The sequence below is a fragment of the Spea bombifrons genome, chromosome 4 (assembly GCF_027358695.1).
Source record: "Spea bombifrons isolate aSpeBom1 chromosome 4, aSpeBom1.2.pri, whole genome shotgun sequence".
Taxonomy (NCBI): Eukaryota; Metazoa; Chordata; class Amphibia; order Anura; family Pelobatidae; genus Spea; species Spea bombifrons.
The window spans coordinates 44,800,846-45,082,414 of NC_071090.1; the positions used below are offsets into that span (position 1 = coordinate 44,800,846).

Sequence of the window (281,569 nt, forward strand, 5' to 3'; positions counted from 1 at the left end):
TGACTAACAGAAACAAAAGAGGACCTGCTCAAACGAGCGTACAATCAGTGTCTGTATAGCAGCAATACTACCAAAAGGGTCATGACATTTTAGAATTGCTTACTGTTCTGAGCAGTGTGCATCAAGTTACATCCGACCCTCATCCGATCTCTTTTACCGATCTATTCCTGGATTCCCAACACCTTTTAAACGCTATCCCTTTCACCATAGAAACAGAAAGACACTATAACTTGTATATATTTGCACACAATTGATGTGAAATACCCAACCCCCATTTAAAGAGAAACGAAAGGCAGACTTTGGTCTTTGTACTGGCTGGAATAGGAGTTCCACTTAACACGTGTAAGAAGTGTACTAAAGAATGCTTCCTGTTTTCAGTAGAGGAAGCTGGGGGAAGGCTCATTTTTTAACTTCAATAAATAAAGAATGTCTGCATTGGGGTCCAAACAAATCACACAGACATAGGGCCGGTGGGCTCCTTTTGCTAGTTCTTGTGTTGCCCATACTAATAGACCCAACCATGTAATTTACAGTTGAGCATGTAATGTAAACCACTGAATATAAAATAAGCAGCTATTATCATTAATGTTTCTGCTTCTTAAACATTCTAACATTCATATACTTTGCTGCCTAGAACAATACGCATATGAGTGAGAAAAGTAATGTCATCACTTTAACCTCAAAGCGCTTTATACGTACCTATCTAAACCCTCATCTGGAAAATAATGTATATGTAATGAGAAACAAGGCAGAACCAATTATGCAGATGCAGAAAAAGGCACATCAGTCAAAAATACTAAATAAACAAGGGAATTGAAAAATGGTGCAACACTCCAACCCCACAAGGTATAAACACAAATAATAAATATAACAATAAAATACAAATCTAGTAATATAGAGGTGCACTCAAACACTATAAAAAAGCAAAAATAACTATGTATGTCAAAAAAGCAGAACAATTTTTTTTTAGCACAATAATGCTTAATAGGCACACCGTAATGTAATTAACACATGGCAGAAGAGCAGAGAATGTGGGAAGAGATCCCCAATAAAAATACGCAGCTCAGCTTTTTTGCAAAATATTAGCACACCGGGTAACCAGGACTAAACCTTAAGTCTCAGAGTTTTTGCTCCAATCTCAGTGTGAAGGGGCAAAATCTCAGGGTAACACAGTCTGGAGCTGATTCGTTCATATTCTACATTGATCCCATGATACATAAAATGTATAATTAGTGCGTTTGCTACCAGCATGTTATGGTAATACTAAATACCCATTAAAGTCTTTAACTAATGACAACTCAAGGTTTCTATGAGGTCATGTATCAAAGTCACTTGGTTAGCACATTTGATGAGTAGCCACGATGGGACATTAAAGGGTTAATATTTAAAGAATGTCACGGTCAGCTCATTTAGTTCCCGGGTATGGATATTAGTTATATCATTAAATATTCAAAAGCTATACAACTTTAGTTAAGCATGTTTTCCCAATGTTTGTTTTGCCAGATAACATTAAATAATGCGTGGTTCATTTCAGCCTAAGGATTTATTCACAAAGTGGTAATTAACTCACATACAGTGGGTTGTTGTGACATAAGGAATACATAAGGAATACATTTGCATGGACAGTCATTCCCCAGGTTCCTCTCATGTGAAGTCTAACCCACACTTGGATGGGTCTACTTAGCAAACTGCATGCAATCTGATTCTCATTGAGCCAAAGGAACATAGCCAGCTGTCGTCCATACTTACATCATCAGGAGGCCACTGGCCTTAAAGTGCCAGGGCTGCCTTATCATAACTAGTCCAGCCCTGGAATGGTCCATAATGTAACAAGCAAAAAAATACATATTTTATCTGTGAAACAATACCATTGCTTTGAATGTACTGTAAGGGAGTTTTAGTTCATTAAGAGTGGGATAGATAAGCAGAACAGTTTTCTAGCAGAAGTTAATACACTGAGGGTAATTAAACACACATGCAATGGGCATATGGCTATCATAAATATAACACAAGCTAATGATCTTAATAAGGTTTAAGGTGGTTATAGCAGGGGAAATGGAGTATTATTTTCTGCTGTTAACTTCTGTGCTTTGTGTGTTTCCTTTCTAAACCCTCAAGTCTCTATAAAATACACTAACTCGGATTTAGCAGTCAATGAGTTAAACATGTTTCAAGCATACAGATCGCAAATGGGAACGCCAAGACTGCAATAGGCAGAGGTATGGATAGGAAACCCCAGAAGATCTCGTACTAAAAATAACTGCCTCCTAAAATGCGTATAATGCCTGAATTACCCCTTGACTCATAACAAGGTGGGGAGTGAATGGATCGCACCAGAATTCCAAAGCCTAACTTCAACATTCCATCAATCAGTTCCACAACAGTCCATCAGATCCACAACATTCCATCAGATCCACAGCATTCCATCAGATCCACAACATTCCATCAGATCCACAACATTCCATCAGATCCACAGCATTCCATCAGATCCACAGCATTCCATCAGATCCACAACATTCCATCAGATCCACAGCATTCCATCAGATCCACAGCATTCCATCAGATCCACAGCATTCATAGTTAAGACGACAGCATGTTATTCTTCCTCTGCAGCCTTCTTGATTATATGGCAATGGCCATAATGAAAGCAGCACACACTAAGTGACAGCAAGCAGCACACACTAAGTAACAGCAAGCAGCACACACTAAGGCATCTCGTTTGTTCCATAAGGCTGATCATGCTGATCATGTTTAGCAGTTAAATGCAGACGCCCCCACATCTGGGGGTCTCAGCCATGTGCCTGCTTTCCCTACTGCAGTCTGAAGAATTGGGGTAATTAATGCATTTCAGCACCACGAACAGCTCCAGGATCCCAGCTCTGTCTGCTTACATCCAGCCACTCAATGCTGCTTGCATTCGATCACACATCTATTTTTACCCCAGGCAGATACACACGGTCTAGCCCAGCTTGGTTCGATATACACTTACCTTTCTCAGCATGCTGGCAGGAAAGAAGCTCCGATGGTGTGTATGCAGTTTGCTTTCCCGATGATAGACTTTTCTCTGCCATCCACATGCAGTGTTTATATTACATCCACTTTTGGTGGGTCCCCCATCCAGTCTGCCACATTAGGGTTTCTTGTGTGCTGCTTGCTTGCTTGCACATGCGTAAGCTGCTGGAAATCAAATTATAGAGGTGCTCCAGCATTCAGCCAGGCAATGCTTATTCCCAGTAAACACTGAGTCACAGTTCTTCCACTGCTTTCAGTACTTGGGTGACACATTCTGCACGATCAGGGAGAAGAAGAGGATCTAGATATGCCTGATCTACCTAGAAGCTAATCAAAGTTCCTGTAGCATGGAGATAAGGCTAGTAATGCTTGTTAGATAAGGAGCGTCAGTGCCAATTAATAGCTGACTTTATATTTTATGGTTGTGAAATGCAGTCTGTGTAGGCTACAAGTAACACACTGTCCTTCAGCACCATATTATTTTTATTTAATACAATTATTTAGTATTGAGGTTAACATTACAGTGGCTTTTCCACTAAAACATTAATTACATTCTCCAGTAGAGACCCAGACTGACCATCTGGCACACTGGGTAAATCCCCGGTAGCTGCTGGCCATCGGCGTCCCGTTCTCACCTGAGCAGGAAAATGTAGCCTGTGGCTGCGCATATCCAGTCGTCGGCCGCATCTACGTCATCAGGCATCCACTGGCTTTAAAGTGGCCCCAGCAGTATGCCCTGCTCCACTATGCTAATCAAATAAATCCAAATGGGACACTCCAGTGAGTACTTTGTAAATATGCATTCTTTAAACCTGCAAAAGTCTTATAAAATAATTTCCTTTCAGAGAAGCTGCAGCAGCAGAGCTGCATCAGAATGCCTCCCCCATTTTGCACCACTAATTGGCTGCTTGAAGTACCATTCTCCAGACAGATAATTGTGTAACCTATGCATATTTGTATATCACCCGGAAATTATTATGCTCTGTGATATTGACAAATAACATGCTTTGTATGAAATTTTGTCATATGCTAAATATTTTGTTTTAAAAATGCATGGTTCCTTTTGATTTTTTGTGTGGTACGTTTTGCAAATGTACGATGGGATTCTGCAGAATCTACAGCACTAAGAACAGGAAGCCATAGCAGGCAAATAAAGGTTCAAACTCTTCAGTATACACAAATAGTTTCTTTATTTCAAAATTGTAATCTACCAAATGGCATACAATAGAAGGCCTACTCCTTCCATATAGGAGACAGAAGGATAAATGCCTAACGCGTTTGGGAGTGCTTCTGAATGACTGACTGTGAGAAAATCATGCAAATCACAAACTTTTCATATGTAATATTGTTTTTGGTGTCTTGAGACCCCCCTGTTCTATATTGTCCCTGTATTTACACCTACTACATGTCAATGTACCACACCAAAATGATTTACATGCAGATTATATGCATCAGTTGATAATAGTCTCAGATTGGCTTTGTCAATGCAAATCTATTAGCTACATTTTCATTGTGTTTAAGAAACCAAACCTTCCTTCAAGACAACCCATTCCCAATTTCAAAGAAGAGCTTTTACTGACACCCTTCTATTGATTGCCTCTTTAGAGATTATTGTAATTTAACTACATTTACAATATAATTTCTTTATGTCTGTCTACTGTTGAAGAGCTGATTCACAAACATTTTACTGAGTAATGGTATGAGACATGGACAAATAAACCTGCACTCGGAAAATGGGTGTCCAGAGGTTTACCTGTTGAGTGATAATCCATCAGCACAGTAACCAGAGTTCAAGGTCTACCAAGCATTAAAGGGATATTATCATGAAAGAACATGCCTCCAAGTTCTATGGATCCCTGGTTTCCCTACTGCTGGCTAAAAGAAAAACAAGATTATTTAGGGAATTTATTTAAGCCTAAAGTTAAGCCTAACCAAAGAGTATGATTAAACACTCTTGTCACATGAAGAACTAAAAAATCTTTTAGATTCAAATAATTAAGCCAAATTATGGGACTTCATTTCGAATTAACTGAAACAAGTTAAACTAAAACAAGCAAGTGTACTATATTAGTGCAGGGGTTCTCAGTGTTTCAAAACACTGCTGCCTTTGATTACTCCGTCTCAGGCTTTGTTTAAAGGCTGTCTAGTACAGCAGACATTTGCTCCAAAGGGTCCATGTATAAAGTGGATCTAGAGGCAAAACAGTGATCATTGTTAGCTTTATTCGCATACACCTAACCATAATCCCTTGCAGTTGTGGTAGCGCTAAAAGATTAGGATTTCTGTCCGGTGTGCATACATTAGTGTTTAATAATGCCTCTGCTACTCCCTTCAGAGCAGCAAATATGGTGTTCAATCCTTTTTTTTGGGGGGGGGGGCTATTTGTGTCCTAACCCTGAACTGTAGAAGGAGACCTTGGGTAATTAATTGGGAACCACTGCATGAGTTCACTACTTGGATAGCATAACATCTTTGTTGTCTTTTTTTCTATTGCCATTGTCACTTTTGTAATTGTCTTATGTTTTCACATCATCTGATATAACTGTGTTTAGATGTGTGTTGTCATTTACCGTATTTAGATAAAAATAAAAAGGGCATTTACAGCTAATTTTCTCTAGCAGTATTTGCTAGACCTAAGCCAGGTAATGACAGGGTATGTCCTTAAGCAGCACAAGCGCCATGAGGCAGAAACCGTGCAAAGGCACAGACCACAATCTTCTTGGTGAACTGGTTAAGGGAAATGCCATCTCCCCTCATCGATACAACCACATAAACATGGTAATAAAAGAGATAGTGTTTTCTTATGGTTCATTTTTATTATCGGTACCAAAAAGTTTTGTTTTTTGCCAGTAGGATTTCTGCCCCCTCATAACTAACATATGACACACAACTAACTAACTAACTAACTGACTTACAAAACACTAACACCATATATTAACATACACCCGCAGTCTAATACCATACACCAATACAACATTCTTTCTCTCTAACACCATACACTAACACCCACACCCACTCACTCTAACATGATACACTAATATCCACCAGTGGGGGATCCTGAGTCTGATCTCAGGAGGAACACAGACTTTTTTCCATCTGCCACCACAAAAAGTATTTTAGCTGTTTGAGGGCAATTATGGCACAGAGCAGCTGTTTGGGACAGAGCTGGCACAGATAAGCTTTATGAGGGAACTGACATGCTGTTTGGGGGTTAGGATGGCACTGATAAGCTGCTTGGGGTAATGGCACACACAACCTGTTTAGGGCAAAGGTGGCACTGTGAGATATGTTGTTTGGTGATGTTGGGGGGGCAGGGTAATTTTCACACCAGGGCTCTGTGGTTTCTAGTTACGTCCCTGTACGTAATAGCAGCTGTCATTACACTTCACAATAGGTTTTTTAGACTGGAATAAAGTACAGTATGTTTTCCTCTTAAAATAATATTTGTCTGATCCCACATAGAGATTTCATGTCAGCGGTTAAATAAAAATCAATGAGTCAGCCTTTATACACGCTGCAACTCCTTTCCAGCATTCTGTTCCATTTCAGTAAAAGTGACATGTTTGGAATGAGTCCCTCTGTAAACTAAGGAACATTTTAATTATAGTAACATGTTCAGTAGTCAGGTATGTGTAGTAGTAATCATATCTAATATGTAATATATATATATATAAAAAAAAGCCTTGACAATATTGGCAAGGGCGTACCTAGAGTATTTGTCATCCGGGGCATGAAAAAAATTTAATGAATTAATAAAATATTTCTTTCACAAATTTGTAACCTGGAAAAAAGCTAGAAATCTGAAAAAAAAAATTAACAGCCTGCCATGCCACCTCTACCCCTGAAACAGCCTGCCTGTGGCACCTCTCCCCCTTTAGCAGCCTGCCTTTGCCACCTCTTCACCTAATCAACCTGCCTGTGCCACTCTTCACCTTCTTTAAGATATGTTCTTATATGAATGTAATACTGCTTCTGGACTGTCCCAAAAGCTACCTTAAATAATAGTCCAGAATAAAAACATTTTGTTCCAACGTATTCCTCTTAAATAATTATATTAGAGACCCATACAAAGTCCCTACTTCTTAACACTTTTCAGTACACAAGTTGGTATTGCGACCAGACCCACAAAGAAAGATGCCCCATTCAACTATAATCACTATATAACCCACCCTGGAACTGCACTATATAAAGTCCATAGTGGACCGTACAGTGATTGAGGTAAGACACCCTGGAAATAATTGCACATTTGGAGAGATGTTTTAAATTGTAAAAATGTGTTAATGAGTTATTGTTTGTTTGAATTAGTTGAAGCAAAAGTAAGGAAGATTGCTGTTTCTGTTCGCAGCTTGGATGCTCACTTTACAGTTGAATGCATCTCAACAGCCTATTCTTTGTGATATATAGAACGTCTATGCTGCATATCCATACATTCATGTCGTTCTTGATCACTGTGTGATGATCCATGCATATCTTTGTAATACCTATGAACAAATAAAGAGACATTTAAAGCAATGTAAATAAATAGGTAAATAGGTCAGAGGAGGACAGCAGGGATAATGAAAAGAGGGAGGGATGAAGAGAGAGCGAAGGAGAAGAGGGGGTAGAGGAAATATGAGAGAACGTTCTTCCCAAAGCCTTCACCCACCCTTATGACGTTAGCGTCCGTTGGTGTAAGTCCAGCTCTTGCAGTGGGTTGGTACACACTTGGCTTACTTTCCATTGTTAGGTGCTTATGAGCTTAGGGTTACAGTTTAAAGAAGCATTGAGCAAGAATAATAACACAAGGAATTACCCTGAATTTGCATAAGTGTATGTACTATAAATAAAAAAAAATTCCAGATGGAAGCTCCTGGGTAAATGGGGCTTAAGACAGGTGTTTAAACTAGGTCATGTGCCCCTCCCCTACCTTTATTACACATATGATAATTTTGTAGTATGGATTTGTTTTCCAGTGAAATAATATACACAAACCCATTACTACAGCTAGTGAATATTTTTTGTCAAATAAATATCACACTGTGCAACTGTCATGTTCTTAAAAAGATCTGAAATGGAGAATCATAATTATGTGTTTGTTTGACACAAATGATTAGTTTATTTTAATTACTTGGTATAAAGTGAGACTGTCATTATATTACCTACTTTATATTTCATTCTGTGACAAGGAGGAAGTGTTTAGAGTTCTGCTGCCATGGCAACAATTTATCATTTAAAATCTCTGAACATGCCAGTATAATTGGTGTTAAAACAGGATTTAGTTTTATAATGACACACCCTTTTGTCAATCATTTTATATTAACTGCTTAAATACTCTCTAACCTTTATTGCCATTGGCACTTACTTCCCAGGGGCAAGCAAAGCTGCCCCCGTGTATGTATACACATACACAAACTTGCAACTCTCTCTTACTCAGAGCCTGTCTTGCTCCCTACCGGCACATGGTGCAAGCAATTGCAGTATCTTGTACTGCAAGGTTACGTGACCCCAGCTCGCTCCCACTTTCTATAATGAGCCAACCAGTCTGCCCCTACTAAATGGTGGCTACACCTAGGGCTTTTAAATTTCCATTGATTCCTTTTAGATCTGCAAACCATAAAAAGCAGCCTGGGAATGAGGATGGGATAGAAAAGGCAGTTGGGCAAAGTAAAGAACCTCAAAGATGAGAATTATAGAGTTTATATTGTGCATACAATGCAAATACAGTGTTTGTATTAAATAATTAACAGGGCTGGCGCTAGCTATAGGCAAGGTAGGCACTGGCCTACAGTGCAGATCTTTGTGGGGGCACCTCCTTTGTGGTGGACTGGTTGCCCTTGCTCCTCCAGCTGTGGGCAGTCCAGTCCACCGCAGAGGAGGACTGCGAGGGTCGGATCCGGAGGCCCCTGTCTCACTGCTCCCTCACGGAGCCAACAATTGATGCTGAATAAAGAAGCAGAGGCTCAGCACTCAAATGGTAAGGTGAGTTTATTTCACACAAGCAATTGATGCTGAGCGCCACAATATGATGTAATATCCCAGTGCTTAGCAGTGAGCCTGCGCTCACTGTAACGTAGACAGTGAGACAAATAAAATGAAGAGATAACGAGAAAGAGATAGAAGAGAGATGATGATGAGATAGAAAGGGGTGAAATAGGAGTGAGAGATAATGAAAAAAAGGAGAGATAGGGAAGAAAGGGGAAATATAGTGAGAATGGGTATAATGAGAAAGAAAAGAGATGGAAAGAAAGGGTAGAGATAATGAGAAAGATGAGGAAAAGTTGCATAGACCACAAGAAAGGGGAGAGAGGGAGAAAGGAGGGGGATACTGAGATGGGTAAGATGAGGAAAAGGGGGATGGAGAGAAAGGGGAAAATTAAAGAGAAAGGAGAGCTAAAGGGAAAGAGGGCAGATGAGATAAAGGGAAAGGGGAACAATAGAGAGAAAAGGGAGAGGTAAAGTGAATTAGGAGGAGAGAAAGAAAAAGAGGTGCACTAATAAAGGGGGTTAAAAGACAGAGGAAGGTAGGGAGAACAAAGATAGATAAAGAGAATTGGAGGAGAGATAAAGACAAAGAACAGGAGAGATAAACAGAAAGGGCAGACTGCAGGAGCCCTGAGAGGAGACCCGAGACTCTGAGAGGAGGCTACTGTGGGTACAATTTGGGTACTGGGTAAGTCATGTTGATGACTGCATTTTATGTACCTGTTATCACTGCTAAGAACCACCGTCTATCTGGGTCCTGTCCATGTTGCAGTACTCTGTTATACTAGTAAACATGTATTTTCTTAGACTCTTAAAAGTCCTATCCCTATGGCTGACACACCCCTCAACAACTACACTAATATACATATAATATAATACATTATGCAAATAGTTGTATTATTAGTCTACCCTTATGGAAAGCAATTCATCATCTGCATGATCTGCATTTTCATATATAGCACAGTGTTGTCTATAGTAATATTGACTTTATGCAAGATTTACACCCTATAATTTATGTGCGCCTTTAATTAGTTTTCTATCCACCCGTTTTGATAAATGTGGCCTAGACAGAATTAGATGGTACGAGACTGATCCTACCATATAATTGACCTAGAAGCTGCTAGGACTGGACTGGTCATTGGCCAACCTGATATGGCAGTGCCTCATAACCCCATCAAACCATTGTGTAGCAATAGGGTGTATCTTGTGCCTCCCTACTGAATGCCCATTACTCTTATATTAATGTCATCCAGTCCAATGAGGTGGCCATGTGACAGGTGTTTAATTGCCAGGGCTGTTTTTTTCTGTCCAGCCTAGTCCCAACAGCTGCCTAGGATCCTGACCTGTAAGGGAACCACCACCAAATTTTCCTTCACTTTAATTAACTGTATGTAAATTATTATGCTGACTTTTGTGTGTGGAGTGCTTAAATATTTTTTAATATTATTAAAAATATTAATGTGTTGTCCCAGATTCTGGAGACGGGGCATTAGAGATGTTAACATACAGTATATGGTAGCTACAGTTCAACTATATTTTGGCTATTAGCTTGAATTTTTCCAGTTGTTTTGACTAGTACCATTTTACTTAATCCCAAATGGAAATGGCCTTGTCATAATGAATAATTAAAATATCATACATTGCAATTAAAAAGATGAAAACATAATGAGCCATGTGTTACCAGGAAAACTGTATCTATATGTCATTAGTTCAATATATAGGAAACACAAACAGCTATTTTTTGACTATAGACTTGCATGCAATCACAACCGCATACTGCAGTGGAACAGATTAAATAATCCCACGTGATGTTAATAGAATCAGTATCCCTGCATTAAATCCACATTTTCCTGTGTCATCAGGTGCAACAAAACTTACTGAAGGCAAAATATAAAATATCACTAGTATGTCACTAGTAGCGAGTAGTGATATATAAGATCACATGATCCCCCAGATCCAGTGTCACATCTTACTTCAAACGTCTTATGTTGTAATATTTATGTGTTTAGGGATTAATTGCTACCAGGGATACAGCCAATATGTTTCAGTACAATAAGTTAATTTCACTTAGCTAGCCAAAATAAATATTATTAACGTGGTTAGTTTTTGTTCCCATACAACTAAAGGGCACTTTCCTCTAGCCCAGCGACCTGGTGATAAATGTACGGATGTATGACCCAGACTCCAGCCATGAAAAATAAAATGTTTCCTGCAGCAATCTGAGAAAGAAATCTCAGACTGATATATTATGAATAGCTTGATTTGCAGACTTCGTGAGAAAATGTAAAAGTAGAAAAAACAGATGAGACGAAGAAACAACAAATAAAAATACTTTAATGATCAGTGATGAATTCACTGTCTAGACCGTATAAAGGGCAATGGCCCCTAGTCAAATACATCTTCCAAATCCCTACACCATAAAGGAGACTTAATGGTGAGCCAGTAGAGTTCTGTGTTTCTCAGGCAGTTTTCTTTGTGCTTGAACTTTGTCATATCCACACCAGTGAAGTGTCCAGGGTAGGCTATGCAATGTTCTTTCTCTTCTGGGGAATGTCTATGTGTAGGGTCAGTGCTAGCCCCAGAGAGCCTTTAGTGGGAGGAAGGGGGTATGACCAAACATTGCTGCCCCGACCATAGAAAGAAGTAACTGACTTGGAGACCTGGGAAAGCAGAGCTTTACCCACAGAGTCCAGGTCAAACCTGGGAAGTTCCCGCATATGGTTATATCCAGTGACATATTTACCTTTCCCGCTGCCCAACGTAGGGCAGCTGCCCCAGCCACCCCCTCCTCAGTCGGCATCTGCACCACATTAAAAGGCATGTTTGAAGCATGATCAACTCAGGGCAGTACATGGTTGACCTTGGCAACTAGGTTCAGTTGGTAAACCAGGGGTAATACTGAACAACACTTCTGGATTCACTCCGACCAATAATTTGCCGTTCATGCACATGTAAAAACAGGACATTTTTCATGGTCTCCCGCCACTAGTTGCTGTTATTCACACTAGATTTGCAATTCAATGGATCTCTTTATTTTACACAGCAAATTCACACAGGCTGTAGATTACCCATAAATGTGTCATTTTATCACAAGCCCTGAAGCATTTTCAGTGTACTGCATTAATGTGGTCAATAACAAAAGCTAAATTGTGTCCCAGATGTTGTGACTTCAGCACAGTCGCAAAAGCAAAACCAATATCTGCTAAACGCTCCAAGCAGTCGTGTTCTCCGCTTGACATTACCTTGGAGTCAGCGTTGTTCTACAACACAGAAAGCTTTTAATGGCATTTTTATGGAAAGTCACCTAAAAAGAAGTTAACACGAATCAATATAGCAGTACCGCATGGTTTTTGCTAATATTGTGTCCTAAATATTTCCTAATAAAAGAAAAACTAATACCTGAGCTCATTATTAAACAACCGTTCCGTGGAATTAGGTTTCAATCCACATTCATTTTTTTCTATTTTAAATTCTGGGATTATTAGAAAACAGCAGAGGAACTACGATTCTAATGGTTTTCCGGTCCGGACGCTTTCTCGAAAGGCAAACAGAACAAATAAGCTGCCGCTTAATGAGGACAATAACAGTTAAGAACTTTATGACTAAGAATAATCATCGAAAGCGCAAAGAACACGGTTACAAAGCTATTTAGACGCCAATGTAGTCTGCACTTCTAAAGAGAATTGGAAACAAGGAGCCAAGTCACATCACATTAGCGATTTCCAGTTCCTCCCATCTTTTTCCATTTCATTTATCATTTGGCCTTTGAGATATCTAATGGAAACAGGACTTCTGGTCCATTTGGTGTAATGACCTTCAGGGGTCTGGAACATGCAGGAAAAAGCTGTCACTCAGGAAGAAAAAGCACCAGTGTATACTTTCTGAAAGAAGCGACTGAACCATTTACAATTGTATGTGTTCCAGCATTGTTATGTTAGTCCAGTCTACTAAACAAGCATTCTGACTACTTATCCTACAGCCTATGATAAACAATACAAAAGCTTGTTAGCTAAGTTAGGGTGATGTGCGGTACAATAGCGTCAGCTCAGACCCTCAGCACTGCAGAAGGGCATTTCCATTTACTAAAAGTAATATATCGATTAAATGAGGCCTGAAGAACATTGTCAAAATCAATTAATTAGCTGGTTCCTCACTGCTAAAACACTTGCAAATCTACCAATTTTCGATTTGTTCATTGGTGCATTTTGCAGATGAACAATTTAAGGTCCGCGTGGCACTTAGGCTTTGAGCACTGCAGCCTTAATGCTACGATAGCTTAGCAAGTAGCACAAGACCCAGCGGGGTACTGATTTAGTTCCAGAATCCTACGGAGTAATACATTCATACAGAAGCCACAAGTCAATGAGAAAAAGTACATTCCTGGTTTCCACCTTATGTATAATGCAGACACCCATGTTGTGTAATATTAGGCAGTGGAAATAAAGTTTTTTTTGTTACCAACCAGAAATGATTCATAGTTGTTTATCTTAAATATTCTTAGGACATATACAAGGTCCACAACCCTTGTTAATGTGTTTGATTTTAATGTGGAAGACCTTGCTATGGTCAACTGATACCTAAGCTTTTGTGATTAATGATTTAGGCCGCAAGCAGTATTTTTTCATATGCAGTATTTTTTCATATGCAGTATTTTTTTTAGGCCGCAAGCAGTATTTTTTCATATTCATTAGATATTAAATATTCTAAGTGTATTGAAAAAGTAAAATCTTGTGAAAATGCTTTGTTTTCTTTAAGATCATTGGCAACAGCCAAGTGATTTTTCACTGGACATTGAGGATCCACTCAATCTCAAATCACAATACTACATGTATTCTGAAATTAAAGGTAGTTTCTTTGCAAAAAATTATTTAACTTGAAATACTATGACAAATGATTTTACAATTATTTGTATGATCATTTCGTTTAGTTACAACCGATTGTAAAAACAGTGTATTTGTATTCTTAATGATACTTCCCTCCTGACAGCTCTCTGTACCCTTCGAATCTGTGTTCTTACAATAAGACATTTGGAATTTGGCACATTGGTTAAGCTAACAATCTTCTGTTCAAAACTCATTATATATGTTAGATTGTGTTGTACAACATGTAACCCTTCATATGTGCAAATGAAACATTCTGAGAAAGTATCAATGCAAGATCTAGAAAATTATAAATTTGAGCCACACAAAAAAATGTTGCAATGATAATCAAATTCCATACATACTGGCCACAATCCCATATCCCTCTTTAATAGTACTGATCTGCGACACTCTGTGCAAGGGCACTGTGACACGCAAAAGAAAAGGTCAAAGTTTCCTCAAAAGGTTTGAATTTTTATTAAATAGATATGCAATGATATTTTACAATTCAATGCCTGAATTCCTCTAGTGTTTTCGTGTTAGTTCTTTGATGGCTGTGGAGGAACCCACTCCTCAATCTTCTTACGCGTGGTAGGATACGGCACATATTGCCCAGGAGTTGCACTCAAGTTGAATTTGTGGTTCTCCCAGACAAATGTTTGCACAGCAGGGGGATGTGTTGTTGGGGGGTCTTCTGTCATGCAGTGTAGCCAGCGATGCCTGAAGAAATACATGAACAGAGGTTTAAGTAACAAAGTGACACAGTGCGCCCAAAACATTAAGTTCTATTTTCTGAAACGTAGCACATACATTTTGCAATGCTAGTGACGACACGTTGAAATACTAGCTTAATGGTCATAGCATGGTCCGTAAAGGAAAAATGAAAGCAACACCACGCATAAAAAAAGGGAGTGAAGTTACAGAATGCAATCTGATAATAGCGGTAATGATAGATAAAGCGTACACATGTTTAAAAAATAATAAGATAATTCACTTGTTCTTAAATGAGCAAATCTTATAGTATGTTGGACAGGGATTGCCAAGTGGTCGACTGGGTACTCTCTTGATGAAATTCAATTAATTAAATGTAGAACTCGAGAATAACATTTCATCTGGTTTCCAGTAGGTAAAATAAAATCTATGTAATTATAAAATTCCGAATTATGCTTCATTTTGAAAGTGGCAACAGCTGAAGTATGAAGTGCCTTTATATGCTTTGCCATTGTGTCTAACATCCTAGATAATGAGACTGCATTACCAGTGCAGTGATCATAGGTCACCTCTTGGGAGCTTTCAGTCTCTGCTAAACAGACCATCGTCTCCTATATAAATCATACCCACATCACTGACCAAATACTGCCGCAATTCATTTGTGACTCCAGAGACAACCAGAAAATATCTACGTTTTATTGCCTATTAGAGGTCACCAGTGGTGATAGTTTATGGCAGTGCTAATGAAGTCCTTCCACACCGTAGACTTTTACGAATCGCTGTAGTATGTGAAATTTGTAATTGTTCTCACACGGTAAACAATTATTGAATGTCTATTTAAACATTACACTAGTAAATAAAATGTTAAGTCCACTTTAAGTGAACAGTGCAACACTACAAAAATCTGTTTGTTTTTTTCACCAAGCACTTATAAAGTGAAGCAAAAAACACCCAAATTACTGTGAAAAGCGAGAATTGTCCAATGGCTACTTTTCAACATACAGGCTTTGCACCCTTTAAATAATGCTACTTCTTCCAGTGTTAAGTGATTAATAGGCTTTTGCAACAGATAAAAGAAAAACAATTTAGAGCCCTGGTGCATGACAGCTGCTATTTTAAGATTTATTTCTTTTGAAAAATAACTCAGTGCCATGAGCCCTGCTGACAATAGCCAGGAGACTATTGTATTCGGCTGTTAATATAAAAGGTGTATGAAACCTTCCCACAAGAATGCCAGGTCTGTTATTTCTCTGCTTTGGCACAAAAAATAAGAGTGGGATAGCGACTGCTAAAAGCAGTATAGAGCAATTTAAAGCAAAGGAGTCATGCACACTACAACTAGACTCTGCTCTCATTTTGTATGCACAGGGCAAATGGGGCTGTTTCCTGTGCCCAGTCGTATCTCAGGGGCCGCAGCAGCAGCAGCCTCATGGGCTCCAGCATGGCTTCCTCCCTAGCATATGCACTACATCAAAACTAGAGCGGGTTATGGGCTGTTAGCAGAAAGCACTATTCGTCTAAAGATGTCCGCCTGGTCAAACTTCCTGAAGCCTGCCGGTGACATGCCAGGAATGAAAAAGTCGATTACGTTAAATTGGCATCATGCGGAACACTGGTGAAGAGTGTCCGAATTTAGTAGCATTTTTATCTCATATCCTAAGGGAGTTATGAACGGTCAGGCATTGCTTGTGTAAGACCGGAAGGGTGTGTTTTCAGTGTGCAGATGTAGACTAAGAGAGGGTTAGGGTGCAACAGGTCATTCTCCAGGTCCACCTATCTGATCTGCCCAATAGAAGCGTGCCAGGAAACAATTTGTGAGAGTTGGGCTGCTATATAATATCTATGATTATCTGGGAGGCCAAGTCTAGCTGTCAGTTTAGAGATACAGGGCATCTTGCCCAACCAGATTAACAAGTCTACTGCCAGACCTTTAGAGAACTCTAAAGGTTTGGCAGCGAGATCAGAACTGGTAGTGCTTGAAAAGGGTAAAGCAGTCGAGGTAGGAGGTTTATTTTAACGGAACAGAGGCGTCCAAGCCAGGAAATATTTAGAGGATGCCATTTATTCTCCTGAGCAGTGCAGAGTAGCTAGCCAAGTATAGTGATAAGTAGTCAGCTGTGATTCCCAAATACAATTGGGCTCAAAAGTTTGCATACCCTGGAAAAATTGAGATCTTGGCATTGATTTTGAAAATATTATTGATCATGCATTTTATTTAAGGCTAGTAATCATATGAAGCCATTTATTGTCACATAGTTGTTTGGCTCCTTTTTAAATCATAAGGATAACAGATATCACCCAAATGGCCCTAATCAAAAGTTTACATACGTGGAAGCCGTGGAACAGCACATGTGATTTCTTATATAGACAATCACATGCACTGATACAGTTAAATTACAAAGACAATTTAGAAAAATGAAAATACATGGAAATTAACGGTATATATGAACATGGGGTGGTTTTCAAATCAGGACCAGTTGAAGAATATATCTTGGAATTATTCCCCATTAATACTATCTGTGTATAATTTATAAAAACTGTGAAAATTAAATAAAATTAAAAAAAAAATGTCTAGCATATCAATTTGGTAAAAAAAAAAGCTCTAGTTGTCCTGATTACACACACACACACACACACACACACACGTGTTCAACCAAATGCATCTCCTGTTCAGAAGATAGCTGAAGGGCAGAGGATTCTGCATAATCCTCCATACATTTGCAAGGGGGGCAACATTAAAGGCACCTCTCAGCTATCGTATCCTTTAAAGTACATATGATAGGTGGAGTGTTCCTTTAAATGAATATAAAGCAATAGTAGTGTTTGAACATGCCATTTTCTGATCAGTATAAGAATTTGAGCAGTATTCTGATCAAGGATGCTGCCAAAATACTATCTTGGTTAAAAATGTATGTTTCTTGGACCCCTCTGGCAGCGCCAAATCAGAGAGGTGCTTTTCTAGATATTTTTCCCCATGTGCTGTATAGATTTTGCCTTTTAATTAGGGGTTGTTTCTGTACAGCCAGCACCATTGTGGCATAAACTTTCCGGTCTGTGCAACACTAAGCAGCAGTTGTTGCTCTCCCAGGATCCTACTATTACTTAGCATTCGTGAGCCTGCCTTCTATGACAAGTTTATTTTGAAGACGACATGAAATGTCATTTGCCAAGGCAGCAGAGCCAAGGAAAAAACAAACACGCTACTTCCAGTGTCACAAGGGGGGAATGACAACCAAACTGTATCTGGTACAAGACACTGTTTTGCTGGGTTCTTTGAACATTTTAGTCACTGCAATCACTGGTGCCAGACAAAAAAAGTCTGTTTTAAAATAAAAAATCCCTTAACATGTATCCTGTAAACAGCAAGCAAGTCATAGCAGATCAAACATCCAGTAATACAGTGTGCAGCACTGTGCCCTAGTGGATATTTAAGCAAATGCCATTCAAAGGTAAACACTGTGTTCTTATTTCCATTTCCGCTTCAAATCCTTAAACTGATTTGGAAGCTTTGTATGTTCTGGTTTTATTCAGTATACGGAGAGATATTTTAAAATGGCAGTATAGGGACAGGGGGGACAACTAGTGATTTGTTTTAATATATGGGTGGTGAGGTCGAGATTTTTGAGATTTTGATTGTTAGCAACACTTGAGGGGTCATGAGGGAAGGGATGGGCAGTATATGTATCTATGTATAGTGATTAACCATATATTTTCTAATTGGGGCTGGAGTAGAGGTCGAGGGTTACTTGACTGGCTGTTTTTAAGATTTGTATGGCCCTATTTCTTTTTTTTTGAATCCTAAAAAAAAAAAAAAAAAAAAAAAAAAAAAAAAAAAAAGAAATCCCCTACAATTATCCATATGATACTTACATTTGATCAGTGATTCCTTCCCATAATTTTTGTTGAGGGTGTAACAGTGTTTCCTAATCTACTTTACAGTACAATATTGCATTCAGCTCTCTGATGGACAATGGGCTGGACAAGTGTAACACTAACAAATTCTTCTTCTGGGAAATCATGAAGCTAAACAGTTTCCTTCAGCCCTTACCTCTGTTGGTTCCTGTAAGGTCTGTCAAGAACACAGTCATACACTCAATAACCTGCTATTGTTACCAGAAGAACATAACAAGGGCAGTCTGTCTAAGAAATGTACCCTATTAAAAAGCATGTGGCCCTATGTAGGAACAACAGGAAATAGATTAAGAGTATTTGTGGTCAGGGATACTTGAACCAAGTACAATTTTATCAAGTGCAACAGAATGCAGTCTGAACAGTTCCCTGCCAGAATAAGTTTGGCAAGCAGGTATTCTGAATCCTACCGTATCATAATCAGGAAGCACACAGGGACTTTTTGTTTACTTTATGGAAACCCTGTCTTTGGCTGTAAGGAATTATGGGCATAATCTTTTTGCGTAAGTAAAAAAAAAAAAAAAAAAAAAAAAAAAAACCAGATCAAAACAAAAGAGAAGTACTTTTTGTACAACTTCCCACAAGCGTATTCCCAGGGCATGCAGACATATACACATGGGTCTTTTCCCCTTAAAATAAAATAATACTGACACACTCATCTAAAAGTTGGTTTTAGAGACACTGGTATGTATCATGTGGCATCAAGAATCCACAGAAAGAAGTCACGATCGTACAATAAACCCCTCTAATAAATGCAAACACAAAGCATATTTCCAGGGATTACAATCCCAATAGTTTGTCTTCCAGATACAAATCAGACTGTACAACCGTACAAAATTAACACTGTGACCATATTAGAGGAAAGTAGGCTGGCAGATGTGTGACTGGAGAGAAGTCATGTTCTAGCATACAAGTAATAATCTGTTTGTACTTGGAGCTAAGTCTCAGAAACAAAAAAAAATATGTATATAATCTTTCATCATCGTTTTAAATTACTCCTGCTAACAGAAACAAGCAGCTATAATACACTCAAGATGTCCCAGAGCAGCAGTAAAACAGACTCAAATGTGCCTCCAATAATCTTGCCTAATCAGAATGCAACACAAAACGTTCACATACATCATAATTAAAAGAAATTTTAAAAATGTAAATATATTTGATGGCCAATATTTGTCACTACAACTGATGCAGACTATATTACCCATGAAACTCACCAAGCCAGATGTATAAGCACCTCTATACCAGTTCTAGATCTAATGTGACAAATACAGTGGATTCAAAAAGTCTAAACACCCCTGTTAAAATACCAGGTTCTTGTGATGAATGAGACAAAGATCAATCACGTCAGAACTTTTTACAATTGCAAAACAAACTGAAATCTTGGGGGGGGGATTTGCTTAGTTGCATCTCAGAGCAAAAGCCATGATCCGCAAAGAGCTTCCAAAGCATCAGAGGGATCTCGATGTTGAAAGATATCAGTCAGGAAAAGGGTACAAAAGAATGTCCAAAGTATTAGATATACCATGGAACACAGTGAAGACAACATGGCACAACAGAGACATTACCAAGAACTGGACGTCCCTCCAAAAGGTATGTTTGGCACAGAAACAACACTGCACATCACCCCAAGAACACCATACCCACAGTGAAGCATGGTGGTGGCAGCATCATGCTTTGGGGCTGTTTTTCTTCAGCTGGAACCGGGGCCTTAGTCAGGGTAGAGGGAATACCAGGCAATTTTGGCACAAAACCTTGAGGCGTCTGTTAGGAAGCTGAATATGAAGAGGAAGTTCACCTTTCACCACGACAACGACCCAAAGCACACATCCAAATCCACAAAATCATGGCTTCACCAGAAGATGATTAACGTTTTGGAATGGCCCAGCCAGAGCCCAGACCTGAATCCAATTGAACATCTGTGGGGTGATCTGAAGAGGGCTGTGCACAGGCAAATATTGCCACATCAAGAGGTGCCATGCTAATAGACTCCTACCCAAAAAGACTGATTGCTGCAATAAAATCAAAAGGTGCTTCGACAAAGTATTAGTTTAAGGGTGTGCACACTTATGCAACCAGGTTATTAAAAAAATAACTAGCTGAAGACATTGCTGCCAAGCTAAACTGACAGCTGCTAAACAGGAGTTTATGGCTAAACAGAAATTACATAGCAATATACATTCTGAAAATAATTTAATGATTTCCATTGGATACAAAGCTCAGGACCCTCTCCTTCTGCTGTCCAGTTTTGTCTAATTTGTTCAATCATATTTTGGTACGTGAAGAGGCTGTAAATAAATTAATATAATGCTTACACATGCATAATATAGTACAAGATAGATAGGCAGATCTTACATAACTGATCCACTGTCTTCCACTGAGAAACATAACTTACAAATGATTAGCTAGCAGTCTTACCATTCAGGGGGTACCATACTGCCATCCACATCCCAATAAGTAACTTTTCCATTCATTTCTTTTGTATACTCCACCCAGCGGTGACGGCCTGTATACATAGAACACATCTGTGAACACAAAGCACTCCCAACAACAGTAGAACATCTATAACTCTGTGAACTACATATACTTTTTTGTAACTGGCCCATTTAAAGTCTCTCCATTGCTTCTACTGGGAGGACGTTGTCTACTACCCTCTCTGTAAAACATTCTTACATTACATCTAAGCTTCTGACTCTTTAATTTTAAATTAGGACCTCCCTCTCCTGTACTTTGTAAAATCATGTTTCATGTTTTCCATCACATTCCATCTCTCTCTTATATCCAAGTTATCCATATTGAGATCCCTTATCTTTTTTGTGATTATTTTTACCCTCTAAACAATTCACCGTTCTATTAGTCGTCCTCTAAACTCTCGGGTCTGCAGAACTGTACACAATACTCTATTTGAGGCCTGACCAGAGATCTGTAAAGTGGCAGAACCACCTAATACCTCTTGCTATACAACCCAGCACCCTGCTTGCTTTTTCTGACAATTGGTTGCATTGCCTGCTTACCTTTAATTCCTCAGAATTCCTAGAAGTCATGTGTGTGTCTGGGTGCATATAAAGCACATGTATGCACGAATAAAGGATGGGTTATACAAGTTGAAAAGTAACATTTCAATGCAATTTCTTGGACTGTACAGTAAGCATTATACTCCAACTACTAACATGCAGTTATGGTAATTTGACTCTGTTAAGCATCAGAGAAAACAATGATAACCAGACAATTAGACACTTTCTGTCTATGCTACTACCCTAAAGGAGAAGCTTTGATCTTACCAAAAAAATAACGTTTGTCCTCAAAGTACTTGTTTCCATATTTGTCTACACCAACCAATGCACCAGTTTTCAAGTCATTTACCCTGTAAAATAACAGAAATATAAGTGACAGAATATCGTTAAAAAGTAGCAAACTAAGAAAATAAATAAAAACAATAGTGACAAAGAGATATGTTATTTCCAATGTTTTAAATTGCTATTTATATTTCATATAATATTAGTCTTCATTTATTATTTGCTCTTCCGCACAAATCTGGTTCTGGTTCACAACCTGCGGCTCAGTACAGTGAGAGCATGTAAGCTTGTTTCTATAGCAACTCTGACCCCAGGTATGAAGAATCCTGTGATATAAAATGTATTAAGCCAAGCCTTTACATAAGCGCTCTTATATATAAATAAATATATATATATATAATTTATATTATAATATACAGTCATAATTTGGGGACTGTTTCACACTTCAGTAGACAAATATTATACTACAGATCTTTCGTTTGACGCTTCCACCTAGAATCCGGGTAAATTGCTACGCTGTATTGTATTTTAGTGTAATTTATGCAACTTTTTCACAATTAGATTTGGCAGTTTTATTAAGGGCTGGACAACGGCAATGCTCTTGGTAGCGAACACATAACTAAAATCAGTGTGTAAATAAAAAGACCCTTAAGAAAATACATCGAGTAGAAAATAATTGTAATATGGTATTAATGGTAACAGTAAAAGATTTGCATGTAATGTGCTTAATTGACTAACCGGCGACTCGCCTTGGGAGTAAGAACACAAGTTGAGGAGAGATATAAAGAGATTTGCGGGAATAATTGAATATTTTTTTTACTTTATTTATAATGCACAACGGGAAAATTTATATGATACCCCGCACCGATGCGCACACAGCATAAGATATGTGGGGTTAGTGTAACCTCCGTCGCAAGGTGACAGTGGAGGGGAAGACTATATGCGCTGCACGCTCTATACGAAGCAAAGCTTGGAAGCCATACGCAGACATGATAAAGCACGCAGTCCCGTTTCTAACCTTAAGAGCTGCCAGAAAGACCCACGAATACCCCCGTGAGCCCGGATCTGCCCCAACGCCCTCCGCATCACCTGTAGGTACTCCGCCATATTGCGGCTAGAAGTCAAACACAGAGTGCGTCGCTCAAATTGTTCCGTCCGGAAGCGGAAGGAGCCCTCAAACGTTCCCGTTAACTATCTCTGAGGATACTTACTCAGTGATACAAGCAAAATGGAAACGTCAAGCCCGAAGTCTTTCATTCCTGTTTAAATTTAGGAAGTGAATTGCCTATACATTTCAGTCACTTACTGCAAATAAAAGCTTTTATAAATGTGTATTGCTCTGTTGCATTTCTAAATAGATTTGGTATGTAAAGAAATGTACTGATTAACGTGGCCCATATGTGACAATTATGTGTACAAGAAAATGCAGCCATTAAAAAAATACCTCCCAAGTGTCCCTCGTTCCTCACGTCCCGTTACATCTTTTCTAGGAGCTCAGGATTGCACTCGCAATAATTGTATATAAACAGCAGAAAATCTGTTCATAAATGAAAGTGTGCGAATAAAGTGAACTAACACATATAAATAATTCCCAGACTCACAGAAAAAAGCTTGGAAATCCCTGCACTGAACACAACCCCCTCAAGTGAGTTACAAATGCCTGTGACTTGATGCTATTGAACATGTGAATTTAGCACTCACTTACGTGCACTTATATTACGGAACAAATAAATGCAATGTGTCTCAAATACGACGCAGTGGTGAGTTAACAAGCACCTTGTATGTGCTCAGTAATACAGCGATACAGATGTGTTTGTGCAATGGGCTCACTTCTGCACGATTGGGCCACAGGATCTGCACTCCCGCATCACAGGAACACCCCATTATATCAGAAACAAATAATCCCCTTATGCAGGAGACAGTTTCATGCCAGTGGCTCTCAAAGTTACCCACGTTGCCACTCCTGTGGCAGATCAGGTGATGCACTGTGGACACCAGTTTGATACGCATGGTCGCACGAGTATAAAAAAAGTAACATGCGGCTACACGTATGACTTATGCCTTAAAAATGCCAGGGCCACTTATTCACCCCAATCCTGATATCCATGCACGTGGAAATCAGGCGTGTCTGACATCATCTTACAGCAGCACTGCCTCATAGCTAGGAAAGGTGACACTCAACACTGGATTTACTGCATATAAAAGGTTTCCTGTTCTTTTGCTTCCAGTAAAAAAACCTGTGTAACATTGTCCTACTGACAAATGGGACTATTTACATAAACTAGTGTTTTACTTCACTATACATAGTGAAAGGCCAACCCCAGCGAGCTTCTGGTACAGGTAGTGCTTGACTGACTCTGAATAAGGCAAAGTCTTTTTTCGTAATTGAATTATGCATTGTACCGGGTCAGCTCATCCTTCTTTGCTGTGAGTGTTGGCCCTTCGCTTTGAAAAGCCTTCTGTTTTCTACTGTTTTTACATGGGAATGCATCCTTTGTATAATTCAGAAAAAGAGCCTCAAAACACATCTTTACCTAAGAACACAAAACAATTGTTTGAATTTTATTCTATTCATAAAAAGGTACAGTATATTTCTTAAAAAATACAGCCAAAATAGAATTTACAATTTCCATTAGGAGTGAATACATTTACAGTAGTTTTTATACAACATAAGATGAAGCAACAGCACGTATAAACAAGGAGCGTGTAAATGGAATGGATGAATGGTAGTCTACCAGCATACAGTTTCTACAGGATGGTCTCAAATAACTTCCAATTTATTGAGTGCCAGCATATACTTAGATTAGTGATCGTATTGTTCGGATTTCATTCATTTTTATTAACTTTTTTTCCCATTCGGAATGTTCTTTGCATTTTTACAACACCCAAGTTCTTTTCTAGCAGTGCTGGGAAAAGAAATACTTAGGATGCGGCTGGGCTATGGACTACACTACATCACATAGTATGGCTGAGGATTCTGGGATTTCTAGTTAACCAACAGGGATTTTTTTCTCACTAAAAAGGATAGAAGAACAAAGTGCTCATCTGTTTAAAACATACACCATTCTTTGGGTGTATGAGTGCATTGAATTAGAAATTTGTGAGTGAGTTACGGTTTCAGCCCCCTGATATAACTATGCATTATGAAGAGGCAATTCCAACATAATGATGCCTAGTAAGTTCATCAGTAAGATTACTGCTGTTGGCCCTTTATAACACAGTTATAGCAAGGCACTGAAACGTTCATCTCATTTGCAAACCCACAATTTTATGAAAGCAACCCAAGGAGTGACTAAGTCAAGCCAAGCAAAGGCATGATTATGGCATTTGTCACATTGAGGCCAGTAATCGTTAACATATAATACATAATGAAATGGAAATGTACTCATACTAATTATATATTTTTGTGTGAATATGACAGCTTTATTCAGAACAACGTGAGAAGAGTTAGCTTTTTGGGGGAAATGTACTGTTTTTGTAATGCAGGGTATAGATCATGTCCAACTGAGACCAGGGTTGGTAGAAAATACACAAAATGATATGAAGAGGTCACAGAAGGTAGAAGAGAAAAAAGTTAATCGTCAGAAATGTTTGAGACAACTCAAATAAAAGATTCACAAAGTGTAATGGATGGCTAAAGTCTCTCATATTCAAAACCACATATATGTACATGTAGTAAGAGCTCTAAAGCTTTTTTTCCTCTTTTTATAATTTATTTTCTTTTACAAAATGTAGCCATCAATCTCCGATTCACATTGTTTGACAATGTTAGCAAATGATTGTTCGCAACAAGTACTTTACACTTTTAAGCCCTTTGTCCCTAGGGTGCACTTACCGTGAAAAGGGTACAAAGGGAAACATCTTTATTCCATGCAGGAATGAGGAAAACCCTCGGAAATGCCATCTATTCCTTAAGTAAGAACTATGATTCTTATAGAATGCATATCAAGTTTCATTATATTAAAAAAAGGTGTCTAATCCTCAATGTCCAAAACACTTCATATTTTCTTCTATAAAAAGTTTTCTTTGTTGCACAATTCTGGTTCAGGTAGAACAAATGCTAATCATGCGACACTTGACTTTTCGGTAAATTGCACTATGCTGTGAAATAATACTCATACTGTATGGGAATAACACTGCTCTTGGCATCTTTGAAAGACCAAGCCAATGAACAGCAGTAGCCCTGTTACAATATAGAAATGCTTCTATTTATAGCTATAAATATAAACATATTTACATTATGCCAAAAGGCACAGTTTTTGTTACCCACCATCTCATACCAATTTACAAATGGTATTTTTCAAGGCTGGGATTTTGAACTGAAATGTGTACAAAGTTTATTTTAGAGATCATTTTCTTCTATTTTAGATTTGCTGAGAAGAAGTCAAACTCTCTTGTGTCTGCATTGCTGAAGCACACTATGCAGTCAGGCCAATTATTTGAGAATTGTAGTCGGCTGTTTCCATGCGCAGAATGTATGGAATGATACTATCGATCTGTACGTTGCCTATCAGGCCTGCAAAGAACAACTCCTCTGTGATGGCCGCGCTCATCAGTCTTAGGGCTGGCAACCGGAGCAGGAGTCGGGATAACCTGCGAAAAGGCACAAAAAAATAGTAATCCGTCATTTTCAGCAAAATAAAGCAAAACAAAGGCAGAGTCTGTTTTTTTCCTAACTGGATCTGCCACTAGTAGCATACGCTCATTTTAAATATAAAAACAATGTAATTTAGTGCAATTTAAAACAAATGATAATATACAAATAATAATATTACATAAACCCCTTACCTGTATGTGTCATCTGGATAGGTTTTTGTTACGTAGTCTTGAAATTCCATGTATGCTTTCTCATGTAGTTTTTCAATGTGAGACACATTTTCCAATCCCGGGTGATCTGTAATATCACATTCCAATTATTTCACGTTACTGTCCACCTGCAGAATGCTGTTGAACTACAACTACCATCATGCTAGACAACCCAACTAGCTTTTAAAACATATACAGTCTGTCACAGCCTCCAACGTAGAGATACAATTTAATAAAATCAGCCTATTCGTTTCTATAGGAAATGCATTAAATCCCATGTCTATTCTCATCCAACAAAATAATTACCAATGAACATAATATATGTTGGAGAAATGCTGGCCCTCTTTTTCTTGAATATAACATAAGGACTGGAGAACAACCCCACTCTATGAAGCCCAGTAGGGGTTGTGATCTACATAGAGTCAGCTCTATAACTATTTGGACAGTGACACACATTTCATGATTTTGGCTCTGCATGCAACCACGATGGATTTGAAATGAAGCACTGAAGTGCAGATGTTCAGCTTTAATTTGAGGGTTTTTACATTCAAAGTGGATGAAGGTCTGAAGTAGCTCATATAAGTCAACAATCTGGTACATTCTAAAAAAGAAAGCATGCACTGGTGAGCTCATCCACACCAAAAGGCCTGGGTGACCACAGTAAACAACTGTAGTGGATTATGGGAAAATTATTTCTTTGGTGAAAATAAAAACCCCTTAACAACATCTAGCCATGTCATGAACACTGTCCAGGGGGCAGGTGTATCATTGTCAAAGACTACAATCAAAAGTCTTTATGAAAGTACTTCATGAAAGTAAATAAAGAAGCTTAACCATAAGGAGCAAATCACTTGAAAACCCCAAGAATAGGAAGATCAGATTAGACTGCCAGAAAATAAATAAAAATGTCTGCCAAGTTCTGGACCATTACCTATACCAGAATGATGGAAGGGGAATAGGATGGGAAAAGGAAGGTAAGGGTCATGATCCCAAGCATGGCTGACCATGAAACTGGATCACTACAGTTTATTGAAGATATCACTGGCATAGTAATTGAAACCATGCTAAAGGAAAGGATTGTTAAATATCTGGATGTAAATGGTTTGACTGATCAGACACAGCACGGGTTTACTACAAGAAGACCCCGTCAAACTAACTCATTTTAGTTATCCAGTAAAAAAGAAAAAAAAATAATAGACTGTAGCTTATCTAGATTTCAGTAAGGCATTCAACACTGTCCCTTATAAAAAATGTATAAATATATTTTATAATGATTGAATGAATAACACAATGGTTGAGACAGGAGGCAGATGGTTGTAAACAATTGTGTATATTAGGTGGAAGGACATGTTACTAGAGAGGTATCTCAGGGATCAGTATAGGGACTTTTTAATATTTTTATTAGCGATATTAATGGTACAGTATGCAACAGAATAGACTTCCCAAGTGGAACAAATCAAATAGCAAATGATTTATGTAAAATAGTCGAGCATGTGGTGGCTGGAGTTTAATGTTGATAAATGTAAAATAACGCAGTTGGTACATAAAAATCCCAAGGCAGAATACAGCATTGGGGGCACTGGTCTGTCAGTGGCAACAGAAGAGGGGGGATTTAGGATATTTCGGAGGGCCAGAGCCTTAGATGTAAGTGAAGGAATTTAAATTTGTATGGGATATGCATAGAGCTATCATGAGTATATAACCAGAGAAAGGACTAACTGGAGTTTGAGTCCTTACATCAGGAGAAATGGGTAGACTAGATGGGCCTAATGGTTCTTATCTGCTGCATTATTTTATGTTTCTAAAACCTATGGGACAGCACTTCACACTACAGATGGACAATGACCCAAAACATACTGCAAAAGCAACCAAGGAGCTTTTCTTGGCAAAAAAAGTCAAATATTCAAAAGGCGAGTCTCAAAAAAAGTGATCATGCATTTTACTTGCTGAAGACAAACCTGAAGGCAGAAAGAGTCACAAACAAGCAGCAACTTAAGACAGGTGAGTTAAAGGCCCGGCAAAGCATCACTAGGGAGGAAACACACAATTTGGTGATCTCCAGGGGCTCATTCACTGCAAGTGATTTTCAACCAAGTATTAAGAATGATTATTTTGTTTATGATTACGTTTGGGGTTTTTCAATTACTTTTGAGCCCCTTTAAATGGGAGGGGGGGCGCTATGGTTCATAGGATATTTTTGTTAAACTCCTTAAATAAAATGTTGATTGCTTTATTTCAAATCCTTTGTGGTGTCATGCAGAGCCAAAATTATGAAACTTAGGTCACTATCCCAGTATTTAAGGACCTGGCTGTAGGTAGACTAACAGAGTCCAATATTTGGTAGAACTGTTACACATGAAAACATGGTGCATTAAAACACTAAAGGTTTATATATATATATTTCAAAAAAACCATAGCGTTATCTCAATGACCAAATGCATTCACCATCGGGCAGTGGAAGACACACTAACAGTTAACACTACAACAAAAATTACAGTTCCCCAGGTAATTTCTATCTGCTTTCACATTATTGGAAATCAAATCAAATCTTTAAGCTTGCAAAATCTTGGCTTCCTTCTTCTGTACATTATGTCTTAACACATGTCTATTTTAGTATCAAATTGTATTTTGTCAGTTAATGTTACTGTTAATTTTCACTGTCCTCTTGTTGTAATAGAGCTACAGAATCTGCTCTATAAATAAAAGGTAATGTAATGTTCTTTGCTCTAAATTACTTTTGTGTTTCTTTATTTCAGAGTTTAGTTGTGATCTATACCGTTTATTTGACCCAGAGTGGGCCATCTGTTTTGCCTCTGGGGCAGGCAGCAGCAAGAGCACAGCAAATTAATACAATTCACCATTTCTTGCTGTAGTGTGTATGTCGCAATAACCTTAGGGATAGGAAGTTAATATATAAGGAAACTATATCACAGTTGCAGCAAAGCATATATAAGCCTGTTTATGGAAAAGTGAGACCTATGGAGAGACCTGCACTGTACTTTAGAATATTTGTACCACAGATCACTCAAGAAGTTCTAGTTTAATAATCAAAATCTACCCACCTGGACTGAAAAGGACAATTGCCTTTAAATAGGCATATTCACATCCATCAGGACCAAGTCTGACCATGCTGTTGCAGAACTCCTGCAGCTTGAAGATGTGATCCATCACCAGCTTCACCTTATCTGTAGACAACTTATCTGCAAGAATACACAACACATCAATGTTACTGCAATTATTTGGTACTTATCAGTCGTCGCGCCATTAGGATGTTATGCTTAAATATTTAGGAATACTTGCGGCTCAGCCGTAGTTTTGTTTTCACACATTTGTGTTTTTAGATGATTTACAAGAATTGTGTTGTAATTTAGCAATATCTATGGTTGTCATTTTATATATAAGGAGGTTATGCTGAAAATTTATAATAGCTTGCAATGGCTGAAACAATCCGTACATGTCTGCATTTCTAAACTGTATTCTTAGTACACTGCATGGACAAAAGTATTGGGACACCTGACCATTACACCAACAGGGACTTTTATGACATTGCATTCTAACTACATAGACATTCATATTATGTTGGTCACCCCCCTTACCAACTATTACATTGTTCTAAGAATGTTTTCCAGAAGATTTTGGAGTGTTCCTGTGGAATTCATCCAGTAGAGCTTGCAATCTCCATTCACCCCAAAGGTGTTCGATGGAGTTGAGGTGAGGGCCCTATGCAGGCCAGTCAAGTTCTTCCAATCATCTCTTTATGGACCTTACTTTGTGCACAGTCATGCTGAAATATAAAAGATCTTCCCGAAATTGTTCCAACAAAATTGGAAGCGTAGCATTGTCCAAAATGTTTTGATATTCTGAAGGGAGTCCTGACCCTAACCCCATCTAACACCTTTGGGATAAACTGGAACGGAGATTGCAATCCGGGCCTTTTCGTCCAACATCAGTGCCTGATCTCACAAATGCTCTACTGGATGAATGGGCAACAATTCCCACAGAAACTCTCCAAAATCTCGTTCAAAGCCTTCCCAGAAGAGTCAAAGCTGTTATAGCTGCAAAAGGGGGACACAAACTTTATATTAATGTGTACGTATTTAGAATGAAATGTTGGTGTAACGGTCAGGTGTCCTGATACGTTTGCGCATATAGTCTATCTATAAACCTGCCTACAAGCTCCCTACTGCCTAACCCTCTCACAAATAAAAGACTAGCATGCTCAATGTTCTGCGGTAAACTATAATCACTAGCGCTGCTAAACGGCACTGTCTTCGTTGAAATTGATGTACAAGCGGTCACACCAGGGTGGTTGCGTATTGCACAGCAATGGCAAGACACATAAGACATCACGTCTTTTTTCCAAAGCCTAGTGCAGCTAGACCCATAATGAGAAACGGAATCTTTTTTTAAATGCAAAGCCCTTGGCAAAAGAGCGACACTGGTGCGTAGCATTTTGATTTTAAATAGTTGAAATTGTTCTGAATGTTGCTTCTTCACAGAATTCCATTAAATGCCCATATGTTGGAAAGACGTCAGATCAGTGTTTAAGTGAAGGACCAAACACAGTAAGTCTCACCATGCTGCATGCTGGTGTGGAGATGGTTAACAAACGCTGTAAGAATAGTAGCCACATTCATTACTTGGGAACACTGAGCAAGGCCAAGTGTAAATAATTCATTCCAACAAGCCTTCACCAAGTTGATGCTGTTTTCTTGCCTAACAAAAGAGAAATATAATTTCACTAGTACAAACACTTTATTACATAAAGGTACTGTTTCAATATTTGTCCTGCTAAAATCCACCGAATACTTAAATAACTCACCAAATGACCATAGAACACAAAAACGTTCTTATAGATAATATACATTTTACAGATAAACGTTGTGAATGTGACTGGGCTACACAAGAGCACAAGGTAAATCCAAGATCAAGCTAGTATTTGATCTATGCACCTATCCTTAGCTGACACAATGTAATGAATAAAGTGTACTTCATACCCAAAGCAAATAGCCAGGTATTCACATGCTTTTGGTTTGCAATATATATCATTTTTATGGCACTGAATGGAATCTTTGGATTGATTTTTTTATACATTTTAAAGAATGCATATTAAAATAATCAAAGTGCTTCCATATACATTCTTCTTTGGTGAGGCTGTACATTAAACCACCCATTTAAACCATGAAAGTTAAAAAAAAATGTTTTTAAATACATAAATGGCAATATTCCCACTTACCCAAGAGCTTGGAAGGCAGGGATAGACCGGGCCCAATGCATAGACAGAAACAATAACCGTGACGCGGATTCACAAATATAATGCACGTTTAGATATTCAGGCATCGGCGTAGGCATAGTGAGCTGGAATGATACAGAGTCATTACACAGAGCCAAATGTGCATATCATTTTAAGATACAGCTACTCAACGGCTTCAAATAGATTAGCACTGAATCAAACACACATGTCTACAGCTTACAGCACATAACATTTTAAATAAGACCACAAATTGAAAGACAGGCTCCTCCAAGTTTTATATGCATTTGCACTAACAAGCGTGACATGTGAATGTCTGTTTAAGACACTTCTGTGAGGCTTGCCTTTGAAACAAGCCCTATTCATAGGCGCTAGTTCTAAAATAAAGGATTCTGTTATATTAATATAAGAGGGGTTAATCATTTTAAATCACTTCATCAGAATTATACTTCTTATCCCTAAATGATGTAAAAGCAATTGAAGGATAATGAGGTTACTCAGTGTAACTTATTTTTCCAATGAGTACCGTGTTTCCCCGATAGTAAGACACCCCCGATTGTAAGACGTATCGGGAGTTTCAGAGGGGTCGGCTAATATAAGCCGTACCCCGAAAGTAAGACATATGTCTTACTTTCGGGGAAACACGGGGGATTTGCCGGGTCCGCCACTCTAAGGGGCCGGGAAGTCCCCACCAAGGCCGGCCTTACGTGTCTGCGGCCGCACAGGATTTAAATTAAAACATCGGGGTTTTTTTTTAACTTTATTTAACATCCTCCATGTTAAATAAAGTTAAAAAAAACTTTATTTAACATGGAGGATGTTAAATAAAGTTTTTTTTAACTTTATTTAACATGGAGGATGTTAAATAAAGTTGAAAAAAACCCCCGATGTTTTTATTTAAACCCTGTGCGGCCGCAGACCCCTAAGGCCGGCCCCTTAGAGCAGGGCCGACCTTTGGGGTGTGCGACCGCACAGGGCGCCACACTCCAGGGGGTGCCAACCTGCGGCACCCGGCACCCCTCCAGAGACGGACAGTAATGTCCGCCGCTGGAGGAGCAGGCTCGCAAGGGAGCGGTATCGGAGGTCTTTAACAGACCTCCGGCTCCCTTGAGTGATTTTAAGCCGGGTTCAACCCGGCTTAAAATCACTCAAGGGAGCCGGAGGTCTGTTAATGACCTCCGATACCGCTCCCTTGTGATCTGCGCGGCAACAGCTGTTGTGCGCCGGGGTTTCTTGTCAGATCCCGGCGCACAACACTGAAGCCGCGCCCACCGCTGTCCGTGCCCTCTGACCCGGAAGGAGACAAGAACTGAAGAAGAGGAGCGAAGAGGAGGAAAAGAAGCTGAAAGAAGAAAGGAAAGGTAGGAAAGCATTAAGTGAGAGTGGATTGGTGTATATGTGTGTGGATTGGTGTATATGTGTGTGTGGATTGGTGTATATGTGTGTGTGGATTGGTGTATATGTGTGTGTGGATTGGTGTATATGTGTGTGTGGATTGGTGTATATGTGTGTGGATTGGTGTATATGTGTGTGGATTGGTATATGTGTGTGGATTAGTGTATATGTGTGTGGATTTGTGTATACGTGTGGATTGGTATACGTGTGGATTGGTAGGTGTGTTGATTGGTAAGTGTGTGAGAGTGATGGGTGTTATGCTGTACCATTTCCAATGTCTTTTTCATGATCTAATTATGCTCTAAAAGTACATCATAACTCCCATCACTCTCAATTTTTTCCCAATATAAGACATACCCCGAAAGTAAGACATAGTGGGGCTTTTAGGGATAAAAAGAAAGTAAGACACTGTCTTACTTTCGGGGAAACACGGTATGTGTTGCTAGAAAAAAATATATATTCAAGTCTTACTCTAAAGGCTATGTGGGTATCACTAAGGAGTGGGCCTTCAATCTCAACAATATTGATGTCGTGAAGTAGGTTGGAGTTCGATTCCACGCTCTCTGATGAGCTCTGCGCAGAGTTTTCTGACGGATTCAGGGCTTTGGCCAGTGTGTCAAATGCTCTACAATATAAAAGGAAAAAATAAAATAGTGCAATGTTATGATTTCCCCCCTATATTCTCCATTATGCTCCAAGGGAGGAGTTACTGCTAACTAACATTCAGTAGGGTGCTACACATCATGTGCATTAAGGTGGGAGGAAAAGAAGGGATTAGTATTGGTGACTGAGGTGAGGAAAGCAAAAGAGGGCTATGGAAGGAGGTATGGGTAAGCAGTCAAATGCAGGCAAGGAAGGAAAGATGACTGCAGCTTAAGTGGATTACAACTGAGGACAAATAAGCGTGAGTAAAGATTGGGGGACTATGTCTTTGGAAAAGAATGGTGATTAAGACTGGAGAAGTGGCAGCACTACGTTCGCTACCCATAACGAATTTGCAGGAATATCTCAAATGTACAAATGAATCAATCAGCATGCTATGAAACCCTAAATGCACATTCAACATATCTATAAATAAGCTGAAAATATGGAAAGAGCTGTTGTGCCTCCCATGTGCAGGTTTGAAGGCCTACTGAACCATACAAATGTAGTCCAGCAGTCTTTTTATATAAGCGAGTGTCGACCAGAGCTCTGATGAATGTCATTAAAGTAGTAAAAAAATTCCTGGCAAAACACCATGCATGTGGTAAAACTACCTGGTGTCAAGAGAATAGGACTTACTGTAAAATCTAGGGTATAATATACACAATTTACCCCTTTTTCAGTCCGATGGTGCAGAGGAAACTCCACCATAGACGGTTTACCTGTGATCACATCCCAGTTGCTATAGGCAGTTTAAGGGACAAAATCCAGGATATCTTTGGCCCCACACAAGTGTGGGCACCAGCCCTGACCACCCCCTGCTGCATGATAGCTCTATGAGAGTGATCATGCAGCATCGACCCCTCCAATGCTTCATAGATGAGGTTAATGCACGTGTCTACAGCCCCCATAAACTTGTGGGGACCAGGTAAAAATCAAAACTTGTTGTTTACAAGTCATATGAAGTGGTTATAGACTTTTTCTTATTTTACAACATTAATTTTATTTTAGCAAAGATGTAATAGTCACTGATTATAGATCAGTCTCACTAATCATCATCCAGTGACCTAATCGAAGGGTGGTATTATACACATGTACTTATTTGTTTCCTACACAATTGAGTGTAAAGTTATACCTGCGTATTATACCTAAGATTTTATGGTTATAAACATAAAAACTTGTCTGGTTCCTTTTAGGAAGTCATTTCCGTTACACATTAAAGAAAACATTACCTGGTTACTTCACTACTGCCTTGATCTGGTTGAAGTTCAGAAAGGGTTGTATCTCCATTACTCAAGCTTTCTATGATGGACAGCTCGGTGCTGGTCTGTGACAAGTCCTTTGATTTACTCAAATTTGCAAGCGAAGTGACAACATTGGCCAAAGTGCTTAGATCTCCCTGACATGTCTCTACCTATAAACATCAAATACAAACAGTTGTAAATTAATATTCTGAAAAACAAACAGGACATGCTATTAGGGTCAGAAAGAATGGGGCTATAGGAAATAGTACATCCGGCGTCCTCAGTAGGGAGACCTCTAATCTTAGCTTGCAATGTACTGATAGATTCAGTGTAAAAGTGTCACAGTTCTGCATTTTCTTACTGCTGCACACACACACACTAATTGCCATATGTATATTTCAAGAAAGCCCTCCAATATATAGTGTGTGCTGGTACACTAGACATAGAAAGAAGAGCTTATGGTTAAACATTTGGTTAAAAATACCCCTGATCACTAGAGGATTAATATAACAAGAGTAATTACAGCTCCGCAATAAAACAAAATCCAACAGAAATCAATACTCATAACTGAACATAAATATACAACCAAAGACAAAATAAAAAAACTTTTCCATTCCAGGTGGATATGACAAAAACCAATACACGAAGTCTAGTGTCTTTGAAATACCTTGTCAGGTGTAATGAGCACTGGCTCACTTTTAATCCCCGATTGCTGAATATTCACAAGCATTCCTGGATCCACTAAGTTTGCGGACCTGCAAAAAAAACATATACACCTATCATTATACTTTTCTTTTAATGAGAAAGAATAGACACACACAATGTATACACATAGCCCACTGAACATACAATTTAAGAGATCACAAACATCTAAAATAAGTTTAAAAAATGCCTGATCTAGCCAGTAATTATTCAATTAAATGAATCATCATGTATTTGGGTTGGGAGCTGCGTCCGGCGAGTTACTTTCATGGCTCCCTGGTTCAATCAATAATAGAGATCAATGGAGATTAATGATAAAACTGTGACAGTAGCCCTCTCTTAGTCCTTACATTAATTGTCAGTATTCATTGGGATCAAACTGGAAGGTTAAAACATTGTTAAATGGATATGTTGATTCTTTTTAATGCATTACGTCATTAAGTTATGGGGTGACCTCCACATTTCATATCACTGAAATGCACACCTTACAGTCTTGTTATCAGTCACAAATGTAGTGGTTGCAGCGAGGGGACTTCTCAAATCTTTTCGAATGTAGATTTTTTCGGTGGATGCAGCACAGTTCGAGGATTTTTCTCGGGAGACTTCTATTGGCTTTCTCTCACACTGCACAGCTGGAAAATACGAAAGGAGGTTGACTACAGATTATGAGACAATGACAATCATGTGCCGGATGTAATTACAACTAAACAAATACTCTGCTCAGTGTGGTGGTCACTCAATTCAAGCTCACCAGTCAATTTTTAAGTTTATTAACAAATGTATAGATTAACAAATGTTGATTTGTGGGGAATGTTAATTAATTAACATTAATATTCTCTATGCTGTTGGCAAGTGTTATCAAATATGACATTTGCATCTGTTCATTAAAAAAAGCATTAGACACAGATGAGTGCAGAGTGGTTTTTGATCTACCGGTAAGAACCATCTCCATCACTGTGTGTCATACATGTGAAAACAAGATGAAGGATTACATTTTAAGTGAACACAAATAATTGCAGTGGATAAAAAAGGGATTAGAAAATATGTTATGGTGACAGATCTTATGTATAATAAAAGGCACCAATTATTTTTCTGCCTGACACTTACAGTCTTGCTTCATTCCTAGAGCAATACAACGCTGCAACCGACAGTACTGGCATCGGTTACGGTAGTGCTTGTTGATGACGCAGTCTTTTGATCCCCTGCAGGTGTACACCAAATTTTTCCTGATGCTTCTTTTGAAGAACCCTTTGCACCCTTCACACGTAACCGCTCCATAATGGCGCCCTGAAAAGATTGAGGGAATACGCCCAGATTGCATTAAACTGTACTTAAGATTACTCTTACTCTTAAAATGTCTTTTATGTTCCCCTCTTCCACCTCTTTTTTTCTGTCTTGGAAAAATCTTTAATAAGCTTAGATTTATTAAATGGCCTTACTGTATTAGCCTCTAGTACTTCTCCCCTTTGTCTACCAACCTCTGTAAAGTAAACCTTTATTACACAAGACCCTGACACTCCAGGTTTATATAATGGCCTCTTGTTCTAATACTTCTATTCCTATAAAATAAACTTCCTCTCCTTTACCTTTTAAGTATATCAATCACACCCACTCTATGGCAACAGTCTGAGATTGACATACGCCTTGACCATAAATGTGTTGTAAAGGTCACAAGGACATATTCCAAGGGGAGTGCTCTCACTATTTTTATGGCAAATAAGTAAGGGCTGCTTAGTTCTTTTCATAACAGTAACCAATTAAGTAACACACTTTAGCATCTCTTAGAGTAAGATACATTTTGGAGTCCATTATTTTAGTGTATGCAAACCAGTGCATGTGTTCTCTTTTTATGTTGAGCGGCAGCCAATACCATGTATACTAGTTGAATACATGGAATTGGCTACTGCTCAACTCACAAGTATTGTAATATAATATTCACGTTTTTAGTCGGGGTAAACAAAACTTCAGTCCCTTACACACCTGAAGCTTTATCACCACAAACCACACAGAGGTCCACAATTGGTTTGTTTAAACTTTGATCCATCCCCTGGGCATCCGACAGGATCTGTAACAAAAAAATACACTTCAGTAGTAAATGCCAATGCGTATTTGAATTACTTAACAAATGAACGTTACTACTATACTCAGATATAAGATGCTTATCATTTAAACCAAGGCCCTGCCTGACATTATTTAACACTTTGGCTTAGTTGTATTCAGGCCAAGTTAAGCTATGCATCGGTAGATAGTTCAGGGTAAATTGTGCATCATATCACATGATATATCTGTAAAAATACCAAAAAGAAATAAAAACACAATTTTTGTTTGTGTGTACATAGGCTAACCTACCATATTTTTATTTAAAGTTCCATTTACAGTTATCCAGATTTATACAGTTATACATCATATGCAAGTTAGGAAAAGCAAAGTACATACAGAGGCGTTTTATTGAAAGCAAGGACCAGAGCAAATTCCCCTATTTCCCACCTGAAACTGGTGAAATATAGATTAATTATTGTGCTCTAAGCGTGTGAAACAATGAGCTACCTGAATGTGCTGGGCTGATACATCTGGGCTGGAGAAGAACAGCTGATTGACGCCGGCTGCATCGGGAGTTGTCAGGTAAACTTTCCCCTGGCTGGAGTCCTGCCTTGCAAGGATAACTTTACTTGAAGAAGACCCATCATTATTGGTCAAGATATATTGCTTGCTTCCTCCACTTTGGTCAAGTGTGGTTACAATCTGAATCTTCTGGCCGGTTTGTTGATCTGTGACAAACTGAAACAAAGATAATTACAACTGCTACTCCATAACATTGCATACTAACCAATTTCATCAAAACATAAAGTATTATTTTTAATTAAACCTGGGTGTTCTGTATCACCCTTATATTTACAGGAAGACATTAAAGACACTAATACTGTATTTGGGGAACATTTAAATATAGTCAACTTGGCCCAATATGGTAAAGGCTATGGAAAAGAACAGATCTGTATTACGAAAATAATTCACCGTTAATGTATAATTAAAGTATTCCCTCAGATGTACCTGTATTCGTTGTGGTACAGAAACACCAGATTCGGATGGAACTATCTGTATTCTCTGCGTGTTTCCATCCATTAGTGCTGCATGTGTAATTTCCCCCTGCAAATGAGAAATCTAGATAATCAGTAATTAAACATTTTAACATGTGGTACATGGACTGACAAATACAAGATATTTTGTTGGAATTATTGAAACTGAATCTTAAAAAGTCACCAAGTCATTATTATCCCACAAAAGTGCCAAGAATGCGACTATCACTTAACGTACATTTGAATACGATGCATTAAAACCACACTCATGGTGGATATGTAATTAGGGTTATTAAAACAATATCAATACCGCTAGGTCATAATCCCAATTCCAAAATATTAATTCTGTTCCACTTACATTACACAACAGTTAGTTTTATTTAATAAATTAAAATATACATGTCCACTAAATGTAATTCTAGGATTCCTCTTAATCTGATATATCTTCTCTTTTTATGTAGCAGTCCTGCTAATTGTCTTTCACATTTTATCTTTAAATTAAAGAAGTCTACTTCACAAAACGGAACCCGTGATCCGTGGCCGGTAATTATTCTCTGTAATTTATTGAAACGGCTGAATGTTCGCCATTGACAAAACACATGAGCGGCAGCATAATCCCTTCATGCATTATGTTAACACTCCCTTACGAGGCAATACGACTGAAAAATCACTACTTTGGACAAAGTAGTAGATTCATACCCATCAAGCAGAAGTGGCTACAGAAATATATTGCAGGAATAAAATATTCAGATGTTTAGAGCTTTGCTGCAGCAGTTAATAGATAACAGGCTGTTTCAAACAGGCCACCAACAAAAAAAAAACGAAAAGAACTTGGCATTACAAACATGAGATTCATGGTAAGTATTTTCTATTATTTTAAAGTAATTGGACATTTAATTAAACACCTAAAGTCAGATCTAATTAGGCTCTCGCTCACCTTTTAATGTATGCAGGTGCTTCATTCCTGATAGCTCTAAATTGCATATTTGTGTGAAAAAGCACTGCACACGACTAGAATAGATATAAAACTCCTATAAAAAACGCTAATGAAAACCTGAAGAAAAGCATATAAGAATGTTTACTTATCGCACCTCTCCCATTTGCTGCTCGATAATCTGATGCGCTAGTTCCTCTATGGATGCCATGATGTCTCTTCGCGGTACAATCCTTTTGGATCTGTGTGTTAGCCAGTTTTAAATTCAATCTGTAATGAAATATATGCAAGCTGGATCATATAACAGTAAACTAGATCATAACAGTCCTCTAATCAGGGAATTTTACCTCATCTATGCGATCTGAAAACTCAACATTAAGGAAAAACTTATCTGAATATCGGCTAAAATAGGATTAATAAAAATAACATATTTCCTTTAAATAAATCAATTTCATGACACAAATAAAATCCCACGAGAACAATAGTACAAGCACCCAGGAGCATTTTCCTAAAAAGTCCTCTATTTTGCATAGCAAAGTATCTCTGAAACTCATTTAATGGAATACGGCGTGGAAGACTTTGTGTAGCATCAACGTCAACTTAAAGGGACACTGCAGTCTTCATATGCGTATTAATGCAATGGTCTGTTCTGCAAATGCATGGGGGGGGGTTCTGCAGAAGCCCTGCAGGAGGTTCATTCGGCGGTGATGTACTCATCTCCAGCATTGGCTCTAGTGAATGCACTTGTGATTTTAATAAGAGCACTTTCCTGCCACAGGTTTATAGCTTCAAACAGCCATTCAGTTGCAAAAAATGTCAGATCACGGAGGAAGAAAGAAGATTCTCCAGCAAATTCTGTATCAGGTGAGTTCTTTTTTTTTGTAAATGTTTTGGAAGCATGCATAATAAAGTACTCATTTAATATGCATTCTTCTATAGTAGGGGTGTCAGAGACATTAGACTGTTCCTTTAAAGTATACAGCACTACCAGGCCTTATACAAGATTAAAAGATAAATAGGCAATCCCCTTACTTACGTGGGGTCAGATTGCAGAAAATATTGCTGTATGTTGAAACTAGGCAAATCAGGCATGATTCTTACATGCAAGCAAACGCTAAATCATGATCATGTTCTTGACAAAAGGTGTGATCCTCAAGTTTCTAATGGAAGTGGCCACTCAGATAATAGTAAATCAACTATATCAGCAGTGCAAAACATAAACAGCAGGACAGTGAGCTTTACGGTGTAAAATCAAAGTTTAACTCTACTTGCAAGTGGCAGCCAAACAACACACGAGGCTGTGAGATGAGTACAACTTTAACTTCTTCCACCCTTCATGATGTACCATGGCATCGTGCAAATTACATAGTGATGGCAGGGCACGTCCCAAAACTGCTACTGTCCCTGGTGCATGGGACTGCCTTACACCTAGGGCAGTCCGAGAAAACATCATTGAGCACAATAAAAAGAGTTGTGAGAGAGAAAAAGATAGAGAGAGGTGAGAGAGGAGAGACAAGAGAGAGAGAAAAAATAATATTTAAACAAAAAATGGGTAGATGAGCGTTTGTGGACTAAAACTCTCATCACCATCAGGCTGTAAGTGGGGGGATGGGGCTGCACTCCACAAAACTAGATGCCCCAGTGGCGCAAAAAGGGTGTCACTTGTTGAAATGTGTGAAAAGGATGACTTTTTTGTGGCATTTCTCCCCTGATTGAGTCTCTATATATGTTTAGGCATTTACTCTATTTAACCTTATATTATGTGTGACAACCTTCCATAAGCTGTGACACATTTCTCAATATGTGTCACATATTTAATTTCTGGGTTTTTTTTTTTTATTTATTTGGTTTGATATATACGGTACATGGAAACAATGTTAGAAAAGCCTTTTTCGTTCGTTTTTCTCATTACACTACATCATGTGACATGCTTGGTTTATTGGACATTACATATAAAAATAAAGTATTTTACGTATTTGAAAAAGAAACAATATATAAATTGTGGATCAGAGCTGGTCTTTAGCTACGGGCATCTTGCACAAATATGTCACTTGCCCCGGCTTTAGCGGGGCAGCTGTGGAATAGAGAGGCACGTTCTTAACAGACTTAACTCCTTATTTTCCAAGAAACGAGCGTGTTCCACAGCAGTGACAGCTTTGACTTGCAAGCTATAGGTGTGGGGCTTCAATCTTGCCTGGGGTAGGCTTAAGGGGGACACACGGTTGAACAAGCGCATGTTAATGGCACCACACTCTTTGTGGAGGGAAAGTGTCATGGGAGCTCTTCTTGCATCATTGGCACTACCCATTCTTCCTGTGGTAGGCTCAGACCTTAATCAGTCCTCGGTCTCCTCTAAGACTCAGGATAGAGTTAGGCCTGTTTAAATTACCCTTACCGTATATACAGTAAAAGGTAGAGGAGTGGAAATTATAAGTAGCTATTTGCATTCTGTATCATACAATGGAACCCATGTAAAATGGACTCCAAAGTGCATTAACACTATATGCTAAGGACAGGTAAACACTTAATGTTATAAATAAGAGGAAGATGCTGAATAATTGTTAGACTATTACAAAATCTATTTTGATGCAGGATTAATACTAGCGTGCAGTTAAAAGCCGTAAATACGGCCTGATGTGTCAGCCTATACTGAAGGCGCGCCGCCGCAACAACCCGCGTTAGAGTCAATGGTAAAGCGCGCGCACACAGAGGGAGGGAGTATAACGCGCGTGCACCAGCGCGGGCTGGGGGGGGGAGCGGCCGGGAAGCTATTCCTGTCGGGCGTAGGTCAGAGGTCATTACGAGAGGGTTAAAGCGTCACACGGTCACGGCGCTCTAGACGCGCGATTAAAACAGGCGGGCGGAACCGCGGTAGTGTTGCGGTAAGGCAGTCGGTAGTTTCGCTGTCTATCCGTTATATCGCATACGGCAGAATCCTTTCCCTGTTCCGTATCACCGACTGTCGCGCGGTCATTATTACCTTTATCCGAAAGATGGGGCTGAACCACGTGTATATCTCTCCCGGTTATCCTCCCACCGTTACTGCCGCTGCCGGTTCCCGGCGGGTCAGAGTTCGTGACCCTCCATCAGCTCCGCCGAAAATCGCGGCTCCTCCCCGTGACCGGTGCGTAGATGGAGTCGCGGTGACGTCACTGGCGCCTCATGCGGCATGACGCGGGCATGTTACGGGATGTACCGCAGGAAGTGAAGGCGTTCAGCTTTTCTCTCAAACTGTATTTTAAAAAATTTCACTGTAGACAAGCGGCCGCCATTTACACATCGGATAAACTGCCATTTGCAAGGGTGTCTGCTTCACAAATACTGCAGCCTATACGTACTTGGTGAAAATGCCCAAGGGGCATCTGCTGTGTGTCCATTTTACGGGACCTGCCCCAATCCAGAAATATTTCTAAAAATTCGTTTTAACCTAGAGCTGTTTCGTGAGGTTTTTATTTTTTTGTACCCTTCATGACATTTCTGCTTAGCTGTGATTTACTTCTCCCACACGAGTATTTCCCCCCCCTCAGAACAAGAAGGACTTTCTTTACATACTATTTTGATCATATCACCTAATTTACAATTTAAAAAAAAAGTGGAAAATATAGTTGGGGGGGTAAAAGGACATATTTCAGGTTTTTTTTATTAACAGTATTTAACCCTTCTACAAAAAACGTTTACAAAAGAGCTTGGAAATACCCAAAGTTTTTATGTGGTGTTTTACAATAAGGAGCATATTGCTATTTCAAAACCATTTTTCCTACATCTGGTAATCCTGTCCCCATGCTCTATTTGGACATCTTTGAAGCCGGTCAGTTCAATTTACCCCTGTCACATCATATATGTTTGAAAACTGTATTTTAACTGTTTACTGTTTTTTTTCTACTACCAACCTTTCTCAAAGTTTGTGGTGGTATCTCCCCACATACACGCACACAGTATATGTCTCTGCCAATCACCCCAATATGTGTTCAGCCACATCTGTGTAGCATTGCCAGATGATACAATGTTTAGAGAGTGATAGGGGATATATTAACTACGCTTCTAATGTATTCATGTAGATATTAGCGGATGTGGGAGCTATGTTTGAACCCATAGCTGTACCCTTTATTTGTAAATAGAATTGGCCCTGAAATAGGAAATAATTTTGTTTTTAGCACAAAAGTTGTTTATCCACAAAAACTCTGGTTCATTCACTTATCACTTCCCGTCTTGACTACTGCAACACTCTTCTGGTTGGTATTCCACTGTCTCGACTCTCTCCTCTACAGTCTATCCTAAATGCCGCTGCTAGGCTTATCTTCCTTCCTCTTCTGCTTCCCCACCCTGTGAAACCCTCCACCGGCTCCCAATTACCTTTAGAATTAAATTTAAAATCCTGGTACTGACATATAAGGCCACCCATAACACTGCTCCTCCATACATTTCTGCCCTGATAAGCAAATACTCTCCTACTTGATCCTTACGTTCTTTCCATGGGCTAAGGCTCTCCTCCTCACTTATCACCTCTTCCTTTTCCTGTCTACAAGATTTCACTCAAGCTGCCCCATATCTCTGGAATCTACTTCCACCGAACCTTCAGCATTCATCCTCCCTCCCAACATTCAATAAACATCTCAAAACCCACTTCTTCAGAGAAGCTGCGCCATCTTAGCTGCTAGAACTTCCTTGTCACTGATACAACCACCACACTACCTCTCAACCTTTCTCTGTGCCTTATGTTTGTCACCCCATTCCCTCAAGATTGTAAGCTTGCGAGCAGGCCTCTCTCCACCTAATTTATCGATTTGTCGTAGCCTGTCAATTCTTGTCATACCCCTTGAATTTATGTATTGTATTAAGCGCTGCGTAAACTGTTGGTGCTATATAAGTAAAAGATGATAATGTTTTCCTTTTCCGTTATTTTGTTATCTAGTGAATGATGTCCATCTAAGTTCCTCCTAACCTGTGCAATGCCCGCCTCATGGGATATAGAAGTGTATAATGATTACACCTCTAGGGGCACCAATATACTCTTTTTAGATATACTGTATTTGCTTGATAATAAGACATGGTTTTTTTCAGAGCAAATGCTTCGAAAAATACCCCTCATCTTATATCCGAGATCTTCTTATAATCAGACATCAAACAGAGGTTTGATTACAAGACTAAGATCCAGATCCCCCGCAGCGCTGCAGGGGACCTGGATCCGTCTGGCAGGCGGTGGATGTCTGCACAATGCGTGCAGACAACCTTTACTTCTGCCGGGGCTTCTACAACGGAGCGCCAGCGGCACATGACCTTACGGTGCGCCATCATAGAGGTACTACCGGCAGCAGCGGAGGTTGTCATCGCGCGGATGTTCACCGGCTGCCAGAGAGGAGGATCCCCGCAGTGCTGCTGGAGACCTGGATCCTCCTCTCTGACAGCCGGTAAACGTCTGCGCAATGCGCGCAGGCAACTTCCGCTGCTACCCGACACCTCCGCCGGTGTTTTTGTGACCGAGCACTGGTGTGACGTGACCTTCCAGTGCTCGGTATTTGAAGTCCCGGGTAGCAGCGCAGACGGCCACAGGCTGCCCCCACCTGACAGCAGGGAGTCTGGAGCACAGGGGACAAGTCAAGGAATGCGTCGGTAAGTTGAAGGGGGAAAGGTGCGTAAGGGGGCAGAGTGGTAAATGGAGTATAAGGCATATCTGGGGGACAGGTTCGCAACTAAAAGGAAATAAAAACAAAAATGCATTTTTCTCAATCATAGTTTTTATTAAATATGAAAAAATAGTTTACATGTGAATTAGTATTTTTACTAGTAAAACTTTTCTTATTGGGTAGTATTATATTCTGCCTTTATTTTCTAAATTTATATAAAAATTTTGGGGGGTCGCCTTATAATCAGGGTCATCTTATAATTGAGCAAATACGGTATTAGGCTCAAGGCTTTCTAATATCTGTAGTGAGTGTGTGGAATCCTTTGTGTAGCATTTTTTAGTGGTATGTATCTCTCAAGAATCTTGTCCAAATAGATCGACACCTGCTGGAAGATAGAGTTCGTACTAGCCACTATGGGACGACCTGGGGAATCTGTGGGTTCTTGTGTATCTTAGATAAAGTGTAAAAAAATTGGATGGTGGGGAACCTAGTGTTAATGAAATCAAATTCCTTCTTACTGATGATGCCCAAGTAAAAAGTTTCCCTATCTCCAAGTTTTTGTTGTAATTGATATATTGGGTTATGTGGTAGAGGTACATAATTTTCCCTAACATCAAGTTGTGTCAAAATCTCTTGTATGTAATATTGTCTATCCATCACCAGTAGTGCACCCATATATTTGCAGGTTCGATAATTGTCTTTGGATCATTCCTAAGGTTCTATACTTCGTTCCATTTTAGAGAAATGATTCCCATTGTTGTGTTTTATCATCCTAGCCTTATTACTGTTGCGTAACCTATTAATATAATCCTTAACTAGGCTCACAAAAGCCTCTACCATATGATTATTAATCAGCAGTATATAACGGAGCTTTTTGGTTTTTAATGTGTGGAAAAGATAGAAACATTATTAATTGGAAATGGATTAGATAATGTTGGCTCCGCTACTGACACAGGTCTAATATCTTTTGAAATTCAATTTATCAAAACAATTTAGCTGAATTTAGCAAAGCACAAGCTATAGGCAGCTTAATTGGTGAATTTAGAAATGCTACATGGTGGTCACTTCTTTGTCACTCAATAGTTGTGCCAAGTTTGAAAAATTACCATATCACCACAGAAACCAATACGATGGTCCAGTCAGCAGGAACAACATACTGGCTGCCATGGTGATAGAAGCATGTTTCACACTGACTGGGACCTTTGCTACATTCCTACCATGTTGCAGTTGCATTATTACTTATCGTAACTATCTTTTGTATTTCCAGTAATGTTATAGTGGCGAGTGCATTCAAAATCCTACAATTAGTAACAAAGTAAACACCAAATTATATTGTTAAAAATAAAACTTTATTTTGTGCACTTCAGCTCTGGTGCAAAGAAACCTGCTGTAGCAGTAGTTATTGTGCAATCATAGCTCTGTGATGCAATAAAGGCAGAGCTGGATATGTGTGCAGGACACAGCTTCAGGCCACCACTTTGTTGGATTGATTGAAGCAAAATGAAGCTGATGGTTTTCGTCTTATTTCTGCTGGTGCTGGAAGTCTGCCCTGCTCCGCTGCCTGCTAATTGGCATCGCAGTGACGGCAAGATGAAGACAGAACCAAGCAAGCCTCCAAAGAACAGCCAGAATGACTTGGATGCCAAATGGATTATTGTTATAGCATCCGTGATACTTGTGTTATTTTGCCAGTGCTGCTGCCTGGTCGGATTCCTCATCTATAAATATAAAAACTGTAATCCTGATGATAATGGCAGCCTGCATGAAGCCCCCAGAAGAGCCGGTCCGAAAGCGATCACGTTCTTAATGTCTGTTTTCTTCTCATAATAAATAGCTTTTGCTTCAACTTCAAAATATGTTTTATTCTGTTGTGTATCTCTAATATACTATAATTATATAATCATTATATACAGTATATCATGGGAAGGGGTCTGCATGAATATTCCTATCATTGCTATCTCTGCCCAATTAAGTTGCTGATTTTTGTTGAATAGTTCAGGCAGCCTTTTTGGTGTGAGTAGAAGGGAGGGAACTTAAGAATAGTTGTGCAAAGTTAGAAAAATTACCATATCACCACAGCAACCAATGCGATGGTCCAGTCAGCAGAACAACTCATTGGCAGTCTTGGTGATAGAAGCATGTTTCACACTGACTGGGACCTTCACTACATTCATACCAGGTTGCAGTTGCATCATTACTGTTATGTGGCTTCTTATATATACCACAGTTAATAACTATCTTTTTGTATTCGCAGTAATATTATAATGAGTGCCTAGTGACTAGCACTTGCCCTGGGTCAACAGTTGAAGCCTAACTTTCAAGGGATGTGGTGACATGTTGCAAGTTAGAGGTCTGCATAAGTGGGGGGGGTACCTTTGGGTCATTGCAGCAGAGGTTTAATGACAAACTCCTTAGCGGAGTTTCTGTGGGATAACGATAATGGAGATTGTGGAGAGGGCCCAACCAGCACCATTTGACCCACAGCAGGAGCAAGGACGGAGTGCAGCATCTGAGACAAGAAGATGTGCCAGAAGGCCAAGGCCTCCATCATGAAAAGTCACAGTCCACCGCGGTTGCAAAGTTACAACCATTGTGGAAACAACCAGAGTCCGCAAAGCTGGAAAGCCAAGAGCAACAGAGGCAGCCATCTCTGACCTAGGAGGGAGAAGCAGCAACAGAAGCCCCTGCTCTTCCAGTAAGAAACGGATGGGGATGGAGAGAGATATATCTTTAGTACAGGAGCTCAGGAGGCAGCAGCGGGGTGAATTACAAATAAAAAAAAAAAATATATATATATGTGTGGCATAATTATTGACACCTTTATAGTCAATACTTTGTGCTACCTCCCTTTGCCAAGACAAAGGCTCTCAGTCTTCTCCTATAATGTCTAATAAGGTTGGAGAATGCCTGGGGGAAGAATTACCAGATTTGGAAAACATGGTTTTGAAATAGCAAAACACTACTTGTAATTATTGCCATATAACTTTCAGAGAAAAAAAACCATTGGGTATTTATAAACATAACAAATAGAATCTATCTAGCAGGTTTTCGCATTAGCAATTTCCCCCCATATTTTATACTTTTTTGTTTATAGTAAATTATATGATACAATCTAAAGAAAGCCCTTCGTGTCCTGAAAAAAACAATATATAACTTGTTTGGGTTCAGTAAATGGGAAAGGGGAAAATTACAGCTAAACACGAGCACTGCAGAAATGTTAAAAAAGCCATTGTCAGGAAGGGTAGAAAAAATAAAATCAGCCATTGTCATGAAGGGGTTAAAGATGGCCCTGGATGGAACCAGAACATATTTGGAAAGTAGTGAAGGTCCCAGTCAGTGTGAAACATGGTTCTATCACCATGGCAGCCAATAAGTTGTTCTTGCTGACTGGACTATTGCGTTGGTTGCTGTGGTGATAAGGTAATGTTTCAAACATCGAGCAACTATTAGGAAAGTGACAAGGAAGTAGACATTGTGTAGATTTATAAATTCACCAATTAAACTGCCTATAATTTTGTGCTTTAATTGTCAATCAGCTGAACAGTTTTGAAATATAACAGAATAAAATAACTTTTGGAGTTGGAAGTGAAAGCTATTTACTATTTATTATCCTGACTTTAGAAATACCCAATGTTTTGTGAGTTAAAGGCAATAAGTACCAGTAGCTTTTTGCTATTTCAAAACTATTTTTTCCATCATCATGGGGATCATCCTGTTCATTGTGTTCTATTTGGGACATCTTTGAACCCGACCAATTCAATTTGCAGCATCAAACCATATACTTTTCAAAGCTAGATATTACAGTGTATTTCAAATGTTGGTATTTTAGCCACCTTAATTTGTGTTCATCAACATGTCCCGAGTTCAGTGATATCACCCGTGCATGGATTTGTCAGATTGTTTGAGAGGTATTGTTTTACCATCTGGTCATCCTGCCCTCCATGTCCTATTAGGGACATATTTGAACCCGGTGAATTTAATTTACCCCTAACACCAAACCATATATTTTTAAAAATTAGACATCCCAGTGCATTGGCGGTACTTTAACAGTTTTCATGCACTAATTTTACCACCAGCTTTGTCAAAGTTTTTATGTTTTTTTCCCGACACACATTGTACTTTAGGTATGAATTTATAGCTTTTGATATAAGTCAAACACCCCAGTATGAAGACCTAAGTCCCTCAAGTTCAAATCTTTAAGCTATCCTTCCTGCTTTTGATCCAAAAGAAGACAAACATACCTTCATCACCTATGGTTCCCTTACTGTCATCTGAATTCTAGTTTTTTTTTCAGCTGTTGTTATAACGTTTCACATCAGTAATCCATATGCTTTAGCAAAATTTGAGTACAGATACCAAATTCGTGTGTATATAAATAGACCAAAGAAAACAACCACTTAGTACTCAGGTTTTATGTAAATATATTGACAAAATAAAACATTTCAGTTTGCATGGTGCTGGTAAAACTATATTTACAAACAATAAAAGGCACCATGTTTCCTTGTGAGCTCTTGAAACAAATTAAACCAATAAACACCTGAAATTCAATAAATAATATGTACAGAAACAAAAAATATTCAAACTACTTTACAAGGTAACAAAACATGACACAGTGGAGATCGGGAAATCTTGTTTGATTTGTTCATTCTCATCTATATAATGGCAAGCGCAGACCAGACATCATTACAACACTGTCCCCTCCTGGAATGCTTCTATCCACCTGGCAAGAGAAAGAAGAAAAGAAAAAAATTAGTTACAGCAACTTGATGGTTTGGGACACAATATAAAGTTACCTTAACTGAATGTGTGACTGCCGCAACATTCCTGGAAAGATAAGCCACCAAAAACATGCCCAAAACCCATGCTACATTTTTCATTATTCTTTTTTTTTAGGGGATGCATTGAGTGAAACAGAAGTGGCTGGTGAAACAGACAAGCTATTTAAAAGTTTGTTCTTCGCATGCAATTACAAACTAAAATGACAGACCTGCTAAGGTTTATTATCTTTAACATGTTAGAGAGCTCAATGATTTGTATAGATGGAACAGCACCTCGTTCTGTGTATATATTTTCTACAAAGGGTATTGTTTTGGCAGCGTCGGTAGGAATGAATACTACCATCTCTATTGGCTAGCTAGCGATGTGCATAACATTTTCTGAATTATTACTGCAGCGACTACTCTACAATAGTGTTATGTGAAATGAATGCTTTTTAGTATGCATTCTTCATTGAAGTGTTATAACAATTCGAATATGGTTACCATACCTTTGTGTAGTGTGGGCATCATCAGCTTTAAAAACATAAAATAAAGTGTTTTTGTGCAGTAGATGAATAACGTTGCATTCAGAAGTCTCATCTTTTACAACCTTGATGGTGAAACCCAACAATGGCTGGCTCTCCAGTGCTGCAATGTCCTATAATGGGAAAAAAGATGTTTATTACACTTGTTGTGTTACTACAGTTCTTAGTTAATGCCTGTATTGTAGTTTATACACAATAACTTCACTCTTGCAATCAGATTTAAAAGTGTTGGTGGGAATGAGTTCTCTTAACCCCTTCGCGACCTTTGCCGGTTCAGGACCGTCATGACAAGAAGGTCACTAAATGACCTTTGACGGTCCTGAACCGTCAAAAAGTTAAATAAGCTTAGAAAGTGATCAAGGATCACTTTCTTCGCTTAAACGGCCTTGCTGCAATGCCTCGATGTCGAGGCATTCAGCAAGGCCGAGATCGGCATCGGGGGCCATGTCTGGCCCCTCCCCGGGGCGTCAACAGCCGCCATACATTGTATGGCGGCGGACGCCCGTTTCAAAAGCGTTTAGGAGGCGATCAACGATCGCCTCCTAAACTTAAATGGTGTCGCTGGAATGCCTCGATCAGGAGGCATCCAGCGACACCAAACACTTACCTTTAGGTGGGCTGTGACCACTCCGGAGAGCGGTCACAGCCGCAGCTGCCGGTGATCTTCGCCATCAAGTAAGATGGCCGCCGCTCTGTAAAAAAAACAAACAAGAAAAAGTTTGCTAGATGGTCTCCAGACCCTCTAGAGAACTGGCTCCACTTGCTGGTTAAATACAGGTACTGCATTCAACCATGCAAGTCAATGGAGCCCAGCTTTCTAATCACTATGTGATTAGTAAAATATTAAAAAAAAAATAAAAAAAAATAAAAAATGAAAAAAAAAAAAAAGGTGCTAACATTTAAAAATAATTATGCAGTGATGTCACTAGATGAACCATCCAGTACCAGCAAAATGTGTAAAAAAAAATATAAAAAAAGTATTAAAAAAATAAAAAAATAAAGTTTATTATTTTGAGCAAGTGCTAAAATTTCTCAAAAATCTCAAAGAGTTAAAATAAAAGCACTTCAAATACCCAAGGGGTGTCTAATATATAAAAAAAATGGCTGATGGGGTAAATTGGAGTGGCCTAGCTCACAGATAGGGCATAGGTACAGACTGACCAAAATGGAGAAAAAAAGCGCACTTCCCAAATGTGGCATTTTAAATCTGAAACAACCCGACAAACCCATGCATGTCGGGTATCACTGCACTCAGGAGATGTTCCTGAACACATATTGGGGGGTTGTTTGACAGTGACATATACCAGAACCTGTATATCTATAACTAAAGTACAATTTGTGTGAAAAAAATTACTATTACAAAGTTTGACAAAGTGTAGTTCTATAATTGGTGCATGGAAAGGGTTAAAATAACAGCATTCAGAATACCCTTGGGGTGTCTAGTTTTCCAAAATATATGGTTTGAATGGGTTAAATTGAGTTAACCGGCTTCAAAGATATTCCAAAGAGGAGATGGAGGCAGAATGACCAAATGACCACCTGAATTACGCATGCCCCAAAAGTAGCCTTTTACCAGCCAAACAATCTGACAAACCCATGCATGTGGGGTATCGCTGTACTCAGGAGATGTTCCTGAACACACATTGGGGTGTTGTTTGATAGTGACATATACCAGAACCTGTATATCTATAACTAAAGTACAATTTGTGTGGAAAAAAAAATAAAAAAAATTACTATTACAAAGTTTGACAAAGTGTAGTTGTATAATTGGTGCATGGAAAGGGTTAAAATAACAGCATTTGGAATATCCTGGGGTGTCTAGTTTTCAAAAATATATGGTTTGAATGGGTTAAATTGAGTTAACCGGCTTCAAAGATGTTCCAAAGAGGAGATGGAGGCAGAATGACCAGATTTGTTAAAAAAAGATTTGGAAATCATAAAACGCTGCTTGTACTTATTGCCCTATAACGTACAAAAAACAGCAAAAAAACATAAAAACATTGGGTATCTCTAAACTCAGGACAAGTAGTAGAATCTATTTAGCTAGTTTTTTTACTTGCTTTTTTAGGTGAGTAAAAGATTTTTCAAATAAAAGTCATAAAATGTCTTTTTTTTCAATTTTTCACCATGTTTTTTTTATTTTTTTTATAGTAAATAAGATGATACGATCAAAATAATGGTATCTGAAGAAAGCCCATCTTGTCCTGAAAAAAACAATATATAACTTATGTGGGTACACTAAATGGGTGAGGAGAAAATTACACCTGAACACAAGCACCACAAAAGTGTCAAAACAGCCTCGGTCCCACAGGGTAGAAAACGAAAAATGAGCCCGGTCCTTAAGGGGTTAAACAAATGTATATAAATATTGTTTATAAAACATACACCTACTTAACAAATGCAAATGAAAACACTAAAAAAGTAACACTAGCAGCAGAATAGCTCATATACATCATGGTCTAGCTCTATTATTTTTCAGCACATGGTTCAGTCTTCTAGTTGTGTAACCCAAGTGTTCTGGAGCTGTCTAGGAACATACGACGCTCATGTTTATGTCAGATAACCATTCCACAACAGAACTAAACAAAAAAACGGGAGTGCTACTTTAACTTGGACGCCACGCACAACTAGTAAGATTGAGATAAGGTCCAATGCCTGGATTCATTGCATAAGTGTGGGCCATTTTTGCACCTATACTTCTTTGTATTATTTCTTGCTTGTGCTATTGTGGTCCTCCAATGTTCGCACCTAACTGATCACAGGTATTTTTTCCCTAGCGGAGGAGCTGACTATGTTTAGCTATGCATTTGAGACTGACGGAGAGAATTTAATGTAATTCCCATAGGAACAGCATCTTACCTCGCTAGCTGCATATGTATACAGCACCTTGTTCTTGATCACAAACCACAGCTGTTTCCATGGCTTCTTGCTGCCCTTTGATCTGTGTAAATAACCACTCATGGAAGAGTCTTCTGTACTGGCAGAGACCTGGCAACAGGATTTTTAATATACTTTTTTCCCACAATTTACAATACACCAAACTATACAATGCAACCACAGTCCTTAAAATCCATATTCAAACATGGATCAGAGCTCAGTGTACTTTCACATATTTGACATTTTCATATCACACGCTCCAAATTAGTACATCATCCGGGTTCGTATGGCGATGTTTATCAATAAAGGTAACAACGTTTACGTTACCTCATAACTGACAATTACAAAACACACAGTTAAGATGTCATTAAACTCACTTTTTCTACCAAATTTGTTGCTTATACTCAGATATTTAACAGCCATACTCGTAATAAGATTTTTATTTCCAGTGTCCTTTATCATGTTCATATTTTAACAAAATGCATAAAATATGTTGTTAAACTACACAGAAAGGTAACCACAAAGTCAACATATTTTGCGTTTTACAAAAATGAAAAGGTAAACCTACTTTGAGGGCTGCTGGGATTTTCTTCTGCTTTCTCCCAGATGGAATGCTATGAAGGACAGAAGACAAGGCACTAGACGGGGATTTGTGATTGGCAGGTGAAGCTGTCTTGGGAGCAGATAGATTGTCTGGAATAAAGAAATGTCACCATAAATAAGCAGTATTCAACTCACTAGGAAGAGCTCACGCTACAGGAATTAGGGTAAAAGTTGTAGATAGCAGATTACCAATAAATGAAACAAAAGCAAAAGACTATGTATGAACTCTGTAATACAACATTAAAAAAAAATCAGCCATATTGACCTGGATACACACACTATACACAATTAGCCCTTCATCCAAGGAAACCAAAGACATGAATATAGCACACTGTGTATGCATCAGTTTATGTCCTTGTAACTCGGCATGAAGTCGCTGCGCTGAGCCATATTATAATGAGAACATGTGCTGGCTATCTGAAACTGTTTATATTCAAGATCAAAAGAAATGGTTTTGTAACAAATCAGTAAGAAAAACAAAGTGCCGACGGAGAGGACAGCAGCTCGGGTCATTACCTTGTTTTTGAAGTTCCTGAAAGCAGTGGTCGCACACCCGCGCTAGATGTTTCTTCATATATTCCAGGCTGTGCTTATTTGCTGAACACGCTTGACATATAATCTGAACAGCAAAGCAGATGGTTTTGAATATAGTTAAGAGAATGTATGCTGCGTGACCATCTTAAGAAGTAGTTAGCTACCTCAAGCATAGACTACAGCTGGAACAAAGTTATTTTCCCAAATAAACATAAACAGGTCGGAACAGAAAATCATATCCTAGCAAAACTGCATTTCTATCAGAAACTCCAAAAGTAGCTTCTTCTGAACACAACTGACATAATGAGTAAATTACATGAGAACAGAAGCTGTACTTTTCAGAGATGTAAAAATCTTCGACAAAATGTTCTTCACGTGATTACGCTTTTGACCTAGCACAGCATATTGCAATAATGACGGAACCTGTTTAGCAACAAATCCAGTAATAATTTTTTGACAACAGGACAATAAAAGGAACTGTATAGATGTTTGTACTGTGTTCTATAAACACAGTTCCCTCTAGGATTGAAAAGTATATTAGGCATAAATCTGAAGCTTTTAACCTTGTGCTATTTTACACACACACACACACACACACACACACACACACACATATGTTTGCCAATAAAGGTATCATCTTTACCAAATTTGCTTTGCACAATAAAACAGATTTTTGAGCGTGACAAACCTTTCCACAAGCTCTGCAATGATGTCTCCTCCAGGTCAGCGTGAATTCACTGGTACAGATCATGCACATAGTGACTCTGCCATCAGGGATCCAGATCGGTGCCTTTGAGCCAAGAACACAGTCACTATTTTCCTCAGGATCAGCCTAAAACAATATCATGAGAACAGAAATGGTTTTATACACAAATTTTACTGCACAAATTATGGCTTCATAGTCTACAAAACATACATGCCACTGTAAAGCATTATAGCACAAACTTTCTGGTTAATTCTCAACACTGGTTTGATTTTACACCATGAGCTTTCAGATAACTTGCACTTTAAGTCTACCCTGTAACATTATAATTGTATAGTTGGCAACATGTTGTGGCATCAGGATGGGTTGCATGTTTTGTCTTCATTATATAGTGGTGTTGTGACATGTCCTGCCCACACTGCACATATCCACTTTAACCACAAATTGTGCATTGCGGTACTAGACTTTGCGGAGGACAACCTACAGCCACGTCCTCGGCTCTGGTTGGTTATACTATTAAAATATCATGTCAACTTGAAACAATTTGAATTGATCAAACTGATGCTTGGGATAAAATAACAATAACACTTGCCCACAACTTTATATTTAATTTAGAAGAATAAGCAAACAAAAGTATTCCGCAAACCTCTTCCAGACTTTTAGCTGGATTGAAAGTGATCTTCTTCTTAGCATACTCTTCAATTGCCTCAGAAATTGCATCAAGCCAATCGTCCCTCTCAGTAGCTGAGCTGTCAGACAGGAACAAGATTTTAAAAAAGGTGCGAAGAAAAAAAAAAACAAGAAAAGGATATAATTACAGCATATGGGTGAAAAAGTAAAAAATAAATATGTAAATAATTACATAATTGCATATATTTAGCACCCATTTACCATTTTGTTTCAGGGATACAATATTTGGTATTTACTCATCTAAATGCTACACACATGAACTTGCCCTGTTGTGGTTTCCATACCCCCAAAGTATCTTGGCTTTGAACATGCGTTAGGCATTGAACCTATACGTTCTCCATCAGCCAGGTAGAAAGGCTAACATGCCTCTGTTTGGAAGGGGGAACAACATGTGGGGCTTTTTTGCTGCAGGACAGTCATGGTTACATTAATTAAACTTTCTTTAAAATCTCATGCGTTGTGTTGTATGAAAGCCGTGGCAGTGCCAGGACTCTAACAGCAGTTTGTTGGTGCAATACCTGGCAGATAGAATGAAGGATCTCTCCACACTCTCTATATTCAGCTCATTCTGATAAGCCTCTTGCGTTGGTTTTCTGACCTAAAAGAATGCAGAGGTTCATGTGATATCCTGCAAACATGTGACAGCCCAAAATATACTACAGTATATGACCATAAATGCATGGACATCTGTCCACCACACCTATATGAGCTTGTTGGACATCCCATTACAAAACCATGGGCATTAATATGAAGTTGCTATTGGAGCGTGCCTGTGGGAATTTGTGTTCATTCTGCCAAAAATGCACTTGTGAAGTCAGACACTGATGAATAGGCCTGGCTCCCAATTGGCACTCCAATTCATCTGCAAGGTGATCAATGTGGTTAAGGTCAGGCCTCTGTGGAGGCAACGCAACTTCCACCACAACAAACTTAGCCTTCTCCAAACTGGCGCCACAAAGTTGGAAGCATACAATTGTCTAAGATGTCTTGTATGATGTAGCATTAACATTACCCTTCACTAGGCCCAAACCCTAAAAACAGCCCCAGACCATTATCCCTTCTCCACCAAACTTTACAGCAGGTACTATATATTCTGGTAGATGGCATTCTGGCATCCACCAAACCCAGACTCATCACTCCAGAGAACACATTTCAACTGCTCCAGACTTCAGTAGGGATGTACTTTATAACACTCCAGCCAGTCCTTGGAATTGAGCAAAGTGATCTTTGGTTTGTGTGCAGCTGCTTGGTCGTGTAAAAGCTTCTCATTAAGTTCCTGACAGTGCTTGTGCTGATGTTGCTTCCATAAATGATTTGGAACTCTGTACTGAGTGATGCTACATGGGACAGGCAATGTAATGCTCTTCAGTACATAGAAGACCCACTCTTTGAGTGTGCATGGTCTACCACTTCATAGCTGAGTTGTTACTCCTAGACACTTCCACTTCACAATAACAACACCAGGGCAGATCTAGCAGGGTGGAAATTTCACGCACTGACTTGTGGCAAAAGTGGCATCGTATGAAAATACCCATTAAGACTCTTCATTTGAAATGAGGAATTGCAGTCTTACCTTCATTCCTGCTAGGGAGAGCATGTTGTTAAGTTTGTACATTCCTGACTGTACAGGTGTAGTATATAATAGAGCATCATTGAACTGAAAGAGGGAAAAAAGTTGTTGAAACATAAAAGTCTGTACTAAACACATTTCATGTTAATCAACTAACCCTGGAGCAACAACCCAAGCAATAAGTCTATTCAGTCTATTCAGCCTAATTAAAATGTATGCTGCCTTCCAGCTGTTTAAGGTATGCTTCACAAGTTCTAAAACATAACAGGAGTCCTCTTCTAGTCATACAATGACTCCTGTACACAGTATAAATCAGGTGGCATATTTTCATTAACTTGGCAACTTACCAGGAAAAACATTCGCGGCTGCATAACCTTCCTGGACAGTTTCATCAAAGTCCCCTCTTTCAAAAAGACCTGAGTCAGCAGATTGAATGAAAACACAAGAGCGTAGTAAAATATACATTTTACAAAAGCACGCATAACTAAAGGAAAGTAACTGCTAAACCTAGGCTCATATATCTAGCAAATGTCCAATCTACACATACTAGAGTGTTCTATTACCACAGGGCACTACTACTTATTTTACTTTGCCCTGTTTAAGAGTACAAATACATACACAAACACTGGTGGATGTCCATTAGGAGGTGCCCCAGTGAGTGGGTCATCTGGTTGTATAAAAGCTTTTAGCATCCTGGGTGTTAAGTTAGCCCTGAACAGAGATTGAAAGAGTCTATATTTTCACATGTCTAAATGCTGCTGTCTACAATGTAAAAAGGATTTGCAGCCTGGGAACATTCTCCATTAAAAACCAAAATGAGTCACTGCTGAACACAAGAGAGATAAATTGCCTTTAGTTGGATATTATAAGCCTGCAACATGCTAGCTTTAATCGAAATGCAACTCCCAGGATCATAACTGAGGTTTGCGGGAGCTGAACTTTAAACATAGCTGCTGGTTCTCCTGTCTACCATGGGCTACAAATGAAAGCATTTTGGGAGGTAGATTTATACAATTTTCAATATTATTTTGCCTAGCTTATTTTTTTTAAGTTGGAGAAGTCCTATTGCATTGAGCCTTTATAACACCAATATAAGTACATTTTGAAGGTTCAATATTTTGTCGGTTGTAGTGGTTTTCCAATCTGGGTAGCTGATATATAATATATGTCAATAAATATTTTGTATACATACCCTTCCTGGCTGAACTATCTCATGGTGGCCATTTAGGCTGTACTGGATCTGCATGAGCTTCTGGAAGTTATCCTTAAGGACAGGCAGAAAAAAAAATAGCTGTAGTCTTTTTAGATATATGCTCTTCTGAAGTAGACCTTAGCGGCATGGCTGGATGGTACAGCACACCCGCTTCTACACCATGTGCCCAAAAGGCAATGCATACTTGTAAGACTTACCCCTTGTTTTAATATGTCATTGGCGTGATTAGCCACTTCAATTACAACAGTGAGGGCAGCTACAAATGAAAGAAAGGAATGGGTTAACTCACAATGTCCTGCTAATACAAATTCTTTATGATGCCAACATCCTTCCTCCATGACAAAAAATTCCAGAACAACGAGACATGCTTTGATTTATGCCGTGTTCGTTGTTCTATTGCATGCTACATGTGATAATGGAAAACATCTATTAAAGGATAACTATTCACAAGATTGCAAGCGAGCCTTTGGTGAAAATGAAATCTCAATGGAGTGAGGCAAACCGCCCTTATGCTTCCGTTATCACATGCCTTTTTGATGTACATGCAATATTTTAATATTAAACCAGTCCCAAGAGGCAACCAGTTAGTTTTCTTGCACCTTGCTGTTTTGGTGGTAATAATTAATTGTTCACAATGTTTTAATAGCAATACTACTGATTTGCATGCACATATAATACTTAATAATGCTTTGACCACATTATATCATCTATACTTTCAGGATTATGGGGAAAGTGCCAATCCATTATTGGTCACTTTTCTAAAAATAAATAAATAAATAAATAAATAATAAAAAAAATATATATATATATATTTTATTTGTAGACTTGCTTTCATTGTTAAACATTAGTTATTTTGTAAACATGCTTTTACTGAAACAATAGTATACCTACCCTGTGTATCACTGTAGTCTGATGAATCTTCCGAAAGGTTCTTGAGATAATCTGTAGACAAAGCAAGTATATTTTGTAAGAAAAAGACAGAACCCAAATGAAACCAAATACGGTGCCCATGCTGGTTATAGTCTACGGTGTATTTCTGATGTCTTCACAGGGTACCTCACAAAATGCTAAGAATCTGGTATATTAGCACTTTTTAAAATTTATTTCTGTATAAACACAATGGCTACCATTGTCAATCATATACATTACAGTTACACCTGTTTACTATTTATTTCACAAGGGAATTGAATATTCAACGTCCCAAATAGACCCCTCCACAGAAACAAGTATTGGGTAGGTTTTATCACGCAAGAGATATACAGTAGTGTCCACTAGATGGACTCGTCGGCGAACACATGCACATAGCCTGGTAGTCTGAAGTTTCTCTTTCATTATAGTTCAGTTCTTTGGCATTAAACAAAACTTTTCGATAAATCCCACCCACCCATTTAATGTAATTAGGCTGGTGGGTGACGGGTAGGCGCGCAATTTGTAAGCGACCACAGGGTGAACATAGCTGCTGATAACCAGGTCAAGAAGACCTTCATATCCACTCTGAGAGGCAATGACAAGTGATGTTTAAAAAAATCAAACAGAAGAACAAAACAAAATGTAGACTGCATTAGGTTAACAAAATAAATTTGTAGTATTACAGAGATTAGATCTTAAGAACTGGACAAGAAGCACACACATCTTTCTATATTTGTTTTTTTATTACCGTATTGGCTCAAATATAGGCCGCAGTTTTTCCCCCACTTCAAGTCTTTAAAGTGGGGGTGCGGCCTATATTCGGGGTCTAGTGCCCGATGCCCGGGACATGCAGTCCCGGGAGCCGGGCAGGCAGCGGGGTTAGGATACAGATCCCCGCAGCGGTGCAGGGGACCTGTATCCTACTCTCGGATGTGCTCAGACAGCCTCCCCTGCCAGCACTTTCCACAGAGGGAGTGCCGGCACGGGAGATTGTCTAAGCGCATCGCGCAGACGTTCACCGGCACGATGTGCTTTAACAATCTCCCTTGCCGGGAATTCCCACGGGGGGAGTCCGGGCAAGGGAGATTGTTAAAGCACATCGTTCAGACGTGCCGGCAGCGGAGATTGTTAACGCTTGCATCGCTGTATGCTAACAATCTTCCTTGCCGGCACTTCCCACGGCGGAAGTGCCAGCACCGGAAGTTGAGTACGCGTACTGCGTAGCTGTCCCCCGCCGGCCCTGCAAGACCCCGGGGAGTCTGCACCGGTAAGTCTAGGTGGGGGGGACCTCTTGGGGGCAGAGTGCATATCTCAGGGGGGATAGAGTGGCAACATATCTCGGGGGGGCCGAGTGGCAGCATGTCTGGGAAGGGCAGAGTGGCAGCATGTCTGTGAAGGGCAGAGTAGCAGCATATGTCGCGGGGGCAGAGTGGCAGCATATGTAAGTGTTTTTTTTTTTACTTAGAATTTTTTTTCTTTAAAAAAGCACCTAACTTTTAGGGTGCGGCCTATATTCGGGTGCGGCCTATATCCGAGCCAATACGGTATTATCTTTTATTTATATAGCGCCAACAATTTACGCAGCGCTTAATACAATACATATATTCAAGGGGTATGACAAGACGACAATTGACAGAATAAGACAAACCGACACATTAGGTGGGGAGAGCCCTGCTCGCAAGCTTACAATCTTGATGGACTGTGATGTGCATTGCCTATATTCACAGGGGGAAATAATACTGAAACCAGCACCAGGATAACTGTATAAATCTCAAACTGGAATTTCAAAGACCATTATTATCAGTCACAGTAGATACCAGTAGGGCTGCAACTAACGATTATTTTAATAATCGATTAATCGGCCGATTATTTTTTCGATTAATCGATTAATCGGATAAAAAAAAACAATATGCAAATTTTTCGTTTATTTAAAAGAATTTAATGAACTGGATGTTAAAAAACAACTTAAAATTTACATTAACATTCTTATTTTGTTATGATGTAATAAAAAACAATATTTTCAAAGTACAAGAACCCAAACACAATATTTATGAAACAAAATAACCCCAAACATTCTGAAAAGAGGTGGACTATTACTGTTCAAGAAACTTTGCCCCAGCACTTTGCACTTTGCACCCAGCACTTTGCACCCAGCACTTTGCACCCAGCCCTGGCACTTTGCACCCAGCACTTTGCACCCAGCACTTTGCCCCAGCCCTGGCACTTTGCATCCAGCACTTTGCACCCAGCATTCAGCACTTTGCACCAGCACTTTGCACTTTGCACCCAGCCCTGGCACTTTGCACCCAGCACTTTGCACCCAGCCCTGGCACTTTGCACCCAGCACTGGCACTTTGCACCCAGCACTTTGCACTGTGCCCCTGCACCCAGTCTCTAACTCTGCCCTGCACCCAGCCCTGCCCCCACATTCTGCCCTGCCCCCACACTCACACTCTGCCCTGCACCCACTCTGCCCTGCACCCACACTCACACCCTGCCCTGCATCCCCACCCCCACTCTGCCCTGCACCCAGTCTCCCACTCTGCTCTGCACCCACACTCACACCCTGCATCCCCACCCCCACTCTGCCCTGCACCCAGTCTCCTGCCCTGCACCCCCCACCCCCACTCTGCCCTGCACCCCCACCCCCACTCTGCCCTGCACCCACACTCACGAACCGCTCTGTGCGAATGGAGCCACTCGCACAGAGCGAACCGCTCTGTGCGAATGGAGCCACTCGCACAGAGCGAACCGCTCTGTGCGAATGGAGCCACTCGCACAGAGCGAACCGCTCTGTGCGAATGGAGCCACTCGCACAGAGCGAACCGCTCTGTGCGAATGGAGCCACTCGCACAGAGCGAACCGCTCTGTGCGAATGGAGCCACTCGCACAGAGCGAACCGCTCTGTGCGAATGGAGCCACTCGCACAGAGCGAACCGCTCTGTGCGAATGGAGCCACTCGCACAGAGCGAACCGCTCTGTGCGAGTGGAGCCACTCGCACAGAGCGAACCGCTCTGTGCGAGTGGAGCCACTCGCACAGAGCGAACCGCTCTGTGCGAGTGGCTCCATTCGCACAGAGCGATTCGCTCTGTGCGAGTGGCTCTGTGCGATCCGTGCACATAGACATGAAGAATACTTACCTCCGGAACGCGTCACATCCGTCACGTAGCTAAAAGAAGGCGGAGACTGCAGAGCGTGTAGCAGAAGCGGGGAACGCTCGCGGAGGTAAGTAAAAGGAGCCGAGTGCTCCAACAACGAATTGATCACTCGATTAATCGATAACGGAAATCGTTATCGATGATTTCCGTTATCGATTATTATCGATTTTATCGATTCGTTGTTTCAGCTCTAGATACCAGTAACAATAGCACTGTGAGAACATAGCTATAAAAACTTCCAAAGACACCATTCAGCGCAGGGGGGCCAAGCAAAAGCTAGAGGCTCAATGATATAATGCCCTCGAAACATTAGGCTAATGATGGCTAGAGCAACAATGCACTATTGGTTAACTCCAATAAAAATGTGCCACAACTGATTGCTTAAAGGGAGCGCCGAAAGAATACCGGTACTTTCCAGGAGTAAATGATGCGTAAAGCCCTTGTTACAATTTACACCCTGGCGACTACATACGAAACAGCACGTAATACACAGAAATGGCCCCTGTAACAAGAAGTCCAGACCGAGATCATACAGAGCGGCATCCTTTAGATCTACCAAAGGACAAAAATAAGGCAGTTTTGTAGTCAAGCAATTTGAGTACAAAAAGTTTTCAATTAGTTATCCGTGAGTATTTTATGCATGTGAAGCCAAATAAAGTGGTGCTTACATTCAACAAGATGCAGTCAGAGAGCAATACGATAAATCAACACATGGAAATGTAGAGTGGATGTTTTTCCTAATGCAAAGAACATGGCTTTTCAGAGTCTACTTTGATGTGGCACAGAGGTTAACAAGCCGTTTAGATATTTTGTAAGTAGAAAAGAGACACAAATGCATTTAGATACTCCATAAGGAGAAAAGAGAAATGGGTTCTTACACAGCTGGGGGGTCTCTGCGAGGCCGTGACACTTTGTGCTTTGATGTCCAGCACTGCTTTGTATGTTTAAAAAAAGTTAAATAAACTAAGCTCCCATTTCATGCAATAAGATCCAGCTCAAAAAGGTGGCATTACTGACAAAGGAAGTTCAGGAAAGAGTTATCTCATTCCTTGAGGGGGGAAAAAAGCTACGATCATGCTTTATTATCATGAAGGGCTGACAAACATGATTGCAACATAAATAAACCATAGAAACCTTTGGAGGTGTTATCTTGTATGTGTAATTCATCAAATATCCAAAAGGACAAAAACACATCAATATAGCAGCTGGGCAAAAGAAATGTGTAAAGGACTTTCAGACACAATGTTCAAGCCATATATACAGGGCTGTAGCACTTCAATGCAAGCACAGCCTAACCAAGAAGATAATTATAACCATTATTAAACTTATTACCTAAAAGTAAAGGTGGTGTATCTATCAATAAAACATAATAGTCCTAAATCTACTCTTTTCCCTTAACTTAAAAAAAAAAATCTGTATATGCTTAAAGATATGCAAAAGTAACTAATTTCAGGAAACAGAATTTTTAATTCTGAGACAACCATCATGGTGTATTTCTATATCCATCTATATATAGCTGTTTTTTTTATAAATGATGATACGGAAGTTCTGTTACAGTAACAGCATGGATTCCTTATTTGTCGGATATGCGCTGCTTATTATTTGATTCTGGCTTGCAGCACTTTATCACCTACAGGAGGAGGCACTGAGCATTTAAATGCCTTAATCATTCATCAAATGTGTTTACAATTCCCCACAAGATAACAAGGGGCCGTGCATTTGCTAACAAAGCTAAAATCGAAAGCACATTCGGTAAAGATCATACCTTTATTGACCAACGTATAATGGATCGCAAGCTTTCAACACTATCAAGGTCTCGTATTATGCCTGAGAAGTAGATAGTCTGGAGAGCTTGTAATCTGTTATACAGCAGTTAGCCAAAAATGTATCATTTTTACCATATTTGCTTTCTCTCTATGGCTAACACAGTACAGCTCTGAAGCCAAAATAGCGAGACAGGCTATTCACAAGACGTGTACCTGTTAAAAGCAATCGGTACTGAGGAATCCTTTGAACAGGCTTCAGTAAATAATGCTTCAGGGCCAAGTTAGCCGAGCGTGGAGTCATCTGGAAGAGAAGAAAGCAGAGTAATGAACAGGTTCCTGTCAGGTTAATGCACTGAAACAATAAAGCAACAGCTAGATTTACTCATCTGAAGAGAAAATATTTACCTTTACTTTTTTACATTATAGAGTTAACATTATAATTTTCAACTTGCTACACAAACTGGATTAAACTTTTGAAACCCCCCTTTCTACTAATAAACTCAGTGGGCCGTGTTAAAAAGTTTTTAAAACACTTTAGTAGTTTAAGCTATCTCAAAGATCTGTGTTATGGGTCACGAGGGGCAATACTGGGCATACAGTTATCCTAAACCATTTTTGCACCGGGGTAAAAACAAAAATTGCACGTGGTTCTGGCCAGTTCTAGTTAGAATGGGAGTTGGATCAGGCAGCCTTGCCGTTCATATTGAACTTGAGCTCTCATAGCTAGGGCCAGGTCTGACCTTATTGCTTCCAGATTCCGCATTAAAACACATTAGTATTTCAAACAAGCAAAATCTCTATTCACTACTTCCCATTAGACTTTGTTGACAGCAAATTCTGCAAGTGAACAATTGGGCCAAAGAGAGCAAGGATGACTAACTATTCTATCATGTAGGTCACATGACCATTACCAAGGGTGCGCTGTTGCGACTGGTACCCTCTAGAGGAACTGTAATCAATCAATGCAAGAAAAAACAGGTCTAGAGAAGCAGATCTTGTTTTTTTCTTGGCAAATGCGCACACCTATCCAGACAACTTTGGCACTGGCTTTCACGTGCACTGAAATAAATATTTGAGACTCATTACCTCAAAATCTCTAACAATCCCGGCAAACACAGGGTTCTTTCTGCACTGCTCATCAAGCAAGGACATGTTCCGATCAAATTCTCGGATGTACGTAGAATACATTTTAAGGTAAGGGCCTTTTTTCACAAAGATGTCAGCAATTTTCTGATGTTCACTCCTAGAAGCAAAGGGAAAACTTCGAGTTTAGGCTTAATTATTATTATGACTTATTGTTTTATTTCGCGCCATCATATTCCATAGCGCTGTACAATGGGTAGACAGGACAAAACAAGCAGTATACTGTGTAGCATAATTTGATTTACAGAAACAAAAGGTGAGAAGGGTCCTGTTCAAACGAGCTAACAATCTAGAGTTTAATGGATGTGTTATGGCATTTAACCCCAACCCAGACCTCTTTAGTATGTTTCTATGGAGAAATAATTTAATTGACAGGAAGTAGCAACATCCTCGAGCTGTTAGCAGCAATACATGCTTTAAATGATCACTTACTAGATCTACATGCCAACAGACATCATGAATTACTGTGTAGTAAGGGAGAAGCAGAGGCATGATATTACTGTGACAAAACGAGTGCCTACAGGATCATAATCCGGAATACTAAGAAGATTTAGATGTGCAACATTTGGGATTTTGAGAAGTCTGCTACTACTAGAACTTGGTTAAAATAGGAAACCGTATGGGGCTGTTTTGGTGAGAGGCACCTTACCACTGAGACATTCTCTCTTCCAGCTCCCGCAGGACATCTCTGTTGAGCTCATAGAGTTGGGGCAGATAATAGAGGATCTGGTTCAGGATCTTCTCCTCAATCACCGACTTCCCAAGATGTCTAGAGGCCTGAGCTACAGCATTGCGGAAATCCTGCATGGATCACAAAATCTCAGATTAATAGCGGTTAAAGGACTTTTGTAACCACAGGATTAATTACAAGCAAACACATATAGCAAACGCATATAAAAGTTACAAATACCAAGAGGATGTATACAAAGTGCAGGGTCGATAGATCACGTTTCCTAAACAAACTCAACCCTGAAATACATTACGAATCTAGGAATTATATAAAGCACATTTTCCCATTAATTTCCATGGTAACTACCATTTAGGTAGTGACCAATATTAACAAAAGATAACTGTTCTCCTGTTAACTGATTACTGCCTTTAAGTAACCATTCCCATCATGTAGCTCTGATTTTAAGAATAAAGTGTGTTGACGGCTGACCAAGCCATTGTAGTTTAAGCTTTGCATCGGTTTGCTGGCTAGGAGTCCATTGCCTTTATTTGCCTTGATATATTTAGGCAAACACCCCCAATTCAACTTTCACCACTTATCTTTACAAGATCATTATGATTTGATTGCATTCTGTTGTACAACACTGCAGGATACGATGGCGCTATATAAAAAAAATATGTTCTGAAGCCTCCTGACTAGGAACGAAAGTTGCACTGTGCTGGACATTGCATATCAAAATCTGAATTCCCACAAAATCTGTGTTATTACCAGCATCTGATTAAAAGTACGCTTTTTATTCTTGCATAATATAATGTTTTCGGGTAGCTGCATATTAGCCATTTCTATTCTAGCTCTGTTATCTTGGCCCTGACTCCAACTCCTTATCATACTGCCTATGGTAAACAATAGAACAGGGGCGTCCAACATGCGGCCCGCGGGCCAAATGCGGCCCGCAAGACCTCGAGGTGCGGCCCGCGTAAGATCGGCAGCCAGGGCAACCGATCTTACACAAGCCGCACCTCAAGCCCTGCTACTTACTTGTGGGAGGGTCTTCTGGACTGCACACAGAGGAAGCGGAGTTCACGTGACATCCTACTTCCTCTGTGCTTTAGCAGAGAAGGCAGAGGGAGGCCGCGCCCCCTGCTGAAGTCTGTAAGCGGCATCGAGGAGCTGGCTTGCAGGTAAGGAGGTGGGGAGGGTGTTTGAATGTGTGTGTGATTGAGGGAATGAATCTGTGAATGAATGATTATATGAATAAATGAGTGTGTGTGTGTGTGTGTGATAGCATGGATGTGTAAGTGCTGGAACCTAGGCATGATGGGACTGTGATTGCTGTTAGCAATCACACACCTATCATGCCAAGTCAGCCAGTACATGCTGAAACCTGGCCAGCTGCCCCCCTTGTGTATTGATGCTGCCAGCAGTATGGGGTCTGCACTTACAGCCACCCTGTACCAGCATGTACTGGCTGACTTGGCATGATAGGAGTGTGATTGCTAACAGCAATCACAGTCCCATAATGCCTAGGTTCCAGTATTTACTGGATGGATGTGTAAGTGCTGGAACCTAGGCATGATGGGACTGTGATTACTGTTAGCAATCACACTCCTATCATGCCAAGTCAGCCAGTACATGCTGAAACCTAGCTAGCTGCCCCCCTTGTGTAGTGATGCTGCCAACAGTATGGGGTCTGCACATCACTTACAGCCACCCTGTACCAGCATGTACTGGCTGACTTGGCATGATAGGAGTGTGATTGCTAACAGCAATCACAGCGAGCACAGTCCCATCATGCCTAGGTACCAGCATTTACTGGTTGCCTGGGTTGCCAGCATTTACTGGTTGCCAAGTCATATTGCTAATTTTGTCCAATTGTGTGTTACCTACTTTTATTAAAAATGTGAGTTTCTATTATTATTTTTAAAGGTGGGGGTCATTTTCGGTTTTGGCTAAGTGAACCCTGAATGTTTTGGTCCAGAATTTTCATTTTAGTTCATCCCTAGAATAAATCTAGGGAATCCTGAATTTGTAGTCGCAAAACTTTCTAGGCCCAGAAATCAGTGAGAGGAAGAGTAAAGGTTTTGTGTTATTTACTTTATTTTAATCTGCATATTTTATTAAAGGCCATATTTTTTGTCACAGTGAAAAATGAGTGTGGCCCACGCACGTATACAATTCTGATGAAGTGGCCCACTGCAGAAAAAACTTGGACACCCCTGCAATAGAACATCTCAGTCTTAATCACCCAGCCTGACACTCTGGCTAATGAAATTCTAAAGAAAGAATGCACTTCGTTAGGCTTTCCTACAAACAATGAGCTTAGTGTGATGGAAAGTTACCCAAAACATCTGACAACGGCACCCTTTCAGGTCTGCAGATAAAGGAAGTTTATTGGAACAAAAAGATAACCTTTTGTCACTGATAACCTACATTACTACATATAGCACTGTATTTTATGATTAAGGAGAAAATATTTTTCCATGGGGACTTTAATAACAACAGTATGCATTCCTCTTCTCTGGGCAGATGATCCATAAACCAACAACACAGCCAAGAAGCTACACAGCCAATGGAACCAAATGCTTATTTTAGAACTAGAACCACACATAAATAATACACACAGAGAAGCAATTTTTCTTTGCATGACACAAAACAATGTTAGAATGTACAACCATTAACCAAATCCACAAAAACATTAACACATGTCAAGAAATACTGGTACAGAAGGAAAGAGAGCCATGCACTCGCAAGCTTGCAGCCTACTAGATCATTAAACAGTCTGAACAAGATCCCCTTTTCTGTAGGGCGCTAACGCTGCTTTACCAACAACCAAAACTTTACTGCACTCAAAAATGTAGTCTGTTTCACAAATAAAAACACATGTAGTGCAAGATGTAGGTGCCATGGCAACCAGACAATTATATATATATAGCCCCCACTATAGAGGATTGCATATTAAAGTACTCTGTGAGCCTATGATGGCTAGAGTGTCCCTTTAAATCTGTTGCCAGTAATCTGTCCCGCTTTGTCTATTCTCCACACACCATGCAATTCACATTCTCTTGTTAAAACTTTTTATTTTTCAGTTGTTGGGGGAGGATCAGATTTTTACCTGATAATTGCGCCTGGAGGAAATTCAGGACAACTATTGATTTGGTAAAAAGAATCCCTAGCCTTTCATCTCCAGAGTGTAATATGTCATTTCCACTTTACAAAGCATTGTCAATTCTGCATTTGATTTTACGGGAGTAATTCTAAAATTAGATTAGAATGGTAATTCTTCATTTCTTTTTTATGCTTCGTTGTGGATGACCTACAATATATGGACAGAGAAGACCAAATATTGCTCTTTCCCCAGTCTTAAAACAGGGTGTTAAAAACTGGTTCCAAATACCACCATGTTTCCTTTACTTTCAATGGTAAAGTTTAGACATAAAAATAGGTTTTGTTCAGCTGATGGCTACATGGAGTGGGAGAAAAAAAATCTTCAGGATTTCCTGAAAAACAGGAAAAGAATGTGGCTAGCCTCTCATTAATACTTGTTTCCTGCAAGAATACGTTTGCTTGTAATCAGCCCGCAATAAAAAAAACTTTCCCAGTAAGCTTGGAAAATAAGAATTTTAACAAAAGTAAGAAATGTGAGGGATGGTAGATAGAAGGGGTTAATATAGTAAAGATATTAAACATTTTCTAGAAATAGTAAACACTGTACTGAATATAAAAGGAGGCAATTCAATTTGCACACTGTACTGAATATAAAATTCTACACCGGTCGAGACGCACAATACACAATAATTTTACAATCACACTGTAAAAATACACAACCCAAAACTATAAAATTTGAGCCGCTATTCACGGCAAATAGAATGTAATGTTGGTATGGTGACTTACATAAGGAGTTATACAAAGTAAACAAATCTTAATTATTGCAAATACCGTATTGGCTCGGATATAGGCCGCACCCTAAAAGTTTGGTGCTTTTTTTAAAGAAAAAGTTTTTTTCTTTAAAAAAGCACCAAAAAAACATGCTGCCACTCTGTCGCCCCCCCCCCCGAGATATGCTGCCACTGTCCTCCCTCCCCGAGATATGCTGCCACTGTCCTCCCTCCCCGAGATATGCTACCACTGTCCTCCCTCCCCGAGATATGCTACCACTGTCCTCCTCTGCCCCCCCCCCGAGATATGCTGCCACTGTCCTCCCCCCCTGAGATATGCTGCCAGTGTCCTCCCTCCCCGAGATATGCTGCCACTGTCCTCCTCTGCCCCCCCCCTGACTTACCGGAGCAGACTCCCGGGTGTCTTGCGTGGCCGGCGGGGGACATCTACGCAATACAACTTCCGGTGCCGGCACCGGAAGTTGTATACGCGTATTGCGTAGTTGTCCCCCGCCGGCCCCGCAAGACACCCGGGAGTCTGCTCCGGTAAGTCCCGGGGGGGGGGGTGGTAAAACGCATCGTGCGGACGATGCGCTTAGACAACCTCCCGTGCCGGCACCCCCTCCCGTGGGAAGTGCTGGCAGGGGAGGCTGTCTGAGCGTATCGGGGAGTAGGATGCAGGTCCCCTGCACCGCTGCGGGGGATCTGTATCCTAACCCCGCTGCCTGCCCGGGCGCTAGACCCCGAATATAGGCCGCACCCCGACTTTAAAGACTTAAAGTGGGGGGAAAAAGTGCGGCCTATATTCGAGCCAATACGGTATGTAATTCTTGCCTTCAAATACTAGTATCTGGAAACACTGCACATTTTGGTAAGATTAATCCTAAATGTGGCTGAAGCACAGGTGTTAATTCGGTACATATAAATAAGTACAATTTATCAGATAGTGATTAAAAATAATTTCCGCCATCCTTCAACGCTAGGTCTGAACCATTTGTGAGAGAGTGACACAGCCTGCTAGTTAAAACGCGTATTTATTTTTTCTTGTTTGCTAAATATATTTAACATGTATTAGAGGATTGCGAAACACTTAATAATAAATGGACATGTATTTGTGGTTTATTTTACAAGCAATTGTAAGCTCACTTGAGCAGCGCCCTCCTTAGCCCTTGATTCGGTAGGTAAAATTGTTATGTTATATACTGCTTTTTATGTCCTGTTTACACATTGTACAGCGCTGTGGAATATGACAGCACCATATAAACACAATAATTCTGTAAAATGAAAGACCATTCCAAGCTAATTTCTCCAGCAGGAAAGGCTAAATTGGCCCTGCATAATGCATAAGTTAAAAGTTTGAGACTTTGATGAAGTTGGCTACGGATTATACAGCACTAACCAAGCTCATCCTGCAGCAGAAGCTCACTGGGGTTCGACCCAAAAATTAAAACAAGTATGCAAGCAATTGCAATCGCAAGCTATCGTGATTAGCAACTGAGCCAGAAGCTCACAAAAATATCATCCACGGGCAGAAAATAGCTGTGTTTTTGTGCAGTGCGGTTCCTAGGCAAGAGGGGTGTGTGGCATTGTAACCGAACAGCTGCTGTACGCAGATTTATGGCTTTCTATAGACTCCAATTATAATTAGAAGCAGTCTGTTTCCCCCAAGGGTCAAGGATTTCCTTGTAATTAAGAGGTAAGTGAGTAAAATACTAATCCCACAACAGGTGCCTCTGCACATAAACACTGCAGTAGAGAAGCCCTCCAACATGGCAACAATAGCTCATGTGCAGAGACAAGGATTAAATAAAGTGGCTCCGGGGTACCACCATCCTCTCATTTTGGAGTTAATGGAAATTGTAGTGTCTTATTACAAAGATAACTATTTAAATCATACTTGAAACATACAGCATGTTAAAATGCGTAAGTTTGTATATTTTTCTTTCATCAAAATCAATATGCAATATAGCAAAAATAAACAATACTTACAACGTGCAACAACTTTAGGACATCAACAAACCTGTGAACAGAAAATATCACAGATAAGTTATTGGTTTGTTGTGTAAAACATTTCTATTAAGATAGTCCTTGACTGAACACTTACACTTTCTCTGAGGTCATGATTTCCTTGGCAATGTGATAAACCTTTGATTTTCGTTTCGTTCGTTTCTTCTTCTGTATGAAAGATTGGACAAGATAAATGTCAGCACAAAATCACCTGCTTAAACTGGCCAATACATATCTGACAATGCTAATAGAACAAGGCGATTACAGTAAATAAAATAATATTCAGCTCATCCTACTGCCCTCCATGGAAGCAATCCACCACTCAAAACCATTAATCTCATTCCAACTTATTTTATAGTGGGATGAATCTACTGATACATATAGAATATATAGCAGCAGATCCTTTAAGTCCTGTAAGTTGTGAGGTGGGGCCTCCATGGATGCATCCAGGTCCCATGTGTTCTCCATGTAAGCGATGCACACGTACCCGGCCATCCACGTGATGTAAAAGAAAACATGATTCATCAGACCAGGCCACATTCTTACATTGGTCTGCGGTCCAGTTCTTATGCTCATGTACCCATTGCAGGCGCTTTCGGCAGTGGACATGGGTCAGCATATGCAACAAACTGCGATGCACTGTGTGCACTGTGGAGGACACTTAAGCACCACTTTTAGTGAACTCCAGTAATGAAACCAGATGGTTGGCCCAAACACCCTGTGGCACTAGATAGACAAAACACATTTCTTATTTCATGCGATCATTCTCCACAAGTAAAGTACACACCGGTTTGTATTCAGGGTGATCAACCTCTCCCTTGCTGGAGTCCGAGCTAAACTCATCTTCCTCTGAGCTGTTACTTATGTCTTCATCGTCAGAGTGAACAATGCCCAGCTCATCTTCGGGGTCCTCTTGGTAAGACTCTCTACAAATACGTGAATTCAGGACATATATTTAGACACATTAAACAGAAATACTGTCATAGGATTACATTTGCTCAAAATCACGAAGTGATTGTCGAGAACTTAAAAAAAAAAAAAGGTATTAAAAAACCACCTGATCTCACACAGAGTTGTCTCAAGGCTTCAAACTAGGTTAAGCATCACTAACACACAACTGATTGTGTGTATGTGTTTTGAATACAAACACAAAGGAACACGGGTATCTGACTTTCATAGAATGAGTCATGAGAAAAACACTTCCTGTGTCTTCCTACAACAAAACCCCAAAGGATAAAGTTACTTGTAAAGGAAATGGTAAAATCAAGTCCCTGCTTAATTTAGACCGGTTCTTGATTCTACGCAATGAACCAGGTATATTAACTGAAACAGGAACAAGCGTCAAGCTCCATTCCTTGAGGTTTATATATTCTATGGTGGCACTTGGTGTACTGCTAAGTGACATACAATGTTAATTGCTCGATGGCACGTTAATCTCAGCAATACTAAAATGCTAGTATGATTTTGGCCCTCAAAGCCAAAACCTGGATAAAAATGTTGTATTAAAAAGGCCCTCACACGGCTTTTGATTGTTATTATTTATTGTGCCCAAACTAGGTGATGTCTGATTAAAATAAGAAAGGAAGGAGGGGAGTGGGTGGACAGGATTAAGAAACTGATTGTTATGAGCAATACATGGATGATGATATGTTAAGTTGTAATGTAATGTTTTGTGTGTTACGGTATACATACAGATACATAAACTCTTAAATGGTAATGACAAATAAAAACATCCTGTCCAAAATATTGATAGAAGGGTTACCCCTTATGAAGGCTACGATCTGGGAAATAAAGAACATAATGGGATTACTTGCTCTGGTGGTCCTCAACAAACCTTGGGTGCCAGGTCACCATGGCGACTGGAAACTACTTCCTGCTTAAAGGTTTTGAATGGATGCCATCATGAATCCCGCACCGCATGCTTTCCTGTGGCGGCTTGGTGTAGCAGGTGCCATGAGGCCGGGTGCATTACGTGACCCCACTGAGTGCCTCACGGCACTCGCCTCAACATTCCCCCGCAGGAAAGCAAGGGGTGCCGGATTCACAATGGCAGAAGATTGGCAGCGGCGTGGCTGGTCTCCACAAGGTGAGAGGGGGGAGGAGAGAGGGAAGTAGTGTATGTGAGGGTGTGTAAATGTACAGTGCTGGAATCAGTGTGTGCATGTGTATATGTACAGTGCTGGAGCATGCGTGTGTGTTTGTATAGTGTTGGAGTGTACGTATGTGCATGTGTATCTGTATAGTGCTGGAGTGCGTGTTGAACATCTTATTTAAAAACATTCAGAATCACAACATTTACCCATTTGCAATGTTATTCTCAAAGCCGGTGCAGAAACGGAGCGATACTCTGTGCCCTACATAAAACACCCCTTTTTTTCCCTCAGAGTAAAAATAAAACAAGAAAAAATAAATAAAAAGGGGGTGAACATTCCATTGATTTGACCATACTCTGCATCATTGTGTGACAGGCAGGGCCAGACTGAGGATAATGAGGTAGCCCTGGCACTTTAAGACAAGCGGCACCTAATGATGCAAGTGCAGGCCGCACATTACGTTTTTATGCTCACGTAGTGTGCGGCCAGGCATTTCCAGCCAGATCAGGTGAGCATGGGGTGCTGTTGGCTAGCGACCCATCAGACATTTGTCCAGTGTGCCAGATGGCAAAGTACAATATAGGAGTTTGCTCAGCAAAAACTTAAGGTACCCAACCCATTCTTCTGCCATACCTGGGAACTCTTCGGGTTTTACCTAGAATTTCTGGGTGAAGCACTGCTTGCCCAGGTCACTCTTCTCTTTCTTTGGGGAATGGCAGCAGCGTTTAGCCATGCCTACTCCTGCCAAATGATAATCCCACTTCCAACCCTTTTAATGCTACCTTGGGCTAGTCCCAACTCTCTCATGGATAACCATGCCAGCCCAACCCCACTAAAGACAGTCCCTCGGAAGAGGAAGGGCTGCGGGTAGCCTATACTCTGAAGTTCCCAGGTATGAAAAACCCAATAGAGATAGTTCAGTTGTTACTGTCAATGTATTGGTTGAGTCAGGTGGACAGCCAATCAATACTTGAAACAATGTCCTTGTGGCACTCGGCTTCAGATCATCATAATGTTGCCATGTGGGAGCGCCAGTGGAAGTCCTCCCTAGATTTAACAGCTCCCTAGGCAGGACATTTGAGAGGCATGTCAAATGGCAGTCCTGCAGTATTATTTATATCTATTAAACTATTGGTCCTGTAAGAACTTAGCGACCATCGATTCTTCAAATCTAAAGAAATATCACTGAATATTGAATGTGCTTTCAAAAATATCTTTTCTTGAAACAGTTCTCCAGAAAATTCTCATGCTAACACCTGCTGTAGTATGCTCTATAGTGTGCTTAGAATAATGAAGCCTCAATCTACGCAACACCCAATGGAAACCTGCCCTACTTTTCCCTTGTACATTACATCAATATAACAATGACCTCTTATATTAGATCATAATTCCTGACATTTCTCCCTATGAGAAACATCCGCCAAAAATGTTTGTACTAGCATCAGATTAAAATATTTTCAAAACTATTGTGCGGTTTTCTTTTTTTAAAATGAGTTCTAGTTTTTGTATTGTATCTTTTTTTGCTAGCAATAGATCACGAAGCCTAAAGCAGTTGATTACCTTCAAGAAACAGCATAGTATGTACAAGCAAGTGAGGTTTGACGGCTACTATTCTTTAAATAAAATGTAACCGATTGCATATAGTACAATATGGGAAAGTGAGCCAGAACCCAGAGGCACTGAACACTCCAGACCCCAAGGCAGCTGCATGTGAGTCACTGCTGTATTTGGGTAATTAGGTTTACTCCTTTTAACGGTATTAAAATACGGAAGCACACTATTTGCGTATCTAATCAAAAGCAATTAGAAGTCCCAAAAATCATTATTTGTACCATGAGTGAAACACAGTTATTGGTAAAACATACAGCAGAATTCCAAAATCAGCAGATGCTTCCTTTCACCAGTCTTGGTAACGCAATCTGCATTTGAGCTTGATGAATGGTCACAGAAATTATGATGCGGCACTCATGGGACTACAGCGTGCGTGCGCGTGTGTGTGCGTACGCACTAGAGGAGCATGATCAAACATTCCCAAAGAGGCTCTGGGTTTTAGATATAGACACAAAACTGTCCAGGGAAGCTGCAGCAACTTTAGTTTTTGACAGCATGGAACTATTGTGTCTAATTTTAACATTAATTTTCAAGGAACATTGCATGGAAAGCACCGTTTCATGCATGTCACATTTTAGCAGTTAAATTAACTAGGCCATGTTTGGGCAAGATGCACACCCTCTAGCAGAGGAATTCTTTTAATCCTCATCAAGGTAGTTCAACTGCAGTTAAGTGGCACACGTCAGTCGATAATATTTAGAGTAGACAGCTCAGGAGCAGCTCCCTCTAAATCTACCCCTCTGTCCACAACCTTAAAAGCTTTCTGTGGCAATGCATGAATTATCAGGGTGACTAAAAAAAGCTTGTTTCACGTATGTGCTAGTTAGAGGTTAAATACAGCGGTAATTTGGCCTTATACTGAGAAGGGGGGGGCAACACATTTTCACTGCAAATATTTAATTAGTGCTTCATTGCTGGAAAGAAGTAAATAGGTGAAATATTCCTAAACCTCAATCAATGTTCTGCTGAATAGAAGAACTGTAGTATCATTGATGTAATATATCTCCTTTGGGCCAAACGAAGCAGGTCAGGGACAGCTCCATCTCCAGAAAATACATAGGTCTCAGTCTCCAGTTTCTGATGTGTTCTGGACTTGGATATAATACAGGGGCTCATCATGCGCCTGATGCTGCCATTTGTCAAAGACTGAGATACTTTTCGCCTCTTGTATGCATACTGTTTTTCCCCCTAAAGCATGGATATCGCCAGACTATATGTTCATATAATAGATCTCATCTATTTTATGGGATTTTGACAAATATCTTGTGCAAACGTAGTGCTAGTTTTCACTTGGGAGTGCGAACACGGGAGAAATACCCTTAGTCACTGTGTGCCAATAAGTGGAATATATGTTTTGGTGTTGTTGACTAGCTGCTACAGGTTTCTTTTATCTATTAGCAGTAAGATAATACTTGCTCATAGTATTTTTACCCAGTTATTTAATGCCATAATTCATCCTCTCTTCCTAGTCAAACCTGAATTTGAAAAAAAAAGTCAAAATATGCAAATGTAGTGGCCAATCTAGAGAAAACCATAGTTTGACTTGGAAAACTGTCAGCTGACAGAGCTTCCTGAACAACAGCGCCAAGCACAACTGCGGCCGCAGGACATCGTCTGCAGTCACACAGGAAAGAGGAGCAGGCGAGAGGGCCAGATAAGGGAGCTGGGAGCTAAATCCTCCATCCTGCGATCCAAGGATTCATAGTTACAAAGTGGTTTGTTATCTTTGATTCAGGTCTTCCACACAAGAATTCTGCTGATCTAAATTAGCTTAAACCCTACATTTTATTACACCAGCACATGCCAGTGGAGACTGAGCACTAACATGAGCCCATCATTAAAGATTTTCTTCCTAGGAAATGTTAAATTTTATTTATTTATTTCTGAAAGCCTGATTATTACATTAAAATTTTCCAACTCATGATCACTAAATTAAGTTCCCAAAGTGGACAGGGTTGAGCGACCAGGTCTCTAAACCTTGCGTATACTTATATTGCCCCTTAATTATTAAGTTCAATTTCATTCGACAGTATTTAGCAGCAGACAAAAAAAGTAAAAACATACTTCTAGTGTGCCCTTGCCAATGGAAAGTATCGTGCGTATATCTAGAGACCAGTTGATAGACTTTCATAGCAACGCTCACACTAAGTCTTTGTTCAGTTACGTGAGGTCTTAACAGTTTCCACGGTTACAGCTGAGATTTGACCAATACATTTACCCATACAGTATCTGTATATTAGTCTCATAATGATGTATTTAAATGGAATTAATAGTCTTCAGGCATATTTCTCTTGTGGGTGAAATACCACCCTTTCCAATGTAGCAGTTATAGTCATACTTGTTTGGATGTAAAAAACAGAAACATTTATAGACAAGATGCATCAGTTTTGTAACAATATCCTTTATACATTAATAAGAGTTTTGTTACTTTTCACACCTGTGTCCAGGTTGGTGGTAAAAAAAAATGTATAAATAACGGTTGGTCTTACCTGTGGTATATATGTGAATGCAATGCAATAGTAGCTTCAGCCGGATCCTCTACCTCATAGATTGTTGCATCACTTTCATCCAAAACCAAAGTGTGGGGTAAATTTTCATATTCAGGGATTTCTTCGTAGTGACAAATGTTTTCATACGCTGGGAGATCATGGTATGACAGATCTATTGTGGGTGTCTGTACAGGTTTATTCCTGTTAAGAAGTTCCTGATCTTCAGACTGTGCCACATGATTATTCAGTACATTGCTATCATTCCTATGTATCTGCCATTTCTTTGCTGAAGAAGGACTGTAACAATCAGCGGAATGTGCCTTTGCCTTCCTATCCAATGCAGGCGATGCTGGGGTTTCCTTATAAGAAAGGACATCACACCTAGTGCTGTCCGAGGAGTGACAGCCACGAGACAAAAATTTCTGAAAGTCACTTTTTATTATACACACGGACAACTTCATGTTGAGAAGCTTCCTCAGTGGGCTTTTTTTAGTACTATCCTTTGCAGGTTTGTCTATTCTCTCCATATCCACAGAAGATAATGACTTAGCCCTAGGTTTGGTGATTGCATTTAGATTCTCATTGCTTGAGGACACTTTTAATGACTCTGGTCTCCCTGAAAGAGGTAGAATAGGATGGGGCAACTTCCATGCTGCTTTTTCCAGAGATGACTTTGGAATATTTAGTGAAGAAGATAAACATTGTCCGATTGCTGATAAATGTCTATGATATGTGCTTTCAGAACTGCCTTGTGGAGACTCGTTCTCACTACAGTCATGAAGGTTCTCCTCTGATGCAGCTTTTTTAAGCAAGGTGGCCGCAATTAAGCTGTGTCTTTGTGGCTTCTTTGGAGCAACCTTGGGAGAATTTTCAGCTACAGCATTTATTTTGTCCGCAGTAACGTCACAACTTTTCTTTATAGGCAACGACTGCTCATACATCAATTTCAGTTGCTTGGGTAAGCTCATTGACAACGAGCTATATCTTTTGAAGCTATTCGTTTCCTCCATGAGAGATTCACTGGGATTTTCACTAAACGTGTCATGTATTACTGATTCCGTATAAACATCTCCATTTTCATTTGTATGACTTATAGTGGAAATTTCTTTTGAATCTGAGATATTGCTATTGCACTTCTCAAATTCCCTGTGCGTCTTGGAGCTATGAATGCCATTTATTCCATGTTTACTAGGGCTTTGTGAACCAACATCTAATGTAACAGGATCATCGGTACCTTCGGTTGAGCGCTCTATACAATCTTGCCGCACCAAGCACTGCGTTCGTGATCTTCTTGGTTTTGGCACTGGAAGAACTTTTTGTGGCGGAGGAGCTCGTTGTGGTGGACCTAATGCTTCATTATCATTTGTATCCGAAAGTTTGCCATTTCGTTGTTTGTCACTGTCCATTTTTTCCGAGTCTGAATGATACACATAACCTCCATAAGCAAGAGGAGGGGGAGACACGTCAATGTCTAATTTGCGGTCTTTGTTAAGATTACATGCAAACCCATCAGTAGTGGAAAAATATCCTTCAGAACATTTGGAATCTATTTTACCTTTACCATTTCCATATGGCTTAATGTCCTTATTAGTGCTTTTGTGTTTGTAAATACCGCCATTAGATAAAACACTGGGTGTTAAAAGATTACTAACCTTGTCTTCTAGAATGCTGGCTTTCAACAGTACTTGGTTTCCTTTCGGTAGCTTTACCAGTTGGCTGCCCTGTTTCCGCCTTGTTCTTACACATGGAGGTGGCTGCCCACACATTTTTTTGTTTTCTAAATTTTCTTGCCTTTCTAAAACTTTTTGTGTTCTATGTAAGTGCTCCTCATTCCCAAGCTTGTGATGGCAATCAAAGGTGCATGTACAAGGTGAAATGATGTAAGCAGAACTTACAGTATCGTTTGGCGTTTCTTTTGTGCACGGTACATTTCCAAAACCGTTTCCTTTATGTTCCTCAAAGTTATTAATGCTGGGTTTCACTAAACTCTGTGGTTTCTCTTCTAGACTAGAGCCTTGAACGACCTTTGGCTTTGGAGCAATTGCTGGTTTTGACTTCTTGCATGCTTGGACCATATTCAATAAGACTAAATCTGGTTTGGGTGCAAGTGGTGGTGGGCTAGGTTTCTGACCCAAAACAAGCTTCGGTTTGGGGGCTACAGGAGGCTTTTTCATATCTACAATAAAAGAAAAAAAATGAATTAGGATATATCCATCTGAATATTAATCTACATTTTCTTTTCTTAAATTAAGATGACACATAAAGGTAGCTTCTAAACACTTGAAACATAATGTATACACCGAAAATATGTAAATATTTTTATAAATAAGAAAAATATAAATTATTACAATGATACAAATATAATCGCAAATATCAATCCAGTATAGATATAATTTTGGATTGGAGCCCTCACCTCAATTCTCCTTCAACCTCGTAATAAATTGTAAGCTTCCAAGAGCAGGGCCCTCTTCACCTACTGTATCATTCTATCTTAAGGAGTAATAATGTTATGGTCACTTTTTAATGGTATTATTAATTTCCTCCTTTTGCTATGGAATCTGCTGGCAAGAGAGCGTTCGAGAATACATTCCTACAAATTAGATCATCAGATACAGTACACATCATAAAGCCAAAAGTTACCAGCCGTTTTATTTTAAATATGTTTTGCCTCTGCGTGTATTAAACTTGTAAATAACGATGGCAATGTAAAATATAGGAATTTAGTAATTTGCCTGTAACAGAAAAAAGGGAATCACAGCTTTATAAATCCCTGTAAACAAAAACAGTTTGCTTTACAGATGTTCAAACAGTAAAAGCGGATATGTACAAAAAGGATGTGAGTCAAATATCCTAGAAGGGGTTGCAGTAAAAATAGCACTTGTATGATCGAGCGATTAACCCTCTACATACAGACGGCAGGAGAATCCGGTCACCTGGTTTTATGATCTGGGACACATTAGCTCTGTTCTCAATCCTGATTTACCAGGTAGCAGCAATAACATGAAATGTAACTATATTAAACAAATAGCAAGTTACCAGTATGTGACAGCTCCATCTTTTCCCCCAGGTTATGTCCGGGACCTGCCCGGTTGGTCAGCCCGCTCCCGCCTGCTCTACTTCGACCTTTGTTCTGGCTCTGTTCCTGTTTGTGTTGATTGTACCCGTCCCTATGTTTTACCTTCGCAGTCAAAGCAGGGTTACGGGTTCCTCATTGGACTCCCTTTCCTCCCTCCGTGGCGTCTCACGGGGACCAAGCCGCAAATCCATAGAACTGTGTAGCGGCTAGGAACTGCTGCGATGCCCGCTGAACTTTGGAACTGAGACGCTACGGACATCCGTTGCCCTACACCGTCGCTCTTTTGGGGTTATGCTGTACTCGTGGTGACTCACAGCTGAGGGTGGTTATTGAGAGGAAGCTCACGACCCATTCTTCGAACCAGGGTTTACCCAGCTGCAGCTTTGGAACTCTGGCCCGGCTACTTTACGGACCTGATGACAGATCAAGTTGCTTTTTGGAACATACCATCCTTGGACCCCGGGCTCTCGATGGAAGCCCCAGGATTGCCACCGTTCCCTCGGAAACACCCCGAAATAGTGACTCTTTACCAGGTGGGCATGACTGGCTATAGAACTGCCTGGTAGTTCATGGGATTATACTTCTTAATGAACACATTAATCTGCTACACAGGACAGCACAGAAGGGAGCACTTTTTATATGGAAAGAAAAGTGTAATAAAGCATAAATAACAGAAACTGAGCACTTAGACACAAATTAAGGAATGCAATACAAGTGAAATAAATGTTTGTGATCTAACCTGTGATCGTACCAGGGTCTGTTTATCTACATCTGTATGATTTCTTGAATGTCTTCCCACTGATTTGATTATTCATAATGCAAGGTCATCTTGCAAAAGTTTTTATGTGTTGCTACAGTCAAAATGTAAAGCTGATGATTTGTACTGAAACCAACATTTAGTGAATAAGCCTCTAACCCCTGGTTTACTGCAGGTTTGCTGTCTAATATTGTGCTGCTTCCTGGATTCAAATCCTTATGTTGTTAAGAAATAGGTAGTTTTCCATTACAAGGTGTAAACTGGCATGTTATTGCAGCTGCAGGTATAGAGCATGACTAACAAGCTACTCCATTGCTCAAACAAGTAATGAGCAAAATTGCTTAAAGCAGGATTGTGCTAACACACTCACAACAAAGCCTGTCTGTGCAGAATGGCAAACAAGCACTTAAACACAGGAAATCACTCTGCGTTTAACAAAAGAGTCACATCTATGTGCTTTCCCCATACACTACAGGACACAACATGAAAAGCCAGGGGCTTTTTACTATTTTTACAGTTCCGCAATACTCTGTGGCCACTAGCATCAGCCTGTACTAGAATATTAATAATGTTTCTACCCCAAACTACACTCATGTAGAGGAGTCTTCATTCATGTATAACCTAAAAATGATAAAAGGTCCCAGCAGCAACCACACTAGGATTCAGTACACCATGACATATGGTGGCATTGCTTACTATCTCCTTCCAAAGCTACACCTACAAACAGCATGGTAAGTAGTATTCAGAGTGATATATAAAAGTATTCAATATTCAGGGCAATAATCGTCCTACATTTACCATTTAATTTCCATAATGTGACTGAGTTACTTAAAACAAAACAAAGAAAAGTAAAAGTATCAACTAGTGCCACAATTTTAGGCAACTGGGCAAACACAAACATGATACTATTAAATAGGTGGATTAGGAGGCCAAAATGTTTGATATATAACGGGACAGATGGGATGCACGTGATAGCACTTTAAAGCCGAAGGCCTTTCCAGTGGAGTAGAAACACAGTACCAACGCAGTGATGTTAACCCTTTATTTTCAGGCAGCATAACCCACCACACAGAACTCTAAGGCTCATTGAGTGCTTCTTTACAACTTCTCCTGTAACAAAATGGCCAATAAGAACTAATCTCAAAAAGCTATTTAAGAGGAAAATAGTGTTGTTTTGCTGATTTTCTTAATATGTTTGTATGCAAGGTGTTCCAGAATGGAAGTTTTGTTTGGCCCTCTGGCTCTCCGTAAATTCTTCATCAAGCAATCCATGCACATGAATTCTCAACCTTTTTATCAGTTGCGCTCTGCTAAAAATTCCATCTGCCAGTGGATCCCTGGGTGAGCTGCTATTAATAGAAATTTAGGAAGTAATTGATTAAATTTGTCAGAAGACAGCCTGACCCCAGTTTTCCTAAAGCTTCTAAAGGCTCCCAACACGGGCACAATGGAGGCCTTTCTCAAAGCAAAGACAATAGATTCAAAGGCTGCTTTTCATTCCAGGGTATAAGCGTTTCCCCCTAGGTCACCGGGTGAATAAGTACCCAAAATGTGATTCGTGAAGAATGTCTGCTCACCCGATAACATGCTACAAAGGGCAACATGAAAGTCTTAGTACAGAATATACATCCTATTTATGTAGTATGACACCAGGAAGAATTTGAAACGAGTATTCAAGCTAAATTCTTCAAGGAAGTCAATGATAATAGTGAAAACACAAGCAAATAGTTACCAGCTTAATCTTAATGCCCTATGGTCTATGTGAAATGATTGTCTTATGCTTATATATTGAATAGTTTCTGTCCGTTACCATGGTGTCACCACTGGCACATCAGACCTATGGCCTTATAAAACTGGAGTCTTTGTTTAAAAATGGAGCCATATCGCTAAAAATGACCATATAACCTACTCATCTGTAAAGTGCTTTTACAGATGGAATGCTATAAATGTTTATTTTAAGGAAAGTCAACTAGAAGCTTTGCCACATATGAATAGCTCAGACCGAGTAGATGTGAACGGCCATGTCTCTGTCCTGACTAGGAGAAAGACCTTGGCCGCACTATTTTTCACCGATATAGCGTTTTAAGGGAAAGGCAATGAGAAGCAATACTATATTATGTTCCCTAGATATAGGGTTTACAAAGTCAATAATTGTAATCACAGCCAGATGAGGAAGGAATGCTTGCTCAGGCTGTACAAACCTATTCTCATGTTCCAACAGGCTCGCGAACACTAATCCTACCCTTTCTTCAGCAACACATTAAATCAAAACAGGGCTTGTTGGCCAACGAACACCGAGCTACAGGATTGCTGTGGGTTATTCTGATCTGAGTCGGGTGCCAATTAAAACCGAGATCGTTACTCTTTAAAAAGCACAAATAATATCAATAATAAGGTTGGTAAAATAGCAAATATGCCAGACTGCTCTGTAAAAAATACCCGTTCATGCTTGATAAACATGTCGCACCATGCTATCAACTAATACTTAGGAGAAAAGGCTCACTGAACGCATACAAGTATAGTTCTTGCGGTGGAAAACATGTAAAGCACTGCCGATACAATGAATCAAGAGATTGTTACTTTAGAAAGCAAAGTGTTAGACATTAGATTTTTACAGTGAATTTATAGTATGGCTATAAAACCTTGCAGGTAAAAGGTCTACAATGCATTGAATTGCTTCTCTGGCAGCGAGTGAGTTTAAGTAGCAACTGCAACTTCAAGCAGCTGGTTGCGGTAACTTTGGAGAAGACGCAAAGGTCAAAGAAAGGGTATTGTGAAGTCCCATGTCCCTTGTCACATGCCACATGGAAGAAACAAGGTTTCACAGCAGTGCTAAGTCAACACAACAGGCATGTCACATTGTGCAGTGCTGTGGAATATGATGGCTTAATATAGAATAATACCATTATTATCAACAGTAATAACAATAACAGTAAAAACAATAGTAATAATATGACCGAACTAGAACAATTTTGGTGAGGAATGCTATATTTTGCAACAATCATCAAGAATGTTCCAGTTTTTCCATAATATAAATACTTTTATGGCCTAATATTCCAATACGCTGCCCCTACTTGAGATAAAATAAAAATGGCTATTGCTTTGAGACCCATTTGTCACTTGGATAAACACTATATATGTTGCCCACCACTCTGGTGTAAACAGTATAACCCGAAGGCACATTTCTGACAAGTAAGGTCATGCATTGGTACAAGTTTCAACTCAAACAGGGGTTGATCCGTGGATTAAGTTTCCTCCTTTGTAGGTGAAGTTGGCATCACTTTGAAAAGAGTTTTTGTTTCGCTTCATCTAAAGTATTGTGCTTCTTGCTAAAGATTAAACTCAATGTACTTTTATTTTGTAGTAAGGTAACTGTGTAAAATGATGAGATAAAAGAGGATTGTCCAGAGGGTAACATCCATCCTTCTCAATTACTCGATCAAGTTGAAATATGCAGGGAAGAAGCACGTTATAGTGGATAGCAAGATGTGTGTCCTGACAAAAATAGCCGGCAACCCTAACTGGAATTCATACACATGATTAGATTTAGGGATATGATTCCAAACGCCTACGTTTGAACACAAGTCATTACTAACATTATAGGAGTGAAACTGCAACTGTATTACAACTCTTCCCACATGTTGATAATTCAAACTACAAGTACGCCCAGGTTTCCCCATTAACCCTACGCAGCAGATCCCCGCTGGCCCTACGCAGCAGAGCTGCAGCATGGTGGAACTGGGTAAGCTTGTGAGCAACACAACTAGAGCTGAAACAACGAATCGATAAAATCGATAATAATCGATAACGGAAATCATCGATAACGATTTCCGTTATCGATTAATCGAGTGATCAATTCGTTGTTGGAGCACTCGGCTCCTTTCACTTACCTCCGCGAGCGTTCCCCGCTTCTGCTACACGCTCTGCAGTCTCCGCCTTCTTCAAGCTACGTGACGGATGTGACGCGTTCCGGAGGTAAGTATTCTTCTGTCTATGTGCACGGATCGCACAGAGCCACTCGCACAGAGCGAATCGCTCTGTGCGAATGGAGCCACTCGCACAGAGCGGTTCGCTCTGTGCGAGTGGCTCCATTCGCACAGAGCGGTTCGCTCTGTGCGAGTGGCTCCATTCGCACAGAGCGGTTCGCTCTGTGCGAGTGGCTCCATTCGCACAGAGCGGTTCACTCTGTGCGAGTGGCTCCATTCGCACAGAGCGGTTCGCTCTGTGCGAGTGGCTCCATTCGCACAGAGCGGTTCGCAGGGCAGAGTGGGGGTGTGGATGCAGGGTGTGAGTGTGGGTGCAGAGCAGAGTGGGAGACTGGGTGCAGGGCAGAGTGGGGGTGGGGATGCAGGGCAGGGTGTGAGTGTGGGTGCAGGGCAGAGTGTGAGTGTGGGGGCAGGGCAGAATGTGGGGGCAGGGCTGGGTGCAGGGCAGAGTTAGAGACTGGGTGCAGGGGCACAGTGCAAAGTGCTGGGTGCAAAGTGCCAGTGCTGGGTGCAAAGTGCCAGGGCTGGGTGCAAAGTGCTGGGTGCAAAGTGCCAGGGCTGGGTGCAAAGTGCAAAGTGCTGGTGCAAAGTGCTGAATGCTGGGTGCAAAGTGCTGGATGCAAAGTGCCAGGGCTGGGGCAAAGTGCTGGGTGCAAAGTGCTGGGTGCAAAGTGCCAGGGCTGGGTGCAAAGTGCTGGGTGCAAAGTGCTGGGTGCAAAGTGCAAAGTGCTGGGGCAAAGTTTCTTGAACAGTAATAGTCCACCTCTTTTCAGAATGTTTGGGGTTATTTTGTTTCATAAATATTGTGTTTGGGTTCTTGTACTTTGAAAATATTGTTTTTTATTACATCATAACAAAATAAGAATGTTAATGTAAATTTTAAGTTGTTTTTTAACATCCAGTTCATTAAATTCTTTTAAATAAACGAAAAATTTGCATATTGTTTTTTTTTATCCGATTAATCGATTAATCGAAAAAATAATCGGCCGATTAATCGATTATTAAAATAATCGTTAGTTGCAGCCCTAAACACAACACTAAAATAAGTTGCAACACATACAGGTGATGCCTTAAACACATTTTATTACGCAGGCCCCACCTCATTTTAATGTTTATACATTGTATGGCAATGGTGCAGGTGTTAGCCCTATTAAAATTATATACTGTATAACCCAAATGCTGGCCGTCCTCATTTAAGGCTGCAGGAAAAGCTTACCTGCAAGAGATGCATAAAGCATGGTAAAAGGCAGCCTCCTTCACCTAAAGCATAATACTAGTTAGCAGCCACAGGTGTACTTTCTCAGCCAGCTTAACAACGATGACATGTATAGCAGACATGAAATGGATTGGCTGTTGCCATACATCCTTCCCAGTGGTTCGAGCGTAAGCTGTAATAATGGCAGAACGAGTGCCTGCCTTTATGACAATTTTATGGATATTACCACAATTCCTAAAGCTCAATCTCTCGAGAACTCTTGATTTTCTATCCGTCGAATGCCAACATTCCCTCATCAGTCTCCCTCAATGCCAATGGTGGAATCACCCCCTTCCCCTCATGCTTGCTGTCTTGGTGCCACCATTGACTCGGGAATTTCATTTACCTCTCATTCCATTCTGTTTCAAAACACTGCTGCCTCCATCTTGAAAACATTGCCCACATAACCCCTTTCTAACACAAGCGGTCCATAAAGCTCTTGTTCATGCCCTCATAATCTCCAGCCTTGACTAACTCTGTTTTTGGTTATCTACCTCAGCCCTCTCCAATCCAACATGACTGCTGCTGTCACACTTATCTTCCTCATCCAGCGCTTTACTAACACCTCTCTCCCCTCTGTCCATCTCTTCACTGATTTCCTGTGCACATCAGGATTGACTTTTACTTTCAAAGCCCTTCATAGTGGTTCCCCTACTTACATTTAATCACCATCCCTGGGAATTTCTCAGCTCCGGCTACCCGGAGCCTTCCCTTGCGGGACGCGGCCAGGACTGCACACTGACGGCAGCGGGAAAACCCCCCCCCCCCCATTTAAAGGAAAAAATGGGCGGGGTGCAGGGCGTGTCAAGACCCTGCGACCCGGAGAACCAGAAGGGCAGCACTCGCCCGGCAATCTACGGGTTTGACCCAGGTTCCCGGGTATGTTAATCACTCATCTTTAAATACACTCCTAACCGGTTTCTCCGCTCATCCAATTATCTCCATCCAATAATAATAATATAAAAGAATATTGCTGCAAAATGAAGCAATATTACAGCAAAGATTATCTAACATGATGTCGCCCTTGAGTACTAAACAGCACAGCTGTTAACATCTGGTAAAATACAGTCCATGTAACGCATACTGGGAATATCAAAGTGTACTAGCATGTGCTGATCTGGAAATACCTTAACCCAGACCTCTCAGAAGTATTGCTTTGTGCAAGAACTAAGATTTGTAGATCAGATTTTCTTACCTGCACAATGTACATTAAATCGCACAGCCTGACGAATCAGAGGAGCCAGGGAACCATGGCTTCTAGATTTTTAGAACCAGTTTCTAACTTTTTGGGTCATTTTATATCAGAGTCTGGTTTTCATTTTCTGTATATTGTTGTTTGTGTCTCTCAATTATAAAGCGTCTTCACACCAAGAGCGGCATAATTTCCGGACACATTACCATTCTTTGGTACTGTCTGGATTTTTTTTCCCCACTGTGTTTTCTCTAGAATAGCCCCAAACATTGCACAGCTCAGCACCGGCCAGATTGATTTTTGTAAATAATCAGAATTCATTGGTCTTAATGAAGAGCAGATGGGGAATGAATACTGTGAAACACGGCAAAACTGCATTGCTTATTAAGTGTTTTTATACAGAATACAAAACAGGTATTGTGGAGCGAGAAATATCCAGGGTGGCAACCACGGCGATAACTCAAAAACAGTTTTGAACGCAGAATACAAGAGCACAAATACAATGGCTTTCTTGTACATCCATGATGAAAAATGAACCAGGAAATAATACTAGTACCTCCGGGGCTACATAAACCTCTATTACCTGAAAAGGCAGTGAAACGATGTCCCAACAGATTAACATCTCTCGCCAATATTCAAATAAAAGGACATGTCAACTCATCTCGCGGTGTGCCCCTAAGTTTGTAGCCAACAAAAATACCCATCTGGAAACATTGCACAAAATTCTGGAACCGAAGCTTGAAAAATTTACATTACCAAACATATCAGAAATTCAGCAGCTCAGATTAGCCAACACGCGGCTCCCCGTAGCCAACGCGCGGCTCCCCGTAGCCAACGCGCGGCTCCCCGTAGCCAACGCGCGGCTCCCCGTAGCCAACGCGCGGCTCCCCGTAGCCAACACTGCCCTTGATTTTCAGCAAATTGAATGCAATCTAAGAATCACAGGCATTGTGGTTTAATAAACAGCTGGAGAACCACCTTGGGCTATCTCTGTCATAACTCTGTTAGCCCGTTTACAAAACAAGGATTTTAACAACCGATGGTCTGTATTGAGAAAACCAGAGGTCTGCAGCCACACATTGTAATGATGTGAAACAACTCGGGTAAGAAAACACTAGTACAAATTACCAACATGGCGGCTGTTATTCAACAATGCCCTCGAGTCCTATCCTCCCTGGATCCGCTGCCCAATGTCCTACTAAACTGTTATTTTTGACCGAGCCAACCATGTGATAACAGCGGTATTTTCCCAATGCCCAACTAGCCATCCGTCATTATCAATGCACATTTTACAGTACCTTAGGCTTTCTGGAATCTGTCAAGCAGCTGTTCTACAGATAATTCATCCAGCATATACTTCGTGTAAATGTTTTGCAGGAACATGTGGAAATGACTTAAGCTATAGCTAGCAAACTACTGTCTGGAACAGATAGGATAAACATCCTGTTAGCGATGAACAGGTCACGTTCAAGGAGAAACAGTTCTACGCCCCGAAGCGTGTGCCCTTTTTACTTGTTTAAGGGGTTAAAACATGCCCCATACAAAATAAAGTATTGATCGGACACCTGCAATACATATCAAGGGAGACCCAGGGTGATGGACATCAGGCTGCGGCCGTGAGAACTTCTCTTGAATTATATAAATTAACCCTTCATGTGGCAGAGGGACAAGTGAGACATCAAAAGGGTTAAACCAAAGCAGAAAACACCATGTCTTTTACTTATCACAGCAGTGATTTCTGTACAAAGTTCTAAAAGTTCGAGATTACTAGCTTCCGTTAGAATTCTACTCGTTCTGCGCGAGGTTTTTGGAGGAGTTGTAAGCAAAATAAGTTACTGTTGCAAATGTGCAGCATACGCAATGGGCTTGATTCTACACAAAGTAGGAAATAAAAAAAAACAAATACGTCGAATATATATTTTAAACCCATTTGTAACAATAACAAGAAGTCCTGCGGTAGGGGCCACACCGATTAGATAAATATGTGCATAATAAACACATATGCTAGCGCCACCAACGGTTACGGTTTAGGTGTCATGTACTAATATCTTGTGTATTCACAAAGGAATACTATCTTCCAGGGCTTGTTAACTGCCTAGGATCCTTTGGTCTTTACACAGCCACTAGCCTTAGGCTATTAGCAATCCAAATGCATAAAGAACTGATCAATAATGGATTACCTATTACCTACTTTTTAATATTTCACTAGCCAACCATTCCCACCATACCCTACCGTATATCTTGTCTCTACTTCAGATGTATACTGCGTGTAATTAGAACCTTATGCCGTATCCATTCTATAAGGATCTTTGCAAGGAATTTCACCCACATTCTTTGTCACTTATTTATAACATAATTAGATTATCCACCAGGCTTCATATGATATACACACATTGCCTGCACATTGGCAAATAACCATTCGCATCCACGACAGAAGAAAACAATTATCTTTATACCCTTTAATACAAAGAAATAATAATAAATAATATTATCATGGATAATAATAAACAGACACAGACTAGTGTTGCTGATGGCTTCTGTCACTGTTCTTAATCTTCTCTTTCTGCATATTGCCTACAACATGAATAAGAAGGGACTTTCCAAAGCAAGATCAATAAAACCCATTACATAACCAAGGCACAACACTACGGCATAGGTGTGCATCATGTAAGTAAATGCATACATTGATTGGGACTCAGGGCTCAACGCCCCCAATATTCATCACTCTCAGCCAGCGCATAGCTGCCAGCAGGCGATGGATCATGAGACTAGCAGTCACGCAGTTGCCAATTAACTATGGAGAATGGGGATATCCCTTTCAGTACACGGAAAGGGAGACAAGGCAGCGCATTACGGGTTGCTCTCGGCTGAGTGGAACTCGGGGCATAATCCCAAGCCAGTGTGCCTATTCACTCCAAGTCCCTTGATCTTAGTGCATTCCCCGTGCAGTGAATGCAACGAGCGTGTTACCAGCACACACTACACCGGGCGATCGCACGGGACAAAGCCGGCGTAGGGCTGGGGATCCGGGACCGGGGCTCGTGGGGAAGTTACCGGGACTAGGTGCGGACTCACCAGCACTCATGGTCTCCCATGAAGGTTTCCAGGCTCAGTCCATCCTACAGCGACAGCCGGTGCTTCAGCCTCTGAAATACCGTGCGGACAGGGAGCTATCCCGGCTGGAAGATAGTTAAACTTCAGCACTTTGTGTGGCGATGAATCCCCTCCTCCTCGCCGTGTCCGGGAGGGGGCCGCCTGCTGGAGAACAGGGATAAGAGAAGAGCCTTCCCTACTTTGGGACAAGGGAGAGTGCTGGCGGTCGCGTGACGTCACATCCAAACAAAAGAACGGAGAAGCGTGCCTTTGACAGCCTCACACCTCTGCTTTACAATATATTCGGTTCGGGACAAAACCTGGCCGGTACCAAAGTGCTGACCCTCACCTCAGCAAACAGTCTGGTTAATAAGGCATTTATTGGTATATAGCGGTAACTATGTATGATATGCGTTATATAACCGAGAGCTAGTGGAAAGTATAGCAACCGTATTAGCTATTTTATTCACTACACTTCGCATGTTGGTAACCCGTACAGGGACAGCCTGCAGTATGCGGGGTGTATACATGTACTCATTTTCACATGTCACATATTTTACATGTGCTGGTCAGCAACACGTGAAACGTACATATGTCTTGGGAATAGAAACGGTCGATGTGGTTTACCCTTCTTTGTACCCGCCTCATAGCCACTGGCCCTTCCCTTACTGAAGCCTGCCCTCTTCCTTTAGGTCGGACTGTGTGCGCCGCGGTGCTGTCTGGGATTTGTAGTTTTCGCGCTTCCAGTCTGCTCTATGCTGTCGCCCGAAGGCACTCAATTTCCCAGAGTGCTGCGCGCGGTGGCATGGCGGACAGCAATGACTGAGGAGTTTGACGAAGAAGTGGTGTTTGAGGTGGGTGATAATTCGGTCACTGGCTCCTGCTCGTCAGGTCCTGGGTGGGTACGCCCTGCGCTTCACGTTTGCCCTCACCAGTCCTGAGCACAAGAGTCTGCGTTAGGCTGCCTGTATGCTGCCAGCCATCAGACTGTATGACAGGTGTCGAGGTAATCACATTCATTTATACCGCGCATCTCTGCATGCCGTTACCTTATCATTGAGATGCTTTATCAGTGCCTTGCTTTACGTGCAGTCATCTACATTAATGCACAGAGTCCTGAGTGTTTCATTTTCATTTTATTATGCATGATGCAATACCATTTACATACACATATACATATATATATATATAATATATATATTTCACAACCATAGACAGGATAGTGGACTGGTGGAAATTCCCAGCCCTGCCCTTGCATGCCTTGTTTGGGGCCAGTGGCCCTTAGATCTCTTCCAATGTAGGAACGTCCTGAGCTTATCATTAATCTTTATCATTCATATACTGTGAAGAAGTCATTCTCTGCTGCTCTGTTATTGTAAGCTCTGTTTTGCCACCTTGTCTCCCATCTTGTAATAATATCTTTATTCCGCCCTTTGGTTGGGAGACCAACAGACGCCGCAAGGTTTGACGACAAGTAACTACTTGTCACATCAGTCAATTCCTTCAGCAAAAACAATGTATGTATACGTTATAGTTATGTGTAGGGTCTTGGGTGTAGCGGGCCGATGGTACTTGGTCCCACTGACTATAGATCTGTCTGTTGCAGCTTAGGAAGGATGGGTTACATGTCTACTGTGACTGTTGATTTCAAATGAAATTATCCCCCAAATGCTATGTCGCTGTATTATAATATATTTTTAAAATAATTATCCAAAATCTGTATTATTAAAATAAACATATGGCTGCATCCTGATCATGTTTCTACCTCTATAAGGAGAGACGGTGCGCTATATCAATGAACTTCCAACTCCCGCATAGAACTATGCATTACCAAAGGGGCAGTCGCAAGTCATGGTGGGCAGAGCTAGCCCCGTATGATGTATAGTTAATGCTTGGAGAGTTCATAAATCCCCTGGATGATTTGACAGTACGTTGTGAGAGCCCAGCTCGGTAGTGATGACCGCTGAGTTTATATTACTGAATTCTGTAAAGATCAGCAAATTTAGGAAGTCAATACACATAAATAAGGGTTTAAGCGTAGGTGCTGGAGAAGGATACAATTTGTATTACTATTTACAGGGTGTCCTCTCGTGTGATCTAGGAAACATCAGGCTTTTTATTGTGTACTTTTTAGGAAGGTTCATGCATCTCTCCTTTGAGCAGGGCCATCCTCACCTATTGTCTCTGTAAGTCATATTGTTATGTTATATACTACTTGTTATGTCCTGTCCACCCATTGTACAGCGCTACATAATTTGATGGCGCTATATAAAACAAATAATGTTACGCTAAGCTATTGGAAGTCTTCCAATGCACTCGGTAGAAGCATCCCAATGCATTTAGGGTTCTTGCGTCATCACTTTGCCAATAGACAATTGCTAATCATGATGCCTAACTTATATATACATATATTACTGACATGTCCTTTTCTTGTCTTCTGTAAATGTCTATGGACGTGGTAATTCTTGGGTTCTAACTTCTGCGTGGTTTTGTCTAGCCTGGGATATACGATTTTAAAAGTTCTTCTGAAGCATTTTGTAAGTGGGCAGCCCATTCGATACGGACCTGGTGCTAGACAGCTGAGTTTATACAAGCAAATACGTGCTAAGAAATGCATAGCTCTGTATTCTCTTCCTTACACAAGGCATTTGCCTATAAAATAAAACATGTGCTGGAGATAAACGGCTCCATCGAGTTACTAGTTAAAGGGATATTTCCGTGAACTATGTGCCTTTTCTTATAGTGTGTACTTTGTACTCCCTACACGTTAGAACCTTATTCTTGTGTAGCCGCTGGCTGATTAGTGCCATTCCCGAGCATTTGGCTTCTATAGTAATGTAGGTTCTGCCTGACCTTCTTCTCTTCAGCGTGAGCAGGGATCTTCTGGGAAATCGCATTTATAATGTAATGTCGGGCACGCTATTGAAATACAGCCGTATCTTAAGTGGGCAGAATGATTTCAGAATAATGCATATATCTGCTTATGTTAAACATCACTATTTATTGTTTGTTTTTTAATTGACTAATGAACTTTAGCTGAGCTGTCATTCTATTCTTTCCCCCGAAGGTTCAATAACACAAAGAACATGGAAATGTAAAAAGTGTTTCCGTTTCCATGGCAACAGCCTATCAGTGCCTGGTCTGATGTCACCTGACGATTAAGTGTTCCCAGCAAAAAATATGAACGAGGCAAAATTTCACATAATTAAAGAATCTTTTCTTAAGAAGAGTTTGGCCATTCATGAGTATTGGGGAAGTTTCTAATGCTGCACATAGTATGTGACATTAGTTAGCCAGCAGAAAATGGAAATTGTTTTGCTTAACTATGTGCATCTTTGTATTATATAGACATTCTATTTGTGCATTTTTTAACCACTAATTATTCATTGAATTATATCGCACCATCATACTCTGCAGCGCTGCACAATGGGAAGACGGGGCATACAAAGCAGTGCGTAACAAGCTTTCGATTACTTCAGTTATTTTAGAGACGAGTTGAGACAATTTGTAGCAAGAGGTTTGTTTTCCTCGTAGCTCTGATTTGTCTTCTGGAACGCGGCGCGCCACGTAAGGTAAGAAGAGAGCTGGCATTGTACAGAGTACCGAATGGACATGTGATTTGCATGTATTTCCATTCTGTCGTGTAACCTTTGCATATAGTCATAGAGACTGATTCACGTTCACCTGCAGGGTTTCTTAAGCCTTGGAATTAGATGCTCTTTGTTTATTTGAGCGTTTTGGTTCTATTGAAGCAGAGTAATTGCTCTACTAAGTATTTGCGTTTTCAAAGACCTTTGTCAACTGCAATTTTTCGGTTGTAGGAAGATATTTTTTGTTCGTGTAATACTGCATCCACCGAGCAGTTGTGGATATTTAGACAGCTGCTAAGAGGAATAGACCCCTAAACATTTGCAGAACGTGTTCCATTTCCTCCAGGACTATATAAACAGCATGGCCAGCCCATCTGCTGTGACCTGAGCAGATATCCACCAGGGACCGTGGACACAATCCAACCACAGACATCCTGAATGGATTTTCTGATTTTAATGTATTTTATGTAGCGTTCTAGATTTGAAATCAGTTATAGACCATGTTTGTCCTTGTACTGTGGTGCTACACACAATAGGCTCTATTCACTAAAGGGCCAGTTGGCAGGATACTTTGCAGGAGAGTCGTGGAATCCACTCCTTGTCGTCACAATACATATGCGAAGGCCCGTGCCCAGTAAGCTTCCGCTGCAGGAAGAGCTTGGCTGGTCCTGTGTAATGTATAGTTAAATCAATGAGCTTTCTCCAAAGTCTCCTCTCACACTGTTTTTACAGGGCCATCTCAGCCCTGCTAGCTGGAGGAACCTGCTGGTGTCCGCCCTTCATAGTTAATATTGATGAGAGTTAAAGCCACAACTCTCCTGACACCCCTCCCTTCAGTGTATAGACCCCAATATGTGTATGTATGTATATACATAGGCGTGAGATGACTTAATGTGGATTTTCTGCATCCAAAATCCTTAATTTTACAGTTTTGTATGATATGACAACCTATGTTACGGTGTTTACAGTTAAAACTAATATCGCATTTGTATTAGAATATCTGCCTATGTGTATACAAATCACCATCAGAGCTTCCTGATCTGTATTATTGTTATTGTTATTATTAACGCATCTCTTCCCTGTTGTTGCGGATTGTTGTTGATTGGCTCAAGCAGCATTTGTAAGGATGACGGAGAAGGAGGAGAAGGTAGACCACTTCCAGACAGGAAATTGATTATAAAGCCCAAAGTAGAAGCTGTTGATAGTTGTGATAAATTAATTTTGGTTATGACAAAAGTTGCAAAAGTCCCCCTAAACCTTTTGTTTTCATGTTGGCTGTAAAAGGGACTAGGTTGGCCATGCATATTGCGTAACCTAAATGTTTCGATTTTAATGAACGTCTAACTGGCTGGGTGAGCCAGCACGGTCTTAAGACCAACCCATGGCATGTTCTGTCTTAGCAAGGGTGGAGGAATACAAGCTGGCTCAAACGCCTTCTCCTCTTTAGTGTTTTGGTCCACTAGTAGATCCGTAGAACAGGAGCAAGAAGAAAAAAAAAGTTGGTCATCCAATTCAGCTGTTACTCTTTGAGTAACAGTAGTGTTTATTCGAGAACAGGTGCAAAAGCTTTGCGGGGGTTCAGGTTATATACGGTAAGTGTACGTGGCTTGTGGTATTCTCCTTTTTTTGGTTGCTCTCTTGCCATTCTGCGAGCAGTGTAATTGCACAGTTTCCATTAGTTCGTATTAGTTTTATGTCATTTGGTTTTGCAATTATTTCCATCCAGCCATTCTGCTCAGGGGAACGGTTTAGTGTTTTATAATTCAATAAGCAAATGCAGCACCATTTGTCAGACCAAAAAAGAATTGTAAAGTAAAGCTAATTGGTCCCGGATGCATGTGTTCTTAAGAGTACAAGCACCGTTTCACCCATTAATGCATTGGATATGTTGTGAAATTGCTTGCATATGCGCTAGAGGATTGCATGTGCATTGATTAATAATGTCTTTTTAACCTGTTCATGTCTGCTGTGCAGTTAGTTTGAATATAGATATTTAAAGAATAGGCAGTGTACTTTTTTACCTGTTGAAAAAATCTCCAGTAACAGGTGGCACTCTCTGCCCCTAGGAAAACCTTGTTTACACTTTTGTGGGACTTTCCAAGAAAACTATAAAAAAGCCCTGTAAATGTATTTTTAAAATATTTTACCCTCATACTGTGCCTGGACTATCACAATAACACATTTTACACATTTCAAGTCTAACCATTACTGCAGACGCTACTACTTAAGTGCTGCGTAAATTGTTGGCGCTATATACCGTATTTGCTCGATTATAAGACGACCCCGATTATAAGACGACCCCCCAAAATCAAAATATTAATTTAGGAAAAAAACAAAAAGCCTGAATATAAGACGACCCTATAGGAAAAAAAGTTTTACCAGTAAATATTAATTCATGTAAATATATTTTTTAAATTTCCTTTTATTTGCCAACCTGCCCCCCCAAGTTATGCCACTCTGCCCCCAGAAATGCTTTATACCCCCCCTATTTGCCACTCTGCCCCATGATATGCCTTATACCCCTATATGCCACTCTGGCATATAGGGGGTTAAAAGGCATATCATGGGGCTGAGTGGCATATAGGGGGTTAAAATGCATTTCTGGAGGTATATATGCATATCATGGGGCTGAGTGGCATATAGGGGTAAAAATGCATTTCTGGAGGTCCAGAAATGCATTTTAACCCCCTATATGCCACTCAGCCCCATGATATGCCTTTTAACCCAGCATGTACTGGCTGCCTTGGCTTGATAGGAGTGTGATTGCTGCTAACAGCAATCACACTCCTATCAAGCCAAGGCAGCCAGTACATGCTGGAACCTGGGGATGATAGTAGTGGGATTACAGCCTCCCTATGCCATGCTACAACCCCCACCCCCCTTACACATCCATGCTATCACACACAAACACACATTCACAAACATTTAAATACTCATTCATTCCATTAATCACACATACTTCACACATTAATCACACATACTTACCCAAAAACCCTCCCCCACCCCCTTACCTGAACTGCAGATCTCTCACTCGAAGACTTCTGCAGGGGACCGGCTGTACCAGCAACTTCTCTGGCCCCGCCCCCAGAGGAGGGAGGGGGAGATAGAGTTCTGTGAGGAAGCTACAAGCTTCCTGTCCTCCTGCTTCTAACGGAAGAGACGCTGCTCGCGACCAGTAAGCAGCATGGCCCCAGCCATTTTTTTGGGGTCTGATTAGAAGACGACCCCGATTATAAGACGAGGGGTATTTTTCAGAGCATTTGCTCTGGAAAAAACCTCGTCTTATAATCGAGCAAATACGGTAAATAAAAGATAATAGTAATAATAATAACCCATGTGGCGTCTTCCGGTGTCAGTTTGTGTGCACTTTTGGTATTGCATAGTAGAATTTAGCGGCTGCATTTTTCAAATAAATTGACTTGAGCAAACATTACACATTTCCTCCAGGTTACTAAGCACTACTTACTTCAGGGGTCAACAAATTTGGTTTGGAACTAGGAGTCAAAATTAAGGGGCCAGCTTTGGTCTGCAATTAAAGGATGTTTATTGGGGCAATACAACATTTTTTTTATTTTTTAAAATTAGGTGTTACAGAGGGATAAAAACACATGCAACGCCCTTTAACCCCTTAAGGACCGGGCTCATTTTTCGTTTTGTACCCTGTGGGACCGCAGCTGTTTTGACACTTTTGTGGTGCTTGTGTTCAGCTGTAATTTTCTCATCACCCATTTAGTGTACCCACATAAGTTATATATTGTTTTTTTCAGGACAAGATGGGCTTTCTTCGGATACCATTATTTTGATCGTATCATCTTATTTACTATAAAAAAAACATGGTGAAAAATTGAAAAAAACACATTTTATGACTTTTATTTGAAAAATCTTTTACTCACCTAAAAAAGCAAGTAAAAAAACTAGCTAAATAGATTCTACTACTTGTCCTGAGTTTAAAAATACCCAATGTTTTTATGTTTTTTTGCTGTTTTTTGTAAGTTATAGGCCAATAAGTACAAGCAGCGTTTTATGATTTCCAAATCTTTTTTAACAAATCTGCTCAGTCTGCCTCCATCTCCTCTTTGGAAGATCTTTGAAGCCAGTTAACTCAATTTAACCCCCTCAAACCATATATTTTTGAAAACTAGACACCCCAGGGTATTCCAAATGCTGTTATTTTAACCCTTTCCATGCACCAATTATAGAACTACACTTTGTCAAACTTTGTAATAGTATTTTTTTTTTATTTTTTTTTTCACACAAATTGTACTTTAGTTATAGATATACAGGTTCTGGTATATGTCACTGTCAAACAACCCCCCAATATGTGTTCAGGAACATCTCCTGAGTACAGCGATACCCCACATGCATGGGTTTGTCAGATTGTTTGGCTGGTAAAAGGCTACTTTTGGGGCATGCGTAATACAGGTGGTCATTTGGTCATTCTGCCTCCATCTCCTCTTTGGAATATCTTTGAAGCGGGTTAACTCAATTTAACCCATTCAAACCATATATTTTTGAAAACTAGACACCCCAGGGTATTCCAAATGCTGTTATTTTAACCCTTTCCATGCACCAATTATAGAACTACACTTTGTCAAACTTTGTAATAGTATTTTTTTTCCACACAAATTGTACTTTAGTTATAGATATACAGGTTCTGGTATATGTCACTGTCAAACAACCCCCCAATATGTGTTCAGGAACATCTCCTGAGTGCAGTGATACCCGACATGCATGGGTTTGTCGGGTTGTTTGAGATTTAAAATGCCACATTTGGGAAGTGCGCTTTTTTTTCTCCATTTTGGTCAGTCTGTACCTATGCCCTATCTTTGAGCTTGGCCACTCCAATTTACCCCATCAGCCATTTTTTTTATATATTAGACACCCCTTGGGTATTTGAAGTGCTTTTATTTTAACTCTTTGTTGAGATTTTTGAGAAATTTTAGCACTTGCTCAAAATAATAAACTTTATTTTTTTATTTTATTTTATCTTTTTAATACTTTTTTTATATTTTTTTACACATTTTGCAATGTACTGGATGGTTCATCTAGTGACATCAGTGCATAATTATTTTTAAATGTTAGCACATTTTTTTTAATTTTTTTTCCATTTTTTATTTTTTTTTATTTTTTTTGAATATTTTACTAATCACATAGTGATTAGAAAGCTGGGCTCCATTGACTTGCATGGTTGAATGCAGTACCTGTATTCAACCTGCAAGTGGAGCCAGAGTTCTCTAGAGGGTCTGGAGACCGTCTAGCTAACTCTATCATCTTTATTGTTTATTTTCCCGGGCCGCCGCCATCTTGCTTGATGGCGAAGATCACCGGCAGCTGCGGCTGTGACCGCTCTCCGGAGCGGTCACAGCCCATCCAAAGGTAAGTGTTTGGTGTCGCTGGATGCCTCCTGATCGAGGCATTCCAGCGACACCATTTAAGTTTAGGAGGCGATCGTCGATCGCCTCCTAAACGCTTTTAAAACGGGCGTCCGCCGCCATACAATGTATGGCGGCTGTTGACGCCCCGGGGAGGGGCCAGACATGGCCCCCGATGCCGATCTCGGCGTTACTGAATGCCTCGACATCGAGGCATTACAGTAACGCCGTTTAAGCGAGGAAAGTGATCGTTGATCACTTTCTAAGCTTATTTTATTTTATGACGGTTCAGGACCGTCAAAGGTCATTTAGCGACCTTCATGTCATGACGGTCCTGAACCGGCAAAGGTCGCGAAGGGGTTAATGGATTTGTTTGGGCCATGAAACCCTTTGCTATTTGGCAGTCACATTTTCACTTCAATTCCTTTTTGTTATGTGTAACATGGAGGTATATTAGGGGATTATTGCACAATAAAGAAGAATATTACCTTACGTTTTTATCATTACTAAATTCATTTATTGAAACTTACTAAATGGTGCATTTTAGTTTTAAATTGGTATAATTGTTTTGGTGATATTTGGATATATATATATATATTACATTGTTTTCCAAGAGACCCCAAACTTTTGAACGTCAATGTACGTAGACACTATAACCGATAGGCGCATTTAGTCTGCCCATTTTGAATACATTTGTATTTATTAGTTGTTTTATGGTATGTTTGTGCACATCCTTGGATTCCTTTACTGGGGAAGTTTAGTGGACTTTATGGAGACATTGATATCATGTGACATCATCATAGTGGAGCAGGGATCCAGAATTCTGAAAGCCAACTGCAAACAGGGTTTGGAGCTGAGCTTCTATATGTTGTATCTCCACATGCAGAGGAGAGATAAGATTTCAAAGAGGGGAATGCCAAATCTACACTCTTATGAAGTAAGTGTCCCTGAGTGGCATAAAGGAAATGTGTCACAATTCCCCTGGTGACGAGATTTGCAGCTGATACATGCATGAGCTGTGAAGATGCCCCATGATCACGTAGGTTTCTGTAGGAATCTTCAGCATGATGAATGAGGCTACTTGAATGTCATGCCATTTCCTTTCTGCACAGCTCATCCCTTACCTGTGAATTGCTTAGTGTTCCAGGTAAATAACTACAGAAGTCCTACATTAGCAGGAGAGTGACTCGGCCTGTTGAGTAAACATAGGCACAAACAGTGGGTTTTGTTTAAGCTCAGATGTGTTCCAACATGAAGAAAAGTCATCAAAGTATATCTGAATCATAACAAAGGTGAAACCTTATCTAAATTACAAGTTTCCGTGTCTGGTGGTTTTACCCACCAGCGTCTGGCTTTTTATAATGAATACTTATCATATTTATCATACTTATCGTATTTTATATTGCGTCATATGATGATGTAATACAATTTAATCAATTCTTGGAATACGTGATGCACTCACGTATTCACTTAGAGCTTTCTTAGTGCTTTGATACCCTTATCCACTATTGGGTAATAAGTGAAATTGTAGCTCCACCGCCTTGCAGATTTTAATGTCTGCAATGATTAGATAATGCTGAATGCAGTGTAATGCAGGGGAGGATTTCACTGCCAACTTGAATGACAAAAGTGATGTTAAGCCAAACCTTTTGAGTAATTCATCTACATGGGTTCAGTTGGGTGGTGGTTTTAGGTCATGGAGTCATTGTGTATAAAGCCTCTGATGTGGAGGTGGAGAGGTACTCCTCTCGTGGCCCTCCAGCAGGTGCACCTGAACGGCTATCCCACTCTCTACTGACATTACTGTCGCCATGCCCTCTTCTGAGATCATTGCCTTTTTTGTGTTAATTGTGTTTTCCTGAGAGTTTCTTTGAAGACATGCCAAATAAATGTGTATGCCAAGCAATACTCATAGTGACTCCTACTAAGCTGGCTGTCATCCACTACTGGAGTGAAATCCCCGTTCTTGCTACCCTTATCTCGGCTGCTATGACCATAATAAGATATAAAATCCGTCTGCGTTTCCTTCGTTTGAGCGATAGGAAGTGCCCACCAAAAATTATCTACAATGTAATAGTCTGGTTAAAATCAGGCCATTTGCGACATATCTGTTACAAAGATTTGCAGAGGTTTGTACCCCCAAACAGAACATCTAAATAGATGAATCCCTAATGCAATTTAAGGGAGGATGCTATTCAAGCAATAGAGACCCTCCTAGCAAACCAGGTACGGTGTGAACTAACTATCTTTTTAGAGAATGGACCCTATTGGTATCTATTAGGTTTGTGAAATACCCTGGGCCGTTTAGATTCGTGTTGCAGAATACCAAATATAAAAGGTGACAGGTTGATAACGGCAATGTGGTTTTCAAATCAGAAGTAAATTATAATATATTGGGCAAATTTTCTTCTCTAGTTATGTACACGAAAAAACATTATTTAATATTATTATTTTTACATCTATTTTCCCGAGTAGTTTGAAAGGGGTTAATTGTACCCTTACATATCATCAAGTAAATTTTTTGGGCTTCTGTTGTTGGTAAGTAAGAACAGTCTACCGCCTTTGACTTATCAAGTACCAAATAGTCGTGTCCAAATTTTCAGTGGAATAAACTGTTAATAAATCTTAAGTCTTATTAACTAAAAATGCTATTTCAAAGCATTTGGTTAGGAAACTTTTTAATTTGACAGTAGGCCAAACGGCATATATTTATTACTGGCAGTTTGAATTAACGCTTAGATTTTTCTTGGTGGTCAATGCCAAGAAAAATATATAAATCCGTTTTCTTCCAGCTTAATAAAAGTAGAAATGTAAAATCACATTTGTCGTTGCAGAGTAGATAAATGTGTGTGTCATTGAGGAAAAAATGAGGAATTTTAGTGCCGGTAGATTAGTGTCATGTTAATGCCATTGGAGGATTACGAAATATTATTCCCTTTGAAGCTATGCTGGATTCAGGAAGAAAAATTAGTGAATAGTAAATGAAGTTTTATAGCAGGTCTGGAAAATGAGCAGCAGCGGGGGCGGGTCCTATATCCCCCTCCACATACTTTAAAATCTAACACCACCAACACTATCATTCACTCTCTCTCTCTCTCTCTCTCTCTCTCTCTCTCGCATCCACGCTCTCTCACATTATCACTTAATCTTATTCTCTCTCTGGATGTCTCCCAACCTTCTTCCCCAACCCTTTCTCCATTGCCTCTTCTTCTCCTTGTGTCTTCTATCTTTGTCCGCATCTCCATGAACCAGGCCTCCCGGAGCACTTCCACAAAGGTTGGGCCTTTGGACACACCCTCTCCACCAATAGGAGGAAGGGGAGAAGTGTTCAGAGAGGCCAGAATAATAAAGAAGGATTTGTGGAGTAAAAGAAGCTTTTCTGCGCCTCTCTTTCTGAGAAAATCTGTCTGCATTATTCTGGTCTCTTGGAGTACTTCTGCAAAAGTGTGGATCCACAGAGACGGCCTCTCCTCCATTCCTCACATTGGATAGAGTGTGTGCTTGGAGAATGAGAGGGGAAATAAACCTACTGTTACAAAAAAACATCCAACGTATGTGTTATGGACATCTGTCCCACCTTCTTAAGGTGAATTGAGTAGAAGTCTGTCTACATAGGGTGTATCAAGCAAACTATTTAGTGGGAGCTCTTATTTATAGAGCAGCAGCAGATTTAGTAGCTCTATTACAAAAGGGGGGGGGTTACAAAATAAACCATAACATTGAAGTTGACAATATACAAAATTAACGATAACGGGAAATAGCGTAACACATATTTGTATGGAAGCGATTAGGGCCCCGATCCCGCAGGTTTAAAATACAATCTATAAGAACGTTGCAGGGATTGAGATATAAGTTAAGAGACTGCTTGGGCGTGAAGTATTTGATCCTAGCAAAAGTCTCACACAGAGAATAATCACCTGGAGGTCTTGGAATACAGTTCTGGGGTTTTAAGAGGACAGAATGCTTCTCTAAACAGGGTTGCATTTTAGTGAGTGTTTAAACCTAGCTTGTGTAGGGGAGAGTGACAGAAGAACAGGAACAGCATGCGTAGAAACCTGGAGATACATGTGGGAAGAAGTGATAACAGATGAAGATAGATGCACTTAGGAAAGTATTTGGAGAGAAAAGCAGAGATACTGCATACACAGTGCAATGTTGTTGGGGCTCCGTAGGGTAAGGAACTAGAATTAACCCTTTATTTTGGTTGGTATGGGGTACCAGTGTTGGAAGGAAAGGATTAGACTGGCAGAGAGGTTCACAATAGATTGGTGATGAAAGCCAGGAAATATCACAAGGGAATTAATATTAGTATTTTAGTTGTATCTTGTGTCAGGAAAGGTCAAAGCTGATATTTTGCAGGGGAAGCCATCAGGTGAGGGCTAGAGGACCAGAGGTAAGGGTAACAAAGGCACTATACCTTCTGGAACTGTGTATTATTTATTGTTTTATATAGTGCCAACATATTTCACAGTAAACAAGCTTACAAGCTAGAGGTCATTAGGGTGTATTACACAAAAGGTGAAAGTGACACTCTTAGGGATGGACCAACCACACTATATAGTATTGTAGGCAGGAGATGGGCTAGGAAAGGTAGGAGGAAGGGTGTTTGTAGACATTCTTAAAGAAGTGGGTCTTGAGGGATTTTTCTAAAGGTGAGGGGTAGATGAGTAGGCCAGAGAATAGGGGGAGCCCTTCGAGAAATCTTTCAAGCGTGCATGAGAGCTAGAAATCAGAGCTGGACACAGACGGAGATCATCGGATAAGCGGAGACACCGGGTAGAAATATATTTGGAGATGTAAGCAGGGGAACTGCTGTGAAGTGCTTTGAAAGTAAGTTGGGATTTCAAGATGAATTCTGAAACACACTGGCAGCCAGTGAAGAGAGTGTAGATGTTTTTTATTTTTATTATGGATTACTGTTCATCAGTTTCAATATAACAATATATCTGAAAGCATCTCTTCATATGTAATGTACTTGTAACTGTCTTCTTTTTAGACTGAACTACATGTTCCAGGAAAGAATGATACCTTTTCTGCTAGAGACCCATCCCGTAACTTAACATATGGCTGTTCTTTACAGTCTGAGAGATTACAGGGTCTGACTTTGATGCCAGTGTGATTTGTGGACATAGGTCCTTGCAGTGATTACTGCTGTCAGTTGGTGTTTCAGTATGTGATATCTGGTCCTTTGTAACTCATCCTTATTGAGTGCTGTGCTGACCCACGGAGAGGATGAATTAATACCACTTGATTGCTTTTGGCAACATTATTGTTCACAGTAAACTCCAGGAGTTGTGATCTGAAGCTGGTCCTCTTGTTTCTTTGAATGTTTATTTACTTCGACAGACATAGAAAGCCAACAATTACATATTGTAACTGGATGCTGTTTCAGTGTGAGGATTGTGGGAGACCAATATGCAGGATAGTGGCCAAGACCCAGTACCAATGGACAAACCAGCAAGCGAGGTCAGACAATAATTCAGGGCTGGCAGCAAACAGCAGAATGTCAAAACAGGCTAGTTCGACTTTTCTAGTTGAGTCAGAACAAAGTAATAAGAAATGCGAAGTATAACTCAGCAAAGAGGAAGGAGCCGGCTGGATTGTGTAGGGGAAATGTGGCCATGTGATATTGTAGAGTTAATGCTTTAAGTACCATGCGGGCACTATAGAGAAGACCTCCACGAGGAAGGCGACTAGGCGGAAGGCACCCACAATATATATATGTATATAAATATGTGGTTGGGAAATCACAACCTATAAATGCATGCATATTCTCAGGAAGGCGACTAGGCGGAAGGCACCCACAATATATATATGTATATAAATATGTGGTTAGGAAATCACAACCTATAAATGCATGCATATTCTCAGATGGGTTTTCTGGTTAGTTTGACTTTTTGAAGTCTAATCCTTCATAAAGGACACAGGAGAAAGAATTTAAGAGAAATTAAAAATAAATGTGGATAAGTAGACAGGATTATGGAGATCGATTATCACACAGCAATACTTTAGGCAAGTTGCTTTGCTTCTCAATGCAGTAAGTTTGGATAGTAGCGCATGCATGCAAATTTCCTTTCTATGCCCTTGAGAAGTAATATTGTGCCTGAGTTACATGTATGGCTACTAGTCATAAAAGGGCCACATGGGACCCAGCCTCCTGCCTAGCATCACAAATGTAAATGTTGCATACCCTCCACTCAAATTACTGAGAGAGTATAATTGGCAAACACGTGTAACAGAAGCAATTGCATGTTTCCTTCCGTTTTTGTGTATTCCAGAACTCTCCCCTCTACCAGTACCTGCAGGATTTGGGGCACACAGATTTTGAAGTATGTCCAGTCTTGTCACCGGAAGAGGACGGCTGTCTGGCAGGGAATGGATTTCACGAACACGATGCTCACAACGCAGCAAAGGTGTGTATGACATCATACGTAGTGCATGGTGTTTTAACCTAGAGAACCCTAACATGCCGATATTTATATTAAATAAATATTACCTGAAGCAATACATTACAGTACTGAAATGGTAAACTTACTGGACGTATCCGGAAAATCCCAACTGAACCTGTAACCTTGTATTGACAATTCTTCAAGGGAAACTGCCAGTATCAGATAAAAGTAGGTTTACAAAAATATGGTTGTTTTATTTCCTAAATTGGTTCTAGTTTTTACATAGTGTTCCCAGCCATCTGCATATTAGCAATTTCTATGTGCTTTATGTGTTGTCTTAGCCCAATCTACTAGACAAACACCCCGACTACTTATAATACTGCCTGTGGTAAATATATAATAGAGTGGCTCAATCTGCCAGCCAGACTAATACATTTACGGAGGAACAAGCTTCATTAGCGTTAACATAAGAGATTAGCTCAGTGTTGAGCAAGAAAATGATTGAAAATATCAAATGACTGGCGGCCTGCAGATGTGCAAGTAAGGTTTATTGGAACAAAATGGTACAACAATGTTTTGTCGATCCTAACCTAGATCACTGCGTACATCGCTGTATTTTATGTTCAAGGAGTTTTTTTTCCCCTTTACCACGCAAGAAGCGTATTTGGGTGGGCAACGACAAGAAGTAGGAATAATTTAACCATTTAACCAAATTCCTGTGGTTGCAAGCCCTGGTGTTTGGGTCGGTCAGTTTATCTGTATCCTTCTTGTTTCAGAATAAACCTACTTCCTGCTTTGGGTATTTCATATTGGAGTGCTTATAATTAAAATATCAGTATTTAGTATTATATTGTTTATTTAAAGGATCTGTTTACTTCATGAATGCACATACATGTATGTACTTTAATATGCATTCTTTAATCTGTATGAAAAAGATGTACTTTCCTTTAGGAGAAGCTTCTGCTCCAGAGCTCTACTCTTTTCAAAAGCTCTGGCCCCTAAATCTATAGTTTGAGAAAGAGAAACATTTTGCATCTAGTATGTAACCTAAAGCAGAACGGGTTCATGCTGTATACATGGAAAAATACCTGTTATTTGTTCCACTGTGACAGTGGATGGTCCCCACCAACCCTTACTGTCTGAGTGTAATGTAGGCGACATGAATTATGTCTGTTCCTGGCTGAAAAATAAACCAATTTTGTTTAAATCCTAGAAAAGCCTATTTTCAAGAACAGCTGAAATAATTCAAAGTTGGAACCCGCTTAATTTGGAAACGAAAAAGGATGCAAGAGTTCACATGTTGGTAAGTTTTGAATATCAAATTTCAAAAGTTGTTTAGAAATCACAGATTGTCCTGGTAATTCCTGGACTGATTATGGTTTGGAAGACTGTTAGAGGACCCAGTTCCATAGCTGCGCGTGTGCTGATTAGTGTTCATTCATCTGCTTCTGTCGGCCTTTGCCTGGCTGTAATCGCTCAGTGGGCACTTCAGATGAAGGGTTTTCGTGTCTCAGGCTGACAGGGAAACTGGCCTTTGATCTTTCTCTGATCTCCAGCCCATCACCAGAAGAGTGCAGCAGGTTTAATAGTAAGTCTGGAGCACTGTTTAGTTGTATGAATGCCTTCATTCACAACAGCCACTGGCCAGGCATCGCCCTGGCTGTAGCATGGCTGGACTTATATGGGAGGATTTTGGCTGTTACTCTCCTCCTTAGATCTGATGGGGGTGCTTTTGGGTTTGCTGGATACGTATGACTGAGGCTACTGTTGCTGTAACTGTACATTCCTGGGCTGTGAAAGCCTCTTGGCCTGTGATAACATTTTAATATCTGTAAGTAAATATGTCTGCGTCCTTGGCTCCTCTTAAAGTCTCCTAGCTGAAGCCCACCTATACTCTGTTCTGACCACAGGCAGGTTTGTATGTATAGATTTATTTGCAGACAAAAAATAATTTGTATTAATTCAAAATTGATTATGAGCCTTTTCAATACCAGTGGAACAAACCCACTAAAATTGTACTGTAGTCTATTTGTGAGCTTTTAGAACTAAAAATGACAGGCAGCTACACAGCTCAGTATAACATTACATTACGCTGTGATCCGCTCCATTTTAACAGCCTGTTTTTGAAAGGAAACATAAATTATACAGGGGAGAGTGTTTTGCGTGCCGAGACATGCATTGTAACAGATGTTATTAAATGATAGTTTGATTCTCCCTCCCCTGCCTGCTGTCAGCGCTGTGCTTCTTGCCCATGGCACTCCTCTCAGAGAAGCTCCACCGCACTGGTAGCAGCAAAAGAGGAACATGACATCTGATTTAACACCGTAATTCTGATACAAACATCCAGAACACGGCCAAAATTTGCAAGATATTTATTCTTACCCGTTCACTTCTCCTTGCCTTTTTAAGACACATTCCCATCATTGTTTAGATAGTAGCTTCTGCTTCTGCTTCTTGGCACGTTGCCTAGATGGATCTTCACATAAGACGTATACACTACTTTCTTGTGACCATCCAAAGCAACGTAGTTAATGTTTGCTTCCAAGACGGCCTCTACGGGGATTGCAGTGATGTCCTCGCGGTTACATCCACATCCCTGTGCCGTTGTGCAGAACACTTCTTCAACACCCTGGTCTGGATGGCTGTATCCCTTGTTTAACTCCAGGATTTACATCAATAGCATTACATGAATAGATAAAAAATACATATCTGAAAAAAGTTTACCCCCTTAATGACAAAGCCCGTACATGTACGGGCTCAGAATGCATTGTTTTCAATGGGTTTAGGGACAGCCCATTGTCCTTAAGGGGTTAAAATATAATGCAGACCACATATGCACAACATATGCTCAGCTTCCTTCACAATTGAAAGCAGGCCCTGCTTCAAACTTGCAGCACCCCTTTTCTATGTATAATTGAAAGTCAACTGTTCTGTACATGAAATCATTTAATTTATCGTTTCTTATGCACCTCGTACAAGAATCACGATGACCCTACCACAATATGTATTTTGGGAAGGAGATGATAAAATGGCAGGATAACTGTTACAGTGCATCAGCGTTTTGATGTTCTTGGTCTAAGGGGTTAAGAGCCATCTGTTTGTATTCTCCACCCTGTTAGGATATTGGATTCCGACTGGATAGCCTGCGCACAATCCTGCATCAGGAAGTCCTCATACAGGAGGATGTGGAGCTGATTGAGCTGCTTGACCCGGGGATCCTGTCTGCCGGCCAGACGCAGAAGCAACAACATGGACACCTTCCTACACTACGTTCCATAGCAACACCTAATATTTGGTACAGTACTGCAAACTGCCTATTTTATCCGTCGCCCCCTGCAGAGAATTAGATGCTCTGAGAGTGTTAGCTGAGAACACCAGCACACAGATTTATGTAGGAAAAAAAGTAGCGCTAGTGCTAAGTGGTAAAATTGGAGAAATGAGTGATTTCCATGGTGATTGCTCTGCTTTTGGTACTTTACGAATGGAATTCCGCTGAATACATAAACACACATTTTGTCATCCGCCCCTGAAACAGGCTGTAGACATTGCAGATCCTTCTGAAACAGTTGAATCAACCTCGTTTGTACAGATAACACCCACTCTTGGCAGTGATTTCTATTTCCTACATCTATTCCCAAACAGTATGTTTCCCCTGTTTCGGAAGCAACAGCTAGTAGTCTTTTGGCACTTTTTGTCTTTGCAGGGTTTTGCACTACTGTTATTACAATGAAATAGACCAGTCTTTGGTTCTGAGTTCAATTTTTTTATTATTATTGGATTACACTTGGGCCCAAAATTATTTGGCAGCACCAGCTTGCAAAAGGACCATCCTCACTAGAAGATACATTGGCACCCAGTAAGGTTTTTGGTATAAACGAGTTGACTAGAAGGGCAGTATTGCTGTGATATTGTGGTAGATAACAGGTTGGTTACTAGAAGAATCGACACTGGAGATTTCTCCCTTGTCCTGGAGTTCACTGGTTTGTCCCCCTCCATTTCTTTGTACAGGGACCTGTCCATTTTGATTGCCTTCCTCAGTGTTTTGGCTGCTCTACAATCCTGGGACATTTCTTCCTCGCTCGCCTGGGGCCCTAGCTTCCTTCTGTTTGCTGTATTTGCCGTCCATCGGGCTCTGAAAGTGTGGCGCACGGCCAGACTTCAGGTCACTCTGAAAAAATGCCTTGGCCAATTAGAAGCAACCGTAGTGAATAGCCGAGCCTTCACCAACCTTGTGAGAAAAGCTCTGCGTCTCATTCAGGAGACTGAAGTCATATCTCGGGGATTTACCCTGTAAGTTTTTCCGTTTCTCTTGAATATATATTTCCCAAACAGAACATTTTTGGCCATTGACAGGGAAAAATGAATCCATTGTTAAAACAAAAAAAACTAAAAACTTGCTAATACTTGTTAGGTTAGCGTGGGATCCTCTCCCCTGTCGGTGTCTAATACAGTAATCATCCCTGAATGCACCAGATTTCCTTATTTTTACAAACATTCAAAGCCCTGTTCAGCTTTGTTCTCGTGTACTAACTGACGAGAAGCGCGCTCTCTAAACTGTACTCTATGCCCCCAAAAACTTAAAAGTTTAAGTATCCGATATTGCTATACTGTAAACGCATTGTGTATTTTTGCTTGTAAATGCATAGTCTGGGACATCTGTACAGATGTATCACATTTTACTTTTCAAGTTTGCTTGACAGGGTCAGTGCCGCTTGCACGTATGATAAAACCGGACACAATGCCAATCAGCATCTCGTGGGTCTGCGGAAAGCCGTCTACAAGGCCGTCAGAACAAACTTCAGAGTCTCGCGCCTCGCCACGCTGTACATGCTCAAGCAATATCCTTACCGCTGTTCTTAATTAAGGATGGATTCATAATGAAGCTGTGCTGTTTGTATGAAAAGTACTGTGGTCACAGAGTACATAAAACTGGAAACTCACCGCAGCCGTTGGATGCAAGCGTTAGAACCTCAGGGTCTTGTGTACCTTACTAAAAATTTTAAAAAATTAAATAAGGATAGTGTAAAAATAAAGCGTTTTAGTGTGTAAGAGAGAATAGGAGGAGGACACCGAAAGAACAACCAAACATACATATAAAGACAGGCAGAAGCTGCTTAAGACTAAACTTCGTTCGAAGGTGGTCTGCAATGGAGATGTTATTAACATATATATTTATGTTTTTGTAGTCCTGTTAGATCGCGCCATACAATATATTTTCAGGCTGATGCTGGGGTCGGGCAGCAGCTTCTCTGGAAATGGCTGTGTGTTTGGAGTTAAACTTCCGCCGATCCTTCCAGCTGTCAGGTGTTTTCTGAATTATTTCTGTGTAAAAGCTATCCCCCAGCTGGCAGGGTTAAGCACTCCTTAATTCCCCGCACTAAACATGCAAACGTACGTGGGCTCAGGTGCAGCTCTCCGAGGCAACAGGAAATTAGGAAAGGGATTTAAGGTACTTAGCTGACAGCTAAAAATGTGCAATACATTTAGCGACGCCACGGTGCTCGTACTATTGTTTACGTCTGTTTTTTGATGACACGATTGTTTTGAAGATACAATTTTAGTGGTCCAGCTAAATCACATTTTTTAAAGCCCCGCCATCAAAGAAGTCAACGCACCAACATCATATAAGAAATATTTTTTGCTGCCAAGACAAACCTTATGGGGACACTCTGTCTCGTACAGCCCAAACCAACACATTTATGGCCCATGGGTATCAATGGATTCATATCGCTTATCTTCCTTAACCTTTACTTAACTTATCCCTTGAATGCTGAGATAGACAATGTTACCAACTACATCTGCGTTGTCCCATTGAAAGATTTAGGCCTGGGATTAAGTGAAGATCATGTGTCTGAGGAAGATGCCCACAATTCAAAGGATGGCTTCAGTCTTCCTGCCTTGAAGGTAAGGGACGTGCTGTCCACCTACCTAAATGGTGGAATGGTAATGGTCCTTTTGAAATGTGAACATGACCAGATTAGTTTGACCCAGCAAAGTATGACCTACGTTGTGCCTAAGGCCTCTTTATGTGTGTTTTAATGGCAGTTTCACATACAGCCCCTAGGACGTCTAGTATAACAAGAGCTTTAGACAGCTTTTACACTCTGCTTACTTTTATGCTTTGTGTTTTAGCAAAGATGCACCAGACAGGACCGGATTTTGTGGTGTTTTCTTTTGCTGTCACTAGCCAAATGTTTTTTATCATTACGTTTCTAGCTTGGTCTTGTCAAGCTGAATGGTGCCAGCCCTTTCCTGGTATGAAAAACCCTTGGCTCTGAAACGATTAATACAAATATGTAATGTTTACAGCTTAAAATATGTACTTACATATTCCTTTAACTTAGAAGAACATTTTTTTGTTTGGTTTGTTATTGGCAGGTTCTCTTTCAGCTGTGGATAGGACAGAGTTCTGAGTTCTTTCGTCGGCTAGCGCTGTTGCTGTCTACCGAGAATGCGTCTCAAGATTCTGCATTAACTTCAGAACTGCTTCCTCACTACGTCTGGTGTGATGTCGCTCAGGATCTGCCTCACACTCAAGCTGCGTGTTTGGCCGAACTGAAGCGAAGCTATGAGTTTTATCGTTACTTTGAAACACAACACCAGTCGGGCTCTGAGCGGACCACCAAGAAGAAGCGCGAGACTGGGGAACTGAACAACTTACACGGCGCGATACGCAGCCTACAACTACACTTAAAGGCACTGCTTAACGAGTGAGTCTGTAAAGGCAAGGACTACATGCCCCTAGACTGTGTATCCTCCGTTCAGGTGGAATTATGGGCCCAATGAACCGTGCTTGAGATATCTGGCAATAGAGGGGTTGCTACTAAACACCGAAATTAGGTTTTAGATGGAATTATGCTAAGGGTAAAAATAATATTTTACGTGTCTTCTGCGATGCAATGATATATTTTGGAAGCATACACTGAAATGCATTTCAGCTACCTGGTAAAGTTATTTGTTTTCTTTATTTGTGGCAGTTGATGCTGGTTATGGGGCAATTTGTTTAGCTGGATAGACAGCAGCAGATGTGACTTACTAAAAATCTATGCCCACCAGCTTAACAATTCTTTCAGACCATAATAGCGACCAGGCGTTGGCATAAAAGGTTAATTGTTTCATGGAGAATTAGTACTTTAAAAATGTAAGTTATAATAGACCAGCAGTAATGTGTTAAATGTAGGATGATGTGAATGCATAAAAGATGATTAACCTTTTTTTTTTTATCCAGGGTGATAATTCTTGAAGATGACTTGGAAAAACTTGCCTGCAGCAAGGATACCCAAACCATGTCAGCTGAAGCCTCTTTCATCCTTGAGGAGAAGCTAAAGATGATCCAGCCTCACGTGCAGGCCAGTAACACCTGCTGGGAAGAGGCCCTGTGCCAAGTGGAAAGGATGGCTCGGAGACCCCCTGCCAAGACAGGTATGGTGGTACTAATGCCCTCCGCTGCAGCAGATTCAATATTTTAAAATAGTCTATAATAGGGCTGTCTAGGCCAACGAGGATGGAAGCTTCCGAGTGGGGGTTACAAACAAAAACTTTATAGCCAGACAAATTGAGACTAAAGTTATTAAAACTCTTGCAAAACATTCTGCCAGCAATGCCCTTGAATCAAAATATGGCAATTCAGGTATTGTATCTTTTGCCTTTAAGACCGTAGGTTTATTATTTCTGTGCTAAATATATGCATGTTCTCGATTTGTCCAGACTTGGCAAACCCATTCTGTGAGAATTCACATTGCCCTGCTGTGCCTATTGTGCATCCAGCCCTGCGTATAGAGGACAAAGATCCAGTTCCTGAGGAGCAGGTAAAAGCAGCCATGTGACGGACGCATAGAAACGTATCATGTGTCTGCAGATAAGTACCGTTTGGCCCATGTAGTATTCCTATTTTCCTGATCTGTTCTTCAGCTTTATGTCTATCCCCTTTATGTTTAATTGCCCCCACTATATTAGCCTCTAGCACTTCTGATGAGAGGCTGTGGCATTTATCTATCATCCTCCATGTAAAGTAAAACTTCCTTACATTACATCTTAGCCATTGACTCTCCAGACTATGGCCTCTTGTTCTTTGTTTTATCCCTTTGGTTTCACATCTCCCTTCCCTTCTCTCTTCTTTCCTCCAAGCTATACATATTGAGATGCCTTAATCTTTCCTGATAATTTTTAAATCCTGCAAACTATTTACCATTTGTGTAGCCCTCTTCTGAACTCTCCAGTATGTCAATACCCTTCTGGAGATGGGGTCTTCAGAACTGATGCCTGACCAGGACCAGAGATCTATAAATTGCCAGAACCACCACCCTCTCCCTGCTATTAATGCCTCTCACTATACAACCCATCACCCTGGTTCCTTTATTGCATTGTCTGCATACCTTGAAGTCATCAGAAATGATTACAAAAGTGCCTCTCTTCTGTTGTCATTTTCTGCCTTGGGATTGTTACATCCTGGGATTTTTAATGTTATCAACATTAAACAGTAGCTGACCATAATTCTAATTCACTTAAACAATTTATCTTTAACTACAATCTTCTTTCTCCAAGCTATAGGATTATTAATTATATACTGCAATAAAACAAATTATTTGTGAAGGTGTAGAAATTTGCTTACACCATTTATATCACCATGTGAAAAAGGTTTTGGCTCTTGCTGTGTAGAAAGGGGGAACATGACATTTTATGAAGTGTCGCATGTTACCCTTGTCTCTTCTTTATAAGCCTCAACCTATCTCAGGTGAATAATCAGTTTGAAGAGTTCAAACGCCCATAAAACGCCCGTTCTTGTTTTCTAGGAATTAGAGGCCTATGTGGAAGACACAACTACAGCGGAGTTTAGTAGGGAGGATGTGTATTTTTTCTCTCCAGAGGAAAGGGAAAGACAAAAGCGTGAAAGGGAAGAGTCGAAGAGGGTACTACAGGAGTTAAAGGCTGTGCTGGGTTTAAAGGCGTCAGAGGCAGAAAGACAAAAATGGAAGCAGTTACTCTTTAGTGAACATGGTAAGTATGGGGCCATTATCTACTGTACCCAGACCAATGCCATTTGCATCCCTATTCAACCTTAAAATCTTATAGTGAGAACATTTAAAGTTTGTATATCTATATGAAGAAGATTAATTATTGCCACCATAAGAATTGTTGGTCATGCTGGATGGAGCTCAGAGAATGCTGACAAGAATATGGTGATGATGTGCAGGGAGGAAAGGTGCTATCAAATTGTTGTCAGTGCTAACCTACGTTATTGCTTACAGCACTGTATTTATTTTTTCCCTTTTCCTTTTTAAATGATTGTGATACATTTCTACTTTCTGTTTATTTTTCGTAGCTGTTATTAAACCTTTGCTCCTTGAGGAGCCAACAGAAATTGCTGAACTATCAACAGATACAGAAAATTTGTGTGATGGCATAACACCGGATTTTCATGGGAATGTTACAAGGGAGGTAAATGGGACTGAATATCACCATGATGATGAAGAAGATACTACTCTGGAAACTTCAGACCCTCCAATTAAAGATAACTTTGAAGATGACGCACAAATGTGTAATATATCCGGAGAAAGTGGACCAGTTGGTAATGAAGGTAAAATAGTACCCCCATGCCCTGCACCTCGGACTGTGTTGCCTCCATCCATCCAGGAGAGGCTTGCCAGGATCCATCAGTCCTCAGATCTACACTTTGCCTCCGGATTGGCAGCACAAGTAGCTGCGCGGTCGCTCACTTTCACATTCTTTCAAGAACAGACATTTGGCGATGAGTGGGACGATGATGAGGATCATAAAAACAGCTGCGATAATCACGTAGCAGATGAAGGGAATGAAGACGTGTGCACTGAGAAAGAGGGATAATGCCTTAGTATATACAGATGACACCTTGTCCAACGTAAAGCCAGAATGTCTGACCACAGACCTGGACAAACTCTTAAGTTAATTTAACAAATTTCTCGTGCTAGGAAGGTGAACAACACATTATTCTACGGTGTCTCAATGACCCTCGCCTGCTCAGGGCACCTATATGTTATGATCAGCAGTGTCTTATAGATAGCACTACAAGTGTTAAATGCAAAATGCTCTTTTGGAGTAAAATGTTGTAGATCAGCTCATAGACAACGATCCACCTTATGATGTAACTAAACCAATGCAACTGCATACATACCTATTTTGATTATTTTAATGTTATTTATTTATTTACATTTTTATTTTATGTTTTAGAGTGTTAACAGTTTGTCCTCTTCTGCAGTCTTGTTTTCTACCCAAAAAAATATACTATTTTTTTGTAGAAATATAGACAAATGTTTGCTGTATGGTTTTTGACACCTTGGTTGTTCCTGTTCATGTTTGCTAGCTAAATATGTTCATATGTGACAATATTTCTTTGAAAGATTGTTATAATTTGCTGAGATTAGAATGGGTTTGTTTTTAATAAATAAAAGTAAAACAACATTTTCTGTTGCCAATTAAATTTGTTAATTACACTCTGCTGTACACACCTTACTCTATAAATTCAAAATCTGAAAGTCAATGAAAGCGTCCTCGAAAAACTACTAGACAAAACCAAATTATCATAAGAGCTAACAGCGTGTTAAGTTTGATAAAAAAAGACTACTTTATGCTTTGTTTTGGTGATTGGTCCATTTTAAATGCAGAATTGCCTCAGGGAATTTTTTCTCTTTAGTGTAGTTGGTACACTTTAAAAATGTCTTAATAGTTGGCATTTATTTTGAGGTAGTCATGCAATGCAAAAAAAGTGCTTCCCTTTTGAAAACCTAGGTCATTAAAGCAGATGATTTCCTGGAACATTGCTGACGACACTCAACGCAGGACAGCGATTTTAAGTCCTGTTTAAAAAAATAAAAAAAGACAAAAATGTCGAATTGACCAAAGGCCTATATTTTGTGACAGAGAAGATCTACAACTGCAGCTTTAAACAGCATCCTTGTGTTCAGCATCATAACCTACCCATTATTGCCTAGAGCTAAGAGTCTAAGACTATATATATGTGTGTATGTATGTAGGTATATATATATATATATATATATATATATATATATATATATATATATATATATATATATATAATGTAAAATATTTTATACATATAGTACATTACATAAAAAATAACCGAATCTCACAATACATATTGTAGTATCCCTTATCTGTTAGGGTGCATTTGAAAGGGGAGCACAATGAAGATGTAAAGGGACCATACAGCTATCATATGCATTAAAAGGAAAGTCTGATGACCCTGGCTGCCTTAACATACTTTAATGTGGACCCTTCTAAAATAAAAAGAAGCGAAGTACCGGTACTTCCACTGAAATTAAATGGCAGTATGTTCCTGTTACTGACTGGCGGCTGATCGATGGCAGGAAAGTCCTTGAGTTTAAATCAATGGCAGGACTTTGCATATGTCACTGAGCTCTAAACAGACCCCTGCATGCTGCGGAGCTAGAGCTGTAGTGACTGGTGGCGAGTACATTACATGTAGGGAGTTACATTCAGCCAAATGCATCTCTTGTAGGGCATTTAGGGCAGTGTGTACAGAGGGATACGCTGTCTCATTGGATACGCTGCTCATTACATTTTTTTGCAGGAGCGTATTTTGATTTGCTGCTTGAAGCAGTCAATCAGCATCAGAAAACTGCTCCCTTTGAAATCAATGGCAGTGCCAGCCACACATGCACATGCGGTATGAACAGACCACTGCGGCGTCCACCAAGCCAGCACTAAAGTCGGCTGCCATTAAGTATCGCGTGGCTCTGAGATGCATTCAGTGGAACAAATCTCTGGGGAACCATAAACGGGGACAAATGCATCATGCACACGTAAAGGGATTCAGTCCTTACCTTTTCCCCACAAAATGCTACTTTCATTGTAAAAATGGACAATCCATATACATAAAAGCAAATTACATGAATTTGAGTCTGCCAGAGACCATCAAATTCTTTATTTCCCATATATATCCTATATATGTATATGTAATATATAAATGTACTGTGTATACTTATATATGAGAGAGGGTTTTTTCCCCCCATACATTGTATTGGCTATAACAATAGGCAATAACATTTGTTTTGAAATCCATTTGCATGCGGACATTGAGTATAAAGCACCAGTGTGTTTGGTTGTCATTTGTCTTTCTCTACCAATGCCAGACTATAATCTCGTCCACTCACGCAATTCGATTACAGATTCAAGAGTCATCCAATTATCTAGATGAGGAGGTTTGTCTGAAACAAAAGAGGATTTGCTGAGGTAACAAAAATAATGAAGTCAGACAATCTCCAATTAATTCCGAGCTACGAATGCGGTCATTAGCATGGCATAGAGCATCTGAGGTGAACAGTAGCACTGACAACACATTCCCTCAGTCGTATCTACAGAAGTAAATGTACGGGAACACGCCAGTTCCCATAAAATTTTCATTTTGTGAGAAAGAAATCTTCTTTGCTGCCTACAACCCAAATGTTTTAAACAAAAAAGAAAACTAGTAATTACAAATTGATTTTTTTTTGTCCACTGTTAACACTGAATAGTGCTGTAGACACCCCAGTGCGTGTATGTGGAAATGCTAGGAAATCAACGACCCCACAATAGCCGTCTTCATCTCAAGTGCAGGAGATAGAAGGGAGAACGCAACTGGGAGAAAGGTTAACATAGCATAAAAAGAGAGAATGCTGGAGTAGGTGATTAGGAGATTGCCAGGCACATACCACACACCACGTTCAAGTGAAGCTAATTTAAGTTCTGAGCAAGAAGCACGTGTCACACCGATTCCGCAATTCGGTAATAGAGCAACACACACAAATAGCGACTCGAAAACATCATCCGCCCTTCCTCTCTCCTTCAGCTGCTACATAGAAATAGCTTTTTATCACAATAGTGGCAGAAGAATTAATATCCTAGAATTTAAAGCTTCCCAAATGTCACTTGGTTATTTTAGTTTTTATTGCCCCACAGTTGGTTAGGTTGCTTCGGTACCAGCTGCCATCAACCTAAATTTCCTCAGGACAAATGGATCAGAATTTCAGGATTTTTTTATGTCTTTGACAAAGATCACAAAAGCATCAGTTTTTAAACTATTACAATAAATTTCCCCAAATAAATGTAATTGAAAATCTGTGGACACATGAAAGGGGGTATTCTTTTTAAAAAAAAAATAAAAAAAAAAATGCAGCTTTAAGGAGTTATTTCATCCAATTCTTTTTCATATTGCTCAAGCATGCATGTTATCACTTTTTAATTCATTTTTTAAAACATGTTTTAAATACTCCATTGCTCTGGGTATAAGTGATGTTGGGAACATTTTATTAAACTATTTGTTTTTAGGCAATGATAAACAAAAATCCTTGCCTTTTTGTGGGCCCGTGAGGACAGAAGTTGTGAAGCTCGATATAAGCTTTGACCTGATTAATATAACATGTATTCCATTAGTTGGACATCTCAGTCCCTTTACCCCGCTCGTGTTTTAATGTGTTTAGTGAAATCAGACAAATGGGTCACATTCCTGGTAATAAAAATAAAAGTTATTTTCATTTATTTGTCTTCACAAAAAACATGCACAAAGCTTGGCTCACATGAATGGAAGAGGATGAGTATTCAGGGGTTGTGAGAGGTAAATGCACTTTATTAACCCCAAGATGGTGGTCTCAATTGATTATGACATTTGAAGCAACGCAGATCTGAGAGAATGTTCCACATCGCCAAAACTTTCTTAGTGATTTCAATAGACCACGCTGTGAAATGTACCTTATTATTGTGATATGTTTAGCTTCTTATTGTTTGTTGTGGTATAAATATTAAACATTCATTTGTAATAGAAGCAAAGATTTAAAGATATAAAAACAAATATATTGATAAACATAAATTATTTTTAATACAGTTTTTTTCATATACCCTGTTTTTAAAATATTTTAGTTCCACATTTAAGGGATGTCTTGGTTTCCATGCGCCGTATGGCAAGCTACTGTACAACTGTAAGATGTCTGTCAATGATGAGGCTAGATCTTCTCAATGATCTCATAGCAAATGAGAGTCATGCTTACAGAAAGGGTCAATGGGACACATGAGGTGCGTAAAAGTTCTCCCTTTCCCCGTAATAAAAAGAAATAAGTGGAGTTTCTTCATTTACTGAGTTATTCCAAGTAGGATACTTTTATACGTTGAGTCTTCACCAGTTAACATATTGTCTTTTCTTGTCCTTGCTGCTGGCCTTTGTAACTAAATTATGAAAGAGAGAAATTAAGAAATCAAAACAAGAATAAGAGTAAAATAGCAGTATACATCTTAAGCTAGGTCATTAGCCTGACAGATTGAAAGAGTGATTTCTCTGATTGACCCCAGTCAGACTGTGTTCAGAAAATTGAACTGTACGATTCAAGTTCCAGATGATTCACTGTAAGTAACCCCACCTGCTGTTGCCATTTTTATTCACATTCTCTCACTACATGTGGTAATAGCAGATACGTTTCATTTCAGTGAATTCTCCTCTGCCTTTTTGCTCAATGTAAGCCATGTCTATTGAAGCGTATAAATTATACTGCATATTCCCCAGAGAAATGCAAGGTTATAATGGTCCATATAATAATGTAAAGTATATGGTAAAACACCCATTATGCGTGCTCAAGAGTCATGTATGTGTGAGTGTATGAGAGCACGGATGTGTATATGGGTGTGTGAGCATGGATGTGTATGTGTAAGGTGTGTGAACATTGATGTGTATGTGCTGAGATAAAGAGAAATTGAAGAGATAATGAGAAAGGGGAGGATCAAGAGGAGACCTGAGACTCTGAGAGGAGACCACTGTGGGTGCAGCCTGGGCAATTCCAGAGGGTAAAATCTGGGTGCTGGGGCAAGTCCATATGTACATGGTATAGAGTTAAAACAGTGTGTCTAAAGCAGATTGTCTTTGTTGCATATTTCACAGAGGTTGGTGGAAATGACAAAATCAGAATTTTGTTTTGCAAATATTTGTGTGTGTGTGTGTGTGTGCGTGCATGTATGTATGTATGTATGTATGTGCAGTGTGCGCAGTGTCCACTCCCAAAGCGGACTGCTCTCCAATCTGCTGTGGGCTCTAGCCCCGGATCTCTTGGAGACCTAATAACCCCCCTGCATCTGGCACACTGTCCAAATCCCAGATATGCCCGGCTGCTTTTATGCAAGCGTGTCCTTAAGTGCCAGGGCCACCCTTTCATTGCTAGTCTGGCCCTGATCTCTAGCATCTTCTGACTCATGTTAGCCATCAGATTTCCCCTTAGACCCATGTAACCGCTTGTCTGTTTATTATTATTATTTTGCATATAAAAGACACAAACCTGAATTTGAAGTCTTTGGGTAAACTAAGTCCCATCTGGTAGTCACTCCTAGTTTGTGCTATTTGCTTCTGAAGATCTTTAATTGATCTGCTATATCCGTTAAAAATGTAATTTGCAAACAGCAGCTTTCCTTGAATATACATCTAAAAAAGAAACATAAGAAATGATTCCTCGTCCACATATTTATTTTCTTCAGTATCTGTGATATATATATATATATATAACTGACATTTAGAGGGGAAATGTAGTTAGACAGCCTTGTCTAATTTACACTCTTATTGGTTATATTATTTCAAGTCTACGGAACCTATATGTGTTCTAAGTACAGCTAAAACAAGCACCCTAATAGTAGTACATGGCCGAAAATTCCCATTCTCTAAGTATAGCATATCCTATGAAATCTATTTTGGGTGGAATTGAGGCAAGCACTAGGAAACTAGTATATATTTATCCAAGTGGCAGGAAGCACGCCCAGAGATCAGAGGGAAAATAATCATAATCAGTCCAATTAAGTATTGTTTGTTCCAGAGAACGTTTCTGTTGTTCGGTTTAGACAAGTTAAACGAGAGATCTCTTCAATGCCATGCTAGTAACACGGCAGGAGGTTTGGGGAGTTATTTGTAGGATGGTACAGATATCCCATCCCAAATGCATTTTTTGGTGGATATTTCTGGAACTCTCTAACAAATGCAGATCACCAAAAATACTACAGGCTTTCTTTATGATGCCAATTAGGACCTAGATCAGCAGATGTTTATCTATTAATATAAGATGGCCCCAAACGGAAGAAACCCAGGTTAAGAAAATCCCTACATTTAATGCACTTTAAACCAACACTATATATGTAAATTCATGGAAATGTATGTTCTTGTAGAAAAAAGCCCAAGGGCTACCATTTTTTACCAGGGGTAGAGGCATTTGTAGTTTTGAAATACTATTTGTAGAGCCATGTGATTCCCATCTTTAGTAAGTCACTACAATAGAGTTTTGGCAGTAGGCTATTAAAGGTTTAACATTTCTGTGTTGGCTGTTTTAGATCCCTGCCATGATTAGTTCTAATGCATTACACAGTAAGATTGCAGGACTGTAAATAAGTAATTAAAGTGCAGAGTATGCAGCTAATTATTAAAAGAAACGTTAGATCGGTGTGTTGGTGAACCAGAATCTAATAGTGTCACCCAGTGGGCAATTGCTGCAGTTATCCTGTTTTCCAACCAAAAAACACAGAATGTAAACCATAGTGTAAATGGGCCAGCAATTAATTGTATACCTTATTATTATTAGCTTCACAGCACTACAACCGTTATCAGTACACTAAACTGCAGTATGTACACTGATGTGAAATATTTGCTCATACCAGAACCATGCCCGGGGTAACATTGTGACGTTGAACAAGCAGGGAATTCTTGCGACCTGTGAGTTCATTGGACGAGCTGATGTCATACTTCAACAGGCGAAAGGAGTCCAGTCGGCTCTGCAGAACCCCAATACAACAGATCAATATTTTTCCATTTATTTAAAACGTTTCTAGGTCTCTACAACCCTTCCCACCATTGAGCTGAACATTTATCCCATTCTAGTATTGTTTATTGATGTTGTTTTTTTGAAATATCAAACTATACTGGAGTTTTGCTTAGGCTAAGATAATGAATGCAATCGACAATGTCAGTTTATTAACAAGACAAGAATACCTGCATGCAAGGCATACTTCTGTATCGATTCTTTTTCTCATAAAGCTGGTCTAACATATCTCTGCTGTGGTTGTCTTCTAAAGTCGATGATGACACAACACACACAACTGTGATTTGATCTGTGTGAGAGGTCTTGTTGATCAGTTGGTCGTATTCCAGATCTGTCACGTACGGAATCTGATAGTTGCTACACCTGCATAACCGTCCTTCTTCACCCAGCATGACGTTTCGTATGATGACAGGACAAGCCTGGTTTGACATGTGCCACAACTTCTCAGAGTCATGTTCTATAGACAGTAGAGGACCTGATGTGTCTACAGGAATCCTTCATTGTATTCAAAACACAAAAAGGGATATTGAAGGGTAAATGAACTCATTGAATTTTTAAGGGAAATTTCATCAAGCGCTACATTCATTCCATCCAATTATGTAGATATACAATATATAAATATATTCAGAAACCATATATACAGAATCCTATATACAGAAACCAATAACACATAGCTTAAATGATTGTGTTGAAACACACTACCCTGGGATCTGACATGACCCAATAATCATACTATGGCTTGAATTGTATTACCCTGATTTACTGACAATCAGTAATCCTGATGTATTCATGCCGCGGCTCGACTCTGCTGTGGTCTGATCTTTTTTAACACTCCGGAGAGATGATGGTCTGCAAACGTAGAGAAAGAGTAATGATTAATTGCATTTACTTTCCTGGAAACTGGGACAATTTTAATGTGTGTGAGGCTGCGCAACTTATTCTACGACTCAAAAACTAATTTTATATATGTCCAGCTTCTAGCCAGGTTGATGACAAGTATCAAATTTATTTCACTTGTGACATGAATTTGATTTTAGTGTCATATTGATATATGTTTCTAAAATAATCTAAAACTCGATGTTTCCAGTGCTAAAAAACGCTTCCCCCCAAGGGTCCCCTGGAAACGGACGTTCATAGACGTATACCTATGTGTAAGAAGATATTGCTTATTTTTAAGTTAAAAACATTTGTTAATTTTATTTCTCTCTGTGGCACCCTCTCTTGGTTTTTCATACGGATGGGAGTGCTCCTGATTGATATTCCCCCTTCACCTGTGGATGCATCGAGTGGAGTATGCATACAGTGTGCAGTGAGCAGTGTGTTGCTCCTTTTTAAGGCAATAATTCATCCAACCCAATACTTGAAATTATAAATTATACCCTTTTATGTGTGTTTACCAATTTATATATTATTGGTGGAGAAGGTAGAAAGACATTGTGAGAGAACGTGAATGAGAGTGTGAGAGCATGAGAGAGCAAATTTATTACCGTATTTGCTCGATTATAAGACGAGGTTTTTTCCAGAGCAAATGCTCTGAAAAATACCCCTCGTCTTATAATCAGGGTCGTCTTATAATCAGACCTCAAATAGGTCGTCTGATTATGAGACTAAGATCCAGATCCCCCGCAGCGATGCAGAGGACCTGGATCCTCCTGTGTTAACCCCCCCCCAACTTACCGGTGCTTCTGAGTCCCCGGTGCTTAGTCCGGGCTGCGTGTAGAGCTCTACGCGATACAATCGCGTATCGCTCTACACGCTTCCCGGACTAAGCACTGGGGACCCAGATGCAGGGGACCTGGATCCTCCTGTGTTAACCCCCGACCCAATTTACCGGTGCATCTGAGTCCCCGGTGCGTAGTCCGGGCTGCGTGTAGAGCTCTACGCGATATAATCGCCTAGAGCTCTACACGATACAATCGCGTAGAGCTCTACACGCTGCCCGGACTAAGCACTGGGGACTCAGAAGCACCGGTGAGCTGGAGGGGGGGGGCATAACACAGGAGGATGCAGGGGACCTGCATCCTCCTGTGTTATGCCCCCTCCAACTTACCGGTGCTTCTGAGTCCCCGGTGCTTAGTCCGGGCAGTGTGTAGAGCTCTACGCGATTCGCGTGGAGCTCTACATGCTGCCCGGACTAAGCACCTGGGGCTCAGATGCAGGGGACCTGGACCCTCCTGTGTTATGCGCCCCCCCCAACTCAGAAGCACCGGTAAGTTTGGAGGAGGGAGGGGGAGTGTTAAATGGGGGGTGTAAGGCATTTCTGGAGGCAGAGTGCTCTGTGAAATGCCTTTTAACCCCTTTAATGCCACTCTGCCTCCTGAAATGCCTTAAACCTCCCTATATGCCACTCTTCCCCATAATATGCCTTGTAACCCTCTAAGTGCCAGAGTGGCATATAGGGTTAAAAGGCATATCATGGGGCACAGTGGCATATAGGGTTAAAAGGCATATCATGGGGCACTGTGGCATTTAGAGGGTTAAAAGGCATATCATGGGGCACAGTGGCATATAGGGGGTATAAGGCACTTCTGGGGCAGATGTGCATAACTGGGGGGCAGGTTGGAAAATAGAAGGAAATAAAACCAAAATATTTTTCTCAAGCATACCTTTTATTAAAAAAAGTGTTTAAATGAATTAACATTTACTGGTAAAACTTTTTTCCTATAGGGTCGTCTTATTTTCAGGCTTTTTCTTTTTTTCCTAAATTAATATTTAGATTTGGGGGGTCGTCTTATAATCAGGGTCGTCTTATAATCGAGCAAATACGGTAATCATGATATAACATAATGGAAGTGGGAGTAGTTTTGGTGGACATGGTTGTGGGGCAACATTTGACACTCAGACCTAGGCAGCACAATGTCTTTGGTCGGGTAGGGGCTAATACAGTTAATTCATTTTAATATGTGTGGAATAGACATTTGGCTATCCTAAATCGAAGACAAGACCAATAACTGATTAAGGTTTGAGTCTTTACATCACGGAAAATGAGCAGACTGGACGGGCCAAATGGCTTTTATTGGCTGTTAAACTAACATTAATAGCTATCTGGCATACCTTGGAGAAGGAGAGCTCTGCGGAGTACCCCATCGTCTAATAAGAGATTGAATGGGAGCTGACTGGAAACGTCCATGCAAAAGATGACCGTCTGAGACAGGGGCACTCGCTGCATCTGTCTGCTGGAAAGGTTTTGACTCTGGGGGATTTGAGGTAACAGGGAATACAGCTGCAGAATGAATTTTACGTTTATGTGCCATTCTTGGGGGAGCTTTAGGCATCTTCTTTATGTGCGGGGAGTCAACACCTGAAAATATAAACAAATCAGTTGACAAAAAGCAATTGATAATTATTTTGTACATATATTACAAATAAGTTAGAGATGGGCTTGCAATTAAAGGAAAGTCATAAGGATAAACATTGGCAAACCATACAGAATAAATGGGCCCCAGAGATGCGTTGTTACCATGTCTGAGATCCCAATGGCTCATTCAATGCTCAATATTTTTTTTGGGGGAAAAAAAAGGTTTATATTTTGGTGGGTTTAATATTTAAACCACAAGAAAACAGATATGGTACAACAGCATTGTAGGAATGTAATGTAGGATGATCACATAAATTTGTTGGTTATTATGATCATGATGAGAAATGTCTGTGTTTTCCACGTGAATAAGAAAAAAAAACCTAATTTTTTGTGGGCTCCACAAAAATGGTATAATCCCAGTGCAAGTCTCTGCTCAGAAGTCTGTGGACTGACCTCGATTACACGTAAACACATCAACGATAAAAATGATGGACCTCATACACCTTTACAGTGCACTGTAATATGCCCTTACATACATACACATTGGCCACCCAATAGCTCTTGAGGGTGGACTGCTGGGGGACTTGTACACAGACACTGATAAACTCTTACATCAAATGCTGTTACCCAGATTATTTTCTCTACTTGTTGCTAATCAGAACATTGAATCACTTAAATAGACTGTTATTAAATGCACACACCTGTCCTCAAGCTTTTTGAGGCAGAGTCAAGGCACCCAACTCAAGTTGCCAATGCTGAACTGGGTTAGCGGTTTGAGTATTTGTTAAATAGAGAAACAATAAAACTCTGGCAGGAATAAGGACCTTTGAAGACAAAATAAGACATTGCTGGATCGAGACAAGCTTTGTTTTGGGAACATAAACACGTTGATACCTGAAGCATCTCTGACACACATGCATATACTGCTTTCACGTGTATAAAGTAACTACTGACCTGAAGCCAGTCGGTAGTGCTCCATCCAGTCATCCACAATGTTTCTGACTTTTCTCTGAAGTTTTCTGAGCTCACTGGCTGCATTGAAGTCACTTAAAGCGCAAACAGGATTTTCAGGGATTTCAAGAGTTTTTGCCAGCTCTGATAACATTGTCTTTATAAGAAAATGAAAATCATTAGACAAAGATACTACATTTTTCCATTTGTCATATCTGCCTATAATAATTTGAGAAATATGTTTCTAGAAATGGCTTCATATTTTTAAGAAGGAAGTTTGTAAAAGAAGCAGTTTTTGATGCTGCATACAGTAGCTGTTCAAATGATGAGCGTTTTGGTGGCCATTTTTGCTTGCGCCTTCCTATGCTATGCCTTGCCTTGTCTTGGGTCTCATCAGGCTCTGCTCCCAATCCTACTAATTTCCTTATCATTATCTATCATTTACACCACCAGAAATCCTTGGCGACATTTGTTCTTTTTTTCTCTCCATTTCTCTTCTCCATAAAGGTCTCTACCAACCACATTGGCATTACACTCTTAGAAGTCACTGAGATGGATACATAGTCTGGTAGGGATCTCCAGGCACCAAACCCTGGGACGTTCCTTGGTATGCTAATTAATCAGAAGATGTGGTTCTAAGTAAATATTCTTTTTTTGCTGTAGTTTCATTTGTATGGATTATGATTTTGGATAGCAGACCACAGCACTGGTTTATGTTCAGTGTATAGTGAAGTAAACGGCTGTGAGTGCATTAATATAGTGGAGTGGAGTCAGCTTACAAGAAGCTCCCACATGGCATTCGTTCATTTTTAATGGTAAGAACAGTGTTTCATTTCAATTCAATTAATATAGGATGTCAGAAGCAGGTTTTGCTTAAGAATTGCAAATAATTTATTATATTGGCAACAATTAAACTAATAACAATGACTCTGATTAAAAATGTATAAATTAAAAGCACAGCCAGTAATATTATACGCAACTGACAGGAAGACACATTAACGGAGGAAGGAATGTCTCTTTTAACATTTCTTTAAGAGGATGGCATAAGAAAAGCCCAGAATACAGGAAAATACAGCGAAGCTTATGGTAAATATGGGTTTTTGTCCTTACTGCTTTCTTTGAACTTTTCTTTGTATCTTTTTCTTTTCCTTTTTTTCTGTGAGCCTTGCTCAGTTCTTTAGCTGTTCTTGAGCTAAAATGTTCATTAGTCAGAAGTTGGCCCTGAAATAAACATAAAAGGCAAGGATTCTGGATTTGTGCCAGAGAGTCAAAGAAATGATTGTCCCGAAGCCGGCGTAACACATCGGCTTACCAGCTCTTCAATCTGTGGAGGCGATACATCCAAGAGCGGAGAGAGGGACAACCGGACGGTTTCATGCTGCCATTTGTAGATCAAGCTAATAGCAAACTGCCCCAGAATCCGGACAGAAAGGTGTTCGTTAACCTACAGCATGGATATCAACCACAAAATAATTTGACATAACAAGTGTTTGTATAAAAGGGAATTCAACATAACAAACTACACTCTATTCAACAGTATATGGAACATAATAAAAAGGTAGATCACTCAAATGATGTGTCTGATTTTTTTTTTTTGCTTTAATAATAATCTTACTGTAATTTGGATGCCATACACACTGAATAGTCAATAAGAAGGCTTTACGGTCTTAAAAGCATAGCAGTATCTGCCACCAGTGTGTAGGAAGTTCTGTTTGGCACCCCTGTACTGAACACTGAAGAAATGTAATAAGAGGGTATTATGACGTTATCAAAGGTTAAAATGGAACAGAGAGAACATAAAGTGTTGTATGCTCTGGGGGAAAAAAACGTAATCATAGCTGTAGATATAAATGACTTAGCTCTTCTTAATAATATAAACTAACAAATCATTACCACTGCTCTTGTTGCTTAGATCAATATTCTAAACTGCTATACATTCATTTAGCAACCTATGTGCTCATAACCTTATTTTATTCAATTATATCAAATTCACAATTCCTTTACTATAATAGAATTACCTGCAGTGTAATGGGGTCCGGTAACTTTCCTTTGAGGGGCCATTGCCATTCTTTCACTATTTCCCCTTCTTTATCAGTCATCATTCCGCCTATTTGGTTATAGTACAGCGCAAAAGTGTTACTGCAGAACGAGGAAAATGTACGAGATAGAACCATCAGATGAATTAGAAAGAAAAACATACAGAACGTATATGCAGTAAAGTGAACCTGTTCACTAAAAGCAATCCAACATTATTTAATCAATTACCTATCCCTTCTCACCCCATCCTTAAAAAGGAAGCAGCATCTTCCCGCAGACATTGACAATCCCACGTTTTCATAAACATCTTGTTCATACGCATCACCCTGTTACTGACCTGCCAGGAAAACAAACACTTCCATGTCCAAAAGGGGTGAATGTACCCAGCACGACCTGCTCCGGGGAGAATATATTGGTGTAAAACCCTCCACACTGTGAGCCAGAGCAGCTCTGACATACAGCCAGATGTCCAGACGGATAGATAGACACTTTGTTAAGGAGAAACACGGAAATGCAACCTACCCTACTGAACTTAAAACTTCTTTCACTACCGGTAAATGCATTGGGTACATCATTCCTAGCACCGCACATAATTGTCATGTAAAGCTGAAAAAGCTTCTTTAACCTATTATTTTATGTGATTAAGCCTTCAGATAAAATAATAAAAAAATAGATGTTCCAAAATGTATTGATTAAACCTTTAAAGTATAGGATGTATTCTGCTGGAAAAAAATCATCACTAGGAAATCAACACAGATAGGTCAGCGTATAATGCTTCCCGTTTGGAAGGAATTATGACCTTTACCATCAGAGAACATCTCCCCAAACATATATATATATATATATATATATATTAGTATCCAGCTTTCTGAAAGTGGGACTGCAACCTTTAAGATTTTGCATAATGAAGCATAACTTTAAAAAGCGTCTGGAACTATTTTTGAACCAATGCAATGGTATTAGAGATATAGAGATAGATCAGAAGGATACTACACCACGGAGGAACCATCAATCAGACCAAAGTGCAGTTTCCGCAGAGAAGGATTGTCCCGCTTGATTTCAGGGATGAGAGGCATTCCTCTAACCAGCATGAATGAGGGAGCTTTAACTGTTTTCCTTTGCTTTACATCAGTGTTTCTTTTATTACCGGTATTTTCATAATAACGGACAACAACGGGCTTGGTCCATCCTTTCTCCGCTATTGATGTTAATTGCTTGTTTCTGTTAAAAGTTAAAAAGTTGTCTAAATAAACAAGGATACTTAATGTTGATTAAAAAGTAGAATACAGAAATCACTTCTAAGTACAAAAGATCAAAAAACTACTGATACACCAGGCTGCTGTATTCTTTGATAAGCCGGGCAAAATTTCAGATGAGGGAAATTGAAAAGGAGCAATGGCCTCCAAACTCACAGTGCCCTAGGGGAAAATAATCCTTGGGTCGGAAGTTTAAAACTCGCAAAAATGTTGACCTGTAATCTTTTGAATTTGATTATATGGTTCTACCACTGCCACCATTTGTTATGGACATGTCAGGGTCTGCGCTACAGGCTCTTCATGTTAATATGAAGGTATATTGCTACCATTAGTGATGGGAGAATATTTGCAGTGACCAATAGAGTGGCATGCGGTATTGCCAGCAAGGTGTACATACTTGCTCCAAAACAGTATAAAATAATACAAAAAAATCCACAGGTACTTATTGGAGTATGTTGTTACTGTGAAAGCTTTTAAGAAAAAACGTGATAGATTTTTGAAAGGGACATTTGAGGTTAAACATCCATTAATGAACATTATTTTCCCCTTACATGAATGTAGAGAAACGTAGAAATATAGAATTTGACGGAAGATAAGAACCATTCGGCCCATCTAGTCTGCCCATTTTCTTGATGTATCTCAGACTTTAATCAGTCCTTGGTCTTGTCTTTGATTCAGGATAGCTTTATGCCTATCTTATGTATGTTTTAATTCCCTCACTGTATTAGTCTCTACCACTTCTGATGGAAGGCTGTTCCATTTATCTACCCTACCAGTTAGGTACCGGTATAATGTCCTTACATTGCATCTGAACCTCTGACCCTTTTAGATTTTGGCCTCTCTTTCCAACATTTCTCCTCTGAAATAAACTAGTAGCCTTGCTCTGAACTTTTTCCAATGTGTCAATATCCTTCTGGAGATGGGGTCTCCAGAACTGTACAAAACATTTTAGGTGAGGTCTGACCAGAGATCTGTAAAGTGGCAGCCTCTCTCTTCCTGCTTCTTATGCCTCTAGCTACATAACACAGCACCCTGCTTGCTTTCTTGACATTTTTTATAGCATTGCCTGCTTTTCCCCAATGTTCAACCTTGGCATTTTTACTTCCCAACTGCATTAATTTACATTTATCAACATGAAACTGCAGCTGCAGGACAATGTGAAATACAAACATTTGCATCTGTGCTAGCTGCAGTCTCTCCACTGCCCATGTACACAAGCCCTTCAATTCCATGGCTTCAGACGCGGAATCCGTCTTCTGAAGAATCCACCCTGAATAATAAATGTAAAATAAATAAATAATAGCAGTTATAAGTAGTTCAAATATTTGTTTTATGACTTTTTAAATATTATATTAAGATCATTTTAGAACTTTGTTAGAACTAAATTATTAAAATTTACACAAGTTAAAATTCAGGGGCAAGTCCAGCCAAGCTGTTGGTAATAAAGCAGCCCAAAACACCTTAAGCTTATTTACAATAAATTATAGCAAGTCTCTGGTGAACTAAATATTTGTAAACTGACACAAAAGCAATAGAGCAGAGGTCACCGACCAAACTGAGATGAACCGAACACAATAAAATTTGGCTCCAGGTTTGGCTTCAAGGCTGACGCTGTTGCAAAAAGAGGCAATGAGCTACTAATGTACTAGAAATTCATTTAAGTAAGTCTCAAAAAAAGACATTTTGGGACGTTACCTCAAAATGAATAAATCTGTACAACATGTTTACATGCACATGCAATTAATTTCTAGCGGCAAAACGCATACTGGTGTCCTTACCTCTGTCCTCGCATGCTCTGGAGGCCATAGAGAAGCTGATTGTGACTGGTAAATGGGATGCAAAACTTTGAGGCGCTAGACAGGAAAAACAATTTTTTTTTGTTGAATGGACATTATTAAATGAAAAACAAGTGCATTAAGGTGATGATTTTATGTTTTGCAAAATACATCATATTTTTTAACTTTGTCCAGGAATTTGCTTTGATACATTTTATCTTTTTTATAGAATGACATTATTAGTGGAAATGGTGTGGTTTGACTGCTCATACTATTTTTTACTCACATTTGTTTCCAGATGCCTTATTTGTATGTTGTCCCCCTTTCTCCTTTCCACTTTCGGCCAGAGTGGCATTAGTCTTGTTTTTAGTATTCTTGAGACTGTCCACATTTTCTGGTGGAACAGTTCCAGGTTGTTTGTTTTCACTTTCCTCTGGGACTTGGCTTTGGTCTGCTGTCCCTTTCTTTGAAGGCTGTGACTGGCAATGCTTCTTGTTGTATACTGCACCTTCGATGAGCTCCTTCCAGCTATAGTAGAGTATGTTGATTACTCCTTGAGGGAAGATGATCTCATACTGCGAGAAAAAATGCAGTAATTTTCCAAGCTCATAAAGTAAAGTTGGGGCAACATATTTATAATCCTCAAAAGGGCTCATGAACTGATCATCATCAGTGAGGAAGTGGGTGGGCTTCGGGTTTGGGTTTTCTATACTGTTCTTTGGTGGGTTAGCTCCATTGATTTCAGGCAGCACCGGGAATTTGTCTTTTTCTTTTTGTGCTTTGTCCTCATTCGATAATGATAATTGCTTTTTTTCAGCCTGAGTTGAGACCCCTTTTCTGCTTTTATTGATGCTGATGAAAGAGAAATTCAGAAAGATATGGATGCAAGAACTTCTTTAGACCTAGGCATCTACATAGTAGGACAGTACCTGTAGGTCCATCAGTAAGTACCACTTTACCTAAGTCATAAGTTCTGAACCTGCTTCCAGAGGCAGTAAGAAGCACTTATTAACTAAAGTCATACAAAATGTATTATTAGTCTGGTGAGAGGACTACCTCCATTAGAGTCCTTATATATTCACCCAGTTTGCCGGTACAACAAAGGCTTTTGTCAATGACTTTTTCAGGTAAAATATTTGCCTTTAATCTATTTACATGCCAGGAGTACTTACTTTGGTGTAAATTACTGTTCCTTTGTAATGTTTCATTTTTGTGAAAACAAATGGCTATAAGTATAAATAAATGTAATTCTTCTTACCTGTTAATAAAATTTGCAAGACGAGGATTAATGTTTATGTATTTCATATCAGGAGGTAATTCTTCAGGCATTTTCTTTACCCGTTTAGTTGTTTTCATTTTCACCTGGATCGAAGAAGAAATTGAGATTATTACTTCAATAACCCAAACAAGACAGACAAAAAGACAAAACCCCCCAGAAAATAACACGTTGAATTGAGACTTTTATGTTTCAATTTACTCATATATCAGAGAAGGGTCAACTTTTAAGCCCAAATTAAAATGCTCCCCAAATAGTTGATTTAAAGCATGGCACAAAAATCTGGCAAGACAGGGCATTCTTTTTATTATTAATAGTAGTAGTATTTTATAAAGCACCAACAGATTCTGTAGTGATATTACAACAGTGAAAAGTACATATAAATGAGAACAATAAAAATATTCATATTCACATGAAATGACTGGTCAAGTGTATATAATTTACTGGACAGAAAGAGCTAACATTGTCAGAACATACCTCTTTCCAAAAATAATTTACGTCCTTCAAAAAATACCTTGATTAAAGTTCCCCTAATGTCTTAATTATTTTTGGAAATATGCTAATTTTCAATGGAGAGGGGTTAAACCTAGAATTGGTAAGAATTGTTTTGTTATATAATTATTATAATTTTCAGGCAATACCTACACAAAGAAAAAATATGTGTAACGGCCACTAAATAATTTGCTGTACAGGTTACGGACTCTTTGGAAGTACCTGGTCATAGAAGTAGAGGGGTCCTGTACTCATAATGGAGGAAATATCTGACCACTCCAAGCACACAGACGTACTGTTGTAGGGAGAAAGAGTTATTATACAGTGTAAGACATATTTATCATTATAAAAATAAGAAATTGCTAATACTCGGATAAGCACTAAATCAAGTGGTAACACCAAGTCTTTGAATCATATTTCCTACTGACTTGATTTTTTTCAAGTTTCTCTTGACTCCTGTTGAGTTAGTTGGATGTAGGCTCAGTTGAGTTGGTTATGCAAGTAGGTGATCAGTCTGTAATGTGAGTTTGTAGGTTAAGTTGGTTGTCAAGTCTGTCAGTCCTATGGATTTTAGAGTCCTGGGTCAACTTGCCGTTTCCTGCTTCTGACCCTTTTAGACCCGTATGTGACAACACAAGGTCAACAGTGCTTTAAATACTTGGAAAAGAGGCTTATTTGCATATCCAGAGTGGACACACTAGATTGTAAAATGTGAAAAACAGTACTTGGTGAGATACTGAAGCATACGTTTTTCATTTACAAAGTAATCCAACCATTTAATATGAAAATGCAGGTCTGTATTAATTCCATGCACGCCAAATGGTTTATTAGTCATAATTGAATTAAGGTATATGTTAGCATGGAGAATAAATGGCTAAGGATAAACTTAACACAATTGTAGAAAACGTTTTTCCTTCTAAGAAAGTTAAAAAAAGATGATAAAAGTTCCAATCTCGCGCTATATATATATATATATATTGACTCTATGCAATATGCCCTCTGGCAATAAGGGACACTGTCCTATTGACAGGTGGCCACATGCATATCCACAACCAGCTTGACAGCTCTGTTTATGACAAAGTGTGCATTTTAGAGTTGTCTGATGTAATTCTTATTAACGCTATGTATTTTCCCCAAGGTGTGTGTTTGTTCTCCTTATACGTTATAGTCATTAAAGTTCACAGCACACCTAATGCTAGAATGTATTAAATTGCAGATATTGTAATCAATTTGGTAATGCTAATTTACAGATTGGGATCTAAAAGTCCTGTATACGTTGTACAGACTGGCAACAGACACAATACTTCACATAACTTTGCATTCATTTCCTTGTTGTTTGAATAATTCACTTTTACACACCCAGCATTCATGCGGATCACAGCAAGATTCTGTAAAAAAAATATACATCATAGAAAACTTACATTGGGAAGCTCAGTTCCTTATATAAACGGGTTACAAGCAGTTCCTCTGCAGGCAGTAGGCTAGGAGGCAATGTATGTCCATTACCGTGTCTGTGAGTGTACAGTTTGGGAGCCGGTTGCTTGGTTACCTAATCCTCTCAAAGAGCACTCGTTCAGTTCCTGGGTTAGTGTATTTTGCTGTTTCATACTAAATAGTTAAGCCAGGTAATGATTAAAACCAAACAAATTCATTCTTATGCATAACTGGACAGTATAAAATTCATCTATTGTCATTTACAGAGTAATCTTTCCTTTTTTGGCCACTTCCCACACATTCCTTGGTCAATTGTGTTTAATCCATAGATTCACCAGTAGAACATGGAAGGATGGTTTTAACTCATTCTGACCCCCATCACTGTAACCAACCAATCATGGATGCAACTAGTTGTCCTGGGGCAACACAGAGTGGCCCAATTGTGAGGGGAAAAATTCATATTTTTTTCATTTTTTAAAAAAATGCTAATTATATTTTATTTTGCATTTTACCACATGTATATTTGTTGTTTTTCTAGACTCGAGTCTCCATCCTTCTTCCCTTGCCACACACGCACTGTGCATGAAATCAATGGGAGCACACCTTGCCCTGGAATCTATGCCAAGTTTTTCTTAGTACACCCTTGTGTGTACATCACAATATATGCAAACTTCCGGCCTAAAGGGAAATGGAACCCTTTATATCTTTCAGATTACACATGTCCATATTTAGAAGGTCAAATGCTATACTGTGGGAAGAAAAAGTAAATGAATCCTTTGGAATTACCTGGTTTTCTGCATTAATCGTTCATAAAGTGTGACCTGATTTATATCTAAGTCACAAGTATAGACAAACACAATGTGCTTAAACTAATAACACACAAACGTTAATCTTTCATGTTTTAATTGAACACATCCATTAAACATTCACAGTTCTGGTGGAAAAAGTAAATTAACCCTTGAAATCTCTAACTTGTTGAACCTCCTTTGACAGCAATAACCTCAAACAAGCTATTCCGGTAGCTGCAGATCAGACCTGCGCAACGTTCAGGAGGAATTTTGGACCATTCTTCCTTACAAAGCTGCTTAAGCTCAGCCATATTCCTAGGATATCTGGTGTGAACAGCTCTATTGAGGTCCAATGATTCCTTAAAGCTTTTACTCTAGGGTTCTTTTTAACCTCACTGAGCATTTTGTGTTGTACCCTTGGAGTCATCTTGGCTGGGCGCCCATTTCTTGAGAGAATAGCCACATTACTAAGTTGTCTCCATTTATAAACAATTAATGTCTAACTGTGGATTGATGAATATGTAAACTCTTCGAGATTACTTTGTAATCTTTTCCAAAATTCTTGATTACAGGTCTTCTAAGATTTCTTTTTTGCGAGGCATGGTTCACATCAGCAGATGCTTCCAATCCCCATTTCATATATTGGACCCCAGGTTTACCAACTCCTGACTCCAATTAGCTTTTGTTGAAGTGATTAGCCTAGGGGTTCACATACTTTTCCAACCCACACTGTGGATGTTTGAATGAGGTATTCAATATGGACAAGAACAATACAATAATTTGTGTGTAAACAGTTAAAACAGATTGGGTTTGTTCATTATTAGAACTTAGATGAAGCTCATATCATATTTAAGACAAATGTATACATAAATGCTGGTAATTCCAAAGGGATCACTTACTCTTTTCTTGCCACTTTACTATGACTACATAGAGTGAAGTTATCTTCCAGCCTAGGGGTGCCTGATTTCTGCAACCCTCAGGTATGTATGGCTGGCCTTGGCAATGTACTCAATTAAGGTTATGCGGCTGGCAAAAGAGACTGAAGCTCTCCTAAATTAGTCTTGCTTAAAAAAATATTTTAAGAAACCTCTTTAGTAGTTTCAATAGTTGTTTGTTTATGGTTATGACAGTCCAACACCCTCAGGAGGGGCCCAATGCCAAGCTAAGTAGCAGAGGCAGAAGAGGGGCAAACACAGGCTGATACAGTGAAATACGTGGGATTAGGGAAGCGACAACAGACACTTTAGTATGAAAGACGATGCATAGCAAATGGACGTCTCTATGTCTCTACCAATTCAGGAGATTACCCTAAATCCAAAATACCTATGTTACATTATCTATAATATGTTTAATGCGTGTGCGTTCCATTGAGGTTCATACAGATGGTTTCATTACTCTGTCAAGCAGAACTTCCTGCATCGACTGAGGACAGGGAAGCTAAAGTCCTCCTGTAATATCCCAGCATGCAACACGTCGCGTCTGCGGCACCACAGAGTTATTCCGTACACTGGACGTTCCTGCCCGTGCTGCGCCCTCTTTGTGGTAAGATGGCGAGTGTGGAGGTGCAACGGGGTAGCCCTGGCGTGGAGGAAGATGAGGGCGAGAAACATGTGAACGGGGAGGTAGAGGAAGAGGAGGAAACCACAGCCGTCGGAGAGAACAGCGCCAGCAAAAAGAAGCGGAAGAAAAAGAAGAAGACTAAGCCAGGTGAGGTCGGGAGGTGGTTACGGTTAGCGCCTGGGCCGTTACGGAGGGGGCTCTGGGGACATGTGATGGCCGGTACGTGGGGTGATGTACTGATACAGGTGGCATAGCTCCGGGAACTGCTCTCAAGGCAAGTGCCTAGCAGACGGGGCCCTTGGTGGCCTATGTTAGTCGGTCCCATGAAGCCCACTCTGCCCGACTACTGCTTACAGAGCAAGATCCAGCGTGGGCTCCATGTACGGGGCTGGTGTACTTGTGTATGAGGTCATGAGTGTCTACAGCATCCTAATACATGGCATTATTGGGCAACTTTTTATTTCTACAGTAACAAATTGTTGATGGTGTTTTCAACACGTAATGTAGTGAAGGTAAACATTTTCCAAAAAGTATGAAGAAGACTTCATTTCCTCTATACACCCCCCTCCCCCGATAAAATTGCGTTATGTGCTTGTACATTAGCGTTGTAACTTTAAAAACAAGACGTGGCTGCCTCCTGGCTAACTTGGTGTTTTCTAGATAAACACGAGTTCCGTTGTGTCCTTATTTTTTAAAAAATATTTACACTGAATCTGTTCTCGGCTATGGAATCACAATACCATTCGAGCAAATCTGCATATATTTTATACAGGCCCATACAAGTTATGGTGAAATGTAAACTTTGGTATGTTTGCCTTAATAACTAAATATATTTTTACATTTCAGCAAGTTTCTGATTGGTCTAAGATATTAGTTAGTGTGAAATATATTATAGTGAAGAATTGTTGCATAAAATTACAACTTGAACATATTGTGTTTCAGGACAAGAAGCGGAAAAAGAGGTGGGAAGTACTACAGCGGTCATTGACGAAGTAACAAAACGGCTGGAGAAGCAGGAGCTGGATAACAAGGAAAAGGATGACGACGAAGAAGGCACGTACAATCTACAGAATATCACAAAGAGCGTCCTTTATAAATTGTGCTGCTGCTATACCGACGGATCTTGTTTTTTTCCTCCACACTAACACTGTTGTTGTGTTTTTGATAATAGATGGTGAGGGCGAGGGCGATGGAGCAAGTGGTAAGAAGAAGAAGAAAAAGAAGAAGAAGAAGGGCCGTAAGTATCTGAATCAAAGTAAAAAAAAAAAGCTTGCTCGAACATGTTTTGCGAGTCAGGTTACTCATTCATTGTCTGACAGAAGCTGGCTTGTGATTATACCTCACCCACTTCATGGTTTAAGGATGCATTTTGTCTGTGAGGGAGGGTACAACAAACATGTTTAGTAGACAATTGCATGATTTAAGTTTCTTTTAATTTTTATGGGTATATAGTCTTCAGATCCTGTGTGTGTGTTGAATTAAATCTATAGACTCGTAGAACAAGAACTTTGGTCACCTAATATTAACATTTTCATATGCAAGATGGTGCATCTGTCATTGAATCTGCAAACATGTTTAAATGGCTTCCAAATCCATTTAGCATATAGTTTGTTGGCATTTGCTAGGCTAATGTGTTACAATGTAAATTGTTTGATTAGTAGACATACAATTGTGAAGAGTGTTAGCATGTGTAAATGTATGTTAGCATATTGCAAGGCTTCGCAAACCCCTGGCACCAAGAAAATAAAAACATGATTGGGAAAGGGGAAAAAAAAGTTGGCTTCTAACATTCGGCTGGACCCAAGGGTTATTGAAATGTGTATATACTTTATATGTTTATACATTATATGTTTATAATTAGCTTGTTTTATTTCCCACAGCCAAATCACAAACAGATCCACCCTCTGTTCCCATTTGTGACCTGTACACAAATGGCATATTCCCCAAAGGCCAGGAGTGCGAGTACCCAACATTACAAGATGGGTAGGTATCTAATCAAATGTGTGCTGCAGAACTGTATGGATATTTAAAAGAGGGCTAGCTGGTAGGAGCTTTTAATTTATAAGCTTTCACAACATTAGTATTCCCAATTGTCTGTGTGTATATCTGTATACTTCTAAGCGTGAATGCTTAACATATAATCACTGGGGAAATGGTGCATTGATAAAGGGGTAGAAGGCTCCGAAATGTTTGTGTAACTTGGCTCTTTAACAAATATGGGTGAGTGCATGTGCTTGTAGCAAAGGTATAAAGTGCATGTTTGGTTGAATCTTTCTGGTTATATATGGATTGAGGAACGACAGCTCTTTTACTAAACATTGCACCCTACTGATGTCAATTTGAAGGATAACTGTCTATTTACATTTCATCATAGAAAAAAAAATGATTGATCTAGAAATCTGAATTTGGCGAGATATAGGCACCTGTTCCAGTCTGTGGGTTGCATTTTTTTTTTCTCGTTTTATGCATACTCTTTACCTGTTGCCCTTCATATTACAGAGTTCAAGGTAGGATACATATTATGTTTGTGTAATATATATATCTATCTTCCTTCTGCAGACGTTCTGCTGCCTGGAGAACAACCAGCGATGAGAAGAAGGTTCTGGATCAAGCAAGTGAGGAAATTTGGACTGATTTTAGACAAGCTGCAGAAGCCCACAGACAAGTCAGGAAATATGTCAAGGGATTTATTAAGCCAGGCATGACCATGATTGATATCTGGTAATTATTTTATTGTCCATTCTGAGAATTGTCTTGACTTTAGGGCTCTACTTGAACAGTCTGGTAGTAAATGCTGTGTCTGGTACGTTAACCTCAAAACCTTTTCTGTCTCTTCTGTATTCTAGTGAAAAGCTTGAAGACTGTTCTCGCAAGCTAATTAAAGAAAATGGCCTGTATGCTGGCCTTGCATTCCCTACAGGCTGCTCTCTCAATAACTGCGCAGCTCACTACACTCCTAACGCTGGAGACACCACCGTGTTACAATATGATGACGTGTGCAAAATTGATTTTGGAACCCATATCAATGGTGAATATTGAGTATTAGTTTTGCAGTCTGTTTACTTATGGATGTAACATCTGCTTACTCAGTTAACTTTGCTTCCTTTTCACAGGTCGTATAATTGACTGTGCATTCACGGTCACATTCAATCCAAAGTATGATAAGTTGCTAGAAGCTGTCAAAGATGCTACAAACACTGGGATAAAGGTTTGTGTCTTTTTAAGACTAATTTCTGTGTTTAGTCACATGCAAACAAGTAGGAAACTGTGAACAGTGTTGGAAATGAGCAAATGCAGTGATGAGTTTGGAGAGTAGTAATGCTGGAGGGCATACAGCAGACACAGTAGTCTTTAGTCTTAGGCGACCCCCTTTATTGGACTATCATAACAACAAGGAAGAAAGCTTATACTCCCACTTTTTCCTGTGCCCAGTAAATGTTTAGCCTACAACCACAGACTTTTGCATGGGATGAAGACAATATCCATTAACATACCCATTAAGAACCCCCCCAACCTCCATTTACGTATTCAAAAAGCTGTTTACTTACAGCTCCATTTCTCCTGGGTGGCCAATAGAAGATACGGCTACATCCCTAGTAACCAATTTGTAGTGTAGATACTGCCATACCTTCTTCTGAGACAAGGAAAGTGTATAGGTAATCTCTTTACTAACACTAGCAAAAGAAAAAAAGTATGTGTTAGCCCTGTGTCTGACATGGAAGCTCTCTGTAAACAACATTAGGTTTAGTTTTTTAAAATACTGACAACAGTGCCTATTAAGAGAAACCTACACATTTTGGAGTTTGGAGCGGAGCTAAAATTGTAATTTTTTATGATGGTAGTGTTCTGGCATTGATGTACGTCTCTGTGATGTGGGAGAGGCAATCCAAGAAGTTATGGAGTCGTATGAGGTTGAAATAGATGGCAAAACATATCAAGGTATGTAACTGTTTGTTAATTTGATGGGATATAATATAATTGTTTTAGAAACACTGAAGTGCTGGCGAGTGGTGTTACAATACAGCATGCAGTATCTCACAGGCTTTGTGCTCCTCTTGGAAATTATGGTTGTTAACATACTTTGAAGTATTGCGTTTGAAGAATTCTTGGTATCTCAAGAATTGTTTTGTCTTTCGGTCCACCAGTTAAACCCATTCGTAATCTAAATGGCCATTCCATCGGTCCTTATAGAATACATGCTGGAAAAACTGTGCCCATTGTGAAAGGAGGGGAAGCAACGCGAATGGAGGTAAAGGCCGTTTGTTGTGCCACGTTAGCAGCACAGTACTGTCCGTGTTATTCTTGTTTGTGATCTCAGTACCGTGGACTGTTTTAAGGGACACTATGTTTGTTTTTAGGAAGGTGAAGTGTATGCCATAGAAACATTTGGTAGTACAGGAAAAGGAGTTGTCCACGATGACATGGAATGTTCCCATTACATGAAGAACTTTGATGTTGGGCACGTGCCAATAAGGTAACATATACTGCTTACACAGAAACGATATTAGAACTGGAGGGCATTTCTTATAGATTTTCTTCAATGTCATAATGAAATGCCTCTTTTGGGTAGAACATGATAGAAATCCTTAGTTTCTTTAACTGTTGGGCAGTAGGGGAAGTGTTTGTCTGATCCAGTGATTTATTTTTTATTTTTTATTCCCCCCAGACTCCCAAGAGCAAAACACCTGTTGAATGTCATCAATGAAAACTTTGGCACACTTGCATTCTGCCGCAGGTGGCTAGACCGCCTGGGAGAGAGTAAATACCTAATGGCACTAAAGAATCTGTGTGATCTGGGTATTGTAGACCCATACCCTCCTCTGTGTGACATCAAGGGCTCTTATACTGCACAGTTTGAGCACACCATACTGCTGCGCCCCACCTGCAAAGAAGTTGTGAGCAGAGGAGATGACTATTGAGGCAATTCCTGAATGCAGCACTGTATGTTTCTCTTTACTGCTTCTGTTGGTGTTAAAGTAATTTGGAATATGGCTTTCCTAATGGTGGTCGCACATTTGCGAAGGGGGAATAAAACCTGATCAGCAAATAGCTTTACTAACAATCTGGGAGGGTTAACCTGAAAGCCTTCTCAATTCAGTTCACAGCTTTATTCAGTACTGAGCTTTTTTCAGTACACAGTGAGTTCTAGGTGACCTGAATCATTTCATCTAACCTACTTAACTCTTCATTATAAAGGGCCAACTGTGGCGTTTCTCCACGCAGAATGACAAAGCACGCATTCTCTGAGTTGGCCCTCCATAACTCACAGAGAAATTGGTTAAATGGAAATGGTTTAGTTGACTTGTAATGCGCAGTCTATTGAACCAGACCCCCGTGTGTTCTGTGTTTTGTTATTTCATGGGATGGTATAAAGAAGCTAGATTTAAGAGTTTTGCATTTAATTTAACATGCTTTGAAATATTTATATTCCTCCACTACAACAAGTTTCTGTAACTTGATTTGTGCAAATTCTACTATTGCAGTTTGATTCCCTGGAAACCATTTTGTAAAAAATATAATAAAGAATTTTCAAAGCATACACCACAATCCTTTATTGCAACTAAATGTACCTTATCTCCAGTGGAGTGTTCTGGCCTAGGGCGGCAAGCCTGGTGGGAGGCAGCAACCAACCAAAGCACTGCAGTGCTCAAAATGTTCTGCCTAGGTATGTGTGGCGTATTGGCACGAGGGTCAAAATGCTGAAACATCTATAAATGATGCATAATGGTTTCCGGCTTCAGCAAGCATATCTGGTGGATTCTACCCAATCGTATGGAAAGCCCATCGTAAGAAAAGATAGCTTTGAGGAAAGCACCCTTTCACGCAGGTGCCTCAAACCTTTTTCTGTAGTGAGAATCTGCATCTGTGAATCACTCTTGTCATTGTGTAGAACAGTTTTATGTAGAAAACTCCATAATCCTCCAAACTAGACTAATGGTCCTTCATGCTAGATCTCCACATACTTTTGAAGCTCCTCAGAAAGCCCATGTTTAGTTCTCACAATTGCATCTTTCAGATAGACTGACTGGACTGCCACTTCTGATGTGAGGAAATGCTGGAAAATGTGAGACCCCTTTTATATGTAACACCCAATGTTCAGTTTTTCTACATTGTAGTGGTTGCTACAGTGATGACACTTTTTAAGGACCTTCATATTCAGTTTTGTTTTCTTTTTTTTTTAACATGCCAATACGAATTTCCATACTGATGTGTTCAAGATGGCCAGCAGTAAAACATATGTATGGCAGCTGTCAAATCATATGACTTGAAACCTAGTGCGGCATGTGTCTTTAATGTTACTGGAATCCAGAAGACTGCTGACAGATAAGCTACTGCTTTTATCTTCAAGTCACACTCAGACTGAACTAGCCACTGCAGCAGACCTTTTCCCCCAATCCCTCAAAACACAAGTGGTTTTATCTGTGGTGCGTGGGAGATAAAGGACATTAGTGAGTCTAATGCGGTTTCTAAATGAAATGTAGGCGTCTGGAGTCATGTCACAACTACGTCACAGCCATTTACTCAGGAAATAAGAGTCCCATGTCTCAATCGTTTAGGTTTAGTGAAAGTTGCTTTGCAGCTTTAAATAAGGACATTAAGTTTGGCGCTTCTTGGTTGCTAATTGGTGTAAACATGTTTGCATTATCCAGTCTGAATATTGGTCTTCTGGAAGGTGAGATTGGCAGCAGCCAGTTATGGTGTTAGTTTCCTGGCCTGCAGTTCTGTCGCCCACCCTTTGATATTGTGCAGGTTTTTAATATAAAGTGCAAAAACAGTTCTATTTATTTAGTGTATAGAACTGTAAGAAAGTCAGTGACAGACTCATCAACAGTCACCACAAATCCGCCAGAGGTTGGTTCTCGGGAAGATCGAAGCAGTGTGACAGACAGGAGGAATCTGATTTAAATTATATGTATAAACAGGTTCTCGGATTTTTATATTAAATTAAGCACAGCCTTTTTATCTTATTTGGACATGTCCTAGCTTTGGACCTTGAGGTCTGTGTTAGTCGGAAGTATTTACTTTTGAAGACTACGCATTGTAAATATTACCTCTACCTTTCTTCATGCAGGCAAGTAGGCTTCATGCAGGCAATCAGTAGCATAAATGGAAACCATTTATCTTGTATTTTAGGTGACAATTACAATTTAGGTGTCTCAATTACAATTGGGTAATAAGGGCTGAAAGTTGCCTTGTGTATTCTTTAATCTCCAGTCCTCACATGTGTCTTGATCTCTTGTAGGGACAGTGGTAAAACCTAATCCGCGTGTAGATCTCTATGGTGCTCCGAACCGCAATGCTGAAATGCCAGCATTGTGAATCACGTGCACTCCCCCTCCACTTAGATAAATACAGTTCATTTGATGCGTCGGAGGACTGCATAATGTGGCTCTACCAACCCAAGCAGGCTGTGTTAAAAAGCAAACTAGATGATTCTTCAAGTGTTACAAATTACCAATAACAAAACTACTGAATTTAAAATAAAAAGCAGCCCCTTGCTGGGGTTCACACTGAAAACTAATTCTGCACTACCTGAGCTTTTCTAAAATGCTTCAAAACCACAATATGAAAAATACATACAGGTCCCCTGTCAAGATACTAAAATCTCACAATGTTCCGTTGTGTCTGTATATATTTATACAAAAATAAGTGTAAATGTTTTACTTTAGACACAAATTTAAGGTGTGTGTGTTATATGTAAATGGGAAGAGAAATGTGTACATTGATAACACACATCATAAAATGATACTCAAGGTTTTATTAAATAAAACCTTAACCAAGAGATCACATCGTGTATGCTCACTAGGTACAATGTTATTGAGAAAGGTGCTGGATCCACTTATCAGCTTGTGCATGCTCACCTACTACTACCATGCTTCATTCATTCATCCACTGCTGCTTAAAGGAACGTGGACCTTTCTCCCTACGTATCAAACATTTCAACGCAACTTATCGCACGTAATCACGTTAAACATGGCGGCAAAGGGATGACTGCAGCATTTACAGACAAATTGCCGCTTCTTCAACCAATTGTTGCACTCACTTGTATTTTATGTAAATTGTCGGGACTTTTTCTCTTTATTGTCTTAGATTAAAGATTTTTAAAACTCTGGTTCATTCAATTTTTTCTCGAATTGACTACTGCAACACTCTTCTGGTTGGCATTCTACTGCCTCGACTCTCTCCTCTACAGTTTGTCCTAAATGCTGCTGCTAGGCTTATCTTCCTTGTACGCCGCTCCTCTTCTGCTTCCCCACTCTGTGAAACCCTCCGCTGGCTCCCAATTACCTTTAGAATTAAATTTTAAATCCTGGTACTGACATATAAGGCCACCCATAACACTGCTCCTCCATACATTTCTGCCCTCGTAAGCAAATACTCTCCTACCCGATCCCTACGTTCTTCTCATGGGCTAAGGCTCTCGTCCTCACTTATCACCTCTTCCTTTTCCCGTCTACAAGATTTCACTCAAGCTGCCCCATATCTCTGGAATCTACTTCCACCGAACCTTCAGCATTCACCCTCCCTCCCGACATTCAAGAAACATCTCAAAATCCACTTCTTCAGAGAAGCCGCACCATCCTAGCTGCTAGAACTTCCTTGTCATTGATGCAACCACCACACTACCTCTCACCCTTTCTCTGTGCCTTATGTTTGTCACCCCATTCCCTCAAGATTGTAAGCTTGCGAGCAGAGCTCTCTCCACCTAATGTATCGGTTTGTCTCAGTCTGTCAATTCTCGTCTTGTCATACAACTTGAATATATGTATTGTATTAAGCGCTGCGTAAATTGTTGGGGCTACATAAATAAAATAATGTTTTAAAAAAATGTAATTGTGTAAAAAATTTCCATTCACTTATTTTTATATATATTTTAGATATTTTTTTTGGTACTTCTCTTGGAACTGGATGGTGCCGCTTATATCATGGTGACATCGCTGTAGTCTATTTTTAAATTTTATTTAATTTTTAATATCTACTTTTGAATTTTTTTTTTTTTATTTAAAGTATTTTTTGAAGAGGGTATTGACTGTTTCTCCCTCTTTTCACTTTGACCACCACTGCAGCTGAATTCTAAGCAGGGCTCCACTACACACCTTACATTGCTGATCGTAGTATCTGTAGGGGGAGCTCATCAGAGGTTTCAGGAGGGTCTGGATAGACCCCTCTCTGGGAATCTTTTTATATTTATTATTGTTTTTGCAATATCAGGCACAGCCAGCAGATAATGCCAGAAGCTCTGCTTGTATCCTACAACACATTTACTATTCAAGTTGCTCTCCCCAAAACGTCAATACTCTTCTAGTGATGAGGTCTCCAGAACTGTACACAATAATCTATGCGGGATCTGACCAGAAATCTAAGGGGCAGAACCACCTCTCTCTTTCAGCTACTAATCCCGATACAAGATATACAACCCAACATCCTGCTTGCTATTTCAGACACCCATAACTATACATTTAAATAGGATCTGGTGCAAAGGACTGGATAGTATCTATATTGTGAGTTTATAGAGTGTATTTTCATGTTTTTCTGGTGAAAGCTGTGATACTTATGTATTTGATCCCCCCTATAATCGCGCAGCATTTTACTTTAATACACTAGAATGGAAGGAAACACTCACGAAATGTCGGTGACAAATAAACAGGTGCACAGTTAACTTAAAAAAACAATGCAAGGTGTATTAAAAACAAAGGGGCAGTAGGTCAAAACCATATTCTAAAAAGAAAAAGAAAATCCATCGGTTTATCATAACGCACAAAATCTGCCTGATTTAAAAGGACTATAAAAACTATGCGGGGACGGTAAAAATATAGCTTGGTAAAAGAAAAAAATCTTTAAGTTATCCATTGCCAATATACAAAACATTAAAATCATTTTATTCTATTTTTCCAGAGTGCTTATTTCCATAACAAAAAAGTATAAACAGACTGTACAATAATGAATGAGAATTGGAGTTAAATTCATTACAATCGCGGAGCCAACACAGGCTCTTTTTTCTGCCGCTTTGAACATCGTTAACTTGGATACTGAAATTGAATTATTAGGCAGGCCAACTCTGCCCTGGATGGAGCAACCGATGCCACGCGAGCTATGGGGGACCGTAGCTCCCTGTCCAGCGTAAACAAGGTAACAAGGTATATACACACATTACTGATCCCCTGACAAGAAGCTGCCTTAAGCTAGTGAAATTTTCCAGGGGAAATCAGTCTCAGCACGGTGTGGATGGAGAGCCAGATGGAGTGCTGAGTCCTAAAAGTCTGTTAGACAAATGTCCATTCTCCTGAGTGACTCGTTGAGTGTAGAATAAAATGTATGCTTGTGCCCTGCAGACCTCTTCTACTGTACACGTGTGGAGCTTGGAGTCATTGCAGTGTACCCAGAAACCTGTAGGAAGGATATTTACATATTCTTGATAATGCATTGGTATCATAGGAGTTAATGCTTTGTAATGAATACTAACTTCTTAAATCTTATGTAATATTCTTAACACACAATTGCATTACATAGAAACACAAATAATTTATCTGTCCTGTTATCACCACCAATCCTGGGCTATATTTACAGAAGCAAGAGGCAACCCTAACATAGGTTCCTTAGCCACACACCATAAACCCATTAAAAACAATGCATTTTGAGCCTGTACATGCACGGGCTTTGTCATTAAGGGGTTATAGATTTTATAATGGTCTGGTGGATTGTTTGTGACAACTGTGGCCAACACTCAATTGATAGGAATAATCATTGGTGTCCAATCTTTTTTTTTTTTTTACGTTCACAGAGACAGCCTATACATTACCTCCTTCTGGGTTGTAGCAGAAAGCTGTATAATGCCCAGAACCAAATCCTTTGCCATGATGCATCACTACAGCAGACAGGTCATAAATAAAGCAGTCGGCCCGCAAGGCTGCTGTAGACTCTCTGCAACAGTAAGGTTCCATGTTCAGCATCTGGTCAAACTGGACATGCACTCCAATTTTCTCCCGATGGTTGCGACCAGACCACCTGGAGGCAGGAGAGGGAGATAAATCTCAACAACTTCCACAACTGAGATGGCTGATAAGATTATACATGTTGTAGGACACAGATCTGCATTGTAAATTTGGAGCTGGAGCCAATCAAAAGAATAATACTATGAAAAACATTTAAGTTTGCATAAAGACTGAAGACCATAGAAGTGTTGTTGCCCATATACAACTCACAGGTATTCTTGTTCTAGCCATCTTGAAGATTAGAGGCAACTCAGCATGGTCTTCCTGATGCACTTGTTAAAGCTGAGCTACTGTTCAAGTTCACAATTGTAAAATTTAAAGCACTTCAAAGAAGCAGGCCCAGTCTGGCATAACGACAAGAGATGGACGTGGTGAGAATGCCTTACCTGAACCTCTTCAGGTGGAGTCGCAGTACCTGAGGTAATCGATGCACCATCAGCTGCTTCTGAGCTTCTGTAAGGACAACTGGTTTGGATGAGAACTTCCTGCGCTTAGCTGCAGCACAGCAAGAACAACAATATTAGCTGCTATCTGGATTATCATAGAAAAACTGGCAGTGATCGTCAAAACGCCGCCGCAGGCCGTTCTTAATAGTATGTGGGCATGCACAATGGGCCACATTTCTCATTTTCTGCTTACTAAATTTATTCAAAGTAGCAGATTTATTTTCTTAAATGAGAAAACATGTAGTATTTTTGTTCCATCACACCTAAGCTTGCGTACAGCCAGACCACAACATCATCAACATATCCCACACACATCTGTTTGCATTTTATTTTTATGGACTTAACGATAGTGGCCGCATTTAAACTAAATTACTATGATAAAAGTATTTAGTGTGAAAATCAACATTTTAAGTACTGAAATCTGAGCAAGGGCGCAACTAGATTTAGTGGATTCAAAATGCCACATCAAAGCTTGTGTAGTAATGTGTCTCACACATCAACCACTAGATGTCCCTAGAACTATGATGTATTGTGATCTAGGTCATTTAATGCGTCTCTCGGCAGCATTCAGTTTAACAGGGATTAAAGGACGTTCCAGCCATCGCATGCACTTTAACGCATATGATAGCTGCGTGGCCTTTCCGTTGATAAAGGAGAATCCCGTGATTATGCATTCCCCACCCCAGCTATTTTCCACGCAGGAGATGTGTTCTACTCTGCACGTGATGTACTTACTTCCAGTGTTGACTCTGGGAACACCGCAAGTCCCCCGCCTGGGAATCCTTTCAAGCCCCTGTGTGACTGCATGCAAAGCCCGTTGATTTCAAAGGGACCGCTTTACTTCCACTGATTGGCTGATTGAAGAAGCCAATCAGTGGCAAGAATTGTCAGACTATGGCAGAGGAGGGCAGCTGAAGCGGAGTACTCTATAATATATTTTCCTTTAGTAGGACTGTCAGGGACACTAAACTGCCCCTTTAAGCTTTTTGTGGAAATATCGTATACCAGTTGTATTCTGTCTACAAAAGCCAGGTCAAAGCAGTGTAACAGACATCCAAAATCAAAAGGAGATGAAAGCATCCGCTGCAACACCTAGACACACATGTATCCCAACATGCACACCGGAGTACGATATGGTATTCACACCTTCCCAATAAAGGAGCTGTTGGTGAGTCAAACGAAAGGTTGGCACTGGGTCTGTCAAGGTTTTATAGTTAGCGATCACGGCCCGTATAAAAGTCACTGGAGCCACATGGTATGTCCACTTTAACTCTACCACTTTTTTCTACGCTAGGTGCATGCGTGACAAGTAAAAACTGACTGAATACGTGTATGAAGTGGACCCCCAGAATGAGCTTGGTGGGGGAAAAATGAGGGCTGTTCCTTCGAACAAGCGGTCCTGCCCCTTGAGGGCTGTAAAACATTTGTAAATGTCTCACTTTCAATGAGTTGATCCTGTTCGAATTGTCCGACGGGGCATCTAATGTTCTGCTTGTAGCTTATTTTAAAACATATGTAATCAAATTACTTCACTGTCATCTATTTTAGAGCATCACTATAAAACAAGGTTATTCCTCAAGCAGGCAGTGTTTTTGTACACCGCGTGCATCACTGTATAAAGCTTGAACAATATCTTCATTCTGCCATGATAGCCACTGGTCTGCCGGGGTTTAAATGCTACTGCAGAAGGCAATCAATTTATTAATGAATCATCCTGATTTTAACTCATTAATGTGTACACGGCTGGACTGCACATGCACCTAAATGTACTGAAAAAGGCCAACCCTCAGATTAATAAAACATGAGATCGATTCCATTCATACAGCGACTCAGTAGAACTTCCAAGTCAAGGACTCCAGAGTCCATGTGCCAAACAACGTAGAGGCACAGGTTGGGCACGCTGGCTATTCCTGCAGCTTCAAAGCAGAGGCCATGCTGGGTGTGTATTAAAATAAAGATCTACTGTTTCAATGTTATAATATTTTGCAATAGTGTGTCCACTAGCCAAAAGCAGCCTGCAGCCATAAGACTCCGAGTGAAGTCTAGATACCACTATCTCTCAGGAAGACACTTATGGTAAATGACACGTAATTAAACCATTACACATTTCTGGCTGGGTCCACATAATTCCTGCATTTAACGTGCCATGCTGAGGATGCCAGTCCGGAACGGACTAGTGATTAGGCGGCCCTGGAGCTTCATTTTAACTCATGTTAGCTAGGCATATCCAGCCGCGGTCCACACGCTGCAGAACCAGATAGGGTAGATACAGGGGCACCAATGCTGAGGCCCACCGAGAATTGTGTGTGCCAGATGTCAGTCTGGGGTTGATGACATTGTGCTGTGGTGGCCACGCGTGTGGAAAGGAATAAGTAATGTTTGGAGTACAGGACATTTTGTGAATACATACTGCATCTACTCACTGTTGCACTGATCGCAGGCATAGATCTTCCCTTCTAAGGCCTCCGTTTCTGTGAATTTAGCCAGCATCTCTGTAAGCAAGCAAGGGCGCTGTGAAGCTGTCTCTTTACCGTTACAATGGTACCTCTCAGGAAACTCTAGAGACAAGTCCCAAAATGGCTCGATTGTATTAGACTTATGGTCACAGGCAAGACAGGTAACCTACAATAAAAAAGAAAGTTCTTGTTAGTGTTCCCAGCAGTCAAGATGAGCATCTGTTGTCAAAAGTTAAGAAAGTACATGACTGTATTTAAACAAGGTGAGTAGTGACGTGTTTTATCTAGAAACTACAGCTAAATAAAACAATTGTATGCATAGCACTTGCCACAAAGTGCAATGTATCCACCATGTTCATGATAGCAAATGCTGTTTTGTATGCAGAATCCCCACACTAGCCAGCACACAGCATAGATGGTGGGGTTTAATTTGTTAGATATGTTGCATTCTAGAAAGCTAACAATTCATTAAGTTCAAATCTTAGTTCTTCTACAGTTAACATGTTAAAACTATCAAGAGATTACTGAATAGCTAGTATTCCATGTAACCATATAAGTAAATTCATGGCAACCTTGAACAGGCAGCCATAGAGCATATCTGTTCATCATTCCTATGCTGGGTTGTCAAAAAGCACCTCACCAAGCTAAATATTAAGTTTCTTGTGCTGCTCACCAGTGCAGACACAGAGGTAACGGAAGGCACCTTAGGGTGCAAGTAATGGATGACTGGCAAACCAACATGCGTGCGCTTTGAAGACCAATCAAAGTCAGATAACTACACAGTCTGCCCAGTAACAATATCCCTTCTTTCACCACCGGGGGCAGTCAAACCACCGCAAAAAATTAGTTTGTGTGAAAACAAAGCGGCAGAAATCCGTTAAATATAACATAATATAATAAAGTGCAACGTAGCTGCAGACTCAGATTCTTCACTTCGTCTCAAGAAGGGACATCTCAGGTCTTGACACCTTACGGAACGCTACATCTTACCTCCATGACCAATAAAAAGCACCAGCACCTTCTAAAAAGACTTTCTTTCTCAGTAATTAATAAAATACCTATTTTGTGTTAAAGGGTACAAATGAATAAATCTTTTTATGTGACATATACAGAAGCCATAATTGGTATTTTATTAAAAGTTTATATTTTTTCCAGGCAACCACTGCTTCTTCCATATAAAACCTATAAATCCAAAGATTAAAGGCTGCCTATTTGCCCCATACTTTATATTCTGCACAAAAATGAATGTAGATTTTTTTGTGCCAGATGAAAATCCACTTTAAAAGTAAAGGATCTTGGACACAAAGCCAAAACATTTATTATCACCCTACCTCCTGTTGCTAGAGGAAGCAAGGTGATTCTGGAGATTGCCTGGTTTCCTCAATATTACTGTTTTATTACTACAGTAATACAGATCTTAATGATTTTTTAGCAACCCACTTATGTGAGGTCAGAGCCTCCCTGCTAATATCCACATGGGTAGTAATAATACGATCAAATACTATTAATGATTAAACCATTTCATGTGTTTAAGGATACTATATTGTTTATTAACACAGTTCATAATTCTTTGATCTAAATATCTACTTATCACAGGTATTTCAGAGGAAAGGGATAATTACTCAGATTACACTCAGTAAATACAGGGTGAAGCATCAAGTGTACATCTCATTTGGATTCTGTATCCAGGTGAACCGGCTTGCCTGCATGCATACTGATGAGATAATTACACAGGGCATGCATAAATCCTTTCATGACTGTCAGGTGATTAACGGGGCTACAAGCAGGAGACGTTTCTTAATGTCTGGTCTCCAATCCAAAATCTAGAGCCACTTAGCCTGACCATGTAGACAGATACTCACAAACAGGAATTCGTAGGTCTTTACCCAAGGCCCTGGTAATTCCAACTATTTGGGCCTCTGCCAATCCATGCCTTAACAGAACGTTTTGTCTGTATTTCTAGTTTTGTTAAACCCTTTGACGGTATATATACTATAGGAAGAGCGGTGTAAATTGTTGGCATTCTATAAACAAAATGTAATAGTAATAATAATGAGGAAGAACAAGTCCCAGTTGGTCAGATCAGGTGCCTAGGGTTTTATAGGACAGCACTGTACCTTGAGTAATGTTGCAGGGCCCCCCAGCCCAGTACTACCACACTTAATTGGGGGCTAAAAGGCCACAATTAGTACATGAGTAATTAAGTTTTTTTTTTAATTTTGTCATCTGGTCATACTGCCCCCATGTCCTACCTTTGAAGCCGGCCAATTAAATTTACCCTATAAAAACCATATATTATTGGAAACTAGACACCCCAGTGTATTTCAAATGCTGATATTTTAACTCTTTCCATGCACTAATTCTACCACCAGCCTTTGTTAAAGTTTGTGGTAGTATTGTACTTCAGGTATGAATTAACAGCTCCTTGTATATGTTACTGACATATATGTGTTCAGCAATGTCTTCTGAATACAGTGATACCAACCATGCATTGGTTTGCCGGGTTGTTTGGGAGCTAAAAGCCTGCCCATACCCATTTTACCCCATAAAAGCCTATATTTCTGAAAACTAAACACCCCATGGGTATTTCAAATGCTGGTATTTTAACTTTTCCATGCAGTTATTTTTGGAAAGATAAAGCACCAATTGTAGGACTTGCTCAATTAAAACATTTTATTTAACTGGATGGTTTCCCAGATGGTGATATCAGTAGAAAATTATTTTTACATGTTAGGAAAAATCAATGTGTATTATTTTTACATTTTTTATATATACAAATATATTCCACATAGTGATTAGCAAGCTGGGCTTCATTGACTTTCATGTCTGAATGCAGCACCTGTATTCAACCTGGATAGACCCTCTACAAACTCGTTATCTTTTCAGTTGCCGACACCATCTTGCGAGTGGCAGCAATGTCACTCACTAATGGCGCTTGCGGTTGCTCTTCAGAGCAATCACAGGGCGATCTCGGTGGGGATTGTGTTGCTGAATGCTAGCCTGAGGCTTCCGTGGATGCTGCAAAGCCGCCAATCACAGCAATTGCAACAACTTTAAAGTAGCATTGTCACAAACGCATTGCATCATGAGCCCATACATGTACAGGCTTTGTTGTGAAGGGGCTAATGGACTTGAGGTGGATAGTACAACCGATTACCCTACCTTGGTATCCAAGCCTCTGACAAGCAAAGGGTTAAGGCAGGGCTTGACAAATTTGTTGTGAATCTAGGCGCCAGGTAAAAAAGTTAGGAGCCAGGATTTTTTTAAACTAACAGTTGGTCAGGAGGGATCCGATCATCATCAGCCCACTTACTAAACTCACAGCATCTGACCTGGAAGCACCCTGGACTTTCAGGTCAGTGCTGTTTGTTTTGTTTTTTTATTAATTTTTTTCATTTTTTTAACTCTTTCGATGCTGATGTTCCATTGGAGCACAGCATTGACAGATATTTAGTCCCCACAAGCTTGTGGGGACAAATGTTAACCCCTGCAATGCCACGAATGTGTCATACACAATTGTGGCATTGAAGGGGTTAACGCTGCACTGTCGCTCTCATGGAGCGATCAGGCAGCAGGGGGGTGTTGGAGCTGGTCTCCACACTCATGGCAAGATCAAAGAACCCTCTCCCCTGTCCCTGAAGCTGCATCTGGGAAGCAATTGCTGGTCTATAGACCAGCCATTGCAGGGGGGGGAGTCTCTGATGACTTCTGTAGGCTTCTATGCCTACAGGAATCATCAAAGGGCTTGTGGGGGCTCGTTTTTTTGCTGTTGTTGGTCTGCCTGGGCTTCCAGGCAGACCACCGGCAGCAGAGCCCCTTACAAAACGGGAGTTAACCCCTAAAATGCCACGATCGCGGCATTGAAGGGGTTAGCGCTGCACTGTCGCTCTCGGGGAGCGATCAGGCGGGGGGGGGGGGGGTGTTGGGGCTGGTCTCCACACTCATGTGGAGACCGAAGAACCCTCTCCCCTGTCCCTGAAGCTGCCTCTGGGACTCAATTGCTGGTCTATGGACCAGCCATTGCAGAGGGAGTCTCTTTGATGACTGCTGTAGGCTTCCATGCCTACAGGAGTCATCAAAGGGCTTGTGGGGGCTCGTTTTTGCTGTTGCTGGTCTGCCTGGGCTTCCAGGCAGACCACCAGCAGCAAAGCCCCCAAAACGGGAATTAACCCCTAAATGCCGCGATCGCGGCATTGAAGGGGTTAACGCTGCGCTGTCGCTCCCATGGAGCGATCAGGCAGCTGGGGGGTGTTGGGTGAGGTCCCCAGACTTGTGTGGTGACCCAATCAACACACAAACCCCTTCCCTGAGGCTGCCTGTGGCAGCTGAAAACACGAGTGCTGCTTTTCCAGCAACCGCGTTTTCAGCCTACAGGATCACTCCGTGGGAGTGATCACAGGCTCGGGGGCGGGCTCGGAGTGGCTGTGCTGTCTGCCCAGACTTCTGGGCAGACAGCAACAGCGCCCCCGTGTGGTGACTCAGCCTCTTACATCCACACTTTTTTCTGGATGTAAGAGGCTGACAAAACCTAGGCGCCAGGACAAAATTCTCTGTCGCCATGGCGACCTGGCGCCTGGGATTTGTCGAGCCCTGGGTTAAGGTCATTATATGTGTAATAAATATCTATATATATATAGATATATATATATATAGATATATATATATATAGATATATATATATATATATCTATATATATATATTGTAGTCTTTGATCCATGAGCATACAGGATATTCTTTGGTTAGCCATCAAATTCAATACATTCACACACTATACATACATATATAATATCTATCTATATACCGTATTGGCCCGAATATAGGCCGCACTTTTTTCCCCCACTTTAAGTCTTTAAAGTGGGGGTGCGGCCTATATTCGGGGTCTAGCGCCCGACGCCCGGGACATGCAGTCCCGGGCGCCGGGCAGGCAGCGGGGTTAGGATACAGATCCCCCGCAGCGGTGCAGGGGACCTGCATCCTACTCCCCGATACACTCAGACAGCCTCCCCTGCCAGCACTTCCTACGGGGGGGAGTACCGGCACGGGAGGTTGTCTAAGCGCATCGCACGGACGTTCACCGGCAGCGGCGATGCGCCGTTGCCGGTGAACGTGCGCACGATGCATTCTAACCCCCCCGATTTACCAGGGCAGACTCCCGGGTGTCTTGCAGGGCCGGCGGAAGACATCTACGCAATACGCGTATACAACTTCCGGTGCCGGCACTTCCGCTGAGTGCCGGTACCGGGAGTTGTATACACGATGTGCATAGATGTCCCCCTCCGGCCCCGTAAGACACCCGGGAGTCTGCTCTGGTAAGTCGGGGGGGGGGGGGAGGACAGAGTGGCAGCATATCGCGGGGAGGACAGAGTGGCAGCGTATCTCGAGGGGGGGGACAGAGTGGCAGCGTATCTCGAGGGGGGGAGGACAGAGTGGCAGCATATCTCGAGGGGGGGAGAGGACAGAGTGGCAGCATATCTCGGGGAGGGGGGGAGGACAGAGTGGCAGCGTATCTCGGGGGGAGAGGACAGAGTGGCAGGATGTTTTTTGGTGCTTTTTTTAAAGAAAAAAACTTTTTCTTTAAAAAAGCACCAAACTTTTAGGGTGCGGCCTATATACGGGGGCGGCCTATATCTGAGCCAATACGGTATCTACAAAGGGTTCAATATAATTGATACCAAATATGCCCTGAGGGGTTCTTGTTAGGATATAGAAGAAGGGCCACTTTGCAAGCTGTTAAAATCATCATATTTGGTGTCCAGATATTTGCAAAATTACCAGGAATGTGATTCAGAGGAAATTATGGAATTGTATGTTCTAGGAAACCTCCTGGACTTTCTTGTGAAATCTTCACTAGTGTCCCCGACAGGTCTGATTGAGTGGGCCATAAAATGTGATCCTCCCCAGGCAACACCCAAGGGGTCTGTCCTCTAGGAAACAAATCTGCGTTTTGTATCATGAAAGAGATATCTTCTTTTTAACAACTTCATTGGAGATTGCCATCCGAGTCTTCCACAAGGACTTATATATGGGTAATTGCATGTACGGATTTCTTGTGTTTTCTCCTATTTTATTTTAGAGGCTCTTGTAACCTTTGTTTCTGTATGTCATTTGTTTCCTTATTTTTATAAACAGCACTGTGAACCCTTCTTTCAGATTAAATGTCCAATTAATCAGCTCTGGTCTTTGTTCTCTAATACGAGCTCATTACTCTGAAGAAGGCTCAGGCAGAACACACTACAGAAGAGTTATAGATATGTATCTTATTATTATAAGTCAATTACTTTTTATACTGTAGTTCTATTGTGTTTGGGGTAACTTAAGGTGCCCAGATATAAAGTTTATGAACATTTATGTTGCATCACCTGGCTATTGGGGGTCACTAGCTTACTGGCTATATAAGAACCTTTTTGCACATAATTTTATAAACATGGGGGCATGTATTTTATTCTATGTATGTACATCATTCATATCAAAGCCTCATAAGTCAGTAAACGTTATCTTATGCAGCACTATGCAAGAAGGTGATAGCGTCTTGTTCTAAATACAGCTGGGATGACAAAGCCATGTCTGGAAGTCGTAAAATACCTAGCCTAGCGAAGGGCAAGTACTTTCTTTTACCTAATTGACAGCCATACAATGTTACACCATATCTGTTTTGTCTCCATAGTGGTGGCTGTTTGTAAACAGATAAGCCACTTGCACTTTAGTATCCAACCTGTTGACACCAAAAGTGTTTAAAGAATGAGGAGCATTACTCCAACCATCTGACACACATTTGTACCTCCGTTCTATTTTAGTGGTAAAGGGTGACATTATAGATGTGTTTAGAAAGAAGACACCATATCTTGCAGTCAGAGAGGCGATAGCTGGCAAGTAAGCGCAAGCACTCGTGACCTTTTCATGAGAAATCAATATAGAAGTAATTGCACAGCAATGTCACATCCTACATTTCACCCACATGGACAGAAGCATTTTCTGTCACCCCAAATAATCACATTATTAGGTCATGCATGAACACCTTGCAACACTGACACTCATTTATCAGTTTTAAAGTACAGTTTATTTTGGTTGAAAGATAAACTTACATGGTCTATTGCACTGTGATGATCAGTATGGCACGTGGATCTAATTCCTTGTGTAGTGAATTATCCTTTCGCACTCTGTTGTAGACTTTTTTCCCCCCATAATGAAAGACTACTGCAAGCTAATGTTCACGTTCTATAAAAGGGGGCCCAACAATGCCTCCGGCTATCACTTATGACTTTCTGGATGAGGTTTAAAAAGCAATATTACTACCCAAGCCTAACTGCTTCATACCCGAATGCACTAGTCGAAAATAATTTTGCAGGTCACAATTGCGAATAGTTCCCTCCACGAAGTCAAACTTGTAATTCTTCTGTGTGCCAATCCCGGCACTCCAAGGAAAACCTAAACTTGATCTTTATATGGGGTTTATCAAACTTCTCAAGTAACAGGGATTACGCTAAAGGAACAAAAATGATTAGTGATTTAGCACACAAGAAATTGTGAACAAGTAGGTGTTTGACAGGTGGCTCATCTAGCATCCCTAAGTATCTATAAATACTAGGCTTCAAATTTCAATTGGTTATTAAAAAAAAAAAGAAGGTCCTTAGCAGAACTCTACAGCGTGGGAAACATGTTACTATAATACAAGGTTTAAGGCAGGGCTCGACAAATCCCAGGCGCCAGGTCGCCACGGCGACAGAGAATTTTGTCCTGGCACCTAGGTTTTGTCAGCCTCTTACATCCAGAAAAAATTGTGGATGTAAGAGGCTGAGTCACCACACGGGGGCGCTGCTGCTGCTGTCTGCCCAGGAGTCTGGGCAGACAGCACAGCCACTCCAAGCCCGCCCCCGAGCCGGAGATCACTCCCACGGAGTGAGCCTGTAGGCTGAAAACGCGGTTGCTGCAAAACCAGCAATCGCGTTTTCAGCTGCCACAGGCAGCTTCAGGGAAGGGGGTTGTGTGTTGATTGGGTCCCCACATAAGTGTGGGGACCTGACACAACACCCCCCTGCTGCCTGATCGCTCCATGAGAGCGACAGTGCAGCGTTAACCCCTTCAATGCCGCGGCATTTAGGGGTTAATTCCCGTTTTGTACGGGGCTCTGCTGCTGGTGGTCTGCCTGGTTCCAGCCAGACCAGCAACAGCAAAAACGAGCCCCCACAAGCCCTGTGATGACTCCTGTAGGCATGGAAGCCTACAGCGGTCATCAGAGACTCCCCCCTGCAATGGCTGGTCTATAGACCAGCAATTTGAGTGCCAGCTGCCAGAGGCAGCTTCAGGGACAGGGAAGAGGGTTCTTCGGTCTCCCCGTGAGTCACCCCCCTGCTGCCTGATCGCTCCCTGAGAGCGACAGTGCAGCGTTAACCCCTTCAATGCCACAAATGTGTATGACATATTCGTGGCATTGCAGGGGTTAACAGTTGTCCCCACAAGCTTGTGGGGACTCAATATCAGTCAATGCTGTGCTCCAATGGAACATCAGCATTGAAAGGGTTAAAAAAAATAATTAAAAAAAAAACAGCACTGACCTGAAAGTCCAGGGTGCTTCCAGGTCAAATGCTGTGAGTTTAGTAAGTGGGGTGATGACGATCAGATCACTCCTGACCAACTGTTAGTTTAAAAAAATCCTGGCTCCTAACTTTTTTACCTGGCGCCTAGATTCACAACAAATTTGTCAAGCCCTGGTTTAAGGTTCATGTTATCTCTAGATTTCCTTACCTGTCTCTAAGTCAAATTGCTATGTTATATAGAGTAATGGAAAAATTGGAGTACACCCTCTTGATTCTATGGTTTTACAGATCAACACACAACAACAATCATCTGTTCCTTAACATGTCTAAAAGTTAGGGAAATACAACCTCAGATGAACAGATTGCATATTATACCGTCTCATGGTTTATTCAACATAAATAACTTAAGTAATCATTTTCTTTATGACCATCAGTCTCTCACATCGTTGTGGAGGAATTTTGGCCCACTCTTCTTCACAACATTGCTTCAGTTCATTGGGGTTTGCGGGATTTTGTTTATGTACAGCTCTCTTAAGGTCCCGTCACAGCATGGGTTGAGATCTGGGCTTTGACTGGACCATTGAAACACCTTGATTCTTTCCTTTTTCAGCCATTATGCTGTAGATTTGCTAATGTGCTTGGGTTCATTATCCTGTTGCATGACCCAATTTCAGCCAAGCTTTAGCTGTCTGACAGATGGCCCCATATTTGACTCTAGAATATTTTGGTATACAGAGGAATTTGTAGTCGATTCAATGACTGTAGGGTTCTCAGGTCCTGTGGCTGCAAAACAAGCCCAAATCATCACCCCCTCCACGACAGTTAGTACGAGGAGTTTGTGCTGTTTGGTGTTCGACAAATGTGGCGCTGTGCGTTATGGCCACACATCTCCACTTCGGTCTCATCTGTCCAGAGGACATTGTTCTTGTGGTTTGCCATGTTCTTTAGAGAAAAGAGGCTTTCTCCTGACAAAACTTTCCAAACAAACCATACTTGTTCAGTCATTTTCTAAATTGTACTGTCATGAACTTTAACGGAGGCCTGTAGGTTCAGAGATGCAACTCCTTTTTATTTTTGCAATTTCTCTAAGATTTGCACTGTCAAACTTGGTGTAAATTTGTTCATTAAAAATAATTTAATGAACAAACTTCGTTACGTTAAAAATAAACAGCAGAATAAAAAAACGGAGGAAAATGCATATTTCCCAACCTGCCCCCCCAGTTATGCGCATTTACCCCCCAGATATGCCCCTCTGCACCCCAGATATGCCTGATACATCCCTATATGCCTTATACCCCAGATACGCCACTCTGCCCCCACATTGCCTTATACCCCCCTATATGCCACTCTGCAACCCCCCCCCCCCAGACTTACCCCCCCCATGCTGGAGACTCTTTGGTGTCTAGTAGGGGAGGCCGGTGAGCATCGGCACGATGCGCGTAGACAAAACTCTGCTGCCGGCACTTTCGCTGGAGCACTGAAAGGTCATGTGACACCGGTGCACCATCAAAGAAGAGCTAGTGGAAGTGCTGGCAGCATCGGAGGTTGTCTGCGCACATCGCACAGATGCCAGGATCCTCCTCTCTGGCAGCCGGCGAACGTTGCACAATGTGCACAGACAACCTCCGCCACTGCAGGCTGGTACTTCCGCCAGGGCTTCTATGGTGGAGCAACAGAAGGTCATGTCACGCTGGTGCTCTATCATAGAAGGTGCTCTGAAAAAAGCCTCATCTTCGTTAAAATCTTTTCAACTAATCGATAATGTAATTCGTTGGCAACGATTTTCATTATCGATTAGTTGTTGCAGCCCTAGAAGCAAGAATTGCTCATCTAAGATCATTGCTGACAGTTTTTCTTCCTTGGCACTGCGTGAACACCTTAACGCTCCAGACCATCAAACTGCTAGAACTTTGGCTCTTAGAGGTGGTCACACTTGCTGATGATCAATTAATCAAGGGCATCTGATTAGCAGCAACTGTCTTCTCTATTTTGGCCTTATTCTGTTCACTAAATCATGACATGGTGTAATATGTCTGAGGTTGTATTTACCCAATTATTAACACTAAGGCCATTCCTATTGGTTACCATAGGCAGTAGGAGCCACGAAATTCGGTTAGTCCAATAAAAAAGGTATTATCACAAGATACTTATTTCATCTGTTATTTGAGATATATATATATATATATATATATATATAGATAGATAGATAGATAGATAGATAGATAGATAGATAGACATATATAAGGAATAAGAGGTTGCCTTTAACTTTAAGAGGGTCTTGGGCCAACTTCAATGCAAAATAAACAGTCTGCCCAACTGTTTGGTGGTGTACAGCGCAATCATAAGTACCTGCGGAGTTACCAGAACCGATGCAGCCTCTGTGCGTGAAAGCCCCATCCGGGACACAGACAAATTAAATACGAGAGAAGATCATTTTAACAAAGATGAGTATCTCAGAAACTGACAATTTCCTGAAACGCCTCATGCTGTGTAATAATTTCTTTTTAATTTAGTTTAATCCTCTTAGTGACAACTAAAAGGATTAATACGCAGGGAAAGACTACACAAAAAGCTCCTGTTGCTAAGGATTTATTGTTTTCCCCCCACAAATGGGAATGGATTTCGTTGTGGAGATCGTCATAAAAATTTTCATGCGACTCTAGTCACAGGTCTGTGATATTTCATGTTGCACATACACACAACAGTTGTAGATTCTGAAATTTTAGGAAAAGATGGTTTATTAATAATACATTAGTGTACACTAGGGCTGCAACAACTAATCGATAAAATCGATAATAATCGATAATGAAATTCGTTGGCAACGAATTTCATTATCGATTAGTTGAATCGATTATAAAATGAGGGTTTTTTCAGAGCAAACGCTCTGAAAAATCCCCCTCATTATATAATCCGTTTAGTCTGACTCACCGTCTCACAGCAGCAGCTCCTACTTACTCCCCCTCCCTGTAATCACTGTGACAACTGGCCCCGCCCCTTCCTTCTCCAGGCCAGAACCACATGGCTGTGACACTCATCTAACTGTAAGTATATGTATATATATATATATATATATATATATATATATATATATATATATATATATATATATGTGTGTATATATATATATATATATATATATATATATATAATGTGTATATATATATATGTGTGTATATATATATGTATGTAATATATATATGTATATTTGGGCTACTGAAAGTTAGGGGAGGTGGGGGTTAATTTAGGGGCAGTTATGGTTAGTGGGGTGTTTAGGGTTAATTTAGGGGCAGTTATGTTAATAGGGTGTTTAGGGTTAATTTAGGAGCAGCTGTGGTTAATGGGGTGTTTGGGGTTAATTTGAGGCAGTTGTGGTTAATGGTGTGTTTAGGGTTAATTTAGGGGATGCTGTGGTTGATGGGGTCTTTAGGGTTAATTTAGGGGATGCTGTGGTTAAGGGGGTGTTAAGGGTTAATTTAGGGGCAGTTATGGTTAATGGGGAGTTTAGGGTTAATTTAGGGGAATCTAAATCCTGGGGGCAGTGAAGTGACATATCTGGGGGTATAAGGCATATACAGTATATAAGGCATATGTGGGGAGGGCAGTGTGGCATGTCTGGGGAGGACGGAGTGGTGTATCAGGGTGTATAAGGCATATCTGGGGGTAGAGTGGCATATCTGGGGGTAGAGAAGTGGCATGTCTGGGAGGCAGGGTGGCACGTCTGGGGAGGATGGAGTGGGGTATCAGGGGATATAAGGCGTATCAGGCACAGTGGCAGATGTGGCAGGCAGCGTGGAGTGGCAGATGTGGGAGGCAGCGTGGCATATGTGGGAGGCATTGTGGAGTGGCAGATGTGGGAGGCAGCATGGCGTGGCATATGTGGGGAGGGCAGGGTGGCATGTCTGGGGAGGATGGAGTGGTGTTTCAGGGGGTATAAGGCGTATAAGGCGTATCAGGCACAGTGGCATGTGGGGGGTAGAGTGGAGTGGCAGATGTGGGAGGTGGCGTGGCAGATGTGGGAGGCAGCGTGGCGTGGCAGATGTGGGAGGCAGCGTGGAGTGGCATATGTGGGAGGCAGCGTGGTGTGGTATATGTGGGAGGCAGCGTGGAGTGCTGTGGTAGGCAGCGTGGCATATGTGGGGGGGCAGCATGGCATGTCTGGGAGGCAGTGTAGCAAGCCTGGGCTCAAATGTGCATATATTGGGGGGCTGGTTGGGAAATAAAGAAATTTTATTCTGCTGTTTGCATTTAACATCATTTGTTTAGTAAATTATTTTAAATAAATGAAAAATTTACATTCATTTTTTTTATCCGATTAATCGATTAATCGAAAAAATAATCGGCCAACTAATCGATTATTAAAATAATCGTTAGTTGCAGCCCTAGTGTACACGCCAGTCATTAAAACGATGTGCGTTTTTCTTTTGCACTTTGTTTTCTCTCTCCCCACCCCTTGTATGCTCTCCCTCCATCGCCTGCTCTTAATCCTCTAGCTATTATTTTTATTGACTACACAACAGCTGTACACACCACAATCTGCAACTTGCATACAACACAAAACTCTTCTCACTGTACACAACACTATCCAGCAGTGCCTTGGTGTGGATTCTTGATTACGTTGGATGGGGCATAAACAAAAAGGTCCAAACATGCAGCAATTCACTTTCAGCTCACCCAGTGACCACGGTGACTTTTTATACGCTGCTTAAAGAAACACGGTCAAATGTGATGAAACTGTGGGCACATCCCAAAAAATTACTACATTTACAAAACCCTGGAAACCATGGGGTAATATGCCCCGTAAATGCAAGAAATCGGGGAAGATAACGAAAGCAGAACTCCACGTGTAGTATAAACAGCTTGTCGAAATTAAAGCCAAATAGACAAATTCATACTCAGACATTAGCAGATGTCAGATAGCTCCGAACATACAAATCATCAAACCTCTTGCCAAACTTCTGCCGACACCCCTTTGGCAATGTTACCTCAAAGAAACTCTTGGCACGCTCTATGGATTAATGTATGTTTTTCTGATTAATCCACTTCAAGCAAGCATGAACATAAAGCGCCCTTTCAAACTGAAAAGAGGTATGGAAATATTTGTGGGCTGCTGCGGAAGTAGAAGTGCAATGAAGAACAGGTAAATAGGTGTCACTAATTTGGTAGTAAGACGAGGCAAGTGCTACCAGTAGTCAAACTAATCAAAACAATTTTATGAACAAATATTGACCCTGTCCCTTTGGCTGTTCTCCTGGTCCACACCTTGTTCCTACAGATCTTTAAGTTTTACTTGAAGTCAGGAATAGGCAAAACGCAATCTTCCAGCTCGAAATGAACCATTCCTGCAATACTCTGCGAAGTCTGCTCTATGGTGTCTGAATAGGCTCCAAGGACAATGAAAATGATTTCCACTCCCCAAAAAGAACAAAACGTTCTACGTTTGTAGTAAAGCATCACCCTTAGAAAGTGCCGACCGGCTCAATATAAAACAGGCCGTACCAAAGAAGAAATTAAAACTGGATGTTGCACTGGGAATTGATATAATCAGAAAAGGCATAAAGCTGTTTTAAAGCGACAAAAATATGATCTGTGGGAGACCGTTTTTAGGATGAAATATGGTTTTTAACACATGCTTAATTTGCCCAAAGACCTGCAGAACAAAGCTGACCTCGTGCTTTTCTATCCTGACCCAGGCAACCATGTATTTTCTACGGGGGAGGATCGCTTGAAAACTAACCTGCCAAAAAAAACCTATTTCCAGGAAGAAAACGGAAACCGCGCAAAGCCCGGCTCGTGCACAGACTTGGCAACTAGGGCTGCAACAACTAATCGATAAAATCGATAATAATCGATAATGAAATTCGTTAGCAACGAATTTCATTATCGATTAGTTGAATCGATTATTATCGATTATAAAATGAGGGTTTTTTTTCAGCAAACGCTCTGAAAAATCCCCCTCATTATATAATCCGTTTAGTCTGACTCACCGTCTCACAGCAGCAGCTCCTACTTACTCCCCCTCCCTGTAATCACTGTGACAACTGGCCCCGCCCCTTCCTTCTCCAGGCCAGAACCACATGGCTGTGACACTCATCTAACTGTAAGTATATGTATATGTATATATATATATATATAATGTGTGTGTGTATGTATATATATATATATATATATATATATATATATATATATATATATATATTTGGGCTACTGAAAGTTAGGGGAGGTGGGGGTTAATTTAGGGGCAGTTATGGTTAGTGGGGTGTTTAGGGTTAATTTAGGGGCAGTTATGGTTAATTGGGTGTTTAGGGTTAATTTAGGGGCAGTTATGTTAATAGGGTGTTTAGGGTTAATTTAGGAGCAGCTGTGGTTAATGGGGTGTTTGGGGTTAATTTGAGGCAGTTGTGGTTAATGGTGTGTTTAGGGTTAATTTAGGGGATGCTGTGGTTGATGGGGTCTTTAGGAATAATTTAGGGGATGCTGTGGTTAAGGGGGTGTTAAGGGTTAATTTAGGGGCAGTTATGGTTAATGGGGAGTTTAGGGTTAATTTAGGGGAATCTAAATCCTGGGGGCAGTGAAGTGACATATCTGGGGGTATAAGGCATATACAGTATATAAGGCATATGTGGGGAGGGCAGTGTGGCATGTCTGGGGAGGACGGAGTGGTGTATCAGGGTGTATAAGGCATATCTGGGGGTAGAGAAGTGGCATGTCTGGGAGGCAGGGTGGCATGTCTGAGGAGGATGGAGTGGGGTATCAGGGGATATAAGGCGTATCAGGCACAGTGGCAGATGTGGGAGGCAGCGTGGAGTGGCAGATGTGGGAGGCAGCGTGGAGTGGCAGATGTGGGAGGCAGCGTGGCATATGTGGGAGGCATTGTGGAGTGGCAGATGTGGGAGGCAGCATGGCATGGCATATGTGGGGAGGGCAGGGTGGCATGTCTGGGGAGGATGGAGTGGTGTTTCAGGGGGTATAAGGCGTATCAGGCACAGTGGCATGTGGGGGGTAGAGTGGAGTGGCAGATGTGGGAGGCAGCGTGGAGTGGCATATGTGGGAGGCAGCGTGGAGTGGCAGATGTGGGAGGCAGCATGGCGTGGCAGATGTGGGAGGCAGCGTGGAGTGGCAGATGTGGGAGGCAGCGTGGAGTGGCAGATGTGGGAGGCAGCGTGGAGTGGTATACGTGGGAGGAAGCGTGGAGTGCTGTGGTAGGCAGCGTGGAGTGGTATATGTGGGAGGCAGCGTGGAGTGGTATATGTGGGAGGCAGCGTGGAGTGGTATATGTGGGAGGCAGCGTGGAGTGGCATATGTGGGAGGCAGCGTGGAGTGGTATATGTGGGAGGCAGCGTGGAGTGGCATATGTGGGAGGCAGCGTGGAGTGGTATATGTGGGAGGCAGCGTGGAGTGGCATATGTGGGAGGCAGCGTGGAGTGGTATATGTGGGAGGCAGCGTGGAGTGGTATATGCGGGAGGCAGCGTGGAGTGGTATATGCGGGAGGCAGCGTGGCGTGGTATATGCGGGAGGCAGCGTGGAGTGCTGTGGTAGGCAGCGTGGCATATGTGGGGGGGCAGCATGGCATGTCTGGGAGGCAGCGTAGCAAGCCTGGGCTCAAATGTGCATATATTGGGGGGCTGGTTGGGAAATAAAGACAAGAAATGTATTATCAAAGTTTTTTTATTCTGCTGTTTGTATTTAACATCATTTGTTTAGTAAATTATACTAAATAAATGAAAAATTTACATTCATTTTTTTTTATCCGATTAATCGATTAATCGAAAAAATAATCGGTCAACTAATCGATTATTAAAATAATCGTTAGTTGCAGCCCTATTGGCAACTAATCAAAGACGCGCAACCTGCGGTTCTTTGATTACCGCAATCATTTCACATCAAACGTTCTAAACATCACTGCTCTAAAGCTCCACAAACAACTCATTGCCATGTCCTCTGGAGACAGCTGTATGACGCGACACATCCTTCAATACATGCGATCAGCTCACAATCAAAGCACAGAAAAACATATTTATAATAATATATATATATATATATATATATAAAATTATACAATTATATATTTAAGTAACCTCAGTCGTTCATTTGAAGAAAAGGTTCCTTGAACGTAGAAACAAAGAATTTGACAGCGGATAAGAACCATTTGGCCCATCTAGTGTACCCATTGTTCATGATTTAACAGCTTAAGCCTTTATCTTATCTTAGATTCAGGATAGCTTTGCTTCTACCCCATACATGTTCAAAATAACCCCCCCCACACACACACACACATTATACATCAGATCAGATATGACTTTCCAGAACCCTAAAATACAGCTGATAGAAGGGAACGCAAAAAAATAAACATGATCCAAAAAAATAAACATGATCCAATGGTGGTGGAGTTTTTAATTCATAATAGTAACGGAGAATTTTGATCTTTTTTGGTATATATCGTCTTAGGAGTTTTAATGCATAGTGTTACAGATCTAGTGAAATAAAGGGCCAAAGCAGACAGATTTGGCAGTGCATAGAAATCAAGTTAATACAGGAATGGATTGTCTCGGCTTAGCATTGATTGTTATATATATATTATGAGACAAGTAGAGCCCCACAACGAATAAACCTCGTATTAAAGAGGAGCAGCTATGTGTATTCTGCATGTCCCGGGAATCCCTTTAGCGAGGATGTTATTTTTATCACACACACCATGCCGTGTGCCCATCCCCCCTTATTTGTGGACATCAAACTTGCCTAAAAGAAGTCCGCACAGATGGCACTAACTGGGTCCCAATGGATTTGGCAGGAGAGCTTTCAGTTTTATCTCACTGGCCAAACCATAGCACTGTATAACACACAATTAAGAGAGACTTCTTGAAACAAATTCCCACCGACTACACTATGCAATATGAAGGGCCCGCTCAGCCTGAAGATTCATTTGCCAGGGATGGCCCATTATAATGCATAGCGAACTCAGGAAGTTGAAACCGCAGCTCTCCTGCAATCTCCCAATTTAGTGAATAGTTCCCAGAAAGTAGTGCCCTGGTGTTAACAAGGGAAGCTTCCCATATACACAATAGACAGACATCCAAGCCGGTGATCTACTTAATATCCCCAAAAAGGTTAGAGGCTGCCTTTTTAAATATTGGCTACCACAGCCATAGTAAAGAAAAAAATAAATAAATATATATATATATATATATATATATATACACATATACATATATACACATATATACATACACACACACACACACACACAATTATTTCACCCGACCCTACAAAGAAAAAGGTCCTCTGGCTGCAGCTTTCGCTATTTATTGTTATGTAGGGGAAGCTATCCTTGTTTGCTGTACAATAACGCAATGTTTTCTGGTATTGTTTGTAAAACTGTTTGAACGGCAACCTTTATTCCTGAGCAACTAATCAGGCTGCTGTCGGGTAATTAGGACGTTGAAAGGATTATGGCAGCTCACATTCGAGCTCTTAAAATATCACCTTGAACACGGAGAGGCGTACGATAAAGAGAGAAATGAATGCTTGCGCGGGCAGCAGTAACGTGCGCTCTCTTCTAAGGGCTATGCAGGATTGCTTTAGGAAATTCTATCCCTTTTACGAGCGACCCAGGAAAACACTTCTCCTTGTAAAACGGGAACCCTCATTTATTTTTTATTTTATTACTAGTATCGGATTAAAAATAATGTTATACTATACAGTTCTAGTTTTTGCATAATGTCTCCAGGCAATTGCGTATTAGCCTCTCTCTATTTTATTCTAATTATAGAATGGCCCAGTCTTAATCACTCAATCAGACACTAGGGAGATTATTATTATCCCCCCAGTGCCCATTTCCACCAGGCCAAGTTGCTCCAGTATTCCCACCCCAAGTTGTTTCAGGCTCCTGGGGGGCAACCTGCACAAACCTGTCCATGTCACCCGGTCCCTTCCAAACAGCGCTTGCCCATCGCTTAACACCGCCTGACCCATGTGCAAAACTAGCAAACTAGAGAAAATAAACACTATGATAAGAGATGTAATGAATATAATACATTGGTGAGAAATTCCCTTTAAATAATCCCGATGATTGCTGCAAAGGTAAACAGGGGTTGAACACGCTGCGTTGGTGTGGCTCCGTTTCCGGCTGCATACATTCCATAACCAAATATTTCATTATCGCCGACATCAAAAGGAAAAGCCACCGTTTGTGAAATACACAGCAAAGTCATACTAAAAGAAGACAAAAGTCTTGCCATTCAAGCCAGTCTGTGATATTAACGTTGGTGACATTACAGCGGCATTTTACTAGGCGGGAAAGAAGCAGATCTGCCATATGAATGACTTCTCCCATTCCTCTTAGTGCAGAAAAATAACGGGGACTTTGTGGAAGACTCTTGGTTCCTGCACAATAAACCAAACACTTAGCGTTTTCATCTAGGCTCATGTAGCGGACAATAGCAGCGCAAACCCAATCCCATAAAACATACGCACTACGAGACACAAAACAAAAATCAGTGTAACAACGGCACGGTTTACATGCTAAAAGCACAACACAATGCTCTGCAAAGGCTTAGTGGATTACAAGCGTTTTCAGTGGGTTCCTTACAGAAAACCTCCCCTGCTACAATCATTTAAACTATATTCCCTCCCCTGACAGATCTGGTTATATTACATGTTAGAGTATTAGTGGTTATCCGTGTAAATGCAACCTGGTAATCCCAAGTTAAAAATATGATTCTCGGAGAAAAAAAAAAGAGAAAAAACCCCCCACAAAACTCCATAATCAGCCCATTCACTGAAAGCCTTTAAGCATCTGTTTATGACCTTAATAAAACTCGTCCAGTGAGCTTACACTTTTATTCCTGTTCTCAATACGGATGGGTATATTTGTTGCCAGTTATACATCCACATGAACCGTCAGCCCGTAATACTTTGAAAAGAACCACGACCGTGAATTGTCCTGTGTTATTCTACCACCTCGGCTGGGAGACAGCTGTCTTGCCTTATTTCCTATAGCAACGGTTCCTAACTAACAAAACAAAGGAATATAATACTGGACAGACCTCACACAGCTTATTGGGCCAAAAGATGGCTAAACTAATCCTGCCACCCACATAAAAAACGTATTACTTTGATTAAGCGATCATGTAACGGCGCGCGCTTATCTAATCTAGTAAGAATGAAGAACCCACAGCGAAATCCGTACCTTTCACCCGTTACTGTTAAAAAGAAATGGTTTATTTGAACAAGGCTTCTCGATCGAAGGAGATGCCGGAAGTCTAATCATCCCCAGGTATACAATAAAAGCCCTGATTGCGCAGCTCACATCCGCAGCAGATTAAAGCGAGCCGCACACCGACACATTGCCATCTTAACGCCGGCTCCCGCAAACAGGATGAATTGGGGCTGACCGCCTTCCTTCCTTTTGTTTTCATTCATTAATGAGTTCTGGAAATGTTGAGAACTGGGCACCTTTCCAAAGGGGGTTTCTCTGAGGAACACACAACAGATCCGGTTCTGGGGGAAACGTCATTAAATGTCAAGCTGGTGGTCGCGTCATCCTACTTACATTGGCCAGGATGGGGAATCTGGTAGTGGGGGAAGCGCAGTGCCCAGCGTAGATAATAACCTCCAGGTCAGGACACACGTACTTACAGAAACCCCACAATATTTATACAACTACAAAAGGGGAGAGCGGAGATCAATAATTGACAACAACATTAACACAATCCAAGCCACGGGGGTACAAAACATTACACCAGAGCTAAAAAAAATCTGCATAAAGGCCAGAAAGACAAATCGAAAAGCCAACTAGGTATTTTTTTTTTTTTTTAGCCGACCGGAAAGATTCACCCATTAAATAGAAATCATTAAGAGATCTTTCTAACTTTAACTCTTAGTTGTCTGTGAAAGTAGGAGTAAGATAAATAAAGTATACTGGTATACACAGGAACGCAAGCTCTTCACAGCAACTGGAAATGTAACAGAGCGGATCTACATTTCATTGGCAGGCTCACACGTGGCCTGCAGGGCTACAATCATTCTAATGTATAGCTTTAACCCCTTAATGCCGTCATGAAGACAGTAGTGGTGTGCGCACCTGGCGCAGGGGTCTCCCTCACACCCGAGGCAGTCCTTAGAAACCAGCATTCATCCTCCCCAGGCACCTGATCTCGCGAGGCTTACCTTTGCAAATGCAAATCTTTATTTAAAAATAAAAGTTTAAAAAAGAAACGTGCGCCAACAGGTTGCCAGCTAAGCTATGGTTAATTCAGCTGGCTGGCACAATGGCATCAGACATTATGGCACAGCCAAAATCTATAAGATAAATCACAAATAAAACACATTTTAAGAAAAAAAATACCCTGCACGCACATTATTGTTTTTAGAAATGGGCTGATGAAGCTCCGAAGATTACATTTCCTATCACCCTCGCCCAAGCTGATGAGGGTGATGGGAGTTGTGGCCCAGAATAGGTGCACGAGAAAAGCAAAAGGCTGGCATACTTGTGGAAAGGTACTTTTTTTTTTTTTCTTAATTTAAAACTCTTTGTATTACCATTCACCCCTCTGTTTTCTATATTTTCTGAAATGAGAGCGTTGCGTCATGTTCCCTGTAGATTTCAAAAAGATATATCCTGCACGCATAGTTTTTTGGTTTTCTGCAGTTAAATGTCAGTGCAAACAGTCCAAAAAATACACGGAAAGTTGGGTGACAAAAGTGACAATAATTAACGTCACGACTCTACTCGCCAGGGATTGGTAACCAGCTGGTTGCATGATAACTGTTCAATTAAGCGCTGCGTAAATTGTTGGCGCTATATAAAAGATAATAATAATAATAATAATATTAATAATAATAATAAATGCTCCGAGTCAAATACCCTGGGCAGTCTTCTCTACAAAACGATATCCTTTTTGGAGACACGGACATCACCAATTTTTTTTTTGGAATTTCAAGTCTGGGCATGCCCATGCTCCAAAAAACCAGTCAACTGAACTGGTTTGGGGACCACTATCAATGAAAAAAACCCCCAAGATTTTCATCTATCTGTCCTTGAAAAACCACAATCATATAATGGTCTTGGATGTACACTCACACGGCATCGATCGCTATAATTTACTATGAATGACTTGTGTTGGATGTTACCGTATGGATGTCACGTACATTGTTGGAATGCTTCCTTGAAGAAGCAAAGTTCATTTATAAAGGCTGCGGAGATTACAATCCTGCTAGGTAATAAAGGATATTCCTGACACTGGTCAAAAGACTAGACTAATTACAACGTCGCTATGAGACGCTGCCACACAAACATCAAGTCAAATGGCTAAAGCCAGCAGCCCTGTACTCTGGATAGTGTGCAACGAGGTGGGAAGTTCCCAGGAAGTGGCACAGTGACACGGCACGTGTGACATAAGAGGCTCCTCTATGCAAGTGGTGATCTCAAGAGGTAAAAGAAAATCTCCTCTGAATTCACACTGGTCCTGAAGTAGATTAAGCCGGAAGAGAAACAATAAAACATAAGCGAATGATCCATAGATACCAATGGAGCAACTTGTCAATTTCAATATTGTATTAAGACAACCAAAAATCCCCTTTAGGGCCTTGTCGGCCATTGTTCCAATGCTACTTCTCACGGAGGTGAATTCTAAGAAACGCGTGCGGTTTGAAAATGGTTTCACATATACGTATCACCCACACACACTAACAGAACACAGTATCCTCAGCTCGTAAGTCTATTGCAGCTCCTCGTTTGGAAAGGGAGGTTACACGGCTAGGCTCTGAGCAGTCATAAGGATTATTTGACGTAGCAAAAGTCAGCAAATGCTTACAACTAAAAGCCGGATTTAGAGAAAATAAAAACTGTTAGCCTCGACCACTTCTGCTGGAAGGTCATTCCACATATCAACCACCCTTTCTGTATATGTAGGACCACTTTTACAGTTTTTCTTCTTTCTTTGAGATTTTTACAGTACAGAACTGATCACCTTCTTACTTAGGAACACATGTAAACATCAGAATCCACATCGTACTGCAACAATTACAGAAGTTAAAAGGACATTAAACGCTACTAAACAACTCATACCACAGGATTATCACAAGACTCAATGGGTGTAACAGAAGCACACGAGACCTGCTTGAATTGTGTATTTTTAGGTAACTCCACTCACTGAAAGACGCTGAAAAATATTGATTGTTCAAAAGACGCACCAAAACAGCAGGCTGTGTTTCTCTACTTTTATTTAACTACAGAGGCTTGGCTCAGAAAGAAGAATTGCAACCCAGTTATACTAAAAAAAAATAAGAAGGGATCATAACAATAGGGGGTTAATAATAGACAATGTTAGAGTAGTATTTTGTTTTCTTCTTCTTCCCATGGACATTCCACAAAATCCAACAAGAAAAGATGACCAAAAGCTTAGGGCATTGATTCGTAGACTCGGAGCTACTGTTCTGAACAGCAGGCTACTAGCTCTTTGGTGGGATTCGCTTGCCATGCTTCAGTGCATGAGAATAACCTTCCTCCGAGTGTCTACCTCCTCCCAAGCATAAGGCTTTGCCCAGCCATCTCTCAAGGAACAGGTTAAACAATTAGAGTCCCTGCCTCTTAGAAATCCTCGGTCATCGCTCTTCACATGCCATTCTCAGACGCAGCTCTTAAGGGATCTCGCAGTTCAGCCCGTGCACAAGGAACTTGTTAATTTAAAACCGTTACAGCCCTCCTAGTAATAGAGTAATTCCGAGTGTAAACCCGTATACCAAGCAACTTCCTCAAACCACATTCTCTTTCCTACTGAAGTCTAGGGGAACATGCCACTGATTGCTGTGACAGCTGCCCATTTTGCCTCAGACACACTCTTTATTAAGTTAAAAGCACAAAAGCTAACACTCATCTTATGGCAGGGTTGATTGACTTCACACACATGTGCTCACAAGAAGCTTCCCTCATCACCAACGACAATACCTATATTTCTCATGATTCATCATGGAGGACTGAACCCTTCCTGGACTGTTCCTGTACCCCCTTAGCAGACTGCTCGAGAGCCTCTTGGACTGTTTACATCCATGAGGTTCCTTTGTAAGAAAGGTAGCAAATCTCACAATATAATTCTGGAGGTACATATACAGATGCTTGTGACACTATATATCATCCCTAAAGCAAATTCTACCTACATATAAAACGTATTTCACTGTGATGTGCAATTCAAATTGTAGCCGCCGTATTGAGCGAGCTGCCATCTTGTGGCACACGCTTTAGAGCCGAATGCGATAATAGCTTTTACAGAAAAACCGCATGGTTGTGAACAATCTGTGGCACCAGAGGACCATGCACATCCTGCTCAAGCAGATACAGGCAGAGGACATGAGGTATGTTACAACTTTATTTTGGGCTGATGGGAAATACATGTGAAAAGGAGGTAAAAATTAGCATGAAGCTGCTTTGCAATGCCTTTGGTGGACATAGATGTGATGTCAAATCTGAAAAATATAACCTGAATAAAATTAACCGTAACGAGAACACAATAATAAAAGGTTTTACTTCTAGACACTGTTTTAGTGGAGATTCATTGAAAAACCACCCCTGCCAAACACTCAAACTTGATCTCCTCATAATTAAACAATCATTAGCAGAACCTGCTCATCATCGACACGTACCTGACTGAGAAGTTGTCCATGAAAGATGTTGTTGACCACATTCAGGACTTGTTTGATGAGTTTCCTTTGTGAACTCGGAATCAGGGCTTGGTACCTGGTCCCCGTTGTCTCCAGTTCCTGTTGGACTTTATCTAAAAGTTCACAGAGGAATTCCTGAGCATCCTGCTGCGCGTACCCACGGAAGGCTGGGATCAGTCTCCACACAGAGTGGAGCATGGCAAAGGGAGATACCAGCGCCCACTTGCCAGACCACATGATCTGAAAGAGAGTATGCAACTCGTGGCATAGGGAAATGTGCTTTGAACTAGGCTCCTTAGGCTGAATGAGTTCCATGTTTCGACTCTTTGATGCCCCACCACTAAGGCCGGATGAGAAACTTTGACGCCTTGCCACAGACCTTTCCACTTTAGTGTGCTTTTTCGTTAGGTTAGTAAAGTCTGCAGAAGGTATGTATTTGTTAGATGACCTTGTTTTACCATTGGCCGCAGCTGCCAATATCTCCTGAGTTTGATTTAGATCGAGCTGTAAAAAACATTCCCGGAAAGCATGCAAATGACTCAAGATCTGAAGGATGGAGTTCATGTAGCAAGTGTTCCCCAGGTTTCTCAGCCCCGTTACCCCAGGGGTCACAGTAGGCTTCCTTTTTATTGGAGAATCGCCATGCGCTTCATCCGAGGTAGGTGTTGGCAGTTTTTGTTTTGTGGTGGAAGCTGCTTTTTGGTTCTTTTTTTGAACATCTGCCAATACTGTCGTGGGAGGTGTTTGTGTCTGCTGTTGCAATCGAGAACTCTTTCTAGGGGGGGTACTTTCCATCTCTTCCTTTAGCTTGCGTTTCATCAGCTGTCTCCTTTTTCTTGCTTCCTCCCTCTTCTGCTCAGCCTCCTCCCTTAGGCGCTCCTCTTCTAACCTTTGTTTGCCTTTGGGGGTTAAAGCAAACCAAGATCGAAAGACCTTCCCCATTAATGCATGTCTCCGGTGCCAAAGAGCAGTGAAAGCCCGGTCTTCATTTTGAAGAAGAGCTTGAGCCCCTTCATGAGAAAGGTACGAGTCGTCAGCAGCTACTGTAGACCGCAATGTCCTACCACTACGAGTTGTGCAATCGTAGTTTTGGCTTTTGATCGCACTTAGCGTACTGCGTAAGAGCTTAAGGTCACCAGTGGCATTGTCATTTAAAACATAATCATCACAGAGGTAACAGAAGACATAAAGTTCATTCACCTCCAGTGCCATGGGATGTTTGCTTTCCTGAAAGTGTCTGAGTGCGTGCTCTTCAATGTAACGACCACACGCTACATGCGAACAGCTCAAGCAAGCCCATACAGATTCTGTAGTGTTACAAACCACACAATGCCACTTTTGAGGATTTAGGATGGAATGGTCCTGGGCTAGCCGCAAGCGGCCCACATGCCTACACTTATCCATCTTCAGCGGTTAGTTTCTGCAGTCAGCTGTACTGCGTTTGGTCTGTGGCATCGTTTACATACATTCTGCCCTGTGAACAAAAAGACAAACAATTACAAAAATAACAACGATAATTACAAAAAGAAATGCGAATTTCCTCATTAGTGCTAGCCTTCTGCATCAAATACCCAAAGGAAATACCTAGAATTATTATATTGTAAAATCTGCTTTAATAAACAGATTCCCTGTATCCTTGCCGTGGCGATATTATTAACAAAGCCTAAAGACAAAGAGGTGGAAGAACAAATGCAACAGATAAAACGCTAAAGTGCATCTAAAAAGTATATATGTTACCCTTAAAATCAATTTAAGCACATACTACAGATTTTAAAAGATTAAAAGACTCCAACAGGATGATGGTAACCGCAGGCTGACAATAACGCTAAAAATACTGATGCAGTGTATATAGATAGATAGATATAAAAATATATAAAACAAAGGCTTCTGTAAAATAGGTGTACCAGCTGTCATATGAATCAGTCATTAAATAACGTAAATCTGTGCCATGCAAACACTGAAATACTCCAAACACCTAAACTAAACAAAGAAGGAGTTTTGAGGAATATTCCGAAGCACAGCCTAGAAGTACAAAGATTGTGGGTCTACAACAGCTCCAAGTCTCTCCCACGGCTAATCCCCCAGACTTCAATGGCACCTCCACAGCAGGAGGGTCACACTTCCATGGGCAAGTATTACTTTATATCTGCTTCTTTCAGCAGGAACTTGGTGCTACTATCACATCTCAATACACAAATCATGTGGGCTTCCAGGATATTATTCATAATTCCCAGACTCCACAAACGGACTGACCGACCGACTTGCCTGTCCCGACACACATATCCATACTGCAAGCCTGGTCTGTTTGGGGACTACGAGAGGGCCAGGGTTAGAAGTTGCGAGGAAGAACCTCACTAGTTTATGCTGTCGTCGGATCATTCCGACATGCTAAGGTCAAATTTCCCATTGGCATATGTCAAAACTATTTGCACTATGCAGCTTCATTCTGCCCTCCAAATAGATTTAAATGGTGGGTTTGTGACACCCAAGTTTATCAATATCTCACCAATCATACCGCGATTTCTGGAGATGCCACTGCAACTGCCATCAATAATCAGATGACGCAAAACTCTATTTGAGACCATTTGATTGTGAACGAAATTCTTGTACAAGTACCGATTCTCCTATTCCTACCAAAAGCAGAGCTTAGAGAAGGCAAGCAAAGGGGAAAACATCTATAATGGTAAATGCACGCGAGTCATTGAAATCAATTAAGCCCATACAAGTACAACGGCAAAATGGCACACTACAAAAGAAAGAAGTCCCATAATAGAAAAGTAAAATTTATTGCTATGAAAATCATAGAAAATACACAAAGAGCCAATGAACGAGTGTCATTCGATACAGAAGTAATCCTCTTTTTGCTGCTTGAGCAAATTTAGTGACATAGCAGTCCAGAGAACCCGAGGATCACTTGAAGGCCTCTTGAGTTGCCAGATTTAGCCTGTAGCCTCACGCTCATGATTTGTCCTCGAAGCAGAAAATCTACCATGACGGACTACAGGTTGAACACCGACGGTAAGCATTTTAAGCTGAACTCACCATTAAAGGCGTTCGGAAGAGTCCAAAGAGACTCTTTTTGTTGCATGTTTGTCTCCACAGTAGGATAGCACCTTACTTATCTTATAATTCCCTTTCTCTGGTATAAACTAGTGAAAGCTAGAAGATAATTATACAAACTTTCCAACGGCTGACACTCTTCACGGTACAAAATAATAAAAAAATAAAATAAAAAAATAATCTGCTTTGGCAGATGAAAAACCAAAGTTGCCACCAACACAACTAGGCCAATGTGCTGCTACTCATCTAGGTAGCCATCAACAATTAAAGCATGTGTGTATGGGGGGGGTACAATCTAAATGCCACACTGCTCCCCTTTAAACGCCTAACCCGATAAAAGTGAGCAGATGAAAAAGTATGAATCAGTTCTTTTATTTCCCATTTCCTTCTGCGAGAAATGCTAGAGTGTATAGTGGGTATGTCTTTTTCCTGATGTCCACAACCAAACTAATCGCATGGAAAATGGTAAAAGGCTGCTAGTATCCAGTTTAAAAAATGGAGTGGACTTTACGCTGACAGCGTATTTATGTACCCGCCGTACAATCTATGGAATAGGACTGTAAATACGACTTTACAATGGTGTTATCGCCATGAACAGTATGAATGCACCCAACGGGAGTAGACTGACAGGTGGCACGGAGATGTGTTTTTCTGACCGCCACTAAATATCACCTTTAGCTCACAACACATACAAAAAAAAAAAAAAAGTATACGGAAATATGGAAAAACCCGCAACCACGTGTACACACCATAACAGAAATCTAAAGTACAAAGCCAAAACGATAAGACGGACATCACCATGTCCTCATCCAGCCATCAATCATCTTCACAACCGAGGCCCATCAAGCTCGTCAAGACGAGAATGGAAATGTCACATACGTGTCTGAACTGAAACAAGGTCACAAAGGTGCATTAAACCCAGACTACACAAGTGTATACCGTAACAGACACTTAACACAAGAACAATACTTATATTATTATTAAAGACTAGATCAGCTGCGCCACAGCCCTAGAAGAAAAGAAAAAAGAACACGCGTGATGCGGTAACTTTAGTATGATTTGACGTGCTGGTGTTGATTAGCAGGGACTCCGGGAACACATCACATACTAAGTGCCTTGGAACGGAGAATCTCAAAGACTATATGCCGGCAATACGGAGAGATTGTGTGTACCGATTTATGTAAATATACAAAAACTTTACGGGGTGTGTTACGCCAACATACACAGCGACACCTTTCACGTCATTAAAGGCCAGTTACGAGGACACCATGTACGGGCTTTAATCGATAAAATGATCTTTCCGCTCCCTGTGTGTCCGGTATTCACAAAGAGGGGCCAGGTTACTAGCAGCTAACAAAGGCTCAGCCGAACCTCAGGGCAGGTATCAGGAGAGAGCTCATCACGGACCCCACACATCACTATGGAAAGTTCCAAGTATTTCACCAGGCTGGAGCCCTTCACCTTAAAATCAGGTCACAGTGAAGTAAACAGCACAGGCTCGGCGATTCCCGTTGTAGTGGGAGCATGTGCCGGTGCCCGGGGTGAGGAAGCCTGCACTCCATACACACACACAGAGAGGGGACAAGTGGAAGGGTGCAAGGGCTTTGTCCAGCGCTTATTAACCCCGTCGGCGCCAGGGGCGAGCAATGCCACGCGCTGTGCGGCCCGTATGGCGGTGGAAGGGTTAACCCTACCGAGTAATATAGAAGCGGCTTAGGTAGGGTTCACGCTTGGCCGTCCAGTGACATGTGCATGGGGTCCGGCCGGCGGCACATTGCCCGGCCTTGCCTGCATTGGTGCTTCACACAGAAGAGGACATTTCCCTCTATTGTCTGTTTCAGTGTTAAGAGTCACCGAAAGACAGGTCATATCAGAAGCAGGCACTCACCGCGCAAGATGTGTGTGGCTGCTTCCCGGGGAGGGAGAAGCGGAGCACGGAAAACAAGAACAACAAAGTAGGGATTTTCACTCAGCCCGCCGCTGTAGCTCTCGCTCTCTCTCTCGACGGTGACGATGAGGATGACGTCTGGGGACGGCCGTGGGGAGAGGAGAGGGGCGGGGCGATGAAGGGAGACAGAGTAGGCTCAATGCCGGGGGCGGGTGGGGCTACACGGTAAGCAACGAGACTATAGTCGTTTGATTGGAGAGATGATGGTGTGTGGGTGTGGCTTTGCGGGAAGCTGGCCGCCATTTTTGGTCGGGGCATCTGAGCCCACGCGGTGCTGGCGAGAGAGAAGAGAAAGAAATGAGTGGCTGCAGTGGCAGGCAGTGTGCCTGTGATTTCGGGAACATGGTGCAGGCAGTCATGGTGTCCCCGCCCGGGTGTAGTTATTATTAGTGCTAAACCCGCGAGTGGTGGAATTGGGGTGAATATTTGATTACTTCAAAGAAATCGCTGCGGTCTAAGCAATTACCCGAGAAGAGCGGTGTTTCCCCTTTCCTTTATTGTGTCTGAAACATAAGCTGGTGCTCTAACGCGATATATCATTCAGTAACAAATGCAGACCCTGAAAACGTGCTATGGAATTAATTAAATGAAAATCTCCATTCCAAACAGCGCAAAGATTTCCCGTTTTAATGGGATGCCTCCCCCGATCTGCACACACATATACCCCAGGGACTGTGTGCCACTCAGCAGGCGCATGGCATCTCATCACTTGTATGTGACAATGGATCCTTTTACATTGTAGCTGCATCTGTGGCACGTGCGGCCATCCATTTCACCTGCACGACTGATAAATGTTTCCCCTTATATTCTATAATAATCCTAAGGAAACAATTACCTGTCTCATTAACACGCTATAACGTCATGTCAGAGCTTCCTAACGTTTGTCAAAGGCGATACCTTTTATTGGGTCGGCGTAGGAAAAGCTGTAACGTTACATTGGCTTTTGGGACCTCGGAGGTCTCGTCTTCCTTTCTTCGCCTTCCTACGTGAAATCGCATGCTCGTATGCCAAGTACGGGATTAAAATTCCTGTTAAAAATGTAAGACAATTCACTTCAGGGCCACAAGCTATTATAAACGGTTGAATTATGCTCGTATATATATACTTTGTGTCAATGACACGCTCTGAAATGTAAGTGCTAATATGATAAGATTGCAAGCAAGGTCCTGTTTACCTTGCGTCAGCTTCTTCCCATCTGTTCACAGCCTCCAAACTAGGACACATCTATGTTTTTCCACTTTGACCGGTGGCACAGGAGCTGCGGCAGGAAGATATCTCTGGCTATCCCCAGAGTGCTTTTTAATAGTCAATCTGCCATTCCTCAATCCATACATATCATTACATTACATTTATTTATATAGCGCCAGCAGATACCATGGCGCTGTTAGAAAATCATTGAAACACAATAACAAAGTGCTACAAAAGGAGAAGAGGGCCCTGCTCTTGGGAGCTTACAATCTATTTGGTGGTTGAGGGGAGATGAAACAGTATTAGAGGACTGCCTAGACCTGGATGAGTTGGTCGAGTCAGGATGATCTGTAGTGCTTGTAGTGCTTCAGATGGCTGGGTTAGGAGGAAGGGTTGTATCTTGAGAAAGATTCAACATAACATGCCAAAAACAATAAAAAAATTTGGCATAAATAAATACGGGTGAGGTAAGAGCACCAATGGAATGAAGTTATGGAGACCATGTTTTGCTAAAACTTTCTGGACATAAAAACACAATTGGTATATCCTGTATACATTTAAAAGTTACACAAGTCACCTTTGCATTATGCTGCCTAGCACGATTACACCGTATGGACACTTAAACCAAAATGATGTCACAGACTGCCAATAAAGGTTAAAAGGTGGCTTCTTGGGGCTATTTCTCGCTTTAAATACTGTTAAAAATACACAAAAGTATTACACGGGAAGCAGAGAGCATAAAAGAATTGTCATGTGACATACAGTATAAATATCAGCCTCAATAAATCATTTTTTATATTGAAACAATATTTTGGTGGTAAAACCCTGTCGTCTTTATTGTGATTTCTACAGAAGTTAAATATACCAAACCTTGCTCAGGCCAGAGGTACATATAGAAACTGCCATATGGCCAGGATCCCCCAAATCACCGAAAAACGTAACCACCTAGTAAAAATTAGGTGACAAAGCTATTTTCGATGAAAAACCACAACTATAGAATAAAATAGATTGCTTTCAGAAAGGGTGGTCAAGGTCCGGTGTTTCTGCATTAAGGAACATACATTTAATTCCCTGCTCTGCTCCAATGTACACCTAAATATTAACATCTCCTTGTCTACAGCTTGCTAGTTCCAGAACATCACCTGCATAGAAATCACTAGTTCTGTAGCATATGATTTCAGAAATTACAACTGGAATTATAATATTGTTCTTGGCAACTAGTTCAGTTAGATCAAGACGGTAATAACGTTATTGTGGTGCCGCTTAGTCAGTAAACCAATTAAGGGCCTAAACAGACCCCCAGTCCTGATAAGCCCCCCTCTAACAGGAGAGTCATGGGCTGTGGTGTGATGTAACAATGCATTAACCAAGCTCTTCTTTGAGGAGAAGCTTATTGCAGCTGGCCCTTTATAATGCATACGATTCTCCTTCAAGCTCCTTTCAGACGGTCCATATGGCTCATCGCCTTACCAGCATTAAAGGCACAGTAAACCCACATTCAGAGATTTATGGCCAGCTAGGTTAAAGAGTAACAAAATCTAGTTACTTAAATACAGACCAACAAAAACCACCCTCCGCTTCTGGGTTGCTTTGGAGAAAATTACCAATTTTACGTCACTGAAACTCAGATTGGTGGCAGAATCAAAACATCTTATAATTTAGGATTTGGGACAGATCCACTTTTTTTTTACCTGGATTGAACTGTTTGATTTTGTCTAAAAAAAAATAATAGGCATTATTTTATTTATTTTTATTATCAAGAAGTAAAGAAAGCAAAACTATCCTTTGTTCTGGTAACAAACTAAAAATGAGATAGTTATCCTTTATTTTCTTTCTTCATTCATTAGCATTTACTTCGAGGCAGCTTTTGTTACCAGTGGGGGTTGTGCTTTTCTCCCTTGCAGCTCTTAAGACAATGCTTAGACAATGTCTTCTTGCGTGTGTCCAGTGGCAGCCTCTCGGAAAGTAATCCAAACCCTGAGGCTCTTTTTCGTTGGGGAACCTTGGGAACTTGGAAATAAAAAGGAATACTTTTTTGCTCAGACAGTCATGGAGCATGATCGAAGCTGTTTTACGCAGTATTTCTTTCATTGCATTGCACCTTCTAAGATACTCGTCCAGGCGCTGAGCAGTATAGGAACTACACTGCGCAGGAGGTAGCGTGAAAAGGATGAAATGCCATTAGAGTTGCTATGTGCTGCAAATTTCACCATGATCAATCATGATCAGTCATGGTTTGATAAAAGCTGTAGTAGCTGTGAATTCACTTCAAAGTATTTGTTTCAGTGTATGCAAATATGTGGCTGGGCATGGGTGGGTAAGTATGTGGATTGAATTGAGGACAACTCGAATTTTGCCAGGGCATGTATCGTTTTTACAACTGCATATAGTGCTATCCTAAAGAATGTGGATGTATAAACTCATGGAAGGAAATCAATAACTTTGTTAAGAATAAATGTGCCTATAATGGTGATCAGCAACCTGTGAAAAAATGACTTGTTCTACAATAAAGAATATGAGAGGGGTAGGTAACCTGTTTATGTAAGGAAATCAGTTTCCATTGAAAGCCTTATGGAAGTCATGACTACTCCTAATTGGGATGGTAGTGTAGGGGTTGTGGCTGTAAGGGGGTAGAGTGGTGGATGCAAAGTCACCTTTTCTTCACAGAACCCACACTGCAGCCTATGGTATGAAAATACTTTGAAATTAACCTTGATATACACTATATGGACAAAAGTATTGGGAGATACCAGGTGTAAAAAAAACCAAGCACCTAGCCATGCAGTCTGCATTTACAAACATTTGTGAAAAAATGGGTCAGCATTCCACCTTTGCAATAAGTCAGTTTGTGAGTGCTATTATTGGAAAGTGGAAGCGTTCAGGAACAGCAGCAACTCAACCATGAAGCTTTTCTATTCCAGCAGGGAATGGATGGGTTTGGTGTGGAAGAACTTGACTGACCCACACAGAGCCCTGACCTCAATCCCATCCAACACTTTTGGGCTGAACTGGAATGGAGATTGTGAGTCAGGCCTTCTCGTCCAACATCAGTGCCTGACCTCACAAATGTTCTACTGGATGAATGGGCAACATTTCCGACAGAAACACTCCAAAACCCGTGGAAAGCCTTCCCAGAAGAGTAGAAGCTGTAATAGCTGCAAAGGGAGGGAGGGCAAACTACATACGTCTATGTATTTAGAATGAAAAGCCCTGGCTCTATTTAGCAGTCAGGGCGGCATGTGGTTGTGGGGTTAAGGGGTCAGATAGAGGTCAGGGTTATAGGTAATAGGTTAGGTAAGTTAGGTTAAAAAAAAAACGTTAGAAGCCTCTAGTTGCGCTCGCGCTGCTTAGTTTGCCGCCTTTTTTGCTGTAGGTGCGCTCGAGGACGCCGCACACCGCTTAGTTGCCTCCCCCTTTTTGCGTGCCGTGCGCTAGTGGGTGCCTCACGCTGCCGCAAAGGGCGGGAATTCGCCCTATAAATAGCACCTGTTTGAGGTAAGCTTTACTTACCTGCGGCGAACCGCTAGCTGTCTGCACTGACCTCTTGTAGTGTCTGGTGAGCAACAGCATAGCGGGAGAGCCAAAGGATGAACAGAGGAGCTGCTTCTGAGGCGCCCACCCTCCTACCCATATAATAATTTATATATATTTACATTTAATCTTTTTGTCGTGGCTTTTATTGGGTTAAGGTTGCCCCTTTTTTATATAAAAAAAATAATAATAATATTTACAAGGGGTGAACTGCTGGTGCATTTGGCTGTTATGGTTACAAAGTTTCAAGTTTATGTGAGTAATTGTTTGGTGTCTTTATTTATTATTATTATTATTATTATTATTATTATTTGTGGTTTATGTGAAGTCTGGTTCAATGTGTTGGTTCATATCCCTTACAATCAGGTGTCCCAATACTATATATACAGTGTGTGTGTGTGTATATATATATATATATATATAATATTCTCATTTTTATTTATTTATTTTATTTATTTATTTCATTTAGCTATAAAATACAAGTGCAGAATTGGATATATGTTGAGAAGATTTGTGGTATGATTGTCATGCTGGTGAACTCATTCTAGCATGTATAGAATTAGCTTGAGTTGTAACAAAATATTTGTGATGTCACCAAATGAATAGTTACACTTCAGTGAATCATATTTCCTGCTATCACCAGAGTGCACCGGTTTTGTTCTTTTCATTCTTGGAATAATTATAGTAAATAGCAGAAGCCAGTCTGTACATTTGCATTTTTATTGAGAATTCTCAGTTCATTGTTTGTGTTGGTGGCATATGAGTAAAATTGTAAGGTAAGCCATTGAGATCATTGGTAAGCCATAAATCCACTTACTAAAATTAAACAAGAGTGGGCCTTCACATCCGCTTCAGTTTAAATATATACTTCATGAAAAGCAAATTTATTTTATAATGAAGCGCCATGTATGATACATTCCATCAATGGTATAGTAAGTTTCACACAAAAAAGTATATGTATGAATGATCAAGTTCCTAAGATTAATCTTCTCCAAATTCAACAGAAACTAAACTCCCATTATCTCTAGGCTAAAAGTAAGTGTTTTTTCCCCAAACACGTTTCGGGTGCTATGTTACTGCCCCCAAAATTGGATTTGCCTCCACTCAGGACAGATACTTGCCAGCTGTCCTATGTTTAAATTTTTTTTACAAAAAAACTTCCAAGTTCAAGCAGACCACAGTGCCACTGCCTGGTTGATTCCAAAAATTGAGAATACGGATATATGCCTTGTTTAAGTTTTTTAATTGAAAAGTACTTCTCTTCCATATTCTACTCCCAAAACGTGCCCCACATCTTGTTCTGTAATAACACATTGTTATAAGTGTTATGGCTATACTATACCCCATCCTCTCCTTCCTATGGGGGTATAGCAGTGTATAGGGGCAGATCTACCCCCAGATGGGGGGGATAAGCAGGGAACTGGTATGGTCATCGCTCCCTTGTCCATAAAAAGAAGAAACTGATTCAGAGACCAAGGGAAGCAGGGTTTTCACCTGGAGACTTAGAGCCAAACCTAGAGTTTCCGGTTATGGCAGTAAGCTTTGACACACGGAGTATAAAATAATAATTATTATCGTCTGTAGTCAGGGCCGGCCGAAGACTTAACGCCGCCTGGGGCGAAGTTTAAAACGCCGCCCCCCCCCCGCCGACGCCGGGGGGGGGCGGCATTTTAAACTTCGCCGACGCCATTATCTACCCCCGCCCCCCCCCCGGTACTTACCTTTAAACAGTCCTGCGGCGAGTCTCCCTGCTCTGCCACGGTGCCAGCTTGTAATGCTGAGCGCCGGAAATTGACGTCACTTCCGGCGCTCTGCATTACAAGCCGGCACCGGGACCGAACAGGGAGACTCGCCGCAGAGGAGAGAGAGAGAGGGGCGCCGAGCGGGTAAGCGAAAACCACTCGGTGCCCCTCTCTCTCTCCTCCGCTTCAAAAAAAAAAAAAAAGCGCTTGGGGCGGCAAAGTGCCGCCCCTTCTAAAGTGCCACCTGGGGCAATTGCCCCAGTCTGCCCCATTATAGGGCCGGCCCTGTCTGTAGTAGACTTGGGCTCTGGCAAAATTTTCGTATTCACGGAAAAAAATCTTTGTATTCTACGAATATTCATCCATTCGTGTGTTCGTTCCAGGCAAAATATTCATATTCGTTCTTCGTATTTGTTTTTTTCTTAATTTTCTGCCTGTTGCCATGGAAATCAATAAATGAGGACGTAGAAAAAGTTGAATTTAAGACCAATTTTACATACATGCCTAACATTTGCAACATGCCTACAATGGCAATGGGACAGGACGGAAAAAAAACAGGACATGAGACTGTTGGCAGGTACGTGGATGGAAGAAAGTGGGTCAAAAACTCAAAATAAGCTTAGACTTAGAGTTATAGGGTTAATATCTAATTTTAAATGTAATGGGTTATTAAATGCATGATGTCACAAGAGTAAGCTGATTGGACAAACCAAGATCAGCTCACTCAATCAATGTCCCTCCTCCTCTTTTGAGAAATGGCAGACATGATGCGAAGACAAACACGAAGAAATGAAGATTTGTTTATTCATTATTCGTTTGAACAATGAAACCGCAACATTCGTGTTTGTTTTCATGCTCTCCCGAATACGAATGCACGGGTGTAGTCTGTAGTAGTCACTGAAACATTCATAACACGTATAACTAGGTTTCTATGCTTCTAGGAAATTAACAGGGATGAATAATCATGCTAACCCCGTGCTCAGGATGCTACAGAGCACAGAAAGCAGTTTTATTTGAATCTGAACATTACTGACCTGTGCTGACCTAGGTCTGGCCGAGCACAGTATCCCTGTCCTTTTTCCATCACCCTCGTTCTTCATTTCTCACACACTCACCACCTCTCTCACTTCTCTGTCTGTCACCTCTCTCGACTACCTTCATTCTCTCTTGGCTAGGATCCTCTTCATACTTTCTTTCATTTCTTTCTTAGCGAGCATTGTTCAGCTCTACATCCCCCACACCATTCATTCTATCATCCCCATAGCGAGCTTCTCTTATATGTAACTTGTGGTCTCGTGGCAGAGCCGTGAAGTCTACAGAGGAAACAGTCTTGGACATCTGTGTCAACCGAGAGACAGCTCTGCTCTCCCTTTTTTGATCCAAATCACATCTCTGGCTATGCCCTTGCATCTCCTAACCCCAGTTTCAATGATCGCAGATTTAACTAATAAAACACGGAGCTACTGTTGCAAATGGTATACACATCTACAAGACCCCTTTTAATGAAATAATATATTCTAATACTACCTTGGATAAGTTAGGTACTTTTTCATCTAAAATGGTAACTCCCTTAAAGAGATTAACAAAGTACAGAAGGGGAAATTTGGAGAAATGTCGAACAAGAGATCATAATCCAAAACTAGAAGTCAGAGATTTAGTGGTGTAATGTAAGGAAGTTTCATTTTACAGAGAGGGTGGTAGATATATGGAACAGTTTCCCAGCAGAAGTGGTATGCGCTAATACGGTGAGGCCACTTAAACATGCATAGGGTCGCCATAACGCTTGTACTTAGAAACATAGAAACATAGAAACATAGAAAGTGACGGCAGATAAGAGCCAGAAGGCCCATCCAGTCTGCCCAACCTCTGAGTACTCTCCTTTAGTACTTGCCCTTATCCTATATCTAGCTTGGCATTATGCCTATCCCATGCTTGCTTAAATGACTTTACTGTATTAACATCTACCACTTCCACTGGGAGGCTATTCCATGCGTCCACTACCCTTTCCGTAAAGTAATATTTTCTGATGTTACCATTAAACCTTTGCCCCTCTAGTTTATGCTTGTGTCCTCTTGTTGTGGTTTTATTTCTTCTTTTAAATAAACTTTCTTCCTTTACTTTGTTGATTCCCTTTAAGTATTTAAATGTTTCTATCATATCCCCCCTGTCCCGTCTTTTTTCCAGGCTATATAGGTTAAGATCCTTTAACCTGTCCTGGTAAGGTTTATTTTGTAATCCATAAACCATTTTAGTAGCCCTTCTCTGCACTTTCTCCAACATATCTATATCCTTCTGGAGATATGGTCTCCAGTACTGTACACAATACTCCAAGTGAGGTCTCACCAGTGATCTGTACAGCGGCATGAGCACTTCCCTCTTCCTACTGCTAATACCTCTCCCTATACAACCAAGCATTGTGCTAGCATTACCTGCTGCTCTACTGCATTGTCTACCTACCTTTAAATCCTCAGAAATAATTACCCCTAAATCCCTTTCCTCACACGTTGAGGTTAGGACAGTACCAAATAGTCTATACTCTGCCCTTGGGTTTTTATGCCCCAGGTGCATTACTTTGCATTTATCCACATTAAATGCCAATTGCCACAGCTCTGACCATTTTTCCAGCTTACCTAGATCGTTTGCCATTTGGCTTCTTCCTCCAGGAACATCAACCCTGTTGCAAATTTTTGTGTCGTCGGCAAATAAACATACCTTTCCATCAACACCATCTGCAATATCACTAATGAAAATATTAAAGAGAATGGGTCCAAGTACAGATCCCTGAGGTATCCCACTGGTAAAAGACCTTGTTCTGAATATACGCCATTGACTACAACCTTCTGTTTTCTGTCACTCAGCCACTCCTTAATCCATTCAACAACATTGGGATCTAAACCCAGAGATTGCAGTTTATTTATAAGTCTTCTATGTGGGACAGTGTCAAAGGCCTTACTGAAATCCAGATACGCAATGTCTACTGCACCACCTTGATCAATTACTTTAGTCACCCAATCAAAAAAATCAATAAGATTTGTTTGGCAAGATCTTCCTGAGGAAAACCCATGTTGTTTTTGATCTTGAAAGCCATGTGACTTCAGATGTTCAACAATCCTTTCCTTTAACATTGTTTCCATTAATTTTCCCACTACAGATGTAAGACTAACTGGCCTGTAGTTGCCCGACTCCTCCCTACTGCCTTTTTTGTGTATAGGCACCACATTCGCTACTTTCCAATCCCCAGGGACAACTCCCGTTACCAATGATTCGTTAAATATATCAGTTAACGGTTTTGCTAGTACTTGTATCTAGTATGTAATTATATCTAATACGCATGCTTAATTTTATAGAACATTTTAAGCAGCTGCCATGTTCGTTTATTTGTGATATGCATCCCGGCTCTAAATGCATTTTTTTTACTTTTAATATTCTACGTGGGACACTAGGAGTCATTTTCTTGTTTTCAAAGAAAACATGACCTGTTGCCAAGTCCCAAGTTGACTTATTTAATCTCAAAGTGTGAGATGCAGGGTGTGATGGTATCCTGTGTCACCAGCTGTCCGCTACCTGGCAGTCACGTGGTGTCTCTGGTGACCACATTTCATTTCTTTAATGTGTGGACAGTGGGAGCGTGGCTTTATCGGAAGGGGCATTTCAGTCTAGCACTTGCAATATATAAAGTTAATTCTTCAAGTAATAGTAAATTCTTCAAGTTTCAGGGGAAAGAGTTAATTATTATCTTTAGAAGGTAGGTCCTAACTAGTATCAGGAACTAATTGGTTAATAGTCTATGCATGTTCCAGACTGACATAAGTGCGCCCGACAGATGGACAGGCTTGGCTACACCTTACATGTTTATGCTCGCGTAGCATGTGGTCGGGCATATCCAGCCGAGACTGCACACTGTTGCACCCAATCTGCTGCTGGAGTGGGGCAATGTTGGCCAGCAGCCCACCGGACATATGGCCAATGTTCCAGATGGCCAGTTCGGGCCTGGTCCTATGCTATTTTATTTCCTAGATGATATCTATGCCTACAAGTAAGAAGTATAGTAATTATTGCGTAATTTTGTAAGCTACGGTTTTATAGTAAAGATGTTACTATTTGAATCAGTGGCAGTCTTTGGTGATCTTCTTGTTCTTGTTGAACGTAGAATTCTCCATCAGTAATAACCGTCTTAGAAAAAGTTGCATATTGATTTTGTATCTTACAAAATGATTATAAATGTCACTTCGGCTGTTAATTTCATGATTCTCGTTCAGCTCTTTTTTTTCTCCGGATGACAACTAGCAGTCCCTAGAATGAAGCAATTCTTACTAGATACTAGAGCGCAGAAACGGATTTCATGTGGAGAGGAACAGCATCCGGTATTTAATTCCCCGCGGAGAAAGTGAGTGCTATAATCAATTTTAGGCTTGTGCAAGACAGCAAGCGTACAGTAATATGTTCCATGATGGAGTAAAGCAGAATGAAACAAACCTTCCATGCAAGAGCCTGCACAAAATTCATTGTCTTCTGGAGTTACCACTAAAGCTATACCATAATCTTTTAAGCGCTAAAACTCTACTATTCATTCATGTACCTGTTTCAGGAGAGCAGTGTCCAAAACAATCCGTTATGTATATGCACCATATACATCAATACATAAACATACCCATGTGACACAGCTGGTGCACTGACCTGAGTCCTTGTTTGCTTAATGGGTAGCACATGACCGATCAGGACTTTGCTTTTACTGGCATATACGTCAGTGCTCTCCATGTATAACACAACTGCTCGCTCCATCTGTTACACTTGTTTACAAACAAAGAATGCATATTAAAGTACTTTGTTAATTATTAATGACTTAACTTTCAGTTACATAGTTACATTGCACTGTGTGCCCCCAGAGGTCAAGGGGTCCTAGGCACATGCCTAGTATGTCTAATGAATAATGTGGCAGTGATGGCTAGAAAGGGCATGCAAGGAAATATAATAGCAAAGGCAACGATTTATGTGAATGTCCTAGGAATAATTCGGGAATCAAAACACTTTTCTGTATTTTCTTATATGTGGCAGGTCTAGATTGTAAGCTTGCGAGCAGGGCTCTCTCCACCAAATGTATCCATTTGTCTTAGTCTGTCAATTCTTGTCTTGAATTTATGTATTGTATTAAGCGCTGTGTAAACTGTTGGGGCTATATAAAGATAATAATAATAATAATCTAGAGATGTATACAGTTTAAAGCATAAATGGATAGCATTCAGGAAGTACATTCACAGTGTCTGTTCTCAAATCATAGTTTGGCACCTGAGAGTATGATAACATAATAAGATAACAGTGAAGGACTTGTTTTAGTGGCTTGGCTTTTATATATATTTATATATATATATATATATATATATATATATATATATATATATATATATATATATATATATATAAAAATATATATATAAAAATATATATATATATATATATATATATGTATGTATGTGTATAACCTACTAAACGAAGAAAGTTTCAATCCACTTGAATACCATCAGTGACCACTAGGTGGCACTAGATGATCAAGCGAAAGCAAACATTTGTGACCGCTTATTCCCTTCTTTACTGTGAGGGTGTTTTATGCCTAAAAACCTGACTTTTTCATGCACCCACACAAATTATATATTGTTTATTCAAGGACAGATAGAGCTTTCTTTTGATACCATTATGATGTATCATCCCACACTGAGTATTAATAATACATTAATAATGAACATTTTTTTCTAATACTTTACTAGGAAAATGGTCTCCAAACCAGTTCAGTTGACCAAAATATATTAATGTATGTGTCTTTTTTTTTTTTTTTGGAAGTTAAGGGGCCCAAAATGGAGCATCCGTATTCCCTAAAATTTTCACATTTTATTTTGTGACGTCATATGTCAAAATACCCTCACTAAAGTATATAGTCTTGTGGAGAAGACAGCCCAGAGTATTTTTAAAAATCTACAGTGTGGAGTTCACAACACAACCGCACTCAGAATAAGGTAGGCGCGCAGAAAATGGTTAGATCATAATACACTGTACAAATACAGTTTAGATAAAAAAGGTACATTTCCACAGGTATGCCAGCCTCATGCATCTGCTTTTAACTTATCATCAGCTTCTTTGAAGGTGATTGGTGTTGAAATCCACAAGAGCAGGTGCAGCTGCACAAAAAAGCAAAAGACTGACATCGGCCCATTTCGAAAGAAAAAAATTATGTGGGTGTAGGTTTTTAAAAAATGATTTGTGTATGTTTTCGTGCGTACATTTTATTATTTCTTTATCACAATGTAGGTGACTTAGAACAGGTTCCACAATCACATTATAGGAGAAACATCTATGCACACATGTTAATGGGAAGGCTGACTGACATCTTTTTGTGATGATCGGTGAGGTGTGTTAAGTTTTAATTAGCATGGGTAATCCAGGGAGAGAATGCTGTCATAACCTACCACCCTTTGTAACTGCTTAGAGCATTTAAGGAGCAGAAGAAGAGATATATGTCAGTGTAGAGCTCCCCGATCTACACTGGGCCACCAAGGCATTACTCTATATAGCCCTCGACCGCAGTACTGCAATGTAAATAAGAGGGGTGGTGAGCAGTGATGGAATTTCATGCAAAGTTGTCCCATGCATTCCAAATGTCCCTTAGGGTCTGGAAAACCTTTTAGAATAAAACAAAAATAAAATGATTTTTGGGGCGGGTTATAGAAATAGGCGAAGTCTCCAAATTCATGTAAATAGATTAGTTTTCTCACTGAGTCATCCGTGACATGATTCACTTGGAATTCTGCTTATTTTTGAGTAAAAAAAAACAATTTGTAGAAAATCACCATGCACCAACTTATTTCAGAGTTACAGAAGGTTTTCCCAGCACTAATTTTGTGCAGATGCTGTAAAAACAGTCAGGGTAGAGATACTAAGTGCAGCAACAGGTAGGTGGCCTCATGATGGCCCCATTATGACATGTTCTCGTGATGCATACCAATTCAGGATAAACTAATAACTTTTTTCATGGAATGTTTAATTACCATAAAAATAGGTTACACAGGTGCTTTAGGATTTAAGAATGTACTTGAGAAAGGTGCATGATGATACATCACTATACTTTGAACATATAATGCTAGTAAGTTAGAGATGAGCTCAGTCAGTAGTTTTGTTTAGGGCCCAAAAATCTGTCCATGCCATTGCCTATAGCTTGTGATCTTTTCACAAGTGTGTTTGTTGAAATGCTTTTGTAATTGTGATGCCACATTCTAAACCCCCCTCCATACCAAAAAAGTAAAATTAAAGTAGAAGTATACATTTCTCTGAATTAATTTTTTGTAATTAAAAATGGGCTAATGTGCTTCTACGGATAGCCAAAAATGATGATGACGAGGGTCATATCTAGGAACAGCTTAACATGTCCTGAAAAAAAGCATAGGTTTCCCTATGCAAGCTGTTGCCTAAATCTCACTACGGCACAATGAAAAAATGTGTCACAATCCCTGACATTCAAAGGGTTAATATTTTATACCAGCAAGTTGTATTTTATACACAATGTGTTCATTTTGATTGGCCATTTCACAGTAAGCGTATTTCGTTATTTAAGTTGTAGCTGTAGAATACCAGCTGAGGTGGCTGATGGCACTTTTTTCTAACTTTTTTTTCCTCCCTCTTACTATTATGACAGTTAAAAAATATTATGTTTACCCGCTATCACTGCAAGAGCTTACTATGGGACCAAAGAATGGTTGTTCTCCAGCACTATTCAGATCCTAATGAAGATCTCTATGTCTCGTTTCTGACACCTATTATTTCACTTATTTATGAGTTGCATTATTCTCTTTTTTTGCCATTTAGACCACAAATCTGAGCTTTTACAACTTTGTTAAATGTGCCAATAATGTAAAAGTTGTGTATTATGGCTAAATTGCTTTGATTTGTTCATAAAACACAAGATTGTGTTCAAATAGACGAACAGTGCACATTACATAATTATTGGTGAGTGCGCATAGTTGGAATTTTCTCATCAAAAAAATGTTAGAGAAAAACAGCAAAACACTTGGTTAAACATAGCAAGGGCAAACTATATGTGCAGAACTATAGAATGTACAGCCTGTTACAGCAAGCCATGTTTGAAAGAAGGCCATGGAATTTCAAGTGCTTCATGTAATTGAAGATGTGTCGACAAAATCTACACTTCAGAGATAGGAAGACTGACAGCCAACAGCTTCTCCTATTTATCAGAGCATGGTACATTCCTTCTAAAGGGTGTATGCAGGTGAGAAACATCCACCATATACTATGTGGGGATAATATCCAAAGAAAAATCCATTATAAAGGTACATTTACTAATAGATTGCCTGCTATTACAGTGAATGAAGACTCACAATATTAACAAAATATACAACATTGACAATAACATTTACACTCATTGAGAACTACTGGTACAGAAGGAGAAGATGGTCCCGCTCTAGTGAGCTTACATTCTGTTAGGTGGTTGAGATGGCAATGAGAAGGTAATGGACTGCTTGGGTGTAGATGATTGGATTGTAGCAAGGATGAAGTGAAAGAGAAAAACTAAGGGTTAAAGCGTGAAATGAAGGGGTTCAGGACACGATCACACTTGCAATAACTTTAGAGGATGGTGTGTTCCAAGTATGCAGTAGTGTATCTGTGACTCACAGCCCTTGTTTCCCTGAACTTGCGTCAGACTGGAATGTTTAGTGAGATGCACATAAAATAACCTATAATTCACCAGCTGCCGGATATATCTGCATTTCAGTGTAATATTATTTCACAGCAGTGAAAAAGGTATGTTTAGGGACAGTTGTTATTTTATTCCCTTTCATACCAAAGCTGTGAGATGAGAATGACTAAAGAATGACACAGAAGTAATAATATGACCCACTAACCACAGAAAAAAGTTTGAGTAGGAGGCTTATCAGTGTTTGGCACGTTACGACCAAAAGTATTTGGAGACCTGACCATAACGCATTTGTGAGCTGGTTGGACATCTCATTCCAAAACCATGGGTATTAATATGGAGTTAGTCCCCATTGTTGCAGCTATAATAGCCTCCACTCTTCTGGGAAGGCTTTCCACAAGATGTTGTGTCTGTGGGAATCTGTGCTCATTCGGCCAAAAGAGCATTTGTGAGGTCAGGCTCTGATGTTGGATGAGAAGGCCCGGCTCTGATGTTGGATGAGAAGGCCTGGCTCTGTGAGGGCCACTCGAGCTTCTCCACATCAAACTTTTCAAACCATGTGTTTATGGACTGTGGCACAATCATGCTGAAATAGAAAAGGTCCTCCCCCAAACTGGTGCCACAACATTAGAACCATACAGTTGTTTTTGTATGCTGCAGCATTAACATGGCTCACTGGCACTAAGGGGGTCTAGAGCCCAAACAGCCCCAGACCATTATCTCCACCTCCACCAAACTCTACAATAGGCAGTATTCTCCTAGCATCCAACAAACCCAGATTCGTCGGTAAGACTACCAGAAGAAGTGTGGCCACTTTATGTGAAAACCTTGGTATATGGTGATTGATAAAAGCCAGCTAACCCATTGCTCCATCCTTACTCTGAATGTGAAATGTGTATTTGTCACATGACACAAGCACACTTAAGATATTTTTAAACCTAAAATGCAATTCTAAGGGTTCTTTGAGCTTTGCTAATGTCTGAGCTCCCGAGAAGTTAAAGATCCAATGGTGGCCCCTATTGCCTTTAATCTCTCAGGTCAGTGGGTAATCCCATGCGGTTGATTCGCCCCAGTTTTGTTTTTGCCATGAGTACCACATGCTCCAGCAAAAATATCTTAAAATAAAAAGCATTGCGTGTAATGTATGTAACGACTTTGTATGTATAATCTTACTGTTAACATAATACCGTATTGGCTCGGATATAGGCCGCCCCCGTATATAGGCCGCACCCTAAAAGTTTGGTGCTTTTTTAAAGAAAAAGTTTTTTTCTTTAAAAAAGCACCAAAAAAAACATGCTGCCACTCTGTCCCCCCCCCCCGAGATATGCTGCCCCTGTCCTCCCTCCCCGAGATATGCTACCACTGTCCTCCCTCCCGGAGATATACTGCCACTGTCCTCCCTCCCCGAGATATGCTGCCACTGTCCTCCCTCCCCGCGATCCGCTGCCGCTGTCCTCCCTCCCCGAGATCCGCTGCCCTCCCTCCCTCCCCGAGATCCGCTGCCCTCCCTCCCCGAGATCCGCTGCCCTCCCTCCCCGAGATCCGCTGCCCTCCCTCCCCGAGATCCGCTGCCGCTGTCCTCCCTCCCCGCGATACGCTGCCGCTGTCCTCCTCTGCCCCCCCTCCTCGACTTACCGGAGCAGACTCCCGGGTGTCTTGCGGCGCCGGCGAGGGACATCTACGCAATACGCGTATGCAACTTCCGGTACCGGTACCGGAAGTTGCATGCGCGTATTGCGTAAATGTCTCCCGCCGGCCCCGCAAGACACCCGGGAGTCTGCTCCGGTAAGTCGGGGGTGGGCAGAGGTAAAACGCTTAGATAACCTCCCGTGCCGGCACCCCCCCCCCCCGTGGGAAGTGCTGGCAGGGGAGGCTGTCTGAGCGTATCAGGGAGTAGGATGCAGGTCCCCTGCACCGCTGCGGGGGATCTGTATCTTAACCCCGCTGCCTGCCCGGCGCCCGGGACTGCATGTCCCGGGCGTCGGGCGCTAGACCCCGAATATAGGCCGCACCCCCACTTTAAAAACTTAAAGTGGGGGAAAAAAGTGCGGCCTATATTCGAGCCAATACGGTACATTTTCCTCAGCACTCAGACATCTCCCACACTACTTCCTTTTCAAATAAAATATAAAACATTAAGCTATGAGGGAGTCTAAAATAGCATTTCAGCGGTAATATTGTCTACATTCCCCCAGAGTCACTGGAATGCACGTCTGCTACTCATTTAGATACAGCACAAACAAATATAAAAATATCTTCTAAAATTTTCCTTCACTTCTCATGACAGAATACTTAAAGAATGACTTCTGATGCAGAACAGATCTCTGCAAATATTGATGTCTACAGGATAACCATAGCTTTGATAAGCGCAATCTTCATTTGCCTTTATTCGCACACAACAGCTCATGCATAGAAGTAGAAGTCCTAAAAAAAATAATAAACAAAAAAATATTGCAGTAATGTTATAAGGGACATGTGTCTCACTTGTATCCCTATCCATAATTTTGTGATGGACCACCCTAAGCACCTGCTCAATTGCTTGGCCCTCTTTCATTTCACGTGGCGGTGCACAATTAAGTATTGCAGTCTGTGTACGGATGGCAGTACTGCCAAGAAGTCCACCACACAATACCACCATGCTGTCTGAATTCAATATGTTCTTAATACTCTTTAAAAAATAAAAAGAAAGGAAAAATGTAGCGGCCTCCCACGTTTTAAGATCTATGGCTAAATGTCATGCCCAAGACTCATTAGACTGGTATATTTTTTTCTAGAAACCAAGGCAACAGGAATGTTTTTAGAAATTAAATTACATGTGAATCATTTTCTGTTTAGAAAGTTATAAATAACTCTAACTAACAGCCTATTTGTGTTTTTAGTACAGCAAGTCTTTGCCTGCAATAGACTGCAAGGCAAATAACGTGGAGGGGCTTCTCTTGAACTTTAAATTCCAGTCTCTTGCATGACAAGCAAGCTTGGTTCATGTCTGGAACACCTGATTTTCACCATGCGCCCCTCCACTTGTATCCCTGTTAATTCATTCAGTGGTAACTCTTACCAGAATAACACAAGGAAACTCTCCATTAACCCTCAGCGTGCCCACCACATATGAGACAGAAAACAAACATGGGCTGAAGTCTCAACCATGATGTTTATGTAGTAAGCAATTTCAGATCAGACATATCTGTAGGAATCCAAACACTAATTAAATCTTTTCTGTGTGTATTAAGGCCAGGGTAGAGACATGTAAAGCCAAGTGCCCCAGGATAGGGACCTGTAAAGCCAATTTACACACAGAGTAACACACACTTACCCGAAAACACGCTCACTCACTGCAAAACACAGACACACACATTCGCCCTAACACACTCTCACTCTAACACACAACCATACAATCCCGGGACGGTCTGTCCCTGAGTGAGACTGTCCAATGTTTATTCACCCAATTGGTAGCATTTTGCTTATTCTCTGTTAGCCTTGGGTCTGCTGGTGAAAGTCCAGCAATGGAGGGGAGAATGCTGATCAGGTTAGTGAAAGATTGGCAGCTTCCCTGTATAAAAAAAATCTCAAATGGCTGCTTTTCTAAGGGCTTGGTGTATAGCTGGAGGACCCCAGAAAAAAAAAAAAAAAAAAAAAAAAAAGGATTATGGAATAAACACACATACATACATTTTATAGTGTAATTAAAAGGGTTCTTGAGCTCTTGTAGACTACTTTTACCATGACACTTATCCAAAAGAGTGTCATTAGTGCTGTAACCCAGAAGCACAAGAGATGGAAATTGAAGTAATCTATAAAAGGAAGTATATACGGTATTAGATACATGTTTTTGAGGCATCACGGTTTTCCTGAAAAATATTGACTTTCATTTGGTTAGGCAAGTACTGTGAAATATTTGGTTACTTGGTTACTTATTTAGCATTTATGACATTTATCCTCCTTGTAGGTTTCTTTAGATAAAGTGTTTGTCACCTAAATGGAACAATAGCAAAACTGAGAATTGTCCTGGGCTACGTGGTCTATCAAACTGAACACTGGCCTGAAACCCTAAGAGTGGAAAGAGTTGCATAAATATCATGTAAAATACGGTTCTCTTCTTGATGCACCACTATTTTATGAATGTTTCATGAATTTTCCATCAAACTTTGTGTTTTGGCATAGGTGTTAATGTGGAGTCAATGTTTCAGTACAAAATTGACCATTATCAGCATCTGTAAAGTTTGATGCAGACAAGTCTGGCACTGGAATGTTGCCTAAGGCAGCATCTGCCTTTGTGCATAAGGATGGACACCTCATAAAGCAGAATAGACTTGGGACTAGAGCACTTTTTCTAAGCGACAAAAGTAGAATCCTAAACTGAAGTTCCACTAGGGTGACCACATCAACCATGTTTTCCAGGACACACATAATTTTTACATATTGCTGACCAGCCCAGATCAAATGCTGCTCTACAGTAAGGGGGATGCATATCTGACTAATTGGTTCCTTTCCATGAGTCTATACATCCCACATACTGCAGGGCAGTGCTGGTCATCACTACGGAAAACATATATGTGTCCTGGATAACATGACCTATGTGGCCCACCCTAAGTTCCAACCATTCTCAGCTTTGACCATTCCTGATCAAGCTCTGCCTACTTTTAAAAATGTGCTGCTTAATTTCAGACAATGCTCTGTCTGGGACACCAGACAGAGCATTGAGCTAAATATCTGCATAATTATCTTTTCCCATCATATTTAAGGACATTGCAGCTGTTAAGGAAAGGCCAACCTTAAAAAACCTTACATCTGGTGTAAAAAACCACATCGATCCACAAACACTTTAATGACATCACAAGATGAAACTGGAGACATTTTGAAAGTTTCGTGAATAATTTAAAGAAACTCCAGTGAGGAAAAGTTGTGGCTGTTCACATATCTTCACCACTTTGCGCGATTAAGTGGCAAGTGGATGAAAATAAGTATTTTAATTACATTGCTAAATACACAGGGGAGCAAAACTGAAACTCGGAAGCTTTTCCCTGGCATGAGCTGCAGAATAGTAATTTCATGAATCTTTGGAAATGCTAATAGGGTCTCAACCTTGAACTATGTATACTTCTGGGAAATTCCTTCTCATTACAATTATCCATTTCATTTTAAATGCAGGCATCCAATTACTCATCACATAGCTGCAGCTTCCTGGCCGGGAGACCCTGATACAGTAATTCTGCTCTTACTGCCTGCAGCACCTGGCTACAAAACGAGCTTGTCACCGGCATGACAGGAAGTAGCCATACCTGGGAACATCCTGCCTTCAGCTACCCGGGATGTGTGTAGGCCCTCCTGCTGACCTTGGCGGTGGTCCGCTGCTGTCACAGGCAGTCCGTGGCCATCAGTGGGCGGTCCCGCTGACATCACGCACATGGCTAGCTACACAATCAGGAAAACTGGCAGTGGGGCGTGCCACAACAAAGCCCGCATGGCGCTAAGTTTCTCCCTAGTAACCTGGAGACTTGGGGAAGCGGCGATTCACTTGGAGAGTTCTCTGCCATCACTGATCATTTTCTGAAGGAGTCTGTCTGTCTCTCATCAACATACCTGGGGAATTTCTAAATGAGCTGACCCTGAGACTCTTGAAATATTAACCCTTCAATAGCATATGAAAATTCTATGTTGTGCTTCACCATGTGTGTTAACCAAATGGCCCTAATACCAGCTCTCATGGAAAATCAAGTGGGGGCCTCCTGCCACCTGGGACAATTGCCCCTTTTGATGCTGCAGACTATTGGAGCACTCAAATTTTACAAACAATAAATAAGAGGTTTTGCTGACTAGTAATTTTGTTTCCACAATTGGGGTAATTCCATTGTACATTGAAAAATAGAGGAGCAACATAGAATCCAACAGCCCCCCAACACAGCTTGCAAGGGTCGCCCAGTATTTTCTGGATAAAAGCTGCACTTTATGCCTTTATTAGAATTTAGACCAAATAAACAGGTTAGTGTCGTCTATGTTATGACTCATTTTCCTAACTAATTACATGACATATATCCTATTCCGTTCAAATATAAAATTCTGTTCAGACCTTACTTTAGTTTATGGTTTTTGCATTGGTTTAGAGCAGATGACGATAGGTGTGGAGAGGATTTATGATACAGAATGTATCATGAAAGAGGTTAGACTTAGCCTTTTATTTGGTAGGGTGGAATACATTTTATGAAGTAGTAATATAAAATAACGGGCTTCCCCTTTCAAATCACATGGGACAGTTGGTACTGTATAAGTAGGAATGTCATAAAGAGATAATGCTTTGCTGTCACTGTGGCAAACACTGATTCTTTAAGGCTCAAATAACTTTAATTGTCAGGCTTACTATCCTCATAGGTCCCATTAACTGGCCACCAGAGGTGCCTTTTGGTATTGAAGCGGCCCTGCCTGCTTAAGTAAGCTATGTGATAGGGCTACTCTTGGTCCCAAAACTGGTGTGGTGTCACACCCTTACATATCAGGATTCTTTGCTGGAAAAATGCATTTTTGTGATGCAGCTCAGTATCATGTTTCATCATTATGAGTGACTTTTGCACTGCCATGACTTTTTTTTCAGAATCTTTATGTCAACACATTTTCTGCATTACCTCGCCTTCCGGCAGATGCTTTACCCAGGGCTGACTTCAAAGAGGATGTCAAAGATGAGATTCCAGTTCTGTTGTCACTGAGGTTCTATGTATGGGTATTACAGTCTTGTATGGTTATGTCTTGTGTCATGTTTTCAGTAAGAATTCAGTGTATTAAGTATATGTCAATTAAAGTGGATATTGTTCTCTCGCTACTTCTATCTATCAGCTTTCCCAGTGATGGCTCCCAAGGACTGCTGTATATACAGTACATATGTGTTCTAATTAGCTACTGGAAAATGAATGTGCTTTTATATTATTTACTTATCTCTTATAGACATTACGCATTGTTATCTAATGCCTAAATCTCCCTAAAATAATGAAGAAATCACGCCATACCACTATTAAAAAATCCCCTTTTTTGCTTTACTTAAGGGAAACAAATTCAGTGGTGAGTTATCTGTGATAAAGAGCGGGGTGCCGCTTGAAACGCGTCAGATTTGGGGTTTCCTGTGCACTAGATGCACTTAGGTGTGAATTATGCTTTTTAATCATTTAGTAAAATAAATAAAGCTGGAAGTTTTTTTCAAGTGCTGGATCGATCCTTTTGGTTTTTTTTGTGTTCATACCACTATTATACCTATATAATTCATAGCATATACCGTACATTTTACTTTAAAGAGATTTCAGAATAATGCTAAATTTGCTAATGGGGTTAATACATTGTGCTATGACATATATACAAGGCAGCACATTACTGCAATGGGTTTTTAAAATAAAAAAAATGCCCTAATGTTTAAAGGAGGAGGTAATTTAACCTTTTTGTCCTTTGTTAGCTCTTTGATTAAACTGCAATGCCTGGAATAGCTGTCATAACTGTTAGTGACCTACAGGCTAATGTAGGCAGTGGAAATTCCTATCATTGTTTTGTAATGTTTATTTCACCTTTCAGAAAATCCCCATACGGACGCGTATGGATACGGATTATGGAATACAAACCAGACAAAAAGCATAATATATAATAAATGTATTCTCCGGTATTTAAAGGGACACTCTAATTCACTTCCAATGTTATAATATGAAATTTAATACATGAAAAATTACTTTGTAAGTAAAATAAATAAAAAAATCCAATCAGTGGAAGTCAATGGTGGATGGGTGTGTGTGGGGTCTTGTAAGACCCTTTAGAACTCTCAAGTAGTGAGTATAGCTTGCATGTGCTTTAACAAACAGGAGATATATTCCGCCACACGCATCGCCTGCCAGCCAAGGAGCGACAAATGGTTCCCACTAGTTGGATGAAGATGCTATTCAGAAATCGGCCACTTTTTCAGACAAAATGTTACTTTTTTGTTCTTCGGTTATTACTTATTTCGTGTTGTCAGGAAATTATATAGTGCCATGCTACTCTGTGCATGGTAGAGTGAAAAGCGTGATGCTCAGAGGTTAATGAAATGCATAACTAACAAATTAAAGAGTGAAGGAATTTTTATTGATCCTCTATATGCAAATGCCATTGAAGTAAGAACAATTGTCTTACCCCCCTGCAAAGCTTCAGGAACAAAGGTATTTAAAACAATTAATTTGAAAGCTCTGCTTAATGGGGAAAAGATCATAAGATCATATGGCAGTTTGAACTTATGAACTGTTTTTTTCCTTAATACAGTATTTGGTGTACACCCTATGTACTTTTTTCTGTTAATATATTTTAATTAGTTTTATCCTTAAATAACCTTACATATTTTCTTAAACCACTTTACAATGACTATTTACATCCACGGACTTTTGTTCTTGACAGCTCTGTGCCAGTCCCAAAAATGACTGGGAATTAAAGATTTAAAAACCTTTAAAGGATTTAACATTTAAGAGGAAGGGGATTTATACAATCCATTCATATTTAACTTTTCTAAACGCGAGAAACCGTTTCAGCAGTGAATTTAGACTTTGAGATGGGGAATAATTGAGTGAATGTGTCACAGCACAGACAGGCAGTAGCTTCGTACTCCATGATCTAACACTGGTGAGTTATCTCCTAGGATCAGAAAAACCTGAAAACACCACAAATCACGCTCCAAGCAACGACACAGAGGCTTACTTGGATTTAATATAACAACGTCTTTGTGCGCTCCTTCACAGATGGAGCCCCCAAGCAGTAAAAATACAAGGGAATGGAGGAACCTTTAATTATAAGAACAGAAGGTATGCCAAGAACATTTTTTTTAAATCATGAGACATATATATATATATATATATATATCACATGGATATCCCTCTAACTGGCCCAAAATAAGGGGGAGCACAAGGTCTATTAATCCAGGCCTCTGTTTCACTGATCCCTTGCGAGGTGTGTTGCTTATTAATGCTGAGAGCCATAATATGATATCATATGATGACCAAGGTGTGTATGAACAGACCTTGCTCTTCCACCACGGGGCTTCAGAAAGGTAAGAGATGGGGGAGAAATGCGAGCGTGAGAGAGTGTGAGTTAGTGAGAAGAAGCGAAAGTGAAAATACCAACAAAAGTCAAACAAAAAGTCTGAGCTTTCTGCTTTGTTTTTTTGTTTGTTTGTACAAATCCAAACACACAAGTCTAGTTTGTATTACTAGTAGATTTGACTGTTCTTGCACCTGAGGTGAAGTCTATATGGGAATAATATACCGTATTGGCTCGAATATAGGCCGCACTTTTTCCCCCCACTTTAAGTCTTTAAAGTGGGGGTGCGGCCTATATTCGGGGTCTAGCGCCCGACGCCCGGGACATGCAGTTCCGGGCGCCAGGCAGGCAGCAGGGTTAGGATACAGATCCCTCGCAGCGGGGGATCTAATCGCATCGCACAGACGTTCACTGGCAGCAGCGATGCGCGTAAACAGCCTCCGCTGCTGGCACGTCTGCACGATGTGCTTTAACAATCTCCCTTGCCGGGAATTCCCACGGGGGGAGTCCCGGCAAGGGAGATTGTTAAAGCACATCGTGCAGACTTGCCGGCAGCAGAGGTTGTTTACGCGCATCACCGCAGCCGGTGAACGTCCGCACGATGCGTTTTACCTCTGCCCCCCCTCCCCCGACTTACCAGAGCAGACTCCGGGGTGTCTTGCGGGGCCGACGGGGGACATCTACGCAATATGCGTATACAACTTCTGGAAGTTGTATACGAGTATTGCGTAGATGTCCCCCGCCGGCCCTGCAAGACACCCGAGAGCGGGGGGACATCTACGCAATACGCGTATACAACTTCTGGAAGTTGTATACGCGTATTGTGTAGATGTCCCCCGCTGGCCCCGCAAGGCACCCAGGAGTCTGCTCTGGTAAGTCGGGGGGGGGCAGAGTGGCAGCATATCTCGGGGGGGAGGAGGACAGTGGCAGCATATCTCGGGGGGGGGCAGTGGCAGCATATCTGGAGGGGGGGACAGTGGCAGCATATCTCGGGGGGGACAGTGGCAGCATATCTCGGGGGGGGGACAGTGGCAGCAAATCTCGGGGGGGAGGACAGTGGCAGCAAATCTCGGGGGGGACAGAGTGGCAGCATATCTCGGGGGGGCAGAGTGGCAGCATATCTCGGGGGCGGGACAGTGTGGCAGCATGTCTATTAAAAAAACTTTTTCTTTAAAAAAGCACCAAACTTTTAGGGTGCGGCCTATACATGGGGGCGGCCTATATCCGAGCCAATACGGTATTTTATCAGACTAAAAATGTTTTTAATTAAATTCGAATGTCAGTTTGTTATACTTTTGGAAATAAAAGACACATGCGTGATGCTCCTTCATTCCTTATTGACATATTAAAACTCTAATCACCTTGTGCAAAATTCATCATCTCTCTTGCTTTTCCTCATTTAGGGAGCTTTTCTTCAGCAAACATGACTTTGTGGCCAAAAGAGTACAATGAGAGGATTGTCGAAAAGTCCAGCTTTTGTTAACAAAGCTCATTATTGCTGAACGATAACAACGCCTACACACAATTCCACATTGACGAAGTATGTACTAACAATTTGTCATCACTTTATGAATACTGCAGATATAAAAATGACCTTCTACTCACAGTGAGGGCTGTCATGCCACAGATAAGGAGGACTAATGCCATCTAAAGCAACAATTACTCCCCATCTCCAGAACCATCCAACCGTGTGTGGAGAGTTCTGGTCTTGGATTGGTTTTATAACTCCATTCATATTATTCACATCTACATGACTAAATACCGCTAATCTTTGAAAGACATATCTAAGCAACTATAACAATGTAAAATGCTGTTGCTTATCTGTTGTAATACCCCTTACATACATCTGATATTTTCTGCTAGCTAGGAAAACCACAGGGAAGGATGTGATTTTAACTTATTTATTACTTTCAGCGTCTGCTCATCTGTGGAGGATATGATTCACCAGATGTAGTTCATGGCTAATCCATCTTTGGATATAATATTTGCACACTAAAGTAATTTGGATGCCTTATGATTCAGATCAAGGGCTCTGTAGGTGGTGGTGTTTGTATATGCCGTGACATAATGGTAATCTTTGGATTCTCTAATGGGTCATCACTAGAAATATTTAAGGCTCATTCACGGAAATAGTACATTCATGCTGACAGTCAGATTACAGAGGTTACTGTGCGGTCAAAAACAAATTTACAATGAAAACAGTTTTTTATGAGTTACATGCTGTATGAAGTCATACAAACTCGATACGCAGTGTACAGTAACAACAAATGTCCCTTCAGAACAGGAAAAGTCCTAAATGCCCTTCTATTGATAATGGTTTCCTGCCTTGACTTTTAAAGGGCGTGCTTTGTAAAGTGCTTCTTAATGTTTCCCCAAACTCAACATTTTATAGTTCTATACACCAATTTATATACAAATAATCCAATTTAATTTAGTTTTTCGCAAGATCTGCATTATTATTCAAATCCCTTAAGTAATATCTACCCTGTAAGGTTACTAATGGTAATGGTTGTTGATTGGTTCAGACACCCTTTATAAGGGTTGGTGAGGAAGAGGAGGAGGAAGAACATTACAGGTATTGATTAGATAATGTTTTTCTGCAATTCCAAAACACTGTTTAACCAATTGGGTGATCAGGCTGTGAGGTCCTCAATTCCTCCACGGGCCAGTGGGCTGTGACCTCATATGCAGTCATACAGCAGAAAGGATGATGGCTCACAAGGAGAATTGCATGCTGCTCTGGGTCAAGCAACCAAGCAAAATATCCCACTGGCCGAGGGACAAATTCATCAGAATCACTGTGGGCTTGCACCACAAAACATATGTATAAATTTTCCCTTAAAAATCCATTTATTTAAGGATAATTAAAATATACTATAAGCAAAGTTGTATAACACAGTGAAGCTTCACTTTTCACGGGCCACAGACATCGCATTTGCTGTTTTGCTGTGTGGTCAATACACTGTTTTATGTATCTTTTTTATTCCTACAATGATTGCCTTCCGTGTGACCTAAATAGATTTTCATTGTAAATAACATTATTTATAGGAACACGTGTGAGTATGTCAGTAAGCACTTTCCTTTTAAATTAATTTTTGGTGCTCTCTATTTTACAACGTTCTGTTATTTAATATACTTTTTTTTTATCTCGCTGTCCTTTTACTTTGACAGAGTGGAATATTTTTCAAAAACCGTACAAACTGTTTAGAATTTATTTATTTTAAACTATGTCAAAAGTACCACCGCTACAGAGATTTACCCGGGCCAAGCCATCCCTGGAGCTGATTTCGTCCAGTAATAGAGTGGAGGTTGGGACCCTATTGTATTGTTAATCCCGTTACTGCCCCTGTTGTCTCTGGGAGGCAGATTAAGGGGCGGTTTGTATCCCAATATCTTAATTTATGTTAATGTGCGCTTTGCTGGTTATATCCAGCCATGTTTGTGAGTCTCGGCTAGAGTGTGGTGTCCCAGGCTAAGGGAGGACAAGTCAGAGGAGTAGTCGGTCAGACTATCCAGCTCTGTGACAGGCTGTGTTTGGCTAATACAAATATACTGTATATCTATTTTCATCATCAAGAATTGTGCACATGTCTAAAAAGCATAATTCCTGGTTGACGAGGTTCATTATCCTCTACCCCATGAAGAGGTAAGTGGGGCACTCCATCGGAGGTGTTTCCTTTACATTTCTGAATGGCTGTTTACACCTTCAGTCACTCCAAACAGAAAGCAAAGTACACACATGTTCGGTGACTGGAAATGTGCAGATGACATAGAAAAACCTGTAATTTTCCAGTGTATTGAGGTCATTTAGGTATTTTTTATTTCTGCATCCAGATACAGGCAGGAATCTGGAAATTTCCACTGAAATACTGGTATTTATTGGGCTTCCAGAGTTTTGCTGAAAGGCTGAGATGGCAAAGTTTTCACCGAACAAAGCTCCATCATATGTTGCGTGGTTGAACCCTAAAAGCCTAAAATGTTGTTCACAGACACAACAGTGGCCATTACTGGAACACTTGATTGCCCATCTGGCTAATAGTAGTTGGCCATCAACTTTACATGGAGTAATTAACCATTAAGCTTTATGGGTTATTAAAATAGTATTTGGCAGAGAGATTATGCAGTGTGTGTTAGTGAATTACAACTGCTGCACATATTTCTGTCTAATAAAGTCTGAAGGTTTATGTTTGAATACCGCTAATATATACTTTCTTACAAACACAAAAAAACAGTCAAGAAAGGTTTCCTATCTTTACTTCAATGAATACGCAGTGTATGGGAAGTTATCCAGATTGGGGTCTTAAAGACACCTTGTTGATTTGATTTAATGAAATAATTGTAACACCTGCCCATTTGAATGTGGCTTTACTTAATTAGCAGTTCAATATTATCCCCTTAAGGACAATGGGCGGTCCCTAAAGCCATTAAAAACAATGCATTTTAAGCCCGTACATGTACGGGCTGTGTCATTAAGGGGTTAAATTAGCTTTGTATATTTAACAAACGTTTTAAATAAACCAGTTCCTCCAGGTATAGAGACAGACAGGCCGTGACGTAAGCGTTAAACCTGGTGTTTGTAGTTGACTCTAAATACGTTATGCATATATGGACCTGTATAATGTGTAGCTAAAGCAGACTTGGCACTTTCCCTAAATTCTACAATGTACAGTTCCATGCAATAAATAAATTATGGAACTGTGTTTATTGTTTAAGATAAGCGGAAGTAAAGTGGCCCTGGTACTCTAAGGCCAGTGGCCACTGAACGACGTGATGCTTTTGCACAAGCACAGCAGAATAAATCAGTGGATCGGCTGTGCAAGCAAGAACAAAGGTAAAAGACCCGTGTCATCTGATCAGGATGATCAAATGTAACTATTTTTCTTTCTCAAGACTTTGATGCTTGATCATAAAAGAAATCAAAGTGAAATCATGCAAGCTAAATTGGCTCATCTCATGTCTGGAAACTCTTAGTGAATAAATAACTGCATATTAAAATGCAAAAATGGATTCTTGATACCAACATACTGAAATTTTGGCAATACAGTGTTTCTCTAGGTTTTGTTCAAGTACAATGATATCATGCTGAAACAGCTGGGCCCTGCCAAGACCTAGTTGGGGATATCCAATGTTGTAGTTAAGACAACTACAGCTAACATATACTCGCTGGCAATTTGTAACAGCATGTACTGGGTCTAGGCCTATGCACCAGGTCCGGAGATGGCCTTATGCACAAGGTCATCAAGAGGCCTTAGAAATCTCCCTTGTAACTGGCTTGTTTGCACTATAGGGGCTGCATCTATAGCCTCTGTAGCATTATTTCTCGACAACACACATCTTCTAGAGTTGTTCTTACTTTAATGGCATAGACTTTAGACTATGACCTATTGTTCTAACATTATGTCTCCTTTTAATAAGTTGCCTCCTGTACTTTGTGAAATAATCAATATTTTTTTTTTGTTATTCCATTTCCCCCTCTCTTCTTTCCTCCAAGCTATGCATATTAAGATCATTAGGCTTTCCTGATCATTTTTGATCATTGCAAACCACTTACTATTTTGTAGCTCACCTCCAAACCATCTCCAATGTGTCAATATCCTTCTGGAGATGGGCTCTGCAGCACTGTACGCAATACTCTAGATGAGGCCAGACCAGAGGTCGGTAAATTGCCACAACCACCTCCCTTTTCCTACCACTAATGCTTCTCGCTATACAACCCAGCACCCTGCTTGCTTTTTCCAATGCTTTATTGCATTGTCTACTTACCTTTAAGTCATCAGAAATAATAACTTCTAAATCCCTGTCTTCCATTGTCACTGACAGAACAGTTTTCCCAATCCTATTTTCTGCCTTAGGACTTTTACATCCCAAGTACATTATTTAACATTAATGAACATTAAACTGTACCTGCCACATCCTGAGATACTCCACTAATAACCTAAGTCCTTCCTATGAATATACGCCATTAACTACAACCTTCTGCCTCCTGTCACACAACCATTGCCTTATTCATTCAACTATTGAAAAAATAAAGGTTAAATGACCAAATGAGGTCAAAATCAAACTAAACACATAAAAATTCAAACTAAGCAAATTCCAACTATCTACTAATAATAAAAATGAAGAACACTTTTTTTCTCAAAATACTGTAGGTAAAAAAGAATTTCTAGATTAATTTCTTAACATATCAATTTAATTTATGGAAAGACACTTAGGAAAAATATTTATTTTATAAAAGTATGCAGGACTAACCAAGGAATACATACTGTACATTTGATTGATGAAGCATGAGAACATGTAGTCTTTCATATTACAAACACCCACCTTCTGGTCTCCACGTGTCACAATTAAGAATATTACAACACTTAATGAACATTAACAGTAAATGACAGCTAATGAAATTGAAATGAAACAAATGTAGAGTGTATACACAAAAAAAAATGTGTGAAAGGCTCACTTTTTCTTTCCAAATGTTTCATCAGCTACTATTGATCATGTCAGAGCTACAGCCACCCCTAACACTCACCTACATGCCACTGTCCTTAGTGTTAAGCACTGGGACATGACTTATTCAACATGCCTGATACGACACAACAAAAATCCTTATTTTTTTTAATACTATCCTTAAAAATAACATCAGGGGTATTTAAGGAGAGTGTTTGGCATGAGCTTAATGGGACATTGCGGCAGTAAAGTAACCTTTGGCACTCTAGAGGTGTGTACTATAATTCCCATAATGCGCATGTGCTATACCACCCTTTCGTGCACCACGTAGACAGCCCCTCCCCCGTTCTTCCAATTAGGGGAGAGGGTTGCACAGAGGCTCCACCATTTTAATGACCCGCTGTATGCACCCCCTCACAGCTGGCTTAGTACCAGATTGCATTTACTTCAAATCCCTTATTTTGTTATATGTTAGATTTAGCCTTTTTAAAAATCTCCCTACAGGTTCTAAATCATACAAAGACCTGTAGGAAGGGCGAGCACCTACCAAAAAGAAAATAAGGGATTTGGGGAAAATTTGAACTGGTACTAAGCCTAGCAGAAAAACAAATGCTAAAAGAAAAACTTAAAGAAACTAGTAGGACTGAAAAGAAGTGAAACATTTTTTTAGAGAAAAGAAAGAATAGCTTCTATCATAACAACCAAATAACATTTCAGAAAACGTACGGTAGGAGTTTTAGGGACATTCTCAGTAAACATGTCCAAATCAAGGGGGGCAGATCTTGAAATTTCTTTTAAACTTTTTCTGAAGCATTTATTGTTTTTCTAGATAATATACATTGGACGTTTTTCTATTTCTTTTTGCTGGCATGATTGTCAAAGTATAATCCAACTAGATTCAGTTAGCAGGAAGGCAACTTTAAAATATAGTGCATGGCTACTACGCCACATTATGTAAGTTCTTCTGTATCATCCTAGAATGTTGTTACCTAACAGACCAGATGAGTCCCCCAAGGGTTTCTCTTAAATGATGCATTACACTTCACATAAAACCAGTTGAAGGGGATTATTACTCTATAAAGTCCATGTATATATTACACAAAGATGTTTCTTTCTGTTTTTCCTTAGATAGTATGTTGATGTTCCCTTTGATCAATAGCACGACAATGAAGATGGGAGTTACTTCAAGAGGTAAATAATCTATTTAACTACAATCCAGCCACACTCACCATTTCAAAAAGAATTGTTAAAACAATCCTTTTGTCTCTAGCAGGGGATGAAACAGAGCCTTTTTTAGTCCTTTGGGACCATCCGAAGCCCTATGGGGTCTGCAAGGGAGTGTGAGGCTAGGAATTCTACCACTTCTACCCCTACAGGTACAAGTGAGACAACCCTGGCTACTATAGAGTATGTATCATCTAAATTATTAACTTTAGTCTTTTTAGATCATTGTATGCCATCACATTTGTGTCTGTTCACCAAACTGTGAGCTGTAGATCAGCTGAGCAGGAACATTTTCTTTTATTGTGTTCTCTGGGCATTATGAAGTGCCAAAGATAGCTAGTTTGTGCTGCTAGAAGGGCCAATTATATTCATAGTTAGAATATTACCTTAAATGTAATTGTGCTTTGTGTAGAGCTAAGGGATCCTTTTTTGTATTATTGAGCTGAGGAAATTAAATATGAAATCTTAGTTTATGTTATCTTATTAGTAAATGAATCTACTTGTGAAGTTGTGATATTTGTAGGTGTTAAAGACATCCCTGTCCTAAGCTATAGCCGCATAATGTAGAAGTTCAACATTCAGCATACAAGAATTGTGAGGGAATCACAATAGCACAATATATAGAACGACTGATAAAACACTGCACCAAACAAGAATTATGCTTTACACTTTATAGCTATGTATGTATCTCTTTTATAAATACAGCTTTAAAAACAACAAATAAACATAAAAAACAGTATAATACACTTGCTTTAAGGTGTCCATGGAGTGCTTTTTCATGGTTTTTAACTTTTCAAAAGTCTTGCTTTGTCATAAAAAGGAAGAAATATTCACAATATAAATTGTTAAGTAAAGTGCTTCTTACAACTGTAAGATTTACATTTCAGGAAAGACAGCTAGAACACTTCCTCAGTATACTTATTGCTGTACCTTCAAAAATGTTTTTTTTTCTTTTAAATATAACAGGTAGTAAGGACTCCCATATAAACAATATTAAAGTCCACATGTGGTATATCGGCCATTTTTGTTTTTTTTAAACAAGTACAATTTCATAAATGTTTATGCTTCTAAACATCTGCAATGACGACTGTCTAGTTCGTATGCGCCTGGCTGTGCAGGATACAACTATTTGGAACGTAATCCAGCGAACAGCAGAATGTTGCAATATGTTTTCTTCGCAAGTCTCTTGTGCATGCCTGTGTCCAAAGTAGCAACTTCCAACTACAGGGATCTCCCTTATTTTTCATGTGTGTTTAGTGCATTATGAAATGTAATGTGTCTTCTTCTTCCAGCTCACTTGCAGTCCTTCTTCAAAATCTCCACTACCTTCCTGCCAAGAGCTGGTCTCCAAGGCTGGACAAAACTTTTCATGTTGACAATGAGGTGACCAGTCCTTGTGTCTTCGTAACCAGCCACAAGATACTCCAACCCTTTAGCAAAAAAATAAACACACTATATTTAAATTTCAAGTCCATCCTAGTCTTGTGTTCATATCTACTTAATCCTTACAAATATTACAGTCACATTATAGCCATGGAGTAAAATTGTGACTCAATAAAACACTTTGGTGGAATAAGCCAACAACTTGTATGGTATTTGGCACCTAAACAACACTAAAAATATTAAATCTAAAACCTTAGGAAATTGAATTTTATGAAAGGTGATGTTGAACCGCTGGAGGGGTGCATGAGTATGCCAACACCATTATAGCATCTCGAGACTGTAATATTATATGATATCTAATGTATCGCTTTGCCTTAGTCTGTCAAGTCTAGTTTTGTCATAGCTCTTGAATATGTGTATTTTAAGAAGCGCTGCGTAAATTGTTGGCACTATATAAATAAAAATTATATAAAATAATAATTTTAAGGGAGAAAATATATTTTACAGGGTTTTAAAGAAGGCTAGTAATCAGTGTGATTAAGGGAATGAATCAGATGTTTAGCTTTTTTTAAAAAATTAGGAATGAGCAGAATATATTGAATTAATAGAGAGCCAAGTGTCTATCTTATGTTAACAATTCCATGTTTGTACTGAATAAGAGTGCAGAGTCTTAGTGACTGCTAGGTAGCCTCATTGCGCCGACAGCACAGATAGTTGGAGAGGTTTATTACTCCTAAAATTCACACAAAACTATTTATTATATCCACATTCACAAATCTAGCTGTATTTAATTGTCAAATCACACTTACCAGGATTAAGAATGGGACACGTGCAACCTCTATTGGTCCAGGACTCCGGATACAGGATTCTCTTCCCACGGACAATCTTCAGCTTCGTCATTTTTAAGACCTTCTTGATCTTTACATTAACTTCAGCATGAGAGCCTCTGTCATGAGCTGACAAAATCTTTATTTTTAACACTGTATAGTAAAAAAAAAGATATGCATTTAATGGCACCAACAGAATGGAGTCTACTTAATGCACTGTATTAATTATTAATGAAACACTGAATAACATTGGGGTTTGTTATCTCAGTAAATATACCGTTCTCTGTTAACCTTTGACCCCATATCCTATAGCTGTATCAATCAGAGTCTGAGTAGCATTGCTCAGGTATCCAATTACACCCCAGTTACACGTTCACAAGGCGCACATTTGCTTTGTATCCAACTAAAAAGTTTCTAGTCTTCTAGGCAATAAATTTAGCTGCTAAGCCAGTAAATCCTCCTAGAGTGCGATGAAAGGGTGGGAGACTAAGCTCAGTATGTAAGATTTATGCAGTTGTTTTGCTTCTCTTATCTTTAAGGAAGAAAACATATCACCCCTATCATGCTCAGGAAGTCAGTAATCATAATTTTTCACTGACATCGGACACCTTGAACTTTCCTTTACAGGTCTCAGTGTCTCTTTGCTGGGTAGGACTTATCTTCAGATCCACTCCCAGAAATGAAACAGGTGTACAGCATTCACAAATCCAAACATTCATAGCACACATAGACACACTGTGTTGCACAACATTAATGTATTGTTTATTTACAAATGGAAATGCAATTTCTTTTTTTTGGGGGGGTATATATGTAACTTGATCTCATACATAAAGCTAGTCAAAGAAGAAATGTGTGTGGTAAAACTGATTTTGGCATTAAATAAGGCATACAACTCTTAAATACATCTTTCAATATATACTATATGGACAGAAATATTGGGACATCTGACCATTAAACCAACAGGGACTTTGATGACATCATATTCTAGATATTAATATGTAGTTGGTCCCCCCTTTGCAGCTATTACAGCTTCACTCTTCTGGGAAGGCTTTCCATGGGTTTTGGAGGATTTCTGTGGGAATTTTCACCCATTTATTCAGTAGAGTATTTGTGAGATCAGCATACCTGGGAACTCTGGGAATTGCTGGGTGAAGCACCGCTTCTTCGGTTCTCTAGGTCAATCATCCGGGTCGCGGGGTCTTGACACGCCCCGCTCCCCGCCCATTTTCCCTTAAAATGAGGGGAAGGCCCCCCCGTCATCAGCAGGAACTCCCACTGACGTCGGCAGGAAATCCCACTGAGGTCAGGGAACCTCCTACTGACGACATGGGACTGCCCCCTGACGTCAGTGGGCAGTCCTGGCCGCGCCCTGCAAGGGAAGTATCCAGAGCCCAGAAGTTCCCGGGTACGGAGATCAGGCACTGGTGTTGGATGAGAAGGCCTGGCTCACAATCTTTAAAATTAAGTTTGACCGTTCCCTCTTTTTTATGGACTACTTAATTCTTGGTTTATAGTCAATACACATAGGGGTACATATTTAAGTACTGTGACATACACATCACTAACAGTAGTTTATTTTCTACTCACCATAAGAATATTTCATGCCACAAAACATTTTGGGATTTCCTAATATCTGCTCCTTGCATTCACACTTTCCTAAAAAAAAATAACACCACATGAAAATCTGTATCAGCCAGTAAACAAACACTAATTTAGCAGATAAAACTCCATTTCTCTGCACAAAAACCTTAACACATTATTTATTACTTCACAACCACTGAACACACCTCAGGTTCATTCTTTGAAGCTTAAAATGCTAATGAAAACATGTATACTGGTGTGAGGCTTCTTGATGTTGACTATGTGCCTGACCTACAACCAGAACCATTGCAAAATCTTACAAGTTGCAGGAAGGCTTTGACCCCTTTTGCCCGTGTAGCATAGAGAAATCCTTAAAGCTTTGAAACATCAAAGGCTGGACTCTTCCTTCCTCCTGGGATGTACCCTTGTCTCTGAGGGGGTGATGTGATTAAAGGGATAGATTAATGTCACATACATGTGTTTCTAGCAGTAGGGTTGGTAGAGCAGAGTATGTGGATGGCAAACTGGGTTTAGAATGTCAACCTGATGTTGTATTCCTCTTCCCTTTAAGATCTGGGCCAAACCAGGTATAGAGCTCGAGGCAAAGCTGGCTTGTCCTGTTACATAGCCTCTTGTTACCTGCTCTAGTTTCTAAAAGAAAGACAAAGCTGTTTCCTGGGGCATCGGCACAGGTGCCAAACAGCGGAGCTTTTTTGTTGACATTCCAAGCCAGGATAAACAGCAAACTGGGAGCAGCTCCCTGTCAATCCAGTAATTAGAAAAAGGAATGCTGGAGCATTCCAATAAAAACAAACTACATTAAATGCATTTTTCACTGACACTTATGAATTCTTTTTGAAAATTAAATTAAAACAAGGATTAGGAAAACCACAATTCTAGTTTCGGGAGATACATTTCAAGCCTTGTTGGGAAATGAATGTGCTACTTTGTATGGTGATGCCGTGGGTATTTTTTTTCCTCTCCATTACTCATCTTTCGCATTAACTAATTACATTAAAGACGCTAATCTGCACATACAGGTATTACAGGATTTCTTTTTAAATATCACAGTTAGGTGTCATCTCATTGTACATTGGTAAAGAGTATAGTGATGATATATAAATAAAATATATTATTATTTTCAAGTTATATGCAAAGATTCTAAAAGAAAGTACATTATACTGTCAGAATTAGGGAAAGCAGTAACCCCTGAAAAACCTGGTACAAAAGCAGCCAAATCACAGTCTCACCTGAGTGTCGAAGTGCAGAAAATGTCCGTTCATCTTCCCATTCCCAATGTTTCTCATTCCCACTCTCGTTGTGAAAATCAGGAAACTCACGATACCAGTTGATTTCAGTGCTGTGTAGTAAATGACATAGTTATATTTGTATTACTTTGTAATACAAAAAACCCTTAATAATATAACACATTTGTGTTGAAGAGCTTTGCAGGAAAACCTTACTGTTATCCATGTTGGTAAAACATCTTGGATAGGACTTGCTAATTTAGGGTTCTTCAGATTCGTTGTGGCTAAATACGTTAACCTGGCTTTATGATCATATGTGCGTCTATGAATAAGGGTATATTTTTGAAACTAATATCTAAATGCTGTGAGAGTTCTAGATATTCAGGCTTACTTGGTAATGCAGTCTCCGGTGAGAGGGTCGCAGCTTCCAGCACAGTCACATGGTCTACAGCCATATTCTCCAAATCCCCAGTATCCAACCATACATTGATCACAATGAGGTCCAGCTACACCTGGTTTGCACGGGCAGTCTCCGTTGTTGGGGTCACAGTATGTGTAGGAGCTATCGGGGAGCACTGCAGATCCAACAGGGTGACAGGAACATTCTACGAAGACAAAAGTGTTGAACATATACCCTTAATATTGAACTAGGAGAAGTTCAAGCAAATCCAGAAAACATTACATTTTATTAAACACATAGTTCATGGTACATTTTATGAAGCAACAACCCAACTTTATGATCTGATTCATGGCATAATTATCTACTGACAATTATATTTAGAGAATAAGTTTAACCTGGCACCATTTTCACCAACATTCCTGGTTAATCCAAACACTTTACTTTTCAAAACTGAATGTCTGAGTTTTGGTACTCCAAGATATTGATTAATTATAAGAAAAAACACTTCTTATAACATAGAAACCTTGTTGTGTACATGCTCTTATCAATGAGTATAATATTTACAAAACAAAAATGTAATTTGCCCTTATGTGAGTCCATTCACTCAATTGACTCGGATTACTAAAATACATAAATATTTAGGCAGTAAATTAGTCCCCACTCTGATGTATTTAGCCTCATTATACATCCAATATACATAAAGTTATGTTAACGTTACATATACTTTTCAACAACTCACTTATTAATCACATTGTATGAAGAATATTCCATATATATTGTTTTCAATCCCACTGACAAAAAACCTATATATGCATTCAGGGTTCTTTTTGTTTTTTTTTGTTTCTGGCTTTTCTGTTGCTATACTGCAATAAAAAAACTTTCTTGATATTTTATAATCAATTCTGTCCGGAAGGTATAATTGTTTTGTTCTTGTATTATTAATATCGTTGATACTTTTTAAATCTAATATAAAATTAAATCTAGTTAGAAAAGTTAACCATTAACTAATTGTTTAACATTGACATGAACTTTGTTTTTTATATTAAATCTCTATCTGTACTGGTTTTAGTTGTAAAATAACATAAGCAAAGTAAACTGGATTTTAAGTAGATCTTTATTTGTATATACCCGTTTACTAATGAAATTATTACATGTGTTGTAACGTTTTATATCTGTTATTGCTTGTTCCTTAATTAGGCAATTAATTCCACTCAAATGTGTAAAACATGATACTATCTGTTTCATATGACATTCCAGTTTACCGTATGCAGTGATTTAACAAAGCCGCAAGTGAAAGTATAAAAGATAAAAGTACTGGAACAAGTGGTTATGTTTGAAGGTTACAGTGTGGAAAATTGGTAGATAGCAAATAGATTACACAGGCCAATTTCCTCCCACCAGATTCTATGGGAAAGATGCTCGATGTGTTAGTTGAACAAGAGGTAATCATCTGAGCCAGTCCTACAGATGCTTTAAGCACTATCACAAAAAAAGAAAAAACTGTGATAAAATGCTTACTACCCACAAGTGTAGTCAATACTTTACTATATACCGTATTTGCTCGATTATAAGACGAGGTTTTTTCCAGAGCAAATGCTCTGAAAAATACCCCTCGTCTTATAATCGGGGTCGTCTTCTAATCAGACCCCAAAAAAATGCTGGCGCCATGCTGCTTACCGGTCGCGGTCTCTTCTGTTAGAAGCAGGAGGACAGGAAGCTTGCAGCGTCCTCACAGAGCTCTATCTCCCCCTCCCTCCTCTGAGGGCGGGGCCAGAGAAGTTGCTACAGCCGGTCCCCTGCAGAAGTCTGCGAGTGGGAGATCTGCAGTTCAGGTGAGGGGGTGGGGGAGGGTTTTTGAGTATGTGTGAAGTGTGTGTGATTAAGGGAATGAATGAGTATTTAAATGTTTGTGAATGAGTGTGAGTGTGTGTGTGATAGCATGGATGTGTAAGGGGGGTGGGGGTTGTAGCATGGCATATGGAGGCTGTAATCCCACTGCTATCATCCCCAGGTTCCAGCATGTACTGGCTGCCTTGGCTTGATAGGAGTGTGATTGCTGTTAGCAGTTTGATATATATATATATATATCAAACTGCTAACAGCAATCACACTCCTATCAAGCCAAGGCAGCCAGTACATGCTGGGTTAAAAGGCATATCATGGGGCTGAGTGGCATATAGGGGGTTAAAATGCATTTCTGGACCTCCTCAGCCCCATGATATGCCTATATACCTCCAGAAATGCTTTATACCCCCCTATATGCCACTCAGCCCCATGATATGCCTTTTAACCCCCTATATGCCAGAGTGGCATACAGGGGTATAAGGCATATCATGGGGCAGAGTGGCAAATAGGGGGGTATAAAGCATTTCTGGGGGCAGAGTGGCATAACTGGGGGGGGCAGGTTGGCAAATAAAAGGAAATTTAAAAAATATATTTTTCTCAATCATAGCTTTTATTAAACATGAAAATATATTTACATGAATTAATATTTACTGGTAAAACTTTTTCCCTATAGGGTAGTCTTATATTCAGGCTTTTTGTTTTTTTCCTAAATTAATATTTTGATTTTGGGGGGTCGTCTTATAATCGGGGTCGTCTTATAATCGAGCAAATACGGTATTTAAAGAGAAAGTACCATGAAGAAAACCAGGGTTCTCGTTGAGGATAAGATACAGTGCTGTATACAGTAATATGAGTTAGTATTTACAAAAATCTGGTATTACCTCATTTTGTTCCAATAATCCTATTTTATGTGCTCACACCTGAGTAGATTGGGCTAAGAAAACAGAGCTAGAACACATACAAATGGCTAACATGCAGCCATGAACCATTTATATATTTTTTAAATGTATTTTTAATATGACACTAGTACTAATAAATGGTGATAGTTGCCCTTTATATTGAATGACAAAATCTCTAATGATTCCTAAAAAAACAAAAAAGTATTATTTTCATATTTCATTGATATGCTTTTCTTTTGAAGCCCTTCTACTCCATTGAGTTATCGAATGTCAGGTCCTCATATACTACTACATGTGAAAGTGTACTTTTAGCTTGTATGCAGTGTGTGACCAAACATGTTTATATAAATCATGTCTAATTTGTTTGGTCTGATGAAAAGTCAGCCAAGGCTAATCTACTGCACGGGACTAATGCAAAATTAATACAAAGTACTTATTACCGTATTGGCCCGATTTTAGGCCATGCCCCCCCACACTTTAGGTCTTTATATAGTCAGGATTTAGCGCAGGGATGCGCAATTCATTTCGCCCGACTCCCGGGACATGCAGTTCCGCGCAGGTGTTTTATTTCTTTTCTTTATCATTTAGCCCTGTTGCGGCCAAGCAGCAAGGTTAGGATCCAGATGCCTTGCAGTGCTGCAGGGGACCTAGATCCTCCTCTCTGGCAGCCGGTGGGCGTCTGCACAATGCAGACAACTCCCCACTGACATGACCTTCCGGTGCTCCGTCAAAGATGCCCCGGCGGAACTACCGGCCAGCAGGACCTTAAAATGGCTACTGGCTTTCCAAATTTCTGTTTGTATATAACTCATAATGACTAACTGCATAACAGATACCAAAAAATTATAAAATACCTGTATTACTGTTCATTAGATAAAATACTGTTTTACCATTCCACTAATGTGTATTTTCTCTATTCTCTAAAAATATTTTTTTCTTTAAAATAGCACCAAACTTTAAGGGTGCGGCTTAAATTCGGGTGCGGCCTATATGGTAATAGTGAAACATATATATCTTGAAAATACAAAGGAACTATAACAAAATGATTTACTTTTATATTATCATCATTTAAAACATCATTATCTCCATTTTCTTCCTCTTTATATAATATTCTCTTTAGGGACCATTTCAAGAAAAGAAATTAATTTTACAACAAGCAGCCTGGGATTTAGAACATGAAAGATAAGCAATTGCATGTTAAAAATAAGGTGACAACTTGTCATATTAGAATTAAAGGACCCCCCCCCCCTGTTTTTTCTATTTGTAGAATAATTATAATGTTGGTAGGGTACCTAGAAATGCGTGTTGAGTAGGTTTTTGTCGCTTAAAATAGAGGAGGGAAGCTTCTATCAAATTTTGTATGGGAATCCCTAAGGTCCTGCCTTTCTCACTGTGATTTATAGGCTCTACATCCAATTGAGCGTCATCTTTACCAGCTGGATTTTGGACACTAAGGGGCAGTAGTAGTTACTGATGTCTGAAATGATGTGCAGGAAGCCAGAGTATTATCACAAATACAGACACAATTTGCAATTTTTATAACAATTAGCAATACATTACCATTTATGCAACTCTTTACATCAGTGAACATAAACAAAAAGGATACAAACGTATGGTGTGAATTGTCCTTTAAAATGTACTCAAAGATGTAACCAGCTCATATTTTATACTCTATATAGCCCATTCCAGTGCAACGCTCAGTCCTAAAATTGTTTTTTTGATGGAAGTGATTTTTGCAATTAAAAACTCACAGAAAAAATTGAGAAAATAATGCATTTCAAGTATTTATTCCATAACAGAAAGCCAACTGCTCAAAAACTGCTGCATAAAAAGGTAGCCCAAAGCTGAATTTTAAATATGAACCCACCTGGAAGATACATTTTCCCTTATATGCCATTCTATTGAATATTAATAAAATACTAATATTAGTATTAGGTATTCATCACTTTAATAACACATGCATATATATATATATATACTACATTTAAATAGGTACAAAAGAGACAAAGCACAGCATCATACAACCCATATATATTTTAGATGGATTAATATCACAAGCTATGGAATGAAACACTCTTTCCGCACAGTCTATGTTTGACAGATATATATATTTTTTGGCTCCCAATTCAGCAGTTTTGGCAACAGTCAGGAAGAATGGAGCAGCAGCACTTTCAGCAGCTAATAAAAAAGGGCTTATAATAACAAGATGAAGTCACCACCCACCAACTCTACTTCTGGCTGCTGGCTGAATCGGTCTGAGAAGCACGTATATCAGCGGCTTACGCAGTCTACCTGTCTGGGAAAACCAGCTAAACATTTGGCAAAATGATTACAAGCACGTTTTTTCCACACACTAAAATATGGAGAATTTGTAGCATTACTACACAAAAATCACATTTCTTACTTCTACCTTTTTAAATTTACATGAGCCATTCTGCAGTTTACTGGTAAATAGGAGAGATGAATAAAAATCGATGGAGCAGGTGTGTGCCTGTGTGTACGTATAATTTTGACTATACACATCTGATACAATTAAGTTGTCTCTCTCTCATACAATCTCGCTGAATACACCTCTGAGCTATACCAGGAAAAACAGTGAAGCTTTTTACCAGTAACAATTACCATTAAGTAACCATACAGCTTCTTTTAGTTTCAATTATTTTTAAAGAACCTATTCATTTTTATTATATATATAATATATATATTATTTCCTTCTAATAACTTAAAAAGTAACTTTCAGCTGGAACAACTTATCATCTAAAATACAGACCTACTTTACATCTTATAACCAAACCTTATAACCAAACCTTATAACCATACATTAACATTAACGAAAGCTTAAATTAGCTTTAAGATTGGACTTGCATGGTACAAGTATGTGTTCAATACTGTATATTATTAGAGTTTACTGGACCTTTAAATACATAATTCCTTATACTAAGTAAATATGACACTAGTTTTCCCAAAGTTGCAAGTAACATGGTACTGGTGAGCTTTCCATAAAGATATACTTTATACACATTTCCCCATACTGACTAGAGGCTGTGGGAAAACACAGGTCAGTAATCAGAGAGAATGTTTTTGTGTTGTGTATTTGTGTCTAAGGAAACATGGCACTTTGATAAATGGCATCTTTGTTGCTCGTAGACTGGCGATAAAAAGTTTGGCAATAGTGTGAAAATAAAGGACATTAAGGTAATGGTTAGTGTGTGAATGGAAAAGGCCAGAACGGAGCACAGGACATGCTTCTTGTCGGAGATTTGTGCATTATTGTCTTGCAGACAAGTCACAAAACAAACCCTGAAAATTTACATAGAAAACAGATGTATTTTCTGCCTCTAGGAGTATATCCGTTCACAGGGCATATTTGCCAAAGGTAGACCTCTTCCATATCTTTGTAGCTTTGGTGATGATATTATTGGTTTTTCACAGGGATCAAACGTTACTTAGCTACGTATCAAGCAGCAAATTAGTATACACTGGACGCAAGGTGCAGCATGGGATGACGCAAGGAGGCTTAGAAATACACATGAAAAATGTTAGTCGAGTCAGTTTGTGTCCGGACCACACAGGATTTTGAAATGTTACCAATTCCCCACCTTTATTTGGGACCTTTTTTTCGGTGTTTGTAATCCTACTGTACAGAGCTACTTGCTTTGCAAATTAGCTCCATATAAATAGATTTAACAATTAGCTTAAAACTAAAATTTAAACGCAGGTTAAAGACAAGATTCGGGGGAAAAAAAACTTTGAATCAACAAGAATATTTTATTAAATGTTATTAATTTAAGTTATTTTTTTGGGTCTTCTTTCCATCCAAGAATGTTTAATCAACAAATATAAGGTGCAATACCTTGAAATAAAAAATGTACTTTAAGTAAAATACCTCAAAAATTCTCAATAGGTCAACGGAGTTGAGACACAGTGTTTGTGATGGAAAAGCCATGCAAATTTGCACACCTTGCTCTTCAGATTTGCCGCTTTCACGCTTGTGTTAGGATTGTTGTCCCAGTGCTGTTTTAAGGCATGGGCCCACTAGGCAGTTGCCCAGGGGCCCACTAGGCGGTGAATCACATTGCCGTCAAAAATGTGATTCACCAATGAGCCCCTAGAATCTATAGGGATGGGGGTGAGGCCCCTCCTGGGCCGGTCTTCAGGGCCGTGCCGAGGCAGGTGCAAGAGCGTGGATGCTTGTGATGAAACTTGATTTGTCAGTAAACAGAACATTTTCCCAAGCCTTCATTGAGAAATTTCTGTATTGTTTGGCCCATACTAAACCTTTTTGAAGTTGGTTTAGGGACCTCTCTTCCATGATGACCAGACTTTGTTCTCTTTTCACTGTGCATTTGGTTACTGGGGTAGGACATTTGGGCACACTAGATTCTGTTCTATTCTGTAATGATTCTGGCTTGAAATTCTGTTCTTATTTTGGTGTGGTCAATTTTGGCCCACCTGGTCTAGCTGTGGATGAAAATGATTTGGTTTCAGAATATCTCTTTAATGTGCATTGTACTGCACCATCAGTAATGCATAACTTATCTGCAGCTTGGCACTTTTCAGCACTCACAGAACAACCTGTCCTAGAATTTCTCCACTGAACTCCTTTGCCATGATTAAGAAAGGTATTTCAACTGATGTCCTTCTTCCAAGTCCCCAGCAGCAGCACTAGTAGAAGCACTTGTAGGGCCAATAATTAATATTGTGTGTTAATTATTAAATACAAATACAACTCACATGTGTGCTAGTATGTTACCCTTTGAATTAAATATATATCTATATCTATATATATATACCCAGTGTATAAGCAATGCCTCCTGGAAAGTAGTTTATCTACATACAGATATGTAGTCTAAGAATGGTGGGAAAACTATGTACTGGTGTACGTTTAGTATATTGTGAAAATATTAATACATGCAGTAATATCATAAAATAAACTTGAATATTGTTTTTTTATATGCATGCATTCCTGTATGCCAAACGTTCATTAGAAATCACAAAGCATGTAGACTAGTTCTTAGCTACTAAGGAATGCTATTTATCAATGTCTCCAGGCTTCAAAACAAGTGCCAAATTGGAGCAAGAAAAAACAGAGAAATAGATGAAAGGGGAAAAAACTAATTGAAAGCAATTTGGACTTCGCTGTTCCAGCTCCAAGAGGATGATTTATCTGCAGATCAAAATGTACATAGATTCACCGCAGTTATTGCTCAAAGCGGGTAGATACATTTCACAACTGCTTAAAAGTGAACCTTGTGGTAGAGAAACTTTATTAAAGACAGTTTTTTATTTGGTACACCTGGGTTTTTAAAAATAAATGAAACTGAATGTTTGCAGGTAATTCAAGAACTTGGCTTTACCAAAGAAATGTTATTAGGAGTTCTACACTATTGATTGTTATTCATGTAAATGAGTTAGGTATATTGAATTAAACATATACATATTAGTGTAGGTTTAAGGCCGTGCAGCAGTATGATGCACCCATACACTATCAAGCACTCTAAGTTCACAGAGGGACAGAGGGATATAGGTCCCGATAGGGACTGTACTTCCTGAAGAGGGATACTTTGGAGTTATGACGTAAGATTCATGAGTGTACAACAGCATTCATCAGAAAATACCAGTGAGCGAGTTGGGAACTACATATCTCTCCCAGACAGCCCTGAATTAAGTGGGAACCAGTCCAGTACATGTTATTGTCATTTTTACAGAAATGTCTGCAGGGTACTTCTCAGACATAACAAATAAAGAAATAATTTATGTTCCCTATACTCTATACTTGACTACACAATATGTGAAGTTAAATTCATATTTATACAATCAAATAATATTTACACTATGGGTTGCTTATGCCAAGCTGTCACATTGAGGGGGCATATATATAACATGAGTGTCTATTTACATCTGTTTATATCAAAGAGAACATGTTTCATTGATTTTCATGAAAGTATCTCCCGTGTTGCGACAGCTTATAAATGTATTATCTGCCAAAACTTCAGATCCCAACAATCAAAACACATCTGTATAAAATGAGCTGTCAGAATGAATTAATATGTATTGTAAATTAAACACGCTGCCACGAATGTTAATGCATATTTTATAATGTATTCTCCTGTAAATATAATGGGTGTTACGTATTAAGCTTGACTACACAAATATGTTCTTCTTATTGTAGCGACCAATGAAAGTTTCCTGCTGACCGGACCAATCAACTGGTTGCTATGGTGATAAAACCACTTTTTAAACTTTTTTTTTTTAATCAGAATTACTTTTTAGCCGTAACACACAACATATGATTGAATGTTTTTCTTTAATAAGCAAATAGGCCTTCCCGGATCTAATTTTTTTTCTATGACGGTTTAATCACAAACACAACACAGCTTTTAGAAGCTTTTCATTTTCTGTTGCAAAAGCTTATCAGTGCCTGCTTTTGTGTCATATGACATATATCCCTGGCTATATCATGAATGAAGTAAAGTTCCACATTATTAAATGTATCTGTCTATATTTTGTCTCGGTTTACTTTGGCTGCATGACATGACTTTTCATGCTAGTAACATTTGCCTCCACGTTCCCCACCTGTTTACCAAGGTGCCCGACACCTGCACATTACGCGAAGAGAGTAGGAACGCTATTGCTCATTCTGTTGTGGGGATTAACCTTTGAATCTCCCTGTCTGAGCACATTTCACATTTTCTTTTCACATAGTAACCTTTTCATATTTGTATGTGAATGCAGCATCACCTTCTGCATACAGGTTAATCCCTAGTCTTTTTTCTCATCTGCCTCTATGGTATGTAGAATCTGAGTACAAATAACATCAGAAAAGGGTAGAATTCCAAAGTATCTAAGAGATGATCTACAAAATGTCATACTTTTTATACAATGGGACAAAATGTTCATATAATAATTTTAGCCTGTCCATATTAAATAACATTAAATATGATCAAAGTCTTTCTTAACCCTTTCTCTTTCAAATAGGTTACCTGTTTTTGGATCACAGATTGGGGAACACATATCTGATTGATGGACCTTAGAAGCATACTTACTAACTGCGAGTTTGACGAAAAGTTGAACATTTTAACTCATCACTACGCACTATGGCGAGTGAAAATTATTTCAAATAAGCTTTATGGAGATCTAGCTTACTTCTTATATGAGAAGATCATTGGGATTGGCTTTTCATACAACACAGTGCAGTAAGGAAGTTTAAATGTTCAGCTCCGCCATAAACTCCCTGTTTAGTGAATACACTAATGAGTCTTCACACAACGGAATCTAAGACAAAGCTTCAATATAACTTTGAAGCCAAACATTGGACCAAAGATGGAGCCAACACAAACAAGCCACTAATCCATCAAACTGAAATCTTCTCTTGTGCCACCACGCACTGTGCGCACGGTGTGTTAGATATTGCATTATAGCAGTTTGTGGCAGGGCTCCCACGTTTGTTGCATCACAACATTTTAAGGATTGACATGTTTACACAAGGATCCATCATACTGTGCAGTTAACAAGCACATTCTTGGCAAGATAATGCCCTGCGCTGTAATCATATAGAATCACGCACTAATGATTACAGTGTTACATAGACGAAGGGTTGATAAAGCAAGACACGGCAGATGTGGATTAGTAGAAATAGATATCAAGCATTTTTCACATTGTTGTCACAAAACTGATTTGCTAAAAAAATACACTGTTTTTAATGACACAGACATGTATTAAAGAGATGTTTAAAATAATATTCATATGACTAAACCTAGGTTTGCTGTACAATACCGAGCAGTTGGTTCAACTACATTTATAGAATAACAGCAGAGAATACGTGAAAGGCTCTTCCAGGTGAAATAGACAAAGTCACAGGTAACCTAATATATGCTGAATTTGTTATAATGCAATGTCTATTAAAAGGTAGAATTTAAACATATAAGAATCATGGCCCAAACAATAGTTATGCATGTATAAAATGGTTATTGGTTGAATCATACATTTACTTTTGCTATACAGAGGGGGAAATTCATAAATTTGGAGTTATTTATGTGTCTCGTTCACTTATAGAGTGCATAGACCCTATAGAATAGCAGAGGTGCTCAGAGGGTGTTTACTGAAGAGCCTGGGCCTATAAGCCAAAATAGATAGTTGGATGCAGCCTGTTTTTGGTGTATTAAATGTTTAAATGTCAGCCCTACCTAGTGCCTCACCTCTTTTTGAGGTGGTGGTTGTCTATTGTATTTATTGCCTGGAGGCACCTTTGATCCAAACAAAGCCCCATAAAACCTGTTTAAGCAAATGTAATAAAATATCTTCCTAAACCGCCGATGGTTTAAAAGTCCACGCTGTAGTGAATTTTTGTAAATGAAATCTATCAATATGCTTTACAAAAAAAATGGGGAAATGTGGCATAGCAGCATTTTGTGATGCAATACTTGGCAGAATTATTGATTTATTACATCCTAGTGACAAGTTGTCAGCTGCTGGATTCGTTACATGAACCTGGAACACATAAGGAGCTTTCCTCCCCACATTTTATCTACCTTTAAATGATTATAGGCCTCACACATGCTCGCAATTCGGTGCCAGTGATTACACACTCCTTCATTCTATTACTTACAAATTCCATGTAAGAATAATTACATTATCTACCAAAATATAAACAATACATCATTTCCCCTAAGTGCTATTTAGAATATCCTTATTTAAATGAAGTTTTTCTGATGATTATGCTAGTTTTAGTTCTTTTATAGGTATAATTCAATTTCAAGCCATGATGAGCTCAATGTGTTTCACTGTACCTACCTTTTGAATTGTTAACCCCTTAATGACAAAACCCGTACATGTACGGGCTCAAAATGCATTGTTTTCAATGGGTTTAGGGACTGTCCATTGTCCTTAAGGGGTTAAACAGAATTTAATTGAGAAACACTACTTACCTATTGCTTTCCTCTTGGTGTCATGGATTCACTGAAAGCCAGGTTAAAATGCCATTTGGCCTCCTACCAGACAGGATATCACCATTCTTGCCTCATTAGAATTACTTACTACTGTCAACATGCAAAGTTTGTGGGCCTAGGTAGGTTGGCTTTTTGAAAGTTTTAATATTTGACACTGTATTGCCAGCACGTCAAATACAAATTAAATGTCCAGAAATAGTACAGAAAAGATGCTGTAAAGTAACAATGCTTTCGAAAATAGGCATGTTAATAGTTTCTTTTTATCATTTAACAAAATACAAAGTGAGTGAACCAAAGAAAAAATCTTAATCAAATCAATATTTGGTGAGACCTCCCTTTTCCTTCAAAACAGCAGATTTTTCAATTGACTAGACCCTATTGTCTATTTTTTTAAGTATTTTTTTACACCCGACTAAAACTATTGCGCAGAACTGTATATTATATCCGAGGTTACTAAGCAGGGAGCCTATGGCATGCTATCGGGATTAGTGTGCCTTTGCTCCAGCCTTGTGAGTGTACAACCTGTGTGGGTCAATTGTATTGCACAACAGTATGCATTTATAATAACCATGTGGCTCCCTGTAGTTGTACGCTCTACGTATTTTTGTAGTGGGTCTAGGTAGACACAAATAGGTAGCCTGTATGTATTTCCAAAATTGGTCACAATTGCAGAGCACCTCATCCACTTGGATTACCACATGACATCCAGATTGTTTGTGATAATAGAGATTAATGGGTGTCAACCATCACATTTGTGCGAGTTCTACTACAACTGAAAAGATGGCAAGCAGGGAAAGTTAGGAAAGGACTTGTGACATTACATTTTATAAACGATATTACCCTTGGTATAATTTGGCAATAAAATACAGACTACAGTTCTTAGTTGAAGACACTACAATGTTCACGTTGGGAAGCACATAGCTTTGTGTACAGTACCTTTACAGGCATCTGGTGAAGAGAAAGGAATTTCCATATCCCGGAAGAAGCCTGGTTTACATCTCTGGCAGTTTATTCCTTCTGTGTTATGTTGGCAATTATCACACACTCCTCCACTGCGGTTTCCCGATGCCAGCCATAAATCCACACTAAAGTGACAACTGTCAGCATGATCATTGCATTTACACTCTGAAAAAAAATCACAGAACACAGTTTCATACAGCAGATGATCACATGAAATGCACTAAAACGGCATGCTTTGTAACCCCGCTATGTTCTTTTCACTAAGCAAGATTCCTAGCATGCTCCCTAATTGTGCAACAATTATAATACCCAAAAATGTCCTCCAACCGTGTAATCCTAATATGTTTTATGGTTACATGCAATTAAACAAGGAGGGGTGCTAAACATTTTTTGTCCTCTAACAAATCCCTTATATTTTGTATATGTTGGTTTTAAAATAAAATTAAAACCAGAGCTGCACCAAACATTAGTCTGAGTAAAGCCAAAACATGTTCTTTTCTTCATGGTAAAAAAATACATTTTAGCCAAAAACATATTTCTTGGCTTATGCTGGAGTACTGGGAGTGACATTAAAGTGAAATTTTATTTCCGTTTCTATGGAGCATAACACTTCCAAATGTGATTCATACTTTGGTTTTTAGTGTGAAATTCCCCAAGGCTATAAGTCACTATAGCCAAATCATCACATTCCCTTGTTATCGAAACACAAGTTCTGGGCACAAAATTCATGTAAGTAGGCTATAATGTAATTAAAATACTCCATACTACCAGTATTGTTTCCACATTTTTTTAATTCTATAAAGGAAAACTAAGAGGTTCGGCGTTTTTACAACATGTACAATTTTTATGTTAATTGGGATGTATGCGCTTAGCGATATTGAGTACCTTCCAATTTGAAAATGATAAGAGCAGTGCATCATTGACAAGGATGTGTTTGGGGCCGAGCCATCTTAATATACTTATAATACAGCTGAACCTTTTGTAAGGCAAGGACCACCAGTCGGAAAATCCTTGTGTACAGGACAAAGAAGTGAGATATCAAAGCAAAATTTGATATAGGGTAAGATTGGATAACACAGGGAAAAACTGTACAATGAAGAGCAGATAGAAGAAGAATTGTCCCAATGCAAGGTTATTTTTGGTTTGTTTTGTAATATGCTGACCATTTCTAGCCTTTTAGTATAATAGTCCTCATCAGATTCAATACCTGTGCCACCACTGGTGAGGGACACAATTCTAAGATGGGAGCTGGAGGTAAAGATATTCACACGATAATGTTGGAACATTCAACCATAGTAATTAACACAAGCTTACTTCGGCACACGTTGGGAGCCCCAGTTTTCCCATCTGCAGCTTGCCATGGCTGGTCATTGTAAAGGGGAGCGCAGCGCTCACAGTTAGGGCCTGCAGTATTGTGCTTGCAGATGCATCGTCCATGGACCTATAGAGACAACACATAGTTAGATGCACTACTTGATTTACACACAACAGTTAGTATTGCAGCGATCAAACTTCTCATTCCCAAAAGTTTACTTCAACTTCCCAGCATCATTTTCAGTGTATTAGTTGGTTAATATACTATTGTAACATTGTGTTTTTATGTAACATTTTGATTTAACTTCACTAATGTAGCATGTATAGACACATTCTGAATTTCTCCTTAAATTATGGAATGTTCACAGGGTATTGCTTGATATCAGGCCATCATTAAACACGCGCACAGGTTGCAGGGTGCATTATTTATGGCATAACCACCGTCGTTTAATACGCCTCATGGCAGGGAATTCTGAGGACTTTCTGTTAATCGCAAGAAGCCTTAGAAGCTCATCCAGACATTCAGATACAGTATCTGCTGAAAAGCATCTTGTAATTTCAAGCAAACTATATGAAAACCTTGAAAGTGAAACATCAGAATATTGCAAATAATTTTTTCAGGTCTTTGAAGATTAAACAAACAGAAACCAAACCCAAAAATACAAATGATGAATACCGCCAATTAATTGTACACATGTCTCGCTTATACTTTTTATCTGAATTTTAAGGAATGCACATGTGCATGGTTATGTTCTAGTCATATCTGGAATAACAGATTAGTCATAAGGAGGTAATAGCCTAATCAGCTTTAATCTAAATTAATAAAATTGTACAACATACAAAACTTAAGTAGAAGTAAATTATTATAACTGTATGCCAATGACATGTATTATAATTTACTTCTGCTTAATATGGAATCAAATATGTTATAGTCATGTACAGAACAGTCCTGCGAAATCAGGAATACAAAATATCATTCATTGTTGGCCCGCCTATTCTGCCCATTGTCTGATGTAAAGGTTTAAAGTCTGATTAAGTCTTGTCTTAGACTCAGGTTAGCTTTATGCCAATCTCATGCATGTTTATATTCCCTCACTGCATTAGCCTCTACCATTTCTGTCAGGAGGCTGTTCCATTTTTCCCTACACTAAGAAAGAATTACATTAATGTAATTTCACTAATTGTATTGTTTGTTGTAAAGGACTATTGTAGCTGCTGGAAATGCCTGAGTTTAAATGGAATATCTTCATAGGCGTATAGAGCTCCTTTATCAGCGACCATCACTCTTGTGTTGCAATGGCATATTGTGTCGGCTAATCCAAATTAAAGTTTATTATGTTAGTGCAGCTAGAAATTCCCCAAAACCTTTGAGTGGCAGTGTATGTTAACTTGGTAGTAATCCACTACCCAATATTTGTAAGCTCTGTGTGGCACTTCCATGCTTTTACTTTTTATTTGTTTATAAATTGGTACCTAAATGATTTTGATTCCTGTCTTATTTGTATTTTACCGCTATAGATGAGCCCAATAAGTAAAGTAAATGGAGTTCGTACACACACACACAGGCTCCTAATGGCTTTCCATGGTTACTGTGTTTAGTGTTATTGAGCTGTTGCAGAACCGTGTGCATGTCAAAGGCATATATAGCCATATAAAGACTAACATATTGAACTCAAGGTCATAGTATCACGTAACACTGCTTTACAGCTATTCCTTTGTGAAATAAGGCACAGTGTATGTCAGCAGATGTCAGTATGTGGAGCTGTACACCCAGACACTGGTATTTTTACTAATTCATTGTCACGTTGCCATTTAGATAAGTGGATGAATATGTTCATGGGTGTGGGTTCCTGGCAAACAAATACAAGGACACTTGGGAGGTTTTTAAAATGCCATGAATCATTTTCCTGGGTCAATTGAGAAGATTCATCAATTTTATTTTCCTCCCAGTTTCCTTGCAAGCTGAACTTATTTCACCAATTCGTAAATCTTGCAAATCTTCGCACCCAGGCTTTCATATCTGTCCCCTTAAGTAAAAACAACTTTGTGTCCTGTAGTTTCAATGGTGTCCGTCACAGTATCTATGACAATGGCTTCTGAAGTGTTGACATATACATATATACTAAAAGACTTGCCTGATCCTAAAAATATATTCTGCAATTGTCTTCTACCAGTTCATTTTCCTCTGTTAATTAAAAACTTGGTCGTATTGGTACGTATCACATAGTTTTGAGCTTCCATTTGGAATCTACATTATATTCAGAGATTTTGTTCCACGTTATGTGGTTGAAATTAAGTGCTTAAGAGGTTCTAATTCTTACAGTGTGTGTGTGTGTGTTACATATTCAATTTTAAGCCACAGTAAGCCAAAACCACCACTTGATCATAAATAAAGCTAAAAGATGTATGTTTCAAACATATTTTACAATTTATTTATATGGGGAAAAGCACAAGACGATACGCTGTGCAAGTTAGAATGGGTAAGAAACATATGCATTTTACCCAGTACTAACATGCTAAACATGATGAATAGAGTGATGGGTACAGATTGCATTATTGGGGTGGCTTAAAGCATCCAACACACGAGAGAAACCATACATTTTGTCATCACTAAATGATTTGCTAGAAAGAGGGAGGCTTATTTGTCTCCAAAATCATTGTTTAGACTGCTAAAATAATAAATGGTTACCATCTATCTGTCTATCTTGGCACAGTGGTTCCAATACTCATTGAGGATAACTTTTACCACCTGGTCAATGTTTTTGTGCAAATTTTGCAGGAGTATCAGTGATTAAGGAAATAAATTGTCACGTGACATGCATTTTGGGTCTTAATTTATACCTAGAAGAAGATCATGATAGTCTTACATGTATCATACTTTATACATTTAAATATACCTAAATGTGTTTATATATTTAGTTCATGCAATAACCATGCCAATTATGATTTCCCTACATTGACCTAATTTACAGATTCGAGAGCACAATGTCTGTGTTTCATATTTACTGTAATATTATTTATTAAGTGAGGTTGACCAAGTTTAATACAGAGTTGTCTTTTTTGGAGGGCAAAATGGTTCTAGCCTGGAAGTGGATTTCTGTACACCCATTGGTACCCATAGTCTGCTTGTGCAGAGTAGCCAACTAGGGCTCTAAGAAAATCAATGATGTATTTTATTTACATCATTCAATTTAGAAATATATTTTCTTCTGTTTATATTCCTATACATTAGGGATGGAAAGATGAGCATATTGATTTCAGTTTCAAAGAGGGGCTGTCCCCATGGGACACCTGGGAGGTACATAAGCCCCCTCTACTGCCAATGTAATAGTAGAACAAACTAAAGTTAGTTTGGGGTTTCATGAGTAAAATCACTATATTTCTGAAATGAGGAGGCATATGTGGAAGAAAAGATATACATATTAACAGCAACATCCAACTTCAGGTCTCTAAGACCAGTGCTTCAAGTAAATTAAGGTATCCAGCATTAGTAGACACTGGGACAATGCACAGACACCTAGTTTTGTAGCTACTGTGAGAGAGTTCCTATCTGGTGAACCCTGCGTGAACTCCCTTCTTTCAGGGAACATTAAAAGTGGAAGTTAGTCTGGAGTTTGGCACCAACCACAGTCTAGTTCACATGACATTCCACAGAGTTTTAGGGGAAATGCTGTGCCTCTCCCTCAACTGGACAAGCCTCTTGACTTGCAGACTAGCACTCGTTTCTTCTGCATAATTACAACTAATCAGAAAGGACCTCACGTGTGCCAAAAACACATAGCTGGCACTGCTTATCCCAAAGGATGTCCTTACTTAAGATTCTCACAGAGAATAGAACAAAATATGTTCAGATTTGGCAGAGAGTCGGGGAGAGGTGGTGTCTGGCAGCATTCAGCTGGAGTGGCATGTCCAGTCAAGTAACCCAGCACTAAAGCGGCCCAAGATATATCTGTCAGGAAACACACTTTATGTGTACTTTCCAGTCTTGTCTGAGACACATATAGGCAAAAGGAATCTATAGGAAGCCATTAAAAGCCATTTGGCATCCCAATGGGTACAACAGAACATCAAAACGTTTCAGGTAGTAGCCCAAGATGTTTAAATCAGAACAGCTCAGTTTGCTATTGCCCCACTGCCCTCATTGCTAGCCCTCCCACGTATAGAATAAAAACCTATTTAGCTAAACAATAGGCAAGTTCATAAGTGGCAAACCTCACATGTTGGGAAAAGTTCCTTTACATACGGATCAATGCATGCACCACTAAAGACAAGGAGACACATATCACTATATAATGCATCCAAATTACTTTATATTTCACTTGAATAGGTCAATTGTTTCTGCACTACACTTGAAAGAAACTCTAGGACGTTTTCATCTGACATTCCTGGATCCACCAATGTCAGCACACAAATATGCTACTGATTACTAACGCACACAATAAATGACTGCAACATCTCTCCAAGCTATGCTCCTGGCTTTAGTTTGTTCGTTGGCTGTCACGCAAGCGCTTTTCACTAAAATAACAATTTAATAGCTACCTGGGAAATTGCTGCTTTGTGAATTACACCAAAAAAAAAATGTGAACGATACAGCTTCAGAACACAAAAAAGTATTTCAACTAGCGCTATTACTATGTCACCCTCTTGAAATCTCAATGTGATGTATCATTTAAGAGAAACTTTTGTCTCATTGTGTACATATCTTGGGGTGCATTGCAACTAGGTTTGCAGGAGATCTGTAGTTTCAATTCATGCATGTTATGAGAAGGCACATTTATCCTACAAAATGATTTATACTGTATATATATAAAGAATATGAATGTTTCAAGCTGTGATATTAAATTCAATGAGGCAAAGGTTCTATGAATCTCTGGAAGACTCTGTGGAGATTGGCTGTCCTGGAGTTTCCAGAATACTATTCTATAGAAAGATAAGTGTGTGTAAAATGAAGATAACTTCATTCTGCACTTGCATACTTACCACTTGCAGTTTGCTAATCATTCTGACTTGGCGAAATCCCTCTGTTGGTACACAGTGATCTGCGTGCCCGTTGCAAAAGCAACTGCCCTTAACGATAAAATCATAGACGGCATAGTGTGCCAAGTACTGAGGTTTAACTTCAGGATCCTTGGTCTGGCATGGACATGTCTGCTGCTTCAGAAGTTGGACTCGTAAGTTGGTGATCATCAGTTGGTCTTGTGCCTCTTCACTGTAAGGATCTTCAAAGGCGTAAGGAGCGGACATCGCTCGGTATATAACCTGCAGAAAAAGGGATCCACAGGGTTAACATACATGCGCATCTTCCAACAAACACGTTTACATTAGTCAGTATCAGGACATCGAAACATGTTTATATTTTGCAGCAGCATTTCTGAAATGCTTCAGCGGTTCCAAGGATGCCGTTGGTGTTGAATTTTAACCTAACTGCAACACATTTAACATTCTTTAAATTTCCAGCTATTAAATATTTTCAAAGATTAAAAAATACCTGAGTAGAATGGCAAGAGGTCGGGTGCATGCTGGGAAATATGTTCAACACACAAAACATGCAGTTGATGAGATTTAGTAAATATTTCTGAATAAATTACCATTTTTTGCAATAGTGGATGTTGCGAAGGTATATTTTGAGACAGCTAGACTAACGTTAGCTTGTGACAAATGACGCATATAGCTGTATAATGACGCGTAAGGGTGACATCATCTGATCCATTACGTCAGCACAGATTATTATTTATCTATTCATTTATTTAATGTCACCCATTGATTACAGATATGCACAATAAAGGGTCCCAACCATTTCGAATGCCATTCTATTGTCCATCAGTTATACTTTTTGGCATGTATGAGTATTAGACTAGTGAAGAATATTTTTTATTGTTTATTGTGTAAAATATCATCTTCAAGCTGTTACCTAGATGACAGGTGAACAATATAGATTGGAGCCCTCTTACCACTTGCAATCCAAATGTCTTCTATAGTTATATCATACTAATATCCAGAATGTAGGGTGCAACAAATACAGACAACTATCTTACTCAACCATCACATATGAGCCACTCGCCATGTACAGAATTCTCGGCTATGCTAATTCATCCCTGCAGTGTTTGCTTTAGTCTGCTCATATGACATTAAATGCACCATTTCCTGGTGAATTGGTCCCACTTGAAAGTATCAGAAGAACAAAATATCTGGATTTTAAAGGATCCATTACAAACTCTAAATTACGGTGAATGTATTTTTAATGATGAAAGCATTGCAGGTCAATCTACCTGGCTAGTAGATGAGCACCATTAAGAAGCTCTTAAGATATATCCAAGTCAATATTAAGTGTAATCTTGAGAACAATATATTTAATAGAAACAGATGCAGAGCGGCCATCCATTTACTCTACAATCTAGAGACGGATGGAACAGCAAAGGATAGAAATGGTCTGTTTTTTGTATATTGAATGGTAAAGCTAATATTTATTTGGTGCTAGATTTTTATGACTTGCTGGGTAACATTTGACAGCACAATTAAAATGTGATTTACAGGGACACCTGGAAACAACAAAGTACTGTAACGTGACAAACTATGTACACCGCACACACCTGGCAGACGGGCACCATGTTTCTTTTAACCCATTTATCTCTGAATTAACTTTGCCTCAGGAAAATATTGAAAGAACGCGGTGTGCACCCACTCTTATGCTTCTCACATGCCAACTGGTAGCAATAAAACAGCAAACATTAGCTGTGGACAGTGTCATGTAGGACCATTTAAATGTCATAGCCCACTTATAATACAAACGTTTAATACAGCAATACAGTAGATTGTAAGATCACAAAGACGGGCGCTCTTCTCTTTTTGTACCAGCATATTTTAAGGCAGGGCTTGCCTAATTCGAGTCCTCAAGAGTCTCAAACAGGACAGAAATTCTATTTAGACTTGCCTGAAAACACATAGTTAAATGATTTTTAATCGAGATGGCTGTGCAGCCTTGTCTTAACATGTTTTAAAATGTATTGTCAATTTTGCAATCTAATGAACAAAGGTCAGAAAACTAAGAATGTTGGAAGGATATCCAAAAATGGATTTTTAAAGTTAAAATGAGACAGAGCTTTTACATATAATGATGCCGTCACGTTAGAATCGATTACCTAGGTAAATCTAGAGCATAAAGCAAGGGTTGGCATCTGCACTACAGTGTATGGGAGATGCTGCTGAATAACTGCTGGCAGATGTCACTAGGTAACGGTAAATTCTGTGTTTATCCTTTAAAAAATAAATTAGTCTTATTAAGTAGAATATAAATTGGAATACTATCCTAATCCAAAGAATTACACAGGGATGAATTATCCAGTAACTCTGAGTAAGGTAAAATACGTAGACATGATGCATTGGATTGCCCAAGCCGTGTGTTATGCATAGCTTGGATTTGTTTTTTTTACACATTATCTGAAAATGTTCCCAGAAATGTTCACTAGCACTTAATTACGATGTAATCCGTTAAATTGATAACACAGAAGGAATGAAAACATGTTTCTCATTTACATTTCAAAAGAAAAACGTTTCTAAAACAACAAACGCCAGTTTTCTGTATCATAAAAAGCACACATTGAAAGGCTCTCTCCCTTGGCAAATGCTAAATTATATGATATGGTGCTATATTATAAACAGATTTTTTTCTACACAGGTTAAACAATAACACAAAGGGTGACTTTCTATGGGGGGGACATCATAATTTAGCGAATGAATCACATCATTTCATTTTATATATAGGGTAAGAGCGATTAGGCTAAATGCCAGAGCAGTAAACACACATCTGTTTACCGAGGCAAAAGCTATTCCCACATGGTATATTAACCATTAACACCTTGCGTGCAGGGGACATAATACCATGATGTGTAATTGGCGGTTAAAGGATTAATTTGTCACCATAGGTACATAAAAGTCAACTTTGTATCACCTGGCCTATTATATAGCTGCAACAATTTCAGATTTTTTACTGTTTCATTTTTTAAATGCTATATGACAAAAGGTGTATTGTGTGGTGCCAACAGTGTGGAAAATCAAAGCTTTTCAGAAAAAAAGATATTTAATCTATGTTTACATTCAAGTTATAAATGTTTGTTCTATTTAAATTGCATAGGGGTTTATGTACTAATCTGTAGCAGTGCAGCCATATTGTGTTTTTTCTATTTTTATGCACCTTAAGCTTCATATTTGTTGCTATTGGCTGCTATTGGTTGTTGACCACATCTGTGTCAGAATGGCAAATCGTCTGTAGTTAACTCAAAAGATGACAAGGCACCATTGTAATTGGTCAGAACTATTAGTCGTGCATGCTCAAGTCACCTCCCCATGGTTCTGACAGGCGGATAATAAACAACAATGGCACCTTTGTTGTCTTTCTGCCGTTCCGTAGTAACCTTTGGTGTTGTCCTATGCCTAACCCATGGCAGTGCTACCACCCGGCCTCTCTACGCTGCCGTCCTTACTGCTGAGCATCATGATACGTTGTCATACACTGACTCCGCACAGTCCTCCATAGTGTTAATGGGCTAGTTGGGGAGATCAGCGAAATACTCTAGGTATGCCCTCGGTACAGTAACAAGGCATCCAACGGGTTCACGTAACTCGTGTTATGTGACCCTGTAGTAGTAAGGTGGCAACGGCACTGCAGCTCGCAAAGAGAGCATGAGCTACAATGAAGATTGGGCTACATGTGAGGTAAAAATGAGGGGTAGGGAGAGCGTGTGTGTTTGTGTGTAAGTGTATGGTGTTAAAGTGTGATGCTGAATGGTGTTAGCATGTGTGTCAGCATATGATGCAACTATATGGGGGTAGAGCATTCATATGTTAGTATATATATGCATAGTATATGTCACAAACTGTCTACTACAGACTAGTGGGACCTGACAGCTGAACAAGCTGTTATTGATTTAGTGAAGCTGGACCAGTAGGAGGGACAAGGTTGGCAAGGTAATCAAATTGTCATCAGAAGTCATGGTACACCTTTAAAAACTGAACTTCTTCTACAGACTGTAAAACATCCACCAAACACAGGAATGATATACCCTTATACACATATGAAAATACTGAGACACAGAATGGTTCATCAGTATTTGAATGGTGATAAAAATACTGGAACACAAACTTGCATTGTTCAAAATGTCACAAAAGGTTAAGAGCTTCATCCAAGAGATAAACATACTTCAACTGCCTGGAAACTTGGCTAATTTAAACCACATTGGAAATCTGGGAGATATTATCAAGGCTAGAAAGCAGAAAAAAATAACTTATCATTAAAGGAAACTTAATATCCATATTTGTGATAAACATGTGCTTCTATGGGAAGGTAAAGATTAGGTGTCACAATTATGTGAACTCAATGTCAAATCTCATATAATGAGATTACATTGCAGCATACCCCATCCTAAAGGCTACATACTTTTGGGTATAAAGTTATAAATGTTTGTGAGAAAAAAAAAGTAGTTATTTTATTTAGTACTAAATAATTTGAAAACCACCAAACACCAAAAGTGGAAGGGAATAGTCACCCTGGGTGAACCAATATGTAAGAGTGAAATGACGAATGAGGTCATTTGGTAATGATGGGAGCTTGTAATAATATCTCTGCTTTTGCAAAACTGCTTTGGAATTACCATAATGTGCAATGTCAACAAATGAAAAGTGGCAGAGCTTTCATCAATATATCCAAAAGCGTCACAAAAATCTTGTAATAACTAACAATTTGACATTCTGTTTCATTCTGATTCAATAACTGCACAGAGTGCTTTACTCTTGCCAGCATGTTTGTCCCTAATGGCCAAACAAGTAATAAATTAAATTATATAGTGGTTTTAGCATTTGGCATTAATTATGCCATTGTAATGATTCATTTGCTATTGACCTCAAATTCAGGTTATTTGAATAATAACCTACTCACATTTTCCTTTTGTATTTTGTGGTACACCCACACAGCTTCATTCTCTCTCCTGTAGAAGGACTATGAAATGTGTGTTGTGTAACATGCACATAGCCAAAGCAACTTGCTTTGTACATACACAAATGGACAGTTTATGTCGTGATTACACAAAAATTGTAAATGTTCCATTGAGCTGAATATTACCTTCAAAATGTTAATATATGTATGACCACTTGAAACATACATTATATGGGCAAAAGTATTGGGACACCTGACCATTACACCAACAAGGACTTTTATGACATGGCATAGATGGACAGGCACAGATGTTGGACCAGAAAGCCTGGCTCACAGTCTCTGTTCCAGTTCATCCCTAAGGTATTGGATGGAGTTGAGGGCCGGGCATTGTATGGGCGAGAAGTGCTGAAGGGAATATATCAATACATTTTGGACAATGCTATGTTTCCAACTTTGTGGGAACAGTTTGGGGAAGGTGCTTTTCTTTTCCAGCATGACTGTGCCCGAATGCATAGGTTGTTGGTGTGGAAGAACTTGACTGACTTGCACAGAGCCCTGACCTCCACCCCATAGAACACCATTGGGATGAAATGGAATGGAGATTGCGAGTCAGGCCTTCTCATCCAACATCAGTGCCTGACTTCTACTGGATGAATGGGCAAAAATTCCCACAGAAACTCTCCAAAAACTTGTGGAAAGCCTTCCCTGAAGAGTCAAAGCTGTTATAGCTGCAAAAGAGGAACCAACTACATATTAATGTCTATGTATTTAGAATGTGATGTCATAAAAGTCTCTGTTGGTGTAATGGTCATGTGTCCCAATACTTTTGTAATGAAAAATCAATGGAATGTTACCGTAATTAAACTTTTAAAACCATGGACCAGAATTGTTTTTTAACATAGAACACCCAATGTGTTTTAATGCCAAAAGGCTAAGACTTTAGCATGTTTTATGTTCTAAGTATTAAATAAACATATGGGATTCTGTTTAAAAATGAACATATGTGACATATACTTATTAAAACCCACTTAATGTGTATACTAAGGAGAAATACATCTTAAAAGGGACACTATACAAAGTCATCCAAGTTTCCAATGAATGCTGACAATTTAGAAGGGTTCTGGAAGCTTTTCCAGAGCTAATTCAGTATGGTTTTGATGGTGCAGAAAGGGGATGTCTGAGCTACATTAAACGGTTTGAAAGTTTCATAGATAAGTTGTAGGGGGAGGAAAGGTATGGGATGCAGCAGCGCAGTGATGACATGAACATGACATGAACCTTGGAGAGAAGAAAGGGTAAGGGCAAAGCAGCGGAACATTGCAATTTGACATATAATCAGGGCCAATTATGTTAAGAACTTTAAGAGATAAAAGATAATTTTATTAGATGCTGGGTGTATTTCTCTCTTTGGAAAAACTATGTTTGACAGTTTTTTGTATCCCTTCAATTACAAGGTTTATTACATCAATGTATTGCATTACAGTGGTAGCACCCTTGCCATAGGAGCAAGCTTTCTAGAGTTATAGTAGGAGTTCTCTGTTATGCATAAGTAAGCAAACTGTATGATCATAAGTTGTATTTATGGCCCATAAGCACTGGTTTGAATTCTATTCTGCGTTCTGGAAACTGCGAGTCAAAGCAAAACCTACACGTTTTGCATACTCACTAAAATACATTGAAAATTTGTTATTTAAACTCTAGCAAGTGTTTGCATCAAATATATTTGCAGCCCGAATTTGAGTGCAATTACGAGAGGTTCACATTAAAAAAAGTATTAAAGAAAAGGATACATGTTTTATGCAACACTGTAATGTGCATAATGTGTATATATGTCTCATTAATAACAATTTGTATTGATACCGACATAGAAGTGATCTGTTATTTAATACTAAGCAGGAAGATCTACCATATTAAGGGGAAGTGAGAGATGGAAGATAATTGTGAAAGAGTTTTCTATATTTGTTTTAAAATATACCTTCCCGTCTCATATATCCTCTAATCCTACCACTTATGTGAAGAATTGAATTGTCATTTCTCCTGCAATTCCAGTTATGGCCACAGGGGGAATCTGAAATAACATAACCCAGGTCTTTCTCTTCAGAGTGTTTTCTGTGTTCCTTTATAATTGTGTTTTAATATTATTATTAATAATTGTTTTATATAGCGCCATAATATTCGGTAGCGGTGTACAATGTATTTAGTGGTAGTCTGATACTTGTTAGCAAGGTAAATATAAATATGTATGTGTCTGTGTGTTTATAGGACCTTCAAATCCATACTAATTTTAAATTTAAATGTTTTCTTTACAGTCCTAAAATAGTATTCAGTTTGACTATGCATAGCTACACAGGTCTAGCATTAACCATAATCCAGGAGTTTAAATATGTTTATGCATCCGCCGTACATATTGTGCTAACCAAAGGAAACAGATCAAAAATAGATTTTTTAAAACAGCAACAGAATTACAAAAAACCCTGAAAGATATTTGTATAAGGCATTTCTAAAAAATGTGCGGTTTACGTAAATTAAATTATTGTTTTTAAACCATAGCATAACCACATCCCACCTAACTGCATAAGCAGCAAACTGCATATAAAAAGCAGCTGAAACAAATACCATATTCAGAAAAAGCATGTAAAGCCCTTGATATTTGAGAGTATGTTACAAAAGGACAACAAGTGAGCTATCATTTCATGGAACATACGCCTGTATAGTTCACATGGCTGGTATAAACAGTCTCTGTTATGTTTATATACATTACATTATTATGTTTATATACATTAAAGGAATGTACTATTGGATATTTATGCAGTAAGAAGAATGTTCCATTACTAAACAGTAAAGGAAAATAATGAGCTTGTTATCTATGGTGCCTATGCTTAATTCAGACTGCTGAACTTAAACTGCCATGGTCCTCCTCCATGCTATGGCTCCAGTGATCTTTAATTTATAAGAACATGTTGCCAAAGATTCACATAGATCAGTCACCCATATCAGATCTGACGCCATCAGGATAATTGTGCCTCAGGCATCACAGAGAGATACATTTCAGTGACAAGATGTTATTATTCACTTGTAGGTGACCATATGTCTCATTTACCTGAGGCCAGCTATTATACGGACGGCTACAACCAGACTGTACAATTCTCACGTTACTCAGCCGCAAAACAGGTGAAGATGCTCAAGACAAATTATGATCTATGAATCTATCATGAAAAAGGCATGTTTATAAGACTTGCATTGACAACATATTTGCATTTTTTCTTGCCGGAGTGGCTTTAACTATTCTCTTGGCAGTCTCAGAGTAAATGAAGGGACCTATATGGATCCACTTGTGTGAACCTTAAGTAGGACAATACATAGCACCTCTACAGTCCTTTTGGACTCACAGCACTCTATGGCCAGATATAGAGGAAACGGTGTCCCCTTTTTAAACTAACAAAGTTTAACACAGACTTATAAAGCAGGAAACGCATGTGAAATTATTACAGGATATTAGTATGGTATGTACCAATTCTCACGCACCAGTTCAATGTGTGCTGGATTAGCACAGTGCTGACACAACACAGAATTTATACTTTCCTATTCTTTCCTTTCTTTAACCCCTTTGAGCAGAAATATGCATTATAAGGCAGGTGCATCCTGTCACATACTTGGTTGAATTAATATTTAAACACCTGGACGTGTTCGTCTCTTCAGTGACGTTTTTTTTTTACAAGCAAAAATGGCCTAAGAGTTATATCTACCTTCCTGTACTTATTTCAAAGACCAATTACTATCCTATACAGAAATACAGATTTTATCAGATTTATTGTCATTTAATGCTCTACAGAAAATCACACCTGAATCAACAGGGGTGGGGATGTGTGTTTTCACAGTTGTATCAGCCTTCTAATTTTAGGTATTCGTTTTGTATGGCATGGTCCTCTTTATGGAATTCATAAGCAGCACTAGATTTCCAAAAAGGTAAAGTGTAGGTGATCAGCTCAGTGGGCACTATCCAATTTCCTCATGCAATGGCAGCTGACAGGGCCGTGGTAGTGTCTTACGGTAGATTAAGAAAGAGTTGTTAATGTCTAGAGGTCTCTGTTTGTCTTTTATCTATCATTGACTCTCCACCAACAGTAGACAACCAATTAAAAATATCAGAAGGCCTGGTAATCTTAGACCCTCTATATAATTATATATTGAGGAACCTCAGAAATCACAGTGAGGGCCATTTGTGTCAGCTAAAAAGACATTTGGCCAGAAGCATGTGTACCTACTTGCAATAAATGTAATCCTAATAGTGTCTGCAAATTAAAGTTTGTATTAAAGCTAAAAAGTACTTACATTGTGTACATACAGTGATCTACACATTGTGATAAAAAAAATGCAGGTAAATAAACAATAGAATTTGTTTGCGCTGTCCCTTAATCATGAAATCATTGTAAAATATTGTATTCAAATTAACTACTGCGATGGGGAACAGTCAGCAACATTGTGGTACAGCTTGCTACGGATGGTGTGCCGGCTACAGTTGTTTCTTAACCATCTGGTTTATAGACACCATTCTATCTGGTCTGCCAAATTAAATACTTTTGTAAGTAAAGGCATAATTTGTAGAGCTGTTGAAAGTTCACACTTTTCACCATAATTAATGATGACCTAGACCTAGCCAAAGGCACTTTCCTCCTTGTCAGGATATGGCGTCATATCCCAGTGCTCCACTTGTTAAGGATGTTTCAGGCCGAAGGAAACTAGGGATGATTCTGCCAACTCAGTACAGTACTCCATGGCGTTAATGGGCCTGTTGAGGAAATCAATGATCTCCCTTTTAACTGGCCCACCGAGCAGTGGCTCTAGAGGAATCCTGATCACCCAATATGGTGGCTGGCCACCTGCTATGAGGCAGAAGGGCTATAACTCTTTTAGTGCATGCAATTAATGTTTCAGGTGGAAGAGCACCTTTATGACCGAAGGGTTAAAACAGGTGGCAAACAGTTACGTAACAAATCAGCATGCCATGTGCAATTTTAGGGACCTTTGAGGTGGTTTAGAATAAACCCTCTAAGGTATGAATGCACATAGTGCTCCTACACCACAACATGTTTTTATTCCCTACACAAATACTGACTCACCAATTTTTGTTTTGTCTGCAATCTTAAATATTTTTGCCTCAGGTAAACTAACACACACCCCTCACCAGTAGAGATTTATGGCCTGTGGCCTGTCTTTTTCTTGAGATACCTGCTCTTTGAGTAAATAGCACAACCAAGAGAGGGGCCTGCTCTGACTTGCAACAATTAGCAGCGTGTTCATCGATACTACAAAGCTAAATCGTACACAATCCTTGTGAGGATACAAACGGATAAGGTGGCTAAACTTAAGACATTTTTGAATGCCAATAAAGTGCTGTGTGCTGGTCATTATGGTGAAGAAAACATATCACAAAAAAAACATAAGGAATGCTTTATCAATGAACTTTGTAAGTACTTTAAGTTAAAATGCATTCTTTGCATATGTTAAAATACATTCTTGAGAGCACTGTCCCCTCCATGGTCTGGTTTTTGCACCACTTTCTCCTGCCTTCTGCTCATGCCCAGGGGTCATAAGCCATCTCAGTAGCAGCAGCAAGCAGTAGACCTGTTCAGTCGTACCCGGACTAAGGAAGAAAATAGCGTAGGTGCTCCTGCACACTGCGTTTAAATAATCTTGCAGAGTACAGCCGCATGTATTTAGTCTATGGCTGCACAATAAGGTGCTGGATCTGCCACGCAAAGGTAAGTGACCCACGGGCCATTAGCCTGGTTCCTCATAGGGGCAGAGAGAGAATGCAAATGCTTGATGGATTCTACTGAATCCCCCATCCAATTGCAAAGGGGGAAATGTGTTAATAATATAAAGGCGACACACTGCTGTCATATGCATTAAAGGGCATGTGATGACTGGCTTTATAATGCATACAGTTTATTATATTTGAAATAGTACAAGTTGTGTAAGGGTAGTGGAGATCTATAGCAGGGTGTGTTATGATAGGGAGATGTGGAGGACACAGGGTGTAATATTATAAGGGTTTGAGGGTGTTAAGGGCAGGGTGCAGAGCATTAGCTTTTATTGTCCTATAGTGCTGTGTGTATTATGTTAGGGAGCTGGGTGTGTGTTCTAGGGACCCAACTGCATAATGTTTAGGCCAAGTAATGGTAGATCATTAGATGATCAATTATGGAAAATACAATGGGGGTATGTATAAAGAGTAATTGCGGGGCAAAGTAAAAAAAAATGTTGCTACATTTGCTATGGTGACTGTGCCCATTTACTAGTTTACAAATCACTGCTCTGTTATCCAGGATTTTTGGTCACTCATTTTACATATTATAAAATAGAAAGCACAGTTGTTGCACATCAAGATCCACCTGAAGAAGTAAAGTAATTCATTTACAAGAGTTAACAACCCCACCACCCCATTATTAGTTGGGGTAAGTGCCATGCATCCTAAAACCAAGACATTTGTTTTCCTCAATGTGATTTTGTAATAGCACCCCCGTGATAGCTGTGGATCCTATAGAAACAATCAATAAAATGTTTTGTCTTTTTATGGATTTATCTGTAAGTGTGCCATTTTTGACTGTAAAACAATTATAACATTACAAGCCGAACTTACTGGGAACTAGGATGCAGAGGGAATTATATTAGGCTCTACATCTTAGTAGCCTAAGTCATTGTATATCCGAAACAGAGAAGGAGAAGTACATTGCAAATTATAATAAAAGTGTAGAGCTGATTCTTAATTAAATCAGATAAACTAAATATAAAAAATGTGACATGAGTCAGGAAAATTGTCCAAGAGCAAGACTAATCTAGTCTAATGTCATAGTAACACTATAACTTCCATAATCAGTCCTAAACAGCTCTTAGAACTTATCAACAAGTATTCAGCAATCAATGTGTAACAAAGCGATTTGGCTCATCTGGGTATCAAACAAAGACACATTGTTTTCCTATTTCTGTATCATTATTGATCAGACATCTGTCCATCTTCCTTCAGCACCCTGCGAGAGTGTTCAGCAGTACGACACAGCGCAAACAGACTTTTAAAGTGGAGCCATTGAGAACATTCTAACCACAGATAAACTGGATTAACTCCCTGTCTTTGTTTGATTTAAATTAAATCATTAGAAAATCTAAAAAAAAAACCTTTAAAAAAAAGTTCATTGATGCTAAGCCCAGTAAGACTATGATGAATGCTAGGAAGACCATTTTATAAACGCTAGTTTAATTACTACAATAATGCCTCCTTCACCCTTTTGTTTTAATCTAGCAGATAGTAGTTTAGTATATTGCTACCTACAAAAAGATGATGAAATGTTTAACTAAATAAAAAAGGCTTTGCTTGAGTTGTGGTTTTGCACGGTAGCTGCCAAGTAGCAGTTACTATAGGTAGAGTTTGGCTTGTTTCCATGGAAACTGAATTATGTACTATTCAGGGCCAGCTCAGATGTTTGTCCTGGAGAAACCACATTTGCAATCTCTCCCGGCAAATCGCCCTTTAGTGAATAAACTCCACTGTATGTCTCAAATTATGGTTAAGAGTAAGACCTAAACATTAACTGCGGCATTCGTTTATGTACCTAACGCCCAACATTTTAGGGACTCCTTTATGGCTCCTTTACACTTAGCCAATTTAATTCTATACATTCCTTTCTACCCTATATGATGGTTTATTAACTCATACAATGTTGACTTTAGCACAAGCTAGGTCATGGGCTTGAATTTAAAACAGGTAAGATACATACTTTCATATTCTGTCCTATCAAAGGTGTAAAGGCCAGCAATCCACTCATACACACAGAATTCCATGCAACAGAATTTGATAAAATCTTATAAATAATGTTATAGTTTCCCACACATGGAAAACACTTGGCCCCCACTCAAACATATGTTACATCATTTATTAATCTGAATATTAATATGTACCTAGTCATGCAAGTCCGGTTGTTCATCCCCTACTCCCACTGTTTGCACTATAGATCTGATGATATTACAGAGGATTTGGGAGTTTCATTTCTTTTGTATAATGGAGTATCTATTTGGGGTTAACTAAGGTTAATGAGCAAAAATTAGCTTGCTTTGAAATAATCTCCACAGTAATAAATGTCATTCGATATGGGAAGTGATTCTGGAATTGCACAATAAGGAAAATGATGTTCCTGTTCAAAATATTTCAACTTCTTTTTAACAACAAATATTAATTAGGTAAGAGTGAAGGTCAGTTCACTATATTGACCCAAAACTCTCAAGATTTGCAAGACTGGAAGCAGCCTTTTATGAAATTCCATGACAAAACAAATAAAAATGTGTCTTTTATGTTACTGAAATCAAAATAAGCGTAGTTACTAAAGAGAAAAAGGAAAGAGAGAGATTATGAGATTTGAGTAGAAAGAATCAGAGATGTCTTTATCTTATGTCAACATTATCTTTGTTGTTCCCTTATTCCTATTAAAATAAAACTCCTGGTTTGCCAGAGTCCTTTGTGCGAATCCAGAATTTAAACTTCACTATTAGCTCATGTCTATTAACGTTCTCTAATCTGACATCCGCAGAAACCCTGTATGCTCTGTAACTCCAATTGGCCCTTTTTTAGATGATGTATCATTGAGAAACATCTTCTCTATACTGGTGGTTATTGGCTTTGTGTTATGCCAGAAATTTATACACATGTTTTAGTTATTTAAATATCTACAATTTAGATCACATGGGATCATTATATGACCCAAATTGATAAATGCTGTCAAACCCTTGTTAATCTTGGTGCTTTTCTGATGAACTATACGTAAAATGCTTCTGGTAGAAGTCCCAAATGTTCACACGAAAGCAGCCGAGGGAGCAATAACCCCCCAACACACCTTGCCAGCCCTAATTGCCAAATATTTTACTTTGAAACCCCAGTGAAAGCACCACAGGGCACTAGTTTAAAAAGGAAGAAGTGTTATTCACATTTCTAGCATGCACCCAGTATCAAACCATATCACAGGAATGTTAAACTGTAACTATCCGGGATATGTGAATTTATTCAGCTTGATAACATATCAGAGAAATATGGACGGCAAAAGGGTTCTCTGCATTGTTACATTGTGTAGTCTGCAGAAAATGCAAATTCCTGGACACTTGGACGCCACGTCAAGAAACCTTGGCAGAACCAATTTGTAAACACCAAGAGAAAAGCAGTTACTTCGGAGAAAACATTCTTAATTATTCTCTTTCAGTTCCAAGACAGAAGATTTATTTCACTCATGGAAGAAAATAAGGAATATATTCCTCACTTCCATAAATCATGTTTTAACGATTAGAAATAGGTGTATAAAATCCCTTGGGACGGTAATATAAGCGGTTAATAAAAAAATAGGCAAAATATTTCCTTCTTTAAACCTAAAATAAAACAAGGTCAAATTGTGGATTTTTATTATGATGGACATGTAAGGATAAGAAGTTTGGTGCCTCCAAAGTATAAATACAAGATAAGGAGCAAAAATATATTATTCTACCTAATGAGCATCTTACAGATGTTATGGAATATGAATATTGCTTAACACAGCTCCACTCAACACCAGCCATCCCACTCCTCAAACTAAACTGATTTATTAAATATAAGCAGGACATGGTAATCTTTTTTAGGTTCCATTTATTAATTAAATTAATGTATTTGGGGGGGGTAGCTGTTAAAATGCTATCGGAAAGAAGAATTCTAAAACTAAATTGTAAAATGTGTCTAAAACTGATATTTTTGCTATGCTCCCAATCCTAAACAAGCCGTGTCTAATTGGGCTTATTAAGAAATACACTGTCATGCCTCCTCTTGATTTATATCCGACACAATCTTCCCCTCATTTACTTAAAAAAAAAGGCGGTAGATATAATTGCCCCCTAAACATAAATTACCAAATGCATGCCTTGTCTCATTCTAGTTCCTTCTAGGCACTTCTTTGGTCTTTAAAGTGGTCCTGTCACCTGATAAAATCTTACATTAATCACCAGGGCACAAAATCATCTGCTTACAGTACATGTGAAAAGTTGAAAAGGTCTGACTTTAAAATAGTTCTAGCTTTATAACTGCGACACACGTAAGAGTATATGAGAAGGGTGGTATACATGCCCTTTACGCTACCAGTATAATGAACCCCAGTGCTGGTAATTTGAAATTTAACGTTCCATTAAAAGTCTTTATTAAAAATGGCTTCCTGACTCCTTGGCTAGATGAAAGTTATCTTATTAATGTGGAGGGCCTTGTGTAATTCAGAAACATATTATGAGAGAGGCACTATTACATTTATTAAGCAATATTGTAATATTTAAGTGATTTTCTGGCACAAGGCACAAAAGACATTGTCAGTCCCATCCACAACCAGATGTCATTGACCTATATGAACTGTTGAATGTACTTACTTTTCAAGATGCAGCATATATTGGACATTATAATGATGGCATTTTCACTTGATACCATGCAGTATTATAACTTGTTTAGACCAAGAAAACAAATTGTCAAAGAGTGCAATTTCAAGAAAGTAATTAATACATAATACTGTTATATAGAGGATACCCAACTCAACATGGAAAAGAAATCCTTTTTGCAATGCTGCCTGTTATAAATAAACCTTTGTTCAGGGACACACTCAGTAAAGACCCATTCTGTATTATTATACGCACTCAGAAACAAGAATTATCTAATCTGCAGTTAATGCAGACAGCGTTCGTCCTGAGATTGCCCTGTTATCTAATAGACAGCTCTCTTTGTAATAATATTGGCCTCCATCCCGATAAAATCTGGCTTGATAACCTCGTAGACAACTTCTGTAATATAATATGACTAATACCAGAAAAATGATGCTGACTTTGCAAGACTCCTTAGCCGAATGACTGCTTCTAATAATGTATTGTAAAAGGGCATCGATGGTAGTCAGATCTTTTTATCCCTTTGTTAATCATACTAGCTCAGACACAGGGCACAGAGATTGTTCAAAGAAGCAAAACTATTTATATTATAGTATAGTTTTTATACATGTACTGAGAGTCAGAAAAGAAGCACGTAGTCGGAAACAGGTGTTTCAACAATAATAGTTGTGATGTTTTAGATCTATAAATTAACAACGTGAATATCTGTATGTGAAGTTCATCAACAGCTGCAGCTTCAATTATGGTGCTGACCATGGTACTGAGCCTGGCAACAGGGTATGCAAAGCAAACACCCCTGACCATTACCTGTTTCGCAAACTAAAATATAATCTCATTATAGTTATGCTATCCATAGTTATATTATATATGGTTAATGCAAAACAAAGCCTTGATAATTTGTAAGGTGGTCCTACAAATATTAAGGAGTTTATTAGTGGGACACACTGTAGAAAAAATCTTTCTTGGTCTGCTTTCCCCAACTGTTTCCACCAATAACCTGGCCTCCTGCAACAGGGGGCAAGCTTGGTGCACACCATGGGGACAGCCTTACCCTTGATTGGAAAAATGGAGAGAGGCTGTCCCTGTGGTGCATACCCTGGCTACACTCTTGCGGAAGTTCAAGAGGCCGGAATATTGCAGACGGATTTGCGGAAAAAGAGAGGTGCAGAAGCGCTTCTCTTTCTTTGCACATCCCTCTACAATATTCTTGTTTCTTGCAGTGCTTTCACAAAAGTCTGGAGCCACAGCACACCCCACGAGACCCAACTCTTTCCATTCCTCTGATCGAGCGAGAGGGTGTGCATGGAAGTGCTCTGGGAGGCCTAGTTAATACAGTAGACAGCAAGACAAGGAGGACCAAGGAAGAAGAACAAGAAGAGGTAACACAAGAAGCGGAGCTGCAGAAAAAGAAGAAGGGGACAAGAAGTACTTGGTGAAGAAGGCATGGAGACAACAAAGTTTGTTTCCAAATGGAAAAGCCCTCCAAATTTGGTCCGTACTGAAAGGGCAGGAAACACAATTTGTTGTCTGAAAATAAATGGTGCAAGAACAAAACCAGAAATTTGTCCAAATCGTTTTTGGTCCATGTGCACAAGTCTACTACACAGCACCATAACCAAGAAATTAAAAAAAAATGTGGTGTGACTAAAGAGAGGTGGAAGCACTTGACTTGCTGGTTTTGTGTATGAAAGTACTGTTTTGTATTTAGCCCAACACATTGTATGTATAATTAAAAATAATGCTAAAAGCACCTACCTCTCCTCCACTACATGGAAAAGGCTGGGAGTATCGGGAGGTGCAAAGAGCTCCTCTTTCTGTAACATCATCTGCAAGCTCAAAGGTGGCAGAACAGTTTGTGGAGAAGAATTTGTATGGTCGCCAGGAAAGGCCAAAATCTTGAGACCTCTCCAGAATCATGGCAGCAGGCCTAGGAGACTTGAACACCATGATCAAATGAGTGAAGTAAAACTTAGTTTCCAGATCCAGCTGTATGATCTCCCGCTGAGTATCCCTGGCCGACTGCCACCAAGTGCGGGGTATTTTGAACGTCGAGTCTGCCATGGCTGAAGGTGGGTGGGAAAGCCGTGGGAGCGCGGCATTGCATTTGTCACACTTTGGTTGTCTGCAGGTCTGGTCCGGATTCTCGCTATATGTGCAGTACAGTTCAGTGTTATTATGCCCACATGTTGTTTCTGTCCATAAGTTCCTGCCAATGGCGATGTTACCCATCCGAGGATTGCAAGCCCTTTCACAGTGAGACCCAGTTCTGACCATACTGCTTAGTCCTACAATGAAACCCATTAAACAAAAATAGTTATTTGAAAGACATGCAATTATATTTTTACAAACATTTTCAGTAAAAGCAATCAAAGAGAGGTCCCAAAATATAATCCCTTTCATATATCACATTCTCTCCTTGAACCTCATTACAATGGCTGTGCTAACCAATCAGCTGCCACCAACAGCCAGTTTAGGTTAGGAATAATGATGCAGAGCCTAAGAGCAGAAGTTCACTTCCCTGTCTTTCATATACAATTACCCAATAACTTGGTTTATTCACTAGTTAATTTTGAGGTGCAAAAATTTAAGATAGGGCAACCTTTAGAATGCATGGAACGTTCTCCAATGTAGATAACTATTGTACATGAATATAAGGTCTGTATGAATTCTGTATTTCATTTAATTGTACTTAATTTAAATAAAAAAATATACATGCATACAAATAAGATTGGATCCTTTCCAAGCACGGTCTTAAACAATATAGTCATTGTCATTACTGCTGCATTCTTAAACTAAAAGTTCTCCATACCCGATTGTTAAATATTATCTTCATTGTCAACCTGAACAAACTTCCCAGAACTGCCACGATACTGCTATTGTAAAAATGTCATTCTAAAACCACTGACATAGATTAATGACAGAGGCGGGTCTCATTGTCATTCTTTTCTACCACAAATACAGCAGCAAAATAATTATCGTGTAAGCCTCGCTGCACCATGACCACATTACCCCATAAAGTATGTGAGTGACAATGTAATTATAGTAAGTATGTACAAAAAACCATTTCACACTTGCATTCCCTCCACAAACATAATTTTACCTAAGGAGGATTTTCTGACTGTAAAACAAAAACATCATATAAAATAACAACTAAAACTGATAACATTTCCCCCTATATTTCAGTAACTGTCCAGAAATGCACAGGTCAAAATATATTAAGGGTACCCCCTCTCTATCAAGTTATAAAAAAGAAACAAACAAAAAAAATACCCAAAGCATTTACACGTATATTTGACTTCTTGAGTCTCTTATGATTAAAAAAATCTAAAATCTAATCGGAAGACTCATGTATTATCAAATCAACGTTGATTGTACAATTCTGAGATATTCTGGGTCAAAATTCTCAGGAAGCACGATCTAAAGATGGTTCATCCAAACTGTAGCACCAAGTATAACAGAGGAGAGTTGCTGGTAGCCAAAAAAGGCCTATTTGATACATTTCAGGGCTGGACTGGCACACTACACTCACACAGAATGCATATCCAGGCCGTAGCCACACATTGCAGCTGGAGCAGCAGATCAGGTGTGTATGGAGTGATGTTGGCTAGCAGCCCACCAGGCATCTGCCCAGTGGGCCAGATAGACAGTATGGGTCAGATAAGTTCTTAATTAGTATCTTAATATTAGTCCCCAAATTGTTCCAAATTAACAATACATATATGTAATATTTGGCAAATATATATAATAATCATAATCAGGAATTGCACTGGTATTCTGGCCAGGATGTCTCCCTCTCCATGCCCATACGAAAGGTGGGAGTTGGCTGATCTGGGTCAATATTCGTGAATCATGGAATTGTGGCTTTGGACATGGAGTAAGCCAAGCCAAACATCTCTCTACCACCAAGAGATCAAAGACTTCCTCCAAGGAAGATCCAGGTTATCTTGTGAACAACATACTGTAAAAAATATATTGCTACTTGGTATTCTGTCTCTATACCACCTATAGCTCCCATTAGTTTTGAGTGAATGATCCTTGAAACATTTTAAAGTGTCTTTAATCCCCTGGATTAGCTGGAAACTATAAAACTTCAAAGTTCTAAATTATCCATTTACAGAAACATTTCCTGTCTATTTAACAGAAGCCATTTCCAGGCCTGTCAATTTGTGTGCAACAACAAAGGACTTTATGCAATGTGCATAATACCATCATATCCAGAACCTGTCTTAATTTTGAAATATATGCTTAAACATAAATGATTTGTTCTTTAATTCTGCGACGCACCATAGTCATACCTGAGAACACAGTGATTGAGCAGAAAGCATTACCTCTGAAAATACTGGCACTTTAAAAGGAATAATAAGATCAGCCATAGTATATTTTAGCCATATGACCTCAAGAAAATCTTTGGAGAGCCCCTGTCAAGTATGATTACATTTTATCCATAGTTGCATCTATTGCAATAGCTCAGAGCAGAGTGTCGCTAGGAGAGGGCTACCTGGGCTAAAGCCCAAGTCACCAAAGTAGCACATTTTATTTTCTCCCCCCCAGACGTGCGGAGCTTTACCTACTTCCGAGGCAGTGCTGCCTGGGACAGCATCTGGTTCCTCAAAGTCTTTTCTTGGATCTTCCTGCTATACTCACAGAGTCCTTCACAGCACACAGAATCAGTGCTGGAAAGAACCCAGTGTTTGCCTCACAGTGAGGAGCTGCTCTTCGTGTTCTGTCAGACATGCTGTTCTGAGGACAAGAATAGCACTGTCAAGCTCTTTGGAGAACAAGTGGCACCGATAAGCTGTTTGGGGGCACAAGGACAGCATTGGTAAGCTGTTTGGTGCAAAGATGGCGCAGGGAGGCTGTTTGGGGGCACTGACAAGCTGTTTGTGTTTCAGTGGTTATTTTGGGGCAAAATTTTAAAAGTGGCCTTATTTATTATAGCAATTAATGGAAAAATTGAACCAGAAGAAAGATCGTTATGGCAGTCCAGCCACACTTGAAATTGTACACAAAATTCACTTTATATACAAATTATTGCCAGTTGTAGTCTGAGACTGCTAAATCTACATCTGGATGATGATGGAAGGACCCCCATGTTAATTCTGTGTGTGAGAGATCTGCGGTCTGTGCAGGCCCCTTACATTGAAAATGTGCCGCAAATGAAGCATAAAGACTGGGCACCAACACTCCTAATAACAACTCAAGGGTCATAGATACATGTAATATTCTTAAAATCACAAAAAGATTGTCAGTGTCAGATTACAGGTCCAACCTGATCTGACAGCTCTTTATGTCACTAGCATAACACAGTAATCCTAAGAGGGTACATATGGCTGTGTAACACCACCATCTATTCATTAGTGCATGCAGAATTAAGAGTATGGGGCAAAAAACTGAGCCTGCCTGCACCTGTTATAAACACAAATATTAAGGAGAAAGTTAAAAAAGAAATGTTGCCACTGCTTGTACATTATTGCTATTTTCTTCCAAAATAAATTTTCACCTGACAGAACAGATTTTTTTGGCTATTTGGAAGTCTTTAAAATATTTCAATCTTAGAATTCAACAAAATATGTCAGTTATCGGCTATAACCTTGTTTGTTATTTCCTAAAAATCACTTATGTGTCAAGTCAAACTTCTAAAAATTGTAAAGAATTTTTCATGCGCAGAAATGTTCTAATCGTGCGTGGAGGTGGTTATGGTAGAAGAATGTGAGCCGAGGAACACAATGTGACTGACTAATCTTATGTCATGTAGTGTCATGTAGAAAGGATTCTGAACTGCATCAGAGATGATGCATGGAACTCGTTCACAATATCTGGCAATATGTATCAACAAATCTTTAAATGCAGAACTAAATATGCGTGTAACATATAACATGATAGCTAACGTTTTCTGCATTTGTATTATTGTCTACAATGTTATTAATTCTAAATATAAATAATAGACACAGATCTATTGCTCCTCCTGATTTACACAGATACTACAGTGGGCACAGGCATGCTGACAACATATAAACCTGAGAAACAGAATAGTGAAATTAAACTCTATGTAATGGATCAGAGAGAAGCTGACCATTTTGGCATTGAGGCATTCCAGTTGCATATATACTATTGTATATTGTCGGGTAAATACATCATCCAGTGAATAAACTGGCTGTCCATCAGCAATCGCATTTTCAAACAAAGAAGTTATCAATCATTACGCACTGCAATCCGGTATTTACTTGTTTAACTATCTGTCAATGAGTTTACTGACACTTGACAGTCTTGATATATCACACAGTCAACTACCCTATGCTTTCTCACTAGTAATATAGTGGCGTATCCAGCTGAACATAAGCATGGACAAAACGTAACTATGGACAAAACGTAATCAGCAGACTACAGTGTGCGCTGAGTGTGAAGAGGATGAAAAGGAAGGAAATGGAAGCCTCAGCAGGATACAGTAAGGCGGTGATCAAGAATAAATATCTTTATTCTTTATGTGAGTTCATACATACAATAACAATGGAACTACATTGAGACTACTACTGAGTTGTAATAATTAAGATTATATTACAATATTTCTCAGACCACGTATATGAAAAATCCACAAGTCAGGAAAACACGGTACGCACTGAGTCTGTGTGTATATGCAGTACATGTGCTCATCATAGTTAAGTGACAGATGTACTCTTTATCTGCATGTTACGGTATAGTTCTCATGATACAAGCTCACGGCGTATGTGATGCGAACGCTTGCTGATAAAAACAGGTAAGTGCAGCACATGCAAGGTCTTGTCTGTGCCCTCCAGGAATGGATGCCCTTTCGTGAGATTATAAGAACACACAGATAAATTTGCTTCACACAATAATTCTACCTCCAAATACCTTTACTAAGTATTGAGATATCCCTGGTATTGAAAAAACTAGAAACAAAAATCATATTATTCACAAACATAAAATATCTTCTGCATACTTAGGCTCAATTCTACATGTTTTCCATATATAAAAGGCGACCCTATGTAGAAACATGCACTCTGCCACTGACTCATACACACATCTATGTAAAGTAGTGTGGAGCTAGGACTGGGGTTAGTAATTGAATCCATATTTCTAGTGAACAAAATCTTGTATAGTCACCTGCCAGTGACTCGGAGATGAGTTGTTCATCTTTAGGAACATGTCCCATAATGTTCAGTCAACCTTAAGGCAGCCTGAGGATCATGGGATATTTAGACCGCAAAGAGTGAAGAGGAACATAGACTGATAGGGAGGACTGTGGAAGATCATGCCGCATTCCACTGAGTCTGGAAAGTCTTTGAATACACAAAATTGTGCATTTTATGAGTTTGAGGGGCTATAGTAGGTAGAGGAATTGCTGATTCGGCGGATTGGGGAAGTGCTATAGCGAAGGATCAGCGACTGATCTGAGGTCTGCATAAAAGATTACCTTAGTTATAAGCAGTGCCGTCTTAACCCATGGGAACACTAGGCAGTTGCTCAGGGGCCCTGCATTCGAAAGGCACCGTAATTAATCACATTACTGCCATATATACCAAAACAGCTATTTAAATTAATTCACCTCGTTTGCAATTAAAATAGCACAAAGGTTTTAGATATGGACTAAAAATATACAAAAATAATCTTCAAACCAAGGCACCCCAGGGGGAAATTAATCACTATACCTCTTGCCATTTCTCTGCTGTAGCAAACCTTACCGCAAAACACAATTTCAAAAGGTACTGAGAAACCTGATCCCCAAACAAGAAAGTTATGCTAAACCACACAAGCCTTCTTGGGCAATAGATCAAAAATATCTTTATAAGCTATATGAAAAAAAGTAATTTGCCTTAGGAATTCCATGTGCATATCAAAGTTCCTATTTTTTCATAACTTGCAGGTGATAAAACTGCTTCATAGAGCTATAAAGAAGAACTGCTCATGGAGGTGCTTCTTCCTATGAGTATATGATGCATCTGGCATTGCTGTTTGGGGAGATTTTGCACAATGGCATACTGTGCTGTGCATATAAGTATAACACGTGCACAGATTAAACGACAGAGATAATAAACGTCTGAACAAGCAGGGAATACACCACTGAGTAATCTATATCTTAGTACAAGTCGGTTTTGGCATCATGACCTCATTCCATGCCACTGGAGCCAACAGCTCACTTTGTAATGATTTCTCCCTGTCCCCTTTGGCAAAGAAGAGGCAGCGTTACACTCTTTGATCTATTATTATTACAAAATGTCAATGCTTTCTCACCCTACAGTAATATCCCAGTGTTCCCCTATGGCCCAGTGAATTTTAATATAATATGCTTAAATCAAATTCAGAGCATATGAAGCTTCCTTCGCATTTACTTATCCCTTAAGTAATAGAGGGCAGAGATCCCACAGGAAAAACTGGTAGCCCACAGAACTAAAGTAACAAACCTCGGCAAGGCAAAATTAATGCACACATCAAAAGGCCCAATGAATCAAACAATTTCAGAGAACATGAATCAGTGGAGAATGCCTGGAGAGATGTTTATTTTCATTTTTCTGAACAAAGTAACCCAGCATTAGCACGGCATTAAAAAATGCATTTTAAACAGTGTTCAAAGAGTGTTTTTTTCATAAGAACTATAACATTACTCTGTCTACATCACATTTTCTGTATATTATTTCATCAGATATGGAGTTGTTTTAAAAGTAGTTTTATTTTATCCTCTTAAAATAAATACAAACCACTTTTGAAGACTGTCCAAAGTAAAAGAATATAACTGGAATTTGGAGACAGGGGTAGCTACAACAATGCAAAGAGAAATATTAAAATAATACAATCTAAAATAAAATAATGAATTTGTGAAAAGGTTAGAGTAATGAGGAGGGTAATCATGAATATAAAGTGTTTGCTCCTATCAGAAAAATCTTAGTTTGATTATTGCTTACATTAAGTAATTCAAATAAAATGTTGAATATCATGTAATCATTTGAAATGCTTTTTAAAGGCAACCACAGGCCCGCTTATAGAATCATAGAAATGTTAGACTTTGGTGGCAGGTGAGAACAATTCAGCCCATCAAATCTGTCTATTTTCTTGATATAATCATATCATTTTTTTTTAAACTAGCTATTGTCTCTGTATTATATCTAACATGTATTATACCTACTCTGTACAATTCAAATCATCAGTGATATTCATGGTAATATTGACAATATTTCCAATAAGAACATTACAAAGAACCTGGGTACTGTGTAATTATATATATATAAAAGGGACTTTTATTTGTCCTGAGCTTAGAAATATGTTTTTGTGCAAGTTATAGGGCAATAAGTACAAGTAGCATATCACTATTCAAAAACTATTTTTTTTTTAATTTGGTTATACTGCCTCCATGTCCTATTTTTGAAATCTTTAAAGCTGGTCAGTTCAATTTACCCCCATCAAATTTATATATTTGAAAACTAGATTTTGCAGGGCATTTTAAGTGCTAGTATTTTAACTCTTTCCATGCACAAATTCTGCTACCAGCCTACAACAAACTTTTGACATGTTGAAATCTCTGCCCCATTTCCTATTTGGGACATCTTTGAAGGAGGTTACTTCAATATACCCCCATTAAACTATATATGTTTCAAAACAAGACATCCCAGGGTATTTCAAATGTTGGTATTTTAACCCTTTACATGAACTAATTCTACTACTAGCCTTTGTCAAACTTTGTGGTAGTATTTTTTTTTGGCGTTGTTTTTCACACCCATTGTACTTCAGGTATGCATTTACATCCCCTGGTAGATGTCACAGCCAAACAACACCCCAATATGTATTCAGCAACATCTCCTGAGTACAGTCGAGACATTTCATTGATCGCTTCCTTAATTCTTTTAAAGGGGCGGCAAGTGCCATGTTTAAGATGGTGCATGGTGACATTCCATGGAGGAATCAGACAGGGCCCCTGCTGCAGATTTTAGTATTGCTGAATGCCTCTACATCAAGGCATTACCGCAACACCATTTGCTAGACACGTCAATTGTTGTCAAGGGGTTAAAGATTGACACTAAAAATGATCCCAGACTTAAAGAGGTAGTCCTATAGAATTTTTTGCCCCCTTAAGCATAAACTATAGTGCAGTATATCATAATGCAGGCTAGTATTGACAGTAACACGGTTTTATCTCATTTATTCCAATATCTGTAGACCTGAAGGCTGCCATTGCTTTTAGTCCTTGCTCCTACACTACATCAGTACCTGTAGTCTGTACCTCCATAGACTTATTATCCAGGCTGTTCTTTTGGATGATTAACAATGAACCATTCTTTTTACCACATGAAGTAAGATAAGGAGCGAGAGTGTTTAGTAGATCAGGATAAGAGATAGAACACATCCTAATGGTTAATATGAAAAAAAACCCTGCACAATAGTAAAAGAAAAAAAGGTTATCCGAATGTGGTAATTATTTTCAAGTTACTCTCAGCAGAATTATATGGATTTATAACATAGCAGACAATGTAGCAGAGGTTAGGAATTGGAGGTTTGCCAGATTTTGTTAAACATGACTGGCATTACTCCCATTCTGCTGATGGTAGCAGTACGACAGATGGAGCACAATAAGTCCTGGCACCCTGGCAATACAGTGTAATAAAGCACACGTGAGTTATATTATTGTGATAAATAAGACAAAGCAAAACACGTGTCAGGTGTGCAGGTTAGGTAGTGATTTCTTCAGTGTGCTTCAGCTAATATTTCACAACAGCAGTATGCCTTAAACGGGAGAGGACTACTCAGTAAGGTAGTTTTAGCTAGAACGGTAAAATTATAATGGAGCACCCAAATGAAATGAAATTAAGGACATTGTTGAAGTTTGTTTTAGTTATTTCTTTGAGGGGTCAGTAGCTTTCTGGTTAATCTGTTATCAAACTCATCATTGTATCAAGATCCCCTTGTTTTGAGTTCAAAGCTGAGACATTTGCACATCCTGATGAGATATTTTTCATTGTAAAGGTTTTAATTGGTAAACACTTGGCCTGTAATCTTAAATCTACAACTGGTAGGAATCAGGCTTTGGGTAAACTAGCTCTGCTTGTATGTATCATTAGGGAAGAGTTTGAAATATCTGATGAATTCTCGATGCCACAACAAAGAAATCCTGAAAAGAGTTGACCTTGAACCATTCAAATGCCAGGTCAAAACCTTCAACAGAATTCTGACTTCAGCTGTTATAGTAACGGTCTGAGAATTCTGTCTCAATAAATGTTGATAAACTTCATTTTTACAATAATACCACAACTGGTTTGGCAGAAGGACTGTGTAAACATATCTAAACATCGTAAACATCTTACGTAACAGCGAACCAATTATTTTTTTTGCCTGTTGGATATTGTACCATTATTTAACAGCACGGCCTAAACAGAAAGAGGAAAAGGAACCTATGACACCAATTTCATTAACTGAATAAATAAAAATAAGTCATATTAGGTATGCTACTGGCCAATTCTTATTCTTCAACTATGTTTCTTAGCAATGTGAAATGTTTACTTTGATAACACCCGTAACAACCATTCATTGATGAATCAACCATGTATGATTACTACATCAATGAACCTTTATATTTTTATTTTAGAAAGCCTCGTGAATAAAGAATCCTTTGTTTCCAAAAAACAATGTTCCTGTACTGTTCCACAGCTGCTTAAGAGTTGAGATGACTGAGGATCATGAGTGTTATAATCCATCATTAGGGGAAGTGTTATCATGCCCGTTCCTGTGCTCAGATAGCCAAGACTTGCAGACCCAACACATGAAACTATGATTGTGGTCAACCTATAAGACTGTAAGTTTTTGTGTCACAGATGTGTTACAGATGCTTATAATATATATATATATAATACCCCAGAACACCCAATGGACCATTCCAAAACACTTAGAATAACTTCTGTTGGTATCAAAAAGGATGCAACAATGTAATAGGATTCACATGAAACTGCCTGAAAAGAGATGGCACACAGCTTTTCCTTAATGCATTAAATGATAATAGTTGTGGTAAGGCCAAAATGTTCAAGGCAATTACTCTGCATTCTCAAAACTCAACCAAGACTAATGATGATAACCAAGCCAAACCATTTGGATTCGAACAGAAAAAAAATCACTTGTTAGGATCACATTTCTCCTTCAATGAAAACACTGTGCAAATTTTCCTTTATTCAAAATGACAGCTGGAGTTTCACTCCAGACTAATGATAATCTCTCAATAAATTACCAGCCATTTCTTACAAATGCTATTCTACTGCTCTCTTCTCAGTTAATTCACGGGCACGCTCATTTCAAAGGGCTCAATTAGTTTTACAATACCCCAATATTATTTGCATTATTTTAGTAAATTTCATTTTGTTTTGTAAATGCACAGAAAGCCCTGGGGTATTTGAAAGTATCCAGATAACTTAGGTTGTGTAAAGCTAAGTAACAGATCAAATAGATTCATTATAATCATGATCATCCATTTTTGTGTTTAATCACAAAAATGTGAATATACTTTTGCACACAACGCTTAAAATCAGCTCTCTAATTCAAGTGGCAGCCATTTGATGCTCCAAATGCCTGTTGACTTCTGGTCTAGTCAAGTCAAAGATCTCTGTGATGGATGTCTATTCCACAGGACAGATGGGATAGTTGCCTGTGGACCAAATAGCATTTGTGACCCGTGATTGCCATGGGGATTAGGGGCACTGGTGCATTTGTCATCCTGAAAGATTGCAAGATCTGTTGAGCATATTTAAGTGAAAGCTTGCACTGTGCTTTGTTATGAGTGGGGTCTTCCTGGTAGAGGTTTTTCAAAGGGCCCCAGAAGACAACTCAGGAAACATCTTAACATGGTTTCATAGAAACATATAATTTGACGACCAATAAGCACATCTAGTCCGCCCATTTTTCCTGATGTAACATTCAGTTATTCATCATTAGTCATTGATCTGGTTTTCAATTTAGGATTAGATTCAACTTTATGCCTATTTCAGGCATGTTTAAATTCCCTTACTGTATTAGGCTCAACATCCACTGAAGGGAGGTTGTTCCATTTATCAAGGACCGTCTTGATTAAGAAATAAATCATTCTGGTACCCTTTTACACACATTTGGTTAATTTGCTTTCATGGTTGCTTTGATTCCTCAATGTACTGATATATATGAAAAAGAGTATATACTGTACTATTGCAACAGTATTTCTAGATAAATACTGTACAATTCTCGACCACTTTATAGATAAGTGAACCAATCACAACGTATAAATTGAGCTAGGTTCCCTTTGCCTTTTGAATGGTACTTTCAGTGAGATGATGAGGATGACAAATCCCTCTAGGGGTTAATCCCTGTAACGCCAACCAGTATTTCTATTTACTCTGGAAGAAATGTCTTAGCTATTGTTAGAACTGACCTAATTTAATAGGAACAATAGGGGGAATTTAGCAAGAAATATTTGCTTTCTTTATAATAACAGGTGCTTCACAGGCACCAGTTACCCATGTTAAGATAAACTATACTCTGGTCTTAAGTTTACATATTTAATATTGTTACTGTGTAAAAATTTATATTAAAATAATATATATTCAGCATCAATGGGCTGAGGTATGGCTGGTTGAGCATGTGCAGCTAGGGGACACGATTCTCCATGCAGAGCATGATTACCCTGAATGTGTCCCATTCCACCTGCCATCATGAATGGTTCGCTACCCCATGTTATTACATATGCCACAACTGGGATTTGAATAATCATTCAAGCAGGCAACATTGTGTGATTTGGTCCCTGCTGCCTTGATGTGAAAGCATTGATACTGTCAATCAAAAAAAGGGCCCAAAGTTTATAAACATGCATCTTGGAAGGGAAATATCTGAGATGGTAATTTTAACAGTTTTGATGCCATGTGTGGACACGCCCCCTTTCTAGTATTCAAGAATAGGAAGAATGGCATTTCTGAGGAAACCTGTCCTATTTAAGAAGTATAAATAATCAGATTAATACACACGAAAAGCAAATCAATATCATTTAGTGACCCGATCGATACATTACGATTTAATTACATTATCACCAACCTGTAGCCAGAGTAGATGAGCCCACGTATATCAGTAGCCAGCCCAAAATATCCATGGTACGAGATATACTACAGAAAAAAAACAATTTTCCAGCTTGGCAAAAAAAATAGAAATTATTTCCAAGATTGATTGTTTTTAATAATAAAAAAAGATATTCCACAAGCAAAAGCTAATGCTGGACCGCTGTCAGAGGACTACGGCAAGAGGATAGGGAGAGGACCAAGTCTTCGAGGGCTCATCTGACCTCCCCCAAAATCCTGGGGCGACAAGCCATCTCCCCGGGGGTCCCCCAGTCACACCTGATCGGATGCCTTATACCGAGGGCTGCTTGGGCAGATCTAGTCCCTTTTTCCTCTCTGTCCAAAGCACAGCGTATGGCAGCGATGCTCTGGGCGTCTTCAGGCACAGACGCTCTGGGGGTCTTCAGGCACGGACGCTCTGGGGGTCTTCCCTCTCTGTGATAACAGCGAGGGGTGTGCGAGCCGCGAGTGGAGGAGTCTGGCCAGGCAGCTCGTCTAGAGAGCCCGTGCATGGTGTACACACCGCCCCCAGCCTACCCCCGACCCTCCCCTTTCATACCCCGGTGCTGTGTGTACGCCCGTTACGGGGAGGGGGGTGCAGTGTTCAGGTGACAGCGCTCTTTTCACGAGACGAAATAAATGCGGGCTTACAGTGATATAATAACAACAATAATAATGGTATTAATAGAAATTCCTCCCGTGCACGTATTTGCACGGGTCAGTAACTCGCACTTTCCTTTGGAACCGTTCCCTTACGACATATTTGTGAAAGTTATTCAGCCATGCGTGTTATCGTGACGGGGACATTTTTTTCCAGCTGACTACATAACTTGCATTCTAATATTGTAAACGTTTACCGTAATTGCAAAGCCCTGATAAGACGTGTGTTCAGTTAATGCACTCACACTATGCAATACACTGTATGATAGACTACATTAGGGAAACTATAATGACATGCAGTCACTGGGGAATCGGGCCGCATTGGCCATCTGGCACACAAGGCAGGGCCGAATACTTACCAATTCCGCTGCCTCAGAAGTGTGTATGCCATTTGGCTACCACTGGCTTTAAGGTGCAAGGCCCGCTTACTTGTGTGCGGTCCATTCCTATTGGTTAGATTAAAATGCAGAGGTGTTGAATAAATTAATTCCTGGGGAAAATACTTAGGGCCAAATACTTGACTGAGGGACTGTCCATGGCCGAAGATAGCCAGAAACCTTTTAGAGTTTACGTGTTTACTTTCAGCTAAAGGATGAGTATTCGGCCAAGTCCACCAATGGCCTACTTCTGCACTATACCAGGTCGCCAACACCAACCATTACACTCCAAACCCAGGGGTGGAAGGCAGACTGGTAGTATTCTTCGCACTTCTGTCTCTACAGCTCGCCATCCTTTCCCAAGCCCTCATCTTGCTGACGAACACCTGCCTGACTATGGGCAACAGCATCTGTCAGTCCTGTCAAGGAGTTCCCTCTTCCCAGGGCTGTTCTATACTGCTGCTCCAGAAGCAGGTCGGGTTCTGAAGTACGTGGATGCCAGTGGAATACACGCAGTCACACGCTGCAAGAGCATAAAAACTTGCAGCCACATGTCTCATTTGGTGGCCGCTGCCCTGGTCCGGCCCTGGCCTTTATACAATATACTTCTATTTTTAGATTTATTTATTTAGATGAAAATCTAAAAAAAACACACTAGTAGCACAGTACCTAACTCTCATGGAGAAAGTCCATCATTCCTTTCAATGCATTTGACCGTGGGCCCATGGCTACTTGCCCGAGCAATATAATGTAGGTGTGCATTTTTGTTTTTTCCCCACCTTGATTGATTTGGTTCCTAAATGGTCAATTTACTAAAGTGGAAAGCAAGAGAGTAGAAACTGTGAAACCACCTACTCTTCTATAATTATACATTTCCTTTTTGGTGTTCCTCTTTCCTAGAAGCTCTGATAATTTGAGAAATGTGGCTCAGTATTTTACAGGAAAAAAGAAATCATTCGCAGCAATCTTTGATTCAATTGTCGCAAATGTATATACATTAAATCAAGTAAATATTAATACTGGCACAGTTGACCTATAGTCATGTAGGTGACTTTGTTACATGTATAATTAATAATACAGATGCCTTGTGAAGTCACTGGGAAATTGTTGGGAAGGCCCTGTTGCTGTTTTCAGCCTAAGCAATGGTATTGCTTTATGGGATGACGAGCAGAACATAGAATTTGATGTCAGATAAGAACCATTTGGCCCATCTAGCCTTCTGCCCATTTTCTTAATATAAAGGCTCTGATCGTAATCAGTTCTTGGTGCTGTCTTAGACTCAGGATAGCTTTATGCTTATCCCATCTCACAGGGAAAGGCTGGCTAAGGGGACGCTTTAAAGATTTCGGGGCTTGGCTGGATGTTTTTTCACGATTTGTTTGAATTCCACAAAGAGCCACCAGGGTAGAGTAACCTAAAGTAAGGACCTTATGCAGCATCTCCATTTTGATGGTTTCTTTCTTTTGCTCATTTTAGATGTTTCCGTGTAGTCCCTTTCATTAAATTTGGTTTAGCCATGACAGGATAGTGAGTGTGTATTGAGTGCTCTTGTCTGATGTATTTTAGGTAGCTTGTTTATTAGGATACTTGGCTGGAATGGCCCCTGGATTGAATGTTGCCAGCCCTTCTTTGACATGGAGATACCCGGGAACAATTCTCTATGCATTAAAATGGATCAGAGATCTGTACCTCTGCTTGCACATATTGCTCGCTTTCACTCTGGTGGTCCTCATGAATAAGAATGCTCCATGTGATATCATATCCTTAATATACCCCAGCCAGTGACAAGTAGCATTACCAAAGTGGTAAGATATGCACATATCTAAAGCCACCTTCCCATTGGACCATTAAACACTGGGGAGATAGAACTTGCTTGGAGGAGACAATATTAATGCCTAAGGAGTGAATATTATCAACTGATTTATAAGCCTTAAAATTATATTCCAAAGTAATAATTTAAATGAACGCTATACTCTCTAACTTTCCTGTTTTTAGTTATTCAGTAGCAAAGTCTGTTGATTAAGCTCAGTTTAAATAGCCGGACACCTGTTTGGTGCTGGGGGCATATAACAATTAGTACACCAATGTCAGTATGAGTTTTCATATGCCCTGTCATTCCATATTTTGTTTTGGCAGTGATGTGACAGTAATGTGTTCAAATGGGGGCACACTCGGGGGTCTATTCCCTAAACTCCGAGTCAATAGTTCTAGAATCAAAATCTGACAATTATCAACTCAGCAATTCGTCAAAGTGAACTTGACCTTAACTTCCCTTGCATTGGCAACTAGTCTCAGCAGGATCGCTCAGTAGACTAAATGATAAGTATGTAGAGCTGCAGGCTTTAGTAGAACAAAAGACATGTTTACAGGAGCCAGCTTTGCTACAAAGTGTCTACAGAGCAGAGAAGTCTTATTAAATTCAGATTGTATCTGTTTTGCCAAGTTGAGCTGAGTTTCCCAGAGCTTTAGGTATAAAAATAAAAAAACCCACACAGTTTACTAGGGAATACCCAGAACTCATGGCATGACTATTGACTGGCTTACAATAAATGCGTGATGTTTGATGGCTGTAAGTTGTGGAGTAATGTTTGACTTTTCCACAAGACCCCTGATCATATCTGCCTTTAAAGTGATGCAAATCTGGATGGACTGTTATTTTACTTGCTAATGCACATACTCCATGAGTCATATCCTTTGGGATCCTAATTACATCTGCTTTGTTATGGAAAGTGGACACATATGACTTAAATAACTGCTCCTCTAAACAATCCATATTGAAATCTAAGCTGCTACAAAGTGCGCAAAAACAACTATCGGATTCAGATTACAAAATTAAAACACTGATGTTAAACTACTAGGGTGTAGCTAAACACACATCCCAATGCAGAGCACGAAATCGGAAACAGACCACTAAAGATGGGTGCTGTCTGTGGTGCTGGCATATGCCATGAGTTACCTATCATCATTTGATGTTGTTTAGACATTGAGCTGGCCCTGCTTTTGGGAACAATATGAGAAGAGTACATGAAATGAAGAATCTTAAACCGTGGGCAAACTGAAAACCAGATGAGGTCTTATTGTGTTCAGACAAATGAAACAACAGATTTTGTTTTGTCTCATTTCCACATTGTTTCACAAACAAATGTGGGAGATGAAGCATTTTCAGATTCACATAGAAATCTCTCACTATGGTACAAAATGCGGCGCTCTAAATATGCCAAGTTTGAGAAATAAGCCACAAGGTTTAGTCATCTCAACTGAATAATATAAACTCACCAACCACTGCAAACCCAATATACTCACAATAAGACATGGACCAGATCATTACCTCCCTCCCTTAATATATCCCATAGGTGACTCTGTCCTTAACAGCTCTGCTGCCCTAAAGAGTTGATTTACACTGGACCTCATTACCTGTAAAGAGAAATTACTGTTTCTGTATCCTACTGCAAGGTGGCTGAAAGTGTCCTAATGAGGCTACCATCATTATTATACATATGTTTATGTTTAAATTATAATTATTGCTCAATAAAAACAACAACTGAACCCCCAGCACATCATGCAAATATTCACAGTGTATTCCTTTTTATATTTGTTTCCAGTTCTACTGATGTCCTGGATAACACAGGTGTGTTGTGCAATCGCTAGAGAAAGGAAACATTGTGCATAGACCGTTTGAAATGTAATATTTAACTGTTAATATGTCTAAAGTCCATTTATTAGCCTGTGTATTATTCCGCAGTGTTTCTTTTACAGTTTAACAAGATGCTTGCAGTGATGTGTGGTTAATCTGATGTCTGTCTGGCTGAAGTATTCTCTCTTTGTGCTGTGTCAGACCGAATCAGATTCATCACTAGACTGGCCAGGTTTAACTTGTGCCAAACCCAGAGCTTCCCAATCAAAACATATAGCACCATCTGTAACGCTGCACCTGAGGCCAGCCATTTTCCACATATATGCCAAAAAATTGAAAAGGCTGGGGTTACAGCTTAATTAAAGAGAATCTGAGGCAGGAGTTTCATGAGCCATTTGCGTTCAGCACCCAACAACCTGCATAAAAAAGGACACCTTCAAGTATTTATTTCCCTACTGACAGTCTAATATGTAGGTGTTGTGTTAAAGAATAAGATGCATCTTGCAGGAAATTCTGTACCAGGCATAGCCTTCCCTAAAAAATATATATAACCAACGACATGTTTGCCACCTTTCAGGGTACTGGCAGGAGACTGGAAGTCCAAACTGTGGTCTCTTGTAAGAGTGTATCAGCCAGCCATACATATGACACTCAGCAGACACGCAGTGCTAGATGATGTGTATAGCACCAATTATCCTGGTATAAGTAGATATTAATTCAGTAATATTCATTTCTCAATTTTCATGTATGGCATGGGTACTTACTGGGTACTTCTAATGGAAGAATATGCCAGGCCATTGCTACCCTTACTCTGTACTTTTCATCGATTACCCTGCCTTCAGCTTTAAGCCACCTTCAACAGTACTAAGGCAAAAACTTCCAAAAGTGAAAAATCACTGGTTAAAGACAGAAGTATCCATTGGCCCCCATGCCTACTATATATTTACAAAGTGATAGGTTAGTGGATATGTATACAGTTTATTTAAAGGAACAGTAATGCCATTTTATGATGACACAAGTGTTCCATTTAATGTAATCTATATTACACTATATGGGCATATATTGCTTAGCCCACCACTATGTCAAATTACCCCATGTGACAAGTCCTATCTTTTTTTCATGACTATATTGTTTACCAAGGAGCTAAATCAGTGGGACCCCATTGCTTTTTTAACCCAATGAGACTCTCGTGCAATTTAAAGCCTTTTCTGGACAGCATTAACAAGGCACCTGTGTGGCAGGAGGGGCTGCTCGACCCTAGGGTTCGGCCAGTACCTGCACATATGCTATTAAAGAACCAGAACTTTGAAACTTCAGATCTCCATGAAGAGATAAATTCAATTATAGTAAAACCACTATCTATTTATACAACCCTTGCCCTCTCATGCCAGCCAGTATTTAAAAGGATGAGGCCCTGGTGCAGGTGCCATTGATGAAGTTGCTAGTCAAGGGGCTTCTACCAGCTTACTGTATTAAGATGACAGAAAATGAAAGAAAATTCAGAGGTTAGAAAGGCTTCCGACTTGCCTCTAGCTAGACAAGCAATAACTGGAGTGCTAGTGTGTGTGGGATTATATCTGGGGAGAGGCGGATAGGGAGCATAGAGAGTGATTTAGTAAAGTTCCAGTAATAATCTTATGTTTAAGAGCACAGAACCTCTTAGACGTTCCGGTCTAAGCCAAGAGGTGCCTTTGTTTTCGAGGATTCAGCCGCAGTCAATGGGGATGATGCAAAATTATGGCCTGCTGAGAAACCCATGGTGCAGAGATAACAAAAGTTACATGTGGCGATAGGCAACAGGTGCCTATATATATGGTCTTGATAAAACATATGTGCATAGATTTGTGTACAAAGTGCTTTAGTCAAATATGTGTCTGCAGGGACATACACCAGGGATCTACACCAAGTCACTGAATTTTCTTCCCAGTGACAGATAAAATGTTTTTCTTTATTAAAAAAAGAGAAGCTCACAAAATTTTACGGAATATTCCCATTGCTTGTCTTAACACGTTGTGATGTTTAGAGATGTCCCAGACACGGCAAGTATCAACAAAATATATGCCATATTTCTCTTGGGTATTTAAATATTCATACTGAGCCTATGATAAGATATTTCCCAACAGAAGGAGAAAGCAACTGTGTACAGATGTACTGTAAACAACTATAACTTCCACGGCCAAGTTCTTTGCATGCTGGGACAATGCACAAGCATTATTCAAAGATTCTCCACAGGATTTAGAGCGATTGAGAGTCAAGTCACAGACACACCATGGCTGTGTTGGCGCTAATAAGGAGAAGGGCACAATGGGAAAGGAATGTGGTTTTTAACATTTATGGGGATATCCAAACATATTAGATACATTATCTATGTCAAAATATTTGCTCACAGAAATTATCTGTGTATTCTGCGTATCTATATATCATTCATTTAAAGAGTTCATGGGAGAGATTTAATTGGTCCAATCCACGCATGCCTTCATCCTGCACCATACTCGACCAGCTCATTTTGCACCTCTTCTGTGTCACAACCTTTAGCGTTATAGACTGTTATGGACACCCACAAAATTGATGCAGCATGCTCTAGAATGTGGTTGCATTTAAAAGTTGAGAAGTACTATCTTAAAAAAATCAAAATAAATATTTTCAAGTGGAAGTTTTGGTGGGCTGCCCAAAGATGAGGTCTGAGGACATCATCTATCCCTTTGATAACATCAACTATTTGAGAGGATCCCACCTTTTGGATAATCTTTAACAAAACTAGGTTCTAAGCTACCAGGTGACTTTGTTAGAGATTATCACCTAGTTAATATTTATTAATAATAAAGTTGTTGTTCGTGTAGCTATATGGGGAACTGCAGGTAAATAGATACAAGAATGTCAGTAGATGTATATCGTACCTCTTAGCAGGCCAGCATACTAATAAAATATGACATAGCATTACACAGCTTTTAAAAGCTTAAATGTTTGACATTCATGGGTAAGACAATTATATTTGAAGAAGGCAGCTTCCATGACTATATTTCAGAATAGTTTGTAAAATACACAGGCATTTTTGGTAAGAAACAGTGTTACAGTGTATATGATCCCCCCCAATGGTGAGTATACAACAAGAAGCCTAGTATGAGCTGTACAAAGTTGACTTATTTAGGATTACTAGAATGACAAACATTCCTAATACACATAACAGCATGTGTTAATTGTTCAAATGCATTGTGTATGAATGCTATTAACAAGTCTTTGGCAATAAAATTCAAGGATCCTGGAAAACCTGAACTCCAGTTAAACTGATTTAGTGAAATAAAGTGACATCTAGTGTACGCGTTAGGAACAATGTGATCTCTGAACAGTATAGCTAAGAAGTTTACTAAAGGTTATTGGCCGATAGTAACAGTGAAATAGCATTACCTTTACATTATCTTCATTTATGACTAGGCTCATAATTACATGGGTCCTAAAAAGGTTTGCATTCTTTTTAAAACAAAAAGAAAATGAAAAAAGAAAAGGATTTGAAATGCTCATCCTGTTTTTCCTAAACTGGTAAAACAGCAGTGTTATGTTGGACTATAGAAACATATATTAAACAAGTCCCACAAGATTGCATCTGCAGTAGATATACAGTTGTTTATTGGGCAAATTATTGACATTTAATTCAGAATTTAGTGCTGTATAATATACAAATGTGTAACATGTTAGGATCAGAGTTTGTTCTGGGCAGCCATACCTAATATGTGAAACACACACTTAATGTAGAACTAGAGTTTCTGGATAACTTTGCATAAAGTCTAATGGTGTTTTATTTGTGTATGATACACACCATGTCTATCTACAATTATTCCACAAAATTGTTGTGTTTTACTGTTGGGCCTAGTGAGCATAAGAAAAACCCTGGCCATTACGTTAGTATGCATATTACATGGCAGCGTGTAACAACAGTATTCAGTGTCTAGGAAGCTGTAAGCTTGCTGTGAGAAGTACATGGCCAAGGTTCAACTATTATTTCAAAATATTGTCAAACTTCTCTTCAGAAGCTAGTTTATTTTAAAGCTAGCCCTAAAAGTCTGTGTAGGATGTATTTGAACGTCAGGTAGGTTAAGTTTGGAAGGCTTCCCAGTTGTATTATTGGGCATTAGGCAATGGAGCATGGATTGATAATCCTTTCCACTTCCCACTAGTTGGTTATATGAACATGCAGTTTATGGAAGTATGTCCTGGCATGTTCCCATGACAAAAGCATCTTCTAGTGATTTCATGAAAAGGGCAATCAGAACTATGTCCTTGGATATGCTTAGAAAGATATCTCATATTGCTGAAATACTTGTTGGCTTTGACTTCTGAGAAACATATTCAATACTCTTTTACGCAGACAGTAGGCTAAAGTATGCACAAGGTGCGTGTCAAGTTAAAAGTGCCAAGGGAGGATCAAAACAGATCATATGTAGGCACTTGCACTACTAAACCCTTCTAGTATGGGTGAATGAATAGGAATTGTGATATCGAGTGAATGATGTGTGGACAGTAATAAACCCCTCAGGGAAGTCTCTGTTTCTGCAGGAACAATATGCAAGAATGTGAAGAATTCTCTTGAGTGGAATGACAGCTACTAAACAAACCCATTTTTGGCAATATGGATCTGCAAAATGTAGAAGAAAAAAAACAAAAAAGATATTGTAGAGATCATCAGGCTGCAAAACAAAAAACCCATCCCTTTTTGCATGTTTTAATTTGTTTAATGCTAACATGAAGATTTACTATGTTTCTTACTATTTTTCTGTTGTTCTGTTAAATATTTGCTTTGCTTTGTTTTTAATCTCTTTTTTAATGCCCGACCAAATGTACATGTATAACCTTCCACACACGCACACATCTCAGATTTGGGGAAAAAAATATCTGCTAAAAAAATGCTTACATATATATATATATATATATATATATATATATATATATATATATACCGTATAATGTTTAATATATCACATTGATGACAGATGTTTACTGTTTTGTGGATGAATAGACATCTGAAGGAGTGGCAAGACTACATTATGTTATAGATTGAAACATCTACAACCATGAATTCATCAGATCTGATGAACTGCAATAGGTCATGTACAATCACTTCTAGCTTTATTTGCTAAATTAAAATGAGGATAACCTGTGTGTGCTCTACTGCGGGTCAAAAACATTCTAGACTCCTAATGGAAACATCTTTAAACCGACTACTAAAAATGCCTGTCCTTGAGGAAGTTACTTCAGTTGTATTTTCATAAATGCATGCTGACGCATACATTTCCTTCTGTAGATATATTTCTGTGTTCCTTCTGAATTATGCAGGACCTTCTGCACCTTACTTGACAACTATTTATATCAGCTGACCCGAGACTCCTCAAATATAAACTTAATAGATCATCCCATGATTCTAAAGTGATAACTTGCCAATGGTAGCAACCAACTGGTTCTAATAACCCTCCGCTGGTCCTAGTCACAAACGTCCCTTCCAAGTGGGATATACCACCTAGAAGATTACCATCTGGGATGGTCAGAAAACTTTAAATTGGAGTAGGACATGAAAGGGTCCCATCCAGACTATGTGTCCCTCAGAATCTGCCAATTAACATTGTGCCCTTGAGACTGAAATAAAATCTCAAGAGTTCTACAGTTTGCTCCAAGCCCTTGTCTTTGTGTGTTAAATATATATATATATATGTTTTGTGCGTAATATCATTGTACAACACAGAGGAACCTGTTAAAACAATGTGATAATAATTTGGGCCTCATTTCATCTATTTTAAGGCATATTTAAAGATGATCTGTGTATTTGAAGTGTCTGAAGGGACAGACAATAAGGACGTATGTTGCTCCTGATATGTTTCCCATTTCCCACAGGACAGTCCCGCTTTTGTAGGCAGTAAGTATCATGGATAGATCAAATCTCCCCTAAGCAGCCCAGTGAGCTGTAAAATTGATTTACATACGTATTCTTGCAGCACGCACCTAAATCACAGCGACCACATGGCCTCCAGGTAGTACATTAAAATTGGGCTCTGGTATATGGCATTCTACTATGTCGTTTTGGCTTAATCTGTCACAAGTTAGAAAGGTAAATGTGTGGTCATGCCCCCAGCCCAGCCTATAATCACATCCCTACTTACCTCTCAATTTTGGGGGCTATGGGTTAATAGTCCTAAAGCTATCAACAGCTTGACTAAACCATATCAAAATGTTGTTCCAAATTGACAAAAACTTTATTTTATTTTTAGTATGTTAAGCAAATGAAACCTTAACGATTTGTTATTTTATTCTTTTCTCGCAATGTTCAATAACATAAAGACAACGCAGGAACTTTATATATATTAATAATTATTTCAGTATACATTAAGGCATTCAGCACAACTAGAATTGATGTTTCTAATCGTTTCTTTAGTTATGACTACAAAACTGGTGATGGATTTAGGATTTGAATCTATTGTTGGCCTTGTCACAGGTTTTGTTTTTCCCCACCAGTAAAAAATATTGATAATGGTTGATATTTCAATTGAATTGTCTGTTAGGCTAACCATTTTTAGGGCCAGCTGGACCCTCTGCTAGGCACATTATACACCAGTGGACACATGGGCTCTTTCTTGACCAGACAGAACTGATGGATTTTGCTTGATTATATAATTTATCTTAAGCTTACATGACAGTATTTATTTTAAAATAAGCTTTTACAGGTTTACAGTTTAGAGTTCATATACTGGTCAATTAATTTCCCCCTTTTTTGGACATTATAGACAGCATTTTCAGTAGGCAAACATGCATGTGATTTCCTGTGAGTTGAGAGAGAAGGAAAACAGAATTAATGTATAGGTAATGCGGGAAACCTTCCACACTGATTTAGCTACACATTACAAATGGCCAGCTCATCCCTTCTTTCTGGAGAAGCTCAATGAAGTTGGCCTTCCCAAGGTATAGTAATTTCAGTTATTTGAAATGGTCAACTATCCTGCAATCTCCCTCTTCAGTGAAGAGGCCCCTTTATGAGAACCTTGGCATAAGGTGGAAATGTAAATAATACAGCATAAATAAATTAATAGTAGTAGCCGAGAAGCTACTGGCGCTGTGAGCTAATAGCTGGACACAAGCATATCTCAAGGTAATGAAGGACCCTGTGTAATTACACGTGATGAAACATCAAGGGTGTTCCACAAGGAATAGTCTCCACAGGCACCTGAATATAAGAACATTTCAGGTATTAATATAATTTCATCAATCACTCTGACAGTAATTTGGCTAGAACAATGTATAGATAAAATGTTATAATACGAACCTTGTCATCCACATATTTCTAAACAACTTCTTTAATGATTCAATGATGAACCTTTTCCTACCGACTCAATTGTTACATTACCACTTTCCAGAGTCTAGTTTCCCTTACGAAATAAAATATCCAGATTAACAAAAATAATTATCCATGATGATTTCTATACTGTACACATGAGGAAAATTATTAATTATTTATTTGAGGTGTTAATTATTTTTTTTCTTCCTCCCCATTACCCTCACAGTATAATAGGCACACACAGCTACAGTGTTAATTTTTTTATTCAGTCATTGTGATCAACAGGACAAATAAACAAGATCCAGGAATGCCCTAGAAACAAATCAACTGGCACCATTCTTTGTTTTGTCTGCAATTCAATGAACTGTCTGGAGTTTCTACATCAGTAAGAAATGTAACAGGCTTTTAATTGCTCTATGCTGACCTACTTATTTAATTTTAATATATAATATTCATCATCTATTGGACCTTTCAGTTACATTTACACTGCCAAACTCCTATTGATCCATTGCTTTACAGAGATTGTTTAAGATGGAATTGATATCTCTGAAATTCTTTGCAAGCATTTACTGGTCTTCTGAACATCTTATTTCTTTATTGTCACATTCATCAGTGGAGCTAGCATATAATAATGTATACTCTGTCATTTATTAATATTGCTGTATTTTTCATAGTTTTATTATGTGTGGCTTTGAATACACACTGGCCACGAAGAGTGGGAGCTCTAGGTAGCCTTCCCATGGAAGTTCCCAGGTATGGACATAGATTATCTGATATGTAGTAAAACTATTTAGTCTGAACTATCATGAGATAGCCTCATGAATGCCCTGTCTGGGGTAAATATGTCATATTGACACATGTGAAACTTCACATATGTGGTAATCAACACTGCTTAACAACATCTATTGAAGCTTAAATGCTATACCAATCTCCTGACCCTGCCACAACTATGCATTGAACTTAGTAACTTAGCACAACAAAAATCCCTAACTATAAAATGTAGTCGGTAGGAAAGCGGTTCTCAAAAGGGATGGCCTTCCAAAAGAAGAATACTTAGGAGGTATTGAGCTCCGTTGTTAGTATGACAACTTTTATGTTGAAGCACAATTGAGCAGAAAAATCATTTTATATTACTATAATAAGCATATTATAGAACACTATAACCCTTGTATGTTTGTTTTACATGAATAGCAAACATTTAATATCGTTTTTTTTTTTTTGATTCTGCAAAATTCTGAAATCTATAGGAAAATAAATATAACTGATGTACAGCGCTGAGGAAATCAATAATATTAATAATATAGTACAAACTTCTATGTTTAAGCTTCATTCATTTATGTACTTAAAAATATAAATGTTCTTGTATCCGAAAAACAATTCTGTTTTTTGCGCATAGAAGCGTGTATTAGGATATTCTTTGCAGAAAGCAGATGTCTGTCATGCATTGCAGAATAGAAAAGGGTGAAATGTGTTATTGTTTGGTAGCGCTAGTCATCATGTCAATCAGCATTGCTTGGTGAAATATATGATAATTACATAGGGAGATACACTAAAGCGAACACAAGCTTCACACTTCAACAAACTTTCCGCCATACAGAGCCAGTCATGCACACATAGCTGTCACTCCAGATCCAGATTATTTCATAAAGCCTGAGTACATCTTCATGGAAAACCATTTCAAATAAAAACCTTTCCATCCCAAGTGTGAAAGGTTATTAACAAAGTTTGTTTTTTTCCAGCGCTGTCTTTACGTAAATGGCATATAG

At 39.7% G+C, this 281,569-nt stretch overlaps 9 protein-coding genes across 12 annotated transcripts; 2 read left to right on the top strand and 7 right to left on the bottom strand.

The window, feature by feature from the left end:
* Nucleotides 1-14,285: 14,285 nt before the first annotated feature.
* NDUFA12 (NADH:ubiquinone oxidoreductase subunit A12) lies at nucleotides 14,286-22,903 on the bottom strand. The gene is made up of 4 exons (XM_053465580.1): nucleotides 22,764-22,903; nucleotides 21,731-21,813; nucleotides 20,868-20,955; nucleotides 14,286-14,552 (listed from the first exon to the last, which is right to left on the bottom strand). The coding sequence occupies exons 1-4, from the start codon at nucleotides 22,850-22,852 to the stop codon at nucleotides 14,372-14,374; spliced, it is 441 nt and encodes a 146-aa protein (XP_053321555.1). The 5' UTR covers nucleotides 22,853-22,903; the 3' UTR covers nucleotides 14,286-14,371.
* Nucleotides 22,904-24,274: 1,371 nt separating this feature from the next.
* Nucleotides 24,275-43,049, bottom strand: NR2C1 (nuclear receptor subfamily 2 group C member 1). The gene is made up of 15 exons (XM_053465578.1): nucleotides 42,774-43,049; nucleotides 39,951-40,063; nucleotides 38,834-38,929; nucleotides 38,333-38,563; nucleotides 37,766-37,850; nucleotides 36,893-37,072; nucleotides 36,270-36,417; nucleotides 35,751-35,838; nucleotides 35,072-35,253; nucleotides 33,669-33,822; nucleotides 31,788-31,909; nucleotides 31,128-31,267; nucleotides 29,614-29,751; nucleotides 26,534-26,639; nucleotides 24,275-26,338 (listed from the first exon to the last, which is right to left on the bottom strand). The coding sequence occupies exons 2-15, from the start codon at nucleotides 40,002-40,004 to the stop codon at nucleotides 26,164-26,166; spliced, it is 1,899 nt and encodes a 632-aa protein (XP_053321553.1). The 5' UTR covers nucleotides 40,005-40,063; nucleotides 42,774-43,049; the 3' UTR covers nucleotides 24,275-26,163.
* Nucleotides 43,050-49,736: 6,687 nt separating this feature from the next.
* FGD6 (FYVE, RhoGEF and PH domain containing 6) lies at nucleotides 49,737-92,106 on the bottom strand. Its single transcript, XM_053463627.1, has 21 exons — nucleotides 91,973-92,106; nucleotides 78,632-80,807; nucleotides 73,226-73,364; nucleotides 72,536-72,606; nucleotides 72,421-72,451; nucleotides 66,536-66,687; nucleotides 65,830-65,986; nucleotides 64,957-65,044; nucleotides 59,801-59,851; nucleotides 59,107-59,165; nucleotides 58,889-58,960; nucleotides 58,044-58,112; nucleotides 57,700-57,783; nucleotides 56,645-56,724; nucleotides 56,083-56,185; nucleotides 55,422-55,565; nucleotides 54,716-54,818; nucleotides 54,165-54,289; nucleotides 53,579-53,707; nucleotides 50,684-50,832; nucleotides 49,737-50,137 (listed from the first exon to the last, which is right to left on the bottom strand). The coding sequence occupies exons 1-21, from the start codon at nucleotides 91,980-91,982 to the stop codon at nucleotides 50,101-50,103; spliced, it is 4,029 nt and encodes a 1,342-aa protein (XP_053319602.1). The 5' UTR covers nucleotides 91,983-92,106; the 3' UTR covers nucleotides 49,737-50,100.
* A 674-nt stretch (nucleotides 92,107-92,780) lies between these two features.
* On the top strand, nucleotides 92,781-117,553 carry VEZT (vezatin, adherens junctions transmembrane protein). 3 transcript variants are annotated; one of them, XM_053463520.1, is made up of 12 exons: nucleotides 92,781-92,844; nucleotides 107,231-107,365; nucleotides 108,555-108,644; nucleotides 110,461-110,636; nucleotides 111,350-111,631; nucleotides 112,030-112,179; nucleotides 113,098-113,245; nucleotides 113,720-114,051; nucleotides 114,570-114,763; nucleotides 115,049-115,149; nucleotides 116,134-116,338; nucleotides 116,664-117,553. In XM_053463520.1, exons 1-12 carry the CDS (start codon nucleotides 92,809-92,811, stop codon nucleotides 117,182-117,184), a joined length of 2,370 nt encoding a protein of 789 aa, XP_053319495.1. In that variant the 5' UTR covers nucleotides 92,781-92,808; the 3' UTR covers nucleotides 117,185-117,553. The 3 variants fall into 3 exon arrangements, with proteins under 3 accessions (XP_053319495.1, XP_053319497.1, XP_053319498.1); XM_053463522.1 differs by having other exon boundaries at nucleotides 112,042-112,179; XM_053463523.1 differs by lacking the exon at nucleotides 92,781-92,844 and adding an exon at nucleotides 92,854-92,996.
* A 3,873-nt stretch (nucleotides 117,554-121,426) lies between these two features.
* C4H3orf20 (chromosome 4 C3orf20 homolog) lies at nucleotides 121,427-130,929 on the bottom strand. The gene is made up of 11 exons (XM_053463223.1): nucleotides 130,797-130,929; nucleotides 130,441-130,561; nucleotides 129,735-129,866; nucleotides 129,533-129,643; nucleotides 128,426-128,579; nucleotides 127,228-127,474; nucleotides 124,927-125,022; nucleotides 124,344-124,668; nucleotides 124,010-124,126; nucleotides 122,653-122,795; nucleotides 121,427-121,555 (listed from the first exon to the last, which is right to left on the bottom strand). Exons 2-11 carry the CDS (start codon nucleotides 130,522-130,524, stop codon nucleotides 121,513-121,515), a joined length of 1,452 nt encoding a protein of 483 aa, XP_053319198.1. The 5' UTR covers nucleotides 130,525-130,561; nucleotides 130,797-130,929; the 3' UTR covers nucleotides 121,427-121,512.
* A 515-nt stretch (nucleotides 130,930-131,444) lies between these two features.
* On the bottom strand, nucleotides 131,445-136,892 carry LOC128491946 (uncharacterized). Its single transcript, XM_053464342.1, has 7 exons — nucleotides 136,680-136,892; nucleotides 135,481-135,553; nucleotides 134,749-134,852; nucleotides 133,777-134,342; nucleotides 133,494-133,568; nucleotides 132,886-132,985; nucleotides 131,445-131,680 (listed from the first exon to the last, which is right to left on the bottom strand). Exons 2-7 carry the CDS (start codon nucleotides 135,511-135,513, stop codon nucleotides 131,449-131,451), a joined length of 1,110 nt encoding a protein of 369 aa, XP_053320317.1. The 5' UTR covers nucleotides 135,514-135,553; nucleotides 136,680-136,892; the 3' UTR covers nucleotides 131,445-131,448.
* Nucleotides 136,893-138,957: 2,065 nt separating this feature from the next.
* On the top strand, nucleotides 138,958-144,579 carry METAP2 (methionyl aminopeptidase 2). The gene is made up of 11 exons (XM_053462445.1): nucleotides 138,958-139,187; nucleotides 139,983-140,093; nucleotides 140,212-140,277; nucleotides 140,921-141,023; nucleotides 141,600-141,761; nucleotides 141,887-142,068; nucleotides 142,154-142,248; nucleotides 142,883-142,979; nucleotides 143,186-143,289; nucleotides 143,399-143,514; nucleotides 143,707-144,579. Exons 1-11 carry the CDS (start codon nucleotides 139,028-139,030, stop codon nucleotides 143,957-143,959), a joined length of 1,449 nt encoding a protein of 482 aa, XP_053318420.1. The 5' UTR covers nucleotides 138,958-139,027; the 3' UTR covers nucleotides 143,960-144,579.
* A 4,321-nt stretch (nucleotides 144,580-148,900) lies between these two features.
* On the bottom strand, nucleotides 148,901-182,183 carry USP44 (ubiquitin specific peptidase 44). Of its 2 annotated transcripts, none has more exons than XM_053462651.1 (6): nucleotides 182,075-182,183; nucleotides 177,109-178,600; nucleotides 152,904-153,102; nucleotides 150,421-150,487; nucleotides 149,842-150,047; nucleotides 148,901-149,429 (listed from the first exon to the last, which is right to left on the bottom strand). In XM_053462651.1, exons 2-6 carry the CDS (start codon nucleotides 178,528-178,530, stop codon nucleotides 149,254-149,256), a joined length of 2,070 nt encoding a protein of 689 aa, XP_053318626.1. In that variant the 5' UTR covers nucleotides 178,531-178,600; nucleotides 182,075-182,183; the 3' UTR covers nucleotides 148,901-149,253. The 2 variants fall into 2 exon arrangements, with proteins under 2 accessions (XP_053318626.1, XP_053318625.1); XM_053462650.1 differs by having other exon boundaries at nucleotides 150,421-150,529.
* Nucleotides 182,184-214,644: 32,461 nt separating this feature from the next.
* NTN4 (netrin 4) lies at nucleotides 214,645-267,871 on the bottom strand. Its single transcript, XM_053462037.1, has 10 exons — nucleotides 267,798-267,871; nucleotides 255,504-256,033; nucleotides 238,373-238,651; nucleotides 233,393-233,519; nucleotides 232,055-232,243; nucleotides 219,418-219,631; nucleotides 219,030-219,139; nucleotides 217,786-217,854; nucleotides 216,181-216,351; nucleotides 214,645-215,418 (listed from the first exon to the last, which is right to left on the bottom strand). Exons 1-10 carry the CDS (start codon nucleotides 267,850-267,852, stop codon nucleotides 215,282-215,284), a joined length of 1,881 nt encoding a protein of 626 aa, XP_053318012.1. The 5' UTR covers nucleotides 267,853-267,871; the 3' UTR covers nucleotides 214,645-215,281.
* Between the last annotated feature and the right edge of the window lie 13,698 nt (nucleotides 267,872-281,569).

What these genes read in the sequence shown, in the direction of transcription:
- NDUFA12 (XM_053465580.1), bottom strand. Translation starts at nt 22,852, where the DNA reads ATGGCGGAGTACCTACAGGTGATGCGGAGGGCGTTGGGGCAGATCCGG. An exon ending in GGACAAACGTTATTTTTTTG is followed by an intron (nt 20,956 to 21,730) that starts GTAAGATCAAAG and finishes CTATGTATACAG; the next exon opens with GCCGTCACCGCTGGGTGGAG. An exon ending in AGTATGGTACCCCCTGAATG is followed by an intron (nt 14,553 to 20,867) that starts GTAAGACTGCTA and finishes GTATTTCTTCAG; the next exon opens with GCATCGCTGGCTACACTGCA.
- NR2C1 (XM_053465578.1), bottom strand. Translation starts at nt 40,004, where the DNA reads ATGGCATCCATAGAGGAACTAGCGCATCAGATTATCGAGCAGCAAATG. An exon ending in CTGTACCACAACGAATACAG is followed by an intron (nt 38,564 to 38,833) that starts GTACATCTGAGG and finishes TCTTTGTTTCAG; the next exon opens with TTTGTCACAGATCAACAAAC. An exon ending in CCACACCAGCATGCAGCATG is followed by an intron (nt 29,752 to 31,127) that starts GTGAGACTTACT and finishes GTATTCTTGCAG; the next exon opens with ATAAGTTGTCTACAGATAAG.
- FGD6 (XM_053463627.1), bottom strand. An exon ending in GTACCGATTGCTTTTAACAG is followed by an intron (nt 59,852 to 64,956) that starts GTACACGTCTTG and finishes CTTTGTCTACAG; the next exon opens with ATTATCTCAAGAACCTTTCG. An exon ending in ATACATATGCAGCTAGCGAG is followed by an intron (nt 50,833 to 53,578) that starts GTAAGATGCTGT and finishes TTCCCATTATAG; the next exon opens with GACATTGCAGCACTGGAGAG.
- VEZT (XM_053463520.1), top strand. Translation starts at nt 92,809, where the DNA reads ATGACTGAGGAGTTTGACGAAGAAGTGGTGTTTGAG. An exon ending in ACGAAGAAGTGGTGTTTGAG is followed by an intron (nt 92,845 to 107,230) that starts GTGGGTGATAAT and finishes TGTGTATTCCAG; the next exon opens with AACTCTCCCCTCTACCAGTA. An exon ending in TCAGTCTTCCTGCCTTGAAG is followed by an intron (nt 113,246 to 113,719) that starts GTAAGGGACGTG and finishes TGTTATTGGCAG; the next exon opens with GTTCTCTTTCAGCTGTGGAT.
- C4H3orf20 (XM_053463223.1), bottom strand. Translation starts at nt 130,524, where the DNA reads ATGATGACTGATAAAGAAGGGGAAATAGTGAAAGAATGGCAATGGCCC. An exon ending in GCACTACCGACTGGCTTCAG is followed by an intron (nt 127,475 to 128,425) that starts GTCAGTAGTTAC and finishes TTATATTTTCAG; the next exon opens with GTGTTGACTCCCCGCACATA. An exon ending in CAGAGCTCTCCTTCTCCAAG is followed by an intron (nt 125,023 to 127,227) that starts GTATGCCAGATA and finishes CTACGTTTGCAG; the next exon opens with ACCATCATCTCTCCGGAGTG.
- LOC128491946 (XM_053464342.1), bottom strand. Translation starts at nt 135,513, where the DNA reads ATGAGTACAGGACCCCTCTACTTCTATGACCAG. An exon ending in TAAGGCATCTGGAAACAAAT is followed by an intron (nt 133,569 to 133,776) that starts GTGAGTAAAAAA and finishes TTTCCTGTCTAG; the next exon opens with CGCCTCAAAGTTTTGCATCC. An exon ending in CAGCTAGCACAGATGCAAAT is followed by an intron (nt 131,681 to 132,885) that starts GTTTGTATTTCA and finishes AACTTTTAACAG; the next exon opens with AAACAAGCAATTAACATCAA.
- METAP2 (XM_053462445.1), top strand. Translation starts at nt 139,028, where the DNA reads ATGGCGAGTGTGGAGGTGCAACGGGGTAGCCCTGGCGTGGAGGAAGAT. An exon ending in AAAGAAGAAGAAGAAGGGCC is followed by an intron (nt 140,278 to 140,920) that starts GTAAGTATCTGA and finishes TATTTCCCACAG; the next exon opens with CCAAATCACAAACAGATCCA. An exon ending in AGATGGCAAAACATATCAAG is followed by an intron (nt 142,980 to 143,185) that starts GTATGTAACTGT and finishes TCGGTCCACCAG; the next exon opens with TTAAACCCATTCGTAATCTA.
- USP44 (XM_053462650.1), bottom strand. Translation starts at nt 178,530, where the DNA reads ATGGATAAGTGTAGGCATGTGGGCCGCTTGCGGCTAGCCCAGGACCAT. An exon ending in TGCCTGCGATCAGTGCAACA is followed by an intron (nt 150,530 to 152,903) that starts GTGAGTAGATGC and finishes GCTGTGCTGCAG; the next exon opens with CTAAGCGCAGGAAGTTCTCA. An exon ending in CTGCTACAACCCAGAAGGAG is followed by an intron (nt 149,430 to 149,841) that starts GTAATGTATAGG and finishes TCCTTCCTACAG; the next exon opens with GTTTCTGGGTACACTGCAAT.
- NTN4 (XM_053462037.1), bottom strand. Translation starts at nt 267,852, where the DNA reads ATGGATATTTTGGGCTGGCTACTGATATACGTGGGCTCATCTACTCTG. An exon ending in CTCATCTACTCTGGCTACAG is followed by an intron (nt 256,034 to 267,797) that starts GTTGGTGATAAT and finishes GTTTCATTGTAG; the next exon opens with GACTAAGCAGTATGGTCAGA. An exon ending in GTGTCCCATTCTTAATCCTG is followed by an intron (nt 215,419 to 216,180) that starts GTAAGTGTGATT and finishes TTTTTGCTAAAG; the next exon opens with GGTTGGAGTATCTTGTGGCT.